The 238,573-nt window shown below is 36.8% G+C and overlaps 36 protein-coding genes across 65 annotated transcripts; 23 read left to right on the top strand and 13 right to left on the bottom strand.

Moving 5' to 3' along the window:
• Window positions 1–1,864: 1,864 nt before the first annotated feature.
• LOC120011941 (cyclin-dependent kinase inhibitor 5-like) lies at window positions 1,865–4,902 on the top strand. The gene is made up of 3 exons (XM_038863120.1): window positions 1,865–2,465; window positions 4,000–4,203; window positions 4,311–4,902. Exons 1-3 carry the CDS (start codon window positions 2,044–2,046, stop codon window positions 4,378–4,380), a joined length of 696 nt encoding a protein of 231 aa, XP_038719048.1. The 5' UTR covers window positions 1,865–2,043; the 3' UTR covers window positions 4,381–4,902.
• A 1,324-nt stretch (window positions 4,903–6,226) lies between these two features.
• LOC120011940 (26S proteasome non-ATPase regulatory subunit 1 homolog A) lies at window positions 6,227–12,256 on the top strand. Its single transcript, XM_038863119.1, has 13 exons — window positions 6,227–6,372; window positions 7,072–7,141; window positions 7,378–7,483; window positions 7,782–7,890; window positions 7,967–8,135; window positions 8,438–8,913; window positions 9,030–9,165; window positions 9,296–9,544; window positions 9,630–9,850; window positions 9,943–10,201; window positions 10,388–10,620; window positions 10,714–11,233; window positions 11,462–12,256. The coding sequence occupies exons 1-13, from the start codon at window positions 6,227–6,229 to the stop codon at window positions 11,783–11,785; spliced, it is 3,018 nt and encodes a 1,005-aa protein (XP_038719047.1). The 3' UTR covers window positions 11,786–12,256.
• A 1,491-nt stretch (window positions 12,257–13,747) lies between these two features.
• Window positions 13,748–18,264, top strand: LOC120013217 (cycloartenol synthase 2-like). Of its 2 annotated transcripts, none has more exons than XM_038864954.1 (16): window positions 13,748–13,945; window positions 14,054–14,341; window positions 14,635–14,829; window positions 14,979–15,063; window positions 15,211–15,377; window positions 15,683–15,871; window positions 16,103–16,216; window positions 16,293–16,415; window positions 16,508–16,630; window positions 16,728–16,826; window positions 16,927–16,983; window positions 17,085–17,275; window positions 17,419–17,596; window positions 17,694–17,774; window positions 17,928–18,011; window positions 18,099–18,264. In XM_038864954.1, the coding sequence occupies exons 1-16, from the start codon at window positions 13,748–13,750 to the stop codon at window positions 18,231–18,233; spliced, it is 2,307 nt and encodes a 768-aa protein (XP_038720882.1). In that variant the 3' UTR covers window positions 18,234–18,264. The 2 variants fall into 2 exon arrangements, with proteins under 2 accessions (XP_038720882.1, XP_038720883.1); XM_038864955.1 differs by having other exon boundaries at window positions 13,748–13,969; window positions 14,081–14,341.
• Window positions 18,246–28,559, bottom strand: LOC120013219. The gene is made up of 14 exons (XM_038864959.1): window positions 28,418–28,559; window positions 28,270–28,346; window positions 28,062–28,173; window positions 27,265–27,347; window positions 26,085–26,150; window positions 25,238–25,338; window positions 24,244–24,362; window positions 23,264–23,304; window positions 22,333–22,421; window positions 21,559–21,736; window positions 21,364–21,480; window positions 21,002–21,046; window positions 19,637–19,762; window positions 18,246–18,932 (listed from the first exon to the last, which is right to left on the bottom strand). The coding sequence occupies exons 1-14, from the start codon at window positions 28,473–28,475 to the stop codon at window positions 18,798–18,800; spliced, it is 1,347 nt and encodes a 448-aa protein (XP_038720887.1). The 5' UTR covers window positions 28,476–28,559; the 3' UTR covers window positions 18,246–18,797.
• Window positions 28,560–28,783: 224 nt separating this feature from the next.
• On the top strand, window positions 28,784–32,540 carry LOC120013218 (DNA cross-link repair protein SNM1). Of its 4 annotated transcripts, none has more exons than XR_005471378.1 (9): window positions 28,784–29,193; window positions 29,282–29,462; window positions 29,561–29,800; window positions 29,908–30,052; window positions 30,983–31,117; window positions 31,202–31,268; window positions 31,396–31,473; window positions 31,825–31,951; window positions 32,083–32,165. XR_005471378.1 is itself a non-coding variant. In XM_038864957.1 (9 exons), the coding sequence occupies exons 1-9, from the start codon at window positions 28,809–28,811 to the stop codon at window positions 32,179–32,181; spliced, it is 1,383 nt and encodes a 460-aa protein (XP_038720885.1). In that variant the 5' UTR covers window positions 28,784–28,808; the 3' UTR covers window positions 32,182–32,540. The 4 variants fall into 4 exon arrangements, 3 of the variants coding, with proteins under 3 accessions (XP_038720885.1, XP_038720884.1, XP_038720886.1); XM_038864957.1 differs by having other exon boundaries at window positions 31,899–31,951; window positions 32,083–32,540; XM_038864956.1 differs by having other exon boundaries at window positions 31,887–31,951; window positions 32,083–32,540.
• A 595-nt stretch (window positions 32,541–33,135) lies between these two features.
• Window positions 33,136–36,148, top strand: LOC120012061 (protein PHR1-LIKE 3). 2 transcript variants are annotated; one of them, XM_038863303.1, is made up of 7 exons: window positions 33,285–33,420; window positions 33,912–34,065; window positions 34,310–34,386; window positions 34,490–34,544; window positions 34,779–34,857; window positions 34,938–35,007; window positions 35,509–36,148. In XM_038863303.1, exons 2-7 carry the CDS (start codon window positions 33,975–33,977, stop codon window positions 35,959–35,961), a joined length of 825 nt encoding a protein of 274 aa, XP_038719231.1. In that variant the 5' UTR covers window positions 33,285–33,420; window positions 33,912–33,974; the 3' UTR covers window positions 35,962–36,148. The 2 variants fall into 2 exon arrangements, with proteins under 2 accessions (XP_038719230.1, XP_038719231.1); XM_038863302.1 differs by lacking the exon at window positions 33,912–34,065 and having other exon boundaries at window positions 33,136–33,420.
• A 662-nt stretch (window positions 36,149–36,810) lies between these two features.
• Window positions 36,811–38,377, top strand: LOC120013518 (PLASMODESMATA CALLOSE-BINDING PROTEIN 3-like). The gene is made up of 3 exons (XM_038865352.1): window positions 36,811–37,231; window positions 37,317–37,350; window positions 37,997–38,377. Exons 1-3 carry the CDS (start codon window positions 36,901–36,903, stop codon window positions 38,223–38,225), a joined length of 594 nt encoding a protein of 197 aa, XP_038721280.1. The 5' UTR covers window positions 36,811–36,900; the 3' UTR covers window positions 38,226–38,377.
• Window positions 38,378–39,233: 856 nt separating this feature from the next.
• On the top strand, window positions 39,234–43,325 carry LOC120011995 (ER lumen protein-retaining receptor). Its single transcript, XM_038863212.1, has 6 exons — window positions 39,234–39,494; window positions 40,483–40,748; window positions 40,930–41,045; window positions 42,628–42,701; window positions 42,832–42,895; window positions 42,982–43,325. Exons 1-6 carry the CDS (start codon window positions 39,404–39,406, stop codon window positions 43,016–43,018), a joined length of 648 nt encoding a protein of 215 aa, XP_038719140.1. The 5' UTR covers window positions 39,234–39,403; the 3' UTR covers window positions 43,019–43,325.
• A 1,434-nt stretch (window positions 43,326–44,759) lies between these two features.
• LOC120013320 (E3 ubiquitin-protein ligase SINA-like 10) lies at window positions 44,760–48,098 on the top strand. Of its 4 annotated transcripts, XM_038865088.1 has the most exons (4): window positions 44,765–44,890; window positions 45,633–46,007; window positions 47,250–47,544; window positions 47,683–48,098. In XM_038865088.1, exons 2-4 carry the CDS (start codon window positions 45,714–45,716, stop codon window positions 47,922–47,924), a joined length of 831 nt encoding a protein of 276 aa, XP_038721016.1. In that variant the 5' UTR covers window positions 44,765–44,890; window positions 45,633–45,713; the 3' UTR covers window positions 47,925–48,098. The 4 variants fall into 4 exon arrangements, with proteins under 4 accessions (XP_038721014.1, XP_038721016.1, XP_038721015.1 ...); XM_038865086.1 differs by having other exon boundaries at window positions 44,760–44,890; window positions 45,678–46,007; window positions 47,250–48,052; XM_038865087.1 differs by having other exon boundaries at window positions 45,697–46,007; window positions 47,250–48,052.
• A 248-nt stretch (window positions 48,099–48,346) lies between these two features.
• On the bottom strand, window positions 48,347–50,062 carry LOC120012644 (paired amphipathic helix protein Sin3-like 2). The gene has a single exon (XM_038864080.1). It carries the CDS (start codon window positions 50,060–50,062, stop codon window positions 48,347–48,349), a length of 1,716 nt encoding a protein of 571 aa, XP_038720008.1.
• A 1,091-nt stretch (window positions 50,063–51,153) lies between these two features.
• Window positions 51,154–58,431, top strand: LOC120013930 (vicilin-like seed storage protein At2g18540). Its single transcript, XM_038865914.1, has 12 exons — window positions 51,154–51,401; window positions 51,986–52,133; window positions 52,679–52,774; window positions 53,274–53,350; window positions 54,003–54,082; window positions 54,463–54,523; window positions 55,045–55,112; window positions 55,254–55,335; window positions 56,279–56,362; window positions 56,475–56,552; window positions 57,299–57,418; window positions 58,077–58,431. Exons 1-12 carry the CDS (start codon window positions 51,234–51,236, stop codon window positions 58,251–58,253), a joined length of 1,239 nt encoding a protein of 412 aa, XP_038721842.1. The 5' UTR covers window positions 51,154–51,233; the 3' UTR covers window positions 58,254–58,431.
• A 1,667-nt stretch (window positions 58,432–60,098) lies between these two features.
• LOC120013399 (actin-related protein 2/3 complex subunit 4) lies at window positions 60,099–65,455 on the top strand. The gene is made up of 8 exons (XM_038865191.1): window positions 60,099–60,287; window positions 60,375–60,440; window positions 60,729–60,781; window positions 61,898–61,925; window positions 62,683–62,757; window positions 63,244–63,348; window positions 64,306–64,395; window positions 65,053–65,455. The coding sequence occupies exons 1-8, from the start codon at window positions 60,285–60,287 to the stop codon at window positions 65,140–65,142; spliced, it is 510 nt and encodes a 169-aa protein (XP_038721119.1). The 5' UTR covers window positions 60,099–60,284; the 3' UTR covers window positions 65,143–65,455.
• Window positions 65,456–65,656: 201 nt separating this feature from the next.
• Window positions 65,657–68,529, bottom strand: LOC120013398 (GPN-loop GTPase 3). The gene is made up of 9 exons (XM_038865190.1): window positions 68,332–68,529; window positions 68,104–68,212; window positions 67,890–67,971; window positions 67,609–67,694; window positions 67,014–67,117; window positions 66,770–66,900; window positions 66,568–66,661; window positions 66,243–66,298; window positions 65,657–65,971 (listed from the first exon to the last, which is right to left on the bottom strand). The coding sequence occupies exons 1-9, from the start codon at window positions 68,374–68,376 to the stop codon at window positions 65,875–65,877; spliced, it is 804 nt and encodes a 267-aa protein (XP_038721118.1). The 5' UTR covers window positions 68,377–68,529; the 3' UTR covers window positions 65,657–65,874.
• Window positions 68,530–69,285: 756 nt separating this feature from the next.
• LOC120012406 (conserved oligomeric Golgi complex subunit 1-like) lies at window positions 69,286–77,946 on the top strand. The gene is made up of 6 exons (XM_038863821.1): window positions 69,286–71,499; window positions 72,916–73,110; window positions 73,476–73,744; window positions 75,462–75,641; window positions 75,749–75,923; window positions 77,284–77,946. The coding sequence occupies exons 1-6, from the start codon at window positions 69,286–69,288 to the stop codon at window positions 77,455–77,457; spliced, it is 3,207 nt and encodes a 1,068-aa protein (XP_038719749.1). The 3' UTR covers window positions 77,458–77,946.
• Window positions 77,947–79,099: 1,153 nt separating this feature from the next.
• Window positions 79,100–80,464, bottom strand: LOC120012643 (stemmadenine O-acetyltransferase-like). Its single transcript, XM_038864079.1, has one exon. The coding sequence runs from the start codon at window positions 80,462–80,464 to the stop codon at window positions 79,100–79,102; it is 1,365 nt and encodes a 454-aa protein (XP_038720007.1).
• A 5,011-nt stretch (window positions 80,465–85,475) lies between these two features.
• On the bottom strand, window positions 85,476–86,828 carry LOC120012642 (stemmadenine O-acetyltransferase-like). The gene has a single exon (XM_038864078.1). The coding sequence runs from the start codon at window positions 86,826–86,828 to the stop codon at window positions 85,476–85,478; it is 1,353 nt and encodes a 450-aa protein (XP_038720006.1).
• A 1,192-nt stretch (window positions 86,829–88,020) lies between these two features.
• Window positions 88,021–94,732, bottom strand: LOC120011885 (probable sucrose-phosphate synthase 3). Its single transcript, XM_038863047.1, has 12 exons — window positions 94,042–94,732; window positions 93,054–93,286; window positions 92,426–92,489; window positions 91,647–92,342; window positions 91,168–91,302; window positions 90,948–91,079; window positions 90,689–90,865; window positions 90,555–90,608; window positions 90,397–90,459; window positions 89,149–90,108; window positions 88,933–89,060; window positions 88,021–88,500 (listed from the first exon to the last, which is right to left on the bottom strand). Exons 1-12 carry the CDS (start codon window positions 94,318–94,320, stop codon window positions 88,221–88,223), a joined length of 3,201 nt encoding a protein of 1,066 aa, XP_038718975.1. The 5' UTR covers window positions 94,321–94,732; the 3' UTR covers window positions 88,021–88,220.
• A 3,346-nt stretch (window positions 94,733–98,078) lies between these two features.
• LOC120013159 (eEF1A lysine and N-terminal methyltransferase) lies at window positions 98,079–109,531 on the top strand. 2 transcript variants are annotated; one of them, XM_038864878.1, is made up of 16 exons: window positions 98,079–98,447; window positions 98,530–98,631; window positions 98,767–98,833; window positions 99,501–99,682; window positions 99,950–100,210; window positions 102,325–102,408; window positions 102,511–102,558; window positions 102,663–102,727; window positions 104,512–104,560; window positions 105,368–105,626; window positions 106,570–106,691; window positions 107,141–107,221; window positions 107,319–107,393; window positions 108,186–108,379; window positions 108,468–108,618; window positions 108,885–109,531. In XM_038864878.1, the coding sequence occupies exons 1-16, from the start codon at window positions 98,079–98,081 to the stop codon at window positions 109,080–109,082; spliced, it is 2,307 nt and encodes a 768-aa protein (XP_038720806.1). In that variant the 3' UTR covers window positions 109,083–109,531. The 2 variants fall into 2 exon arrangements, with proteins under 2 accessions (XP_038720806.1, XP_038720807.1); XM_038864879.1 differs by having other exon boundaries at window positions 98,310–98,447; window positions 98,537–98,631; window positions 108,885–109,082.
• A 299-nt stretch (window positions 109,532–109,830) lies between these two features.
• LOC120012641 lies at window positions 109,831–112,444 on the bottom strand. Its single transcript, XM_038864077.1, has 2 exons — window positions 112,032–112,444; window positions 109,831–111,711 (listed from the first exon to the last, which is right to left on the bottom strand). Exon 2 carries the CDS (start codon window positions 111,700–111,702, stop codon window positions 109,831–109,833), a length of 1,872 nt encoding a protein of 623 aa, XP_038720005.1. The 5' UTR covers window positions 111,703–111,711; window positions 112,032–112,444.
• Window positions 112,445–112,602: 158 nt separating this feature from the next.
• Window positions 112,603–118,578, top strand: LOC120013712 (GTP-binding protein ERG). The gene is made up of 8 exons (XM_038865607.1): window positions 112,603–113,264; window positions 114,486–114,575; window positions 115,154–115,299; window positions 116,006–116,164; window positions 116,253–116,319; window positions 117,105–117,212; window positions 117,373–117,512; window positions 118,189–118,578. The coding sequence occupies exons 1-8, from the start codon at window positions 112,779–112,781 to the stop codon at window positions 118,271–118,273; spliced, it is 1,281 nt and encodes a 426-aa protein (XP_038721535.1). The 5' UTR covers window positions 112,603–112,778; the 3' UTR covers window positions 118,274–118,578.
• LOC120013713 (probable magnesium transporter NIPA2) lies at window positions 118,513–122,175 on the bottom strand. 6 transcript variants are annotated; one of them, XM_038865609.1, is made up of 9 exons: window positions 121,960–122,175; window positions 121,606–121,806; window positions 121,223–121,279; window positions 120,494–120,584; window positions 120,036–120,196; window positions 119,832–119,959; window positions 119,603–119,740; window positions 119,263–119,355; window positions 118,513–119,136 (listed from the first exon to the last, which is right to left on the bottom strand). In XM_038865609.1, exons 2-9 carry the CDS (start codon window positions 121,730–121,732, stop codon window positions 118,951–118,953), a joined length of 981 nt encoding a protein of 326 aa, XP_038721537.1. In that variant the 5' UTR covers window positions 121,733–121,806; window positions 121,960–122,175; the 3' UTR covers window positions 118,513–118,950. The 6 variants fall into 6 exon arrangements, with proteins under 6 accessions (XP_038721537.1, XP_038721536.1, XP_038721538.1 ...); XM_038865608.1 differs by having other exon boundaries at window positions 121,606–121,801; XM_038865610.1 differs by having other exon boundaries at window positions 119,832–119,935; window positions 121,606–121,801.
• Window positions 122,176–123,334: 1,159 nt separating this feature from the next.
• On the top strand, window positions 123,335–146,203 carry LOC120013094 (DNA repair protein RAD50). Its single transcript, XM_038864747.1, has 27 exons — window positions 123,335–123,637; window positions 123,723–123,809; window positions 123,935–124,102; window positions 124,569–124,744; window positions 125,854–125,968; window positions 126,220–126,448; window positions 127,685–127,863; window positions 127,951–128,121; window positions 128,296–128,400; window positions 128,478–128,585; window positions 128,689–128,900; window positions 129,027–129,119; window positions 129,309–129,436; window positions 130,245–130,359; window positions 130,462–130,591; window positions 130,732–130,941; window positions 131,999–132,207; window positions 132,406–132,607; window positions 135,623–135,792; window positions 135,874–136,198; window positions 137,273–137,398; window positions 137,482–137,534; window positions 144,745–144,895; window positions 144,981–145,043; window positions 145,313–145,446; window positions 145,527–145,655; window positions 145,772–146,203. Exons 1-27 carry the CDS (start codon window positions 123,515–123,517, stop codon window positions 145,809–145,811), a joined length of 3,951 nt encoding a protein of 1,316 aa, XP_038720675.1. The 5' UTR covers window positions 123,335–123,514; the 3' UTR covers window positions 145,812–146,203.
• Window positions 146,204–146,529: 326 nt separating this feature from the next.
• On the top strand, window positions 146,530–150,731 carry LOC120013096 (peroxidase 57-like). Of its 2 annotated transcripts, XM_038864752.1 has the most exons (5): window positions 146,530–147,333; window positions 148,762–148,959; window positions 149,897–150,062; window positions 150,162–150,392; window positions 150,475–150,631. In XM_038864752.1, the coding sequence occupies exons 1-5, from the start codon at window positions 147,001–147,003 to the stop codon at window positions 150,489–150,491; spliced, it is 945 nt and encodes a 314-aa protein (XP_038720680.1). In that variant the 5' UTR covers window positions 146,530–147,000; the 3' UTR covers window positions 150,492–150,631. The 2 variants fall into 2 exon arrangements, with proteins under 2 accessions (XP_038720680.1, XP_038720679.1); XM_038864751.1 differs by having other exon boundaries at window positions 146,537–147,333; window positions 150,162–150,731.
• Window positions 150,732–151,659: 928 nt separating this feature from the next.
• LOC120013095 (heat stress transcription factor A-5) lies at window positions 151,660–156,764 on the bottom strand. Of its 3 annotated transcripts, none has more exons than XM_038864750.1 (3): window positions 156,331–156,764; window positions 152,469–153,765; window positions 151,660–152,053 (listed from the first exon to the last, which is right to left on the bottom strand). In XM_038864750.1, the coding sequence occupies exons 1-2, from the start codon at window positions 156,568–156,570 to the stop codon at window positions 152,506–152,508; spliced, it is 1,500 nt and encodes a 499-aa protein (XP_038720678.1). In that variant the 5' UTR covers window positions 156,571–156,764; the 3' UTR covers window positions 151,660–152,053; window positions 152,469–152,505. The 3 variants fall into 3 exon arrangements, with proteins under 3 accessions (XP_038720678.1, XP_038720677.1, XP_038720676.1); XM_038864749.1 differs by having other exon boundaries at window positions 151,660–152,033; XM_038864748.1 differs by lacking the exon at window positions 151,660–152,053 and having other exon boundaries at window positions 152,286–153,765.
• A 1,408-nt stretch (window positions 156,765–158,172) lies between these two features.
• On the bottom strand, window positions 158,173–159,848 carry LOC120012129 (probable xyloglucan galactosyltransferase GT14). Its single transcript, XM_038863411.1, has one exon. The coding sequence runs from the start codon at window positions 159,700–159,702 to the stop codon at window positions 158,239–158,241; it is 1,464 nt and encodes a 487-aa protein (XP_038719339.1). The 5' UTR covers window positions 159,703–159,848; the 3' UTR covers window positions 158,173–158,238.
• A 710-nt stretch (window positions 159,849–160,558) lies between these two features.
• On the bottom strand, window positions 160,559–165,498 carry LOC120013524 (selenium-binding protein 2-like). Its single transcript, XM_038865358.1, has 7 exons — window positions 165,210–165,498; window positions 163,428–163,623; window positions 162,743–162,970; window positions 162,169–162,400; window positions 161,681–161,788; window positions 161,281–161,553; window positions 160,559–161,112 (listed from the first exon to the last, which is right to left on the bottom strand). Exons 1-7 carry the CDS (start codon window positions 165,355–165,357, stop codon window positions 160,831–160,833), a joined length of 1,467 nt encoding a protein of 488 aa, XP_038721286.1. The 5' UTR covers window positions 165,358–165,498; the 3' UTR covers window positions 160,559–160,830.
• Window positions 165,499–165,779: 281 nt separating this feature from the next.
• On the top strand, window positions 165,780–175,674 carry LOC120012780 (origin of replication complex subunit 3). Its single transcript, XM_038864273.1, has 17 exons — window positions 165,780–165,940; window positions 166,147–166,350; window positions 166,436–166,610; window positions 167,221–167,390; window positions 167,633–167,763; window positions 168,186–168,459; window positions 168,576–168,653; window positions 169,212–169,288; window positions 169,380–169,470; window positions 170,477–170,691; window positions 170,865–170,934; window positions 171,110–171,195; window positions 172,349–172,438; window positions 173,266–173,341; window positions 173,795–173,922; window positions 174,699–174,860; window positions 175,362–175,674. Exons 1-17 carry the CDS (start codon window positions 165,881–165,883, stop codon window positions 175,465–175,467), a joined length of 2,193 nt encoding a protein of 730 aa, XP_038720201.1. The 5' UTR covers window positions 165,780–165,880; the 3' UTR covers window positions 175,468–175,674.
• Window positions 175,675–179,150: 3,476 nt separating this feature from the next.
• Window positions 179,151–183,218, top strand: LOC120012905 (receptor-like kinase TMK4). Its single transcript, XM_038864464.1, has 2 exons — window positions 179,151–181,480; window positions 182,463–183,218. Exons 1-2 carry the CDS (start codon window positions 179,227–179,229, stop codon window positions 182,963–182,965), a joined length of 2,757 nt encoding a protein of 918 aa, XP_038720392.1. The 5' UTR covers window positions 179,151–179,226; the 3' UTR covers window positions 182,966–183,218.
• A 1,410-nt stretch (window positions 183,219–184,628) lies between these two features.
• Window positions 184,629–188,720, top strand: LOC120012054. The gene is made up of 7 exons (XM_038863294.1): window positions 184,629–185,389; window positions 185,530–185,632; window positions 185,767–186,572; window positions 186,667–186,748; window positions 186,865–187,637; window positions 188,170–188,268; window positions 188,397–188,720. The coding sequence occupies exons 1-7, from the start codon at window positions 184,739–184,741 to the stop codon at window positions 188,472–188,474; spliced, it is 2,592 nt and encodes an 863-aa protein (XP_038719222.1). The 5' UTR covers window positions 184,629–184,738; the 3' UTR covers window positions 188,475–188,720.
• Window positions 188,721–189,368: 648 nt separating this feature from the next.
• LOC120013091 lies at window positions 189,369–194,918 on the top strand. 2 transcript variants are annotated; one of them, XM_038864740.1, is made up of 5 exons: window positions 189,369–189,581; window positions 189,862–190,053; window positions 190,276–190,455; window positions 191,893–193,764; window positions 194,055–194,918. In XM_038864740.1, exons 1-5 carry the CDS (start codon window positions 189,545–189,547, stop codon window positions 194,642–194,644), a joined length of 2,871 nt encoding a protein of 956 aa, XP_038720668.1. In that variant the 5' UTR covers window positions 189,369–189,544; the 3' UTR covers window positions 194,645–194,918. The 2 variants fall into 2 exon arrangements, with proteins under 2 accessions (XP_038720668.1, XP_038720667.1); XM_038864739.1 differs by having other exon boundaries at window positions 189,371–189,581; window positions 194,037–194,918.
• A 231-nt stretch (window positions 194,919–195,149) lies between these two features.
• Window positions 195,150–198,572, top strand: LOC120013112 (protein TIC 22-like, chloroplastic). The gene is made up of 7 exons (XM_038864785.1): window positions 195,150–195,710; window positions 195,798–195,872; window positions 196,740–196,796; window positions 197,872–197,931; window positions 198,014–198,094; window positions 198,181–198,222; window positions 198,310–198,572. Exons 1-7 carry the CDS (start codon window positions 195,201–195,203, stop codon window positions 198,388–198,390), a joined length of 906 nt encoding a protein of 301 aa, XP_038720713.1. The 5' UTR covers window positions 195,150–195,200; the 3' UTR covers window positions 198,391–198,572.
• Window positions 198,573–199,024: 452 nt separating this feature from the next.
• Window positions 199,025–203,625, top strand: LOC120013111 (eukaryotic translation initiation factor 3 subunit H-like). Its single transcript, XM_038864784.1, has 12 exons — window positions 199,025–199,184; window positions 199,307–199,386; window positions 199,738–199,854; window positions 199,967–200,070; window positions 200,437–200,503; window positions 200,996–201,129; window positions 201,216–201,264; window positions 201,643–201,714; window positions 201,797–201,898; window positions 201,983–202,050; window positions 202,876–203,028; window positions 203,242–203,625. The coding sequence occupies exons 1-12, from the start codon at window positions 199,169–199,171 to the stop codon at window positions 203,309–203,311; spliced, it is 1,032 nt and encodes a 343-aa protein (XP_038720712.1). The 5' UTR covers window positions 199,025–199,168; the 3' UTR covers window positions 203,312–203,625.
• A 1,119-nt stretch (window positions 203,626–204,744) lies between these two features.
• LOC120013109 (rop guanine nucleotide exchange factor 5-like) lies at window positions 204,745–208,113 on the bottom strand. 2 transcript variants are annotated; one of them, XM_038864782.1, is made up of 7 exons: window positions 207,470–208,113; window positions 207,244–207,360; window positions 206,979–207,133; window positions 206,460–206,534; window positions 206,081–206,371; window positions 205,481–205,837; window positions 204,745–205,397 (listed from the first exon to the last, which is right to left on the bottom strand). In XM_038864782.1, exons 1-7 carry the CDS (start codon window positions 207,750–207,752, stop codon window positions 204,918–204,920), a joined length of 1,758 nt encoding a protein of 585 aa, XP_038720710.1. In that variant the 5' UTR covers window positions 207,753–208,113; the 3' UTR covers window positions 204,745–204,917. The 2 variants fall into 2 exon arrangements, with proteins under 2 accessions (XP_038720710.1, XP_038720711.1); XM_038864783.1 differs by having other exon boundaries at window positions 207,524–208,113.
• A 1,657-nt stretch (window positions 208,114–209,770) lies between these two features.
• LOC120013415 (guanylyl cyclase 1) lies at window positions 209,771–216,565 on the top strand. 11 transcript variants are annotated; one of them, XR_005471410.1, is made up of 12 exons: window positions 209,773–209,918; window positions 210,830–210,951; window positions 211,111–211,235; window positions 211,908–212,019; window positions 212,945–213,019; window positions 213,558–213,646; window positions 213,952–214,013; window positions 214,360–214,432; window positions 215,165–215,240; window positions 215,536–215,641; window positions 215,734–215,820; window positions 215,913–216,565. XR_005471410.1 is itself a non-coding variant. In XM_038865212.1 (11 exons), exons 1-10 carry the CDS (start codon window positions 209,795–209,797, stop codon window positions 215,608–215,610), a joined length of 933 nt encoding a protein of 310 aa, XP_038721140.1. In that variant the 5' UTR covers window positions 209,773–209,794; the 3' UTR covers window positions 215,611–215,641; window positions 215,913–216,565. The 11 variants fall into 11 exon arrangements, 6 of the variants coding, with proteins under 6 accessions (XP_038721142.1, XP_038721140.1, XP_038721139.1 ...); XR_005471411.1 differs by lacking the exon at window positions 214,360–214,432 and having other exon boundaries at window positions 209,771–209,918; XR_005471409.1 differs by having other exon boundaries at window positions 215,536–215,820.
• Window positions 216,566–219,397: 2,832 nt separating this feature from the next.
• On the top strand, window positions 219,398–221,881 carry LOC120012193. The gene is made up of 6 exons (XM_038863502.1): window positions 219,398–219,445; window positions 219,800–220,210; window positions 220,305–220,655; window positions 220,763–221,150; window positions 221,215–221,304; window positions 221,399–221,881. Exons 2-6 carry the CDS (start codon window positions 219,899–219,901, stop codon window positions 221,497–221,499), a joined length of 1,242 nt encoding a protein of 413 aa, XP_038719430.1. The 5' UTR covers window positions 219,398–219,445; window positions 219,800–219,898; the 3' UTR covers window positions 221,500–221,881.
• A 1,152-nt stretch (window positions 221,882–223,033) lies between these two features.
• Window positions 223,034–225,436, bottom strand: LOC120012323. Its single transcript, XM_038863686.1, has 3 exons — window positions 224,905–225,436; window positions 224,441–224,808; window positions 223,034–223,878 (listed from the first exon to the last, which is right to left on the bottom strand). Exons 1-3 carry the CDS (start codon window positions 225,400–225,402, stop codon window positions 223,305–223,307), a joined length of 1,440 nt encoding a protein of 479 aa, XP_038719614.1. The 5' UTR covers window positions 225,403–225,436; the 3' UTR covers window positions 223,034–223,304.
• Between the last annotated feature and the right edge of the window lie 13,137 nt (window positions 225,437–238,573).

Genomic DNA, 238,573 nt, shown 5'->3' with positions numbered 1-238,573 from the left:
ATTATATATATATATATATATATATATATATATTACCTTTGGGTGTGCACCGGGTATATCATCGAGCCTACGTAATAACTAATAAACAACCAAACAAACACATGGAAAATCCATGAGGGGTTGATGCCTCTGGTCAGCTGGTGGAACTTGAACTCTAGTGAAAAGAAGTAAAAGACTGCTTACATAAAGAAGTTGGAAGAGTAGTACTAGCTTCAATTCAGAACACAATGATTTTGTACCAATTGGGTCCATATGACCTCATATCAGGCCTACACAAAATGCATACAATGACACCAACTAGCCCCTTCATAACCCAAACTCTGATGGCGCAATGCGATTGCACCCCACTTTTCACAAATAGTGTAATGAAAGGAAAATTACACCATTTTTTAGTACTAGTGCTCTAATACAAACTCACCTACTTTGACCCATTTTTAGGGTACTAATCCTTTCTTTTGAGGTACACTTCCCCCCAAAATCTTAATGACTTTCCCATTTTGATCCACTGCCACCAGGTGTTATTGAAGTCACAAACTATCCATCCCACACACACACACACACACACACACACACACACACACACACACACACACACACACACACACACACACACACACACACACACACACACACACACACACACACACACACACACACACACACACACACACACACACACACACACACACACACACACACACACATGTATGAATATTCAAAGCAGGGGACAGAAGACCCTTTTAGAATTGGTCAGACGACTTTCATGCCTGAATTTTTTGTTTGTTATTACCATTGCATTGCATGTGTGGCATGCAATCCTCTATATACATGTGTGTGTATATATATATTGTAAAAAAAATGGTGCTCTTCCCGAGTTACTTTCAACAGAAACCAATCGCAACGTGTGATGGTGCGTGGCTTCTAGTCTCCTGTGGGGCGAGTGAGGTGATATGAGTCTTATCCCCAACAGTAGTAGGGGTGGGAACGGGATAGGAATATAAAAAAATATTCGAAAATGCTATTTTCCACCTGACCACTTAGAAAGGGTATCCAATGACTGACTGGGTCCCACGAACCTCCGTTTCTTTATTTATCGCGAAATATTTAGTTAAAACATTTAGAAAATTATATTCCATTATGTAAAAAAATGAAAAAAAAAATGAATTTTATTTATCATATGAGTAATGAGTAATTACTCATTAGTAGTATTTTCATTTTTACTCTTTATCTTATCTTTTGTGATAGGATATAAATTTGATTTTCTTTATCCAAATCAATAATGAATCTTATCAATAAAAAAAAGAATCTAGTTTATCTTTAAGAAAAAATAATCCCAAGAATCTAGTATATCTTTAAGCAAAAATAATCCCAAGAATCTAGTATATCTTTAAGAAATAATAAAAAGTAGATAATAAGTGTGCGCTGTCAAAAAAAATTCATAATTTTTTTTAATGAAATTTTGGAATAATTGAGCTCTCTCTTTTTATTATTCTCAAAGAAATGAAACTGTAAGATGGAAATTGATTTGTAAAATATATAGTTTTATTACGTCTCTATTAATTAGGGAATTTTTTTTGACACGGAGATGAGAGATTTGAACTGTGGTCATCATAGTGAAATTAGGGATTTTGACACTGAGAGGGGAGATTAAAATCGTGTTCACCATGATGAAATTTGGGATTTTAACACTGAGATGGGAGATTCGAATCGTGGTCACCATGATGAAATTAGGGATTACGTCTCTATTAATTAGAGATTTTGAAATTTAAAGAAAAATAGGAATTTTAAACTCCACTTTCTTTTAATGGGAAAAAATAAATAAACCAATGACATTCCATTTCCAACTTCACTCCTTTTACCTTTCTCCCTCTCTCTCTCTCTCTCTCTCTATAAACAAGCCATCGCTCTTCATCTCCGTTTCTTTCTTTCGTTCCCGTTCTCTCTCTCTCTCTCTCTCTCTTCGTCTTCAACTGAGAAGGCCATTTCCCTCTCTTTGGTTCTCTCGATGACAGATTAGAGATTACGCTTAAGAAGCAGACATCGATGGGAAAGTACATAAGGAAGGTCAAAACGGCAGGCGAGATTGCTGTAATGGAGGTCTCTCAGACATTGGGAGTCAGCACCAGAGCCAGGACTCTCGCCCTTCAGCGTCTACAGAAATCATCTCCGCCTCCTTCCGATGGGGGATCCTACTTGCAGCTGCGCAGCCGCCGCCTTCAGAAGCCGACGATTCTGGTTGACTCGAAGAGGGAAAAGCCTAACCCTAGGCGTAATGCAAACCTGAAATCGAATTCTAAGGCTAAGTCCGGGTCGCGTGGATTGGTTCAAAAGAAAGGGTCGAGTAGGAAAAATGTTGGCGAGGTGGTTCAAAAAGGGAAGGTTGAAGGTCATACCGGTGACGGCAAGGATTTGGGTGCCGAGACTTCGTTTGGAGAGAATCGTTTGGAGATTGAAGGTAGAGAAAGGTGGGGTTTTTTTTTTTCGGTTCTCAATTTATTTGCTTTATGGGAAAATTGAAAGAAAAGTGAACTAATTTTGTGTCCAAAATTCATATAAAAAATATTTGTGCTTTCCGCTCGCTATTTTGGGTTTCTGGATTTTTTCCTTCCCTTTTCGGGTTTTCAGAATTTATTTTTCTTTAAAGTGGGAGTTTGTGTAACCTAAAGTTCTCATCTTGATTACTTATTTTCTCTCTCAATTTTTTACCATTGGAAAATGGGTTTAGATTTTTTTGGGGGCAAATCAGTGCTGAAGACGAATTTCGAAATTAGTTTTTAAATTGTATTATCGTCTTTTTTGTTATGAAATCTGTCGTTGTTATTCTGCTTCAGCTCCCTTATTTATTTAATAATTTTTTTTATGCTTTCTTCATTTTGTCTTTCTGGTTTTGGGAGTCTTTGTTTAAAGCCTCTTCTTTTGGTCAGTCAGAACTCTGTTTTCTTTTTTCTTGCAATTTCCTTTGCCTTGTCATTTCATTGCTGAAAAATGCTATGTAAAAGATCTATTGAAATTACAGTACTGCAGTTTTACTCGTTTAGAACTAAAATCTGTCCCTATGCAGCTTGTTCTCTTTTAAAAATATTTTTGTATCCACGTTGTTGTTGGGAGTATCAAGGAACAAAAATGATTGAAGAGGAAAAACATGTTTAATTTACTCTTACTGCATTTTTCCATATATATTTTGAATACTTTTTGTTAATTTATTTTAAATTTGGGGGATTTGTGTGTATAATAATAATTGTAGATCCCTCTGTTCTGTTTCTCTGGTTTTTCATTGTTGGAAAATTCAGGCAATTTATGCGGTTGTTTGGTGGTCTTGTGTGTTAGAATTTCGTCTTCTGATTTGCTTGTACAACTCTTCTGAGAGGAAATGAGAGTATCATGCCTCCATGACGTGTTTGTTTGATAGTGTCAGTCATTTTATCAACTGTTCTATACTTTGCCTTTGCCAACGGGGATGTAGTACAGTTGGGTTATCGTAGTCACATTCTTGGCCTGTCTTTGGACCTTTTTCTGAATTCTTATTGATGGGGAAAGTGAGAAGGGAAGAAAAGAGAGGGTATGCGATTATGTATGTTAATTGTTCTCTCTGGTAGAGTATTATTTGAACATCAATGAAGGTTTTGATTTTTTTGATATAGGTGACCCATTTTGGATTTTTCATCATGTTCATTGTGGGACTTTGTTTCATATGTCTTTGTAATTTATTTTGTATCTGCCTTACTGGATTTGCTGCTGAAGCATTGTGAAACAGAAGTCTGTTTTAGAAAATTGTAATGAGGAAAGAAATACAATGAGAAGCGAGTAAACGTCAGATTTAATCTCTACCAAAGTTGAAGTTACTTATTTCTGCTACTCTGGTTTTTTTTATTGAAAGAAGAAATATTTGATAGGTAATGGTGGTGATGCTTCCTGCTGTACAAATCTAATTTATTAGGTTGGTCTATCATCATAGTCCCGTATCACATTTAAGAGTTATTGTTCCTTTTTCTGTGACAGGAACACTAGGGAATCCACTCCATGCAGTTTGATTAGGGACCCAGATGCTATACGAACCCCTGGTTCTAGTACTAGGCCCACCAGCTCCACAGAAGCCAATAGGAGAAGGCAGAACTCAATAAGTAGACACATCCCAACAGCACATGATATGGACGACTTCTTTTCTGGGGCAGAAGAAGAACAGCAAAGACAATTTGTTGAGAAGTATGAACACTTCTCTAAAATCTCTTCATTTTTTTGCATGTGATTTTCAACTATGACCACTTCCTCGCATCCCCATTTAGCATAAAGAAGTGTGGGTTCATTTGCAGGTACAACTTTGATCCAGTGAATGACAAACCACTCCCAGGACAATACGAATGGGAGAAATTGGATCCATAGAAGAAGTTGGTAGGCTTTATCTGGACTTCCTGCTAATTCTGGGTATTAGGTTGGGGATCTAATTGTAGTAGTAACTGTGATGGAGGTTTTATTTCCATATTCCATCACAAATCTCAATTTACTTGTAAAGAAAGGGGTAGGGAAGGAAGGTGTAGACTAAATGACTAATGGTCTGTAACATAACAGAGGTGTTATGAGTTACTGAACAAAATACAAATCAAAAGTCCTTTGTCTAACAGATCATCATCATCTTAGTAGAAAGGTGGGAAGGGAAAGAGACTGGTAGGAGATAGTGCTAGGGTTTCTTCTGTCCACTTAGGTCAGTGTAGCTGGTACAGTAATTTTACTTGAGATCTTCATCTTCTGTAATGTATTTTCCCTCAACTTTTTTTTTTTGTCTATTTTTGTACTGAAGCAGATGCTTAGGAATAATGACATGATCTCTCTTTCCCCCCACCACGTTTGTCTCTTCTCTTATCATGTACTTTGCTACTTTTGTCATTTGCCATGCATGGTTCAGTTCATCTCCTTGAGTCGTTGTAAGCAAAATTTGTTCTACTCCCACCGTCTGCTTTATTTGACCTCACATGGCAGTGGTTAGCTTCATTGTCTCTTGTGATTAATTGCAAGAATCTTTCCTGTCCACCTTCTGCCTTTCTCTTGTCTGCAACTTTATTGACCATGGAAGGAGAAGTAGAATGACAAAGAAGACGTACATAAAGACAACGACGGTGTTGAAAATTGAACCATTTGTCATTTGTGTATTCTGGTGTCAGGAATAAGTGGTGATAGTAATTGATGAGGTTGAAAAAGAGTCTGGTGGTTATAGTGGCTGTTGTTGCTTAAATGGTCATTTTGGGTGTCGAACTGAGGAATCGTTTCAATTTCCAATGATACTATTTTGATGATGGAAGAGTCTTTTTCTCATGGGGCATTTACAATGATGATTTTAATGTTTTGGTATTTAGGAGACATAATTTATTCTACAATATTCATAATCATATTATTTTAACAAGTTTTCTTAATTTTGGAATTCATATGAGGAAGTTACAAAGAAAATCATTGCGCTCAAGACAAAAATTCTAAGGAGCTTTGCGCTCGAGCTAGAATAAATGATAAATTCTGGAGAACTTGGCGATCGAACAACAATTCTTGCGCTAGAGCGAAACCAGCTCTAATCACTTAGATTCTAAAACCCTACACTACAAGATCAAGATGTAATGGATCTACGTTCTCCTTAGCGAGAAGGGTAAGGGCGTATGGGGCGTACTGCAACAAACACGGTGACAATACTATAATTCAGTTAAAAACAAGAAAAATGACTAAAATCAGAATCCCCTTTTATAAACCCTAAAACCTAATTGTTTTCATCTGTGCCTTCGCCGTACTCGTCTTCATCTGGTGGGAAGACGTATGTCATGTTCCTATTTTCAATAATGTGATGCAAAACCCAAGTGAACAAGTCATTGGTCATCTCTTTGGATCCGATTTCATCACCAATCCATCTCTGACGGTCTATGGTAAAGGCCCAATGTCACCAAGATCTATCCCCTGTTGATTGCAAGGTGCGAAAATTCCATCATTTTACGGGCTTTTGGTTTCGCACTATTGGGCCGTAGGCTTATTAATTTCATGGAAGTAGTCTCGAGCTTTCAAATATTTTCATACCAGCCCCGTAACCTTTTAGTAATTTCATTTAAAGCCCTCGCAGCCCACAGAAAGTCTCGCACTCTATATATAAAACTGAACGGGATTCAGAATTCTCGCAAAAACCTCCTCTACAAGCAATCTTAGTCTACTAAATCGAAGGCCAAGAGACGCTCCGTAGATCCTTCGCAGGTCCGACATGGCGACGGCAATGGTGACCTCTGCCGGTGGGCTATTGGCGATGCTCAACGAAACTCATCCGTTGCTGAAGCAGCACGCTCTCTCTAACCTAAACAATTTTGTCGACCAGTTCTGGCCTGAGATCTCTACCAGCGTACCCATCATGTAATTTCTCTTGCTATTCGAAATTGCCTACTTTCTTGTTTGTTAGGGTTAGGGTTTGCGTGTTTTCGATCTGAGAGGCTGTGAAAATTTTGGAATTTTCTTATTGTTATTATCGCTTTTGATTTGAATGAAGCTGGGTTTACTACCGATTCTAATTCGTGGAGTTTACTTGCCGCGCTGACTTTGCACGAGTGCAGTCTTTGGGCAAAAGTGCGTTTGGAGTGTGAAATTTTGTTAATTTTTCCAAGTTCGCTATTTGTATTATAAAATTTTGATTGTATAGGAACGTGCAGTGCTAATTTATTGGGCTTAATGAGTTTGCCAACTGTTCAAAGCTCAAATTAGTACTTGACAGTCATGATTTTCAGTCAATTCATGAGATTCTTGAACATCAAAGGTCGTTTTAATTTGGTCAGCCCTCTCAGCAGATTATCTAATTGATTTCTTGGTTTGAATGTTTCTCTCTCTGATAGATCTTTTTTTGTTTTCAAAATGTTGGCGGTGGATTTTGGATTGTTTAGTTGTGCCAGGGTAACGTGATATATTTCAGTGCGCCTCATTGAGACTTAATTACTAATGTTAATTGATTGGCTTGTAAGAACGAAGTATAATTTCTGATTGTGGATGTTCTTGTTATAATGGGGCTTTTTCATCGGATGGGATCTTAACAGTATGTTCCCCCTCTATTTTTAAATACAGAGAAAGCTTATATGAAGATGAAGAGTTTGATCAACATCAAAGACAACTTGCTGCATTGCTTGTTTCTAAGGTCATTACAAAAATTTCCGCTTTCTTCAATTTTGTCATTTTTTATTATGTTAGGATAGTGTAAATGGCTCTCTGTACATATTGATTCTTAGGTGTGAACTTTATCATCCTGTTACCTGCAGATTCATCTTTTTCTTGTTGGTGCTTAAGAAATAATTTTAATCCTGCTACATCATTTCCTTCCCCCTTCCCCTCTTAACTTTTTTTTTCTTCAAATTTACTGTCCTTTTTCCTCAGGTCTTCTATTACTTGGGCGAACTGAATGATTCATTATCATATGCGCTTGGAGCTGGTTCCCTGTTTGATGTTTCTGAGGATTCTGATTATGTTCACACTCTTCTTGGTAAGTACAATTATTAGCTCTTCTATTTATTATTGGTTCCTCAGTAGTGTGTTCACTTGATTATTATTATAACTTTGGGTCTGGTTGTACTAAGTTTAAATGTTCAGTGGAGTTTAAGAAAGCCCAATCAAAGGAAACTATCTAGCTGATTTGTTGTTATAAGTTTTCATTATAATTACATTTTATAGTTCAGTATAATTTAATTTTTGAGTGTGTTTATTGCTTTATAGAAGTATGAAGTTGCATTGGACACCGCTATATACTGGCCTGAAATTTTTGGTTCTGTTTCCATCCTCAGCAAAGGCTATAGATGAATATGCCAGTCTGAAGACCAAGGCTGCAGAGTCAAATGATGTTGTAAACATAGACCCCAGGTTGGAGGCGATTGTGGAGAGAATGCTGGACAAGTATGTAGACCTGTTCTTTTGTCTTTTGGTTTTATTGGTCTTCCAAAGTTCCACCTCTCTTACCATACTTCTTTAGGTGTATTCTTGATGGAAAGTACCAACAAGCCATGGGGATTGCAATTGAATGTCGAAGATTGGACAAGCTTGAGGAAGCAATCACAAGAAGTGATAATGTTCATGGAACACTATTGTACTGTATTAATGTCTCGCACACCTTTGTGAATCGTAGGGAATACCGTAATGAGGTAAGAATATCCCTTTCACATTGACCTACTTAGATGATATGTTTAGCAGCTGTTTTGATTGATGAATTTTACTTTCACATGTTCTTCGCAAGAGCGTTTTGCTTTTTAATATGCCCTGTAATATCTTATTGATGTTTCTGGAGAGAGAGGTGTGTAATGTCTCTCTCTCTCTCCAGTTTTTCTTTTCGGTTCTTCTCTTCATATGACCTGTATACGTTAGTTATGCATTTTTTTGTTTTGTTTTTAATGAATTTTTTCGATAAACCAAATAGGTTCAATTCGTCTTTTTGTTTTCCCTACAGGTTCTTCATCTTCTTGTTAAAGTGCATCAGAAAATGCCTTCTCTTGATTATCTGAGCATTTGCCAATGTCTGATGTTCTTGGGTGAACCCGAAGGCGTTGCAAACATATTGGAAAAGCTTCTGCGCTCCGAAATTAAGGACGATGCTCTCCTAGCATTTCAAATTGCCTTTGATCTTTTGGAGAATGAGCATCAGGCTTTTCTTCTAAATGTGAGAGACCGCCTTTCGGCACCAAAGTCTCAACCGTCGGAAGCAGTGCAGCCAGGGTCGACCAATCCAGATGCTGCTCAAACTGAAAATGCAACCACTCCAGAGGATGTTCGAATGACAGATGGGACTCCTGCTTCCACAGAGAGTGCACATGAAACAGATCCAAAAGAAGTGATGTATGCTGAGAGGCTGACCAAAATTAAGGGAATCTTGTCTGGAGAGACAGCAATACAGTTGACGCTACAATTTTTATACAGTCATAACAAGTATGGGGATTGATTTCTTTTTGGTTGCTAGAGCTATTTAAGTAAGATAAGTTGTTTCCCCCCGCTTGAATAAACAGCCAATAATTTTCAATACTTGATCTTATGATTTGTTATAGGTCGGATCTTCTTATCCTCAAGACAATTAAGCAGTCTGTTGAGATGAGAAATAGTGTCTGTCATAGCGCAACAATTTATGCTAATGCAATTATGCATGCTGGAACAACTGTGGATACATTTCTCAGGGAGAATCTGGTGAGACATATTTCATTATTTTATTCTCTTATTTGTTTATTGATGTACAGTACATAAAACACATCTTGTGTTTATGTTATAATAGTAGACAGACTAATGTGTTACCTGTACCGCCTGAATTTACTTTCAGGACTGGTTGAGCAGAGCCACAAACTGGGCAAAATTTAGTGCAACAGCTGGGCTTGGTGTTATTCACAGAGGCCATCTGCAGCAGGGGAGGTCATTGATGGCACCGTACTTGCCCCAAGGTGGGGCTGGTGGTGGTGGTAGTCCCTATTCAGAAGGTGGTGCCCTCTATGCACTGGGTCTCATTCATGCAAACCATGGCGAGGGAATCAAACAATTTCTTCGAGATAGCCTCCGTAACACTAATGTGGAGGTGCTTATGTTCCCCAAGACCCAAGTTCAAATGATCTTTGGTTGAGGTTTAGGAAATAGAGAACTTAGTGATTTCTTTTGTGCAGGTTATTCAACATGGTGCATGTTTAGGTCTTGGTTTGGCAGCTTTAGGAACTGCTGATGAAGATATCTATGATGACATCAAAAGTGTGCTCTATACTGACAGTGCTGTTGCTGGAGAAGCTGCTGGCATCAGTATGGGCCTACTTATGGTTGGAACTGCCAGTGAGAAGGCCAGTGAGATGCTTGCTTATGCTCATGAGACACAGCACGAGAAGATTATTAGGTAAAGTTGCTTTTTGTGGTCTGTATGTTTCTTGGAGACTTACCTTTATCATCGTTTTTCCTTTCTTTACACACTGTTTTTACATGTTGTAGAGGTTTAGCATTGGGGATAGCCCTTACTGTCTATGGTAGAGAAGAAGAAGCAGACACATTAATTGAGCAGATGACTCGGGATCAAGATCCTATTCTGCGATATGGTGGTATGTATGCCCTGGCACTGGCGTACAGGGGAACAGCAAATAACAAGGCCATTCGGCAACTGCTGCACTTTGCCGTATCTGATGTTAGTGACGATGTCAGGAGGACCGCTGTACTAGCACTTGGGTTTGTCCTCTACTCTGAACCTGAGCAGGTTGGTGCTTGTGTCTTTTTTCACTTGCGTATCTAATCCCGTCCCCCTATTCTCCATTCCTGATCCAATATAATATGTCTTGCTTGTTGTGCTTTTCATTTTATCTGCTATTTTGATATGTGGATCTTATTGGTGGGAGAATATGAACTGCTTTAGATCTCACAACGTAAACTGTTAAAACTGCAGACCCCTCGAATTGTTTCGCTACTGTCTGAGTCTTACAACCCACACGTTCGATATGGCGCTGCTCTTGCTGTAGGTATCTCTTGTGCGGGCACTGGCCTGAGTGAGGCTATATCATTGCTGGAGCCTCTAACTTCGGATGTTGTAGATTTTGTTCGTCAAGGTGCCCTCATTGCAATGGCAATGGTCATGGTCCAGATAAATGAAGCTAGTGATTCTCGTGTTGGATCGTTTAGGTATTTCATTTTTACAGGCATTTCCCTACTTTTTGAAAATTTTGCTTGAACTTTCTATTGGTGTTATTGTTTTTTTGGGGTCTTTTCTTATAGGCGGCAATTGGAAAAAATTATTCTCGATAAGCATGAAGACACTATGAGCAAGATGGGAGCAATCCTAGCCTCAGGAATCCTCGATGCTGGTGGAAGGAATGTGACAATTAGGTTGCTTTCCAAGGCAAAACATGATAAAATTACGGCTGTTGTTGGCCTTGCTGTTTTCAGCCAGTTTTGGTACTGGTATCCTCTTATCTATTTCATAAGCCTTTCTTTCTCACCTACGGCTTTTATTGGACTGAATTCTGATCTGAAAGTTCCGAAGTTTGAGTTCTTGTCACATGCCAAACCTTCACTGTTTGAGTATCCAAAACCGACGACTGTGCCTACCACGACCTCGGCTGTAAAACTTCCCACTGCAGTTTTGTCAACATCAGCAAAGGCCAAAGCTAGGGCCAAGAAAGAAGCAGACCTGAAGGCTAATGCTGAAAAGGCAGCAGCAGCGGAGTCTTCATCCACTGGTCCAAATACTGGAAAAGGAAAATCATCTAGCGAGAAAGATGGAGACTCCATGCAGGTATGATATATTTCTTACTTGCTTCTCTTTGTTCGTGTGTGCGCACACATGTGCCTCTTTGTGGTAGTTCTGAGTGACAAGTTTGGGCCTTGTTTTGCCAATAAAATTCTGAAGTTTCAATGATATAATCTAGAAAGTAGATTGAACTTCTTGTGCCTCTTACTCGTGACGTGAATTGGCAAAAAAAATCCACAACACAGTTTAATGTTGTCCAATTTATTTGAACAGGTTGATAGCCAGCCAGAGAAGAAGGCAGAGCCTGAGCCTTCTTTTGAAATTTTGATCAACCCAGCCAGGGTGGTTCCGGCGCAGGAGAAAGTTGTTAAATTTCTAGAAGACAGCAGATATGTGCCGGTGAAGTTGGCACCTTCAGGGTTTGTCCTCCTAAGAGACTTGCGACCTACTGAGCCCGAGGTGCTTTCTCTTACAGATTCACCTTCGTCTACCACAACCCCTGGTGGTGGATCAGCTACAGGACAACAGGGTTCTGCGTCGGCCATGGCTGTCGACGAGGAACCTCAGCCTCCTCAGCCCTTTGAGTACACATCATGATTCTGGTGGTGATTACTGTCTACTAGAAACAATGATGCACATTTGTGGAGTGAGTCAGAATCTAGCAGAGGTATGTCCAATCACTTCTACGAACTCTTTCATTTTCATATCTCAGCTGTGTTTGAATGGGAAAGAGGAAGCTGCAGTTTTTCTGGTGACTTGGAGATATTGTTAGTAATGCCTTTTCCTGTAAGGGTGTTTGTTTTGTTCTCAGATATGGTTTCAAATATATTTCCCTTCCTTCCCTAGAAGCTTAGCAGTGATTTTCCATTTGGTTTCTCTGCCCTCTTGAGCGGATAAGGACACTTGCTCGGTTTTAATTAGTTTGTAACCTAAGAACATTCTTTCCGAAATTGTATTTGATTTAGGCGCAGCATCTCATATGTGTACTGTTCCTGCCCAAGATATCATGTTTTAAGGTTGTTAATTTAAACACATTGCTCTGGTAAACGAGTGTTTGGCTTGATTTGAGACACTTGCAAACATGTGTGTGGTATCTTATAGAGGTCTCGAGCTCGAGCCTACCTCATTCCCTTCTTCCGTATTCAAAGCCCAACTCTAACAAGCAAAAACCCCTGGCCCATTATATATACAGACATTTTTTCCATGGAACAATTTTCAGTTCGTCTACATAAACGTCAGAGGTGGTATGCCATCCTTGCTACTCAAAATACCTATAAACCGCAAAATATATGTATGATAATCTAACCGAAAAAAAAAATCGTATTTTTTTGGATCGTTTTTTGGCGTTGCGACTTGCACATTGGTCATTGATGGTGGAAGCATCCCGACATAAACACAAACAATGAAAATAGTTACTATAACATAGAAGAGCAAAAAATAAACGTATGTTACATCTGAAACTACATTCTCATTTTGGTTGATTGTGGCATTGAAAATACTAAAATAGCCACTAAAATTACTTCACTCCGTAATAGTCTCCAATCCACTGTATCTGGGCCTAAACCTAACCCATTGGAAAATTGGGGTGTCCACCTTAGGTATTTGGGCCTAAAAGTTAAGTTTTTGGGGTTTAAATTATTTGAATAACTAAAACTATAAACATAAAATCTTATTTGGTTTTTTGGGTTAAATCTGAAAAAATAGCCAATTTTTTTTTAAATAAATAGAATTCGAAACAGCTAACTAAAAAACCGAATAATCACAGTTCGGAATGTTTCCTCGGTTGTAGATCGGATTTAGACACCATTAGTATCAAGGAAAAATGTCTAAAACTAGAATAACATGAAAATTGAGGATGCTAGTTTTTGTATGGAAATTGGAAAATACCAGTTTTTGTATTCTTATTAATGAAGCGTAAAACACATCTAAACTAGAAGCTTGATACGTGTACAACTCAATTAAGCCCAGCCCACTCGATGAATAGTTCATTAATTAACGTTAAATCCAATCTTCTATCATGCTTGAGACAGAAGATAATCAACAGAAATAAGAATATTGATATACCCAAAGGTTTTTTTTCTAGTAGATGATGCCTTTTTGGATTTGTGAAGGTCTCTCTATTTGACTAATTGACTACTAGATAATGTGCATGCATATTAATTAATTATAAAAGGTCTTCCAATTACAAAGTAAAAATTATTCTCTTCAATGGCTTATTTGTATGGAGGGACATGGTTAACTACTCGCCATATGCTATTAATTAGCCATGATCGATGTGTACAAAATAACTTACCCTTTTGTACTAGCTTTACACATTATATCTATATATGTGTATGTATCTATATATATTTCCCATTTGTTTCTCTTCTTACTTATTCTCGACTCTCCATAACGTCTCAAAAGTTCAAAAGAAAGGTTGGTATAAGTTTCTACTCATGAAAAAAAAAAAATTTGTATGGAATTCGAGTTTAAGATTTAAGATTTAGGGTTTATATGTATGTTAAAGTATGTACTTAGGCATTGATTTCTAATGTTGTGGGTTTTGTTTTTTTGAAGAGAATGTGGAATCTCAAACTTTCAGAAGGTAATGATCCATGGTTGAAGAGTGCAAACAACCATATCGGACGACAATATTGGGAATTTTTTCCGGATCTTGGAGCGCCCGAAGAACGAGCTGAAATCGAGAAATTTCGAGACGAGTTTAGCAAGAACCGGTTTGTGGATAAACAAAGTTCTGATCTTCTGATGAGGTTTCAGGTGAGGAGGAAAAGAAAAGAAAAAGTCATGAACATATATATATATATATATATATAATATTGTTGATCATATAATTAATTAGTTGATCAATGTGATCATATATTGAAGTTTACAAAGGAGAGTCCAAGTGATGAGAAAATGAAGTTGCCCGCTGCCATGGTGAGAGTGAAGAAGGGTGACCAAATAAGTGAAGAAATGGTGGCAAATACATTGAGAAAGGCTTTGAGGTTCTACTCAACTTTGCAGGCTCAGGATGGGTTTTGGCCTAGTGACTATGGTGGCCCTCTATTTCTTTTACCAGGCTTGGTGATTGGCCTATCCGTAACAGGAGCATTAAACTCAGTTTTAGGTACTCACCATCGGCAAGAGCTCTGTCGATATCTTTATAATCATCAGGTACTTAATTAATTCTTTTCTATTATAATATATATACACACACGAGTAAGTATATGTATCAGAAATGATTTAAAGTACGGACCACTTTTTGAGGATGTGGAGGAATGAAATGACAAGTGAAACCTATTTTTTTGGGTTTCACATGTTCGAAATCAACAATGAAAACATAGTTCCGCATACAAAAATTCCCATGTACATATATGTGTAATTATGTAGATTTATATTTTACATTTATAAACAAATTATAAGAGATTAAGAATATTAATTCTGATTGATTTATTGATTAATTGCAGAATAGAGATGGAGGATGGGGATTGCATATAGAAGGGAGGAGCACAATGTTCTGTACAGCTCTCTCCTACGTGGCACTCAGATTGCTTGGACAAGATAAGGATGGTGGTGATGGTGCCATGTGGAATGCCAGAAAATGGGTTCTTGATCATGGTGGGGCCACCTTCATCCCATCCTGGGGAAAGATGTGGCTTTCTGTAAGACACTATTAATTACTATTAAATACATCTTTAATTTTTTTTCTTCCTTAAATTAAATAATTAACGTGTCAGTAGAAATGAATCAACTAATTTTTAAATATTTTTCCTGAAATATTTAAAATTATTGTTTTTATTTCGTTTTGTAGGTAATGGGTGTGTATGAGTGGAGTGGAATGAATCCTCTACCACCAGAGACATGGCTACTTCCTACATTCCTTCCGGTTCACCCAGGTTTTTTTATTTAATTATATGAATAATTAAATAATTTATTATTAATAGAGAAATAAAATAATGGAATCATTTCATAGCTTCTTTTTCTTTCTTTCTTTCTTTTTTTTTTCTTTCTTTTTTTTTTTAATAAATTTATGGTTTTGGTAGGAAGGATGTGGTGTCATGCTAGAATGGTGTATCTGCCAATGTCATATTTATATGGAAGGAGATTTGTGGGTCCAATCCATGATCTTATATTGTCCCTTAGACAAGAAATTTATACAATTCCTTATCATCACATTGATTGGGACCAAGCCAGAAACCTTTGTTTCAAGGTATCTCTCTGCTTCTTGATTCCTCAGTTTTGGTCTCTCAACATACTATATATATATCATTATTCCAAAATGTTAAGGATCCCAGTGTTTTTTTGTTCAGTTATCCCAAATATAGAGATGGACGCACATGATCCATGTGAAATCGTGAGTCCCTCATGATTCATATGAAATTATGTGCATGCGTCTATCTCAACATTTGAGATAGCTGAGACAAAAAATACTGGGATCCGTAAGACTTCTTATAATTATTATTCACTTGTGAATTGTGATTTTTTTTTTTGATAATTAAATTGTTGAATTTTTAGGAGGATTTGTACTCTCCACATCCATTGATACAAGACATAATATGGGGTGTCCTACACAAGATTGGGGAACCCCTTCTCAAGAGATGGCCCTTTACAAAATTAAGAGAAAGAGCTCTTGATACTGTAATGCAACACATACATTATGAGGATGAAAATACTCAGTATGTCTGTCTTGGGCCAGTCAATAAGGTAAGTAACTATGTTATTACAGTTATGATAGGGATACCCACAGTAGTTGGTATCCCAGATATTATCTTAGTTACTGAGTTGGACGCACGGATATAATGAATTCATAGGCTCCACACATCCCTCATGATGCACATAAAATCTTGTGCGTATAACTCAATAGTTAGGATAATTGGGATACTAAACTGCTGAGATCTTCATCATTTCCGCTGTTATTAACTCATTATGCCACAGGTGCTAAACATGATCTGTTGTTGGGTGGAGGACCCTAATTCAGAGGCATATCAATGTCATCTCTCAAGAATCAAAGACTATCTATGGGTGGCAGAGGATGGCATGAAAGTTCAGGCATGCATATATATACACACTCAGTATGCATTCTCTTGTATTTTCTCAAAAATGACATTCAACATTTCAATGACAGGGATATAATGGAGCTCAACTGTGGGATGTTGCCTTTGCCGTTCAAGCAATCTTGGCGACAAACCTTCCCGACGAATACGGTTCAATGCTCAAGAAAGCAAACTATTTCATCAAGAACACACAAGTAATAATCCATACATGAATTCAGAAACAAACCCAATCCATCAACTGTCTGTCTCACAGCTTACCTTGATTAATGCATATTTTGTTTTACAGATCAGGAAAAACAGCTATGGTGATCTCGATTACTGGTATCGACACGTTATGAAGGGTGGATGGTGTTTCTCAACACTAGATAATGGTTGGCCTGTATCAGATTGTACTGCAGAAGGCTTGAAGGTAACCAACCATTAGTGAGAAAAAAAAAGAAGAAAAACAAGCTTTTTAGAATTTTTTTATTGAACATTTCAAACAATTAAATTACTCTTTATTGCAGTCCGCACTTATGCTAGCACAAATGCCATCACACATCGCCGGCGAAGCAATAGCAGCAGAACAACTATATGATGCTGTTGATTTTATTTTGTCATTGCAGGTTAATTTTCTGTAACATTTTTCCTCTGCTGTTTCAAATTCTCCATCCATAAAGAATAGATGAAGAGATTAATCGATTTTTCGCCTTTTTGAGCTTGCAGAATAGTAATGGAGGGTTTGCGTCGTACGAGCTCACAAGATCCTACGCTTGGTTGGAGGTAAATGATCATTATATTGTTCATATCTGCATAATGAAGGAAGCTAGGATTCCCAGTAGCGAATTAACAGGCGCGAGCTTCGGGTTTTTTTCCTGTCACAGATGATCAACTCTGCAGAATCATTTGCGGATATCATGATAGATTATCAGTATGTGGAGTGTACTTCTGCTGTAATTCAGGGACTGAAAACATTCATGAAATATTATCCAGGATATCGGGGGAAAGAAATCGAAGCATGCATCGAAAAAGCACTGAACTTCATCCAAAGCATTCAAAAACCAGACGGATCATGGTATTATATACTTGAATCCCTTCTTACTCTCAACTAATATTCCCATATATATATATATATATATATATATAAGAAAGAATGAAAGATTAAGGTTATGATTATTTCAGACAATCTAACGTGAAATTAATCGATATGTGAACAAGGTATGGATCTTGGGGAATCTGCTTCACCTACGGGACATGGTTCGGTATAAATGGCCTAGTTGCAGGAGGCAAGACTTACCATAATAGTTACAGCATTAGAAAAGCTTGTGACTTCTTGCTATCCAAGCAACTTGACTGTGGTGGTTGGGGAGAGAGTTTTCTTTCAAGCCAAAACATGGTATTACAACAATAACTCAAAAAAAATTACACTGAATAAATTTCAATATATATATATATCTTATGGAAGCACCTATATCTATATGTTATTTGAACAGGTATACACTAATTTGGAAGGGAATAAATCACATATAGTGAACACAGGATGGGCAATGCTTGCTCTTATAGAAGCTGGACAGGTACTTATAATACAATCGAAATTATGCAGATTGCGACCTTTTTTTTTTTTGGGTAACGTGGAACTTATTCAAATGTCCAACGGACAAATGTAGAATCGAGACTCTTAGATCAATATATGTGACTGAAATTCATGCAATTTGTTTGTGAATTAGGCCGAACGTGATCCAACTCCATTGCATCGCGCCGCAGAAGTTTTGATTAATTCTCAAATGGAGAATGGAGATTTCCCACAAAAGGTACGCTTCATTTTTTTTTTCCTAGTGTGAGAAATCTATACAAATAAGGTTCAATATTTGACATAATTGCTTCATTATCTTTTGTAGGAAATAATTGGTGTATTCAACAAGAATTGTATGATAAGTTGTTCTGCATACAGAACCATCTTCCCTATATGGGCTTTGGGAGTTTATCGCAATCGTGTGTTGTTACCTACTAAGCTACAGAAAATGTACAAATGAAAATTTAAGTGCTGATTAATGTGTAATGGGATGATATATATATTGGGTACTGTATATCTATGATATGCAATAATAATAATGTAAAATTTCCCTATGCTTTTGATCAACTATACAAAATGAAGAAAGAAGATGAATGGAAGGTTTAACCCAATCTGATATATTGTCCGCTCTAGACTCAAGACCCGTATGACTTTGTCCTTTAAATAGTGCTTGATGTGTTATGATATTGAGTCAGGCTTATAAACCACATAGCTTGGCTTTCACCACGCAATCGTGAGAATTTTCCCGTTTCGAAGGATATCAATAGTGAGATTCATTATTCTAAATATATAATTAATTCAACTACTAAGACTCTAGTAGTGGGCGATGTCGGAGACATGCAGGACATACACCTACCCCACATAACAATTGCACCGTCAAAATTGACTTAAAATATGTGTAGGAGTGCACGACGAAGAGGGACAGCATCACAGATCGCATTTTTAGTTAGAAGATGAGACATGTACCAATCGAGCACGATGATCTGATATCCTCCTTGATGCTGCTTTCTTCAAGTGCAGGAAACTATTTGATGTTGTGTGTGGGAACACTAAGATAGAATTTAGTGTTCTTAAAGTCGTCCAGAAGTGGGTTGTATCCATCCTTCGTTCTTGTCTTCGTGGGTAACCCGAACTCTTCCATGAACAATGATGAGTCGAGCTACAAGAAAGATAAAAAAAAAACAAGTTCAAGTTTAAAAAGCCAGAGAGTGATCATGCAGAAACTGAACTTACTACCAGTGTATAGAAACCGTAACGCCTAAACCGCCAAAAAGCAGCGGGACATGGCATTAATATGAGTACTCAAATAGTGCATCTATTCTATTTTACAGCACAATTATGCTGATAATGCCCTCAATTTCTCCACATTGGCTACAAACCAACAACACTGCTCGCCTCCTCCTCCTCTCTGCACCCCAACTGGTGGTGAAAGTGGCAGTCGGTCCCAAATTCTAATCGATGCCAAGATGGTATACTGACAAGGTATTTTCACATTAGAAGTAGAATTATACTACTCTTTTTTGCAGTTATACATTGTCATGCCAAGATTTCAGAGATGGAACCTACATTGTTTTGTACAACAGAGTACATAAGGAAATAAAATTGGCATGATTGCCGAAAGCTCCAGTATACTCCGGGTTATACATGTCTAGGAGTATGATCAGCAGCAGTGCCTAATGTACCTATTGCGGAACCGAGGCAATCTAATCTAACAACAGCCATTAATTGATAGACTTCATAACCATTTAGAAAAGATGACACCTAACTATAATAATAAAATTTTGGTCAGTTCCCAAGATATTTTTTGTCCTTGCGGATAATTTGAATGTGGTTGCAAAGAAAAGTTTAAAGACTTGAACTTACAGTAATTGTCCGCCTCTTCTTTCCCTGCTTGGATGAATCACCATGCAGCTTCAGCCACCCAGAACAGTAATGATCCATACGCTCCAAAAGCAAAAAGTCGGTGGGGAAAAAAATATCGGCATCACCCTGCAACAACAAAGCCAAAACTACATTTGTAATCACTTTGAGGTTCTAAATACAGTTTATGATCTACGTCGGAACATAGCAAAATTCACAAAGCCAAGTCCACCAAAAAAAAGCAGTACGTTCTAAAGATTTTATCCCTTGAACAACCAATATGTAAATGCCCTGAGTGTTAACAGCATATTGAGAAGTTCAATTCACAAAATTGAGTGAGCACTCCAATAACTGCCTTTATCTGTGAAAGACTCCCCAATAAGAAAATTCCCCAAATAACAACTGAAGTTATAGTCAAAGTGATCGTCTTAGTAGCATTTTCAGCAGTCTTAAACTTAATCATTGACATGCTGAAGGATTCCGAATTGACAGTCTGATCACCAGTGTACATAAAATGGGGTTGATATCTAAGATTCTGCATGGTAGAGCGATCAAGGAACTTATAAAAAACTTCTAAAAAACATTTTGGATGCACATACATACTTTTTCCTAAAACAGCAAACTATCCATCTGTCCACACTAGGGTTTCAGAAAACCAATACACTGCTTTATTTTTCATTTTTAATCAACCATCTTTATAACACAATTTCTCCTGTTGCAACTCCTTTACAACTAATAAATAATTTCATGAAATACCATGCGCAAAAAACAAGTTTCAACTACCAAGGGGAAAAAAAAACCTGTACAAAGAGCTTGAGAATCAAGAGAAGACGGAAAAGAAAAGCTATAGAGTAGAAATCAAAATTAGCTTCGAGGATGAGTTACATGCACTGCTGGAGTTATGATGTTAAACTACAATGCTTAGAGATTCAAGTTTAGAGCAAGTAATTTTGATGAATCATTAAGATTCGGCCAAATCATCATTATATGAAAAAGAAGATAATGCATATATATGCTTATGATCTGGAGTTATCTTGAGCTTATTGCATGATGCATCTGCAGAAGATAGAAAGGCAAGTATATCTTGTTTGTAGTTTAACAAAGTTTTCTTCGCGGTCTGATGATAATATAACTGAACAGAGTAGTAATCCAGATCATGAACTACTAAACACATTTAATTGTAATTGCAGGTTCACATTGTGTACATGGGGTCTCTTCCTAGCGAAGAATACTTTCCATCAGCTCATATATATGGTTTACACTGAGCCAAAGGCACTCGGTTCCTCGATAAATAAATGAATAGAAGTACACACACACACACACACATATATATAGAGAGAGAGGGGTGGAACAAGAACATAATAGCACCTTCGCATCCAAGTAACTATCATAATCTGAGCTGTGGCCATCTTTCTGCAGGTTAAAAAGGTAAATAAGATTAATTATAAAAAATGTAGATTCTCGTAGAACAAAACAATTGTGATGACAATAAGAACATAATCATATCTTATACTCGCTATGTTTATAAGAACACAATGTTGATTCATTATTTTGCATAAGAAAAAAAGATAGCATCTACAAACATTATGACAATAAGAACACAATAAAGATAGCATCTACAAACATTATGTGAAAAATTCTTATGCAAAATAATGGATCAACATTGCATCCACAAACATTATGAAATAAAGATAGCGAGAGAGGTGGGGGCGGGGATGGGAAAGAAATACCTTTGTTGAAACCAATGGTGCCCGTTCACCAGGTATTTTCACATCAGGTAGGTAACTAAAGTCTGAAGCAATTAAAGACATCTTTGGTAAAGCCCCATGTAATGCCTCCAGTAGTTTCTGAATATTAAAAGAGGTATTGCTGCCATAAATATATTTCAACAAAATAAATCAAAAGTCATCAACAACATTTCATACCAAACAGCCAGTTGGTAACCAGCTTCTTCGTGGCTTAGGGAAGACTTTAGACCAAATGCCCTTCGCCTTGGAGGAAGAACTGCTTGGGGCTGTAAGATTATCATTCAGTTCCATGATCTCAATGCAACGCTTAATAAGTGGATCTTGCAGTGGCCGGTAGAGCTCAGAAAGACTTTCCCTACACATGGAAGAAACCTGGGTATAAGGATTCAATTCAACTTGTTCTAAAGGGCAACAACAAGCTGCTATCAGCACAATAGATTGCTTTTACCTAAAGGCAGATCAATTCTTATTTATACTAACAATAAATAATGAAAAAAATTAAGAAATGAAAAAGAAAAGAAAAGAATGAAACTGTAATATTAATAGATTATAAGTTATGGGAAAATAACATATCATAAGAGTAAGCAATATGGTAAAAAAAATGTCAACAGAAGAATAAATCAGCACAAAGTCCCTTAAGCTTCATTTTTAATCCGTAATGATATAATCCATCATCAATTGATCCACGAATGAGGCCTCAAATCAAAATTCTACTGAAAGGACTAGGAAAAAATATGCAATAACAAGTGAGAGATAGATATTTATTTGAGGAAGAAAGGTTAAGGATGTAAGATCACTTCCAAGGAGCGGTAAAGAGTTAAACTTCACTTGATTTCTGGGAAACATTACAGGAAGAAAAGTTGATGAAACAACTTCATATGCTGTCCTAATTTGAAAATCAACGAAGGGTAGAAAGCCATCTAGCAACACCCTCTCCACATAACTGCCTACCTATCATTTTGCTTCTCAACCCATACTTCCATCCAAGGTGAAACTTGATTTTCTGAATATACAAGATCGTGTGGAAGATTGTCAAGAACCTGTAAGGAATAAACACTTGTTGGCTTGTTGGATAATATATCATCAACCATAAGACTACACAAAATGATAAGACACAAAACTTGAATGTATAAGTTTTTACACAAGGATAATTTTGGTATCTATGTGCAACCGGGGCAAGACAGATAAGATTCAAGGAAGAGTGATCAGTATCATAAGTCATGTTTAAAACAATTCAAGATGATACAAAATTACATTGTATATAAATCAAGATTCATGCCATATTCTCCATCAATATCAAAACAGGCACATCTGTCAGATCGTGCAACAAATTTTTCAACAGGAAAAAAAGGTATAAAATCTAGACTTCTAGAGTACATCAGAAAAGAAAATCCAGAAGAAGCCGCGGAAAGTGTTAGATTAGAAAGCCTGAATACGGAACCTGACTTAGTTTAATTTTTTTTTTTGTTTGGTCACAACTAACCCACATGGGGAGTACATTTGCAAGAATGAAACTCAAAGGATTTGACAGCAGCCCGCACAAGCCAAAAGAAGAACCTTACTAGGGTTGACGTGCCTATAATCCTCTTGAAAGAAAGGGGCAACTTTGGAACTTGGCTTCAGTGGGAACAAATCAAACCACCAACCCCAGATGTCAATCACAAAAAGCACTTCCTAAACCCTAAACACTTCCACCACTCATCATAGATTTTATGCCCATAATTATAGAATGTTTTGTATTCAACAACCAACAAAGTTTAGTACAAACAATGGTCAATTGGAAATATCAAACAATTTTATATATCTGTAATAATCCATCCCTTTGCTCTAACACATTGTTCATCATCAGACGAAATCGAAGAAACACAAAGAAACAACATACCTCGAGCATTATGACCCAAGAGGGCTGTTCCTCAGCATCACCTATCAAAGTGCAAGCTGGCGTTACTTTATCTACAGCATATTTGAAAATAAATATATATCCAGTGCCATTCATAAAGAAAAGAGATTACTTATTTTTCTCTTTTCGATGTTAAGAAAACAGAAGAACATTAGAAATCAACATTCATATAAAAAATTCAAATCTCGAATCAGTTTCCACTTGGAGTCTGCAAATTGAAATTCTAAACACTAATTAAAACAGTTGAATCAATCCCCAGTTAAAGTGGCATACTTTAAACATTATGTATCTGTATATCTCTAGAATCTTCTTCTAAGGGTAGGGAAAGCATAATCAACAACTGAACTAGCTAATAATTTGGTAGCAGTTAATTGTCAAAAGTCATGGTGCTTTGCTCCTGAACTTCCATTTAATGAGCGGATATTCAGATAGAACGAAGAATAATGCAGTTTTTGTTGCTCCATGAAAACCATCACAATCAATATCAATCCTTTTTTATATCTCTAGGCACCAATTTGTCTCTTTGGGCATATACAATAAAAATGGACTGATACAAAGTACATCTCCAAGCACAAATTCAAAATATTGACAGTAGCCATAAAATAAATAAATAAATAAGTAACATTGACAGTTTTCGGATGATAAATATGAATGGAGTAACTACGAATGCTTATTAATTATATTAATAGTGAGGAAAGCGATATGACTTGGCATCAACAATAACATGGTCTTATATCAAATTATTGCTTAAAAAGTTCAAATATTATTTTGATGAATCTAAGTGACATATTGATTAGTTTAGCCATGTTATGTGCATGGGCATAGCCCTTCTCAACAAGATATTGTTGAATCTAAGTTAGCTTTATCAATCAACATAAGATATTGTATTACATATAGAACTATCTAGACCAGTAACAAGGAAACAAATGGGAAAAACAATTCAAAAGTCAAGGGATTTTCACCCCATCCACTCCGGTCAGCAGCATCACGACATTCTACTTTAAATTTTGATAAACGACTATGAATGTCTCCAACAGTTTCCCTTTGTGTCTCTGCCAGTGAAGGGCTGATTTCCACTGAGCTACAGAAAATATAAAATCCAATTTTACTTGCATGATTGCACTCTACATAATTCTCAGGAAAAAAAAAAGAAACAAATTAAAAAAAGAAATATAACAACATAATTTATGAAGTAAGTTGACGTATAATCAAGTACTTTATAAGTATTTTTTTTAAAAAAGCATTTTATAAGGATAATTCTCAACAAGTACCAAATAGCATGCCCAATAACATTACAGAAAAAGAAGGTGAAGAATTAAGGCTCCACCATTCACTTATCATGTTGTCCAGAAAAGCGAACAGTTTAAATAGGCTAAAGGTAGTTTATTATTTGTTCAACTGTATTTGTCTCGTAGGAAACATTTCATTGTAAATATGGAAAAAAAAAAGGCCAAAACAATTCAACACCAAATGGGCTTGAACTTTTTCTATGGGGCTTCGCATGTGCATAATTCTCTAACTAAAGATCCAATTCCTTTTTAAGATGAGGACCCAATAGCTTGGTTAACATCTCCAACTTGCTAGAAAATTCTCACTCCAACCACCCTAAAGGATTCACTAGGAAAGAACTTGAATTAGAGCGAAAACTAATTCCCTTGATTTTGTGGAAGATTCGATTATCTTCCCGCTAGTCGTTTTACGATTCTCTTTTCTTTTCTTTTCTTTTCTTCTCCTATGAATGGGATTTTATCTTCAAAATTTGGTCTATAACTTATGGAATAATCTAAAACAATATCACATAAGAGTCTAGTGTATCAACTGTTCCAAACACTTAAGATGATCATTAGACGGCATGTAGTAACAGTAACAGCACAAGCATGTAAACTGAGTAGCTAGTGGCTTCTAATATGAAGAACTTAATTGTTATGAGGTGCATAAAAACTATAATGAACTTACGTGTATGTCATATTATTGTAAACTCTTGAAGGTGCATTTAACATCATGTAGTCCATGATGCCCTTCGCACAAGTTCCTGATCCACCACCAATTTCATATATCTGAATCCAAATTGTAAAATAGAGAGACCAATTACTGAACTTGACATGTTAAACAAGAGGATTCAAAAGCATAGACAAATATCTGGACGAACTGTTGCTCATAGGATGATCTCTGATTAATAATCATAAACTAACTCTATAAGTGGAAAATTCAGTATGATGGCCCCAAAATTCATGCAAGAACACAAGTTCAAATAACTTTATCATTTTATCTTTTGAAATTCAGCATGAACACTCCAAAGCAATTCAACCATTCTACTCCAAGTTATGTATTGAAATTTACTTCAGCGGTTCATCCTACTCCAAATGAATATTTAGTGTTCCCATTTCCAGGCACCAGATACCATAGAGGAAATTCTATAAAGTACTCGATTATGAATCTATTAAGAACTAGCAAAAACAACACTATCCAAAGGCTACATCTCAACCATCTGAACTATATGTAGCCATATATTGCTACAGAAAAAATACAAAATGTACAGATTAAACAGAAAACATATTTTCTTCAAGGCTTCATCTCAAGACCTATCATTAATCACTTCCCATGTGTTTTTAGTTACATCAAAGTAGGAAATGCCTCCAATTTTAGATATGAATATGAAATTGATGAGAAGGGAATAACTTTTAATATTTTTTCCAAAAAAATGTCAAACCAACTTACAATATTGAAGCATAGAGATTCGCATAAACATGTATGAAATACTAGATAATCAAGTAAGTAATTTATCAAGTAAAAAGTATCTTACTTTTAATGGAACTGAAAGGTCAGCCGTACGCAGTATGGCTTCAGCAATACCATGGGCATACCAAGGCTACAAGCAAAAGAAAGCTAATACCAATAAGTAAATCGAGAGTAACGTGTGAAAGAATGTGCATGTATTTACATATGAATATATGATTATAATATTACATGTACATGTTTTTTCATCGTTTCCTTTCTAATAGTATAATTCCACTTCCTTGAATGTGGGTTGTTACACAAATCCAAGCATTTTTTATTTTTGTTTTTCTATCATAAATAACTCAATTAAGCAGCTATGGCACAAAGAAATTAACAAGCAAAGCTGGTTACGGTAATGAATAAAATACCCAATGAAAGCCATCAAATATACATGTCACATTTTACCCCAGACAACTACACATCAATAAGTAAATGTCGAGAAATAAATAAATTGGATTCATACAAATCATTCATCTCCATCTTCTGCATAAAGCCATAGCATCTTATAAAGAAAGTAGCACAACACACCACCAAATTACCATATTATTGTGGGTAAGCTTAATGAAATAAAGCACCATATTGTCCAATAACTGGGTTAGCTTCGGAACACATATTCATTGAATGGGTAACACCTGAAATATTATCCTTGAAAGCCTACCTGTTGCCCTCGAATTTCCAGAAGCACTGTTCATTAAACCTACTGTGTCTTTTCAATTATTCTTTATTTTCCACCGAGAAGTATTGATTCATCCATATACTTTGTTTGTCTTGTCTTTCCACTGAAAGCTAGTGCTGAGGTTGTAATCTCAGCACCAGTCCACAATAGAGTGGCCATTAGTGAACATTGTTCACTAGAATCCAATAATATGTGAAAAGTACATTGTCTCACAAAATTTGAGTAACATCAAGGTTTTTGCCCTATTGTGATACAGCTCCCACATGCCAGGCCAATGCACTCGAAATTAAAGAAACTTACCACCAAATTAGAACAGTCAAAAGTGTTTGCACTTATCGCAAATAACAGAGTATAAGATTCGTGAACTCTAACAAGTTATTTAGACAATATGAATGAGAAAATGTTTCACCCTTCTTAACTGTATATAATTGAATCTGAATCGCTTTAAGCTTCGAATTGTAGGTTGGTCAGGGGGTAGTTGTGTGCGTGCACATCTCTGTGTATACGTGAGAGAGAGAGAGAGAGGTACCTTGTAAAGCTCCACTGGAGTAAACCATGCCATATCACTTTGCTTGTAGATTTTGTCCAAGTATTTCATATAAGCTTGTCTGCCTAAAAAATGAAAAGAAAGTACTAAATAGAAGACATAACAAGAAGTAAATAAACAAACAGTTTAGATATGAGTTATGGTTCAGCATTCAGTTAACTTTTAAAAAAAAAATGTTTACTACAAAATAGGGGCAAGTCGGCAACCTTCAATCCCAGAGCTACACTCAAAACACATCACCATTTACCACAACAAACCTACATAACAACTTGGTTTGACCACAAAATTAGTTCTACCTTTTCATTTTTCAACCAAAAAACGAAAGGTACTTCCAATAATCATGATAGTCTTTTCCTCACCATAAAAACAGGATAAAGCCTAAACTTAACAGAAACCGTATAAGAACTCATTGTCCTCTTATAGTCTTATCCAAATCCAATCACTCCTTCCCAATCATATTTTCAGCAACAATCATCCCATTTGATCTCATATATTAGCTTGATAGGCATAGGACAATCACACAACACATAGAAAGCAGACATTCTTAAAAACTCTGGAAGCCAAATATAATTCCCAGTTTTCTGCTTTTCCACTTTTACATATAACTGCACGTATGCAAAAAAAAAATCCAAGTTCTAAGAAAGATGTCAGAAAAATAGCTACTTAAGATTCTCAAAGTTTCAGTTGTGCAGTGTCTCCTAAATACTGTCAGCCACAAATCACACATTAAACCATAATCACCAGCTATTATATAGAGAAGGGAAGGAAAAAAAAAAAACCTTCAAGCTGGTCAAATTTGATGCTTCTTTCGAGCACACCAACTGAACGCGATCTTTGCGAGAAATATCCATGCTTTGGGTCATATAAGGCAGAATGAATGAAATCTCGAACCTGCTCAATTACGTTATTTGTGGGGATAAATAAATATGCCGTACACAAGTTTGCAGAAGCACGAACGGAATAACGGATAGAGATTGAATAGCTTACAAGAATGGGCTTATCGCCAACAATGTACGAATGGAAGAAAGCTTGAAATGTAGGTGTTACGAGTCCACATGAAATTGCTGCAGTAATAATCAATAATTAAATGGGAACAAAGACAGATAATGAGCAATAGAGAGATAAAAGTGAACACCTTTAGGTTTCTGAAAGAGAGAGTGCAACTTTTTGGCAGCGAGAGGAGCACAGACCATTTTTTTGCTTGTGAAATGACCGAGGGTCTATGAATCCAGGCCTTAAACCCTTACGAGATTTTTCCCTGAACAAATGCTACTTCAATCTCCCAACCAAAAATGTATATGGGTAGTTTAACAAACACACACAAATCAATGGAGACAGCCGAAAAGAGAGAGACGATTTCGGCTCGACTTACAATTGCGTTAGGCAAGGTATTTTTGCGCATATAGGGTTTGCAATTAAGAGTTCGGAATGTCCCCGTTTTAAAAGAAGAAATAATGAATAAAGGTTGAAATAGTAAAGTTCCTCTTTTTTGTGATCCGCTCGTCGAGTCGTCGGTTAATTTTCAAATGCAATTTTCCCCAATCATGGGTGGCAGCATTACAGGAGAATACGATGGATTTGCATATGAACATGAATCCCCCGATAACTATGAGTATGTCGTTGATGATGATGAGGAAGGGTTTCCTTCGTTTCGACTCCTCCAAGACGAAGACGAACTAGTAGAAGGAGATGAAGAAGAAAAGGTATTTCCTTCGACTTCGGAGAAGAAACCGAAGCAGCTGAAACAGGGGAATCTATTGGACATGTGGGGGATAAAGACGCCCCAACATTCATCTCCATCTCCATCTCTGCCGCCTCCACGCAAAAAGACGAGGACTGGTAACAATTCTGAACAAGAGATTGGCAAATCGAAGCCTTCCAAGACTTGTCCTTTCTACAAGAAGATTCCAGGTATGTTTCAATGTTTCTTATTTGAGACTATAAAGGAACCATTTGATTGATTTTTCTTTCTCATGAACGAAAATGTATATGATTTTAGGGACACCATTCTCTGTGGATGCATTTCGGTATGGTTCTATTCAAGGCTGTTCCGCTTACTTTCTTACTCATTTTCATTCTGATCACTACGGTGGCCTCACTAAGGGATGGTCCCATGGCCGTATCTATTGCTCTCCGCTCACTGCTCGTCTTCTCACGTTGTGTCTTTCTGTGGATCCAAGGTAACTCCTTCCCAATTAATATTTCATTTTCAAGGACTCACTAGCTACTCCCGTTCTATTCTTACTGGTTTCACAGTTTGTCGATACCCTCTGTGCAGATTTATCCGTCCTTTGGAATTCAATGTTGAATATGTCATCCATGGAGTATGTGTGACATTTCTGGATGCTAATCACTGCCCAGGTGCTGTTCTCATCCACTTTCGTCTCATAGATGGACAAACCCATCTTCACACTGGAGACTTCAGAGCTTGTAAAGCAATGCAAACTCACCCGCTTCTAGCCAATCAAAGAGTTCATGTCCTTTACCTGGACACAACTTATTGCAATCCAAAATACAAGTGAGAATTGCAATTTCTTTTTCTGCTGTTCTTTGCTATGAACACTTTCTGTTATGCTTCCTTTCTCTCCTTTTAGTTGTATTAAAGAAAACTGTTCGCTGTTTCAGGTTTCCTTCCAAAGAAGATGTATTGAGTTATGTTGTCAGAATTACTGAGAACTATCTTAAGAAGCATCCCAATACCCTTGTGGTTGTTGGGGCATATAGCATTGGCAAAGAATGTGTTTACCTTGCTATTTCTGAGGCCTTGGGGGTACGTTTGCTTACTTCTCATCACTGATTCCTTTCTTCTTCTTTTTCCATTTCTGTTACTTGTGCCTCTAACCTGCTTGATGTTACCTGCATTTGATGGAAATTTTCTATTAGCATCCAATGTATTCCAACTATACCAGAATCATTAAAGGTATAAATACAACTCTTATGATTGGCTTTGCCTTTCTTACTGGAGTTCATTTAAGGGAGAGAACATTTTTTCTCGAATATGTCAGTAGACAATACAGGCGAACATGTGGTCCAGTAATAGAGTTCCAGTCGTCTCAAGTTCAATTATTGGAAACAGTCTCTCCATATATTATGAGGAGCTAAGGGTTGTGTACATCTTGCAAAATGCATATCCTCAACCGCACCCACTGTGGGAGCGTTGTGCATGGGAGTTGTTTAAAAAAAAATGACAGTAGGCAATACCTTGTACATGGTTGCATTAATGCATCAAGTTGGTTATCACCTGTTTAGCCCACATGTCTCAATGCTTCTTCGGTTTATACTTGATAAATCTAATTTTGAACTTTAAGCATCATTTAAGTTCCTGGCAGTAGTTTGAGGTCACTTAAAATGAGACATTTTGGATTTACATCTTTGGTTGTTGTTTAGTCTTCCTGATTTTTAAAATGGTTACTTTGCAAAACTTTAGTTAGTCTTGTTCGGCAAACTAAGAATAAAAGGATTAAAAAAATTTCAGCCCTTATATAGATAAAGGGGAGGGGGAGCATTTGGTGGTTGAACAATGAAAATAGACGACGTGACGAATGTGTGATTGAACAGATTGGGTCATTAAGGAGCAAGGTTCAAGTCTACCAGTATGTTGGAGGCCTCAGCTAGTCAGCTGCATACATCAATGCACTTACACTTGACACCTATTGTAATGATAAACTGTTAATTACAAGCTGTTTTGTACAAACTTTAGGTTAAAATATATGCTAATGCGCGGAGAAGAAGGATTCTACATTCTTTTGGTTGGCCTGAGCTTTCTGGGTGTCTCTGTGCTCACGGGACGGACACATTTCTTCATGTGCTACCTATGTCGTCCCTGCGGTTTGAGGTCTGATTCTAAGATTGCCTCAAATTAGTATGAATAATAATATCTCCTTTCCCATGCTGAATGGGTATCTCAAACATTTCTTAGAGCCTGAAGGATTACTTGAAAGGCTATGCAAATCAATATAAAGCAGTTTTGGCATTTCGGCCTACAGGTGAATTTCCTTTGCTTTTTCAACCCTTGATTTCTGCTTGTCCATGCTTTGTTTTGTAGATATATTTGCCAGAAGTTCGTAAGCTTTCCAAGTATTTATTCTTTGTTTATGCTCTTCCCTTCTCTAGGTTGGACATACTCTGAGCAGTTAGGTAACCAGCTTGATCTAATTAGACCCAGTTCCAAAGGCAACATTACAATTTATGGTGAGATACGTTGAATTTGGGAAAACTGATCACTTGCAAATTTCTCACGTACTCCTTATAAGTTGAAATTGCCTTGTGCACAAGTGTTGTTTATACAATAAAAAATATGGCTTAGTGGTAGAGTTGTGAGGGTACAACCTAGTGGATATAGTTTCAATTCCTAGAAACAACATGTTCGCATATTGTGTGGAGGTAAGGTTTGCGTACATCTTACTTGTCTCCGACCCCGCCTATTGCGAGAGCCTTGTGCACGGGAGTTGGTAATTTGTGTTTTTTCCCTTATATTAATACAGCAAAGTAGGCTTGACTCACCTATTATCAGATGCTGGCTGACGTTTTGGTTGTTGCTAGGTTTATTCTGAATCAATCTCTTAGTTATGCAAAATATTTATTGCATGTATGATTATCAAAAGCGTCTGCTGTAGGGGTTCCATATAGTGAGCACTCCAGCTTCACAGAACTGCAAGAGTTTGTTAAGGTTTGTCTGTGAACATAATTCAGTGATTATACATCTGTTTACATACATGTGTAGATAAGTATGCCTCGCTCACATATGAAGCAAGCTAATTTTTTCTGTCCTAAGCTCACTCCCTCCTGTAATATTCACAGTTCTTGAAGCCTGACAAGATAATTCCCACTGTCAATGCTGGGAAGCCCGCTAACCGAGACAGGATGCAATCCTATTTCCGAGAAATGCGAAAGAGCTGATGTCTTTGCATGAATTCACAATTCAAGTTCTTCAGTTGCAGATGTTAGCCAGATGCTCAAGCTCATTGTTGGACCTAGAAATGAGAGTCTTAATGCATCTTCTTTATCATGTTGTTTCAACTCATTTGATACCTCACCAGTGTGTTAGACTGACTAGCAGCCAGCCACTGAAAGTGTATTGCGGGTTTCACCAATGGATGCATAAAGTTTTATGGATTACTGGTCAGCCCTTACTATACTTCTCTCCATAAACTCTTCACCTCCATAGTTGAGAAAATTTTCTGCTCATTTTGATGGATTTATTATAATACTCTCGCATCTTCATTTGTTTTGAAATGATGTATCATCTTCTTGATTTGTCTTTTCTGGATATGAGCTTTCGCGATTTGTTTAAAATTGTAAAATCTACAATTTTAATCCAATAATTTGGGAGCCGGAAGGTGTGTGATGTCACATGATAGTTATATTTATGTTTTTCAAAATTTAAATTTTGTTTGAATTATAGGCTATAGAAAATTTTGGAGCCCTCAAATCAGTCTTTTCTTGTCTTTTTCAATTGAATTGAAATCGAATTAAGCGTACAACATGAAGGCCACCATAGCAGATGAAAACTATCCAAATCTCAACCCTTTGGTGAGAATAAAACCCTGAACCTCGAGGTCCTAGACAGACAATCAGACCCACCACACTACCTCGTATTCTCCTCATTATCATCAATTGACCATGAGACGCAATCATAATAAACAAATCTCAAAGTACACCAGATCAACATGTGCCAAGTGCCAACCACTTCTCCTTAGAATACACTTGCGCCACAGTATATAACCTCCTCTCAGAGAGAGGGGGAAATATAATAATAAAATAAAATAAAAAATTGGAGGAGAGAGAAAGTGACGCAACGACAGCGACGCAACTCGCAACCACTGCATGCCCTTATTTCCCCCTGGGACACTCATCTTTTTCGTACCCAACTTGGGAGCTCCGAGCCCCGGAACCGCATTTTACCCATCGGATCTTTCCGTGACATAGGGCCGATGTACTCGACGATACACTCTTTGCCGCTCGACGGGAGCAGCGTCGGGGGTCACGGTGTGGATTTTGCAGGCTCGCTGGAAGGGACGAATCTGCCTGGGGATGCGTGCCTCGTTCTCACTTCGGATCCAAGGCCCCGACTCCGGTGGACAGCGGAGCTCCACGGGAGATTCGTGGACGCCGTCACGCAGCTCGGTGGCCCTGACAGTAAGTTTATGCTTGCATGTATTAATTCACTCCTTTTTTCTGGTTGAGCTTTCGCTTTGATTTTGAAATTCGTTGGGTTTTCGGTCGGTGGCTTGTGGTTTGCAGAACATGGAAATTGCAATGTGGATTTGTTTTTTCAGTTTAAGGTATTTTGGGTAGTTTCAATTTGGATTCTTGATTCTTTGAAGTGTGCTTAACTTTGATTTGAAATTTAAGCCAAAGCTCTCCCCAACCCCCTCTCAACCTAACTCTCCCCAACCGCTCTGAACCCCATCAAACCCATCTCCCAAGCGAGGCCTTAAAAGTCTGGAGGAGGCTGTACATCTTCTCTGTGTAGCTTACAATAAATGTTGCTGTTGGGAAACAAATACTATGTAAATCAACTTATGGTAAATGTTACCTCTGGTTCATCAATTATGCTTGACTTTGATTTGAAATTTAAACCAAAGGTCTTAGCTGCAACGTCATTTGTAGATACTAATTTGTTTCAGGTATTTCTACATTGCATTGCTGCCCAGGTCGATTTTAATGAAGAATGATGTTTATTATCTGGAATGCTTGGCTCTACCATAAGTTGGAAGCTTGGGGCATATGCCTCTGGTCCTACATTGGTTCTCGCTCAACCAGAAATTCTGATATTATTGGGTATAAGATGAAAATTGATAATAATCTCAAAATTGAAGCATACTCGTATGATATGACATATAATTTCTTTTTTATTTTCCATTTTAAGTCATTCGGATTTGTATATGCACCATGCTTAACACTTTAAATTTCACTTGCGAAAACTTCAAGAGTTTTCCCATGATTGTTATTTTTGATTGTTCGTGAATTTTCATGTTATGGATTGTTAATTATGGCGTCTGATACTGTGATAAATGCACTGCAGAGGCAACTCCTAAGACTATTATGAGAACAATGGGGGTAAAAGGACTGACTCTGTATCACTTGAAGTCTCATCTTCAGGTGTTGTTTCCATTCCCTCCGCCTCCCCCATACCCAATCTCTCTCTCTCTCTTTCAACAGTTTATTCACTAATTTTTGTTGCCTGATTTCTTTTCACTTGCAGAAATACAGGTTGGGAAAGCAATCATGCAAGGAATCAACTGACAACACTAAGGATGGTATGACATCTGATACCATACGTGCATTTCTGAATTATGATTTTTTGAATTCTATTGCAGCTATGCTATAGATTTGGCATGTCTGTTAAATTGTTTTCCTTTTGAATGAATTAGGCAGATAGGCAAATCTATCTGTCTAGTCACTTACCAACCAGCACGAATAATAAAAAATTTCCGACGAGAGTACCCCATAAAATTTTCACTCATCAGGTGTAATGTATTTTTGGTTTGCAGCATCTTGTGTCGCAGAAAGCCAGGATACAGGATCATCTACATCAACTTCATCAAGAATTATTGGACAAGAGCTGAACGAGTATGTTAGCTTTCCCCTTCTATTTTCACAAGTTGTTACTCCATCTCCCTGCATGTTACAATGCCTGTTGGCTTTAACAGTGGTTACCAGGTTACTGAGGCATTGCGAGTACAGATGGAAGTCCAGCGACGGCTGCATGAGCAGCTGGAGGTTAGTTTTGATTGTTGTTGCTTCTGGTTTGCTTTCTATAAAGTGGCATGTGGGCTAGGAATTCACCTTTTCTGTACTTGTAAAAATGGTCATCCTCAGATATTACACGTCAAAAGTATGTCAATTGACACAATCCACTTGTGCGAGAGACAATGAAAATTGCCTCTGGGGATGCCCCCGGTGGTTTGTGATGTGTGCCTCTTTGACGTAGTTTGTCCTTGGTGGTCCAATTCTAGAAATTTATTTAAGTAATGTTATGTTGTGTGGGATGGTAAGTTCATCTATAACCACTGATAAATAAGTGTTTAAAAGCACTGGGTACCTTTTCAAATGTTTTGACTTGACCCATGTATGCAATGAAGACTTTATTTTGTTCTTTTATGTTAATAAGTGGCCTTTAATAAGCTAAAGCAATGGCAATGTGATGGGGTTACTGATTTTAATGTTGGCAACTTGATTTTAATTCTTAATACTAGTCTTCGAACGTTTCCCTGTAAGCAGGTGCAGCGTCACCTCCAACTTCGGATTGAAGCTCAAGGAAAGTACCTGCAATCCATACTAGAGAAAGCTTGTAAAGCTCTGAGTGATCAAGCTGCTGCATCTGCCGGGCTTGAAGCTGCTAGGGAGGAGCTTTCAGAGCTAGCTATCAATGTTTCAAATGACTGTCAAGGAGTGGTCCCAGTTGATGCCACAAAAATACCTTCCTTGTCTGAACTAGCTGCTGCTTTAGAGAGCAAAAATGCTTCTAACATGCCAGCTCGCTTTGGTGATTGTTCTGTTGAGAGCTGCTTGACTTCTGCTGGAAGTGCAGTTTCTTCCTTGGGTGTGGGTTCACAGGCTGCTTCTTTGAAGAAGAGAACAAGGCCTGTATTTGGTAACGCTGACTCATTGCCCTTGGAGGGCAACATACAGCAAGAAGTGGGATGGATGATGACTAATACCGGATCCAGATGAGTATAATGCCAACCCATATCTGTGATCAGATTTCCCCTTTGCCATTTTAGGGTTTTATTCTGTTCCTTGTCGTCGAATTGTCCATCGTTTTCGACTATCTCTGTAGTCTGTTGTATATTCTTAAAGAAGACCATTTAACTTAATGTTGCCTCCCTTTATTCATGAAAGTGGCACATTGGAAGTCACATGTTTTGCTTCTCTAGGGGATATATTATATATACGATATTGAGAAATGTCCATAGCAGGGAAAGTGAAGGTGGATTAGTAAATGCAGAACTAGTTGAGGCTATGTGGGAGTGAAATCTTTTGTTTAAGTGAGTCTTAACAACAACGCTTCTTGAAATCTACTCAGGAAATTGATACACTCCTTTCAACCTTGACCTAGCAATGGAGTCGGTGGAAGAAGCTAGAAGGAGTTACAGGGAAACACGAACCTTGGCATGTATTTTGGGACTCAACTCACCGCAATGTAATTCATCTAAACGTAAAATAACTATTTCACCACAATTTTTTTAAAGTGAAATGGCAAGCATTTATAAAAAAAGAAAAGAAAAGAAAAGAAAAAGTTTTGCATCTCGCCTAATCTCTTTCAGTTGATCAAAATATACCGCGGACCCAAAGTAAAATCACTCCCTCTTATTGGGCCACAAGGTCCAGAACATTCATTTTAATGGGCCCAGAACATGCATTTTAAGCTTCAGAGTCATAATGCATGGAAATCGAAACATTGTAAATATTTATTTATTTTTTGTCTGGAAAAAAAAACAGTGAAAATTGTAAATATTTATTTAGTCATACATTCTATTTACATTTCCATTCCATTCAAAAAGAAAAAAGGAAAAAGTGAAAAAGATAAGAGCCCACTGTCTCATTCTGGCTTTGGAGACTCTCTCTCTTGCTTTTTTGCTCTATAACAATTCACTGAGTGGGGTATCTTCCATGGCAGAGCAGCAGCAGCAGCAGCAGCTAATGATAGTAGTCTCCTCCTTGTTCATAGCCATCATTGGCGGTGCATTAGTCTCATCGGTGGAGGGTAACTGGTGCGTAGCCAGAAGTGATGCCAGCAACCAGGCCCTGCAGGGGGCCTTGGACTATGCTTGTGAGTCTGGGGCAGACTGCACTCCGATTCAGCCGAATGGGCTCTGCTCTCTCCCCAACACCATCCAGGCCCACGCCTCTTATGCCTACAACAGCTTCTTCCAGAGAAAGGCCATGGCTCCTGGCTCCTGTGACTTCTCTGGCACTGCCACTGTTGCCAAAACTGACCCCAGTGAGTCCTCTTTCTCTTTCTCTCTCTCTCTCTAGATTTCATTCATGTATTTGGTTTGTTGATTTTGGGTTCTCTTTGAGTGTAGGTTATGGATCTTGTGTATACCCATCTTCAGCAAGGTAGGCCTCCATTCTTCACCAATCACCTCTCTCTTTTCACTTCTGTTCTATCAATAACAAAAGAAAAAACAAAAGATAAATCTGTTTTTTTTTTTTAATGATAAAAATGGTTTCTTCATCTACAAAGTAAATGGGTTTAATCATTTAGTGTCTCTCTTTAATCCTGTTTAACTTTGACGCTATTTGAAATAGTGTGATTACATGCACTTTTACAATTAGTGACATTGTTTTAAATAGTGTCATTAGTACGTCCGAATCATTAGTTGGAGTGATAAAAACGATGTGTCACCCTGTGATTAGAGTTTGATTTTGAATCCCCCTCATCCCTTTCAAAAATAGTGTCATTAACTATGTTAGAATATGTATAAATGAAATAAAATACCTCAACCCAATAAATTAATTTATTGGATTGAATAACAAAGTAATTAATTTTACCATGGTATCTGAAGGGGAGGTTTTGGATTCAAACTTTAGTCTTCGTAATTTAATCTCATATTTATTGTTACCCCAAGCATGAGCCTTTATATATGTTTGTTATTAAGATGATTTGTAATTTAAAAGTTCTACCAGCTAGCTTGTGTTATCAGGATAGTTTGGATGAATTTTATCCTAACCTGCTGGATTTATGAACAAATATTATTACCAGCGCCGCTGGAGGGATCGCTACGCCATCAACAAACAACCCAAACGTGCTTACACCACCAGGAACTACAACTCCAACGTTGGGCGGCAATGGTGCTACCGGCGGTTTGAATCCCGGAATGACCCCTCCGTTACCACCTGACAATTCCGAAGCTCGTACAGCAGCATTCATGGTCACACCATTCTTGATGCCTATTCTCATTTTCACTAGTTCTCTCATTTTTCTTGAATAGAGCTGCATTGGGCTGAGCAAGGTGAAAGCTTAATTACACAGTTTTGTTAGAAGTAATTGGAACCCTTTTTCAATTTCTTTGAATTGATCGATCATCAACGTTTGTGAAGCATAGCAGTGAAAGTAGATAAAGATTGAAAGGTTAAAGGCCAATATTTGTAAATGGATCTGGACAGTTATCAGGTTCATTAGCATACCCAACTGTTACACTCTCCCAACTGCAACCACCATTGACAACGATTTGAACTGAGCAGCAGTCACCGAGGGTGTAGTTGTATACTCGATTTGACCTCTCAAAGGCAAATCACTATATATCTCTGATACTAAAGTCACGGAAACGGCATACTGAAATCAATGGAATAACTAAATTTATTATTTTGTATCAATTGAATAATCAAATGTCTGAAAAAAAAATGTAATAACATACTAAAATCAATGTAATAATCTGAGGATTGGAACCTATAGAGCTTGTTCAGGGCAAGTTCGACGATTGTGGTGGATTGCGGAGGAGTGGCCTAATGGTGGATGGATCGGGCTCCAAAAGTTTTGATTGACTATGGCTTTTAAGGCGAGATTCTAGCGAAGTAGGTGGTTGTTGACGACAAACGAAGACTAGGGATGGGTCATGGCGCTACGGCACTTCAGTTTGGTGACCCTGATTGGTTGCCGGACGGTCAATATTGGGTTTCGAGAGTGAGGAGAATATAGGAATAGGAGAGAGAAAGAGAGAGTGTGAGGGAGAGGGGAGGGTAAATACACTTGGATCATTTACCAGTGATTTATCATATGTGACATGGATTTTACAACTCATTTTTTTTAAAAAAAATAATCATATTTTCTTGCCATAAGGACCAACATGACTCAAAATGCAAAATAGAGAGTTATGTTTAGTCCTAAAAAAAATATGGGGACCTGATTGAATTTTTTGGAAAAGTAGATGGATTTTTTTGGATAATACTAAAATAGATGGGCTTTTTTCGATACTTCAAAAGAAAAAAAGAGAGGACCTACAATTATCCCCAGAAAGTTCTTTGTTGGGTTGGATCAAGATCAATCGAAGACGCGCAAATTAGAGTCGATCTCCTCGTAGGGTACTTGATCCAGACACTATAATCTGTAGCGTCCACATTATATTACACAAACAAGAGTGTGCGAGGAGGTAGAATAGAGAGATTTATCATGAATATATTCAGGTTAGCTGGGGACATGACCCATTTGGCCAGTGTCCTGGTTCTGCTCCTTAAGATCCACACAATCAAGTCTTGTGCTGGTATGTGATTTGCCCAATATTCATCTCGCTTTCTTTTGGGTTTGTTTTAATTTCTGGTTTGATTATGGGATTTGGGATCTTTGTGCCGAATGTGGATTTGGGTTTTGCATATGTTTGAATCCGGTTTAATTGACAGAGGAGTGATTTATTTCGTAACAACGTGAGAATGATGGATTCTCCTTCTCCTTCTCCTTCTCCTTCTCCTTCTCCTTCTCCTTCTCCTTATTTGTATGTCATTTTTTTCAGAAGAAATGAGGCTCTACTTATAAATGTAGTTATCAACAGGTTGAGATTGTTTGATGTTTTGTGTGGTGATGTATGTTTTTCATTTCCAAGTTCTAAAAATGAATTGGGTTCTGGTATTTCGGGTTTGGAATTAGTTAGTCTATTGATTGCATTTCAGGTAGTATTTGGCTTAAAGATTTGAGTACTCGGCTTCTGAATGTAGAATATATGGGTGTCATTTCTATGTGTTCGTGACCTGAACATAGTATTTATTGTGATTCAGGCTCAAATCATTTTTTATGAATGCACAATTTTGGTCTCAGTCAATGCCACATCCTCATTCTTACCAATTGCCCTTTTGGAGTCCACATTCTTTCCATGGATAACATGACAAAATTTCCTAGTAGGCATTCCTTGGTGAGCTAGAGCATGAGGCATTCTGAGTTCTGACTGATGTGTTTTTAATGCACACTTTGTATAAAGTCTTAACTCGTTTTGTTGAGGTTGAACTAGAAGGGTCATTTATATTTTGAATTTTGATAGATTGTGGTTAGCATCTTGTGGCTTTCTTTGTTTGTTGTATGATTTCTTTGTTAAAAGGGCATGCTTTATTCAGTTGCGTCTTATTGTATTAAATGATTAGTTTATGTTTCTCTACATTGTGCATTTGTTGTCACATTATCCATGGCCATCACAAGTATTTTTTCATCAGTCCTAACTAAATTTTGGAAGTTCTAACTTCTTATCTCATATTTTCTTGCAGGCGTTTCTTTGAAGACTCAAGAACTCTATGCTCTTGTCTTTGCCACCCGCTACTTGGATATATTCACCAATTTTATTTCATTTTATAATATTATGATGAAATTGATATTCTTGGGCAGCTCTTTCTCTATTGTCTGGTACATACGACGCCACAAGATTGTTCGTAGATCCTATGATAGGGATCAAGACACCTTTCGGCATTTTTTCCTTATCCTGCCTTGCCTGTTCTTGGCCTTACTTATAAATGAGAGGTTTACTTTCAAAGAGGTACCAATATCCTTTTTGTTCATTTGGTTGTGGATAATTCAATACATACTTTTTTTAAAAAAAAAATTATAGCTTATGCTTTTCTTTCCAATGAAACCATAAACTATTTGATTCTACTAGTATACATGTCATTTTTGGCGATGATTTCACTTCTTTTTTGATTCTTTAAACTGTTGAGCAGGTAATGTGGACATTTTCATTGTATCTGGAAGCTGTTGCCATACTTCCTCAGCTTGTATTGTTGCAAAGGACAAGAAACATTGACAACTTGACTGGACAATATGTTTTTCTTCTTGGGTATTCTGTTAACTCAAATTCTTTTGTTTTAGTAGCATTCTTAGAGACCTGACTTATTACATTGTGGAAGAACTTTGGCTTCCTCATGGCTTCATAATCAATTTGCCATTATAAAGTATTGTCACTCTTTCCTGACCTCCTTTATTCCCAAAGTTCGTTTCATTTCTTTGCTCGTTTCGTTTCTTTGCCATTGAGTTGATAATATTGTGGAATTAGTGATGTTACCATACTCAAAAGAAAAAGGGTGTGCTCACTGCTCAGTAGTGTCTGTTTGTTGTTGGGGGTGGGGGTGGAGAGCAGCGTTACTCTTTTTTACAGTTGGAGCATCAGGATCAAAGTTTTGAGTTTGATTTATTCATCAAATTTTATTTGTTTATGCGTATTCTTACCATGATCTCAATATTGTAGCAATTTAATGAGAGATTTATTCTTTTGGTGCTTATATACTAGGTAACTTTTCCCTCAAATAAGATTTTGATGATAAATCAAAATTTTCTAGACTTAAACTATTCAGATTACCTTGAACTCTTGGGAGAACTTGCAGTTCTTTATCCTAAAAGAGATGAAAGGAATGAGACAGAAATATTGCCGACAACCATAGGTTCTAGACAAATGGTATTGGAACCCAAGGGATTTGAGAAAGTACGAACTAGTCCATCGGTTAAATAACCTCCCTTCACATATCAAGGAAGCCAAACATAACCTGCATAAGGAGCTCAGCGGCTGGCCCAAGGTTTGCTCCCAAAGGTCAAATGGTATGACCTAGGCTTAGTCAATGCTTGTGATGAGGATTCTCAACTGCTCACATTCCGGGTTTTACCTAGTAACCCCATATTAAATTACTTATTAGGTCTTTGTGGTTTCCTCATATTAGAGAGAGGGGGGGGGGGGGGGGGGGGTAACACTTTCCTGCAAAGGCAATTTGAAGCTGCTTCCTTATGCCTGAGTTTTGGTGGTTTCCTATGAAATTAACTACATTGGAGCTTAAGATGTTGCTGATTGAGGTCATTAGTGGTAATTGTAGAAAATGAACAAAATTGATGCTGCAGTTTGTTTTTTCCCTTCTTTTTTTCTTCTTCCTCCACTATTGCACTGTACCAATTTGGCCACCAAGCTTGTGTCATAGGACCAGGATATGTCCATCCTTCTTCTACCACTGCCACACCGTCCCAATTTGGCTACCAAGCTTGTGTCACAGGACCAGGATAATATCTATCCTTAGATGTATTAGGTTTCCTGTCAGATGTAATCCACAAACCTGGGGCACCTACTTAGGAACACTTCCTGAGTAGAAGATCCATGTGTTTATAGGATGTATAATTTTGTGAACATGAAGGATCGGTAAAACTTGCTTGATACCACCTAATGTTTGGGTGGAACTTCTTGCAACAACATTTTTCTTTGCAGTTTGTTTTCTTGGTGCATTGGAAATCTCTTTAGTACCATATTCTTAAGGCATGATTCTGGATACTGGAAATGCAGAACTTTCTTTGGATGACTTTGTCATTCTTATCGAAGTCTTGTAAAATTATTTTAATCTCTAGATGCAAACCAGGCACTTATTTTACTTATTTTCATGCAGTGCATACCGAGCATTGTACATATTGAACTGGATATATCGATACTTTACTGAGGAGCATTATGTCCATTGGATAAGTATAAAATCTCTGCCTCTCTCTATTTATATATGTGTGTGTACGTCTTGGCTTGCGTTTGTGTTTCATTTTTATGTTTTATCTTGAGCATTTGCCAATACTCCCTACATACATTACTTTTTTCGTTACAGCTTGGATAGCAGGGCTTGTGCAGACATTACTATATGCTGATTTCTTCTATTATTACTTCCAGAGGCAAGTGCTTCTGACTTTTCTGGAAAACCTTTTGAAGATACATTGTTATGCCCAAATTGACTTCATTTATCCTTATGCTCATGCAGCTGGAAAAACAACGTGAAGCTTCAGTTGCCGGCTTGAGTGTTTCCAGGCGTAGGGTAGGATTGCAAGTCATATACATGGCTATGTATCTCCATTAGATATGATCTTCATTTTCGCTTTAAGATTATCATCCTCTTTTTTTTCCTTGGAAGGAAGGGGGAGAGCCCTAATACCTCCAAATCATCTGTCACCAGAAATTTAGTACTTTGAATGAAATTGTCAGTGTACTGATTTCTACAGGATTTTCTTTTTCTTTTTCTTACTGGTCATGCCAGAAGTTTTATTATTTGGTGATGTAGAAAAACTATTCTGCAATTTCTGATGCATAGAGACTGGAATTACAGTGCAGAGCAACCAACATATATCCTATTTGCCACTTTCAAAACTTTTGAAATCTTAAGGTATTGGTGCATACAAATTGCCATACATCGAGGTAGATGTAAAGAGGAGGTGGAAACAGCTAAATCTAATCAATTCAAGAATGCAAGCTAGAAACTCATAAGCAAGAGAATAGTTAGTTCCTGGCATGAAACACATGAGTCCTAGGTTCGACATTTCCTGTCAAATATTTTGTGGTCATACTTCTTGGTTCAAAGGGTCTGTTTCGGAGAGATTTCACGATAAAAAAGAAAAGAAATGAAAAAAGAAAAGAAAAAAAAGCAAGGAAAAGAAAAGAAATGAAATGAAGAGGTTCCACTATTAAAAAAATTCCATAATAAAAATTAAAAAGAAAAGAAGAGGAGTATTATAGGTCGTTCCGAGTCTCACCCCACTAATGGGCTTGAGATCTGAGACTAAAAAGAATTAAGCCCAATGAAATAAGAGACAAATCCTAATTAAATAACATGAGTTTTGATCGTGTTTACGAGTTTAACGATATTTTTTTGTCTAAAATAAAAATTAAATTCATCACAAAATAAACATAGGATGTTTCGGATCTATATTCAATGATTCGTAATTTTTATATCATTCTTATGTTTAATTTAATTTTTATTTGAGATAAAAATATATCATTAAACTTATAATCCCGATCAAAACATATCCGTAACTTTTTAAAAAAAGAAAAAAAAATTATAATGATTTTAGAGTCATTACAGTGGGACCTCTGCTGTAAATTGTTTAGAATCAAACTAATGGTGTGTTTGGTAGAGGGGTAACGAGGTGTAATGGTTACAGGGGTAATTAAATTTTAAGTTTATTTGCCTTTGTTATGTTAGTATAATTTTTACTCCTGTAATAAATTTTAATAATTGAGCTTATTTTTTATACATAAAGTTTATTGGTGGGGACCTGGGTAATAAAAAGTAATAGGCAGTTTTACTCTAACCTATTACTCCCTTAATTAAATCCCCAAAAAATTCTTCACACATGATAATTGAAAATAAGCTCCAACGAGAAGAATTTCACACTAGAAACTTATATATATATATATATATATAATGTGTCCGCCTGTGTATATATATATATATATGCATATGTATCTATATTTTTTAAATTTTGATACGTGATAGTCGTAACAATAAAAAAAAAATGATAGTACTTTTTCTAGTTTGGTTCATTACAATGATAACAAACAGGGGTAATGGTATTACACCAATAACTTATAGCCGTAACAAACAAGAGTAATGAATGCTTACGTATAGCCGTAACAAACAAGAGTAATGAATGCTTAGGTAAATTTTACCATTCTTTACCAAATAATGGTAATAATTATTCTCCATAATTATTATTATCATTGTAACATTTATATGAATAACAAAGTATACCCCAAATTCTTACTCCCATATCAAACGCGCACCCTAAGAATTATCTGAGAAAATAGAGACCTGCGAACCAGCGAAGACCACGAAGGATGGAGAAGAACTCAACACACCCTCTTCATTTTATTGCTTCACGTCTGCACCTTTAGAGGTATTTGCGATTTTCCCTTCTTATTTATGATCAGAATCTGCAACATCTTGTAGAAAAGTTTTGTATTTTGATTTCCCAGATTCGCATACGGGTTTTTGTGAGATTTTATCCTTTTGAATTGTGCAGTTTCTGATTTTGTCTATGTGGGTTGGTTTGAGGACTAAGTATTGTTATAGAAATTAAAGATAACTCATTATTCCCTTTTTTGGATCGAGCTTTGAACGCTATTGAATCCCCACGAGTCATTTTATTCGCCATGTCTTCTTTATGCCATGTTCGTCAAATTGGGATAAAGATTCCCCTTCATCGTTTCCAGTAGCGAAATCAGTATTGAAAATCCTTTACGTGCGAGGCCTTCATCAGCTCTTGAGTTTTGGCCTCCATCCCTTGCTTATTCTTTGGTTCGATTACTTCTTTTAGTACCCTTTTGGCTAACACCTAGTTCTGTCTGCTGGTGCTGTGACATGTTGGTGCCAATTCTATTCTTTTTTCTTCTTCGTTTTCAATTGTAAGTGGGTGATGCTTGGTACTGGCATTTGAGATTATGTGGATATGATTGCAGCTATGGATGGAATGAATTTGTTGATTTGATTAGTGGAAATTACTCATTCCGGTTCTTGCTTTGCATTACTCAACAATTAGGCCTCAAATTTTATTATCTCAATTCTTTGACATTTAGGGCCTTTTGTTATTCCCTCAGACACTTGCATTTTGTTTTTGGTATAATTCCATGCTTTTACAGAACATGAGAAGAGCACATGTCTGGTTCTAACAAAATTGTAAAAAGCTTTTTGGTGAATGAATAGCGCTACCAAAAGAAGAGATGGCAAAATTCTCAGTGGGTGCTGAAGAAGATGGAGAAGGACCAAGCAACAGCTGCAGACTCAAGAGGAGAAGGTCCGTCTCTCCTCCTTCACCTGAAAATCAAAGTCAAGAAGAAGATCAGACAGGGGCAACTTCTTTTATGTTACCCCCTGAATCTTCAAACTGTGCAGACGGAGTTGGCTCTGGTCATATCAAAACTAGCAAAGATGTTTCTGTTATCGTCTCCTTAACTGAACCTGAAGTGCTTGATTGTGCCATTTGCTATGAGCCCTTGACGATTCCTGTGTTTCAGGTTCGATTTACTCTTCACTAATCACTCCCTTTTGACTTTATTTTATATAGCTGCTGGTTGTTGATTTTTCTTATGGGAATGAGTTGATGCAGTTAGATTGATTTTATGTTAAAAAGCATTTGAAATCTTATTTGTTTGTTTAGATTTGCAGTTGGGTATTTGCTGTGAGATTGAGTTTTTGTGTATACCTCTCTCTGAAATTGGGGATTCTTACTCAAACTCAAATGAGCTCTGATTATTTGAAGAACTTGAATTTATTGTGTGGATTGGTCTAGATTGTAAGGCCTTTCTATTTTCTAATTATAATGACTTGGGATGAAGTTTAAATGTTTAGGACGAGGAAAGTGTGTGTTGTCCACTATTTATCATATTTTTTACTTTCTATGCCACGTGCTCTCCATAGTGGCATTGTGTGTTGTCCACTAATCATTTTTTTAATGTATAATTTTGGTGATATGTGTTTTTTTTTTGGAAAGTTAGCAAATATAGAGTCCATCAATCTCCAAAAAATATATATTCTTCCTTAGAAAAAACACTTTGTAATGTATTATTCTTATTTTTATATAGTATGTAAAATCTTTCGATTTTACGATTCCGATTTTACACTCCTTCTCCGATTTCGATCCAATTATACGATTTCACTACCATGCTCTTACAAGAACATTCTTTTTATTGAGAAGACAACATGTAGTAAATTTGCAATTAATTTGGTAGATTTTGAAGAGTCTGTCTTCTATGTCTAACAGGCACTGGTACTTGTTGGTGTTTATTGTTCAGTGTATTCTTTTTTATTCAAAAAATTATATTTGTTATTATAATTGGAATTTGAGGAAGCAGCAAGTTTGTGAGATTGGCTCGTCTTGAAATACATTTAAGATAAAAAAAAGTTAATGGTAGAACTTTGGAAATCAGTCCAATTTCACATTGATTTGTCTTTTGAAATCTGATGGATGGACTCTAGATTTTCAGAACACGTAAGGTAAATGTAATAAACAAAGATGCAAAATGTTTGTTTCCCGGTGGAGATTTGTGAAGAAATGGTCCGTAATGTATTCTGGTTTCAGTTCATACTTTATATGTGCTTCTATTTTGCTTCAGTTAAAATTATTAAGAATGGGGAGGGGAAAGAAATATAGATGTTAAAATCCTGCTGTATTTCAGTTTTACATTTTAATCCCATCAAAGTTTATAATTTATTGGTAGCGTTTTTGATAACTTGTCTTTGTTTTCTGGGTGATGCAGTGTGAGAATGGGCATACAGCTTGCTCGCAGTGCTGCACCCAGCTTAGGAACAAATGTCCCTCCTGCTCTTTGCCTATTGGCTATAACCGCTGTCGGGCAATTGAAAAGGTTCTGGAATCAGTCAGACTATCATGTCAATACAATCCCAATGGGTGCAAGGAAACAATGTCCTACAGTAAGAAGCGTCATCACGAGAAGATTTGCATCTATTCTCCATATCCATGCCCCTTTCCAAATTGCAGCTACTGTGGTTCATATAAGCAATTCTCAGTACACTTCAAGAGAAAACATACAGGTAGTGTGAAACACTTTCAGTACAACTGCACCTTCCGCATTCAACTACACCAAACTAGTGACGTCCGCCTCGTCCTTCAAGAAGATAAAGGTGACCTATTTGTCATCAGAAATGATTTTGAAATTCTTGGAAATGCAGTCACTCTGAGATGCTTTGCACCCTGCTCAACAATGGAACGACATGCCTATGACCTTGAGGTGAAAACAGCTGAAGGAACAACTCTTAAAATTCACTCTCTTGCAGAAAACATACAAAGTTGGGAGGGCATGCCTGTTGCTTCAGGGACCTTCCTTCTCATACCAACAGATTTCTTTAGAGCTGATGAGTATGCTACGTTATCTGTGCACATATACCACAAAGGTGTCGGTTCTGGGTTGTAAGGTACACAGTTTAAATTTATGTACATATGATTTCGATCAATGAATGAATCAACTATTTCTCAACCTATTATCAACATATATGCGAGACTACTTTGACACAATAGGTACATGGTGTCATATTGTACTTATGATTTGAATCAGCCTTTATGCATTGTAGGTACACTTGAATACCTATTTTTCTCTGTTGTTAGGAACTCATATTCTTCCTACATATGTAGGCACACCGATACTGGACATAATTATGGATCCTAAAATTACAATTTGTGTGCTTTTTCAGACTATGAAGAGGGAAATGAAATAAAAACTGCAGAACTGATAATTGAAGAATTTAAGTAATAATTGAAGAAGAATGTACATGGTGATCAACAACCCTAGCTCTTGCTTTTTCTATTAACAGAGAACTTTGAAGATTAAGTTCTCATCTATGATGGAACTTTGAGATCTTTAAGAGAAGATTTTAGAGTTTCCTTTCTATTTTTCAACTGATTCAAAACCATCTCTTTAGGTTCACCCAATTTGGCAACTATGGTCGTCGCGTCTTTTCCGTAAAGCTGCTTGCACTTTCTGTTGAGAGCAGTAACTTGATCATGAATATTCTCGCCCTTCTTTATATTTTTAGTAGCTAATGTCACAGCCTCCTTTTCCAAGTCCAACTTAAGCCTTTCATCTTCCCACATAAACAGTCTCCTCTCATGGTTGCTTGGGTTTGGGATCTTGAAATTAAAATGGCTGGCCTTGCAGACAAACTGATCATTCAATTGCGATCTCGGATCTGTTTCATCAAACACTTCTCTGTGCTCAGATGGAGGCTGGAGCCAATAGCTCTCTCCACCTTTGCTCTCACAATGTTCCAGAATTCGATTCAACTCAAGCTTAAGTTCCGAGTAACCCTTAACCATATCAAGTAACTGGTTCCTGCCAATGTCTCCTCTGCTGTAATGGTAAATGCACCTTAAGAAATATAGGTATCTGTCAGAGCACCTCATCCTCGACCGGACTTTTCGACACCATGTAGCTACCCTCTCACCCCATTCGCTATGATCCTTCCGTTGTCGTTCGTGTTTTTGTTGATGTTGTTGATGTAAACCAGAAATATCCCTATGCTTCCCCTTACTGTCATTACCATATATTAGTTCTTTGAACGCATTGAGCAAATCTTGATGATCACGAAACAAAGCTGCAATCTCTGGAAATATGTCTGCAAGAGTTTTGAGATCTGTTTTGGACCGACTTACGACATCGATGAAGTTGGCATAGACATGTTCCTGGTTTTGAAGCCGGTGTTTTACCTTCTTTACAAAATCAAGGAATTCATGGTAGCCGCTCACCTTCACTTGTTGCTGGATCTCACTCTCTTTATCATCAGATACCAATTCTTCGTCCCCAATAATCCGATCACTCACTTCTTGCTGGATCTCACTCTCATGATCATCAGATTCCAATTCTTCGTCCCCAATAATCCGATCACTCACTTGTTGCTGGATCTCACTCTCATGATCATCAGATTCCAATTCTTCGTCCCCAATAATCCGATCACTCACTTGTTGCTGGATCTCACTCTCATTATCATCAGATACCAATTCTTCGTCCCCAATAATCCGATCACTCTCACGATCATCGCCATCACCTACTAATTCTCTGAACCCGTCCAACAAATCTTGATGATCACGAAACAGAGCGGCAACCTCTGCAAACATATCATCTCCAGAACACAGGCCCTCTGTTTTGCTCTGCTTCACGACATGAAGAAACTTGGCATACACGTCTTCCTGGTCCCGAAACCGAATCCGTACCTTGTTCACAAAATCAATGGATTCCTGCAGGCGAGCGTCGATGCAGTGTCTTCTCCCGTCCACCAAGAAAAAATTGAAGGAAGCAATCATGTCATCGCAGCCATGGAACAAATCCCTAATCCTGAGCACGACTGTCTGGACGTCAATCTTCCTGTATTTGAAATCTTTCATGATCTGTTTATACAATCTCAGCTTCTCGGGCTGCTGCGTCTTCTTGAATCGTCGATGAACTTGTCTGATGAAAGTGGTAGAGTAGTTGTAGTATTGATGGTGGTGATGCTGTGCTCGACTCCATCGTTTCATGGCGGCTGTTTTCATTGCTTGCTCTTCCACAACTTGTTTCATCGCCAGAGAAAAAACAGAGTTTAGGGTATTTTGGATGGATTGAAGTGGGGGGAAAATAAATAGGATTTGAGGTCCAACTCCCTTTGTTCTAAGAGAAGTCGGAATCCTACTTCTTAAAAAACTCTTCTTGATTTTAGGATATATTTATCTTTAAAAGATAAATAATGCTACAAATCAAAGGGTATGAAATATATTTATTGCTCGGCCCATTTTCGCATAAATAAACATCACGTTTTTACCAAATATTTGGATTTTCTGACCCTAATCCGGATTGAATTTCAGACACACTTAATTAACCAAACCAAGATTAGTTTAAATTCATACAATTAAACCGGACAATAACCTAATCCGGATTAGAGTCTGGACAACTAAATTAGACAAGATTGTCGTGATTTTGTGTTTAGACTCGAATTTCAGACATATAACCTAATTTTTACATTAAAAAAATAAAGCTATTAATTAATTAATTATTCTTAATATTTGGTAAGGGAAGGATGAGATTGTGGGGATTTTAACATAATTTTTTTTACCCTCAATACCTGTCTTCCTTCACGGGCCGTAGTTTGAGACAACCAATGGTCGGATTTCGTGGGCAGAGGAGTTGAAGTTGAAGATTTGGATCAAATAAAAATTTTGTTGTCAAACTTTCTTGCTTGTGAATCCTTAATTCTCATGATTATATTGAAATTTTATTGAATCATTAGTCTTCAAAAAAGTTAAGAAACGGAGAATTACGAATAGTTCAGATGACACTTATATGTGTGATATCTCATAGAGATATCGAAACTTTCCGTTCTTTTATATTCATTAAAAAAAGAGTTAAGAAACGAAAAAATTTTAGACTTGAATGATATAAGGATACAAACTGATTTTTTTTTATTGAAGTTTGTCACATAATTTTTTTTAATATGTCACATAAGTGTCATATATTATTTTTTCCGATAATTTTCCCGACAAAACATGAAAACAAGTACTTCTCTCTAGTTGAGGGATAAAATTGAAAAAAAAGAAAGATTTAAGGACGAAAATGAAAGACTTGTATAGTTGAGAGGGACAAGAAGTATATTTAGCCCTCTGCTGTTTGACAAACAGCGAGAGAGGAACCGATCGAGGCAATCAATAGCATAATTGCACATAGGGGAGGAGAGAAAACTGTAATAGCATCATAACTATGGCGGGGGTGTCACTGCAGTGCGGGGATTGTGGGGCCCTCTTGAAGTCCGTACAGGAAGCGCAGGAGCACGCCGAGCTCACTACCCACTCCAACTTCTCGGAATCGACGGAGGCCGTTCTCTCTCTCGTTTGCACCACTTGCGGCAAGCCTTGCCGATCCAAAACAGTACGTTTACTATCATAAAGCAATTCTTTTTTTTGTCTGTATACATATATTCACACAATTTTTCGGGGTTTTGTGGGATTTATCAGTAGTGTATTAGTTTCCGCGATTTGATCTGCTGTATAATTTTGGGTTCTACAAAATTTTGAGGCTTTAGGTTTGGTTGTGGTTGGTTTGGGTTGAATAAAGGTCAAATTAATTATCTGCTGGTTTGCACTTCCATAGGATTGCCTAATGAATTGATGCCTTCTGCTTCTGCTCTGATTCCCTTCTAGTTTTAAGCAACTACCAATGCTGCAGTGCCACAAAGAAACCAAATAAATTTGAAGCTTTGATTTTTTTAATCTTTTAAGGGAATCCGGGAGGCCTTATGATGACATGATATACTGAAAATTCCTAATTTGTGTTCACTGTTCAGTTAGGTATCTGGGAAGATTTTGGGAAACAAACAGAACCTGGGTCGATTGTACTCTTTGCTCCTCGTGCTTAAATCATCATCCACCATATTGAGCTCTTATCTTCCACCTGGAGCTATTCATTCAAAGACTTCATTGACTTTTGGTTTTTTGTCTTATTTGATTTTGAAGGAAAGTGATTTGCATACAAAGAGAACTGGGCATACGGAGTTTGTAGATAAGACTTCAGAGGCAACAAAACCAATAAGTTTGGAGGTTCAAAAGGAGGCCATGGATACAGAAGAGGCTCTTAATGCTCTCAGTACTAACCAGCCTGAAGGTATTCTGTAAAGTGTTTCGCACTTGGATGGATGCTCAAGTTGTATTATAATCTCTGACATGCATTTCACAGTTCTACTGTTCTAGCTCTTTGATTGATCAGTAATGGATTATTTGCATGTCTGACATCAAGATGGACTAAATTGTTCTGGTTCAGCTTGATATATAATTCAATATGTCTTGCAATCCATTGTAACTTTTTCCCAACGGCTTAGCAGTGGCATCTCTTTCTTTGGCACTGAGAATATATACATACATCTTCTTTTTTTAGCCCTTTTCTTTGCACTTCATGCTATTTTGAATGGGGCACCTATATTGGCCAAATGGTGTCATTACTCATTGTATTTGTTAACAAATCACTCGATAATGATATTTTCAGTCATTGTGCTCATAGCTTTTGTGATGAAAATGAAAATAAATCAATGTCCGCTTGTTCTTATTCCAAACAAAAAGAAAAAAAGTTTGCGCGTTCAAAATGGATACTGGATGGTTGGTATCAGTTAAGTTTTATATGGCCTTATATTTCATCAACTCTTTGTTCTCTAGAAATGGTTGTTCCAGAGGTTGATAAAAAGTTGCTTGAGGAACTTGAAGCAATGGGGTTCACAACTGCACGAGCTACTCGGGCTCTCCATTACTCTGGTGAGGTTATTGAGTAGTACTTACAGGTTTCACCAGTTATCTATCGCAGAATGATGTTGAGATTGCCAGGATATATTCGTAATTTCATATCAGTGTTTGTCTTTTACGTTTGGATTTATATGGAGTATTTGGATTAGCATAAGGTTAAAATTTTCAGAATTGTTAGCTATGGCCTGTACTACTGTTTCACTTAACAAGTGATTAGCTGTTTATCATGAAGCTGGACGTCACTGAGACGTTTCAGAGCTGAAGGTTTATTTTACACTACAAATGACCAAAGACATCCCATTGCTTAATTTTGTCTTCTGTTTTTTTCCTCCACCTAATTGATCATAAAATACTGCTTTAGTTGAATTGTTGGAATTATGCGCATACAATGCATATGTTAGCTTTTGATATTTGCCTTTCAATGTTGTAAAGAAACATGGTTTGAAGTCTTGAATCTTGATTGAGTCATATTATGGCATCTTTGTAGTTGATTAAAGTTAAATTTCTTCAGGTAACAACAGTCTTGATGCTGCTGTAAATTGGATAGTTGAACATGAGAGTGACCCAGACATAGACCAAATGCCCTTGGTATGATATTCTTGCTCATTTTTATTAGTTTTTATCTTCCTTTTTCATTTTGCTTCTCTTCTTTAACATGCCTTTCTATGTTTATCTATGAGGATCTTGAGTGTGAAAGGTGGTTTTCCCAATTTATTTATTGTCCAAAACTTGCTATTATAATACAGTTGAATTTCAGATAGATCTGTAATAAATCTCATAAACCTTAATCAGCAATATCAAGACTAACCTCCAAAATACCACTATCAAGAGAACCTGTCACATCTGATACACCATGTGGTCTACCACAGAGACGTTCTAAATTCGTTAAAAAACATCCTTGAGTAAACATGAATATTAAGATTAAATTAACTATTAGTTAAAGCTTCAATTTCTGATAGCATTTCAAATTGGGGCTTCGGCATTAGAGCTAGCTATGAAACGCCTTCTAAGGCCTTATGAGTCCGTTGCAACATAATTGATCTTCCCTTGTCGCCTAGCAAATATGCTTCCTTAAGGAGTTAAAAGTAAAGAGATCTCTTGTAAAGGTCATGGCCAAGTTGTCGAAACTCCATTGTGATTCATGCATATTGCATAAGGCTGATTTCTGTAGTTTTGTGATTGTTTAAATTAACTGAACATTGATTTTAACTTTATACTGTGACGCTTATTATCTGTCCAGGTACCTGTCAACAGCAAAACAGAGGATCCAAAACCTTCTCTCACACCAGAAGAAATAAAGCTCAAAGCACAAGAATTAAGGTATACTTTATTACATTTCAATACTTACTGTATTTGTTGGATTAGGAAATTGCTTCAGTCGCTACGTCTATAGGAAACTAGGTCTTTGCCTCTTATGGCTTACGTGACCCTTGGCTTTGAATTTCACTTAGTCTTGTTAGATATGAATAAAAGGAATCTAGAACTTCTGAAGTCTTTTCATTTTGTTGGAAATTAATTTTATCTTTCCCTTCGAGGCTTTTGTAATGTTTTCCTGCAGGCTTGCTTATATTTATGTGTTATAGTTTTTCATTGAAACATTTTTACTGAAAGGCTAATGCTCGTCTCTTGTGTTATTTTGGCTAACATGTTTGTCCACTAATTCTATCATTCCTTATAATACTGTTCCTCTTAAATTTAAGAGACCGAGCTCGTAAGAAGAAAGAGGAGGAAGAAAAGAAACTGGAAAGGGAAAAGGAAAAGGTTCGTGGTCTTCTTTTTAACTTCCTTATTAGCTTGCATTCTGTGATAATTATATCCTACTTCTGTGTACAAAATAGTGGGATTATCATTTTGAGCACAGACATGTTTTATGTTCCTTTTTTAAAAAATTATCCTCAAAGCATCTATTAATTTTCAAACTGGAAAACTGGTATGAACTCTAACAATTCCTGTTTCACTCTACGAATCACAAATATTGGATGGCTTGGTACATTGTCTGCTTTTATTTCTGGAAATTAGATTTCCAGAATACGTGGATGATACCTTTAATGCATATTGCTTGAAAACTTGTAGACATTTTTCCAATGTAGAGATCTTGGTTTTTGCATGCGCAAGCAAGTAGACATTTTTCCTCTCCCTCTCCTTCTCCCTCTCTCATCCTGCTTTTAAGGTCTGTATTTACTGGTTAATACTGTAGTGATGCTATATACTAATATACAAGATACATATTATCTTTCGTCTTTGATTCTACATCTTTTAACATAGTTTTTATATTATTTTAGGAGAGAATTCGAATTGGCAAGGAACTCTTAGAAGCTAAACGAATCGAGGAAGAAAACGAAAGAAAACGGTTTGGTTTATCTATTATTTCTTTCATCTTGTAAACAATAAACATACAATGTTCCGGCCTTTTGAATATATCCTTTTCCTAGAATATGTAATTTTTTTTTTCCATTTGAATTTTGGATGAAATAATTCTTTGCTGTTCCAGTATACTAGCCTTACGTAAAGCAGAGAAAGAGGAAGAGAGAAGAGCTAGAGAGAAGATTCGTCAGAAACTTGAAGAAGACAAGGTTGGCCATTCTTGGAAAAATATTTGTAAAAGATTCAATTTTGTCATTTCGATTACATGATAAGCAATATTCTCATAAAATACCTAGATTTTTGTTGTTAAGTAAAGAACCTTTTACATCTTAATATACTGAGAAAAATCACCTTTTTATGGAGATATTACAGTAAAAGTACGTAGGGGCTTGTTTGCTTATGTAGGAGCATCATTGAATTTCAATTTTGAATTTCTTTCTTTCTTTTTTTTTTGGACAATGAATCATGGGTCTTTGGCCTATGTAAACCCCGGGTACTTGGATATTGCCCCACCCTCACCAAGTACCTTGGATCCTTGCCTTTTTTCGTTTGTTTGCTTGATTGAATTCTAGGAAATGAAGTCTATTTCTTCCTTTTCGATAATTTGAATTCTCATCTCCGTCAAGTAACTCTGACTTCCAGTCTCCTTAAAAAAAATTCCAGACTCTAAAACTTATTCCATATACACATTTTTGTCTTACAATAATTTTCCAAATGCTTGGTTAGATTTGATCAAAAGTTTTCTAGTCATCAAAAAGGGAAACTATTGTCTTGGTCATTAATTATTGTGGTTAACTTGTATTGGGGTTTTTTTTTTTTTTTTTTTACTGATGTTGATATTAGAATAATTAAAAAAATAAGATGGTATTTTGTGTGGATCATTTTATTAAATTAGTTTATTATAACATGAGATTATTTGACTTAAGGATATTTGAGCAACAAGTTTATTTGGAATTTAAACTTGTAGGTATTGCCACTACTTTAATTCGTAATACTAATTCATATGAGATAATATTCTGAATAAACGAATTACATAATATAGATACGTACTTCCGAGATGTTTTTTCTTTTCAATGAGCTGTAACTTGTAAATTGTTCTCTTTCAGTAATGACCTAGTAGTTGTTGGTGAATTTTTTGGTTTGGCTTTGCAGGTTGAAAGAAGAAGGAAGCTTGGATTGCCTCCAGAGGATCCTGCGACTGTAAAACCTGCTGCACCTGTTGTGGAGGAGAAAAAGGTAAAAGATTATCTAAATAGTTTTGGACTTGATGTGTTCATCAAAAATTTGTTAAAGTGATTAATAACTATTATTATTAATAATAGTTATCTTCTTGTTATGAAAATTGCAGAGCTCATTGCCTGTTAGGCCTGCTACAAAGGCTGAACAAATGAGGGAGTGCTTGCGATCCCTTAAGCAAAACCATAAGGTAAAGAAAATTATTCTTCTCCAACTTGTGCATTATAGCTTGGCTTTGTGCATACTTTTTGTTTGTTGGCTGTTGATTTATGGTTTCTTAATGATGGTCAATGTGTGTTCTAGTACTCAATTTACTATTTGGAGCTAATGAATTACCTTGCTCTGGGAGTAGTTCGATTCTTTGTATATGCATGTGATTTGTGAAAAGAAGGCTTGTGGAAACTGGTTTTATGAAATCACTTATGTTTTTTTAACTACATACATTGTTCATCAGATTTATAATAATGTAGAGTGAGATAGAGTTGAGTCCAGAATCTTGCCCTTGCAGAGGGTTTTGCAGAGGTGATTAACCTTTGCAGAATTCAGCACTTTAAGCATATAGTTTACTTGGTTGTAACTATTTAATAAAATTGGTTTATTGACTCTTGTATAATTTGTGGAATATAAATTTTGCTATTTCATTACAGTTTTGATGTTCTCATCTCATATTAAGCTGCCTTTTTTTGTTTTTTATTCGAAAATCATGTCTTATTATACTTGAATAAGTGTTCTACATTCATCATTCAAGAAGTATTATATATGTATTCAAAATTCATGTCTTATTTTCGGACTCTTCTTAAGAGGAAATATTCCTTTTCTCATTTAGTTGTTTTGCAAAATTCAACTGCTGCTACTGATAGCTGTTAAGTTGTTTTGTACAGGAGGGTTGATCTATTTATGCTTTTATCTCACTACAGTTTGTTCTTTTGGGACTAGGATGACGATGCCAAAGTGAAGAGAGCTTTTCAGACTCTCTTGACATATATAGGGAATGTTGTCAAAAATCCTGATGAAGAGAAGTTCAGAAAGATCAGACTTAGTAACCAATCCTTTCAGGTAATGGAGCTCTTACAAGCAATAGTGATAAAGTATAGTGCGCTATATCTCTAGACTTTATTGTTGCTACCAGTCTCACATATGTTTAAAAAATTAGGTGACTTGGCTACAGATGTCGAAAATATATACCACTATGATTTTCTTACACAATAGGTCCTGAATGGATGAAACCCATCAAGGAAGAGGCAATACTACTTTATTGATAATGAAATTCCTCATGGCTAAAATGTCTGTCTGTTAGCTATAAGCATTTAGGAGACTAAACATGGCTTTTTCTGGTCCTTTCTAGCATATTCAGCTACACTGCTAGCATCGCAGTGCCTCTATTGTCTTCCTTCCACCACCATTACCAAGTGCCTCGAGTACCTCCTACCAACTGTTTCCGGAAACCTGTAATCATTGTCTCTTGCCTCCTTCATTCTTAGTTTCTTACATGCCATGAGCTTTTACATCCTTTGCTGCCATATTATCTAACCACTTCTTGAATGGACATCTGTACCTCAGTGTCACAACCGATGTAGGCTACGACTGTGAGGCCTTGCATCAACCTGCTGCAACCTCTACAGAACCTTTTTGTCGGAGCTGATTTATTATTTAGTTTCCTTTTCTTTTTCTTTTTCTTTTTTCATTTGGTGTGAAACTGCGCTGCTCTTAACAGGATAGGGTTGGCGCATTGAGGGGAGGCATTGAGTTCCTTGAGCTTTGTGGGTTTGAGAAGATGGAAGACAATGAGTTTTTGTTTCTTCCTAGGAACAATGTTGACATAGCAGTGCTGAACTCAGCTGGCTCTGAGCTAAATTCAGCAATTAACAATCCTTTTTTCGGGGCTCTGTGAGCGACAATGGATTTGGGAACGTGACAATTTTATTTTATTTTTGGCAAAAATGCTATTTTCGTATCTGGGATTGTTAAGCATACACTCTGAATTAAAATGCATGGTTGAACATTTACTTATTTTGTGACTTTGTTGCTCTATGTTGGTTGTTACATCTATTTGGTTTCATTGTTACAGCGTGTAACTGGTCCTTTCATTGATGTTTTTTTTTTTTTTTCCTCCTAAGCTATGCTTTAGCGAAGGTTGAAAATAAGAGGATAAGGAGGCCTCTAGTAGAAATACAACTTATAAAAATTCATGTTTTTCTTTTTTCTTTTTTCTAGTCCTGCCAAGTATATTTACCCTTAGAATAATAATGAAACATGCATGTGGCTTGGGATCGTGTTATACCCAAGGTTTTGAAAACTGGATCGGTCCTTGAATCGGAAAACCCTCTGGTTCATGGTTCAAAGGATAAACCGGGGTCAAAACCTGGTTCGACCGGCTGGTTTTGTCAAATTCATCGGCCGGTTAAGTACTCGGTCATCGGGTGAACCGGCAGATCCGGTCTGATTTTCAAAACCCTGGTTATACCATGCAAGTGAGTACACATGAGGTTCATGTGGCTCTAGGAGAATGGTGGGAGAGTCAACACTGGGAAAGTGTGGCTTAGATTTTTAGGGTATCAATGAGGTTGAGCAGGAATACACGGAGATAGGTGGCTCGAAGGATGACGTACACGTGGGACTCATGGCCTTGTATCGTGGGCACTAAAAGAGTGTAAAGCATGGCTCTCTTGCATTAGTAACAAAGTGAGGGAGAGTGTGCTCAAAGAAGAAGGAATTTGCTTGTGAAGGGGAAATCGAGAATGTACAAGTGTATCGAGAATGTACAAGTGTTTGGAGTCCCACATCATATAAGTATAAGAAAATTAAGTGGTTAATATATCTGGATGGGCACAAAACCTAATAGCTTAAACTTTTTGGTTCATATGGGCAAAACATGTATGTTAACCTGTACACACATGGGTGTGTAATGACACTCCTCAACAAACTCGATATTGTCCTCACATATTTAACAGCTAGTAGATTAGATATAATGTTTAGTTTGTGTTTATCATTTATTAAACACAATTCGGATAATCTAAAATCGATCCGAATCGTGATAGGTTTGAAAATAAAAAATCATTTTCAAGTCTTGTAGAATCGGTTTTTGTGTTTTAAACGGATCGGGTACCCTATATTTATTCCCATATCAGATTTTTTTTTCCTGTCCCTAATTATAGTGGATATTTTGGACTCTTACATTATTTTTAAAATTTTGAATATGTGGCCCGTTGACCCGACCCTAGGGTATTTCGCCAGCCAGGCCAGCCCGCTACATTAGACGGACAGGCCGCGCTGGGGTCTGCTCACAGTTTGGCAGTGCTTTAGCACTGCGTTCAGTTGCACCGCACCTCACAGCACCACAGTTTTTTGTCATACATCAAACATCTTTTGCATTCCAACTCATCTGACAGCACTCTCAAACGCTTATAATATATGTTGAATTGTCCTACGAAATCAAATTAGGTCAATTATTTTATTTTAGATTAATGTATAATGCAAACATTAAGTGATTTTATATTAATATTATTAGTCATCTAATATAACCATAATTTAGATACGTCAAACGTACCTCACAGCACCGCACCAAAGTTTTAAAAGTGATGCGTCAAACAACTTTTTGCTTTCTAAGTCACCTCACAATAGCACAGTTTTATAACTCACAACAGTTGACAACACTCCCAAACAGGCCTCATATGGACAAAAAATGGAGCTAATCCTCTTTATCAATTAATTTCTTCCGGATCTAAAGTTCTAAACCCCTTTATCAATTAATTTCTTCCTCCGTGTTTTCCGGTTTTCCCAGAAAGCAACTTCCAAACAGCACTCAGTACCTCAATCTTGAAGTTCACTTCACGATAATTCCCACCGTCGAAAGAAGCATACGAAAACTCTGTTCGTGCAGCAGAATAAGCAGCCAATTTTGAACTCTACTCCTCTGCATTTTATGGTGAGCCTTTTCTATTTCTTCTGTTTGGTTCTCGAGAAAATCTCAGGAAAATCTTGATGTGCTTTTCTTGTTTTGAATTGTTTAAAGGCGAGTACGTTGCGGTTGTATTTGGCGTGCATACGCAACACTCTCGAGGCCGCCATGTGCCTTCAGGTATGTGTTTCATTTTTGCAATGGTTGCTGTTTCGGTGATTAGGTATTGAAGCTTTTACAATTTGTGTTTTGAAGATTTTTTAATCAAAATTAATGCAAATGCTTGCCTCTTTTCATTCTGTGGCTTCTACATCTTCTATTTTCATCCTGTGGTGAGAAATTTGCTGATCAGATCGAGCTGTTTCATGCCTGAGACAAAATTTTCCTTTTTTCTTTTTGACTTTATAAATTTGAAGGCGATGTAATGTCTGGTTCGATTTGTAACTCATGTCCTTGTGCTGGTTGCAGAACTTTCCATGTCAAGAAGTCGAAAGGCATAACAAGCCAGAGGTTGAATTAAAGTATGTGTATTGGTTGCAATATCATCTTATTTATTGTATATGTTTACTTGCGCTGATAACAGAGATTTTGTGACGTTGATCACATATATGTTACTGAAAAAAAAGGTAGCAGCTACTGAATTACGATGTATATGCTGTAGAATGCTGGTGGGCTTTAAGAACTAATAGAATTTTTCTCTTCACTGGGGATTTTACTTGCTAAAATTTTCAATCATAATTGCAATTTAGAATGGATTTGACAGGGTTGTTTCTGTGCTTTCTTCAGACTCCAAAGTTACATATGAGATCATATTCATTTTAGCTATTTCATTCATCATGAGGTGAGGAGTCTCTAGATAATTGGCTTATCAGCGATTTTGATCGCAACGAGAACTGTTGGTTACATTTTAACATAAACTGTATTGACATGTGATGCAGTTATGAATTCAAGCACTATAATTTATTTTTTTTGATAAGTAGATCATTATAATTGTATTGAAATCCAGAGTACTCCTAAAATCTTAAATATATGGATAAATATTAAATGCTATAGCTGGTCAATGACCCTTTCTTTTACTATCCATTTATTGTAATTGTAGCTTATTGATTCAACATGTTCTTTTTGTTCAGCACATTCACTGCATGATGCCAATATAAGCATATTAAGTTTACTTAAGCACCACAGAGAATTTAGTGTAATGGCTATGGAATGGAACTCTGGGACTAACCAGCTGTAAACTTGGAGGTCTTGGCTTTGAACTCACTTAAAGTATCTTGAATTTAAAACAAGACTACTGTTTTGCTTGTGATTGCTAGTATTTGGGATTAACTCGACCATTAATGAACTATGACAAAGAAGCAAGCTGATGAGATTTATGAAACAAATTGATTGGCTAGAACGGTTGCAAACTTGTTTGGCTTTTCAGTTTTATATTTTTCTGCTTCCACAATTTATATCCTTCTGGAAATTAGGTAAGCTCTGGTATGCGTATCAAATCTGCTCTGCTATTTAGTCCATATACCTGCTTTTCTTTTCCATGTTGTGTACATTGATAATATTGTAATATACAGCATATTTTCATTTTGACTTGCATTTTGCATTGAGAAGGTTGAAATTCTTTTCTCTGCCATTTGCAGGACCAGCCCAGAACTTCTGCTAAATCCTGTAAGAACAGTCACTGATGCTGAATATAAGCATTCAATGTATTTTTCTCTTTTATTCGTAGGGGTTTAGGGTTTAGGAACAGTGACCCAAAGAAAGTTCCAAAAGGGAATTTTCTTTAAGCTGCCTGAATCTAAGCTAAGCAAACCTTGTCAGCCATGTTGATAGCAAAGATTCCATCGCAGAAGTATTTTTGTGATTTGTTTTGTAAACTGTTTCTGCTTCATTATTTTATTCTTTCCCATTTGAGGGCTACTGTTTGCATTCGTATGATTTTCGAAATATTAATGTAATGTCCAGGTTTTAGTTTAAGAGTTCTTGTTTCATGGAAGAATGCTTAAGGGTAATAATGATTCCACGATGTCCCTCCCGGGCATGTAGAAGCATAATTAAGTAACTACACTTCTTATCCACATTGTACTAAATATTACTATGGGTATATTGTCTGACTCCACATTACTCCCTGGAAATTTAAAACTTCGTGGAACATCTACCCAGTGATTAGTTGACATTCAAAAGCCGGCCCAAAAGCGAGAAGGAAAAGGATTGTGAGGAAGGAGATAGTCTAAGAAGTTTTTTTTTCAAGTGAATCAGTGGTAAAATAGTCAGAAGAGTTGACTTGTGTATCAATTTTCTTGAGCTTAAGTAATTATTTCGTTGCAAGTGGCTGTCACAAACTATACATCTTCTTTCTACTTTCTGTTGTATTTTATATGTTCATTGCTCCTTGTGTTTTAAATATGTCCAATTGCTATTGCAGGTTCTGATATGTCGAAACGAGGCTGAAAAATGCTTAATAGAAACTTCTATTAATTCCCTGCGCATAAGTCTCAAGGTGAATATGTGAATCATCTTTTTTTCCTTTGTAATATTAGAGTACTAGAAAATGGATTTGCTTACTAGTTACTAATATTGCTTTTGGTTTACATAGTGAATAGGCACATTTAAGATGTTATAGAAGTGATATTACTATCATCTTAAAAAGTGTATGGGGCGTGCTAATTTATTGCTGAAATTGAAAGAAACGTTTATTCATCTATTTACTGAATCAAGTTTTTCCTCACTTTATTTGAAATAGCTCGTAATTGGGTTTAACGCCTCATAATTGAGCATCCCGTGGAACGTATTCTTCTTTGTGTAAAATTAGTATATCTTCTTGAAGGAATTTCTCCTAGTCAAGGCTATTACCCTCTTTCTTCTGCACTTACAATTCGTACACCAAGTCACTAGCAATTATGAACTAGGATTTGTTGGTTAGAAGATCCTAAGAATTGTTTCTTTCTCCAATTTTCATGCAACATTTGTGTTCCCTGTTTTGTAGGTAAAGCAGTCAGATGAACTTGAAAACATACTAACTAAAAAGTTCTTAAGATTCTTGTCAATGAGGGCAGAAGCATTTCAGGTTTTGAGGAGAAAGCCAGTACAGGTACTTTTAGACTTTCAGTATCATACTATCATCTAAGTGAGTTGAGATTGTCAAATGATTCTAAATGTAAATTGGTTTGCTGGTTCCTAAATTGACTTTTGCATTCTCATATTTTTTGTGTCTGACCTTGTCCTTGCCTTGGTTAATGCCTCCCTTTTCTATCAATGATAACATAATTCTGCTGTTCCTTGAAGCAAGAGGTAGGTGGGTTGTCATAGGTGCTGGTATGTCCAGAGTTTTGTTGGGTTCCCACTTGGTGATGTCTCCAAGGGTTAGAGACAATAACCTTTTGCAGTCTCTTGCCCATCAAATGATGTTAAATATGGAGACTTCCATCATATCCAGGAGGAAAGCCCGCCATATATGCCTTGCACGTCAGTTCAGGCCTGAAGAAATCCTTTTAAGTTGATTCTATCCCTACAATGCGTTGGTTGAAGTGTTGTCGTTAAATTATGGGATCTTATAATACTCTTGGGTTGAAGATGGATATATGGCAGTGATATCTTCCAGGTTCTGTCATGCACTAGTGTCTCAATGGGTAATAAGTTGGGTTTTAGCCTTAGAATTGGTGCCCACAAATTCTTAGATGCAGCTTATGTGGAAAGGTCTGCCAAAACTAAGCATATACAAACTACTTCCTTTTATGGAAATGCTCTGTATATTTGCATAACTCCTGAATAGTCTGCATCTGAGCAAAGATTGTTCTTCTTGCTTTGTGAGGACTTGCCATTGGTTTGCATTCTACCGGATGATATTCTTTAGGTTTTAATGTCCACTTCCTGGTTGATTTTATGATGAAAGCATAATAAATTATGTACCTGGTACCTCGTAAAATAGGTTCACTGGCTGCTAATCTCATTTCTCAAATTGAATTGCAGTTTTTTATATGATTGAATTTATTTGGACTTTGGCGGATATCATGCTAATATGTCTTTTATACCCTGTTTTGTGGCCTAGGGTTATGACATCAGCTTTCTTGTTACAAACTACCATTGTGAGGAGATGCAGAAGCACAAACTCATAGATTTTATTGTGCAATTCATGGAGGCAAGAATCATGTTTTACTTTCGCTTTTTCTTTGCTTTCTGCGTGATTGCTTATTAGATAGGTCATAGATTGCCTAGAAGTTAAAATTCTTGTTACTTTATCACGAAAATAGTTATTAACTGTCCAAACTTTGAGAAATTCTAGAATATACTAAAAGCTTTTTTCATTTAGAGCCCTATCCTGTTTTCTTATAATTCATAAAATACTGTCTCTAGAATCTTTGAGTAGTCAAATTCCATGACCTACTGCAGTTGAGCCTTAAACTCACCTCCTGAGGACATTGGTTAGAGAACCTGGCAGGTTCTTTGCGATGCACTAACATAGATAGTACTAATAATTGAATTGGTTCTCAGATGACTGTGTACATGTGCATCTCCTGGTGCTAGAACGTTTAAATAATGACCATTTAAATTGGTCAGATTTGAGTAACATCTTGAAGCTATTTGATGGGTGCCATATTTTGATGGGTCCTGGCTCTATGGAACAAATAGGGTGCTGAGTCCCATAACGTGTAACTTTTCGTGTTCATGCCCTGGTTTTTTTTTTCTTTCCTTTTTGTTTTTCGTGCTCTTGTTATATGTCACAAGTTGACAACTTAGTAGTTAGTAATACGATTTTAGTCAGTTTTTTGAATATTGTATTGTTCTTAAATTGCAGGATATTGATAAAGAGATAAGCGAATTAAAAATATCAGTAAATACGCGGGGGAGGCTTGTGGCTACAGAGTTTCTGAAGCAGTTTATATAACGAGTTTAGTACCAGACAACCTGCTTTTTGTGCAGATCATTGTGATTTTTGAAGTATGTGTACTATAATTTTTGAGGTTTATGTTGAACAAGTTTGATATTTTATTTGTGAAAAGAATGTTGGAAGAATTTTTGTAAGATCTTAAAAGATTGTTATGTGTTGAACATGGTAAACGACATGGAGTTTTTGTACTTGAATCAGTGAATTGCATAGGTAATTCTTCATGAAATGTAATTCTCTTGCATGTTCACTTGTGAAATATTGTGAGTTGTATCAATAGATGAATAAAGTGTTGAAATTTTGTTATTTGGGTAAATACTCATCTTTCTTTTTTTTTAAATTATAGGAAAAGAGGCTCGAACTCAAATATCTACAAGATATCACTCATATGAATGTCATAAGCTACTCAAGATTCTCTATTTGGGTAATTTAATCACTTGAAAAACAAATTCATCTGACTTATTTATACACTCGTCTACTTTTGATTTTTTAATTTTATGTCTCCACTCATGGGTTTTTCTTGCAATAAGTTATTTTATTTTATTTTTGTGTCATGTTAATTACAACTACTTTCGTCTTCAAACTCAGTATGGCATTAAACAACCAGGGGGGGTCAAACATTTCATCTATAACTCTTGCCAAAAGGATAAAAATCAACAAAAATAAAAAGCTGTGATGATTCATCAATTCCCCAATGTCGATGTAAACAAGTCCTGGTGAATAATAATGAAGCTAATCATCGTCCTCTGGATCAAAATCTTTGACTTTCACATCAGCATCTTCCCCATACTGAATGCAGTTGTCAATTTGAGCCAATACATATTGAATGCTGCGCAAAGAAAATTAGACAATGTTGTTAATCTTCGCTTCCTTTCAGAATAGTACCGACTTCCAAGATTTACACTAATAGAGTATAATAACTTCTTTATCTTTACTATTCACCAACATCACAAACATCACCATTCACAAATGTCACAATGATATTAAAACGACATTGAGTTCCAGCTTTCAAGCATTCCAAAAAGAGAGCAGAATAGGCAAAAATAAAAAGGCATATATATATATATATATATAAAGAGAGAGAGAGAGAGAGAGAGAACCTGTTCTCCTTCCTCAAGTCAAGTGGGATAAAGCTCACCATGCTATACCCGTCAACCTGACAACCAAAGTATATAGCAAATAAGCAATCCTAGGAAATACCCGCTATGGGAAGGACAATCTCAGAAAAACAGTCTACAGTCTACACATAATGAAAGGATGAAATAGCAAAGGTTAGTATACAATAAAAAAAATCATATTGAAAATACCAAACTAAATACAAGAATAAGACCAACAACAGGAAAAAAAAATCAACTGATTAGTATCAACTTCAGGAAAACCTTGTCATGAAGAATTAGATATGTTTATTGCCTCTAAGTTACTTACCAATTCGATTAAGGTTTTATTTAGTTTTGCAAATTGAGGGGCCATGCGTTTGTTCAACTCTGACAGCAAAACTCGAGGCTCTGGATTCAAGTAGCTAGATTGAAGTAATAAAGCCATTATTATTAGAAGGAAAATTAAATTACGTAGAGGAAAAAAAGTGTGTACAAATTGGAGAGTACAGAGAAGGGATGAAGCAACCCACTCTTCAAGATCCCTTTTGTTGGTTACAAGATCCATTTTCGAGAGGATATTGACATGAGGTAATTCAAGCTGCACCATAGCAGAAAGAGATGCCATGCATCCACTTATGAACTTGGTCACATCTGTGATGAACTGACAAAAAATAAGATAAGACTCTTGAGTGACAGAGCAATGGCAAGTAATCACGGACGAAAGCTGGGGGACGAAAGGAAACAAGGTACCAAAGGAAATAAATATTGACAAACCTGTGAATCAAGCAAGTATACGGCACAAACATTGAAGTTTTTACGCTTCAAATGCTCCACAAAGTTCCGGAGCACTGGCACATGTGAAAAAAGTTCTATCTGGCCTGATAAAGTTTGAGAGCCGGAAGAATCAATGAAACATTTAGCAGTCGATAAACATGCATATAAGAAAGAAATAGTGGACCTTTCACACTCCAGTATTTTTATTGACCCTGTAAGGATCATTACTTTCTCAAGAAGAAATTAAGGTATTGAGCCAACCTATTAACATGTTCTACCCAAAAAATTGAGTAGGGTGATCTAACATAATTGATTTTTAAGCACTTTCCCGAGAGTGTACAAAGATAATGTGCTCCAGAAACTTAGTCCAAAATAATAAAAGAAAAATCTAGATCTTTGTTCCAAACAAATGATATTGCCTGAAGTAACTCTAACTTCAACTATATTACCCTCCATCAGGATCAAATGAATTATCATATTCAATAATAACATCTGATACTTAATCAAGCTTGTGCTCTTGCAAAAGTAAATGAAACAAGGAAACCACATTAGATACAATAAAAAAATGAAACTAGACGCAGACAGCTACTGATACCTGGACAGTCAAAAACTAGATAGTCATCATCCAAGTAATTGTCCAATTCCTCCGTCAACCAGTCATCAAGGTTGTCTTCAAGATGTCTAATTATGGAGATTAAGAGGATCCAAATCTTGCACCGTATAGGTGTATATAACTAGGGATAGTCGGATAGATTGAAAGGCTTTTCTTAATTTTTAGAATAACAAAAAGCCAACCCCCTTATGGCATGTAAGATATTGCAGTGGCCTTGAAGGACCAAAAAAGAAAAGAAAAAAACTCCAACAAACAAAGGATACTCCATGCAATACAACAGACCACCATTAGGACCCAATCCAAGCTCCTCCATTACATCATCTAATGATATGAGTTCTCTAATATCTGCACAGTGCACACAAACAAAAACAAACTCTTCATTTACCAATCGCTCCAGAACAAAAGATATAAAATTCAGTGTTTCGACTTCACTAAAGAAGAACAAAAAAAGAAGTGGGAATTCCTACTGCTACTCACCCATGGCCACAGGGTAGTCAAAATTCTCAGCAGCAGGATCAAGGTTCACAATATGTACAGTCCTTCCAACAGTTTCACAGTGCTGGTACAAATTAGTGCAGTACGTTGACTGATTCAAAAAAAAAACCCATAGAAAAACAGTCACAATCCATTGCCAATGAAAGAGAAAGATTGAAGCTTTGGCACCTGAACAACACCCAACAAAGATTATGTGAAGAAAGAGATTACCTTTCCACTGCCCGCAGGGCCAATAACTAGCTGAGCATAGCCCATGATATCCTCCTCAAATTGCTTTTGCTAGGTCAAAAATAACAAGAAACAACCGCAGGTGACAAGATATCTCACCACCGCTGCACCTCTTTGATCTCTATTCAGCATATGGAAGTGGAAGCTTCCCCCATGAGGCGGTGCCCTAAGCCTCTTCGTGTCTTTTGACTTGTCCTTGGACACTGGTTTAATGGTCTTGGGCTGCTTGAATTATGGGCCTTGATTCTTATTCAATAAGCCCAGTTCTATGTGTGTTTGGGCTTTGATCAGTTAGCTACTTGGGCCTGCTTTTCGGTCCTTTAAATCTTTACAAGCTTATTTTGAAAATTTCCCCACAATTACAAACAATAGGGAAGAATGTTGACCTATTATATATTATATTTCACATCATTCACAGGACGATGTAACAAAAGACTTAATTGTGTAAACTTAATCAATCATATCTATCTTTATTCGGTTCATTGATACTTTTGTTTGGTTTGGCTTCTGCATCTGAACCAAGTCCTCAATATGAAGCATTCAATCAAATTTAGACAAGCAAACATGTGACTCTATGATAAAATAGAAGGGGATTTGCATTTGCGAAGATCTGACTCGGTGATAGAGTGATAGGGGTGTGAATTATTCTCTCGAGAAAAACTATTAATATTTTAAGATTTTAATTTTCCTCGTAAAAAATAATAAATAAATCTTCTCTATAATCGACACCAACCGGACTCGATCCGACCCGCCAAAATGTTGTCAGCTGGTGTAGAAACTGTGAGTAGGTAATTTGGTAAATAAACGTTTCCTCCTTCTCAAGTCTCATCTCATCTTCTCCCTTTACATCTGCAAAACCAGGTGGATTGGAGTATTCATATCTAACGATCGAGTGACTGAGATACAATTTGAATTCCAAACGGTACTACAGTGATAATGAGAGTATCGTTGGCGTCAGCGGAGGACCGTGCGAGCAGCACCGCCGTCGTAGGGGGAGCAGGTTACCGAGATGCCGAGTCTCTCTTCCGCACGAAGCCAATTTCTGAAATCCGAAATGTGGAGGCGACAACCAACGACCAGATCCACGCCAAGAAGGAAGAACTACGTTTGCTCGTTGGCAACCGCTACCGCGATCTCATCGACTCTGCCGACTCCATTGTCTCAATGAAATCCTCATGCGAGTCCATCACTGCCAACTTATCCTCAATTCACCGCAACATATTCTCATTGTCTGTCTCCCCCGTCTCCGACACCCCCAAATTTGCGTTCCCGAACCCTGCTCGCGTAAAGATCTACGGGATCGCCTGCCGCGTCAAGTACTTGGTTGACACTCCCGAGAATATATGGGGCTGCCTGGACGAGTCCATGTTCTTGGAGGCTGCTGCTAGATACATTCGCGCCAAGCACGTCCAACAAAGTCTTATGAATGCGGGTGACGCTGGTCCTCTGGACAGCAAGATCTTGTCCTATTTTCCTCTCTTACAGCACCAGTGGCAAATCGTCGAGAGCTTCAAGGCGCAGATTTCGCAGAGGAGCCGCGAGAGGCTTCTGGATCGTGGTCTCGGGGTCCGTGCATATGCTGATGCATTGGCTGCGGTGTCAGTTATTGATGATCTTGAACCTAAACAGGTACTGATCTTGTTTTTGGATACTAGGAAATCGTGGGTAATGCAGAAATTGGGTACTTTTGTTCATGATGCTAGTGGGTCTGTTGTGGTATCAGTGTTTTATGAAGTTTTGAGGATTATTCAGGTCAGTGTGGGACAGGTAGGAGAGTTGTTTTTGCAAGTGTTGAACGATATGCCTCTGTTTTATAAAGTTATACTGGGTTCACCTCCTGCTTCTCAGTTGTTTGGCGGAATTCCTAACCCTGATGAGGAGGTGAGGTTGTGGAAGTTATTCAGGGATAAGTTGGAGTCAGTAATGGTAATGCTCGATAAAGAGTGCATTGCCAAGACTTGTTTGACGTGGCTGAGGGATTGTCGGGTAGAATTAATGAATGAGATTAATGGAAGGTATTTGATTGATGCCATTGCTAGTGGCCAAGAGTTAGCCTATGCGGAGAAGTTGATACGTGATACCATGGATAGCAAGGACGTGTTGGAGGGGAGTTTAGAGTGGCTCAAGAGTGTTTTTGGGTCTGAGATTGAGTTGCCTTGGCGTAGGATTATAGAACTCATTTTGGAAGATGACTCAGATCTCTGGGATGAGATATTCGAGGATGCTTTCACTCAGAGGATGAAAAAGATTATCGACTTGCGATATGAGGATTTGGCTAGAGTGGTGAATGTGACAGAATCAGTTCGTTCAGTTGTGGAGATGTCTGGAGATCAAACTGACTTCCAGGCTTATCTGAGTAGACCTTCTACAGGTGGTGGGGTTTGGTTTATAGATCCTAATGCTAAGAATTCTTATGGGGTTTCAACTCTTCAATCACAGATCGACGAGAATGATTTCAGGAATTGTCTCAATGCCTATTTTGGTCCTGAAGTTACTCGAATCAGAGATGCAGTAGACAGCTGTTGTCAAACTGTTCTTGATGATCTGCTGAGTTTCTTAGACTCTCCGAAAGCAGCTCAGAGGTTGAAGGACTTGGCACCATATCTACAAGATAAGTGTTACCAAAGCTTGTCGGCCATGTTGACAGAAATCAAGAAGGTGCTTGATAGTTATTGTGCTGCTATGGAAAGGCGCAGTAAGGAAGGTCAGAACTTGTCCCCAGCTATAGTTATAGAAAGATCCCTTTTCATTGGGAGACTCTTGTTTTCATTCCAAAACCACTCAAAACATATTCCGGTATTACTTGGTTCTCCAAGGTTTTGGGCGAAAGAAATTAAACCTGCCGCTTTCGATACGTTACCACCCCTATCGAGGTCGACTAGAGCTACTGATTCTCCCACAGTTGATAGTCCTGGAAGGCAAACACCCACTATCTCTAGAAGACAAACATCATATGCTACTGCTGCTCTGCTTGGAGCCAATGAAAGTGCAAGCCCTACTCTTGAAGAACTGAGTAGAATCATGCGAGATCTTTGCATCAGGGCTCATAACTTGTGGATATCATGGTTATCTGATGAGCTCTCGGTTATTCTTTCCCATGCTCTTGGGCAGGATAATGGACTGTCAGCAACAGCTCCCACTCCCTTGAGCGTAAGTGGCAATTGGTGGATTAATTTGTTATTATTTTCATTGAATAGGTTTTCACGTCATGTATTTTTTCATCAAGCCTTGAAAATCGACATTGTTTGATGAAAGAATTTGTTTTTGTGGACGTACATTTCCCTTCAGCACTTTTTGGTCCTTTCATATTCTTCTTTCATTTGGGGTTGAAGTGAAAATATTTTCAACTGTTCAAAGAGAAGAAGAGTGGAAATAGTTTCAGAAAACTGATGAGTGTTGACGAAAAAAAGAGAACATAACAAACAGTTTCTAGATATTTACAAGAATTCTTCTCATAATGAACTATGAAATTAAACCTAAAAGAGGTTTTCTTCTCAGCTTCTGTGAAAACCTTAATATGTAAATTTAGTAGGACAGGAGAGAAATGGGGGAATAAATTAAAATAGAGGGGAAAGAAATACTATAAAGTTGGAATTTTAAATATCATGGATCTATAATTCGATATGAAGAAAGGATCAAGGAGGATATGGGAAACATGATGGAAGTTGGTTATATGAAGTGCATCTACGGTCTTCTGCGACCGACAAATTCTGCTGAAGCTGAAAGTAATATTCACCCAGTTTTTGGTTATTACGAGACAGCATGCATGGATAATGATTCATGGAAAAGAGAATTTTGCATTGAATGTGCAGTAACATAAGAAAAGATAGGATGAGAAACAACACTATTCAATATAGGTTAGTGGCAGCACGGATTGAGAATAAGAAATATGACTTAGATGTATTGAGCGTGTACAACGAAAATAAGGAGTGGTGTTGCGTAGAGTCAAAAATATTCAGGTAGGAGACATATTCAAAAGAGAAGAGGAAGGAAAGAGACGGATGAAAATGATAAGAATTAAGAAAGGATATGGATTCTATAGGATTAGTTGAGAGTATAGCTTTTGATAGGATCATAGGATGATAGGAACTAATGGCGAAGGAGTTCTAAATTTTTCATGGTAATCAATTTATGTAGGGTGAATGCTTTGATATTGTTGATTTGTGGAGACCATTAGTGTAGCACTTTGCATCCGCTTGGTGCCTAAATATTTGTGTCCTTCATCCAAAAATCAATTTTCTTCTTCTTTTCTCCCTTATACATCCAGTAGAAGGTACAGCTACTGATTTGGCTTGACAATATGAGTCTTTTATCTGTCAAAATGTCAAGCCTGCGGCCTCAGAAGTTTGTTGAAGGGAAAACCATAACATGGGACTTAGATTTTCCTTCCCTCAAGAAATAAAGGGATCCTCGCTACTTTAATCCTTTAATCTTATCTGTTGAAATGAGTTTACGGTTTATTACTTTTGTGGTTCTTTTAACATTTCAGAAAAATAATTTCCTGGTTTTATGGTGTGCAATTATGTAACCTATATTTATTTAAGTCACATTCTGGATACTGGGCAGGGCTGGGAAGAGACGGTAGTGAAGCAAGAAGATTCTGATGTAAGCCAATCAGAGATGAAAATATCACTTCCATATGTACCTTCTCTCTATATTATTTCGTTTCTGTTTCGAGCATGTGAAGAAATCCATAGAATTGGAGGCCATGTGCTTGACAAATCAATTTTACAGAAATTTGCTGCAAGACTATTGGAAAAGGTACAACATTTTACCCGGTACCTGATTTCAGTTTTTTCTTTAATGAATTCTCCAACATTCCATTGATATGTTAGCATACGGGCCTTCTTCACTGTTGACATATTGTCACAGTACTTCAAATGCTTATCCAGGATGTGTTTGTTTCCTGTTTCAATCTTTGAGGCATAAATTGGAAAGTTGATTTCTCAATGAAGTTTCCACTTTAATTCATGGGCATCTGGCTGCTTTATGTCTTAATTTGATAATTGCTATCGATTTTCCTTTGCCTTTGAAATTTCCTCATTGCATTTCACAGGCTTGGATAGGTTGCAAGTTATGGTTCCACTGGACTTTATGTGTATGTTCACCGTACGATATTGGTGCAGGTTACTGGTATCTATCAGGACTTTCTTTCTACAAGATCTCAAGTGTCAGAGAAAGGAGTTCTTCAAGTTCTGTTGGACCTGAGGTTTACAGCAGATATTCTTTCTGGTGGTGATGGTAACTTCTACGATGACTTGTCTAGAACTCCTAAGTCAAAATTCCATTTCAGACGGAAGCGGGATGAAAATCGGGTAAAGTCAGTCATGAGAGAGCAACTTGACGGATTAATTAGTCAGCTTTCGCAAAAATTGGATCCAATAGATTGGCTTACGTAAGTCCATCATCATAATCAATGTCATTTATTCCTTTCTACGTTATAAATTTGTTATTACTTTACTTCTTATTACGGATTAAATATTTGTTCTTTCTGACAAAGGTTCATAAATGCTGTGATACAAACTCTTTTAAATGAAAACTGTAACTAAAACATTGTTGACTGGTCTAAAACATTGGCGGTTATGTAACAAAGCAAAATAATGGCTTGGACATGAATAGAGGTCCTCTATGTGTTCGATAATACAAAAAAAAATTATACTATTTTGTTTGAGGGCATATAAATGGGATATTGGTATGGCGTGAGAAAGGATAAAGGAAATTCAAGTTGAAGATAGTAATTAAGAGAAGAGGGAGACCAAAAAAGACATGAATGGAAGCAATATGAAAGGATATGGGATTATGGGTTATGTAGGATTAGGGGGGGGGGGAGTATAGCTACATGTAGTGAACTCAAACTGATTTCTATGCATTCATGTTGCCTACCACTAACTGTTTGGGAGGAAGGCTTTGATGATGAGAGGGATCATCTATACTTTTGATGATATGCAGTTGGATTAACAATTAACATCCCTTTGTTTTGATGGTGTTGCCAATGAAATGCAGCTGTACCATTCTTTGGACCCAGTGAAATTCCTAAACTATTCCCACTGGATAACTTTAATGAACAGGATGTCAGATTGTCAGAAGATATAGCTGAAATATTTTTAAATTATTGTTAGAAAAATGCCAATTAGAAAAACTTTTTGAGTAAAAGAGAATTTTGCCAAAGGGCACCAAGGGATGCATCGTTTTGCCGCAAAAACATAGTTTCGATGCAAAACACATAAAGTTTTAATGCAGCTAAACAGTCCAAATATCAAAGTTATAGATACCCCAATTTAGTTTCCTGTCTGTGATTAGCTCTACAATTCCTTCCCAATCAATTCTTCAAGAGATAACTAAAGGAATCATAGTAATTGTGTTTCTCCTCTCCTTGGTGACATGTTGGTATTTGCCATTTGGTAACACCGTGCTTTTAGCTTTTTGTCAAAAGGATCTACCATCATCCAAGATCATGTAATCTGCTTAAGGGCGCATCCACTATTTTGATCAACTACATTGGAAAAGCGAGTGGCTAACTGTTTCTTACTTGTTTTATGAAGGCAGTATCTAATTTCCATCATTCAACCTAAACTTCCCATATTCAGCAGTCAACCATTTCCCGAGAAACTTCCAGATTTGAAGAACGTGTATCTAGAAGGGTTTAGAATCCCAAACAACTTAAGGATAAAATTTGAGGTGTTTCCACCTTTGTTTTGGATGCAAAGATCCATGTCTTAGAAAAAAGGGAGCTATCAAATTTAAAATGCTTAATATTCTTTCAGTTGAACTTTTTTTTCCCTCTTTTGCTTTTCCTTCTGGGGGGAGGAGGTTAAGGGGGAAGAAATAATATATTCTTACATTTTAAAATTGCAGAACCATTATTAGCATCCTAGAAGAAAAAATGTAAGAAATTCCCGAATAACAGAAGGATAAAAATTTGTGATGTTACTAATCTGTTGTGTGAATATATTCCCTGATGAAACTGGTCGAATGCATCTGCTAGAGGTTTTACAAGTTTTTTTTATTTTTGAATTACTGAATTTAATATACGAGTATCTCGATCTTCCACTACAATAGGACTCTGGCACCTCCTCTGACCTGACATCCTTTCTGGCTTATCTAACTTTTAGGTATGAGCCATATCTCTGGGAGAATGAGAGGCAGTCATATGTACGACACGCTGTCCTCTTTGGGTTCTTTGTGCAACTCAACCGGATGTACATGGATACGATTCAGAAATTGCCTACTAATTCTGAATCGAACATTATGAGATGCTCCACAGTTCCTCGCTTTAAATACCTTCCAATAAGGTACACATATTTTCTCTTATTTAATTAATTGGCCACTGTAAATTGCTTTTACTTTAAATGGATATTCAGTATTCACTTGATTTCATATTTTCATCTTGGTTATTCAGCGCTCCAGCGTTGTCCTCAAGGACAACAAAGACATCCATTCCAGCCGCTGCTGATAATATTTCTTCTAGAAGTTCCTGGAAAGCTTATTCAAATGGAGATCTTTCTCCAAAGATTGAATTAGATGACAACTCAAATTTTGGGGTTGCAGCACCATTCTTGAAGTCTTTCATGCAGGTACTTCACATTTCTCATTCTTCTGTTTGAGTGGGTGTTTCTTGTCTTACTTTGGTAGCAATATTTGATAATTTATGCCCCAAACGACCTATCAAAGCTGCAAATTTGTGGATAATAGGTACAAAGCAAATCATTTTCTTGGTTTTCAGAGCAACCAATCTGTGACCTCTCTTTTATTTTTATTTTTTTTGTCTTTTTTCTTCATTGACGAAAAAAGAATCACATTGAAGGGCGCAACACAATCGATTACATGAAGTAATCACATCAAGGATATATTTTTGGTCCAAGTTACAGAACCTGCCCTAAATACGAAAAAAAATGGAAACTATCTATCATTTAGAAAATCAAAGTGAGGCTAATACTCCTAAATCCCTCAAGTCTTTTGCCTTTTCCAAATAAACCAAACTATGAATAGCAGAATTGCTTGAACACATTTCCTCCACTGTTATTCCATCACAGAAAGAGGTAGGCAGTTCAGTTTGATAGACCCAGGTTCTGGCCCCTCTATTAGTTTTGGAACTAATTTTTTTTGGTTTCTCCTGACTGGTAAAAGGCTTCTAAAAAGTTACAGACATTGAATTCAGTCAAAAAAATCTGAGTGCTAAACCAACTATCTAAAGCATTTCCTATGACAATCTCAATGCCTTTAAATACTCTTTTATTTCTTTCACCCAGATTCTCCAGCAGGTGACAAAAGGAGTCATAGAAAATAAGCCTTCTTCTGGCCTTGTCCCTGAGCTGGCCATGCCTTCAATTCTTCTTTAACTGACTCTGTGACAGCCCATAAGACTCCAATAAACCTAAGGCCATTTTACGTTTGCAATCCAATAGGAGATGATTAACAAACTCCAAGTTTTCTTTGCACATGAAACATCTGTTTGTTAAAGACCACCCTCTTTCACAGAAATTATTTAGAGGGAGAACTCTTTCCCAAGTCGCTTCCCAACCGAAGAAAGTAACTTCCTGAGGGAGTTTCAGTTTTCAAACGCATTTCCAGAGAAATTCTTTGTTTCACACATTCAGAGTAATGCTTTGTAGAAGGATTTGACTTCAAACATATAGCCTGTGGATTGCCAAGAACATGGAGCAACCATATTCTCAATTAAGAAATGGAATACTGTTTAGTTCTCTATGAAAAAAAACACACTTTTGCTATGAGGTGGAAATGGAAGAACCTAAGCAGGGTTTCAATATGAGACTGAAAACGTATGCATAATAGCTGATACAAAGTTTAGATATGTCATTGTATTGATGATTTTTTTAAAGTGCTTTGCTATTATTTTGTTGGCCCCGTCTCAGTTTGTGTAGGCAAGCTTGTGATACCAGTTCTATTAATGGAAAAGGCTTTTGCAATGGTCAGGTTGGCAGCAGATTTGGAGAGAGCACCTTGAAACTGGGATCCATACTAACTGATGGACAGGTGGGTATATTTAAAGACAGATCAGCAGCTGCCATGTCAACATTCGGCGACATTCTACCTGTCCAAGCTGCAGGTCTTCTTTCATCCTTTACGGCTAACAGATCAGATTCCTGATACTTGACTGTATCCTTGGATCTTGTTTTTTATCCAAGTTAGATGCATCATTTTCTTTTCTGAGGAACAACTGGATACTCGATGATGTTAAACAGTTGAAGCTATGATATGGAAATATGAATCGCCTCTGATTCAAGTGAAATGGGTGGAAATGAAATGCGAGTAAAGATATTCTGGACATTTGAAACATTGTCATTTTGGGAGGCAGGGAAAATTCACTTGGAGAAAGTGGGACGCAAAAGACGGCGCTGTCCTTTACAATCTGTAGAGGAAGAGTTAAAAATACTGTAGTGAATGAGATTTAACTGATATATGTATATTGCTTAGGATACTGTGAATATGGAGAAGAATCATTTCAAAGCTATTTGAGGAAGAACGATGTGATAGCACAAAGGGAAGAAGTTTTGGGAAAAGGTTCAGTGAAGCAGAGCCATTAATTGGGTGTTTGCGTAGTGGTTATTGAATCTTGGTATCAATTTGGTTCCAGGACCCCCGACGCTAATCTAGATCTTGATGTCTCACGAATCTCACCGGAGGTCGCCTGCCACTTATTCACTTGACGAGGTGAAAATACTGTATGGACTATAGAGTTTGAAAAGAATGAAAATCCTACATTGAAAGAACAAACGTTCACGTGATAAATTTTTCTATAAAATGTGTGCGCGTGTAAGGGGTGGCGGGTGGACCTGGTCATCACGTGTGATGGATGAGGTTTAGAGAATTTGGGGAGTGCAAAAGTAGGCGTACCACTTATTCACTTGATATAGTGTGATGGATGAGGTTTAGAGAATTTGGGGAGTGCAAAAGTAGGCCTACCACTTATTCACTTGATATAGACTATAGAGTTTGAAAAGAATGAAAATCTCACATCACATCGAAAAGAACAAAACGTTCACGTGATAAGTGTTAGGCCCATTTATTCACTTGCAAGCTCAAAAGCCACACACATCTCCATCATTTAGTGTGAAAACCAATTTCCATCATCCACACAGCCAACCCCAACTGGAAACCACCACAAATGATTTCACTCAGAATTTCGTTTGATCAGGGAAAGCAACCCCTCACCTAAAGCTGTCCCGGCCATGCGTAGGAGGGTCATGTACTCATCTATAGTGGGGGCCCACCTCTCATAAAAGTTAAATAATAATAATGATTTGAGTTTAAGTAAATATACATAATTATTAAATTAAATAAATATTTATATGGTCCTTAAATTAGGTATATTTAAATTTAAAACATCAAATGTTCAAAATAATAATAATAAAAAAAAAAGTGCTAAACTTTTACATCGAGTGTAAATCATCTATTGTCTATCATAATTTATTATTGTGTATCAATCAATATCATAATTTATTTTCTTGTACGAGTGTGTATCAATCAATATTATACTTTATATTAATTGTAGTACTCTAACAAATTTAGTCTAATGAAAATTTTCAAAAACATAATTGCATGCAGCGACCAGCAAACAACTTTTTAGAAAATACATTGCTAAACCATTTCGAACTGGAATAGAGAATTAAATAAAAAGAAGAAAGCACAATAAAATTTACATAGAACTTGTTTGAAATGCAACTGAGAAAAAGACAAGAAAAGAACGCACAAGAAGAAAAGTTACATCATATATACAAAGGATAATATATCAAAGTCTTGATTTCAATGAATCAATTTGTAGAGGAATATTTTGATCAACGGAGGCCAATGAAAGGAGTTCCTCATCATGCTCCACCATAGACATGATTTCTTCTTCCAGTGTCACACATGCTTCTATTCCATTACCCATTCTATCATCCATGAGCTGAATCACTGATCCACTAATAGGTAGACCAAAACATGGAAACCATATCGGTTTCCCCCAACCAAAATCAAGGTTATACATGCCTGAGTTACACCAGCTATTAAACACTAAGAATTCTGCTCCATTGAACAACGCCTTAGAACATGCTTCATGAGTCTCTTTTACAAACTCCAAAAATCGCTGCAATCCTTGAGCACCTTGCAGACTCTTCAAAAATTCACCATCGATTGTGGATACGCTTTCCCTCAATCTGTCTATGAAACTACACAAACTTGTTTCCTCACCAATTACAATGGGTATCGTCAAAACTAAACTTCCCACACTTGTTGCTGGAAGTGGTGGCACAGCCCTAGATCGTAAGTTCACTGAAGTAGACATTAAAACTGACTTCTGGGCACCATGTTTCGCCTTTAATGCAGACATGACACATCGAAAGAGGAGTGCAAGCACAACCTCTACTCGTGTTGGGTTATGCACTCCAGAGCTTGTTGCTTTGGATTTAAGGTTTCTTACAATTGATCCTTCAAAAAAGAACCTCCTGAAAACAAAGTTACCTTCTCTACCAAATGCACTTGAAAAAGTCGAGGCCATCGGATTTTGTGGAAATGCAGTGTTTTGAGGAAACAAATATGAGCAGCTGAAATCGGGAGGTATCGCTACTCCTCCTTGAGCCATTGCAGTCCAAGTCTTGAGGAATGCCATTAAACAAGATGCATCAAATACGTTGTGAGAAAAAAGTAAGCTTATAGCAAAACCACCACAAGCAAACACATTTTCATGAATCATAACAACATTACCACCTGTTGTTATTTGATCACCAAAAGTGATTCCCCTTGGCAGTAATTTAGGGACTTTTGGCAGTATTTTGCAAATATCAGTTTGGTTGAAAAAATCTTGTAAATCGCAATTAACTCTAACCACCGTATAACAAAGTCCCTCATCGTTACAATCAATGGAAAGATTGTCAATGAACCTTCCGGCAAGCGGATAATAAAGAGTTAGTGTCTTTGATAGAGATTGTTTGAGCAGTTGTGATCTCTTGGAGATGGAGATTGAGGTAGCTTGGCTAATTGGTGGATATAAAAGGAGAACGGAACCTAACAATGGAGCGCTAAATTGATCAATAAGAGAGATCTTGTGGGTTCTAAGGTGTTGAGGTGTTGGAGAAGAGGGTTTGATGCACTCTCTTGATATTATCTCAATCTCCATTCTCTTCTTTTGATCGATATATCACTTGCACTTCAATATCTTTGCATTCATGTGTGTGTGTACACACACATATATACACATGATAATTTGTCACCATTCATGTGTGGTCAAAATTTCATCGATCATGGGGGGTCCCCCTCTCCTCTTAAGTCAAAAAAAAAAGAAATTTTAAAAAAAAAAAAAAAACTCACTATCAAGATGTGATAGTGGTGCACAATCAAATACATGTTTATCACGTATCTTTGATCTTCTAGAAATACACCGACGTATAGTGGATTATTAGATGTCTAAAATAAATTACTAGATTGCTTAAAATAATTTCTCCGATAATTTTATTTATTTATGTGGCTTGTACCTACTCGCTAAGGCCCACTTATTTATTTGGTGAAACTTATATTCTGATCAACTCCCAAAATTCAGCTCAAACCCTTTTTCTTTAAAACAAAATAAACTTACTTGGGTTTAAAAACATGCCCAAAATAAAATTCCTTGATTTGAGTTTGAAGATTTTTTTAGGATTATTTATTAAAAAGTGAACAAAATAAGTAAATATACATAGTTATTAAATTAAATAAATATTTATATAGTCATTAAATTAAGTATATTTAAAATTAAAACATAAAATGTTCAAAATAATAATAATGAAAAAAAACAAGTGCTAAACTTTTACATAGAAGAATTATTATATATATATATATGTATGTGTATGTATGTATGTATATAGATGTATATATGTATGTATGTATATATGTAGGCATGTATATATGTATGTATGTATGTATATAGATGTATATATATATAGATACATATATATGTGTATATTTTTATGATGATCACGCCAACACAATGAAAATATCCATTAGTCACTCCATTGTCAATGGAGTGACCAATGTTAATTAGATCACGTCATCTCTGATGGCGTGATCGTTTAAAATTTTCAAATAACACGTCATTATAGTGCTATTTTGAAATATATTTTCACTCAGGTGTTATATTGGGACATATTTTGAGTGAGAGTGTTATTTTGGTAAAAAAACTCTGAGAGGTGGGTACATTTAAAGACAGATCAGCAGCTGCCCTGTCAACATTCGGCGACATTCTACCTGTCAAAGCTGCAGGTCTTCTATCATCCTTTACGGCTAACAGATCAGATTCCTGATGCTTGACTGTATCCTTGGATCTTGTTTTTATCCAAGTTAGATGCATCATTTTCTTTTGTGAGGAACAACTGGATACTCGTTGATGTTAAACAGTTGAAGCTATGATATGGAAATATGAATCACCTCTGATTCAAGTGAAATGGGTGGAAATGAAATGCGAGTACAAGATATTCTGGATATTTGAAAATTTGTCATTTTGGGAGGCAGGGAAAATTCACTTGCAGAAAGTGGGACGCAAAAGACAGCGCTGTCCTTTACAATCTGTAGAGAAGAGTTTAAAAAATACTGTAGTTAATGAGATTTAACTGATATATGTATCTTGCTTAGGATACTGTGAATATAGAGAAGAATCATTTCAAAGCTATTTGAGGAAGAACGATGTGGCGGCACAAAGGGAAGTTGTTTTGGAAAAAGGTTCAGTGAAGCAGAGTTCATTAATTGGGTGTTTGCGCAGTGGTTATTGAATTTTGGTATCAATTTGGTTCCAGGACGCCCGACACTAATCTAGATCTCGATGTCTCACGAATCTCACTGGAGGTCACCTACCACTTATTCACTTGAAGAGGTGAAAATACTGTATAGACTATAGAGTTTGAAAAGAATGAAAATCCTATATCGAAAGAACAAACGTTCACGTGATAAATTATTTTATAAAGTGTGTGCGCGCATAAGGGGTGGCGGGTGGACCTGGTCATCAAACACATGTGATGGATGGGGTTTAGAGAATTTGGAGAGTGAAAAAGAAGTAGGCCTACCACTTATTCACTTGATATAGACTATAGAGTTTGAAAAGAATGAAAATCTCACATCACATCGAAAAGAACAAACGTTCACGTGATAAGTGATAGGCCTCCTTGTAGAGCTCAAAAGCCACACACATCTCCATCATTTAGTGTGAAAACCAATTTCCATCATCCACACAGCCAACCCCAACTGGAAACCACCACAAATGATTTCACTCAGAATTTCGTTTGATTAGGGAAAGGGTGCTGCTAAGCAGGGGTTCCCGGGGTCTGCTGTAAATAATTTACAGCAGACCACACTGTAAATTCAAAAGAATGGTCAGAATTGATTTGCTTTGATCCAATGGCTATAATTTTAAAAGGCCATAAACATTAAATAAAACATTCTCTCCTCTCTCCTCTCTCCTCTCTGTATCTTACTCTGATTTTTTCTCTCTTAAAATTGATAAGGCACCAATTCCTCCATATTTGTAAAACCCAGAAACCAAATCAAACCCTGAAATCAAACCCAGAAGTGATAGCAAGTTCATTGAAGAAGATGATGTAGAAGGAGACGAAAAGATGCCACCGCTTCATGAGATTCTCGAACAAGCATGGGGGAGGGAGCTGCAGATCATGTTTTCGGTTCTGGAAGGGATAAGGAGGATTGCAGATCTCCTTTTTTGGGTGGTCAAGGAACTGGATTTTAGGACCAAAAATCAGATTTTGATATCTACTGGAGTTTTCATTTCCTCTAAGAATATTCCAGATCATGGATTGCAAGCTTGGAAAGCCTGTTTATCCACTTTTTTTTACATGGCCCAAGAGTCAACTTTGTGTATCAAAACATTCCAGATCATGGATGCTGCAAATGATTGGAAAGCCAGAAGAAATTTTTCAATAAAAATTCAATTGCAGATTTCTTGTCTTAGGTCTTGCCTTCGTGAGTTGCAGTCGAAGTTCATGAAGGAAATAAGAACTTAAGAGAGAGAAAAAACAAATCTGAGAGTAAAGGATAAGAAAGAATATATTTTAGATAATGTTTATGGGCTTTTAAAATTACAGCCATTTGATGAAATCTAATCAAATCTCACCGTCCATTTAAAGCTCATTTGGTTCATGCAGCTGCACAAATGTCAAACTTCCTCAAGATGGCAGTTGTCATGGAAAACCAAATCCATATGCAACAAATAGAGACAAATTATGAACAAATGGATAATGCTTTAGAATGGAGGATATATATTCCACGTGAGTAGGAGAGAGAAGTCAATGAAGAATATGTACAAATATATTATATACAATTACTACCAAGCCAGGTTAACGGGAGTTTTAAAGGTATTTGTTAATGATCGAGTACATATCCCAATACGTCATAATATGTGATGAAAACTCTCTCGCCTATATTTTTAATTTTAAAATACATGATTTTTTTAAAAGAAAATTATAATACCCTTTTTTAATTCTTATCTAGTGCCTCCATTTGTTAGTCACATTTGAGAGACTGGACTTCCCACTCGTCATCTTAGTTTGCTCATCACATAGAAACCATTAGAGTCCACACTAATTATACCATATGCACAAAAATCACAAATGAGAGGATCCAACTAACCTGGAAGCCTGGAAGAGATGGGCATAGAGAACCACATAATCGTTATTAAGATCACATAAAAACGAATCGAAGAAAGAAATTCACCGGTGAATCGAAAGTCAAAACTCTAACGGGACATTTGGTTGGTGTTTTGATCTTGTTTGGTTAAGTTTTGGAGTTTGGAATCTCAAACTCATTCCACCCTCTATTCTCCCTTTGTAGAGAATGAGTTTTGATATGTAAAAGACTATTTTATTCTTGTTATAAAATATTGTTTTTATTTTTTAAAAAGAAAAAAAAGATAATATGAAAATTGTACTATTAATATTTTCACACTCATGCTCACTCTTTATTTTATACCAAACATGATCATGCTCATATCCTCCTCATTCGCACTCACATCGCACTCATCTCCTATCTCATCTCCTCCTCATCTCATGCTCATCTCACACAATTATGAATCAAATGCCCCGTGATGATATGATTTGAGATGAGGGAGAGAGATAGAGAGCGAGAGTGCGACCGCGTGCGAGACTACGAGAGAGACCAAAGCCATACATGATTTTCAATTTAGGAAATCAGAAAATAAGTTAAAATGTAAATAAGTAAATAACAACAAAATTCAAAAATAAAAAATAAAAAATGTTATTTAAGTGCACTGCGGTTGTAAAAGGGTCACGGGTTTCACGAATACCCGCAGTTTTTGACAAGTTGTGACAGACCATTTATGTGTTCGATTTGACATGAGAATCGAGCCGACATTGCTGGAAAAGGTCGGTTCAATCGTTCCGACCCAACTCCACAAACCACAATCCAATCCATCCAAACTCATATTTAGAAATCATTTCAGGAACTCGTGAAGGAGGTAAGAAAGATGAATAAAGACGAGATGACCATCCGGGTAAGAAATGGAGCAAGCATTGCACCATTAACCCTTGAAATTCGAGTCTTGAAACTAGTTAATGGACACTCTTATTCTAAATAATTTTCTTTACATTCCTACCATTTTAAGAAACATTATTTCAATTAATATGTTTGATAAGAAAGGATATTTGTAGCCTTTAAGAAAGGCAAGTGTCTCTTGAAATTAAATAAAGAGTATTGTCTACCGAAATGTTTATAGACGGTCTTTATTTACTTGATGAGAATGTGTATAGTAACAAGATTGATGAACAAATAAACAACATACCAAAGTCTAAGATAAAGGGATAAATCAAAAAACAGTGATCACCTCTCATCTATGATGGTGTAAACACAACCACCGTACAAAGTTAGACAACAACAAAAAGACCATCACATCCACTCATACAACTCCCAAATCACAATCGACCAGACAACAACAACAAAATCATCACATCCACTCATACAACTCTCAAATCACAATCCACCAGACAATAACAACAAAGGAAGGCCCCCTAAAAATTAAAAAGAAATTCAAATCAAAACTCACATCGATCAAGATGATGATCTTGAATCAAAACAGGTGGTGGAATATATTGGAAGTGGGTTTGCACTGTGACTGATGAGTGCATAAACAAGATCTACAATGAATCAATTTCTAGAGGAATATTTGGATGAACTGAGGCCAATGAAAGGAGTTCCTCATCACTCTCCACTGCAGACATGATTTCTTCTTCCAGAGTCATCCATGCTTGTATTCCATTACCCATTCTATCATCCATGAGCTGAATCACTGATCCACTAAGCGGTAGAGCAAGACATGGAAACCATATCGGTTTCCCCCAACCAAAATCAAAACTATACATCCCTAAGTTACACCAGCTATTAAACACTAAGAATTCAGCCCCGTTGGACAAAGCCTTAGAATATGATTCACCAGTCTCTTTCATAAACTCCAAAAATCGCTGCAATGCTTGAGCACCTTGTAGGCTCTTCAAAAACTCACCATTGATTGTGGTGGATATGCTTTCCCTCACCCTCCCTATGAAACTACACAAATCTGTTTCCTCACCAAATATAGCGGGGACCGTCAAAACTAAATTTCCCACACTTGTTTCTGGTAATGGTGGCACAGCCCTCGATCGCAAGTTCACTGAAGTAGACATCAAAACTGAATTTTGGATGCCATATTTCGCCTTCAATGCAGACATGACACATCTAAAAAGGAGTGCAAGCACAACTTGTACTCGGCTCGGGTTATGAACTCCATTGCTTGTTGCTTTGGATTTAAGATTGCTTACAGTTGATCCTTCAAATGAAAACCTCCTGAAAACAAAGTTACCTTCTCTACCAAATGCACTTGCATAAGTCGAGTCCATCGGATTTTGTGGAAATTTTGTATCTTGAGGAAACAAATACGAGCAGCTGAAATCAGGAGGTTTCGCTACTCCTCCTCGAGCCATTGTAGCCCAAGTTTTGAGAAACACCATTAAAGAAGTTGCATCAAACACCTGGTGTGGAAAAGCTATGCCGATAGCAAAACCACCACAAGCAAACACAGTTTCTTGAATCATAACAACGTTACCTCCTGTTGTTGTTTGATTACCAAAAATGATTTCCCTTGGGACGAGTTTAGGGACTTTTGACAGTATTTTGGTCATATCAGGTTGGTTGAGAAAATCCTGCAAATCATAATTAACTCTAGCCACCGTATAACAAAGCCCCTCATCGTTACAATCAATGGAGATATTGTCGATGAATCTTCCGGCAAGTGGATAGTAAAGAGTGAGTGTGGTTGATAGAGATTGTTTGAGCAGTTGTGATATCTTGGACATGGAGATGGAGGTAGTTTGGCTTTGTGGATAGAAAAAGAGAACGGAACCTAACGCTGGAGCGCCAGATTGATCAATCAGAGAGATCTTGTGGGTTCTAAGGTGATGAGGTGTTGGGGAAGAGGGTTTGATGGACTCTATTGATATTATCTCGCTTTCCATTTGCTTCTTTTGATCTGAAACGCTTGAGATAGCTCAAGGAGGTAGAAGAGAACAGAGCTTGGCAAAGTCAATCATTCAAGTTACCAATGAAGAAAAGAAACAAGCAAATAAAATAATACAAAAGAAAGCTTTACACGTAAAGGATAACAAGCTATGGCCCGCCTATAGAAAAAAATTTCCTCCTAAACGACAACTACACAGAACCTATACATCAGCTACTCTTAACATGATCGATCACTTGCAGATCTAGATCTTTGCAATGATATGTACATTTCCACCATTCATGTGTGGTCTAAATTGCATCAGATTATTAGATGGGTACTGATAAAAGGGTTTCATCCTTATCTTGTGCTAAGGATATTCGTTTTTATTTTCCTTATTAAATTTCATCCACATACATATATATATATATATATCACATGTTCAGCATAATTTATAATTTCTCAATAGGGTTACAAATCCTAATGTTTTTTCTTTCAACTATTTTAATTGTTGAGATGGACACACACGATTTCATATGGATATCATATACGGTATGTAGAGTCACAATTTTACATAGATCATGTGTGTACATCTTAACATGAGATAGGGTTACATGTGCACACTATGTATTATATATGCCAGTTGTGCGACATGCATGCACAAAGGTCTAATTTCTCCAGATGGGCAGATGGCAGTTGTACTGCATCGAAAACGAAATGCATATGCAAATTCATCGAATGGAGAAAAATTATGGACAAATGGAGGATAATGCACGTGAGGTGGTTCTATAGCTAATATATATATATATACGCTAAAGCCGAAAGAAACAGCCTTTGATGAGTGTATAATGTGTCACAACCCACTTGATCGAAAGAGCTTTCCCACGCATGCTTTACTTTGTTCAGTCTTTTCCACCATCTGTCTAATCATAGAGATTTGGTATCATATATGTAGCCTAGAGGATATTGCAAGCCAGGTGGTAGAGAGAAGTGAAGAAGATATATGAACAGATAGACTAATATATATGAACCTAATTTCTCTACATTATCTTATCACCTAACATTCCCACATTTATAACAAAGATGACATATTTAATCACACTTATTAATATTTGGAATCTATATTTGCTCAAGTTCCCTGACACAGGCCAGGAAAAAACAAAGTCGTACGGATCTAATGTATCTATGGGAATCGATAAATCAAAAGCGGATAATATAATTGACTTTATAGTGATTTGGATTTCTGACAATTTGTCAACCAATTTTTGTACTACTCCAAGAACAATATAGCATGTTATAACAATCAAATTCAGCATGTATAGAAGATCAATAATAGCTCCCCACCTCAAGCGAAGAGATTCTACAATGATCTTTCAATATATATGTGTACCAACGATCTCTCACATCAAGATCACATTCCTGTAGAAGCTTTTGTGAGTTGCTTCAGAGCATCAAAAATCTCTTCAGCAGTTGCATCCCCATTTATCCTACACATTAAAGGGCTTTCTGTGGGAACAATAGCATCTCTTAGGTCTGTTCTCATGAATTCATCAGAGCCTTTTGCCACCACTCCTTTCATGATTAAGGTCTTGTGAGTCCCAGATATCATTTCCTCGTAATCGGTGTCTCCGTTCTCACCAAGAAAAACATACATGTTCGCAACATTCAATCTCCAACGGACAAAAAGATACCTAATGAATGATCAAAACGATATGGGAAGAAGTTAGAATCAATTTCAAAGAGGAATTAAATCCATGCCACATCCCAAGTGTTTTAGTACTAAATCCTTCCTGCTGTACGATTAGCCCAATATCATTTTTTTCATACAATGATTTCATTGATAGAGAATTCATATGCTGTTGAAGGATCATTTGGAAACTTTTTAATGAAGTCCGAGAATGTGTTTAATATATAATTTCATGTTCTTAAGTTGTTCCATTCCGTAACCATGCAATCGTATATGGACTTCATAAGGCTTAGACATCTGTACGATTAGCCAAATTCCAATGAGTGAATGAAACAATTCAAACACTCTAGAACATGCTATGCAAATATGAATATCACAATGGCAATCATGATGGAAAGTAGATGTGCTCCAAAAGTCTATGTGATTATATATTTACCTGAGTGCCTGTGCTCGGGATGCAAGAAGAGGAACGATTTGCATTTTTGTAGAACTCCTGCAATACATTGGATGACAACGGAGACCGCGCATCCTAAGCTTTTGCCTTAAATCGTCCACTTTCATTATCTGCAAAGTAAGACACCATGAGCACTTCCAATAAAACAGACCATTGCGCATTGGAAAATTCTCGCATTCAACATTTTCTTAATTTTACCTTACTGGGATCTTTTATCAAGTATGCAACGCAATGAGAATTGCTCGATTTCACATCTTCCTCAACAGGGCTGGAAGATTGACTGGAATCTTTTCCACCTTCAGTTGTATTCATTAGCTTCCAAATGGTTTTCTTAAGACCTTCATAACCCCAACGGTAATCAATATGTGAAGCGTAATCTGGATCTGGAAAAGGCTTGCCATCTTCTTCAGTGTAAGTACCCGGGTAATAGACCTCACTCCCACTACTACAAACAAGTGCATCGAATTCATTTAATTGAATCTTTGCCGATGCTAAGAAATTTATGGTTTCTGATATCGGCATTGCTGTTGATAAAGCAAACCCTGAGTTCCTTGCAGTTTGCGAGTCTAAACGAACAGCCTTAAAAATATCATGCATTATTCGAATCATCTTGCTTTCAGGAGCCCCATCATTGTTGTACCAATCAAGTGCTATGACAATCAATCTACGTCGCCGCCTCAACATAGGATACTTGCTTGGGGCATTTTCAGGTGGTTTTTTCGTACCTTCAACATCTTCTCGGTCCGATTCCGGGCTCTTTATCTTGCTTAAAACACGCTTCACTTGGTCTTGCAGCTCAGGGTCACCAGCAGCTGCAGCTGTAGAGTCGAGGAATCCATTCAATGAAGATTTTTCCCCATCAACGGAGAGTCTGAGGGACATATCCTGTACGTCTTTGAGAGAATCATTGAGTGACGACTCTTCTGCTGCAACCTCATCCCCTGGAGTGTTGGTTTGCCATTGTGGGTGCCTCATCCGACAAGCTGCTATCGTGGTCAAATATGTGAGACAGTGTTCAGGCCATGAGAAAAGGTGTATGTTCTTCCAACCATTTTTTCTACAATCATGCCACAAGTTCTTCTCTGATACCAATTTAAGCAGGGCATCAGCAATTGCTTCCTGGTCGTGAGGGTCCACAAGCAAACCATTGTTCAATGCCTAAAAGCCAAAAAATAAGAAATCATGGAAGGCTCAGTTCATGGAGGAAGAAATCCCTTAATCTCATCTATGCATCTTTTAGACTACAGAGAAAAGAGAGCAACTGAGGGCAGGGGAAGACAACTTAGAATCTCATGACATTTCGAACAACATATGATTTATTTCAATTTCTAAATTTCATGTCACACTCCTCCAGCTTCCATGTTACCAGATGCAATAGACAGAGTGCTAAGAATGATCGAAAAAAAGTTTCAAGGAGCTCATACTATTCAAATGATTGAGATTTACCCGATGGATGTCAACTGGTCCACCATTCTTGGTAGCCACCATCGGAAGCCCATGCGCTGCTGCCTATGGTATCCAAAATATAGATCAAAAGATGATTTCACAAGGTTCAAATAAGAATAAGAAGACGCGATAAATGTTTCTAATTGATTGAAACCAACCTCAATCAGTGTAAGCCCGAAAGGTTCAACCAAAGCTGGATTTATGAAAACTCCCTGCCACATTCCAAATTTTTAACTTATTACCTGTATAGATCCATATAAATATAGTGTAGGAGTTAAGAACTTCATCAAACCTTTGTTTTTGCAGCAAGTCGGTATATATCTGGAACATCAGATTGTTTGTGATGCTTTGGGTGGGCCACTGATCCATATAGATCGTATTTATCAATCATTTTCAAAACTGCTATTAGAACACTAGCATTTCCTCCAGACATCTCGTCTATATCATCTCTGTTTCCCATAATCAATGTCTGTGACGGTGGATTAGTTCTCAAGAGAATGTTATTAATACCATTCAATTGGTACAGTGGCTGAATTAAGAAAACTACTTACAAGATTGGCAAGATCTCTCAAAGGACGACACTCTCCAAAGGCTTTCAAAAGTGTTGTGATGTTCTTCTTTGGATCAGGCCTTGACAAGGCCAAGATCATTGGCTTGTGAGGATTGGTAAGGAACCGCATCACCTGTAAAAAAGAATAATATTTGAGGAGACTATAGTTTTTCTTAGTATTGACATCTACAGTAATGGTACGTCCTAAAGGGAATACTCACTTCAGACCATATAGCAGGAAATGCTTTTGGAGAAGACCCCTCGGTACCACCAACAAGAGCTGCAAGTTCCCCATCAACATCAGGGGATTCTTCTTGAACCACAACACTGCTGAAGTCCATGCCTGGAGGGATGACCTGGAAAACAATATACTTGAGAATTCTTTTAAAGGTGCAAAATCTAAGCTTATATAATTTACCTTGTTCTTTCTTTTTCTTTTCGATAAAACGAATGATTGAGGTATAACCGTATAAAACCATTTGTTTTTCACTTGATATGATATTCTAGGTTGCCTTTTACATTATGAAGTTTGTGCAAAAGAAACTAATGCAACTAGAGACGGCATTGCAGGACATTTACCAAGGTGCAAGAACATGTTCTGACTTAGGTTTTCATAGAATATCATATTTCTTTCCACCATTACCTTGGCTCTTATACTGATAAAAAATAGCACAGATGAATGAGAAAAAGTGATTCTTACCACCATCCTTGGCATGTAACGACCATGGCAATTGACCCCACGTCTAGCACGAGCACGAAGGACTTTCTCAAGCTTGACATCAAAACCATCATAAAGTCCCCATTGTTCTTCAATCTCCTGCTTAGTGCTTGTGATTACAAGTTCTGCTGCATCAAGTGATAACTCTTCAGCTTCTATCCTCCTCATTATCTTATATGTTGTATTGATATCCTCTTTCGATTGTCGTCCCTGCTTAAGAAGTTGTTCAAGTTTGTTCCTCCCAAGTGAGTGTCCAGTTAAAACCATTGGGACATTTAAAGCACCTGATAGGAGAGCAGCACTATCTCCTGCATCTGCATAATGGCCGTGAATAACGTATGGCCATACTGGCTGCCCACTACCAATTTGATCGCCCAGAACTTTTGACATATTAAGAATATGAGCCAGAGCTCCATCTACAAATTCTTGAATATGAGGCCAGATTAATTCTTTTCGGAGATACTTATCACGTGGACCAAAGGGAATCCTTATTATATATGCACCACTGCTCTCCCCCACACCATCGTCATCATCTTCAGGGCCTGCAGTTAGCATTTCTGTTGGTTCACCATAGCTCCAATCAACTTCAGGCGATGAAATTTGGCGAGTAAAGAGGTCTACCCTGTACACCCCAGCCATATGTGCCAGTGCCCTAGCAAGCTCTACCACGTACTTGATCTGAAAAGTGTAAAGGACATATAAACTAGACAACTAAGAACATAGATGATGTTGTTCATCTTTGCATTTGATGGATTATTTACCTGTCCTCCAGTGTCGGAATCTCGACCAAGCTCCATGTTTTCTCCTCGAACCAAACCGTGTAAACTGAGAATGAGGAAGAATTGCAATTATCTATGATGTTCATAATTATATTGTCCTCCAAAACTGAAATGTTAAGCTTAAAATATATAGTGCATAAGCTGTAACAAAAATCACCTCTATAAATATATAGTCAATGATAAACTTTGAGCTTTTGTCTTCTTGATGAAGTAGATAAATTTAGTAACATCACATAAGGAGAAAGCACAACAATGAAGCTTCCAATAGAACAGTATGTCAATGAGTATTGCCTTGATATTACAAGCTTGGCAATATTCAATTATGAGAAATGTCAAAAGAAGACAGAAAATAATTTTATCGCTAATCTAAATAGCAGTGATTAATGTATCGAAACAAACTATAGGAATACTTATAGAATGTGAGAATGTTGTATGAAACATATTTGAAACTGATGTTAATGATTTTCTGACGTAGTCGAAGAGATTTAGTTGCCACAAAGTTTAAACCAATAAACAACAAAAACTAATCTGATTAAGAAATTTTTGTTGGCTTAGATCCACATATGCATAAGGTGATTACATGATTAACATACACTACAAAGAAGTATACCTGATAAGTACAATATAAAGTTTCTTTTCCTTCTTATCATCAGACCATACTTCAGGGTTCGATAAGTTACTCTGGAACTTTTTCCTTGGCGTCTCACTGGTCATCATCTCCCCTAAGATGTCTCCCTTCTCTCCTTCTGATAAGTCTTCGGACATGTCTTCAGTCGCATCTCTACGTCCTTGTTCCTGTTCCCATCTTCGGTTCGTTGATCTTTGCAATTCCTCCCATTCCAACTATTTACATCATCAGAATTACATTTAATCCCACAAAAGATTAGAGAGTTGTATGAATTTTTATGTATCTAAAATTACAAACAAACAACCTTATAAGTTAAAGAATCACTCCTTTAAAAGGTCAATTTACAAATAAAGAAACTAACACAAGAAAATTGTAACGAATTAGATTGCAATCCTAAAAGACTAACGCACACACGTGCCCTTTTCACTCTCCCTAAGAGAAGAAATATTAACAACAACAAAGACAAACATATAAGAAATGAACCAACTACAGGCAACCTAACCTTACTTGAAAAGAGATAGAACTGTCAATTTTCCGAAACAGGGTTATTAAACACTCAAATGCTATTACGGAAACAGGACAATTTTATATGCGGTTTACAAGAACTTAAGCCAAATACCATTTCTGAAGCAAAACAACTCATTTTACTGGCGCTAAGACAATAATCAGAAACCCAAGTCTTAAGCGATGGAAATTAATTCTCATTTTAAAGTCTCAAACGCATCTGAAAATCAAGAAAACCATTGAATTTCACCCCTGTATGCAGAATCAATAGATGTAAAGAAGACATGCATATGCATAATGCATTACGTTCAATGCCCACAAATCTATAGAATTGGCAGTAATGAGAGTGACTGTCAACAAAAAATACAATTATTCATACATTGATTTAAGACTAACCCAATTAAACAAACGCCACATATATACATATATATTCATGTATGTGTATGTATATATAGAGAGAGAACACCTGCTTCTTCTTGCGGGTGAGGTGCCAAATGCGCCAGCACATGTTCTCAAGCCTGGTGCTGCGTTCGCGAGTGTTGCGGGTAGCGACCACCTTGATCCATGTCCTGTGAAGGTCAGTCTCATCGACTGCGGTTACCACCTCTTCCACAAAATAGTTGGTCGGATTGAAATGCCCTCTTTCGCTGAGATTCACAGGCGTCGGTTTTTGTTCATCAATGGCCGCTGCCCCACTATCCAAAATCGCCTCCAAGTAGCCATTAATCCACTCGTTCCCAGCCATTTCCCTCCACACTTAATTTCTCCGCTACAAATGTTATAAAATTTTCACAATAACCATAAAATTTATCACCCAATCAACAACACATTCGAAGGAATGTATATATTTATTGGGATTTGAGAAGTGTTTGGAACGAAGGAAAACAAATACCCACTCCTTTCTATCACCTAGAAAATGAAAGAAAAAGTTGAAGAACGTTGTGATCCGTGTGTGTAATAACGACACTCGCACTCACTGTCTCACATGTCATTCATGCAAATTGCAGAGTAGATGGAGTTGATTTCTTGGGTTTTGTGCCTTTTCTGTGTATTTTCCGGGAAAATAAAATGAGAATCTCCCTTATTTGGGTATTTTTGGTATTGTGAGAGAGAATTCAGGTCGGACTGGGAATTTTGGGAGAGGCGTATTTGAGAGCGAGAGCAAGCATGGAGAGGAGGAGATATATGGAGGGAGAGAACCAGATGGCAATATATGGTGGGTCACTGACACGTGTACATAGTTCTTAAATTCACAGGATTCGTATATTTTTCAAAATTTCCAAGATTTGTCCACTTATCAATGCGAATTTGCAGCTTTGGCCCTCAAAATCCTCGCCCGTTCATTTACTATTTTGACCGAGTTAATGGAAGTAATAAATAAATGTACGCATTTGGTGGATTACATGTTAACAAACAAACTGAATTACCAACGAGATGTGATTCGATTGGTAATTAATTGTATTTGGCATATGTGTATTCAAAATTCGATTTCAACTGCAAGTATATTTCTCTGTGATATTTTTTAAAAAAAAAAAACTAGATTTATTAAATTATTAAACTAACAAGAGAAGAGAATAAAAATAATTAATAATTACTTAATGGTGGATTGAGTTGTTAACTCCCAAATGAAGGACCTAAGTTAAATTATATAAGAGCAAGCCAAATAACATATTACTATGTAACTTTTGAAAGTATGGGTCCGACGACTTGAGTTTAGGCCTATTTGAATGTTCAAAGGTTAAGTTTATAAGGTGTTAATATCGGTTATAAAAAAATTTGTGGATAATGCATTACCAATGTCATATGGATATTCTTTAAGAAAAATTATAAACCATATTATACTGGTATTGCATAAATTCTGTCAAAAAAGTACATAAAAAATGTGAAAATATGTACATGGCAACACCACATAATTCATTAAACAATGCCATTAGGGCATTTGTTAGAAGCACACAAAAATGAATTGGGTCTCTAACTTAGTAATGACAACCTTTCTTGTATGAACATATTGATTTTACTATGCATTAATTTTAATGCGTGGGAGGATTCGAACCTTCAAACTATTCGATATCTTAAGAAGTGGTTACCACCAGGCCAAATCGATATTTATCAAATAGCATGCATGTGGTTTGCTAGATATAATCCATCTCTTATGATGCAAAAGTATGTGGCAACAGAACCTCATCCCTCTATATTGTAGCCACCATCAACCAAACTCTATCCCTTGACATCTAGCTTTTGGCTCAAATGGATGAAGCTAGCATTTTCACACAAGTACCTTTCCAAACTTATAATTAATTTGTTTGCTGTTATATTACATATACATATACATATACGTACATGTATATGTATATATTGTTTTGTTTGTTTCATGAATGCATATGGTTCCCTCAGCATCCAAACAAAACAATGGAAGTACACTATATATACACAAATATATATAAACAACAAATTTACTCTTGAGTCTTTTTTTTTTGGCATTGAATTGTCTATAAATTGGTAAAAGTAATTATAAACTTTTACAATTCATGAATTTTATATTCAAATTAAATTTCCAAGCTCTAGGCTTTTCTCCCTCCACATGCATGGCTATTTACTTATGAATATTTTAGCAATGTCAATTAAAATTAAGATTTTCAATCTTGAAGGGTAAATTCTAGAAAAATTGAAGTGGCTCTAAGAAAGAACATATATAATTATATATAATATAGACAATAAATATGACAATGCAAGTGGAGGCAAGGTCATGTTGTATTTGAAACAAAATTTAGTCAAAAATGGAAAAAAGAAAAACAATATATTTTTGTGAAACTTCATAATTTGTCTAGTGTTAAAATTAGATGATCCAATATGTGTGTCACTTTATAGGAGAGCTTTGCTTGGCCTACAAAATACATGCATGCCACGCAAGCCTTCCTAATTGAGGAAATAAAGCATTTCTAGTTTCGACTTGGGTTCCATCTCAATTTATATAGTAGTGGATGACATTATATAAAGTTGGAGGATCTTTTAATTTGTAAGTCCACGCAATGAGTTATGTTTGCATGAAAAATCTTCCATCAACATAAAAAAGTTTTATATTCCCACATGCATTTTGTAATGTGTAGATGTTATTAAATAAACGACAAAAGATAAAAGATTGATTCCAGAAATTGGTCTCAGTTGGGATAACTGGAATCGCAGTTGTTGGGATCTTCGTAACACTTTTGTTAAGCAAATCGTCACATATGCCAAGTTTTTGAAATATCTTTCTACTCAAAAGAGAAAATTTAGAAACCAGGTCTCCAACACCCATCTTAATTAAGTTTTAAGGATCCAAGAGCTCTCACCATTTCTTCATGCGTTGTGGGAGATTGTTCAATTGTTGGACCACTCCTAAACTTATGGCCAATGTTTTTAATCTTCTTCCTTTGTCCTTTCACCTTTGTGATTCAATTCCTTCAATCCGTGTACTTTCCGAAGCCCAACGCACAGTAATAGCTCATTGTCGCGCACATGGTAAAGCCCAGTTGTAAATGGGCCGACAAAGGTTTTGTTTGGTAGAGCATTCTAAATAGCATTCATGTTTTTTTTCAACCAAACAAATATTTTTAAAATAGTGTTTGAAGGAATATTTTAAAACGCTACTTAGTAGGTACGTAGGTTGTTTATTTAACTTTTAAATATGTAAATATTTATATTTCTTTATATATGTAAATATTTTGTAGTATATTAACATGTCCCTTAACTAAAACGCATAATACTCACATAAATAATTTGTCATAATAGTTTGAACAACATAAATACTACTCACAATAATTAAATTAACGAGTCACATTATTTTAGACATCACAATTTTAAAACGACATATATGTTACTTTTCAAATACTCTATCAAATGGAGGTAAATAATCTTTATAAATACTATTCACAATAATTAAATTAACGAGTCACATTATTTTAGACATCACAATTGTAAAACTGCATATATGTTATTTTTCAAATACTCTATCAAACGGAGGCAAATAATCTTTGACAAAAGGAAACCCTCTCCTTTGAGAGAAGTTAGCTTCCCTATCAATAGAAGAAGTCCGCCTCCATAGTCTTAATTTCTTCATAACACTTGTACTAACTTAGACATTGAATGGTCTCTCAAGAATCAATTTGGCGACTCTCTAGGTCACTCTTCTTCTATGCAAGTCATCGAAGAAAACCAAATAATCTCGCTTTGACAGCTAGACTGATCATCCTGATACGTCAACAGAACTGAGCACCTTTTGGACATCATCAATTGGGTTCAACATAAAAATCCATTAAGAAGTAATAGTCGTTATTGTGCTAAAAAAAAAATAGGGTCCAACTTGAAATATATACATGACCAAACCAGTCCGGGTTTGACTCGGTTGATACGCCGACTTAGAGCACTCACAAACAAACAAACAGGCAGCTTATTTGGTTTTCTCCTGAAAATCCACCTAACGAAAACCCTAGCGAGTAGAAACTCGTACAGGTATTGAGGTAAACAATGGGGAAGAGAGACAAGCAATTGGTATCAGAGGATGATCTTCTGAGTACCCTTACAGACTTCACTAGCAAGGAAAATTGGGACAAATTCTTCACCATCCGCCGCGCCGACGACTCCTTCGAGTGGTATGCCGAGTGGCCTCAGCTCCGCCACACTCTCCTCTCTCTCCTCACCAACTCTTCCTCTTCTCTTCAGATTCTTGTTCCCGGCTGCGGCAACTCCCGCCTCTCTGAGCATCTTTATGATGCCGGATTTCGTGACATTACCAACATTGACTTCTCTAAGGTCGTTATTTCCGACATGCTCCGCCGCAATGTAAGGGAACGGCCTGACATGCGCTGGCGAATCATGGACATGACTTCGATGCAGGTGCGTACTTTGTCTGCAATATTTTAGTCTGTATATGAATTGCAGTTGATTGTTTCTTCTCTGAGTGTGTCTACTTTGGCAGTTTACAGATGACACCTTTGGTGCTGTTCTTGATAAAGGTGGGTTGGATGCTTTGATGGAGCCTGAGCACGGCTCCGAGCTGGGGAATCGGTATTTATCAGAGGTGACCTGGAGTTTAGTTTAATATCTATTTTTCTTGATAATTTTCGTAGTTTTATGTGATCACATCTTCTAGTTTTCGATAATAGTAGAGTTGTCTTTGTTAGTTGGATTCTTATAAATTGGAATTTATTACCAGGTCAAGAGAGTTCTAAAATCTGGGGGGAAGTTTGTATGTCTCACATTAGCAGAATCTCATGTTCTAGGTATGTTTTATACCTGCTTTATTTGGACTACGTGTTGCTTGTGTCACTTCTTTATTAGACAACGGAATCAACTATGTGCTTGCTCTATTCAATAACTACTCCTTTAGTGGCTTGTGTGAGGGGGACGACTGGGTGCATCACTGAATTGTATTTAGTTTTTAATTTGATACTGGCCTCCTCTATCTACTTTCTTATGTTGTGCTAGCAACAAACAACATGTTTAAAAAATTACAATGGAAAATGTTTAAAAGGTGAACTTAGCGAACCGTGGTAGCAGTAAGGAAGATATGGAGAAGAATGTAGATAAAATGGGAGAAGTCTCAGGTTATTTGAATCTAACGTATGTTGAGGGGGTCTTATGCCTTATGGCTGAAATATAAAGGTTTTAAGTAATAGACTTTTAAGAATGAAATACAGAGGGCCATAAAGGCCAGTGTGGAAGTAATGAGGAAGCATAGTGATGTATAATGATGAGTGGATGTTTTGCTTTAAATAGGAGATGAAATTGATTGGTAGTAGAGAATCCTCATCGTTGACTGTAGGTGGGTTCTTACCCTAGATCCATGTATCTGACCCTTTATATTTCGGCTGAACAGGTTGTTTTCCTCTTGAATTAACTTTATTTTCCTTTTGCTAAGATGGATTCTACTTTATTTTCTCCTTTCAGATTTGTTTTTCCCCAAATTCCGATTCGGGTGGAAAGTGGCCATTCATGCGATACCTCAAAAACCATCTAATAGGCCAGGCCTTCAAACTTTTATGGTTGTTGCTGAGAAAGAGAATTCGACTGTGTTGCACCAGATAACGTTGTCATTCAATCAATCTTCTATTAATTGCAGTGGAGATCAGGTAAACTTATTGACTTATACTTCATCGTTGAATGATAAGTATCTCATTACAGTATTGATCCGCTGTACAAAACTTATTACAAAATAGAGTGTCTCAGGTAACCTACTATGCATGTTTATTCCATTTTAAGCCCTTTGAACCAATTAGTTATTAATGGTCGTGATTCGTGAAAACCTTGTTACAATTTGTCTTTTGTGCCAGCTCTGTATTGCAGAAATTTGAATAATATTCTGAAAGCTTGATGGCAGCTTCTATATGTATTTCTAGGCTATTTGTCTTTATGAAGCCATTGACAAAGAGAATCAAATACGTAAGGAATATGCCGGTGGTTCTGATGTATTATATTCTCTTGAAGACCTGCAACTAGGTGCTGAAGGGGATCTGACGACACTTAACCCAGGTCGTCGGTGTCAACTTACTTTGGGTGTACAAGGGGGATCCCGGTTCTGTTACAAAGCCTTACTTCTTGATGCAAAGCAGCAGATGGGCCCTTTCTCATATAACTTTGGCGTTTTCATTGTGCCTAAGGTATGATTGTCTTTGTATAAAATTCTGCTTGATGGGGTAGGTGGAGCAGGGGATGATGTTTTTGAAAGAATCTAGGTAACACAAGAGGGGGGGGTGAATTGTTTTACCCTTAAAAATATGTCAAATTTGAGTTTAAACCTACTGATTTCAGATTACTTTAAATCTTATAGAAACTTGATATTAGTGAATATAAGCTTGAGGTCTAGGTTAGTTCAAGTAGGAATCAAGTACTAGAACTAAATACAACAAGCACACACACAAATAAACAAGTAAAGAGTAGGGTAAGAGAGTGCAAACAGATTTATAGTGGTTCGGCTACGTATAGTCCTACATCCACTCCTCAAGGCTCCTCCTTGAGAGTTTGAATCCACTATGATTTGCTTGTTGAAGAGCCAAGCCTCTCTCTTTACACCAGCTGTTGTTTAAAGTGCCAACTTCACTTTACAATGGCTGTTTTGGCTTACCAAGTGCCAGCCTCACTTTCTTGTGATTTTGTAAGCTAACCACCAGCACTTAGACTCTTAATTGTGTGTACAAAGTGATCCTATAATGATCAAGGAGTGTACAATGAAACTTGAGTATTTTCTGAGTAAGAATGGAGGCTTGAATGCTTGTAAAACTCTCAGAGAATTGGAATCAAGTTCTATGTATTTCTATGAAGTATGTATGAGCATTTATATGCACTAGAATTCCTAAATATGTCCGTTGCATTGAGCTATACCTTTTTGACCTTTAAAGCTTTGTGATATGAAAGATTTCAGCTCCCCTTTATTTCTTTTGCAGCTGTCTTTTACTTCTTGTCTTCTCCATTTATTTCTTCTTCTTATCTCTTCAATAATTCAAACAACTTATGTCATCTCTTTTATTTCTTTTACAGCCACCTTTGACTTCTTATCTCTTTCACCTACTTCATTGCTTTTCTTTTCAACAATTGCAGCTATCTTTAACTCTTTGATCATGTGATGTCTGTAGGCGCACGGAAAGTCTTCATAATTTAATTTTCAGCATGCTTTGCTAGCTGTCATTTCAAATCAGCTGCTAATCTTTATTTTCTGCACTCATTCATTGAATTTCAGCAAGCTTTGACTTTATAGGATGACAACTTGTGATATGCTAACTTGTGTAAGAGTAGCAAAGGCCAAAACAACAAGACAATTCATAGTGAAATCTGGAACCTGAAACTTAGTGACTTGTAAGCTTGATTAAAAGCTTCATGTCTTGATCTTTGTTAGCCTTGCAAATTAAAGCATTAAAGGATAGAAACAAGTTCAGAATATAATTAAGAATGCATAGCAAACATAGAACACATATTTTGATCAACATATAGAATGCACACTTCATCATCAAAACTCATATCATAACAGTTTTCTGTAACAGTTATTACATAATAACCCTGAGTATTTTATTATGGCTTGAAGTTCCATCAATGTTGTTTTTGTTCAGTTAAGAAAGATGTTTTTGAAGAGCTAGTAAAAGTATATAAACTGGTCAGGAAGTAACACTTCTCTTGACTTTTTTGCTGATAGGTGTTTTAGTTTGATGAGTTTTTGGCTTCGAGTATCTTGTAGCGACTTCTTTAAGGCTCTCCTTTTAGCCTCCTTGCAGTTCCATGCTTGCTCCATCTTGGCGCTTCAATAAAATTATTACCTTTCGAAGGAAGAAACAATTGCGCTTCCCTCTCTTCTATTGTCTCTCACATAAAACTAAAAAAGTGATCTTGTTATGAGTTTTAGCCTTTAGGAATGTGTAGAAGTGTGATATGGTGATATTTTTTGGTGGTTTTCCCAATTTGAGACTTCGGTAACAAGTAGTGTCTTTGTGTATTGAACATTAAATATTTACGCTGGTAGGCTGAGCACGCATATGGGATGTAATTATTACATGGTAGATTGAAAGATGCCTAACTTATTATCCATGGAGTCTTCTCTGCTCCCATGCCCCATTTTTTGTTTTTAGTTCTTAGTCATGTGCATGCGAACACAAGGTAGATACAAGTGGCCCAGCATTTTATGTTTATGCCTTTTGATGTCTATGTAGCAATCCTACTTAGTGTATCAATTTGGGTAATTAGTGCGCTTCTATTTTAAATACAATAACCAAGTATTAGATTTCAGACTCGGGCTCATGAATGGCTCTTCTCTTCAGAAGAAGGACAATGGATGGTAGTTGAAAGCTCAAAGGCAGCTCGTTTAATAATGGTAGTTTTCTGGGGAGCCAATTCCCTTGTCTTTTGTATTTCAGTTTTGATGAATTTCCTTTTACTTACTGCATCTATCCATGATATCATGATGCAAATGAAGGTCGTATTAGACACGAGTCACACTAATGCTAGCATGGATGACATTCAGGTGATATAATCTTGTCCTCTAATGAGATGCTTGTATCTATTGTGCCAACAGTTAGTTACTACTATTGACTGGTATTGACATTTCATATTCGGCTTCACTTTCAGAAGGACTTGTCTCCTCTGGTTAAATCATTGGCGCCTGGAAAAGAAGAAAATGGAGCCCAAATTCCGTATGTTACTTACTGAGTATACTTTTCTTTTATACTTTTCCATGATGGCATCTTCACTTTGTTTATGCTATCAAAGTCACTTGATCCCCAAGCTTTTGCTACACCAGAACCTGTGATCGGGTGGATTCGTTGGTATGTCGATCGGTCTAAATCAACTTTCCTCTGGTTGTGCCAGTTAGGTCATTAAATTATTCAAGATATATTGAGTTATGTTTAGCATAAACTGGATGCTGGTACTGCTGGGATACTGTTCACGAATACACTAGCAGTAAGATATGCTGATATGGCCTGTTTTTTCCATTCAAAAAGAGAAAGAAACCAGATATGGCCTGTTGTAGCTGGGTCACCTTTCCTGTATGTGTTTTTAGCTGTTTAAGTTTGCAATACCTCTCTCATATTTTTTGTGCATTCTTGCTCTGACAACATTTTAAGAGATGTCTCTCAGTTTACTAATAAAATTAGATGTTTTTAAAGTTCTTTCAAGAACTCCGGGTTCGTCTGATGTGTAGATTCCAAAAGAAGTCTTTATCTTTCCATTTTGTTTCCTCTAAGAAGCCTTTGCTTTTTCCTGCGTCACTTGTAATTTAAACTTCTTACCAGACTGCTCATACTTCATACAAATGCATGCTTAACCATATAGAGTGGGTGAGTAGACTAGAGTTTGGATATGACAGAAGAATTCTGTTTCATTTCATCTATCTAACTGCATGTGCAACTTGATGGAGATTCTCAATTTTTTTAGTTATATTAGTTCTGAAATTTTATTTTGTGCATGCCTTTGGTTAGCATTCACGGCATTGTGCACTCATTTTAAGTATCCAATCCGTCTTTAATAGTCTTCACTTGCTGTACCTGGATATGGTTGTTCATTTTTAGAAATATGATCATTTACATGGAAATTTCATTATTAATTTATTCCTTACGGAGTTTAATTTTTCGTTCCTTTTTGGTTAATCAACTTTCTTTGAGGTTTAAATAGATTGAATAGTGCAATCCACAGTTTTAATAGATGGAGTACTTATAATTTCACAATTTACTTTTTTGGTTCAATGGGATGGTTCAGGGAGATTAGAAATGAGAGGGACAATCTTGAATCTTATGTAACCTTTTATGCTTGTTGTTGATCAATAAAAAAGGTCAACACCACCTGTGCACAAAGCTCTTGCAGTGGGCGGGGTTCGGATTGGGTACACACGAGATGTACGCAGACACCCACATAATATGTGGAGAGGTTGTTTCAAGGAATTGAACATGTGACCTGTAGGTTGGACCCTTATAACTCTACCACTTAGTCACATGTTCGCCTGTATGATGTAAACAGCACCTGTGCACAATGCTCCCGCAAAGGCGGGGTCGGGAACAAACAAGATGTACACATATCTTACCCCCACATAATATGTTGAGAGACTATTTTCAGGCATTGAACTTGTGACCTCTAAGTTGCACCCTTGCAACTTTACCACTAGGCCACATGTTTGAATGTGCTGTCATTCATTTAATTTTCCATACAAAAAATCCTCAGGCTAGGAACTAGTTTTCTTACTAGTAATGCGGCTAAAAAACCTTGAGGAGTACATATACATAATGTGCATGATAATACGTCTTTGCATACAGTATGATGGCATAGGATTTACCAAAATTAGTGTAAATAGTATTCCTCTCTGTCCATATATTAATATCATGATAATAAAAGTTTAAAGCAATAGCATTTTGCTCTGATTTAGTCTTTGTTGATTTTTCATCAAGATTTTAAGTCATTTTTTGGTTAATGGGAATGCCTGCAGAATAATGATGGCCAGTGACGGAATCAAGCAACGGAAAACTGTGCATCAGGTTTAAAATTCTCTTACTATTTTATTGTCTACATTATTGTGTTCATGATAACATGGGCATTTTAAGGGGTTAAATTGGATTGGATAGTCAGCAAGTTCCCTTTCTCATGTTCTCAATTTCTTCCTCGCTGAGCCTACTTAATTGCATGACATTCATACTCCGAGCATTTGTAAGGAACTAAGGATGAATTCTGCCCACTTATTATAACATTTCATTCTTTGAAGTAATGCTTAGATAGGATTATGAGTGTCTAGTTGCTAGGATTATGAGTGTATAAACTGAATTCCATTTAATTATGCTGGAACGTGTAGTGGTTTTTGTGCCATTGTTCAAGTTCGATTAGTGCTTAGAAGGTTGTCTTTATCTTCAATCCCTTTCTCTTATCACCTAAAACTTTTGTTGCTAATGTTCTTTGAAAAAAAGAACTTTAGTTACTTACGATTTGATGGCTTTATGTTCGATGATTGTTTTCTTTACTGCTTAAGCCTACTGTTGTTAGTTGAATGCGTTATATTCCTGCCACTTGAAAATTTAGCAATTAGCACGATGTTGACATTCATAGAACTTATTATCGAAATTGGCAAAGTGATAATGATGATGGGGTTTACTTGACACGGAAGCTGCTCTTTTCAGCCAGTCTACACACTTTTGCAAATATGCATTCTGGATATGGACTTTTGTGAATATGGCATTCTTTTTGGGCTTGATGATACTGGATAACTGGAACTGGCTCTTCTTCTCCTTTGCTCTATATCTTGTGCACCTTTTATTGCTATATGATCTTCAAACTTTGTATGCATTTTGTAGGTCACTTCTTCTTTGACTGGACCAATAGTTATTGAAGATGTGGTTTATGAAAATGTTGATGTTGATGTGAGTGGCCTTTTGCCATCCAAAGATGTGATATTCCGTCGCCTTATTTTCCAAAGGAGTGAAAGTTTGGTGCAATCTGAAGCCCTGTTAGTCAAGAGTGAATCTTCTCAGAAAAGTACTGGTGGAGCAGATAGAAAGAGAAGTAGTTCGTCTGCCAAAGCCAAAAGAAAGGGAAGTCGAAAACGAAATGAGGGTAATGTTTCATCTCATTATTTTAATGGAATTTTTATGCATGTCAAGCATGTTGGTCAATAATTCTTTCATGTTATTGTGACTTTTGTGCTAGTTGGTTTCACATGCGACTACTTCTGTGGACAAAATCGACTTGAATTTCAATAGGATAATAATAAATGATGATTATGCAACTTTTGATCAACTTCTAGCATTGTCAATCTTTTATGCTGCAACTTTTTATTAATCGACTCACTTCTGCTAACATCCTATTGGGATCCTTCTGGGTTGTGGTAGCTGACCATAGTCGGTCTCTTACTCTCTTTTAGATGTCTGGAGTTGTACTTGTATTCATCGTTCATTATATATTTCGTTATTACAATATTAGATTACCTGATTATATAGGAATTCCAAGATTTCCTATATTGTTAGTTTCACTAAATTTAAATTATGATTTTATTTGAATTTTTTAATTTGAATTTTTTTAGTTTTTGCTGGAATTAGTTTATTGTTTCATACTTTTGAGCCATTTCCAATCATTAAGTGTTTATTTTAGTATTTAAAGTCAACGTTTCTTGGTTTGGTTAGTTTTATATTCCATACTAGAATCTTAGTTCTATTAAAGTAAGGATCCTATGGTTTTAGGATTTGAGAGTGGTTAGTGAGAAATTACAATGAGTCCAAGATTTGAGCATCCAAGATTGGTGCCTTTAATGATTGCAGGTTGTGATAGTGGCGTTTCTTCTTCCCTCCCTCTTTCTTCAACTCTTAGCTTAATTCTTCTCTCATAGGTCATTTGCTTGCTTCTTCTTCCCTATGGGATTATTTTTCTCTTAAAGTCCACTCTCTGTTAATCTATCAATTGTGTTCTACATCATTACCTTTTGACATCCCATCTTGTTTCTTTATATTTGCTTCAAAAGCTTGTTGTTTTTCTTTCTAATATCCGTTCCTAAACATTACAGAACTAAGCGATGGGCTGAAGGTCTATCACGATTATTTGGCTAGTTCTTATCATACGGGGATTGTTTCTGGGTTTATGTTGGTTTCTTCTTATTTGGAAACTGTGGCATCAGCTGGGAAATCAGTAAGTATTGCTATTCCTGGTTTGACCTTAACTTAAATGCTATCAAGACTTGCATTTCTTTTTTTTTCATGGTTAGAAATTGTTGGAATAGTGTGTAAACTTTGTTTCAAATTTAGTGCAGAATTTTTTTTTCCAACTTTTTTCATTTGTAAAGCAAAATTGTCGTTGGATAATTGCTCAAACAAATATGCTTTTGCACGATTGTTAAAATATATGAAAGTGGACTTGCTTTCCATGTTAATAGGCCATGTGCCTTGTGTGAGACATGGACCCATTTCAGTTTGCAGTGCATTTTCAAGTTCTGAAATCAACCTTATCGTACTTTTAGTTTGCACGAATGAGTACGATTTTTCTCCTTTACATGCTTCACATCTTCATCTTAAAATAAATGACTACAGTTGCCTACTTGCCTTGTGTGCTACTGGAGTCTGACAATTATGTTTAATTAGGTTAAAGCAGTTGTGATTGGTCTTGGAGCAGGTTTACTTCCCATGTTTCTCCATGGATGTATGCCGTTTTTGCGCACTGAGGTAATCTAATATCTTAAACACTCTACACCAAACTCAAAAGATATATGGGGATAGAACAACTAATCAACTATCATTCTTGTTCAATGGCTGTACCCAGGTGGTGGAGTTGGATGCTGTAATACTTGATCTTGCAAAGGACTACTTCAGTTTTACTGAAGATGCATCATTGAAGGTAAACAAACTGTTGCTCTTATTTGTTTACTTTCATTTATGTTTTTTTTTTCCTTTCTAATTCAACAGAAAAAATATTACTTCTATCAGGTGATAGCATTACATCCTTGGAGTAGTATAGAGCTGGATATATGTAGTTAAGACAACCATGACATGACTCAAAAAATTTGGTTGCATTGTAACTTTGATCATATTTTGGAATATGCGAGAAAATGGTGTGGTTGGTAAATATTTTTTTGTTCTTCTTTTATTAATTGATGCTGCCATAGCAACTTTGGAGGAATTGTAGGGCCTTAACCTGTGAGGAGTTGTTGAGAAGTCGGTGATGCCGTCTCTTTTGAACAGCACTGAATAATTCTGAAGCTCGATTATAGGAATATATGTTGGTGGTAGTGTTTCTTTTATACATATTTCATTCTTATTGTTCATGTTAAAGCATTGCAAGATTCATTACAGCCTCTTGAATCTTGATGCAGATTTTTTTATCTTATTCCGAAAAATTTTCTTTTATGTGAAAAAGAATGCCACACTTGGATAGATTTTTTTATTTGTCCATGGTACTAAGTTAATGTAAACATAGTCCTGTGAAGTAGTTTAGCGATCCTGTTCAGAACCTAACTTGTATAAATTGAGTGCCATATGTTGTTTCTCACGTATTAGTTAAGTTACCTTTAGCACTGAATTGGTTTGAATCAACTAGTGCTTAGAATTCCAAGAAGGCCTCCACTTATCCCTATCCTTAATTTGGTATCTGCACGGTGCTCATCAATTGGATTCTTCTATGAGTGTTCAGGTACATATTGCAGATGGGATCCAGTTTGTCAGACATGCAGATGAAGGGTTGTCTATTGTCCCGAGAAAGGAGAATGATTCTGGTGATATAAAATCGTTTTCTTCTGATGAAAACTGTGCCCCATTTCTTGCAAGTGGTGGAGGAAGTACCAAGGTTGACATACTTGTTATAGATGTGGACTCTGCAGATTCAAGGTGATTGTTCATATTCTATTTCTTTTGAATTCATGCCAAGGTCTTTCATCCTCAATTCCAGTACTAATTTAACTTTGTTCTTGTACAGTTCTGGAATAACATGCCCTGCTGCAGATTTTATAGAAGAATCATTTCTTCTGACTGTGAAAGATGTCCTTTCTGAGGAAGGTCTTTTTGTTATTAATTTGGTCTCAAGGTCTTCAGCAGCTAAAGACATGGTTATTTCTCGAATGAAAGCGGTCAGTGACTAACTAGTGCATATCATTATACATCAAATGCCTACTTACTGTTTCTTCGATTTGCCACATCTTGATAGATCACTTTAGTGCAATACAGAGACCGACAGATTAACTAGTACATATCGTTATAATCTGCAATTAGTGAGATGATGTAAATTTCCCTACCCAGCAGTTTAGTACTCTGCATTAGATTATTGCTTACAAGGAAATTCAATGCGGTGTGAAATCTGATTCTCATTATGTTATGTTATCCTCTCCTCCTTCAGGTCTTTAGCCACCTCTTTTGCCTTCAACTTGAGGAAGATGTCAACTTAGTTCTTTTCGGTGTTTGTTCGGAGTTGTCTATCAAGGAGGGTTGGTTCCCCGAGGCTGCTGGTCGGCTTGAGAAACTGTTGAATTTCAAACACCCAGAAGTAAGAAAAAGCATCATGGACGCCTCGAAGAAAATAAGATGTTTAAAGTGAAAGGCAGTGAAGCAGGCATGGTTGAGTGAGAGCAGGCATTCATGGTTCTTGAGGTTAATATAAAAAATAGTTGGACCTCATGTGATCCTGTGAAATGCCATAAGGATGGATATTTTTGATGATGTGCAGCCGAATTGACGACGACGGAGTCGAGGAAGAAATTAGAAAGCATTAATATATAGACCTTACCAGTCATTTTTCTAGATATGTATAATCCTTAATAATAATACAACAAAGGAGAGGATACTCGTGGCTGCTACTTGAACGATTACCGGTGGCGGGCTCAGATGTTTGGGTTGCGATCACCCTGGGTTTGAGCCATGTTCCACACGTTTCAGTGTTAGAAAACATATGATTCTCTAAAACTTTGAACCAAATGTAAGGATATAAGTGAGGACAAGGGCGTATATTGTGAAATATGTTTAGCCATTGAAATCGAATTTTGAACATACATATGTCTAATTCAGTTTATTGTCAACGGAGTCATCTCTCATTGGTGCAAACTTAACGGACTTGTTAGTGAAGATAACTCTGTTTAAACCTTTAAACCTTAATGTTAACTAGTATTATTTTAGAGTCTAGATTAGTTCGAGTAGCAGAAATTATCATAGAAGAGAAAAATTTTAAGAAAAAAAACCTAAATAATTTTCGGAGTTTCTTACTTTGATTCATATTTATAGAAGTGAAAAACTTTTGACGATATATAATAGGGTTAATTATACATTACAGCACCGAAAGATAGGGGTTGTTACAATTTGGTCACCGGATTTGCATTTGTTACAAAATCATTATTCACAGTGAGGTTGACAACATATTGCTCAGGCCTTTTGGTCACTTGAAAAATGGAGTGGCCACTATCCCCAGCCCAATGTGCTGTCCAATAGCCACTGTTTGCCCTCTCCATTTCGACCTTGGCAGCAACCCTTGGAACAAGTCTTCCTTGGTACCTTCTCATTTTTCTTCTCAACTTGACATGCCTGTTCATTGCTTCTAGCCTCAACTCTTCCAATAGTGTGATTATTGGTTTGTCCCTAAATTCCAGTATCTTGGCATTGAAACTTTCTGACATATTGTTCAAAATGGCATCATTCTTGGAATGGGTCATGAAAAATGCCCTAGACCACACGTTTGGTGGAATATCATGTAACCAAAGCCATGCCTCTTCCTTCAGACCCCTCATTTTTGCAATCTCCAACTGAAATTCTTGATATGTTGTTGCCTTAGCACATTTAAACAGCTGCTTTTTGAACTGCAAACCCTTGAACCTCTTGGCGAAGTTGCTGTAAATGTGTCTGACACAAAACCTATGCTCAACTCCATTTCCTAATGCCATAAGAGCAGGAACCAAACCCTTCTGTCTATCAGACATGAATGACCACTTGTTCTCTTCTATAGGTCCAATGTCCTCCAACAATCTATCCAAAAACCACCTCCATGATTCACCATCTTCCTTACCTACAACTGCCCATGCAATGGGGTAAATTCCATTATTACCATCTTGAGAAACTGCTGTCAGAAGATGTCCACCATATACACCCTTTAGGAAACAACCATCTAGCCCAATCAATGGCCTACACCCAGCCCTAAAACCCCTCTTTAATGCATCAAGGCACACATAAATTCTCTTGAATACAGCTGGTGTTTCTGGAGTAGGCCTCTCAACAATGTTAAGAAAGCAAGAGCTCCCTGGATTGCTCCTAAGTACCTCAGCACCATAATCTCTAAGCCTCAGATATTGATCTTTGTGAGTACCATCAATCATCTCTTGTGCAAATCTCTTTGCCCTAAAAGCATGTGTTCTATTTACCTGGATAGAGAGGTTGTCTTTGATCCACACAACTAAGTCAATGGATTTTACCCTAGGCTCACCCCTAACCTTTGTTAAAATTTTTTTGGCTAACCATTTAGTAGAGGCTTGCTTCACAACAAAAGACCTACTACAGTTGTGCTTATTCACAAAAGTCTTTATCTGATATGTCTCCTCTCCACTTATTTTAGAGCACCAAATCCTAAAAGGGCACCCTTCCTTGCATTTAACTTGACATCTTTTTTTGTCATTTCTATCAACTCGAATTTGCCTTCCATTTGCCACAGCATAGTCTCTAACAGCTTGCTTAAATTCAGCCAAGTTTGTAAAATGCATCCCAAGCTCAAATGTCACTTCACTCATATCAGCATTTGTATTAAATTCTGGCATAATCCTTCTCCCTTGTCCAACAACTGTTTCATCATCAGAAGAGTGCAAACTCTGCAACTCATCACTTGCATACCCTAATTGGAAGTCAGGATCATCACTTAAACTCATATCACTGCCCCCTCCAGCTATTCTACCTTCCTCAACATCAACTTCATCACCATCAGCTACTTCATCAGATTCACCTTCCTCCATATTATCTCCTTCATAAGATTCATCACCATCAGAGGTATCACTCTCACTATCACTTCCTCCACTTTTATCACCTTCCTCCATATTAATCTCCTCTATTAGTACTTGTTGTTCTACACTAGCTAGGTAGGAATCAAGGACTTCATCATCAAGATCATCACCATCAGATAAATATCCTTCACCATCAACTCGAATCTCATCATCAGCTCTAACATCATCACCATCATTTGCCATGTTTCACACCTGGAAAGAATATGATTAAAAACCACTATTGCTCTAACGTATTCAACTAATTAAATAAATATTTGGGACCACAAACAATAAAGAAAAAAAGAAAGAAAGCAGACAAAGTTGTATGACATTTTTGGGACCACAAAGTTCCTAAATTTGTTACACACGGGACCACACAGCAACAAGTATGCAAAATTTCATTCTTTTCTTGTCACTATATGCCAAATCGTACAAGATTTGGGGTAATCTTAAACCCTAATGGTATAATGAAACATGGACGAAATTGCCAAGACTTTAACAGAGATGAAACCCAGAGAAAAACCAGCACTTACCTCCCCAAAAACCCAGCAACAAATCTGATCTTCGCGAAGCCTTGTTCTCCGTCTCTTTGTCTTCAAGTGTGGTTGCAGAGCAATATGTTTTAGATCTGTGGTTTAGCTCATCGAAGATGGAAGTGTTTGTGATTTAGGTGGGATATTTTACGATTTCGCGCCAATTATGTTGCCCTAGAAGCCACATCAGCTGCCACATAAGCATCTACCAACATGGAAGACAAATAAGCAACCACGTTTGCATATTTTGGCCAATAGACGTTGACTGGGTGCCACATCAGCACTCCATCTGACCGGATTTAAGTGAAATCTGCCCGGATGACTATTTTGTTTCATTTTTTCACTTTGAATAATGATTTTGTAACAAATGCAAATCCGGTGACCAAATTGTAACAACCCCTATCTTTCGGTGATGTAATGTATAATTAACCCATATATAATATAAAAAGGTTTTCTTCATACTTACTTTTTTTTAATTTCTAAAACGATAAATCAAGCTTTTCTTTTCTTTTTTAATTTGAACATGTATTTGTCAGTTGTCGCCAAAAAAAAAAATTAAAAAATGTCATTTGCAGCAGCTTCCACGTCTACCCAAAGCCCTAAAACTAAAACCCCTCCTCTGCGCCATTTCTGATTTCTCCCCCATAACCAGAACACCTACCTGTTTTTCCTCATATTCTCTCACTATATCTTTTCTCAACACATATATATGTTTATGCAACTCTGCTCACTACGCAGGCCCCGACTATGAAAGCTTGGAGGGCATTGAGACCCATCACTGCTCGCTCATCCAGACCCCTCAAGTCTCCCCATCTCAACCCAGCAGCAGCAAGTCTTCTCTCTCGTTTCTTCTCCGCCCAATCCCAACAAAACGACACCGAAGTTGACGACTGCTCTGTGTTTGATAGCTCCCAATACGCTATTCCCAACACGAGCTCGGATACTAACACTTCTAAGAAGGAATCCAATTGGGATGTCAAGTATAGAGAGAGAGCTGATACATTGGTCTTTGGGAAGGAAACCCAGAAAAAGAAATTCACGGTTGAGGGGGAAGACGAGGTGAGCAGCAGGGTACTTGCCAAATTGTTGCTTGAGGCGGCACTCGAGAGGGCGGATGAGGAAGAAGAGGAGGAGGTGGGGGGTGTATTGGTTAGGGAGGAGAACCAGAAGTCGCTTTCCGTAGGGATGATTGGTGCACCGAATGCTGGAAAGTCTGCACTCACGAATTACATGGTTTGTTAAGTGCCCGTGTTGATGTTGTAATATATCCAATAATTTTGTTTGATTGGGTTTAATTGAGTTATTTCTTTAACACTAATGGAGTTATAACTTGATGTTTTGTTTAGTTCATTAAATGGTAAGACTATCCCAACTCTGGCCTATTTTATAAACAGTTTCTTGTGCCACTGGATTTGTGCAATGAAAACTGCACTTTTTTCAAATACAATTAGGTTTATTTAGAAGCTTGAGGAATCAAATGTTCCTCTTTCGTTTCAAATTGGGCCTGACTTAGCGAAATCGTGCAAGTGGTTTGTAGTTTTGGATGTGGATGAGTATAATAGGGAGGTAGAAGTACTGCAATAAGGAAATGGTATTTTTTTTTTGTTTAATAAAAGATCAGGTTAAGCAGTTAATTTTGGGTTTATGTTCCATCTGAACATATGATTTTTCCTACTCTTCTGTAAGTTGCATTCTCTGCATGGAGGGTGAACCGCTGAACTGGCAAGGCCATCAGTTAGGCCTATTTTCTACACATACGTCTATGAAGTATGCACATTTTTGTGTTTGTGTGGGAAACCAGGACAATTGCTACTCTATTTTTGTTGCTTCAATTACATTTGTCAAACTTTCTCAAGGGCTGATTATTTGTGTTGTGTCTAGAGAACGTATTGACCACTTTGGGTATTAAGATTTAAATCTAAAGAGCTTAATGAAGTTGCACCATTGTAGAGCATCCCTGGTCATTAACTTAACTCTTGATATCTTCAGTTCTAATCCAAATTCTGTGATGCCGGGTAGTCGATTTTGTTTATTTTCCTGTTTGTTCTGTAGGTTCCTTTTCTATAGTCCAGGATTCCTTTTTTTAAAAAAATATGTAAGAACATACTAGGATCTTTATCGGATCCCATTCTTGACCTAAACAGGACAGGAGACCTTGTCTTTTGTTCTTGATCACTAAGAAATAGCATCTCACATCCTCTGTCTATACATTTTACAGCTGTTTAATCCATTATTGAATGCATTTGAAAGGGAGTATGTGAAGAGGCCCCCTTTAAATATGTTTGAAATATCTTTTTAAGCTGGGTTGTATTACCTTTTTCTTCACACATGTATATTTGGCTTTGCTTATGAGCTACAAAGCATTATTTACAATCTTAATTTCTGGATCCTATAATCATATTTTCTTCCAATGTTTGCAAGTGCTGAGTGATTTATTTACCAAATGTGCTATAGGCTGGGACAAAGGTGTCTGCAGTGTCGCGGAAGACAAATACGACTACCCATGAAGTTTTAGGAGTTATGACGAATGGGGACACACAAATTGTAAGTTTGCTGCTGCCAGTTCCTTATATATGTGCCATTTCATCAACATCAATTCATGTATGATGTGCATATTGTCTAGGTGGTAAAACTTTATGAATTGAAAGCTCTTTAAAACACATCCGCCCACCATCAAGGGCACCTACCCGTCGCCTTCACAAAGCACACACAATAGGTACAAACTAAATAAAATAACTTGCAAGGCTATCCTCGTGTCCCCTTGCCTTTAAGAGCACCATGACTACAACACATGAATAAATTGTTGAGAAAAGTGAGTAAACGTTTCAGAAATTTGAGTAAATTAAAGTTTCCATGCCTTAGAGGCATCATGGAAAAGCCTGCATTTATATGGTTTTTTCCTAGTTATTTTGTATGTTTGTAAACAATAATGTCCAAGAAATCGCTTTCACTATTAAAATGGTCTTTCATGCTGTCCAAGTATATCCCAACACATACCTACATTCAAATATGTATGTGAGTGTGTGTTTCTGTATCAATGCAGATGAATGGTTGAAATTGCAGTCCTTCTTTGATACTCCATTTTCGTGTATTAATACATATATGAATTATTGAAATTGCAGTGCTTCTTTGATACCCCTGGAATTATGCTAAAGACCAGCGGGTTTCCTTCGAAGGATTCCAAAGCTCGTGTGCAAAGTACTTGGAGCACAGTTGAATTATATGATGTGCTAATGGTTATTTTTGATGTCCATAGGCATCTTACGAGGTCAGTAATATATTGAGTATGGTTTTGAAAAGATGTATTTTTCTTCTTCTTTTTTATTCATTGCAAGTTTATCTTAGCATCCTTATTTGTGGATTTCTTTTTCTTCTTTGTTCATGATAAAAATTTCACATATGGCTCAGCAGTAGAGGTATATCTTGGGCAGGGCCAGGTATACTTTCGGATCATGCTTACCATGTTGGTCTGAGCAATGCTCTTAGATAAAAAATTTAAAGTCAAATCCTTTGGAAACCATTTAAAAATTTTGGGCACTTCGACTGGGAGAACAATCCCACACTTAGATTCTGAAAGAACACGCCCAGAACACTACTTGGTGCAGTCCAAAATTTCTAGCCTGGTTAAACTTAACAGGATAAGCACCATTGCTGAAGTTGGCCCACGGATTGCACCTTTCTAATGGGCTGCATGGAAACGACAATTCTGTTCAAATCATATAAAATTTAGTATACCCTTTATACATACATGTTGACATCTATATCTCTGCCCATCAAAAATGAAACGGCATCTCTGATCTTAACTTCATTGCATCTTTTACTGCAATATGAATAACTTCAGTCACTTTAAGAAGTGTGATAATTGCATTTTCATTTCTTAAATTTTAGTTTTCTTTTCGAGAACATGCTTAGTGTTAATGCTGTTTCCTCCCAACATAGCTGATCAATTATTCTCTTCTCTCCATTTTATTTAGACCTGATTCAAGGGTTGTAAGATTGATTCAACGTATGGGAGCAGAGGCACACCAAAAGCAAAAGCGGGTGTTATGCATGAATAAAGTTGACCTAGTCGAAAAGAAAAAAGAATTGCTGAAGGTTACTGAAGAATTTAAAGATCTTCCCGGGTATGACAGGTAGGGTTTTCTTTTTGCAAATTTTGGCAATTTACTAAGTATGCTTAATAGTTTCTGATTCCTAAATGTAAACATTTTGTATTTGAAGGCATTTCATGATCTCAGGACTAAAGGGGTCAGGAGTACAAGATCTTACTCAATATTTGATGAAGCAGGCATGTTCTTTTTCATTTAATGAAACACACTAGTAGTCTAGTAGAATCACAATATTTACAGGTTGGCATATTTTGATTGGTGAAAGAACTGATCTCCATTTTGTATTGATTTGATTGGACTGCATTTTATATGTTTGTCTGGAGAGGGAAAAAAAAAGGGGAAAGAAAAGACACTCTGTCGTGCTGTTGGACAAGTTATAGCAAGATTGAAAGAGATGATGGATTTTGCACATCATAATTCATGCAGGAAATACATTCTAGGACCCGAGATGTGTTTCTTTAAATATGTGATTAGTATATTTTAAATAACAAGTGGTAAGGTGTCTATCAGGAATATCTCTGTGTAAATTTCCTGCATGCAAGAGATTGAATACTTTGTTGAATAAAACTGCTCGGCATTAAAGTTTACAGGGAATACATCTTACTGCAGCTTCCAGGATATCAATCGGTTTGTCACTTGTGTATTTAACCATTACCTTCTTGCTTGCCATATTCATTCATTTCTCAGCCAAACTACTATGTCAAAGAAAAATGAGTTCAATTATTTTATTTTTTGTTTTGTGGAAATGCCTTCGTTGGTTTTGGCTCCCATTTTCTAATGCATCTCTGCAGTCAGTTTTGGTTGCAATATCCCCCCATAGTAGATTGAACAAAAATGCTTAACGATTAGCCTGTTTACCTCAGTGTCTTGTCATATATTTGTGGAACAAATGCCCTTGTACTGTTTTTGTTCTGTCCTGGTGATTTTCTCTGACACTGGTGCTTCTCTCATTTACTATTCTTAGGCTATTAAAAGACCCTGGGATGAAGATCCTTTCACGATGAGTGAAGAGGTTATGAAAAGCATTTCATTAGAAGTTGTCCGTGAAAAGTTATTGGACCATGTCCACCAGGTAATTCTGGGAATCTTATGCCTTTGAATTGTGAGGTTGTGGTGTATTCCATCAATACATAGTTTGAAAGAATAAAATGGGTAGCTGATGGTTTTTTTTATAGAGATATGGTTAGAGACTTAGAGTACTTTAACTGAAAATCAAAGCGGGCACATTTCAGGAAGTTCCATATGGTATTAAACATCGCTTGACAGACTGGAAGGAACTACGAGATGGTTCTCTTAGGATTGAGCAACACTTCATCACTCACAAGGAAAGCCAGCGTAAGATTCTTGTGGGCAAGAATGGCTCCAAAATAGGGTACACCTTTCTTGGTCCCATTTACTTTTTTATACTATTTGCTTCTTTGTTTGAATGACTTTGTTTCTGTTTATTATCTTCAGGAATGTTTAGCATAGATAGACGAGGACATGTTTGATTCCCCTCTCCAGTATAATATTGACTGGTGTTCTGGAATGATCCGAGTACACTATTAATTCAGCATTGGCTTGTGGCATTGAAAATTGCTCCAGTCCACATAGTTTCTAATCTTATATCAAGGAACCTCAAGCATCTAACTAGTTCTCCCAGATTCATCTTGTCCCTAACTTTCTGGTAAAAGCATAGTCAATTGGGGTTTTGTAGAGGTGCTGGGATCAATTTTCGGACAGGCCACTTGAGACCAGCCTGGCCTGACATTGGACTGGGGAGAAAAGACTAGTGATTTTTCAAACCTTGTAGAAACTTACACGAGGCACTTCTCCACATGGGCTTGAGGGGTTCCTTTAAAGTAAATTCATAGATGGTCACCTGTGGTAGTCTTATTTCATTTTTGAGTCAATCTACTAAAGTTCTTCCGCATGTTAGATCTTAATGTTACATTATGACTTATAGTAATGCACTTTAGTCTTCCTGCTGAATCTAAGCTTTTATTTAAACTCCGTTTCGGCAAAGCAAATGAAATTTTGTTTAGTAATGTATTTTTGTTCTAACGCAGGAGAATTGGCGTGGAAGCTAATGAAGAGCTACGGTCTATATTTAAGAGGGAAGTACATCTCATCCTCCTGGTTAGGGTCAAATGACACTACTCAATAAACTAAACAAGAGTCAGGAGTCAGGAGTTGCACCTTCTAAACGCATATATGCAAGCCTTTCAAGTTTGACGGGGATTATCTGCGTCGATTGGACTACAAGAATGAATGAAGATGCTGTAATTCTTGCAGAAATGCCCTGTTATTCATTTTTGTTTAGCTATTTTGATAAGATCACTCACTTTTCTAGCATTAGTATTCCTTAATATATCCTTGTATCCTTTTTTGTGGAAGCAGAGTTCATTCAATCAACAATTGTATTAATTATTGATTATTGACTGGAACATTTTACTGAAGCTTCAAAGTAAGTTGTGTATTAGCATTCAATAAATTTGTTTTTGGGTTGCAAAGTAAATCCTTCACATTTAATGACCATTTTTTTTCTCATGCAATTCCATGATAGTTCAAAATCTAATTACACCAAGAAAATAACCAGAAAATAAAATGAAGAGAGGAAACTGTCACTTTGTATTAAAAGTAATTTACGTGTATCATCATCTTGCATTCCCTATATCTTCAAGTTTGAACAAAATCCGCCTTGCAGTCACATGCTTACTTGTAATCAAGAATAGCCTTCAAGTGAAAAATCCGTTCAACTTTTCTGGTCGAGTGTGAAGAAGCTTCGTCGTGCTTTGAAGTCGATAATGTTTTTCCGGGGACAATTACAATTACGAAAGGTGAGATGAAGATGCTTCGAAGTTCGTCCTGGGATTTTGATTTGTAAACACAGGAGGCTCTATGGGTTCACTGCTTCCCATATCCTTTGTTTTGTGAAGGAGAAAGGTTCCAGACAAAATTGTAATGAAGCCGCACAACTCGGTTACAATTTGAGAAGCATTTTGTGAGTCCCAATCCTATAAGTAAACAGAGAAAGAAAAAAAACTAATTATGAATACTTTAAAGCACTAAAATCTTACTATATACATACATACACACACAGACACACACATATATATATATATTGGGGTAAAAAAGATAACCTTAAACATGATCATACTGGCAAGAATAGTGAGTGAGGTAAACATGACATAGTAGATGGGAGATATAACGGCTGTGTTGAAGGTGTCCAATGCCTGCAACATATATATATATATATATACAGATGCTACGTTTAGCCTTCAACTTAGAGTAAAACATTGAATAATTGGAAAGTAAATATGAACAAATTAAGAATAAGACGAACAAAGAGCATATGCCATCATTCCCCATCTGCATACTCTATTTATGTGTAGAGTTTCAATAGAAAATGATGAAAAAGAGAAGATTTATTCGCTGGAGCACCACATAATCTATGTCAAAGTGAGAGTCTCCGAACGATACCTTGTTTAAGTAGTCAATTTGTAGAAGGCAACAAACCACCACAACAAAAGTAAAAAGCCAGGTCTGAAAGTAGATAAACTGATTCATTCCAGAAAATGTAAGCTTTAACGCAATCGCAAGTGCTTTCACACTCATTACCTTCAGAATAACAAGAAGAGTTACAAGCCTTAAAAAAAGAGAGGAAATACTGCACATTTTTCATATACGAAACATCGAATAGGATACTGACCGTTAGAGAGCCCATGAGAGAGCAGATTCCAACATATACAATCAGATGGCTATGTCCATAGAGCGGCACATATCGAAGAATAAGGATGACGACTAGAACGACGACTATACAAGTGTAGACAAGGAAACCTGCTAATCAAAATATTCCTCAAAAATTCATATCTTCTTACTACGCATTCAAAATAGCATGTACAAGTTCTCATACCTGGCTCTGTCGCAAGGTTCCATACTTCCTTCACAGATTCCATATTTTTTTCTTGTGGAGCATGTAAAACAATACTCGTAGAACCCACCACACAGAGAACGCATCCAAGCACACCAAAAATGTGCAATTTCTCTTCTAAAATGAAATGTGCTAGCACTGCACTGCATAATTATGTTTCGTTCAGAAAATTACCTACATGACCCGACAAGGAGTTCTTGACCTAGTGTTAGCCTATTCTCATATTTTAAGGTAAGGTTCGAGTCTCCTTTCACGCTGATAATAATAAATACAAATTAAAAAAAAATACTTGATCCATACATAACTAGAATATATCTATAGGTACCTATTTACATTTTTTTTTTCCTTTTGAGAAGCAACCTACTTACATACATTGTACATGTAATAAACAAAAAAAAAAATTAAGCATATATACTGTGAAACATTGACATGAGCTGTACCTGAAAATAATACTTAAAGCTCCCAAGGGAGTTACAAGTATTGCAGGAGCATATGCATAGGCGGCAAAATTAGCTACCTCCCCAACAATCACTGAAAGAGAGAATAATGTCATATTAAAAAAAAATACAAGGAGTGATACAGAAAGAAGGAATTCCCTAAAATCATAAAAGCACTTATAAAAGTTTGGAAAAATAACATGTCAGCAAATAGTTACAATGGCGGAGTGATGATAACCTGCCATTTGATTTTCCAATTAGCATTAACACAAGAGAAACTAAACAAACTACTACATAACAAAAAAGTAACAATATCTTCTTTTCCACCTGTTGTTTCTTCTGGTTGCTCCGGTGGCTTTGGCCTTTGAAAAAAAAAAAGAAATTCAAATGTAATTGTAGACTATGAAACTGCTGGTCAACTGAATTTTATTTGCCACCATTTTGAAGAAGTTTTTATGGAAATTAAAGGCTTTTTCGACCTTTCATTTTCACTACAACAAACAAAAATCAGCAATTGAAGAACAATGTTGTATTTCAAGTGCGTAATGCTTATACTCCCATGACAGCATTTAAAGGTAAACCCATCTTCAATCTGTGCAAATTTTGTAAGAATATTCACTAACCATTATTAGCTTGGAAATAATACCTTGTTATATAATGTAGATATCATCCAATTCTACAAACAATCTACAAAAAGCAAAGGGAAAGAGAAGTAGCATCAGGAAAACTTACTAGTTATCATCCCAGCCCACCACCAGGGTTCATACAAGTACGAATGTCCTCCTGCGCCTGATCATACAAATGCAACCTATTCAATAATTAGAAGGTTATCTCTTATTTTTTGCATTCTTTTGCTTCTGCTACTTTTTAAGAAAAATGACTCAAAAAGGAAACCCAAAAAAGAAGAAGCAAAAACATGTGAATATAAGCAATGCCAAAACTGAACAAACAAAGAATTGTAATCTTTGGAACATTAATGGCCATAACTTCATGGTTCATATATTTTGATGCCTTTACAAAGCTCAAAAAAAAACATAAATTGACATTTTCCAAGCATATGTGTATTCTAAAACGAACAATTCATTAGAGAGAGAACCAAAATAACGAAAATCGACCTGCTCTGGTTCCATTAAGCCCAGACTTTTGGAGACCCTTCTTCTTGACAATGAAGCTCGACCCGATAAAAATGCTCGATGAGACGGCCAAAACAAGTCCATGAACATTGTCTGATGATATCCCCATCGAATAGGGAACAATTCCTAATCCAATGGTTCAAAATCTTGCAGGGCAAGAATCTCCCAATCCAAATTTCTACACTAATCCGACCCAAAAATCAAAAGCTCACAATCACAATTAGGATAAATAAAACAGACATGGACGTTGATGTTCATACACACATTGTTATACATATATGGTGCATCACATATATATATCTCTATAAAAATTGATTTATGAAAGAAAGACGGTACCTTTCTTGGCACGCTGCAGAGGGGATGGTGGGTTACAAATATAACTCCACCATGGCAAGCAAGAAAGCAACGATGAGAGTGGTAATGGTGGGAAATTTTTGATGGGTTGATTACCTGCAAATGAAATGAAAGAGAAAGAAAGAGAGGATGAGAGGTATACAGCAACAAAGGCAATGGCGCCGTACGTTGAATAAAAATGAATTGGCCTCCCGCAACCCACGGTTACACGACAACAAATGCTTTTATGCTTATATGGCTTAACTCTTAAGTCCATAATTTTCTGTTTCTCTCCTGTTCAATTTTTTTTTTTAAAGACCCATAAACTACACACGCTAAATCATGTTTGAAGTCATGAATACCACCACAACTAATAAAAACTACCCAAATCCCAACCCTGTTTAATATTCCTTAAACTGTTTCTAAAGTTGTTTTTGCCAAAAATTGGACCATAAACACAATAATAAGGAGATTACAAACCAACGGGGATGACTCCCAAGTCCCAATATCGATTGAATGTAAGAACCCGAACTAAAAGGAACTAAGAGCAACTAAACTTCACCAAAATTATCAAAGCTGCCTACCCATTACTCAGGGTCCGTTTGGCAGACAATTTTGTCAGTAGCGTATATAGTAGCAGATATAGTGATAGCATATATGCTGGACAATATTGGTAGTAAATATGCTGCTTAAATGGTCTGTGCTGTTTGGTTCAACTTTTACTGATAACATATATGCTGGGTAATATTCTGAGGCAAATGACATACAAGGGTATTAGGCATTTTAGTGATAACATATGCATATAATCGACAGAAAATATAACAATTAATTTATTAAACAAAGATAATTAGTTTAACTATTTATAAATAGTTAAATAGAAGACGAGAAATCGCATGAACTAAGAAGATGAGAAAGAGAAATTGCACAACTGAGTTCTATCAATAAAAGGCAGGGTTATTCTAGGTAAATCAATAAAATAATGGGGTATAAAATGGGTACGAAATATGCAATTGTCTCAAAATTGTATCAAAACCGACAATTTTAAAACCACAATAATATGGTATCAAAATTGCATTGGTGTTCGTGCCATGAAATGGCCGTTTGGTGACAAAAAACAATATATTGTCTTTGGTAGCATATATTGTCTTGGAAACAGTTTGTCAAACGGACCCTCAATATCCCGATTGCCCTCTTGTATTAAGGAGATTGTTAAGTTTAATGGGCCTGAGCCTTAAATACTAACAAAACCAAGTTGCAATCTCTTTTTCATTTTCAAATGGGCTTTATAAACATAAGCCCACTGTATCAATTCTCAGTTTCTCACCGTCCCAAAACAAACGTTAAATAAAAAAATAGGTATTTTAAAAATCATAAACTTCACCAGTTGGTCTTGTCTTCGACTCTTCGTCCCTAAATTGGGGAGAGTTCAAATAGGCTTTCAGTAGTACCCGCCCTTTCTAGTCCCATCCGACTATCCCAGTCCCTCCTCAGCTGCCCACTAATCAATTCCACCATTTCCATTTTCTATGCTTATCAGGGACATCCACCAAACAAAGCGATGAGTACCGTCGATAAGATGCTTATTAAGGGCATCCGGAGTTTCGACCCGGAAAACAAGCACGTCATCACCTTCTTCAAGCCCTTAACCCTAATCGTCGGCCCCAACGGTGCCGGAAAAACGGTAATTTCCCTTTCACATTGTCTCTGTGTGCGCGATTTTTTGACCTGTTCTATTTTGTGAAGAGCTTTTGGGTTTGCTTCTGCAGACGATTATCGAGTGCTTGAAGCTGTCTTGCACTGGAGAGTTGCCTCCAAATGCGCGGTCTGGGCATAGTTTTATTCATGATCCCAAGGTCTGTTTTGTTTTCTGGAAAACCCTAGATATGTGAAATAGATACTAGTACTTTGACTTACAATCTGTTTTTTTTTTTTTTTTAAATTAGTATTTCTTTTGGAAATTTATTTTTGGGAGTTTTAGGTTGCAGGGGAGACTGAGACAAAGGGGCAAATCAAGCTGCGATTCAAGACGGCTGTGGGTAAGGATGTGGTATGTATCAGATCTTTCCAGTTGACACAAAAGGCATCAAAGATGGAGTACAAGGCTATCGAGAGCGTGCTTCAAACGATAAATCCTCACTCCGGAGAGGTAAATTTCTTTGTTTACATTAGCTTTCTCTAGGTGGTGAACTTGTTATAATGACCTGTGATAGTTATTTTAGTTAGAAGAAAGTGGAATTCACCAGAAACGGTCAAACACCTCATGATACACGAACAAAATACAAATAATTTCTGCAAGGTTGTCTATTCTCTTTAATACAATGGAAGTGTCACTTTGACTGTTCTAGGAATTTTTTTTTAAGAAATACTTACTTACTTAGCTGGTTAAGGGAAATAAGAGCATTAATTTTTGTTTCAGTAAATTTTAAATCTACTAAACACTCAACCCTCTCATGGACTTTAATATGATGATTGATCTTTGAAATCAATACGTTAGGCTTTATTCATTTCTCCTTCTAAATAGGCTGTCCAATTTGTTGTTGATATAAATATATCTTTGCCTTATTTTAACAATCTTCAGGTTTTTTTTTTTTGTGTTAATCTCGGGACTGCAGAAAGTCTGCCTTAGTTATAGATGCGCTGATATGGACCGAGAAATCCCTGCTCTAATGGGTGTGTCAAAGGCTGTTCTGGAAAATGTTATATTTGTCCACCAAGATGAAGCTAACTGGCCATTGCAAGATCCTTCAACGTTGAAAAAAAAGTTTGACGATATTTTCTCTGCCACACGGTATGTTAGTGGCCTTTTTATGGCTTATATATGTTATTGCTGTGTACCTCATTAGCCAGTATTCACTTATCCCTCTTTATTTATATCAATTGAAGTAGATACCTTCTTCTATAGGGATGGTTTAATTTGGAATTTAGGATTATAATTTCTTTAGGGTTGTGGGATTTCTATTGGGTTTAGTATTGGGAAAAAGATGAGGAGTTGAAGTTATTGTGGCTGTTCTTAAGGTGTTTTGAACAGTACCGTAGTAATAACTTGCGCAAATTTTATGTATATTATGTAATTTGGTTTAGGGTTTTTGAATCATTTGGTGGTGAAGACTGGGAATTTGGCTAAGTTTGAAGTTTAATAATTGTATCTGGTTCTTTCAGCTTTTAGATCTAAAAACTGGATTTCAGAAACTGAATCTGCAAACCAAATCATTAGGCTAATCCATTTCTTGGAGGGGGAATTGTGAAAACTGTTTGGTTGCTCCACTTCTGTATTACCTGTTTTAGTCTGATGCATTATTGAATTTATGTAAGCAATTTTTTTTGGATAACAAAATTGCTTTAAAGGGCACCAAATCAGATGTCAAGTCTATTACATCAAATAAAGAGGATTTATCCTATGAACAATCATTACTAAGCCAAGTACATAGAGTATATGACCATCTATCCTTCTCCACATTGAGAGTTATTTCTTTTCTTTGAAGGTCTTTTTTTTCCCCAACGTTATTCCCTGATGGAATCGTGTTCATAAGTTTGGCGAGAATTTTACATTGGCTGCCAATTTACCACTACGGCGCTTCCCTCTTTTATCGAGGCTTGGGACCGACTGTGTGCACAAGCAGAGTTCTTTAGCTGCTTCAATAGGAAAAGAAAGAAGCATCATAATGTCATGTTATCTTGTAATCTATCTATGATTTAAGATGTTCTTCTTCCTAAATTATGGGTCTAAAATTTCTTTAGTTAGGAGTACACGTATATGGACTTGTTTGCATTACTGTTCATTGTCCCAAGTATTATTTTGCAGTGTATTCTAATGCTTACTTTTGTCTATATTTGGCATGCCTATATTTTCGTTTACCTTTGAGATTTATCTATATATGGCCATGTACTATGAAGCAGATACACGAAAGCCTTGGAGGTTATTAAAAAACTACACAAGGAACAAGCACAAGAGATAAAGACATACAAGCTGAAATTGGAGAATCTTCAAACCTTGAAGGATGCTGCATATAAGGTTTTTATGCTTTGTATTTCCTCTACAATTTTCTTCCCCATATAAATGGTGTTATTGTCTTTGCCATAGTCTGATGTTGCCTTTGATCTGCCCTAAGAAATGAAGGTCTACTTTTCCTCTACTTAAGCTGTTATGCTCGCAGTAGCTATAATTCAGAAGATCTGAAATTTTCACGAAGGATCTGGTGTTTAGTTTCTGATAACGACTTGTATAAGGGGTTTTTTTTTTCATACAAAATTTTGTTTGTACAGCTTCGGGAAAGCATTGCTCAGGATCAAGAAAAAGGAGAATCTTTGAAAATTCAAATGCAGGAGTTAGAAAATTGCATCCAAATTGCAGATGGTAATATTCATCATACTGAAGCAACTCTGAAAGATTTGCGAAAACTACAAGACCAGATATCAACTAAGACTGCTGAAAGGAGCACTTTGTTTAAGGAGCAGCAGAAACAATATGCTGCCCTTGCTGAGGAAAATGAAGGTTCTTTAATGCATATCTTGAGCAGAATAACATGTGTGGAAGTTTTCATTTTTCCCTTCTTTCATCTATTGTCATGCATGTATGTGTTCGCACAAGGTTGTGTTCTGTTTGTTTATACACTTTGCCATGTCTCTACTACCATTCTTATAAGAAATGTTTCTGCTTATGCTTTTGCTTGAAACAAATATGCTGAAGCGCAAGAAAAACTTTTGATTGGCAAACAATGAAGTTAAAGATTATTTCTTTAGGGATGTAATGGACTAGGAAATTACTGATGATTTCTTTTATCATCGACAAAATGGTTCCTAACTTTAACATCAAACGCTGTGGGAACCTTGAAATGTGAGGTAAGAGTCTCTGAATCCAAGCCCCATTACCAAGCCTTGCTTTAGAAGACTAAGAGGTTCTTATTATCATCATCATCAATCCCAAGCAATTTTGGTTGAATACATGGATCCTGCTTCACCATTTTGATGTAAATAAGAAGAGGAGAATATTTTATTTCAACAATTTAGAAATGCGATTATTCATTTGTCTCATTTCTTCTTCAATTCTACATGTTCCCTTCTCTAGGTTGCTATTCTTTGTTGCTGTGATTTTATTTGTCATGCATCAAAATTTTCAGGCATGAACTGCACTCTCCTCTAATCTTATAGTGCTCGTCCCCTTTTCTGACACTTGCATCCGTTTTTTTGGGCTCCCTCTTGTGATTTTGGTATCTCCATCAATCCTTCTCTCTATAAGAAGGTTCAGAAAACCATATAAAGGTTGCCTCTTCCATTGAAAAGATTTGTGAAAACAATGGCCTTCTCCTCCACTTCAATAGGTTGAGAAACTCATAGAATATGGCTCCAAACATCACGAGTGTTCTAGTTGTTTCTGGTTCTTTAAAGAATGAAATAAGTTCTTGGAGCCTCTCTCAAGGAAAATAGCAAAGAGAGGCCATTGCTTTAACTCCTCATTCAACCCTTCGGCTAGGTAAGAAGGAAAGGAATGCATGGACCTTTGAAGAAAGAAAATCTTTGTTTACTTCATTCAAGTGTAGATCACGAACTTTGCTATGGTTTTTGGCTTAAAGAAACAACTATTTTATATGATTATACTTTTTTAGATGTAGTGGATTCCTTGTCTTTTAATACTTGGTAGTTGAGTGCTACCCCTTGGTCCCTTTTTTCAACGAATGTTACCATTCAAAGAGAAAAGAGATGATGTATTATATTTTTGCGCATTTGGCAGATACTGATGAAGAGTTGAAGGAATGGAAAACCAAGTTTGAAGAAAGGATTGCAATTTTGGAAACTAGAATCAGCAAGCTGGAGAGGGAAGTGAATGACACTGAGACTAAAAGTTCTTTTTTGAAGCAGTCAATTAATGAATATATTTGGGAGATCGGCAAGCTTCAGACAGAAGCTGAAGTAATGTCAATGAAACTGACATTTCAATACTCGCATGTTGTCCTGTTCATGCAAACTTTGTTTCTAATTCACTGCTATAAATCTTAGGCTCACATGTCCTTGAAGAACGAAAGAGATTCCACCATTCAAAAACTTTTTGGAAGACATAATTTAGGGTCTTTACCTTCTATTCCCTTCAGTGATGAAGTTGCTATGAACCTCACTAATCGAATAAAATCAAGGCTGATGGATCTCGAGAAGGATTTACAAGATAAGAAGGTGACTCTTTCTGTTTTGTCTTTTTCCTAATATAACCCTGCATATTTGTCCATGCATATATTTCGTTTGTACTTCTGTGTGTAAAAATGCAGTTATTTTTTAGAACATATGAAGTGTCTATGAACGTGATTGCAACTTTTCTAAGGTGCATTCATTGTAAGGATCCCATTTCAGAAATCCGATGAAATTGAACTCAAGACAGCATGGGATCGCTACATGGATGCAAATGACCGTTGGAAAAATGTGGATGCTCAGAAACAGGCTAAACTAGATATAAAGGTTTGTGGTTTAGTAAATGTCATTTAACTTTTAATTCTTTCATGTTTCACAATGTCTATGTTGTTTCTTCCATACAGAGTGGCATTATCAAACGCATTGAAGTGAAGGAAAATGAACGGGATTCACTTGAACTTCAAATTTCTAATGTTAATCTTTCACAAATTGATGAAAAAGAAAAGAACCTGGTGAGCAGGACTCTGTTCTATCTTATTGATCAGGATGCACAGCCTTAACTTTTAAAAGGCAAGGCCCTGTTTATATGTAAATGCTTCTGATACAATTTTGTAGCGAATCGATGTTGAGAGAAAGACCTACCAGCTGGCCGAGAGAGAATTTGAGTCGACCATACGACAAAAGCAGAGTGAGCTATTCGGCATCGAGCAACAAATTAAGACTCTTAATCGGGAAAGAGACATTATGGCTGGTGATTCTGAGGACAGAGTGAAATTATCTTTGAAGAAGGCAGAGTTTGAAAACCACAAGAAGAGGCATAAAAAGATGTAAATTAGATTCTTTCCGGGTCCCGGTTATTTATTTTATGACCTTCTAGGCTTCTACCTTTTTTTGTCTGTTTAGTAGCTAATGTTATTCTTTCTCCCCCCTCTCTCGAAATATTGTTTTTACAGACTTGAGGAATACAAGGATAAGATTAGAGGCGTGCTAAAAGGGAGGCTTCCCCCTGACAAGGATTTGAAGAAGGAAATAACTCAAGCATTAAGGTACTTTTTTTTATTAGTTTAATGTTTTTTAGAGACGACACCTCAGTAAGAAGTCAACGTTGCCGCAGCCTTTTGAAATCATATAGGCTGGACAAATTCCAGTTTTTGACATTTTTTTGAATGCCAATTTACGTCTTTTAATTGGTATATGTTTTGCCAATGATGTTTATGTTGGTGCTTCTCATGTAGGGCTCTTGGATTGGAGTATGATGACCTGAACTCAAAATCTCGTGAAGCCGAGAAGGAGGTGAATGTGTTGCAGATGAAAATACAAGAAGTTAATAACAACCTGTCCAAACTCCGGAAGGACATGGACTGTAAGTATCATCACTTGGCTGATATGAATGAAAGTGTATTTTGATATGGAGCTAGTCATATATCTTAATTTACGTTTCTGTCTATGACTCACAGGATAATATATGCATTGGATAACTTTGGAAAAGAAATATTGTATTCATGAATGTGAAGATATGACTGGAATACTCTCCCTCCCTCCCTCCCTCCCTCCCTCCCTAGTTTGATGTTGACTGGTGGCTCTGGCCTAGATGATCTGATACAAAATTGTGCTTCTTGAAGAATTGTTAATCTAACTTGTAACTTGTAACGTTAATTATAGTCAAGAGAACGGTTCTGATACTGATACATTGTAGTTAGATACCTTACATTTTAATTATAGAGTATATAATCTCTGTTTCTTTTAACCTTGTAAAAATTGGTGAATGTTGGGATTGTGTGTAAGTGTCAGATAATCACATGACACAAACAAATCAGCGTCAGTTATTTCATACTTTTCTTAGCCTAGACGATTTGCTATAAATTCATTCTTCTCGAAGCCTTCAATCATGATTAGAGCCCTCACAATGGGCTGTCACTGATGCATGTAACCATTGGACTTTCTTTGGTATAAAAAACTTCAGTAGTCTTACTTTTTGTTTGTTTCAATATATTTTTGAACTGGGATATGCATCAGAAAATCACACATGAGAGGAACAATAAATTATTCTGGCATAGGATGCAGTAGGGAAACAATAAATTATTAATGACCAAACAATTTCATTTGTTACACAATGTTATTATCCTAGCTTTAAAAGGTTTTTCTTGTGCTTCGCCTTGTTTTTAATGCAGCGCGGAAGAGATTAGTTGAATCTAAACTCCAATCCTTAGATCAGCAATCTTTTGCCATTGATTCTTTTGTCCATGTTTTGGAGTTGGCGAAGGAGAAAAGAGATGTCCAGAAAAGGTTTCTGGTTTTTCGTTTATGCTAACATATATACATTGTCAAACTTGTGTTTGCATTTTAGCAATGTGGAATCACTAAATTTATCTGTTGTTTTTCTTGTAGCAAGTACAACATTGCTGACGGCATGCGGCAGATGTTTGATCCTTTTGAAAGAGTTGCTCGTGCTCACCATGTTTGCCCATGCTGTGAGCGTCCCTTCTCTGCTGAAGAGGAAGATGAATTTGTTAAAAAGGTTCACTTACTGCATTTGAGTCGTACTTCTTGTAGTGTTCCCCCAATGTTTGGTCTAACATTTGGATGTCCATTCATTTTCGTTGCTAGAACACCCTAAGACATCTCCACTCTTTCTAAATGTTCTCATATAAATTACAGCAACGAGTGAAGGCAGCTAGCTCTGCAGAGCACATGAAAGTTTTGGCTGTTGATTCCTCAAGTGCTGACTCTTATTTCCAGCAGTTGGATAAACTACGCATGCTTTATGAAGAATATCTAAAAATTGGCAGGGAAACAATCCCACCTGCAGAAAAAAATTTGCATGAGCTCACTGAGGAGCTTGATCAAAAATCTCAAGCCCTTGATGATGTAAGTATGGTTGTCCTGCATGTTACTTTTTGAAAATTTTATAAACTTTGAGTTGTGTTTGATATCAGATTTGAAGTTATTGGTACGAGTTAGTCGATATTTGCCTCACAGAATACATATATCCAAAGTATGAGAAATCTAGGTGTGGCTTTTGGTTTGGCTTCAGGGAAATACTTTTTTTGTAATTATTTTTCAATCTTTTGACATTTTTTATTCCTGGGAATGGGGATTCACATCTCTGCATGCTGGATGTTGAAGAGATAACCACCGAAGCAGTGGTGCTTCCTGTATATGCCTTCTGTGCATATGACATCTTCTGTCTATCTGATCTTAGGCCGATTATTGGTTGTTTCAGATTTTTTTGTTTACTATTTTAGCTTTTTTTTTTTTTTTTTTTGCACAAGAAGCATCTATTTCTATATGAAAGCTGCATCTTTGAAGGTTACTGGTTATTAGGGCAAGACCTTGAGCAACCAAGAAAGGTCTGGATGAGAGGTGGGCAAGACAACTGATGGACATAGAGTCAAGAGAGTGAATTTACATTATGAGTTGTCAGCTAAATCTATCTGTCGAAGACATGGGAAAGTTTGAAAATATTGCTCTATGGCTTGCTACTTCTAGCTGAGTTCAGTGATAGAGTAGGAATATAAAGTAATATTTATTCAGATTGGAGCTTTTGTCCACATCTGACAGGGCAAGGGTGGTCTGGATGAGAGGTGGGCAAGACAACTGATGGACATAGAGTAACGATTTCACGTCAGAAGATTTAAAGGTGATGAGAGTAATTTGATTCAAGTAGAGCACAGCATAGGGACAGATAAAGGGCTTCAAACCTGCATCTTTTCGTATTTGATTATGAAGATTTGAGGCATAGTAGTATAGTGGAGCTATATTTGTTATGCTTACTTGAGTATTAATGCAGGCCTGTTAGTAAATGGATGGATTTTGCCTTCTCAGTTTAATTGTTCTTTCCTCGTCTCATTATTTTTCTTTTCTTTGTTTTATTCCTATTTGTATGTCGTATTTGATTATTCCTTCTATTACGCTTTCACTGTAGGTGTTGGGTGTTTTAGCTCAAGTAAAGGCTGACAAGGACTCAGTTGAGGCCTTGGTGCAACCTGTTGAGACTGCTGACAGAATTTTCCAAGAAATTCAAACTTTGCAACAGCAAATTGACGATTTGGAGTATAAGCTTGATTTTCGAGGGCAAGGTGTGAGATCTATGGAGGAAATTCTGTCTGAGCTAAGTAGACTACAGAGCACAAAGTATGTAGCTTTAATCATATATTGCTTGAAATATGGTTTTCCGTCTGTCCTTTCTGATGATTAATTAACCAGCTGCAACCTTCAATTACCCATTTTTTAGTGTAAAGAGCAATTAATTTGAATGCCTACTGATATCTAATTATGTTTTAATATTTAATTAGTTACTTCACTTGAGAAATTCTTGCTCTTGAGATCCAGGGATGGGTTGCATAATGAACTGGAGAAGTTAAGGGATGAACAACGATACATGGAAAATGACTTATCAAATATCCAAATACGATGGCACAGTTCGAGGGAGGAGAAAGTAACAGCAACTAATACATTACGTGATTTTAAAAAGGCTGAAGAAGAGTTGGAGCGCTTGGTTGAGGAAAAAATTCAAGTTGATCTGGATGAGAAGGTTATCTATTTATCTTGTTTTGATTACAATGACACTTCTTAGTTGTCATGGCCCGAAATCCCATACGCTTAATTTTTTTCTTGTCAGTTTTAATTGCATGTTTGTCTCAATACTCATACTTGCTGAAGTTATCACATGGTGCAAGGAAGGATATTTTAGGAAAAATAAATATTCATAAATTCCTATAGGCATATATAAGCAAAATTTTGGGAGAATTTTCATGGACATATGATAAAAAGACGAAGAATTTTATAAAAATATGGAGCCAGAGCAATGGAACTTAAATATTTTTGTTGAAATAACTAAATTATTAATTTAGACATGCGACTAAAATAAATCAAGTACATTAATTTTGACTTGTAATCATGACATTTGAACAGTAGTTTGTTTGAAAGCATATGATCTCATACAACTAATGCTAGATCAATTCGATGGACCTCTAGATTAACTTTTTGGTGGGATTGTATTGGACTGGACTAATAAAAGAACCATGGTGTGCAGATTTTCTTATAACCTTAAACCATTCTTTGTGTAGTATAGACAACAAAAAGTTGTTAGTTCTTTAAGTTAGGTATTACTAATCAAATGGAAACGTTAAGTTTCTTCCAATCTAGTCCTTAAAGTACAATAGTAATGAACAAATTTCCTAGGATATTTTATGATTTATTTTTGACAGTTATTTCCAGTTGTAGCCTATGCAACTCAAATAGAAAGATGACATTCAATTTAAGGATAAAAGATTCGAATCTGCCCCATTGGGATTCAATTTTATTGTCTCTTTTTTATTGGAAAAGAAATTTGTTGAAACATGGGGGGGGGGGTGAAAAATGTTAGTGAACGGTCTTGGTGTATTCCTAATATTCACAGTAACAGACTTGTGAATTGCATATTGCAAACCGTTGTGGATGTTAGGGTAAAAATTAGGCCATAGGAACTTTTTTGAAGATTTTTTTCCATTCAGCTGTAGGCAGGATTTGATGTAAATGTAACGAGGTAACTCCGAATATGCAGGATGAATCCCTGGTTTATAGCTCTCATAGACATAGTATTCGAGTTCAAGTAAGAATTATACATCTTCCACATGCTTAGCAGTCAAAATTAGTTGATCCTATTTTGTGGTATGAACGGTTGATCTACAGTTAGCAATGACACAAGACAATACAAGACGGTCAGACTTGTGAGAAACGAACAAATTTTACAAGCTCAAAAACAGAAATAGGTTGGCTATTTCAAATTCATGATTAGAGGAAATGTTCTAGAAGGGACGTTCCTTATATAATCATAAACATGATGGTGCTGTTATTTAATTCAGGAAATGAAACTAGATATCTCCGTGGCTCCATCCATACATGTTACCTTTTATAATAATGTATTGGAATGACGGTGAACTCTGTTAAATTTGTCAATGAGATCTATTGTTTGGAAATAGGTGGTGCCTTTGGAACTCTAAGAGTGTGTTTGGATTGAGGGATTTGGAGGGGAGGGAATAGAAGGGAAAGAGAGTTTCCTTCCAATTCCCTTGTTTGAATGGTTTATAAAAAATTAAGGGGAGGGATTTGAGGGGATTTGGGAGGAAGATTTCATTAAATTTTTGTCAAAATTCTTTCCTCTCAAAATGGAGTCATTTGGAGGGAAGAGATTACTAATTAAGTTATTTATAAGTTAAAAACTTATTTTACCCTTGTACATAACACTTAAACATAAAAAATAATGATAAACTAGTAAATTAAACTACTTTTCTTTCCTTTTTTTTTTATCTATCCAAACATGAGAGAAGGAAATGTATTTTCTCTTCCATTCTCTTCTCTTCTCTTCCTTCCCTTTCCCTTGTCTTCCCTTCCCCCCAAATCTGATTTTGTCAATCCAAACACACTCTTAAGCACCTTTTAAAATACCTCCTAAAATTTTTCTTAAGTTGGGAAGTAGTTTGGGGTGAAATTTTTAACTCTAGACAACCTACAAAAGAAGCTTTTCTTTGGCAAACAGGTGCCGCCTTTGTAATTCTGTCGAGAATCAATAACACATTTGCTTCGTCTTTGTCCTTGGTGTAAGAAAATCTGGTGAGTTGCCTTGAATCTTCTAGGAATCAACTAGGTTTGCTGCTCCAATATCACAAATGAGCTTCTAGCTTGGAGCATCTTAAGCATGGACAAGACAGAGTATAATTTTTCAATTTATCGCCGTGTCTATTATGTGGATGATATGAAATGAGAGGAATGGTAAAATTTTCAATTCTAAGGATTCTAATTTTGATTCTCTTATTGATCAGTGATTTAGTTTCTTTAAGCTTTGGTTAACTTTTCTTTGTTACAACGTTCTAGAGGCTCTAAGCTTTGGCTCTTTGTAATTGTTGGTTTGCACGTTTCTTGGTGCTTTCAAGTAATTTTTTTATTTAAAATTAAAAAGCCATAAGTCCAAGAGAAGCTAAGTTGCTGACTTTCAAATGCAGTATAGTTCGAACTTTAAATGGAGGGATGTTACATGTCTTATATGAACTGCTCCAGGAATCATTGCTATAAGTCTATTATATTGTTTTACTGGTTGACTTTTGCTAACTATATTAGCATTTATTATTATGGAATATGGAGCTCAGATTGTTTAGGTTGGAACAACTGTCAGGAATAGTTTTCCCTTTGAAACGTCAAAGTGAAATCTTTCACCTCAAAAGTTGTCTTTTTTTGGTTGCCTAATTGGTTACCCTTGAAATGATACAGAACAATTGTGTAGGTTGGATTAGCAAAAATTTGCGAAGAGATAGGTCATGTATTTGAATTAGTTTACATTTCATTTTGCCGGGCAAGAACCTGAACCGGGTGATTCTATGCATCTTTAAGAAGGGACTTTTTCTTATTGCAGTGATTCTTTGCATCTTTGCTGTAATTTCTTTTTCATTGATAAGTTCTGTTTCTGCTGTTATCTTTGAAAATGGGTTTTAATTAGTCCTCTTTTACAAAGCACTATCATTCTCTAAATTTATGAATCATGCATAACACTGATCCTTACCATTATTGTCAGCATTTGGCAGATGCTCTTGGCCCCTCGAGCAAGGAGAAAGAAAAACTACTGAGTGACTACAATGTCTTGAAAGTTAAACTGAATAATGAGTATGAGGAGCAGGCAGAACAAAAAAGAAATTACCAACAGGAAATTGAGACGCTCCTCAGAATTGCTTCTAAAATAAAAGAGTATGTTTTGTGATCCTGATGATTTTTACATATCAGCTTCTTTAATGCCATTTATCTTGATGATTGGTTATTTGAAACCAGATATTATGATTTGAAGAAAGGAGAAAGATTGATGGAACTACAAGAAAAGAGATCTCTATCTGAATCCCAACTTCAAAGATGTGATACTAGAAAGGAGGAAATTTTAGCTGAACTAAACAAAAGTAAAGACTTGATGCGGAATCAAGACTTGCTGAGAAGAAATATCGAGGACAACTTGAATTATAGGAAAACAAAGGCTGATGTTGATGAACTTGCCCAGGAGATTGAATCACTGGAAGAACAAATACTGAAAATTGGTGGGGTCTCCACATGTGAAGCTGAACTTGTAAAATTGTCAAAAGAAAGAGAGAGACTTCTCTCTGAGGTATATCTTTTTACATTTTCCTTCTTGGTCAAGTAGGCATTCGAGACAATAATCTCCATACTTCATTTGAATCATTTCAGTCCTAGCATACTCCTTATAACCCCTATATCTTTCTTTTTGGGGATGCAATTTGCAGTGTAAGGACCAGGCTTTGTTTCTTTATTTATCCCCCCTTTCCTCCATATAATTGAATGCTTTATTATTTTGCATTGCCTATACCTGCCAGTTTCCCACATGAGTGTGTTCTAATAATGTTTTACAAATTAGAAACGTTTATTTGTTAGCTATATGTATTTAAGAAATTAAAATTGAAAATTAATGAGAAAACGATGTCTTAAAATGCTGCCCTTGAGCTATTAACAAAGGCAACTCATTACGTCCTGTAGGAGTCGTGTGTGTTTGAATATGTAACCTGCTGCTATTTGTAGATGGGAAGTGATAGTAGATAGAGTTTTTGCATGAGACAAGGCTCCCGAGGTGGGCGAGGTCTGGAACAAATAGGATATACGCAGACCTTACCCCCATATAATATTTAGAGAGGTTGTTTTCAGGAATTGAACCTGACCTCTTGGTTGCATCCCTGCACTTTTGACTTTTATAACTGAGGTTTAGTAGTGATTGTCATTGAGGATTCATAAAATGCGGAGAATAATCTTTTTGCCTTAGGGCATCACTTTTATGCGTCCCTTGTACTTGTCTAGCATATGTTTGGGTTCTTTTCAATTTAAATCACTAACCTATTGAGAGAATAGAGTATTAGATGATATTGAATAGCTGGGGAAAAAATCAAACATATTAATAGCTGGATGATTCAAAAGCTTTAAGAAATTGTTTATATGGGAATGTGTTTACAGTTGCATATGGGTTTGCATCTTTGTTTGACCTGTTCGGCCTCAGCCATTTACCTTATCAGTCAAATATCTGTAAATGATCATTTCAGTTTGGTTCAGCGTACCAACTTTAATCATGTGACACGAATTAATATGTGTTTCTGCATCATTTCAATTTGGTTCAGGATACCAGCTTTTATCGTGTGACACAAATTAATATATGTTTCTGCCAACTTCTCAACAGTTAAACAGGTTTCGCGGAACTATATCTGTTTATGAGAGCAACATTTCAAAAAATAAAATTGATCTCAAGCAGGCACAATACAAAGACATTTACAAGCGATACTTTGATCAGTTAATCCAGCTTAAGGTGGGATATGGTTGATATTCCTGAAGTACATTTTCATTGATCACTTACTACAGCCTATACTCAATTTGAATATTTTGTGACAGACAACTGAGATGGCAAACAAGGACCTGGACAGATACTACAATGCCCTTGACAAGTAAGCAATTTTAAGTAATTCCATATTGATGTTAGTTATTCTATCTTAAAACTTCAATTTATGCGATCTATCATTTAAATTTAAACTTGACGTTGATGTTTGAAGCAATGTTGCGAGATAATTGTCAAGATCTTTCTGAATCCATGAAATATACTGAAGATTTTACTTGTGGGATCTTCATAGAATTTTTATATGTTCAATGAATCAATATTTGGGGGCTTGCTTCATATTCTGAGATCATGTTGTGTTATGACACAATTTACATCATTTTTTTTCTCCGTATGGGCTTATTTTTTCATTCACTTCTGCTCTCCTTGCTATGTTTTGTACTTCACCTGTATTAATTTCATGTCGTCTTATAAAATAATTGGTGTACCTCTGGTTCTTCCTAATGCACCTTCTTGAAATAAATGCTGCTGATCATTTTTAGCTCTGTTCAGCATAGTTGAGGTTCTATTGTCCCTTTTGGTCTGACAAGGACAATGTTTTCTGGTGTTGAAGGTCAACATACTGTAGTAAACTACACTGTATCTGTTTGAAAGGCACCTACTTTTATCAACCTCGATTTTGGATTTTTACATGACCCTGTACTCGAACAATCGGCCTATGGGCTGGGGTTACTCACATATATTCACGGAGGGAAATCGCCCCCTGAAAAATTTGGGAGGAATAGGTCTGAGAAATTTTAATGGAAACTATAAACAAAGAGAGAAAGAAAGTATACGAAGAAGAATTCTTCTATATTACTATGTTATCACTATTACAGAGGCAGTATCCTATTATATACAACAAATCAGAGTAAGTTTCTCCTTAACTTACGCACATTGATTTTAATAAATTAATTCCCATGATCATGCCATAATTATATTCTATAATCATGCTACCAATTAAGTCCTCCAATCACTCCTTCAATCAAGATACCAACTAAGTCCTCCAATCACTCCTTCAATCAAGATCGTATTTCTTCACTCCCCCTCAAGTTGGATCATATATGTTGATCATATCCAACTTGCATATAAAATCACTGAAACTTTGTCTTGGAAGTCCTTTGGTGAAGATGTCTGCAATTTGATCTCTTGTGGGAACATAGGTCATGCAGATGTCACCCTTCTCAATTTTTTCTTTGATGAAATGTCTGTCCACTTCTACATGTTTAGTTCGATCATGTTGCACTGGATTGTGAGAAATACTTATTGCTGCCTTATTATCACAGTAAAGTTTGATAGGAAACTTAACTGTGACTAGTAATTCTTTCACGAGCTTCTTCAACCATAAAACCTCACATATCCCTTGTGCCAATGCTCTGAACTCTGCTTCAGCACTGCTCCTGGCCACCACATTCTGTTTCTTACTTCTCCAAGTTACCAAGTTGCCCCATACATAGGTGCAGTAACCTGTAGTAGATTTTCTATCTTCAACTGACCCTGCCCAGTCAGCATCTGTGAATGCCTCAATGTCCCTAGACTCACTCTTTCTAAAGAATAACCCTTTACCTGGTGAACCCTTCAGGTATCTAAGTATCTTGTATACTGCTTCCATGTCAGCTTCTTTGGGTGAATGCATGTGTTGACTTACAAAACTAACCGCAAATGCAATATCCGGTCTTGTGTGAGACAGATAGATTAGCTTGCCAACTAGCCGCTGATACCTGTCTTTGTCAACTAGTTTCCCTTCTTCTATATTCCTTCCAGCTTCAATTGGAGTGTCACTTGGCTTGCAACCAAGCATGCCAGTTTCTGTTAGGAGATCTATAACATACTTTCTTTGAGAAATGCTGATTCCACTTGCTGATCTAGCAACTTCCATTCCCAAAAAATATTTCATTTGTCCCAGGTCTTTCACTTCAAATTCTGTGGATAGGATCCTCTTTAATCTTTCCATTTCAGCCGTATTATCCCCTGTTAGGATTATATCATCGACATACACAATCAGAATTGTCTTCAACCCATTCTTAGCATGCTTAAAAAACATAGTGTGATCTGATTGTCCTTGTCGATATCCTTGGTTCTTTATTACTCTGGTAAATCTATCGAACCATGCTTTAGGAGATTGTTTGAGGCCATAAAGGGACTTCTTGAGTTTACATACTTTGTTGTCTTTACCTCCTCCACTAAAGCCTGGTGGGATTTCCATATAAACTTCCTCTTTCAGCTCACCATTCAGGAATGCATTCTTTATGTCAAATTGCTGTAGAGGCCAAACCAGATTTGCTGCTAAGGATAATAGAACTCGGACTGTGTTTAGCTTTGCCACCGGAGCAAATGTCTCTGTGTAGTCAATTCCATAGGTTTGTGTGAAACCTTTGGCTACTAGGCGAGACTTATATCGCTCTATTGTTCCATCAGCTTTGTATTTTACTGTGAACACCCATTTGCATCCTACAGGTTTCTTCCCTCTCGGTAAGTGCACTAGGTCCCAAGTTTCATTTTTCTTCAAGGCTTTCATCTCCTCCATTACTGAATTTCTCCATTCAGGAATTGCCATTGCCTCCTGTATATTTTTAGGAATTTCTATCCTATTGAGATTAGAGGTAAAGGCACGAAAAACAGTAGACAAATTATTGTAAGACACAAAATTGGAGATGGGATGAAGAGTACATGAACGAGGTTTTTTTCTGAGTGCAATGGGTAAATCAATTTCAGGAATACCTGGACTTGGGATTGACTCATCCACATTTGGAGCTATCACTGGGTCCAACTCTTTTGGTGCTTCAGGTGTGAGATCTTCATTGTTCCTTGACTTTGGTCTCCTTGAATAAACAAGCATCTCCCTATCATTTTGTTTTTCCATGTCTCCTCCTGATTTCAAGTTTTCTAAGTATGGCATATTAGAGCAAGAAGATGAAACAGATTCAGTGTTTGAGATAGGTAGATCAATGTTCAAGAAACGATCTTCTTTAGGCACACTCTCCCCCTGAAGAGAAGTTTCTAGAAAAAATGGAGTATTCTCAAAGAATGTAACATCCAGGCTAACAAACACCTTTTTTGTAGATGGATCATAGCATTTGTACCCCTTTTGTGTAGGAGAATATCCAATGAAGACACATTTGATGGCTTTAGGATCTAACTTGCTACGATTATGAGAATGAACATGCACAAATGTGGTGCATCCAAACACTTTTAGAGACAGAGTAGAGTACAAGTGGGATGTGGGAAAATTTTTCTGAAGTGTATGAAGGGGGGTTTCAAAAGAAAGAACTCTGCTAGGCATCCTGTTGATGAGATAAGCAGATGTTAGAATGGCATCTCCCCAAAACATGTTTGGCATTTTGGTAGTAAACATCAAGGCACGGGCTACTTCAAGTAGGTGTCTATTTTTTCGTTCGGCAACACCATTTTGTTGTGGGGTATTGACACAAGAACTTTGGTGGATGATTCCGTGTTTTGTCAGAAATTCCCCCAAAATGGAATTAAAATATTCCGTACCATTATCGGTGCGTAAAATTTGAATTTGAGTTTGGAATTGTGTTTGAACCATTGAATGAAAGGTTTTAAACACAGTACTTACATCAGATTTTTCTTTCAAAAGGTAAACCCAACAAGTTCTTGTGTGATCATCAATAAACGTAACAAACCATTTTGTGTAAGAACGATTGGATATACGAGAGGGACCCCACAAATCACTATGAATCATGGCAAATGGTTTGGACATGTGATATTTGGATTTTGAATATGAAGTGCGCTGATGTTTTGCAAGTTGACAAATTTCACACTGAAGATTAAAGCTTGATTTTTTTAAAGAAGGAAATACATGGCTCAAATATTGGAAACTGGGATGACCCATTCTAAAATGCCATAACATAATGTCACTTTCCTTAGAAACAGACACAGAATCACAAATAGCAGTTTGAAACTGTTTATTCAAATTGACCTTATCAAAGTGGTAGAGTCCCTCACACTCCTTAGCACTGCCAGTCGTCTTCCCCGATGATAGATCCTGGAAAACACAATGAGTTGGAAGAAAATTAATAGAACAATTGGAATCTTTTGTGAACTTGCTAACTGATAGTAAATTGCAAGACAGGTTTGGGACATGTAGAACAGACTTTAGGACTACAAAATCGGAGATACGGATACTCCCTTTTCCTACAACCGGTGAAAGTGAACCATCTGCAATTTTAACTTTGAGATTGCCGGCACACGGCGAATATGTAGAAAATATGTGATAATTACCAGTCATATGATCTGATGCGCCGGAGTCAATAATCCATGGAATTTTAGTTTCAGATGTGATACTCAAAGCTTTTAAAAAATTACCTTTGTGGGCTAACGAACCTGAGGGCACCTTATTAGATGACTGACTAGATGTTTGGATATCAGAAAACATCTTGTACAGCTGCTCCATTTGTTCTTGATTAAAGGCAGTGTTAGACTGGGTACTGCTGTGTGCTTCTATTCTCCTTTCAGTTGGGACATCCATGGAGACCTGATATCCACGGGTCTTATTTTGCCTTGGTTTCCAATCAGCTGGCTTTCCATGTAACTCCCAGCAAGTATCCTTGGTGTGTCTAGGCTTTTTGCAATGATCACACCACAGATTTTTTCTTTGTGGGTTTAGGCCCGGCCCACTTGGTGCACCTCTGATCAAGAGAGCTGATCCCTCTGGCCCAGCAATTCCAGGCCCAACCTGGTTCACGTTCAACATCACCTTACGACGATTTTCTTCTCGTCGCACTTCAGAGAATGCTTCACCAGTGGATGGGAGAGGTTTTCTGGCCAGAATCCTTCCTCTCACCTCGTCCAATTCACGGTTGAGGCCGGCCAGAAATTCGAACACCCTCTCATCCTCCATCCTGCGCTTGAATCGCACGCTGTCCTCAGTGCACTTCCAATCTTCATCATAGCTTAGATCAAGTTCCTGCCACAGATTCTTCATCTCAAGCCAATAATCAGTGACATCTCGGGTACCTTGCTTAGTCTGCCATAGGCGAGTCTTAAGTTCGAAGATCTGAGATGAATTCTCCAGATCAGAGTAAGTCTCGCGAACGGCATCCCAAACATCTTTAGCTGACGGAAGAAACAGATATGTCTTCCCAATTGACGGCTTCATGGAATTGACGAGCCAAGCAGTCACCATGGAGTTCTCTGATTTCCACTTCACCAGAGAGGCATCGGTTGAGGATGGCTTCTTCGTGTCACCGGTGAGGTAACCTAATTTCCCCTTGCCGTCGATTACTAATTTGATTGATTGAGCCCACTCAAGATAGTTTCTCCCGTGGAGCTTTTCAACCGTGAGTGGGAAGGACGAGTTGTCGAGTCCCATGTTTTCTGTCTTGGTGCTGGTTATCTCAGTCACCTTGTCGTCAGTGAGATCCGCCATAGATTTCCTAGGGTCGGCACAGCTTCGATACCATATAAACAAAGAGAGAAAGAAAGTATACGAAGAAGAATTCTTCTATATTACTATGTTATCACTATTACAGAGGCAGTATCCTATTATATACAACAAATCAGAGTAAGTTTCTCCTTAACTTACGCACATTGATTTTAATAAATTAATTCCCATGATCATGCCATAATTATATTCTATAATCATGCTACCAATTAAGTCCTCCAATCACTCCTTCAATCAAGATACCAACTAAGTCCTCCAATCACTCCTTCAATCAAGATCGTATTTCTTCAGAAACTTATGTACTCTATTCAATCTGTCCCCCACCATGTTAAAATATGGGGCAGAGAGAAGTTATCCTAAAAGATTAATAAACAGTTAATATAATTTTCAAAAGTACAAGTGAGGTCATAAGTGAAATAATATGAAAATTTTCATGGAGGCACAACTGTTGCTTGGAAAGGCTCCCACAGTGAGCGGGGTCAGGGACAGATAGGATATACATAGACCTTACCCCACATAAAATGTGGAGGTTGTTTGCTTGAACCTGTGACCTTTTGATTGCACCCCTGCAACTCTACCATTGGGCCACATGCTTGCCTGCATACAAAAAAAATAATTAGAAAAAAATGGTGCCTGAACCCATATATGTTCAATTTAGTTCTACGTCTATTTGGTAAAATACTATTGAACACAATTATCGTTACAAATTTGAATTCAATCTCTCTATTTGTTGGATTTTATGAATAATTAACATGCTAATGGAATTAAATTGTTATCATTATAGTTAACAGTCTACAATATTAAATAGGTTAACTAGACCTTGTAGTTCTATTCAATGATCGTATGCTTCTCTACAACATTTTCCTTTGTCGATATTATTATTCTTTGGTTAGATGCATGTAAAACATTTCTAGACAGAACTTTCAATGTAATATGGAAATATTATGCCGACCTTAGAGTGAAATTCACTATTATGTGTTTGTGCTTTTGAAAATTTTACACTGGTTCCAAACAAGTTTAGACCATGTCAAATGAGAGAGTAAGAATCAGCATCATGAAGTGGTTGATTGCCTCCAACTACTTAAAATTCACGGTTTCTTGCTGCTACAGAATAGATATTTTTCTTGTTGAATATTCGTCTCTAGTAGATTGTTTGATTGGTAACTTAAAATACTTTTCGTTGAATAGATTGATGATATTTCTATTATGTGAGTTGGGAAAGATATGCGAATGCATTTCTGGCATGTGGGTACGTGGGCTGGGGAAGTAGGGTAAGTGAACCTTTCTTGGAGTTTTCTTGATTGCAGAGAATGTGACTAATCCAATCCCCCTCCATTCCACTTACCCACCTGCAAAAATTGTTTCTCCAAACTGGTTGAGAATTCAGGGGAAGTAGTTTTATAAGATTTCACATTCCAATTTGGTCCCCTAACTGGTACTTTATAATATCACTAGCAAACATGTGGCCCAGTGGTAAAGTTGTACGGTGCAACCTAGAGGTCACATGTTATCCATATATTATGTGGGGGTAAGATCTGCGTACATATTGCCTGTCTCCTACCCCGCCTACTGCGGGAGCCTTGTGCATGGGTGGTGATGTTGTTTACCTCCATTATGATATATTTCCATTATAAAACCTCCCTTCCGAACTAGTTTTTTCCTCTTCAAGATCCATATTACTACTTTTGTGTGCTAGATTGCCAGCTTACCTTGTTGGGAATATATGTAGAAACCTCCCTCATTAAAAAGGTTATAATAGTTGTGTATGCAAGTGACTTACATGTTTATTGACCACATGTGAAATAATTCACATTTCTTCCACTTTGGCTACAGATGAAAATTGTATAAGTTGACTTTTTAACTTGTCTTCTTTTAGAGCATTGATGCGCTTCCACACTTTGAAGATGGAAGAAATAAATAAAATTATAAGGGAATTGTGGCAACAAACGTACCGAGGACAGGATATAGATTATATATGTATTCATTCGGATTCAGAAGGTGCTGGGAGCCGTTCCTACAGCTACAGGGTATGAGGAATGTGTAGTATATCTATCTTAATTTCTAGCAGTTGCTCCTTTCTTGTTTTACTATCTTCTATTGGATTCATTACAGGTTCTCATGCAGACTGGTGATGCAGAGCTAGAAATGAGAGGAAGGTGCAGCGCTGGTCAAAAGGTGGGCTATTACTGAACCCATTAATACATGCTTACCCTTTTTCCCATTCTCCTTTTTCCCTGTAATAAAAGATGCTACATGCAAAAGATGATGTTTCCACTGGGTATGAACCTCATAAACAGCCTCTCTTCACTGCATTGGTAAGGCCATGCATCTGCCTTTCCCTGGTCATGCCATCACTGCAAAGCTTTCGTTTCCCTTCAAAAGATGCCGTACATGTGTTGCTTACGTGAATGAGAAAACTATTTTCCGTTATGATCTGCTTGCAGGTCCTTGCTTCCCTAATTATTCGGTTGGCATTAGCCGAGACATTTTGCCTGAATTGTGGAATACTAGCTTTAGATGAACCAACCACTAACTTGGATGGCCCAAATGCTGAGAGTCTTGCGACGGCACTCCTTAGGTATGAGCTGCCAAATCTTGTGTTTAGAACTTGTTTGACAGAGTATAATTATGTGATATTTTGCCTTCTAACACCTCCAGAATCATGGAAGATAGAAAGGGACAGGAGAATTTTCAGCTTATAGTAATTACTCATGATGAACGTTTTGCTCAGCTAATTGGACAGCGGCAGCATGCGGAAAGATATTATAGAGTTTCAAAAGATGACCAGTAATCATTTTTCTCACCCTCTTGTTTTATTTTAAAGTTTTCCTTCTTTTCATTTTCTTGTCTCGGTGTATTATTTAGTTTTCTTCCAGTAAATTGTGTATTATTTATATTTTCAGTCAGCACAGTATTATTGAAGCTCAGGAGATATTTGATTGAGATGTTCTAAATGAGTCATATTCCGTGTCGCCGCTCATTCGGATGAAGGCAGCATATCAAAGATTTGATGGGCAGGACATGATTCCAGAGGTAAAGTCAGAGTACATGTAAATCGATATGCTATCTGGTTAGAGCTGTATCAATTTTTTTTTTTTAAATCAAAATTTCCTTGAGGAACTGTTTGTGCTTAACAATGGTGGATCTTCAAGAATGCTCTGTTTTGTTCAGCCCGACTCTGGCCATTTCTGGGTCTTGTGGGATCTCGTTCATTTTCAGAGATGCAAAACATGAATCTCTAAGGTTGAAAACGTAATCATCCGATGCAAAGTTGATGTTAATATTTCATCATGTATTGAATAGCTCGTCTTTAATCGTATCTGGCATTAAGCCGACGGATAGACTTCAAGCACTGAGTTTGCTCTTCATTTTTTTTTTCCCTTTTGGAAAAGAAACTGGACTCTGCATTAAACAGAAAGTTTATCCGCAGTTACATAGTGCTGAATAGGAGGACTATCTTCGATAAACAAGCCATCTGCAGAAAGAGAGTTTTCCAAGTTTGATAGACAGAAAACCAATGGAGAGTGCAAATTCAAGGCCACGGCCATGGTCATAGAGGATGCCCCAGCCTCGGCATGGAAGGTAACCTACACCCTAAAAAGCACTGAGTTTGCTATGATTTCAGAAAATAACATTTTAAGGCAATTAACGGTCAGATTACTTACCCATTTTAGGGTTCAAATCATAAATGCAAGGGAAAAAAAAATTGGCGTGTTAAGTAAAAGATCCGAGGCTTTCATAATTAGTATGAAAATCGTTACACCAATTTTTGCAAGATTGTTATTGGACTCATAAAAATCAAAAAATTGTTTTTGGACTCGTTAAAATACAAAAAAGGTTATGGAAAATAATTAATAACAAGATGAAAATAAAATTAATAAAATTGTAAATATATATATTGTTAGTGTAAGTCGTGTTATCAGTCACTATCCACCCGCAACAGATTTTTTTCTTGCTGTGACGAATTCCGTTAGAAGGGCATTCCAGTCATTTCAGCTACCCACTACACCACTCCAATTTCCCGCCTTTTGCACTCTTTCACCCTCTCTCTCTCCATCTACAATCTTCGCTAACACGCAACCATTTTTCTTCTCCATCTCTCTGAGAATTCACTCGAATTGGGAGATTGAAGATGGTGATGGTGATCACGAAGGTTATCAACAAGAAATGGATTTTGTTCGTTCTGTGTATCTCTATCATCATCTCTTTGAGGATTCCCATGAACCGACACAACTCCTCTTTCGACTTCCCCATTCCCTTCGACGAACCCCAAGATGATTACCTTCCCTCTTTGTATCTTGAAGATACTTCTGTGAGTGAAATCGGTCTTGAATACGATTTTTATCGTCAGTCTTGTCCACAAGCAGAGTCCATTGTCAGATCCTATATGGCTCGGATTTTTTCGGACCAAAATGACGTGTCCGCAGGGCTATTACGCCTCTTTTTCCATGATTGTTTCATAGAGGTACGGATCTTCGTAATCTTCTGACTAATTTCATGATATGGTTGCTGTTTGCGTTGTTACTACATGTGCTGTGGTTTCTTTGACTCCGATGATTTTTCATGCGTTCTAATCTTATTCTAGGTGTTATAACATCATATTTCGGTTTTGTTCTTCTTTATTTTGTGTTAAAATATGTTATGCTGTAATTGTTCTGCAATTTGTGACTTCTGAGGGTTCTAGCGTTTACGGATCTGTATGGTTGCCTGAAATCTAAGCGGCACACTTTAGTTCTTTAGGGAAATCCTAAAGGAGGTGGATGATGGAAACATGGATTCAAGTTCATATATGATATATCTTATAAACTTTGAAGTAACATAAAGACTTGAGATAGTCAACTGCATGATTCGATAACATAGCAAGATGTCTGGAACTGAAGACAGGAGCGGATAAAATGGTGTTCTCATGGTAAAATTGAGACTCATCTTCTCCCTGACCCCCATATAGACACATCCTGACAAGGGGCTGGATTGAATTTCCGGTGTATAAGGTTGAGCAGACTTACAGGAGATTTGGTAGTCCTAATTTCCATGTTCGAACGCCCCAACATCCTATTACCTCTATAAATCCTACTTTTATGTATGAAGCCACCACGATCCAATCACATCGATGTTGCACTAGATCAAAAGCACACAACACCATGAATTTCCTTTGAATTTGTTTACAACTCTAAGCTTGGTTCAGTTTTTGAAACTTACTTTTTGGTTTTGTCTTCTTGAAGAATTCGACGTAGTTTATATCCCATGTTCAAAGAAGAAAGGTAGAACTAAGTAGGAAAAGCTCAGTTTGTTGCTACATTCGTATGTAACATGATTGTGCACTTCTTGCATCAGGATGTGACAAATCATGTTCAAGTTCAAAAAAAATATTTTTCTTATAGTTTGACTTGGAATAAAAAAAGAAGAAGAATTGTTAGTATTTTTGGAACTGAAATCTAGATTCTCAGTGCTTCCTTGTTTAATACTTCAGCCTTGATTAGGTTATTTTCTGATATTGTTTTTTTACCTGAAAGGAGAGCTTATCAGCTTCGTGTGAACACAAGATTTATGAAAATTCCTTTGATTATCTCCTCCTTTTTGCTATTATTGATGGAAATTCTGCAAGATTTTAACTGGCAATTCAACTGGCGCTGACATTTCATTTCCAGTAATTAACTGTGTCATAAAGTTTTGTTTCTATGGTGGATCAGGGTAACTTGATTTTGATCTTAGTTCCATGTGTTTATTTTAAATGAGAAGGTGTTACTCTTGATGGTGATTGTTTTCTTTCGAAAATGTGGTCTTCAGCACTAGCTCCTCCACCCTGCCTAGCTGCCACTCCCTTTGTATCCTTGCTATGTACTTTAATTCTTACCTTTACTGATTTTTAATGATGGGGGATTTATGTGATCAGGGATGTGATGCTTCGGTGCTATTGGATGACAGCAATGGCAACCAAAACCATGCCATTGAGCGGCAGGCTATTCCAAACAGATCCTTGAGGGGCTTTGACAAAATTGACATGATAAAGGAAGAGCTTGAAAAGGCTTGTCCAGGGATTGTCTCGTGTTCAGATATACTTGCTCTGGCCACTAGGGATGGCATTGTGCTGGTTTGCTCCTCTCGCTGCATTTGCAAAAATTTTTTCTTTGTTTTGTTCTTTTGGATGTTTAATTTTCTCATAGGCTTCGATTACTCTTCCTTCTGCAGTTATTGGTAAACTTCATTTTTTAAATCTGGTATTATATTACATCGATTATCCAGATTTTCAATTGTGTGAGACTGCACTTTAGGAGTCCCGACATTTTTTTAAAATCATTAGCATCAGAAAATATCTCTAGTTTATCTTTGTCCTGAAAATTAACCTTTCTTCGGAAGTATGGGAAACAGTATTAGGTTCTGCGGTGGTATGATCATTAACCCTTATGTGGATGCTAACTTGCTGAGAGATCTTATGGAAGCAACAGAAGAAAGTGATTCATGCTGATTTTAATCACCCGAGAGGGAGTAATGCTACATGTTAGGATGACAATGTTCTTTATGCTAACTTATTGAAAAATTTGCTCTGTCAAAGGTGATCTTGATCTTCTAAATAGTTCTATCAGGCTCATCCAATTGCAGATTTTTCATTTTCTTCTATCTAAATTTAGATGTTCAACAGTTCTAATCTTTTTGCTACTTAAATATCAATATGGAACCGTAGAAAGTGCTTTCCTACTTTAACTTACTACTATGTTAATTAACTACTCTCTCTATTTCCTATATCTTCTGTTGATTACTAAGAAGCTGAACAAAATTTTGGAAATAGTCAGGCTTCTACATTTCCTTTAATCTAAAAAGACTACGCTGAAGCTTGGATCTAGTAAGCTAGCTATCAAAGTTCAATTTATTTTTTGGGAAATCAAAACTTTCAACTTTACATGTTTAGCAACTTAATGAACAACAATTGTTATGCTGAATTAATGACTAGCTATTTTGGTCCACTGCCTTCAACATAGCTGGCACTGGTATTGCTTTTCTAATGAGAATGTATATTCCATGATATACAGGCTGGTGGCCCATTCTATCCAGTGTTTACGGGCAGAAGAGACAGTTTGCAATCCTTCTTCCGCGAAGCAGCTGCACAAATTCCAAGACCCAGTGATAATATTTCCCAAATACTCAATTTGTTTTCTCTCAGAGGTTTTGACGAAAGAGATACTGTGAGTCTTCTAGGTATCCGATTTTGAAACAATTTCTTAATTTTTTGTTGGAAAATATGTGATTCACTTCACCAAGTCAGATGCTTTATTTATTTCTCTTTTATTTTGGCAGGGGGTCATAATATTGGCAAAATAGGCTGCCAGTTCATTCAGGATCGTATCCACAACTTTTCAGGGACAGGGCTGCCAGACCCTTCTTTAGCTTCTGATTTCCGTAATGAGATTATAAATACCTGCGAAAATGATAAGAATAGCAGCACTGATGGATCTCTTTTTTCCATGAGATCAAGGCGAGCAGATGCATTTTCTCAGGGTTTATCATCTTCTATGTCTCTGGGAGCAGGTCTGGATTCCCATTATTTCCAAGGCTTGCTTAAGGGCAGAGGACTTCTATTTTCTGATCAGCAATTGATGGCTGATGACAGGACTGCGAGTTTGGTGAGAGCTTACGCTTCAGATGATGGATCAACATTTAGATTTGATTTTTCCCGAGCAATGGTGAAAATGTCAAACCTTGGCGTCTTGACTGATTCTCAAGGTGAAGTCCGAACCTTTTGTTCATTGCCTGTCCATAATTCTTAATTGTCACAAAACAAAAATTCTCAACTCTGATATTAAGTAGGACAATCACAGTTTCATACAGGACAATATTTTTGTGAGTTCTTAGCCTAAAAGTTTGTAACTGGCATGATTCTGATTGTTGGTAACTACGTTTTACTGTGAATGAAAGGTTGAAGTGTGGGCCGCTCCATTGGTTAAAAATGCAAAGTAACCAGTTAAGGATTGTCCATGTGTGAAGTTGTGCTGCTACTGAATCCTTTGCAGTGAGAGACCGTTAGGTAGATTATTTTGTGATGAAGCATTGCTTACGGATAATGCCCACTGAATTCTTTAGGTTGCCTAGAAACTTTTAGTATCGAACTGTATAATTCTCCGGTGCGGGACCTTCTCATCTCAGCGGTTTATTCTGACTAACTGTTGAGACGAGAGAACTTTTCACTTCTCTCCTTTCCATCTCCCTCCTCTTCCCGTGTTTCCAGCATCTTCTCTAGTTGGCCAAGTGGTGTGTTAGGTCAAGCACACCCTGAAAAATACTTTGGTGATGGTGGTTACTGGCGGCAGCGGGGTCGGGTGGCTGGATCGGGATCGTTCTTCGTCCGAGTGGTATACACCTTTCAGGCTTGATACTAGTCGGAATTCGGAAAGTTAGTGGTCAAGGTTTATGGGGTTTTGATCATGGTGGTTTGAGTTTCAATTTGGTGGGTCAGTTGTCGGAAACAATGGTCGGCCCGAAAGACAGAGACAAGAAGGAGAGAATGGTCTCGTATGTACGGTCCATAAATTTTCTCCGATACGAGCGTCCGTATGGACAACGGCTCTTATAACCCAAACATAAAAACACCTTCAAACACGAACACATGGAGCCTGCTGTTTTCTCCTATGAAAGAAAAATCAGTGGTACCATGCCAGTACAAGTTCAACATGTATTAGAAACAATCATGAGCGTCAGTGGTCCCTTTTCAAAGTACACACTACAGAGAAGCTTTTCAGTAGTTTTATTAACAAACACTGTAAACAGCACATCAGAGAGCATCACGAAACTCTGTTCATGGCGATTATATGAAATACTATTGAATATGGAGAATAGCAAGAGCACAAATTCAGGAGTGAGAGATTCAGGACATAATCAGTCGCGAGAAAACCAAATTAAAGATGAAATAACTGATGACAGAGTATTAGGAAGAGGAATAAACATACACCTCTAATTCATTTTCACCACCCACCCATATGCATTTCTGATATAATTATAAACTTACAATGCTATGGGCTTACATTCTAATAATGTGAAAGCCCTATGTCATGGGCTCAATTCTCTTTTAATCTATTTTCCTTGTTTAGCTTCCTCTGTCAGTAAAGCCCTAAATTGAAAGTTGCTTGGATCAATGGCTGCTCAGTGCTCCCCGCCTCTCCCTCTTGTTCGGACCTATCAGTGTAATGCGCAGGCTAAAAGCTAGTAATGGTTGAGAACTTAAGACTTGACATTGAAATGCAAGTAACATACATCAGTCTACCAAGAACCAGAGAGAATTCCTTCTGATCGTCATATCTCAGCAATATATATATTGCCATCAAAATTATTCAAAACTTTTACATCCATCCACCAAATCTAATTTTCCAATAAACCCATTGACCGCCTTGCTGGTGTAACTTTTTCACTTAAATAAACTCCAAAGAATGATAAAGCAATCACCAAAGGAAAGTGTCGAATTTCAATACCATTTAATTTCAAACACGTAACATACAAGACTATCAAATTTTACGTCGAGTCAAACTTGGAGTCCGTAAAGCATAAAGGCACTATGAGAAACCCTCATAAATAGTCATGTACTAAATAAACATAAGGAAAATATGGGAATACCTGAAAAATAGTCTTTTTTGTGCAACCACTTTCATGGTCAAAGGGAAAGCTGGTCCTTGTTCTTACCACTTCTGGTCATTCCATGGCTTGACCTTCTATCATCCTGGTCATCATATGGGTTTGCCCTGTAGGTAGAACTTGCCTCTTCGTTGTCAGAAAAGCCTGGTCTTTCGGTGAGGAACTGTTCCCAGAATACGTCATTTACTCGAACGGGAGCAGGTGGTGGCCCTTGGGTGCTATTGGAAATATCTTTTGAGGAAGGTAAGGTTGCATCCTCGTCATCTGCATTTCTGTTCTTCGGAAAAACTCTACCCTCAGCTTCTTTAGCATTTTCACCAAAAGAAGACTCTAGGGACTTGCCAATCCCCTGACCTAGCTGGGGCCCCCTAGATGAATTAGGAATTTGGTTGACTTGCAATGGAGAAAATGCTAAAGTTAAATTCAAGTGGCAGGACATATGGCCATCAACTTCTTCATTAAAACCCAGATTCGACTGCAAAGAATGTAGTTTTGTGCCTTCCGTTGCTGGCACCTTCTGCGGGAATGATTCATCCATTTTGAATGCAAATGATGCCCCAGTATCCGAAAGCTCTAAAGTTTCGGGTGCAAATGAAAGAGTTTCTGTTCTTGCCTGTGCATATTTTGGGTCTCCATCAGACACATTTCTCAGGGGACTCCCCCCATCTTCATTTGAACTTTGTGTGCTACGCGAGACCAAGTTAATGTCTGAAACAGCTGGTAATAATTCCAGTCTAAGCTTATTTGAAAAATCTTGATTAATGACACTCCCAAACTCGGGCCTAGAACTACTATCGTTGTCCAACAAACTGCTTTCTGGAATTGTCTTCGAGCATTTATCTTCTGGAAGTCGCCTTTTCTTAGTATATGCCAAATCATCCAAAGATTCAATTTTTTTGGCAAGTTGTTCAAGAAAAGCAGGGTTGTGGACAGCTTTCTCCAATGTAGTAAGCAAATTTACCTGCCTCTTTTCCACACTATCTGTCCGGTGTGTTAGATCATCCAATTGCTGCTTTGCAGCTTTTCGCCGTTGTACAGATGCTGCAACACGTGCCTCAAGGTCAGCTTTCTCGCGTGAAAGCCTCTCTATTTCTTCTTCAAAAGCTGCTCTTTCTGGATCCATCGAGGAACCTTGAGGATGGTTGTGGCCGTGACTGTGGCTGTGGCTGTGGCTGTGAATAGGCTTCCTTCGGTGGATATTCTTAAGCAGATGTTTCTGATCCTTTACAAAATCTTCATTAGAAAATTCCCATCTCTCAGGATCAATTTTTCTGAAACCCTGCCATCAAATCACACTACAACCTCAGTCATCAAAACTAGTATTTATAGACGGTAAAATAATCACAGCTAACGTAAATATCAGTGTTTTCAAATGGGAAAACGTAAGGCGATGCGTTATCGGCTCTACAAGACGAGGCGTAAGTATTGATGCGTTGAGGCATAAGTTTTTTGGGAAAATATTTTTTATACTAAAAATATATAAATATACAATATTTATATTAAATATAATTCTATATATGAAATATATGCATATTCATGTAAAAATCTATGGTACTAAAATAGTCCATGGTACTAAAAATGACAAAAACAAAAATGAATTCAAAGTCAAACAACTATGTATGAACTGTATCGTTTTAAATTTTAATAGGAAGAGATGTGGACTAGTAATAAGAGAAGCCCAATTGATTATCATGCAAGAAAGCAAGCCTAAGGCAAGACACTATCCTTCAGATAACACAACAAGGCTCCAAGCAAATAATGCCCTAAGTCCACTGAAGGAGATCCCAGAGAGATCGCGAAATCAGATCGCAGCTTGCAGGCTCCAAGCAAATAATGTCCTTCAGCTTGCAGGTGGGGACGTGGCTCCAAGTGAATCAATCCAGCTACTGTCGGGGGTGACTTGCAATGGTCAGTCGCAGCTCAGAGGTTGGAGGTGGCAGATCGGAAGTCAGAGGCTATTTCGATTTTCAATTCACTGCAGTAGATGGGTTTCAACTTACTACCTAACCTAACTTCTGGATTTGTTTTTTCTATTCCCAAAACCAGGCAAAACGATGTAGCATATTCATAAACCTGTGAAGCGTACGTTGCGCCACGCTTCAACGAATTACCGAATTTTACGTATTTCTTCAAAAATACATATGCTTAATTGGTTTCGTTTAATCAATACGCTTTGGTGCTTGTTCATGCCATTTTGCACCAATTCGCGCATTGAAACGCGCATCACAAACGCTCTTGAAAACACTGATAAATATATAACTCTTCTCGTTTTTCTTTAAAATTTTTATAGATTGATTAACAAACTAATGAAAGTCCATTAATCAATAAAAGAATTAAGAATAAAATCATGTAGAAATAGATATTTATCCAAGAAGAAAAAAAACGGAAAAGTAAATATTGATATTCAACCTATGTTGGACTCTGTTGACATTTCTTCCTAATTATCTATTTCAGTGGTTAATAAATAATAAGTTAAGGTAAGTCCTAAGGATACTATATTTCTTTTGTGCTCACTGCTCATATTGTTCGCTTTCATTAGATGACATGTAAATAAGGATATTAATGAGGTAACGACTATGCCATGGGGCTAATGAATGAGAAAAGCACCAAAAAGAGGGAAACCCTGGTACCTTAGCATGTATGCAAGAAAAAGTACTAATGTAAAGGGAACAGGACTAATATAAAGAACTATATTTCAAGGCAACCATAAAAGTTTATAAAAAATACAGCAACAATAAAAGACAGCAGCAATAAAGAAGCCAAGAAAAAACTTTCATTTTGCTCCACAAGAAAAAGAGTTTTCCAAGAAATTTTTTTCGAAACCTATCAATGGAAAACTATGCACCATTTACTAGTCTTAAAAGCAGCTTGATATGATTATACCATATGAAGTTGGGAGGGTTGGAGACAGGGGATGATTTGCAGCAAACCAAACAATATGACAACTAGCACATTTTTGGCATCTATTTGCTCAAAACTTGCATGTTTGTTTAATTAATTTCCAGCAGCAACAAAAAGACCCAAGGCAAGATACAATTGTAAGATATAGCTTCTGCCAAACGGTAATTAGCATCTAACACTCTCTCCATAATATATAGAAGTGTCTTGCCTTATGTTCTTTGTGCCTAAAAAAATAGAATTGGAATTGCATCTCCTGTCATGTTTTACTTTAACGAGAGATAGAGAGAGAGAATCCTACTCATTGAACGAAATTGTAATAAGCTTCACCAGAAAATAATTGATTTAATGTTCTTTGATTTAGCCGAAGTGAAAGGTGGCGAGACAATCTTGTAAAACCCCGACTCAGATTTACCAATTGATTATCATATTTGCCAGAACAAGTAAACAAAACTATACTGTGTACAGCAATTGGAAAAACTAAACACAAATATAAAAGGAAAATCTAAAGGAGCTTAAACTATCTAAATGAGGTTCCAATAACACAGAAATTACAATGGAACCAGAAGTGCATATGTTAGAAATCAGTGATAAAACTATAAGAAGGAATCAGATCAGCTATAAGGGAACCAAAATAATCTGCCCAGTCAGTGATTGGGATGTCGTCTTCTTAGCTGAAAAGCTACAGGAAATTAAAGGAAAACCAGAAAAAGAAAAGAAACATTTCTTCAGCAATCCAAGAGATTGAGAAGGAAGCAGCAGCTCAAATAAGTATACAGTGTTTGACAAGATAATATCCTTTATCAGCAATAAAAGCTAAACAAAAGAACACCAACCGCAATCCAGAACACACAGAACACAGAAGCAAAACCAAAACCAATTTATTGTTCCCATATCATATAATAGCATAAAAGAGAAAGACGAAGTGGAGGTGGAAATAGCTTACGTAAGTGTTCAATTGCCTAATGAAGCTTGAGAAGTTGTTGTGCTTGAAATAGGTAGGAAGGAGGAGGCGCGCGAACTCCGGAGGGTTCCAAACAACAAAGCTGTTCTTAGCAGAGCTCCACGACACAATCGCGTCTGTCGCCGAGTCGTCCACCATATCGTACGTCTTCATCAGGAAAGGCGCCGGCCCTCCTCCACCAGCTCCTGCTCCGGCTCCGCCGGAACTTGTACCTCCTTCCATTGATCTCGAATCGGGGATCGGATCGGCGTCGGAAGTATAAACAGTGGATGATAACAGGCGAACAGTTGGGTGAAATTTCGAATGGATTAAAATTAGGAAAACATAGGCGTGATGTAATCTGATTCATGGATTGACTTGTCAAAGAGTCTAGCCAATTTTCTCTTCAAGGAAAGTTTTTGGTGGGTTGGGTCCGTTTTGGAAGAAAATTTTCTTTATCGACCCAATGTCCAATGATATTATTATATTATATTTATTAAGGCTCCGTTTGAATGGGATGATAAGACTTTGTATAGTATCGAATTATCCTTTAATGAAATTATCGAATGTGATTTTTATACGATGTCTATCGTATAAGATTAAAACACCTCCAACTCATTTTTATTTTATACGGAGTGTTTAGTATAAGAAATAACATATTAAATGATAAAAAAAAAACTCACTCTCACTTTAATTTAGAAAAATCCAGACATATTATCACAAATCTTATACTATACAAATCTAATATCATATTCTTTCTTAACATCGGATATGATTAAATTATATATTAGATAGAAATATTATATTGTCCTATACATAGTCTCAAACGGAGCCTAAATGGATTATTTAAAGATAGTTATTATATTTTTGTGATTTTAATTATTTTAAAAGAGATTTACTAGCAAGTCATTTATGGTAAATAACACACTATGATGAATCCGTACAATGGAAATGAGAAGGGTTTCACGTGCTCTTTGGAAGATGTTCATATCCTTGAAGGCATGGTAAAAGGGAATATCAATTGCACTCTCAATGTCGATTAAGATCCATTTCACTGTGTAGTTGGCAATAATGGCTTCAATCAGTAGTGCATCATCATGAAGAATTTTGATGCCGTCACGGATGAGGTAATTATCTCCTTCATTTTTTTTCTATTTTTTCCTATCATTGAGATTTGAGAAGTGCCTTTTTTACAATGATTGAATAAATCCTACTCCCGTTGAGTGTGATTCTTATTTTGAGAAACATCCTAGTTTGGCTATGAAATAACCTCTATTAATCTTCCATTTGGAGAAAGATTCTTCTTAGGGAGTTATATTACGTTTCAGATTATAAAGTTCGTCACGCTTTATCCAGATAGCTACATTGGATATCTCGAGATACGGTATCCAAGATATCTGATGTATTGCCAACGAAGTGCACTATACCTCGGGTTTGTACCTCGGGTTTGATCGAAGTTACCTTGTTTGAAGTATGCCGAAGTATGTATTAAGTGCCAACTGGGTTGCCACGTGTCCATGATTGATGGAAGGATATTTTGGTATTATCAAAAGTCCCTTTAATTACACCTCAATTATAGGCTACACATGGCAATGTCACTATTTTCATATGGCATGGATTGCGACGTGACTCTTGGAGGGTTATCACGTGAAATGTTCACATTTCATTCCCCAGAGGCCAAAAGTAGGGTGTCGGCAGCAAAGCTCCCTCATACTTCCTTGTGCTAAGAAATAAATACAGCACGCAGTTCTAAGCAATGTTTTAAATACCGATACCGGAATCATATCGTTCATGCAACTGAGCAGTGTTTTAAATATCGGTATCGGAATCATTATCGTTCATACGGCTGAAAAAAATATATAGATATGTATTCATTTGAAGTAAAATAAAAAAAAAAATGAAGAGATCTGACTAAGTTTCTCCAACATATCCAGAAAATGTGTACTTGTAATCATCACCATCTGCAAAACCAACACTAGGATCCTTCCCCTCCCTAATAGTTCTCCTAACACTCTCAATTCTATCAAGAATTCCCCCGACTGCTACATCAAATGCATCTTCAAACCTCTCTAATCTTGAAATGGGATCTGCATACACCACTCTTGGAATCAAATTTATAACTTGCTCTCTCATACCCAAAACTCTTTCTCTATCCTCCCAAATATGCAGCAAAGTCTCATTGATCCCAGCTTTCCAGTCTTTCACATCTCTAACTGGAATGTACACAGAGTAGTCACTGTAATTCTTTGGTAAGTTCCATTTGTATTGTGCATATGCAGTACCAGGATGGAAAAACACTGGAATACAACCTGCCAAAATTGAGTCAAAAATTGATCTTCTAGTGTATGAATCCCCAGTTGGTTGCAAGCAGAACACTGAGCTTTGAAACAACTTCATCAAGTTAACTGGGTTATCGCAATCAGTAACACCATAATTGCAGTCCAACAATTTGCACAGTTTCTTGGAGGCTTTGCATTCTTCAATAATCTTACCTCTAACAGAGTTGTCAAGGTCAGGCCTTGGAGCACCTGCAAATGTGAACAAATATGGCCTCTTCTGGGTTCTCATTTTCTCCTGCCAAGCTTCAATTTCACTGTCCGTTTTCGGGTGAAAACAAGTTGGGTATGGAATTGCATAATCGTTGTCCCAAGAACTTGATTCAATTGACAACATTGACATGTTTTTGGATTCTGGTAAGAACCTAAGCTTGCTGCCCCAATCAGATTCGTCATCCGTTTGTCGCCTAAAATCCCATGAAATCCTTCCTGCAACCAAGAAATGATCCCTCCCCCACATCCTTCTCCACTCAGGCTTATCAATTAACCACTTCACCAGCTCTTTTGCAGATGAGTCTCTCACTGAAATGCTAACATTCCAGAGGTAGTGACTGATGTCAAGACCAGCATAGAATGGGACATAAACGGCTGAGGCAAATGAGGAATCATTTGTCAAACACTCATATCTCTTCATCCTGTTATGGAAAATTACTTCTAACAAGAACTGATTTGTTGAATACCAACTATTGTTCAGCAGAAACCCTTGTGAGTCTCCAATTTTGGAACCAAACCCAGAATTCACAAGGTACGGACACATGTTAGAGTTAGTGCCTCTTGTAATTGACTCGCAATTATCGAGAAATTCCTGGTTGAATCTACTTGGAAGGTCGTGAACATATATGTATCGACCAAAACAAGATCTGGGTTTGGTTTGGGTACCAATTGCAGGGCCAAAGAGACTTGTGGTGACATCGGTTTCGGTAGAAGTTAAAGCAGAGTAATCAAAGCAAACCAAAACAAGGCATGAAACGAAGGAGATGAGGACCACTAACCATAGCTGTTGATTGTTGCAGAGCTTCACAGAGATGGGTTTCTCCATTTGTTTCTTGAATGTTCACTACTGGTTCTCGTGACGGTGGATTGAAGGACATTTAGGAGTTGTGAGCGGGACACCGACTGGAGAGTTCAGAGTACCATAACTTCCGTTGCTTTGTTAGGAAAATTAAAGACAAATGTTTAATGGAATGGGGACAACTTTTCTTGATTCATGTCTTTTTGACCTAAAGAAAATCAATCATAGATTTAATAATAAGTAAATCTGTAAATATGTAGAACTAAATTATCATTGATTTTTTAACTTACCAACAACAACGTAACTCCGTTGACAATTGATTAGGTTAGGAAAAATTTGATTTCAATAATGAAAAATATATTTCTTAACATATGGGCTATGGTTGGGGGAATTACCGCAAATCTTATTATTTTTCAAAGACAATTGTATGGGTCAAAATGTGTATTGGGCTTGAGCCCACCAGAGGGCATGAGCCCTTGAGCCCAAAGCCTACGTGGTCATAGACCCACATGCAACTTTTGGATCAATGCGCCCAAAAGGCCCATTCAAAGCTTTCAGCCCAAGTAGATGGGCCTACGAAGCATTTGTCGCGAGACCAATAACTTGTGTCAGCCCGACCCTGAAATCCAAACATCATCATGTAAAGCACATCATCCAATACGGTGAATGTCAGACGTCCAATTACGTCTATAAATATAAATTAAATTTTTTTACCCCCATTTGAACCCATTACAAAGTAACTGAAGAAGTTATTGAACAACCTTATTATTACCCCATTCATTCCTTTTCTTTTGGGTATTACTTCGATTATTAGATATTCAACATATGGAAAATAAGTGGAAAGCTTTTCTCGGGTCATGCACATTCCACAAGGACACCTGAGTACGGATCAAAATATAAACTCTATTTGCTCCATGCAATTAGGATTTCAATAGGCATCCAAACCCTAATCACTTGGGGCTTAGTCACCAAACCCTTAACTTTACTGGAAAAAAAAGAGGTGCAAAGAGCTTTGATCTCCTCGACCAAACTGAGCAAGTTCTGATAGGAATTATTCAACATGAAGGATTTATTTATAAAACATACGAGGGACCGTTAACCTCTTCCTACATGGTAAACTCCGAGTACGCGAACCCCGTCATGCATATGAGGTTATTAAATCCAAATGTCAGAAGTGCAGTCACCTCCAGGATATCTCATCTCATGAGCTAAGGAAGGACCATCAGGTTCAGTTCCAAAGTCGACGAAGAAGTTGGGGTTTATCTTAAGACCACCTTTCACATTATCGACATCGATCTGCAACATGTGTGATCCCTTTTCCAAGATTTCAGGATAAAACTGGCGATCCCATGCGCTGAAGAGGGAGTTGGTGACGTACAGTCGCTTCCCATCTAAACTCAGTTGGATCATCTGAGGTCCCCCTTTCAAATGATTTCCCTGAGCATCGAATACAACACGACGAGTTACAGTCCACCAAGGTTTAATTCCTTAGTTTACTTGAACCTTTTCAAGGTTTTTTAATAACTAGCTACAATGTTATGGCTAACAAAAAAATATGGCAACAAAATGGGAAATTTCTATTGTTACAGGGGAAGTCATTCGAACCTGAACCGGTGGAACTTCAGACTGCCAGGTTGTACCATCTTCTTGCTCAGCCACTATAGGACTTCCCTTCTGAATCAGTCCACCAACCCAAACTTGGCCAGTCAATATGGGCCTTGCAGGGTCTTCAATGTTATACTGTCTAACATCTCCATGAAGCCAGTTCACGAAATATAGAAAACGGTCGTCAAGAGAGATCAAAAAATCAGTTATAAGACCAGGCATTTCTGGAAGTATCCAGTTTTGAACCTTCAATGGCTTAACTGATATTGCCACCTGCAGGAGAATATTAGAAGATCATAATCCATGGTATACTGCGGTGTCTTACAGAATGACAAACCATTTTTAACTCAATGTTAAATGCTAGCAGATGCATAAATATTTAGTTATTTCCAATCTATACCTCATGGCTCCATGATCCATCTTCGTTTTTGAAAAAACGCACCATGTTACTCGTTAAGGCACACCCAACAAACCCTGTATCTTTAGACGGATTATGCAGGAACCTTATCTGCAAACAGGATGACAAAATGCCCATAAAACGACGACCTTGAATAAAAGTACGGGAAGGGTGGGTGTTGAAGATTATAAATGAAGAACCAATATTCACAATGTCTCAATCGAGAGTAACAAGCAAGGTAGTTACTGAAAACTCAAGAAGAAGCTTCGCTGAAAACCAAATAAAAACTCAATCAATAAGAGTATAAGAATCTCCAGTATATAATGAAGAATGTCTTAATAAATTCAGCCTAACAATGGTTTGATGAAAAAGAAGTATTCAAATAAATTATTAGCGGAGGCCGGAGGGAATATGGTGTCTTAAATGATACTTGAGTCAGAAAAGTCATCATCAGTTTTAACTAACAAGACAGTATATTACTTTGAACTTACCTCAAGGGGTATTAGCCCTGTAGAACCAAGATCCAGTGTTTGTTTCAGTTCACCATCAGGCCAGCTATAAACAAACAGATGCCTCCCATACAAACCATCTGATACATGTTGAAGGTTGAAACCAGTCCTGAAAGCTGCAGGGGCTCCCCATGATGTGCTTATCATGGTCTTATGTCGAGGTTGGTACCAGAAATCATAGCCAAACAGAGGACTGTGCCCTGGTTTCTCCCACCTGATGCAAATGACGGAGCTTAAATGTTACAGAACAGAATAGCGATGGATAAACATATACCGTGCAACTGCATCTAGTCAATTTTCATACACCACATTATCAAACCATAATGCCATTCCCTTGAATTGTTGAAATAGATTCCATAAACTACTCATGAGTAACCACTAAAAGTTTATATTATAGCACAAGTGTAAACTGAATAACCAAAGAAGTATTAAAAATAGGAAATATAAACTCAATGTACGCATTGATGGTTAAAAAATGAGACGAATATCCAAACATAATAATTTAGATTAATGTGAGAGAAACACTTAACTACAGATTTTACAGAGTTGAAACTACCTTCCTTTAACATTGAATTCTGAGTCAAGGAGAAGAAATCCATTTCCTTCAGCATTTCCATCTTTATCTCCTAAGCATGACACCATTATATCTCCAGAAGCAAGACAATGAGCTGTGTGTGGATATGCTAATCCTGTCTTCTGTACAATAACTTCAGGCTCCACAACTTTATGCAAAGAGGGAGCTTTTGGATCCTTCTGAGTGTCAACAGCATATATGCGTCCAGATCTACATGCAAGAATTGAGTAAGATAGAAAAAAGTTAGTGAAGTTGAAACCTTTCTCTCTAGTTGACAACACTCCGTTTATTTGAGATAGCAGTTATGGAGAAATGACCATCCCATAGAACGAATTCAATAAACACGAACAAACTATTACTGCTAGAAGACATGTGAAAGTAGAGCAGGCTCACTTGCAATTTTCAGGTGGTCAAAAACACACACTTCAAAGTTCAAACTTCTGAATTGCACATTGACAAAGCATAGCAGGCTCTTAGTTGAGTATTTTTAGCAGTATTATTAACTATCATGCTAAGAATCGGCTCCATGAATAATGAAAGTTTCCCTAAATATCCCTCGATATCACTTCTCTACAAGATATAATAACAAAAAAAATGCATATTCTTATTTAGGATCACAACAAAAGAAGATCCCGGAATATGAAAATACAAAAATGGCTATCCTTACATCAGAGAAGGCAGGACAAGAAAACGTCTGTTAGCTGAAGGATCTCCATGGCAAGAGCTGCAAGAATTCCATCCTGAATGATGCAGTTCATCTCCAACATTTGGCATAGGTAGCCTGTGGATAACTTTAGAATAAGTAGATGAGTTTGGATCTACATCCACTGTGGCTAGGTAATCAGGCTTCTCTATTCCTGTTCCTGCAAACAATATCAATCATATTCAAACTCTTCATCAGTAATTTAGACGCTAAAAATAATACAAACGACAGAAATAAACAAATTTATAGGAAAATTAAAAATAAGTCTCTCATTGGAAAGTTTTGTTCCAATAAGGACACCCTTAAAAGTCTTATTCCATAAAATCCATATAGTTTGAATTAATATTCCAAAGAAAGACAAAAAGTCAAAATATATGATTTTATTGTCTAAAATACCCTTATCTTCACCTTCAAACATGACACATGCCTCTGCACATGATTCATCACTGCCGGAAGCTTCGTCATCACTGCCGGAAGCTTGTCTCCTCCTCTTGTGCCTTATTTGAGAGTTATATGACATTTTTTAGTGATTTTTCATTCGGATTTTTGTTTTGTTCGAATTAGATCTACTCATACACACCACAAGATATGTAGATCTTGTTGTTTTCCTTCGATCTGTCATCACATCATTATTTTCGACAGTATCTGTGGTGATTTTTTGGTTCTGATGTGAGATCTGCAGACTGCAGGTGATATATTATTTGTTTCGATTAATTTGATATCTGTCATAATGTTATGTATCTTGCTAAATGTTATATGTTTCGTTAAAATGTTATCTGTCCTTAATGAAATGTTATCTGTTTAAAGTTTCAAAATGACCAAAATCGATAACATATCAGAACAGATATAATATATGCAGATTCAGATTCGATTTCAGAAGAATATTGACAGATACGAAACATATATAATATTGAAAGATACAAAACAAATATAATATCATATAAGAAATAGATATAATATTTGAAGATTCAAATTCAATTTCAGATGGAAAAAAAAAAGTTTGAAAAAACAATAAAACCTCAAAGGTGATGCGCCTTGGTCTATGGAGTTGGTTGGAGGTGTTGATGGTCGCCGATGTTAGCCGTATTGGCCAGATCTAGCTCTTTTTCAAACGGTGACCATGATTTCACGAAGTTTTTTCGGCTACTCAAGTGATTTTCTACTATTGGTGATGACTGATCTTTAATCGGGCTAACCTAAAGCTTCATTTCGATAGTTCGTTCGTCGAAAATGATGGCCGGACGGCCAACTTCTGATATGGTGGCGCGAGGAAGAAGAATAAGGGAGGACATTTTGGTAAGTTGTTAGACTTTGTCCTTTTTTCTAAAGTTTTTTTTAGATTATCCTTGTTGTAATATAACTTTTAAGTTTTGTCCTCATGGATAAAAACCCCAAATTTATTCCCAAAAAATCAGTACTAACTTGGTTTCACAGTACCTCATCTTCTGAAATCTGATTTAAAGTTCAAATAACTTGCAGTATTGGCCAGAAAAACTGAAAATAAATGGGGTCCCAACTGTTTTTTTTTTGAAAGTGACGGAGGGATCATTTCCACATCCCAGAAAATCCCCACAAATAGTTATCAAATAACTAGAAGTATTCAATGAACTATACCCATCACAATAAAACATTAGGATTCAACAACCTAAATCTGTTAAGATCAAAACCCGTCTTGAGATCAATAAAAAGCACAAATCTACATTGAACCAGATAACCCATTAATCTTTAATTGATAAGAACAGGTACCTGAATAGACACAAGTGACATAGATAAGAGACTCTCTGGGGCCAGTCATGGCCTCAAGTGGAGTGGCATAACCTGGTCCCTTGTTGCAGCATCCATGGCTGTTGCGTTGCACAGACCCATGCTCTAAAACCACCATGTCCGTACCCATCTCGAGCTCACGCTTCAGAGTAATCAAACGATCACAAATTTTTGGTAAAGTCTACACCTTTGCTTGTCTGTATTTAGAATTGTTAAGTGGAAGAGAGGATTGTGTATAGTGAATGGTTTATTGTCTGTGTTCAATGTGTCCAGGTGTGATGTACAGAGAAACCTTGGCTGATTAATCAACGGTAATCCCCGACACGTGTCGGATAAACTTTGTAGTTTCTGGTTGTCCCACGGAATCGTCATGTCGGATCGTTGGCCCACACAAGAACGATCCACTGATCATGTATGGGCTTAGTATATGGGCTTATATTGGATCGACAATCAGGTCCAATAAGAAAGAAGTTAGTTCGATCCACTGATCATGTATGGGCTTAGTATATGGGCTTATATTGGATCGACAATCAGGTCCAATAAGAAAGAAGTTAGTTCGATCCACAGAGCGAACGAAGAGGAAGAAGACTAACGCTCTGATCGTCCAGTTCGTCTCTTAAGCCAATGCTCAAACCCTAATCAGGATCCCTCCAATGGCATCTTCTGCAACAGTTGCCGATTCGCCGGCCCCGCCGAACCCAGATAATATTCAGGTGCTCCCTTCTCTACTTCTCACTCACCCCAGAAAATTTGTTCTCTCCCGTTTGGATACCAAAAAAAAGTGCTTTTATTTATTTTTCAAGTCTTTGATTTTACGTTCCCTAGCAGTCGTTCTTCACGTGAATTTGAATTGTATATGATTATTATTTTTTATGTAACGTTTTGACTAAATGGATGGCACGTTTGCTCTTCTTTGCAGCCATTCTTTGTTATTCACAAAGCATTCTCACGGAAATCTAAGAAGAAATCACCTCGTGCTGGGAAAGCCAAGAGGAAGATTGATTTGTCTCCATTAGTATCTAAGAATGCTAAGAAAGCAGACGAGGAGAGTGTTGAAGAGTGTGATAGCATGCGAATGGAATATTTTGGGATCGTATGGTCAAAAATTGAGACAACCATTAAGGTTTGTTATTTTTTTATCTTTTCCTACTCTTTAAATTGGGATCGTATGGTCATAATTGTTGAATTTTTTATGCGGTTAACTGCAGAATGTTTTGAGGGACATGAACATTAATGTATTTAGTGACATTCATCATTGGGTTCGTGAGTCCTTCAATACTATTAGATCATCTGGACCACCCAGCTTAACTGAAGCAACTTGTTCGTTTCCCTTTGTAAAAGATACTACTTTGAAGAAGCTGTTCACTGGGCTGGTTCTGACAAGTAAGTTCTCGTCCAATGCATGATTTTGATTTGAGGTTTGGGTTATTTTGTATGCATCTAAATGGAGACAAAAGTAAGGCAAATGCATATGATGTGATTGAGATATAATTTACATCTCTGTTCCTTCTCTGTTACCATTTTTTTCTTTATGAGCGTGAACGAAGAACTAATGGCCATTTTTTTTATCATAATAGAGGCCGGCTTTGTATTTAAACCTTTTTGTGATAATAGCACTTGTGACTTGTAATATCACTTAGAATGTTAAGGGGTAAGTTCACATTACTCAAATGTTGTTAGCTTTTCCAATACTCCTAGGGCTCTCCTGATTTTGGGGAACATGGTAAATCAATTAGATGCTTACTGACAGAGAGGAAGGTGAATTAGAGAATGTTCATAACCTGTTGAGATTGATTTTTCTTGTTATTTTGTGGTCACTACTGCTTGCAATGTTAATCCTTGTTTGTGCTCCCCCTTTTCTTTACGTTCCTTTGTTTGTTGAGTGCAGCATATGTTCCTTGATATAGATTGTTTTATATATTTTGACAGGAAAATTTAGTGCTTCCTGTACTCTTTTTCCCAAAGGGATTTTTGATTGAATGCTTGTTTCCAGAGAATATGGAGTTTGTTGACGATCTGTTGACATTTGAAGATCTTGGCTTACACTTAAAATCTCATGGATGTCACGTGGCCAATCTTTCCTCGTTAGACTTTTTGGCAAAAAATGGAATTGGAGGCTGTTTAAGAAGTTTGTTGAGACAGTTTTTAATGGTTTCATTGGATGTAAGTATTAACATATGCCTAAGGGAACGTGTGTAAGTATGCAGGTGTGTGTGTGCGCTCTTGATTTTGGTATTCACACCGTTTTATATTTATTTATGTATGTACAATTTGTAGTTGTAAATATGTTTGTGTCCATCTGCATGTGTGCATGCGTATGTGGATTCCGCAAATGCATTATTTAAGTGGGCTAGTAAGTAAAAGTTCTGTACCTGATGTTCTTTTCTACTGCTGCTTTTGTGCAGGCTGCAGATATATCAATCTTAGCATCTTGGTACAGAGAGCATGATAAGTATAATAATCCAGTTGTTATAATAATAGATGATATGGAGCGATGTTGTGGATCCATCTTATCAGATTTCATTCTTATGTTGAGGTAATATGCATCTCTGATATTCTAAATGCTAGTTTCTTTTTTTGCCATCTTTTTGTTCATTTTTCTTCCTAGCATCTAAGGACCAGTGGACAACTTATTTCTTGTTGGATCTGCGTGTGTTGAGAATAAATCTTTACATTACATAATGTAGTATCTCTTTCCACTTGTTCAAGAAGAAAGGATTAATTTTATCTTTGGATCTTTGGGCTCAAATATTTCCACATCACAGTGGCTATTCTTGAACCAATTAAAAGGTGGTATGTGTCTGAATAGAGAAGCGAGCCCACTGTTTCCCTAAATTCTAGGAGTTAGAATTGTTATACATCCACGATTCTCATGACAATATCATTCAGGAATCGGTTCGTATTTTTGGTATGGCTAGTTTCATCTTTGCTTTTAACTTGTTCTTTTATTTCTGTTAGTGAATGGGCTATAAAGATTCCGGTCATTTTAATAATGGGCATCTCAACAATGCTTGATGCCCCAAGTAATGCGCTGACTTCAAATGCGCTACAACATTTATTCCCTTGCAAGTTTATTTTGGGAACTCCAGCTGAGAGAATGGATGCAGTTGTTGCGGCTGTTCTCGTTGGTCAGCCTTCTACGTTCAGTATTAGCCACAAGGTGGCAGCTTTTATGAGAAACTACTTTGTTAGCCAAGATGGGACATTAACTTCTTTTGTTAGAGCCTTAAAGGTATGTAGTTCACTAATCTGTTGGCGTTGATAATGGATACAAGTATGATTTTCAAACTTTTTCAGTTTCTTCAATTTTAAATCTTGCTTATGCTATGTTTTAAACTCTTTTTGCAGATAGCTTGTGTCCAGCACTTTTACGTGGAGCCTTTGAGCTTTGTACTTAGAGGATTTCTTCTTCAAGAAGATTGTCAGGTCAGATTCTCTGATGATTTCCGACCTTAGCTTGTTATGAATTTTGAAGTGCAATACATAGGTTATGCTTTGGTTTCCTATTTGCAGTGGCAGACATGCAAAAAAGCACAAAAATGTTATCTTATATGGCTATATTGGAATTACAGCTTTTCAACAATATTATGTCATAAACAATAGCACAAAAAAAAAACTATGTCATAATTTCTTCATTTTTGGAGAAATATAGTTCTTTATGGGTTGCTAGACACATTTATTTTGGCAATCCTCAGAAAGCATTTTACTTTTCTTGGAAAATATTAGTCACCACAGCATGACCATGTTAAGAATGATACACGAAGCTATCTCACTCTTTCCCTTTTATTATGTGCTTTTACTATTTGAGAAGCTCATAACTGGCCACTAAGTCTCTGTTAGTTTTCCACTTTACATAAATTTTTGAACTTTTTTGGAGTATTTTTTGGGAGGAGTGGTTTCTGGACTGTTGGTTAATGATTTTAGTTTTGATTCTATTGTATTTCCTCACCTGGTTTTCTTTTGTTACTTGTCTGGCCGCTGAAGGAGTTCCAAGTTGAGACAAATGGTTTACTACCAGAAACAATGCTTAAGAAGGCTTTTGACCTTCCATCTTGTGAAAGGTATTCTGAGAAATGTAATCACCATTTCTGTAATTGTCAAAAAATCCTGGATGCCAAAGCTGTTTGCTTATATCGAAAATTTCGTCCCTAGGAATAAAAAGGTTTCACAGACGAGTGAAAATTTGATTGATGGTTTGTCTGAACTTAAGAGATTGCAAAAGCTATGGAGCATTGTGGTTCTGGTGAGTCTCCAATCTGCTTTTGGTCATGCCAATATCAGCTATTAGATTTTCAATTTTCTAAGGTATCAATAAAAAATAAATAAATAAATAAATAAAATTATAAGGCATGGTTTTCTATCTATCCCATCTCCCCATCTTTTAGGAATTTAGAAAAACCACTTTTTAATCTAAAGCCTGCTTCTCCTAAAATAAAACCACTACAGCTGATGTTGTGACTGTAAAGTAAAAATGTGTTTTTTTCTCGACTTAAAGATGTTTCTTTAGATCTTGTGAAATTCATCAGAGACCACTCCAATAAACCAAATGATAAAATCCTTTTTTTTGTGTGTGTGTGTATTGTTGTCTCATCTACTACTTAGCGGGCTATTTCATTTTGAAACATACTCAGAGAAAAGAAATTCATCTACTTCAGAAAGTTATGCAAAGGTCTTCCTATATCACTGAGCAGAGTTCCTAGTTTGTATATTTTAGGCATACATGACCAACCAATTTAGTGGAAACATGTGCTATTTAGCTATTTGGAGGGAAAGATTATAAAACCATTCAGTGTGGATCAATGGCTGCTAATTTTCCTTTGGAAAACCTAGCACAGGGCAGCTTGGGACAAGATAAGAACTAAGAGTACATTTGGTTGCATCTTTGACTTGGGAATGGAATGGGGTGCATTACTGAGTTAAAAAACTCTTCTAAGCACAGGAATGGGAGTACTCATTCTGCCCGGAGTGGTCAACCTCGTTTTTGCCTGTAAATATTGTTTTGTTCACCATTCCATTCCCATTCCTCTCTAAATGAAAATGGCATTTTAATTTTCGTTCCCGTTCCTGTTCTTATTCCCCTCTCCATTCCCTTGGACAACCAAACGTACTGTAAAGAATCTGGTCTCACTCTTTTTATCTCTTAACAGTCACGACAATATTTGTGGCCTGAAATTTTTGTCTGATGACTTTTAGTTTTATGTTTGTCATCCTGGGATTACCTTTCGGATTATTGACACTAACTGTTGCAGTGCCTGTATGATGCCGCCAAGTATGGTAATATTCGACTTTTGGACATACTTTGTGAGGCACTGAATCCTGAATTGTACAACTCAAGGGGTACTGATGCTCAAGCGGAATCAGAAAAAGATTCTGGAAGATCTCCTTCTAATGGCTGTTTCATGGATAGGCAATATCCTAGCTCGAGAAAAGATGGTTTTATCAACAAGGTCGTTCGCATAGTGAAGTAAGTAAAGCTATGTTGTAACTTTTGTGGTGAATGGTTTGTTCCATGTGAAATCCGGGCTTTGTAATCTAGTAATTGTACTGCTTACCTAAAAGTAAAACTCTTACGTGATTTCTTGGTAAATTGTGTTACCTTTGTATTTTAGTAGAATACTAAAGTTTGAATTCAATCAGGGATCTTCCAAGATCGCAGCTTTATAATTTGCTAAAGAGCTGGGAAGAACGTACTGCAGACATAATTGAGGTATGATCCTCATCTATAAGAATATTCCTTTGTTCTTTTCTTATTTCAAAGTGATGCATTTTTCTCCGTAGTTTAGTCTTTTGACTTTTGCAACCTCAAAAGGAGGAAAATACTTTGTAGAGTAATACAAACCTATGTTGAGGTGACATAAAGTTTATGTTTTTTTCTCTTGCAGATCCATGAAGATGTGAAGGAGTTGCTATTTACATTAAAAAGTGAGGAGCACAAGCGTCAGAAACAACGTTCAACTAGCGTATCCAAGTAACTTTGTATTTCATGTTTTATTTGTAATGTCAGGATTTATATTTTTATATATCTGTGTGTGTATTTGTAATGTCAGTTCTATAATCCATTTATTGAATGACTTCAAATGAAGATTTATGCCTTGATGAGTGAAAAGAAGAGAGAAGAAAAACTTCCCGAGCACAAGGCCTCTGCAGCAGTGGTAGGGTCCAGGAAACTCAGATCTATGCTGCCCTAGTTTGCATTATTGAGAGGCTATTTCTGTGGTTTGAGCCCATGTGATGGAGGAATGGTTTTAAGTTTCTAATATTGTGTTCAGGAAAAGTGGGGAGGAAACAATTTAAGGCCTAGTCGGCTGACCACAAAAAGATGTCCCTACTGGTGTGTGACTTTAATTAGCTTGAAGATTGATACATTCAGGAGAAAAAGAAAATAAAAAACAAATAGAAGCTTGAAGAATGGCAACATATAGTCATGTTACATGCAAATTGAGGTTATCAATCTGGGAGCATGTTGGACATTTTGGGAGTTTCTTGCTAAGGTGGAATTGGAAAGTTAGCTTATTAATCACAGATCTAAATTCTTTTCTGTTTCGTGCTATCAAATGTGTTTTTTCAAGGTTGAGCATTTGGCGCAATGTCGAAGTTGCTCCATTGTTATGTAGCATAGGTTCAAACTACAGAAATAGCCCCTCTGCATTGCAAGGTAAGGCTACATGCATCTACCCCTCCACATACTATGCTATGATGGCGGGAGATTTATGCACTGGGCCAGATTCTTTTTACTCCTAATGTATAGTTCCTGTGAAAGAATCTTAAGGAAACATATTCTGGATTGAAGGGAATGTGGATAGCGTGGACTGAGAATTGTGGTCAGAATTTCAATTGTGGTGTTACGATGTTTTTTCAGTTTTTTTTTTTTTAAAATCTTCGTCTTTTGCTTTTTAAAATTTCTCCTTTGAGTTCTCACAGGTTCCCTTTCTTCAAGAATTAGAATTTCTGATTTCTACAGGATCAGAAAATCGCACTTAACTTTCCAATCTATTACTGATGCCCAAAAACTGTTGACTGGCAGGCTGACACGACCTTCTAATATCTTATATCTATGTTTTATTGGATATGGTGGAATGCGTGCATCTTACTGGCTTCATCTCGACTAATTTAACTGACAGGAGGCATATATCTCGTGCCCAGTTGAATATGGAGAGGGACTCGCAGGTAACAAATGAGAAAGCTGCAACATTAATAGATCGCATGATTAGGTAAAACCTCACTGTCTTCTCTCCCGTTATAATGTTATCTTGAAGTTTGCTCTGTATTGATTTTGGCATAGAGACGATGGTTTTTTTATACTGAAATGTGTTCTTAGAATGTTGCCATAAATAACAACTTGCTACATTACAGCCAACCCTATAAGCTGCAATTTTTATTTTGTTAGTTACAGTGTGTAGCAGAAGTTTGATAATTTCATAAACATCAAACCCTAAAACACTCTCATGTTCCCGCTTCCTGTAAGCTTCTATGCTCATAAATGTTATTTTGTATTATGAATTTCAAATGTTAGTGTGATTATTTCTTTTCTTGAGATGTTTCTTTGGAATTATCTACTTCTTTAATTCACACATTTATCAGTCTCTCATATACTGAAATTTGTTGCGTTACTTTGCTTCCTGTGGTTGCAACCTAGAGGTCACAGGTTTTCGTCATGAAAACATAGTAACATACTCTTTACTTGTGGGGGTAAGGCTGCTTACATACTGCTCTTTGACAAGACTAGATCAACAAAAGAGAAAAAAGTCTCACTCTGCAGGTGGCTTTGAAAAAATGCTAACCCAGGATGCAAAATGCATTATACTTTTTCTTTTTTTTTTTCCCTGTTATGTTCATAGTTTGTACTTCTTGTAAAGACCTGAAGGAGGAGTATATATATCTTCAGTGTCTTAATTTTTCTTTTAAATGTAAATTAGTTTGAAACTTGATGACGGCCATGTTGGTCCTTGCATAATTACTTTTCTTTATTACAGGTATTTTTTTATCGACTTTTTCATATTATATTTACTCAAACTTCTGATGTATATTTACAAAACAGGGACTATATGCATCCTCTTGAATGTGTTCCGTTTCATGAAATTATTTGTTTCAAGAATGTTGACAAGCTTCAACTGGTATGCACGACACTTTTTCTTCTTATTATGTTCAGTAATTAAAATGGCACTCCAAAGATTATCATGATGTTCGAACTTGACCTTTGTTTCCACTTTCCAGTTTCTTCAAACAGAGACTCAACGTTTTGGCTGCATCTTGACAGGCTAGATATTCCTATGAATTAGATATCCAATTTTAATAACATGTTGCATTTATATGGAACATCTAATCCATAGGAATTACGCTTGCATTTTGCTTAGGAGAGAGTAGAGACTGTGCAGATGCACAGATCTCAATTATGCGGCAAATCGGCTATTGATTAGGGATTACTTTATTTCAATATATAAGGACTTTAGTATCAAACTTATTATAGCATTCATAGTTCTTCCAATTCTTTTAAAATTGAATAGACTGCCATTTTTGGTTCTTGACGTTTGAATCAATCCGGCCTCACAAATTTTTGGGCATGATAGGCTTTAGTTGGCGATCCAAGAAGAAGGATTCAGGTTGATCTTTTGGAATCGCACAAAATCCTCCAGTGTAATTGTTGCAACAGGAAGGGAAGTACCTTATTGCCATCCATGCATGATACATCGATCATGTAAGTAAAATCTGACCCTTTTTTTCTTTTGGAATTTTTGCTATAGCTATGGATGAACTCACGCGACATATCCAAGGTGAAATACCTTGGTGCATGTTGTCGTGGACGATATAGTTCCAGTGGACGAGATAATATTAAGAGTTAACTCAAAGTTAGAAATGTAGAAGCAAGGCTTAGAGTCTAAAGGATTTAAATTAAATAGGACTTCTATTCAAAAAAAAATTAAATAGGACTAAAACATAATGTATGAAATTTAAGTATAGTAAAAATAGACTAGTGAACAAACAAACGATTGAATTAGATAAGAGAGAAATAACAAAAAGTAACCTTTTTTTTTAAATACCTTGGTTCGATATTAAAAAATGGCAGAGACATTAGAGAATGTTGGGGGACAATGTTCAATACGACTCTGGTCTGGGTCTAAAGGACAGTAATGAGCTTATTATTCTTCTATACTTTTTTCTTCCCACGCCACCTCCTTTAACTTTAGTGTTAGTTTTTTATATCATGAAACTGATGTTCTATTAAGCACATATGTACGCGTGCTCTCCCTCAGTTTCCCAAGTAATATTTCCTTATGTGAGGTGATGGTTTTTTCCTACTTTATTTTTTTAATATACATTAAATGATCATCTACTATTGATTTTGCTTTCCATATCCTGGTTATGTTTTTTCCCCCAATATGGTTTGGGATAAAGGCTTTGATGAGTGATGCTGAAGAGTTTTTTGTGGCAGTTACTCGTTGTGATGATTCACCAGACTTCTGTTTTTTCTAGGTATAATCTGGCACAGGAGCACGGTGACCTGATCAATCTTCTAGACTGGTACCAATCTTTCAAATCAGTAGTTCTTTGTCCAGGTGTTAAGAGGAAACGCAAATCAAAGCAGAAATGCAAAGATATGAATGAACCTCAAAAACAGAGTGAAGTATCAATTCAGTATCCTGTTTGGTTGCATATTCTGCACCAAAAGTGCTATACATATGTGGCAATTGAAATGCAATGTAGGTGCATACATAGTTACTTCCACCACTTAGCATCAAATATAATTTATGAGGGCTGCCATTTTCTATTCCAGGCTCTAAGTTGAATTCTCTCCAACACTCAATTTCATGCAGAAATGTCATTGAAATCATATCTTTCCCAACTAGTTGTTCTTTGTCAATTAAACACACATGTTCCTGATTGTTCGTCATCCTAAACACGAAGCCTTCCTTGCCTTTCAGCCAATTTATGATATCTAAAATTTATTGGTTGCATTAAATCTTCTATGATGTGAACTCTTGTTCAAAATCTTGTTACGTTGCCTAAACGCGTTGAAGATGTGTCGAGTTTCAATATATTTGTAGTTCCTTTGCATTTTCTTTTCTGAAGATTTCTTCATTTCGACCTGTCTAATATATGTATCTTCATGAAGATCCTTAACCTTGTTTACAACAGAGCAAGATATTGCAGGGCAGTTACAGAACTCCAGATTACAGGGCTCCTTAGAATGCCAAGCAAAAGGCGGCCGGATTTTGCACAGAGAGTAGCCTTTGGATTATAATGCAAACTCCGGCTCTGGTTCACCTGACCTTCCCACCTTTAATGTTGCTGGTATTAGTGCAAGTTTCAATTGTATTTGTTTCTGTATCATGTGTATATAGGTCTATATTATATAAGTTGGATAAGAAAAACATATTGTAATTTTGAGATCTATATAGAAAATGTTACAGAAACCTTCAGTTAAGAAACAGACTGGCCAATTCTAATGTGTTTGTTGGCTAAATGGAAAAGGTCAATCAATTAAGCACACCGTTTTAAGCCGACCAGAATTAATAATTGGCGAATTAGCAAGACTAATAAATAGGTCACAGCTGTTGGAAGCAATTACTAACCTTTGTCTAATATAGGTCTTTGTCCTAGCGCGTTTATCTTCTCCCATTGGATTTCAACTCAGGTCTCAATTGATCCATGAAGATTGTAGGGTCTTTCATATGATCCGGGGTTTATCAATCAGTCGTTCAGTGTGTAATTAGGTGGGTTCCATGTTACCAAAAAACTAATAATTGGTTGTAATATCTTAATTAGCTGCTTTAATCATGCTTCCTAAAGAAATGAAAGAAATAGCATGTTATCATTAAATGGCAACAAATGTGAACATTCCAAGTGGGTTTGCACAAAACGGCTGGCACGTAGGGCTGACTTGAGATTAGCTTTTTAGTTAGTCATATCCTTCTATCATATTACATTTCTCTATGCATATTTTATAGTAGAGATTATAAGATATTTGTGTATGCATATTTTATGCCTTAATCACCCTCGACTTTGGTTCTAAGTTTTCTATAGAGAGTGATTTACGGAGTAAGACATAAATTTTTGGTACATTATGATATACGATTTTGTTTTTTGGTAATATACCACCTACCACCGATGTTAGTGCCACAATCAAATACTTTATTTTTCATGGTATAGTATTGCCACAATTAAATACTTGAATTTGTTACATGATCTTGGGATATTTTACAATTACGGTTTGGATCTTAAAAAATTAAATTGTAGCTGTTATTAATAAGGATTTAAAATTTAATTTTTGTTCAAAACTGACTTAAAAACATTTTAAAAAGAGGAATAGTGTTTTTTAAAAGTTTCCAACAATTTAAATTTTATTTTTTGAAACGGGAGGGGGATTCGAATCATACTCACCAGTGATATACACTGTTTTTATAACTCCAATTAATGACTCGGATAACAGGAAGCAGTTGAAAATAATCAATTTCCCACCAAATTGTTAATTCTAACAATAAATTAATAATTTTAGAAGAAATTAGTTCAACAATTATTGGACATGTGTTTGTTAAAACTGCCAACAAATATTCTAGTGAGGATGATAAATATCAAATTAGGGTTTTTCTTTTCTTCTTTTCAAGATCAAATAATAAAAACCTACAACTGGCACTCACCCTAGAAAAGGGTCCTGCTATTTAAACCCCCCTTTTTGCTATTTAGACCCCCATTGATTAGATAATTCTTGGTATTTGAGCCATGTTGATGGTTGATTGTCTCATTTATGTGTGTTACTTATTTAGAAATATAAAGTAAAGGTAATAATCATGGAGACTGACAGACAGTGATTAAGAGAGAGAAAGATCAAGAGAGAGTGAATTATCAATTGTTCAATATATACATATACATATACATACATACATACATACATATATATATATATATATATATATAACTGGAAATTATGTAAACAATTTAATTATTAAAAATAATATAATGATTTTTAAATTAATTAAAGATAATAATAAATTATAAATTACTTGATAAATTATCAATTTATTTGAATTTAATTTATTTATTATTTAATTTATCTTAGAAATTCAATCGTGGAACAACTAAGTATTGTCTAATGACAATATCCTACCAATAGGATACATACCGTATCCTATCATTATGCTACATATTGTATCATACCGGTAAGATACATAAGTATCCTATCACTAGGATACACACCCTATCCTACCGGTAGGATACATTAAGTATAGGATACAATATGTAGCATAGTGATAGGATACATACCGTCTCCTACCGGTGGGAAACATTAAGTATTCTATCACTATGCAGCATATTGTATCCTACCGGTAGGATACATTAAGTATCCTATCACTATGTAGTATCCTACCGGTAGGATACATAAATATCCTATCACTAGGATACATACCGTATACTACCGGTAGGATACATTAAGTATCCTATCACTATGCTACATATTGTATCTTACCGGTAGGATAGTCCTATAATCATCAAAAGGTGTCAATAAATGAGGGGTAATCTTGGAATAACATTAAATTATTGGGGACAATAATGAGAACAATTTCGAAATGCTCCAGAAAAGCTCCTTAAGAGTAGCATGTCAAAGTTGGATGAAAATGTTACATAAAAATCTCTCGAACTATGTGCTACTAATGGACGGTCTTACATAAAAAAATTTTACGTGCAAGTAATGGACGGTCTTATAATAAATTAATAATTGTTATAATAAATTAGTAATTATTATAATGAATTAATTATCCATTCTGAATAAATATTAAAGTAAATTAATAACTATTATAAATAATAAATTAACAATTCTTATAATAAATTAATATTTATTCATTTATAGTTGTAATAACTTATATATATGAAATAAATTATTTTTATTCATTAATAATAATTAATACAATCAAACAAAAATTTACACAGCTTAACCATTAACAACAGTAAAATTTTCACCAAACACCTCACAACTTATTAATTTAGTATAAGAATTATTTTGACAATACCTTATTATAAGAATGAGCCAAAGACCCATGGGAGACCTTCTGGAATAACTCGATTTTATGAGCTTCGGTCTCGTTCTCCCCATAAAGCCCGGTCTTATCTATCGCTAGCGTGGAGTGGGTTGAGTTGGCGGCTCGAGTTTAGTGCTAACCAACATGTATGATAGATATGTTGGGTTGAGGAATTCTTAGTTATCAAAAAATGTTATTAACTAATATATTCCATGAATAAGTGCTTCTTTAGTATGTATTAATGAGCATTTTAGGGTTACTATTTTTTTTTTGCATGGAAGAGTTTTCTTAGATTCATAATCTACAAATAAAAATAAGATTTCTGTGTTTAGGCCAAATCCGAACAAGTAAATATATAAACTTAGGTTTTGTTAGGTAACGATATGTGTTGGGTTCTATGTCATTAAAAATTATTCATTTAAGATATATATTGAAGTTCATAGTTTTCCAAAGAAAAAAAAACAAATGTTGTCGTCAAATATTTTTGTTTGCGTGTGTTTAACGTATCAAATTTATACCCATATCGAATATTCAAATAACAAATTTAAATGATGCCTTTTTCATTAAAAATGAAATATATATATATATATATATATATATATATATATTTCTTACGTTAATACATACATATATATATTTCTTACCTTAATATATATATATACACCCAAGTAGAGGTTACAAAACAGACAAGAGGAGAGAGAGGGATGGGGCAAATTCCAAGGCAGTAGGGGCGCAAGAGAGAGAGAGACTATGTCTGTGAGACTTTTCATTTACATCAAAATTCCAACATTTTTCTGACACAAAAGTAAAAGAACTGCTAGTTAGTATTAACAAAGAGTATGTCTTGTCACTTGTCAATGTCAAAGGGGTTTATCTAGCAAAAAGAGGGGTGTAAATAGTCTCGCCGCCTAGAAAATCCCTGTATAGCTATCAAAGATAGAGAAACCGAGTAAAATCCCAGTGGGTTTTTTTTCTCTCTCTGTACACCAATGGGTCACCGTAAAATTCTCGTCTTTTCTCTTCTCCTCCTCCTCCTCTCAATGTGGGACTCAGCCGCCGCCGCCGATGATAGCGACGCCATGGCCAAGCTCGCCTCCGCCCTCCAGCCTACCCCCACCGGCTGGTCCACCAAGGCTTCCTTAGCTTACTGCGGTTGGAAAAAAGAGGTCAAATGTGACTCCTCCAACAGGGTAACCGGCATTAATCTCGCTAATTACAAGCTCACCGGCACTCTGCCAGCGGAGCTGTCTACGATGTCCCAGCTCCAGTCACTCTCTCTCCAGGGAAACTCTCTCTCCGGAGAATTACCTTCCTTGGCGAATCTCACAAATCTGCAGACGGTTTATCTTGACGACAACAATTTCTCCTCCATTCCTACTGGTTGCTTCCAAGGTCTCTCTTCCTTGCAATCCCTCAGCCTTGGCGAGAATGGGAATCTTGCGCCGTGGCCGTTCCCTCAAGAGTTGACGGGGTCGTCGAGTCTCACCAATCTGGTTCTCAACAATGCTAGCTTGTATGGTACTATACCTGATATATTCGATTCCTTCTCCAATTTGCAGAATGTGAGGCTATCATACAACAATCTCACTGGGCCTCTGCCGCATTCGTTCGGAGGATCGGGGATTCAAAACCTATGGCTCAACAATCAGGCTACTGGCTTGTCTGGACCCATCGACGTGTTGTCGTCCATGTCGCAGTTGGTAACGGCGTGGCTGCATAAGAACCAGTTCACTGGTCCGATCCCGGACCTCACCAAATGCGAGAGCCTTTTCGATTTGCAGCTCCGTGACAATCTGCTCTCCGGGATCGTGCCTCAGTCGCTGATGAATCTTCCCAACTTGCAGAATGTGTCTCTATCCAACAACAAGTTGCAGGGTCCTTTTCCAGTGTTCCCTCCGAAAGTCACCACTGTGGAAATTACAGGAACCAATAACTTCTGTGCAGACAAAGGGGTTCCCTCCTGTGATCCGCAGGTTGAGACATTAATTGAGGTTGCTGGGGGTTTTGGGTACCCGATTACGCTGTCTGATTCTTGGGAAGGGAACAATGCATGTCAGGGCTGGGCTTTCGTTACCTGCGATTCCCAGGGGAGAGTCATCACAGTGAGTCTCGCAAATAAGCAACTCTCAGGGAGGATTTCTCCTGCAATTGGGAATCTCACGGCCCTCAAGAATCTGTATCTGCAGAATAATAACTTGACGGGTCCAATTCCAGATAGCTTGACTAAATTGGATCAGCTAGTCAATCTTGATGTCTCGAATAACAATCTCTTTGGGAAAATCCCAGTGTTTCCGACTGGTGTGAAGCTGATTAAAGAGGGTAATCCTCTGCTTGGGACTGATAGGAGCCCTGACGCTGGAGGAAGTCCAGATTCCAACAATGGCACCACACCAGCTGCAGGACCTAATGGTGCTAAAAACAGTTTATCAGGTGCTGTTATTGCTGGTGTTGTTATTGGTGTTGTGATTTTCATTGCTGTTATAATGTTTGTGCTGTATAACTACTGTGTCAAAAAGCGACCTGGTAAATTAGGGAGGGTGGAAAATAAGGAAGACGGCCAGGCAGCTGCTAAGAACGGCATGAATGGGACTGGTGGAGGTCGGACTGATTTGCAAAGCCAGAGCAGTGGTAATCACAGTGATCGTAATTTTTTTGATGGAGGAAATGTTGTAATTTCGATTGAAGTTTTACGACAGGTGACGAATAATTTCAGTGAGAATAACATTTTGGGTAGAGGAGGCTTTGGTGTGGTTTATAAAGGCGAATTGCATGATGGGACTCAAATCGCTGTGAAGAGAATGGAATCTACAGTTATGGGTACGAAAGGATTGAATGAGTTTCAGGCAGAGATTGCCGTGCTTTCTAAGGTTAGACATAGGCATTTGGTTGCGCTTTTGGGCTACTGTATAAATGGGAATGAGAGGCTTTTAGTATATGAGTACATGCCAAAAGGTACTTTAGGGCAACATTTGTTTGAATGGCGTGAGCTGGGATACTCTCCCCTGACTTGGAAGCAGAGGGTTACAATTGCACTGGATGTTGCACGCGGTGTGGAATACCTGCATGGGTTGGCACAACAAAGTTTCATCCACAGAGACTTAAAGCCTTCTAACATACTTCTTGGAGATGACTTGAGAGCTAAAGTTTCAGACTTTGGTTTGGTTAAAAATGCGCCTGATGGGAAGTATTCTGTTGAGACAAGATTGGCAGGAACATTCGGGTATCTTGCACCCGAGTATGCTGGTAAGTAAATAAGTTCATGTTTATTTATATGAGTCCTGTTAAAGAAAACTTCTTGTGCTTCATGTTACATGCAGATTCAATTGCTCCAATTTGTGCAGCCTTGATTTTTTAAATATACGGGAGAGTATTCGTTTAAGTAACTGTGGCAGTTGCATGGGATTAGTTTGCAATAAAAATGTTGGCTTAAGATTTCAGGGTAACATTTTAACTGTATAGATGTTCTCATCAGCTGGTCAAGACAGAATAACACTTTTCTAACATATCACCTTGATTGCTGAAAATTCAGTGTCTGCTGCCTTGCCATAGTGGGCTTCTGTGAGTGAGTTTCCCACACAAGTTTTAGCATTCTGAAGGAGAGGGGGCCAAAAGTGGCATAGAATTAGAACACCGCCTTCTTTGGTTTTATGGTTTCTCCTAGGCAGGCATTTATTGAAATAAAAAAGAACAATAGTCATCAGGACCATAAGGTTGATAGAATTTTTCTTATCTTTACCGTGGTTTTCCTTGATTAAATATGCAATCAATTCCCCTTGTATTTTTTTCCGGTCTCTTTTATTTTCTATGCTTTTCAGGGTTGATCAATAAAATTATTTTATTTTATTGCTTTGCTGCTGTCCATTTGTTGCATGTGATAACTACTTAGCTTGATTTTGCTCACCAGGACATCCATAATAAAAAAACTTGAATGTTAGATTATGAATCTTCTTTTTCTGATTAAATGAAGTGCATCCTTATTCCTTAGTTTTGCTGAATTAAATTAGGCTAATTGCTAAAAAATAAGTTAATTCCTTAAAGAAATAATTGGTATCTAGCTAAAATACTCCCCACCTCCCTCTATATATTCTAATTTTTATGCCTTTAGTTCCAAGTAAGCTTGATGCATTTGTCTGGTCCATCTTGATTCTGAATTGAATTTACTCGATCAACAAGTGGTTTGCACTTTGAATTTGCATATTAATTCAGTCTAGTTTATCTTTGACAGCTACTGGGAGGGTGACGACGAAAGTGGATGTGTATGCATTTGGAGTGGTTTTGATGGAGCTTATCACTGGTAGAAAAGCTTTGGATGACACCATGCCAGATGATCCTCACTTAGTCACGTGGTTCCGTAGGGCTCTAATTAACAAAGACAACTTTTCAAAGGCTATTGATGAATCTCTCAACTCTGATGAGGAGACAATGGCAAGCATCAGCAGAGTGTCTGAGCTTGCAGGTCATTGCACCGCTCGTGAGCCAAACCAGAGACCCGATATGGGGCATGCAGTCAACATTTTGGGTCCTCTGGTAGAGCAGTGGAAGCCTTCCAGCCAAGAAGATGATAGCTTTGTTGGCATTGACACTAACATGAGCCTTCCTCAAGCTGTTCAAATGTGGATGGCTGACGAAGGTACTTCCACAATGTATGATGCATCTTACACTCATACCCGGTCAAGCATTCCCTCAAAACCATCAGAGTTTAACACATTTTCTTCAACGGGCCGGTGATGAAGGCGAAAATCAACTTATTGCATGAGGTTCGACTCAGTGACTCAACCAAGTGTAGCATTGTTTTATTTCATATTTGAGTTCTTTGTCACAATCTTTGATTGTTAAAGCTGGAAAAAAGGAGAATTATCTGCTATTCTAAATTTTATAGCTAATCACTTGTTTTAGTCTTGATGAGGGCATTTTATGTTGTTTTCTGATCTGTTATTTATGAATATAAATATATATATTGCTCTCCTTTTGCATCATTGTTTATCTGGGTTTTTGTTTTTCTGCTCATTCATAGTCATATTTTTGAATGGTTTTTTTTTTTTCCTGTTTTCTTTTCAATTTTATGAAAAATAAGATGTTTAGCAGAGACATGAGCATGATGGTCTAAGAAGGACGGAAAGCTATTTCACACGGCTTTTTGTAAGGTAGGACCTTTTTCCTTTTTATTAAAAAAAACTGACTTTTTGCACTTCTGCACATGTTGATATATATATATATGTATATGTATATGTATAGATTGATGGTTTGGATACTTTTTAGCAAAAAAGAGAAATGATGTTAGATAGGTGCCCTGTCATAGCATAATGAAAATGAGCTGTTGCCAACACAACAAAATTAAGAAATATTCTTCTGCTGGTTGGAAATCTGTTTTTGTTAGCTGGTGATTGCCATTTTTATTTGGTTCTATCCATACGCAACGCGTTCTCTCACACTTTTTTAGTTTTTTTCTTTTAATCTTAAAACACTTTTGACTTCTTTACGGAAATACGGGGGGTGAAAGATTACAAGGAGAAGCACTAAATGAGTAAATTATTTAGAAATTAACTTCCTAATGGTAATAAGAAAATAGTTTGTTGTCTCATTACAGTTTTATTTGAGTCTCGTATATAAAATTTCTACGCTTGGTTTGTGCCTTATTGTGTAAAGTAGGCCCGTCTTTTCTACCAAATATGATGTCGACCGATCGATGGCTATTCTCAACAAATCAACATGGGATACGTGGTAAAAGTAGGGAGATTTTATGCTAATTTTTTATTCATGTTGTAGGGATTATGATAACATTTGTCTGAAATCTAGGATTATGATGTTGAAAATTAGGATATATTGTCCAAAAGAGTTAAAATCTTGGGATTTATCTTTGGAATCATTTTTTTTTCTAAAAAGATGAGGTTTGTTAGCAATAGTAAGAGATTTTAGCTGGATAAAATCAAAGCAGGTCAGAAGATTAAGGAATTTGATGCTGGATAAAATCAAAGCAGGCCAAAAAGATTAAGGAATGAATACCATATGTTTATTGGAAAGCGGGTCAAAAGATTAAGGAATGCCCATATGCTTACTGGAAAGCGGGTTAGAAGATCAACTGAGAACTCAATTTTATTTTTGACATACCACATAGAATTACGTTTGCGATTGGAATCGAACTTTGAACACATATGTTTAACTCAGTCGATTGTCAACCAAACCAACTCTCGTCGGTAATTGAGAACTCAAACTTAGCACTTCAGCCACTTAGACAAATGTAGTGGCCAAAAATGATCAGGCCCATTTTCCTTAGGTATGGCTCAAAGCCCATTAAACTCTTTAACTGATAATGTCCAAGGCCCAAATTTTATATCCATATCCACTAAGTACACATTTATTTTATTATTTCCCGCCAAGAACTCATCCCTCCAAGTTTTTTCGCGCCACAAAATACAGTGATCTCGATAGCTTTTCCCCAATCTCTCCCTCCAAATCCTCTCACTCTCTCCCTCTCCCTCTCCCCCTCTCAGACAGACAGACATGGAACAAGCGAATCAACGAAGCCATAGCTACTCAAAGAAACGGAAAGAACCGTCTGCCCCTGAAAACCCTTTCAGGGGAATCTTCACCCGCAGCCGATCACAGATCTACCTCCACTGCAATCGCTCCGGCAGGTTCCGGTCCGATTCTTCTTGCCATGGAACCCAATATTCAGATCTCTTCTGTTTGTTAGCTCTCAACAAAAAACGCAGAACAGCTCCCTGGAGCTCAGTCAAAGATCTCCGCCCCAGCAGGGTTTCTTCCACGGGTGAAGAAAATGAGGATGTAAAGGTTTTTGAGGGGAAGATTGAAGGATTTGGAGATGGGGTTTCTCGCAGTGCCGTGGATTTGCAACCTAAGACTTCCAATTCTGACTGCTTTGGCAAAGATGGTTCGATTGGAAAGGTTTTCGATGATTTGAAAGCGATTGGGGATATTGGGGAAGTTGAAATGGAGCAACAAGAAAATATTGAAGATAGATCTGTTGCTACAACGCCTCCTGATGCTGAGATCTTACGCAACAAAGTGGAATATGAATCACACAATACGGAACATGTGCATAGAAGCAACACTCAGAATGATGGGCACGGTGAAGAGGTTTTCGGTGGCGCTAATGACAAGCAAAATAGAGTTGATGGGCCGGTGAAATCAGTAAGAACCCTAAGATTGCTTAAATTTGCATTTGATTGTACTTGTTCATTGAAGATTGGTTTTAGTGTAATCGAATTTAATTCTATTTATTGAACTATGATTTCTGAACTAATGTATACTGGTATGGGTTTTCGACATAGATTCTTACTCGGGGTGTTCGGGGGAAACTGTTCAAAACTCCGGGCTCATTCAGCTATAGAAGACTACTACCTTACTTGATGGATATCTCAAAAGATAAACCCAGTAATTCCTCTGCTCCCGTCTTTTGTTCTTGTATGCAAACACACACACACAGTTATGTTGAAATCCAAATAATAATTGTACACAGTCAAGAATAAAACAGTGAAACTAAACTGGGTTGCTGTTGATCTCTATAGGTGTTCAGAAAATAGGACAGTCGGCTAGAATCGAGAGTGGTCTAGAACAAAAACTCTTTCAGCCTGTGTCTGCTTCCCAATCTCAAGTGATTAAAGAAAAACCAAACCCTGAGAATTCACCTGGAGAGAGTTGTGCTGATGATTTGCATGGTAATGAGTCACAATCAATATCTCTTTTAGGCATCACTGAATCTTCAATTCCAAACGGTTCAACCATTGATCTTTCTGACAATGCTGGGATCGAGAAAGTCAATGCAGGAGTTCCTAGTGAAATTCTTAACTCTGATAACTCAAGCATTGGTTCCCCTGTAGCATTGAAAAACACCAATTTAGACAGGTGTGATGAAAATAGTGTGAAATCTGATGATACCAAGCTTATGGAGACTCGAAAGTCTGAGTCACATGATAATAATTTTGCTTGCAAAACTCAAAATTTAGATCATATGGACAGTAGTCAGTCAAGCGAAGGTGGAGATGTCAGAGACTATTTTGATGATGCAAAGCAATCTGACGGGTCTAGAGTTATTAAGAAACATGATTGTGGAGCTCAGAATCAGTGTCATCCGGTGTCTAATGCACAAGGGGATGACAAGTTGAGGGGTGGCTGTGATGGCGATGGTAGCATATTAGATCAAATTGGGCGTTCAAATAAACAGATTTTCCAGACGACACCTCCAGGTGATGGTGTCTCTCTTCAATCAGAGTCAGAAAATCATGTTTTTGGGAATCCATTGACTAGAAATATTCACTGCAAAAATGTTTCGGTTCAGGATTCCAGAATCAGCTCCAGTCCTAAGTGCAAAATGGTAAGCTAATATCTTCCTCTGGATATAGAAAGTCTCTTAAACTGTTCTTAACCTTTTTTTTACTGTAAAAATGATTTAAAACCCTTGATGACAGATTAAGATGTTTGAGGTTCGAAGCTCATTCAACTACAGAAGATTGCTTCCGTTTCTGACAAACATTATTGAAGATGAATCTGGTGAGTACATGGTTTTCTCTTCATGACAACTATATGAAAATAAATGCACTGGGACCTTTCATGCAACTCAGCACATCAATGCATTGAAGTCAGCCTAACTCAAGAACTTTTGGCAGGTGCTTGCAGAGGTGGTACAAAAGTAGAGAAGATTTCAGAACAAAATCCACTCCCAAAATATTCAGCTTCTAATTCTGATGAAACGACCAATGAAGAATCTACTGGTGCTAGTGTTCTTCAAATGCCCAGGTTAAGTGACGGCATTTGTTCATCTATCAATCATCAGTCTGCGTTACCATTTCCTGAGCAGGTTATGAAATCCTCAAGTACTATCGAGTCACAAAGGGAACCAAATTTGCAAGTTAAGGAAACGACATCAAATGCAAATAAGAAGCTGGAGCCTGTGTCTGATAATGCAGATGTAACTCATGGATGTGGCATTCCATCCATTAGACGATACTCCTTTTCCAGTCAGGAATCCATGTCTAAAGAAGCAACTAGCATGGTACTAAATCAGTCATCACTTAGCTCTGAAATTGACTGCATGAAATGCATAACGAAATATACTAGTGGTGGAAAGCGAGTTAAATTTAGCAGCATTTCTCAGAAGTTTTCGCAAATTGAAGCCTCCGTTCCTTTAGGAGTTCCTTCTCTCCCCATCAGAAAGGGTATTCTTAAAAGAAATCCAAGAGGATGCAGAGGGATCTGCACTTGTTTAAACTGTGCTGCCTTCCGCCTCAATGCAAACAAAGCATTTGAGTTTTCAAGAAATCAGATGCAAGATGCAGAGGAAGTCACCCTAGAGTTGATCAGGGAGCTAAAGCACCTGCGAAATGTGCTGGAGAAATCTGCTTTCTACACAGATTATAATAGTGTTGCCAGTGCCAATCAGGTGAGTGTCGCAAATACTTTGTATCTATATCCTCATAACTCCATTCCTTGTAGTCAAATTACTGAAGTTTAGAATTGTTATTGCATTTTAAAACTTTGATTGATGTTTCCTTGAATTAATACCTCCTAGAGTTTTGTAGGATTCTTTTATTGTACATGCAGAGTTTAGAGTTTATCAAAACACTATAGCTTATCATACATACCCTGAGCCTATTATTAGCCATGCGGCTCAGCTGCACTCTGCCTTGTCCGCCCTTGGTAAATATTTTGACAGTAAAATGTTTTATTTTCTCAAGTATTACCAGAACTTGTAGCATAATTCTAAGCAATATAGCATTTCCAGATTTGTCATGTGTTGTTGGGGCTCGGGAGATGATATGGGAATTGGCTTTGTATTTGAAAAGTTTCAATTCTTGTCATTCATGATTTATTGTGCAGATTCTGTCATCCATCCATATATCATTTCCTATGATTTAAGTGGTAGTAAAGGAATTCATCCTAATTTTTTTTTTTTTTATTTTGTTGGAGTTAAGGTTAAAGAAGCTTGCAGAAATGCATCTAAAGTGGAAGAGGTGGCAATGAACCGCCTACGCCTAATGAATTATGAACTGAATGTACACTGCAGAATCCCAGTAAGCTTCTAGTCCTTACTATTATTCTGTATCATTTAATACAATGGTTTTCTTGTAAGAGTCTCTCTTCACTTTTCTTTTCCTCTGTGTTTCAAACATTCAATGAAGTTCACCTTATCTTCTTTCAGTGCGAAAAGCGACCAAAGGTGAGATTCGCCAACCAGGTTGAAGAATTTCTTCTCGCAAAGTCAGATTCCGAGCAATAACCTTGGCGCGGTAAAGAAAATGGTCAAAACACAGTGGAAGAGAAATGTAGAATTCTTGATGTGATCACAATCACTCAGTCTTTAGTCATGTTTGGCATCAAAAACAAATCTTTCTTTCCCACATTGCAGGAGAAAGGATTGCTCCTTGTGATTTACTGAACTTGTTTGTTTGTTTCAGGTGACAAAGAGGAACAAAAATAATCTTATATAACAATCTATTATGTTACATGGTCTCTACTCCCTAGTAGAATTGTTGTGTTTCATAGTCTCTACTAGGCAATATTTGTGGGATATTGATGAAATTATGTGTTTTTCAAAAGAAAATTATAAATATTAAATTAAAAATAAATGGGAATTCTCAATTCTTAAGGAAGATTTCTCTCTTTATAGGAGGAAATGAGAATTCTTAATTTAGGAGAAATTTGGTTTTTGTTGAAATTTTAAATCTAAAGAATTTTAACAACCACACGGAGGAGTTATTAGAAAAAAGAAAATTCTTGTTCATGGAAAATTGAATATAAACCATATCTAATAGCAATATAAACTATATCTAATAACAATCGGATTGATTTTAACAACCAAACATAGAAATTATTAGCAAAAAGGAAAATTCTTATTATGGAAAACCGGATTCCGAACCAAACCATGCCTAAAAGAAATCAAATCGGACCAGGATATAATGCATAGGCGCACTTTAGTGGCTGGACATCAAACGTGGGCATTCACAGCTGAACAAAAGTTCCGTTCCGTATGAAATTTTCACACTTGTTAAGACAATTTTACCCTTAATTCTGAGTCCCTGAAAATAAAAAAATGTAGAAAGTTTTGTATAAAATAGTAATTGTACCGGTATTTGTGTATTTGATAAGTCGCGCACATGGCGTACTGGTTTGTTGAAGCAGTAATCATCAGTGTCCCTCCTTTTTTTATTCCCCCCCAAGACCCTGCACTCAGTGAGCTTGACTTTTGCTTCTCCTCTAAATCCATGTTTTTCTTGCTTTTAGTTTTCCAAATTTTTGCTTGATAGTCTCTCTCTCTCACCGTTCTCCTTCTGCTTTACCCAAATCGAGATGGAATACCAAGATCAGAGAAAGAATCACCTTCCAGGTTAGTTTCATTTCTTGGGTTTCTAATGGTCATTTTCTTTTCTTTTGTTCCTTTTCGTTTCGTATGGGCCCTCTTGTTGGTGCCTTTTGTTCAATGTGAATGTTATTTTTCTGGGTTTTTCTTGTTGATTGAAATCCTGCAAGTTTACACTATTCTTTTTGTTTGTTTGTTTGTTTGTTTATTTATTTATTTGTTTTTCTTGTGGAATAGTATGTCTAGGTTATCTTTTATGGGCATTATTATTATAATTATGGTAATGGGGGTTGTATTGAATTTGTAGGGCATGAGAGCCATGGAGTTCATCTGTGTCACAAATGTGGATGGCCTTTTCCAAACCAACATCCTAGTGCAAGACACAGGCGTGCACACAAGAGGGTTTGTGGAACCCTTGAAGGTTATAAGTTGCTCGATGCGGAGGGGGCCATCCATTCTGATGATGAGCACCTCTCTGATGATGATCGCAAGACACCCAGTGAGAACTCTTTTGTTTTTTTCTACCCTTTTGTTTGGTTGATTAGGATTGCGTGTGTTAAATATTCTGAGAATCTTCTTCTTGTTGTGCCTTAAAATGTGTCTGTGCTGCCAATACTCTGTTGAATTGTTGGATTGTAGAACTCTGAAACACGAGCTACCGTAATTTTCTTGGTTTTTTGGTTATGGGAAATTTACATATTGATAAATTTGTCTTTATTAGGTCCCAAGTTCTTGGAGAGAGATGTCGTGGAGAAGGGCACTGTTGGAATTACAGAAGGATCAACTAGGCAAGGAGATGAAAAATCTTTGGAGACTGGTAGAGATCTGGCAGACAATGTGGAAAAGATCACTAAGAATGATCCCGAGATTGCACCATCGCTTAAGAATGGTACAGTTGCTGGTGAGTTTGTGATGAAACCAGATGATAGATTGTGTATGGTTGTATCTACATACTAATTTATGTATTGTTGATAATTATTTGGGTAGCTGAGAAAATCAACACTTATGATGAACTTTAGAACTGCTGCTCTTGCTCCTTTAGAATGATCAAATAGTTCATAAAATGATGGGTGCCTTTTGAAGTACGGTGTGAAGGCCCTGTATTGGTCAAGAGCCCTCGAATGATATTTGTAGTGTCCCATACTTATAGGTATATGGTAGAGCATGATTCATTTGGGCGATTGCATTATGTCTAGATTAGATTTAAGTTTCAGGTAGAAGAATCGATTCCTCAACACGAGGGTTTCATTAAATATAACAAAAAAATTGTAGCCAGTAACTGCGTTGCAAATGGAGCTTCAAATGGGATCTTATCTGGCAACTTGCATCTTTAAGTCGTCACAGCATGTTGTTTGGGTGGAAGTGATGATTACTTGCTGGTATGCATTTGCATTATATTATAGTCTCTTGTGTGTAATTTGTTGGATGTTCCTTCCTGGTTCTCTTTAAACATCAATATCACTGTAAGTTTACATAACTACATGTTCTTATCCATAACTTTGAGGGTATGTTCTTGTGGAGTTGTTTGGATGTTTCAAAGTTAGGGTTTGGAGGTGAATGGAAATGTAGGAGGAATTAAGAAATTTAAGAGGAATCCAGCTTAATAAGAAACTACATGTCTGCCTCTGATAAATCTCAAAATTGAGCTTCTGCACATATTCATGCTTCCCTCCCTGCATCAGTTGAAGGGAAATGCAATGGAAGGTTGTCAACCTTGTTCATGTAGAAGGAGGAGGTGAGCAAGATTTGTTTGTCATTGGAGATTTATAGGTATTTCCCTATCCTTCTAAAGTGCCAATTGGTGAACAACGTTTTTTATAAACTCTCCCTTCCCTGCCATCCAAACAGCTCCTCATGAACAAACTGCTACGCAAAAACAAACCCAGTAGCCAAAATCATATAAACTATGCCTGCATGTATTAATTTATATCGTGTTCAAGCAAGCTTGAATACCCTTTTTTGCAGTTCTTTCTTCTATCCTTTGTCTCCTGTCTTTATTGGATTTTTTTTCTTCTTTCTTTTGAGGAGCAATCTTTATCAGTTTGTAGAGTTTGGCACCCAATTAAAGTTTGAAGGAGGATTGCTTCTAATTAGTGCTCCACACAAACTACTAAGCTATTTTTTTCCCCCAATAAAGAGCAAAGTACAAATGTCACCTTAATTCAAGCATGATGGTTTTCAAGCTTTGATTGTCCATCAAAATTTTGATTGGCATATCTTTTATGACAGTTATTGCTGAATGGACTTAGGAATTGCAGTATCATATTTTCTTTATAATGAAAGTTTTTATACATGCGACTATAGATGTGTAACCGTGCTCGTGTCATTCAACCTACAGGCCATCTAGATGACAGCAGCAAAATGAAAAAACCTGAAATTCCAGAAAGCATGGCCATTCTGGCGGGTACTATTCCAAAAACAGAGGATCATATCTCAAGCTCTACCATCAATGCCGCAGTGTGTTCTTTGTCAGATAGTAGAAAAGAAGAATCTGCTAGTGAGGTTAGTGATGATAAAAGTTCTGCGTTTGGTGTAAAACCCATCATTTCCGAAACACCCAGAGATGTATCACAAGAATCTGATAATATAGGCGCTGATGCGGGTACTGCTAACTGCTCTGCGCTATATCTTGGAGAGGAGACCAATGCGAAGGAGAAGGAGCAGACTAATTTAGATAGGAACTACCCTGATGATTTGGTGTCTTTGACTGACAGTGCAGGTGAAACATCTGTCGCTGTGCCTGTGGTACAGAAGACAGAGGAAATAATTACAGATTTTGGGCCAGCTGATGAAATTCTTCAATTGAAAGAAGAACATACTGATGGCTTGGATACCAGTATGTCTATAAGTGAACTTTCCCATAAAGTTGATCATGTTGCACTTGGGAATTCTTCTATTGATGCATCTCAGATCAAGGATGCTGGTCAAGGAGTAGCCTTTGCCAGTTCTGGTCATTCAAGCAAGGATTCCAATGGAAAAGAAGATGACAATGAAAATGTATTTGTGCTTTCATTGCCTGATGATATAACCGTAGTAGACGAGGCTGAGAACATGATTAGGGGTTTAAGAGATATGAGTTCACATCAATCTCTAAACTTGGAGACATGTGAAATGATTACAGATCAGAAAGATGACGCTAAAGATTCTGTACCTAAGAGCGATTTTACTGATCTTCAATCATGCGATTTTAAAGAAAGTTCTGAATTCTCTGCTTCTGAAATGTCTATGTTTGAAAATGACCTTAAACAACAATGTGGGAGCAGTAAGCCTATTGAGGGAGAAGTGCCAGTTCAGAAAGATGACGCTAAAGATTCTGTACCTAAGAGTGATTTTACAGATCTTCAATCACGGGATTTTAATAAAAGTTCCGTATTCTCTGATTCTGAAAAGTCTGTGTTTGAAAATGACCTTAAACAACAATATGGGAGCAGTAAGCCTATTGAGGGAGAAGTGCATGTTCAGAAAGAAGATGATAGGCTTCAGATGAAGGTCACAACAAGTGAAACCCAGGTCTCAGGTGACTTAGAATCAGGTGTTTATGCACTGGTGACTGACAGACAAAAAGTCCAGGAAGTTTATCCTCCTGAAGATAAGAACCCTCATGATTACTGTAACCAGGAGAAAGCAATTGAAAAATCTGATGTAGATATTGATGACAATATTGGAAGAGTTGGAAAGGAAGATCATGCAGGAAGCACAATTATAACTGACTCTGCTACGAAATTTGTGTCAACACCTGAGGAAAATGTTTCACTAAAGGCTGAAGCAACACCGATTAGTCTTCATGAATATCAAATTGTCCCAGACGATGTATTGGATGTGTCCAGGATGAAGTTGAATGTAGATTGCTGTCATCTGAGTAAAGCCACGGATGTAGTACCGGCAGAATGTGTTGGTGGGACAACTGCAACTGAATCACATGAAGTCATGGATACTGAATTGTTACAGAGGGACACAAAAGGTCAAACTTTGAAAGGGCAACCAATTCCTCCTTCAGATGCCAAGTCATCTGTTCAAAATGCAGCCGCTGTTGCAGACAACTGCGACAGAGACTCTCGTGGGTGTGCCGGTGATATTAGATGTGAATCTTTACCTGGTGAATGTGTTGACAACTCTGTTAAACAGAAGTTTGGTACATCTACCCCTGATGTTTCCATTGACACAAGTAGCCAAACCGATAGTTTGGAAGGACACTGGGGGTCTGTTTCAGGTACATTCTTGTCTTTTCATGTGATGAAAAAGCAACTTCTTACATTACTGGAAACTACAAATCTTAGTTTAGTAGGTCTTCTGTATGACTGCCTTCTCTCGTTCATAAGGATTGTGAATTAGGAGCGTCCTTGCGCATTAATAACTGATTGGTATAGGATGTAACATCTTAGAAGATAACGTTTTACTTGATCTACGTGATAAAATCACTTGAACATTACCTATGTTTGTAAGTATCCTTATGTTTGTGAGTTGTTCTTCTGCATGTAACAGTGCTTTCCACCCAATCAGATATAACAGCCATCACTGAAACTGGACCTTTTACGTCAACTGATTTTCGAGCATCAGCTGAAGCAGTAACTGCTAGCTTGAAGAATTTACAAGTTACATCTGAGGGACAACGCTCTGATAAATCGGAAATTTTTGAGCCACCGTCTTTCATGACATTAGTTGAACCTAGAGGTTCCCATGTTCAGACGGTACAGAACTTGCCACATCCAGAAACTTCATCTCCACAATCGGGTTGGTTCCCGTCTCTCACTCATGTTGTGAATGAGTCACAAGGGAGGAAGAAGAATGAACAGATTATTGCCAAGGTAACGAACTGGAGCACCGGGAGGCAGCACGCACCTTTGAAGAGCCTTTTGAGTGAGGCCAAGGCTGAAACCAAACCAAAGTCACCAAATTTGAAGGAAAATCCAGGCATAGCTGCTACTCAGACAAAAGTGACCTCAGTTGTGGGTTCTAATCAACCAACCACCAAGCCTGCAGGCAAAGAAAGCAATTCTCCTCCAGATGTTAAGGGAGAGAAAAAGAAGGTCAAGGGGAGACCATACTGGGCACAATTTGTTTGCTGTTCATCTGTAGGCTCGAAGGCGTAATTTGGAAGATTGATTTGTTGAACTACTGAACTCTTGCAATACTGAATTATGATATGAGTATTTGCCTGTAATTTGTACTTAGATAGGGTGGTGGTGTTGGAAATATATTGTTCATATCTTCTGTTGCTTCACCACATCATTTTTATAGCTTTGTTGGTTTGCATTGTTTGGTTTTACACTTCTATGCTCTCGTTGAGGCAGGTTTCTTTATGTTAACGTCGAAGCTCAATAGAATTATGTAAAAGCTATTTTTTTTATCAACGAGATGGCTCGATTATGTGTGTCCAATATTGGATTTCAATGAGAGTCCTATGTGATTTCCTCTCCTCTAACGACCTCTTACACGTGGTTGATGACGTGGAAATTCAAAAAAAAAAATAACGATACAGTCGTGAAAGTATAGATTTTTTTTTTATTTTCAGCAATAATGCTTGCAGTTCGAGTCTCACTGATTTATTTATTTATTTTAAAAAGTTTTGAATTTTTTTTATTTCATATTTATGCCTTTCCCATTCTGCTAAAACCCTCCTTATCCCCCCATTCGTCGTCTGAAAGCATGGATTCCACAAACTATAATCCGCTCAAAAGTTTCTCGAAGTTCACGCAGACCTTGCAATTCAATCTTCATCAAACCCTCAACAACCTTCAGAACAACTGCGGTGCCATCCAAACCCAGTTTCACTCCGCCTTTTCGGACCTTCAAACCCACACAAAGCATGCATTTGACACCATAATCCCTCGTTTCAATCCCAATTCGCCCTTTCCAAGAAACGCAGCTTGGGCTAGGATTGGTGACGAAGCCAAAGGCTACGGCGAGCCTGTTACCCGATCCAGTGCAATCAGGTCAAATAGGTCCATTGAGGAGAGGCTGGCTGGCGTCCCTGTTTATGCGCTAAGCAATTCCGACCAGGAATTCGTGTTGGTTTCGGGGAGTTCTATAGGGACGTCTCTGGGTTTATTGTGTTTCAGGAAGGAAGATGCAGAGGCGCTTCTTGAGCAGATGAAGAGCATGGATCCTGAGATGCGGAGGGGAGGGTCTAAGGTTGTTGCTGTTTCATTGAGCAAGGTGGTTTTTTTGATTCATTGTTGAATTTTTCATTTTTTTTTGAGTTTCAGTATGTTTTAATTGGCTATGTTTGTGGTGCTTTGATAGGTTTGTCAGCTTAAGGTTGATGGAGTTGCATTTAGGCTAATACCAGACTCTGCAGAAATCAAGAACGCACTGATGGTGAGTAATTCACTCATTCTTAATGTCCCTTTCTTACCAACCTCGGAACACACACAGAGGAAGAAGAGTAAGATAGAGTGATTTGTTAACATATTAGACACATAAATATTTATTAATGGATCTTGTTTTTTTACTGCGATCTTATTCCTAATAGTGCAACCTCAAGTCCTTTTAATAGATATGATATATGCTTTTGTTTTTGACCATGATGATTGTGGAGCAGCTATTTACATCCCAAAGATACAGCTCAACATGGACGCAATAATTTGGTGGTTTTTAATTTATTCTCTTACTCTCTCTGGGTGTTTTAAAAAAAAATTCTTTTCTTTTTCTATTTGAAATATGGAATTCAATTCAATTACTTTTCATTTTGATGATCTGGCCACACAATTCTTCTTGCTTGAATCTATGTCAAAATTTATGGGACTTGTTTTATTTGACTTTTGCCTGTTATTTGGTAGGCTCTTTATTTAAAGATAATTTGGTCATTTTTGTACTCTTTGCATTGATGCTATGTATAACTGGGTGCTTGTTCTTCTTTGATGTCTTATCTTGCCACTTATTCTTGTAGATAGTGATCGCTAGTACTACATCACGGAAACCCTTCAATTGGCATTGGCCTACATTTTGGATTTGAGATTCCTTTCCAGTTACTAAGACACTCTTAAGTAGCTTTTACATTAGAAGAGTGCTTCTTTTTTCTTTTTAATGAAGTTTCTGAATTGTTTAATTGTCTGTATGATTGTTCTATTCATCTTATAATGTTCCTTTTCAATTTTCTTCAATGGAGGTTGCAAATATTCTATTTTATCGACTCATCATGGCTGATCTGTATATACTGAATTTATTTTTATGTCCGTTATGCAGGCGAGGCAAAAACTTGGTTTGTCTTCTGATGGTTTCTCTGGAATTCCAGTGTTCCAGGTTAAATCTTAAGCTTCTGCAAATTAATTACATTATCACAACTAAATTATATTGTTTGCTTGAGAGAAGAAGGAATGTGATAGAATCTATAGACAAATCAATTTCACGACTAAATGGATGATTTTGTGGGTAAGTAGATGAATGAAGCATTTACTATCTGATTCCATCGTATGTTAATAGCGGAAAGAAAAGAAGAAGAAAAAAAAAAGGCGATAGTGTGTTTGGCATTACCTCTATCTATGCTGTAATTTATAAGATCATTTTATGCGTTTTCCATAGGTTAGTAGAAAGCAATGGTACTACTTGGTTTACTTAGATCGATATCATATGTCAGCTCTAGTTGAATTTTTTTTCTTAATTAACTGGTAAAGATTATATTTAAAAAGAGAATTAAAATGACTCTGATGTCAGCTCAGTCTCCTACGATTATAGGATAAAACTTCACACATTCACACCCTCCTGATCTGGCAGTGGTTATGCAACAAAGGTATACAACATTTTGTTACCTTCCTCAACCCCACAAAATGCTTGACTATTGTTCAAAAATGTAAAGGAAAAGCAAAATGAAAATATGCCAATAGGTTCACTTGTTAGCAGAATTCTATGATTCAAAAGTTGGAAGGCTGTCTTTGTCATAAATGAATTAGATAATTAATTTACACTCACGCAAATGTTGTGTCTATATCCAATTACTTATCATGTCTAAAATCCAATTACTTATCATGAATTAGGACGTTTACTATTGCAATTAGAAATTAAATTTTGAGCTGAAACATGTGTTTTCGGCAAGTGTTACTCTAGAAGCGAGCTGTGTAGAGATCTTTTGTTTTCAATCTCATTGGATGGCATTTGTAAACAGGATAACTCTTTTACGTTCAGCAGATTTTTATATGATCCTGTCTGTTGCTCTAAGAGCCTATGAAAGAAGTACAATCAGCTTGATTCACTCTGCTGTCACTTACTCAGAGATAACGTGTTATGTGATTATAAATTTAACTTGATTTCTTTTCCATGGAGCTTCATCCTATTGTTTGCATGACTTCAATGCTTATGTTTTATATAATTGTCATTTCAGTCTAGGAGCCTGGTACTGAGAAGTCAAAACAAGAGCTATCGTCCAGTCTTCTTCAAGAAGGTGAGTTAAAGAAGTTGTACGACCCCATTTCTGTAATCTTGGCATAGAATATCATCTTCTTACTATATTGGTATTCTTCCAGGAGGATTTGGAAAGATCACTAGTAAGAGCTTCCCAGCAGCAGCGAAAGATAAATCCAGTCCTCAAACAAGGAGACATTGAGGTATTGTTCCATTGTCATTTGTAAGAAAAACCTTTGTTTTTGAGAAGGCAGAGTCATAACTTATCCTTCACTTTTAATTCCTGTAGGTAGCTGTTTTTGAGGAAATTATCAAGGGCATGCAGATGCAGGTAAGAACCATCCATATGAAAGTTTTATTTCTTCTTTTTCTCCCCTTTTTTCAAACTTGAAAATAACAATAAAAACTTTTATTGCAGGAGAGTTCTACCTTGAAATGGGATGATGTTGTCTTTATCCCTCCTGGTTTTGATGTCTCAATTGTTCCCAGTGAGCAATAATAGTACTTAAAAGGAGGTTCATTTTATGTTTCTGTTTTCAACCCTATTATTGCACCTTCTAATTGTCCGTACTTTTCACATAAAGGTTTAAGGTTATAAGTGGGATTGGAAATGTTGAAGCTAGAGATCTTGTAAATTGCTTAGCTATTGAACATGTTGATTTACAGCCGATTAGATGTTTTACAGTGTTATATTGGTATATATTTACGTACAAAATGCTCTTTAGGTTAGGAAAAAAAAAGACTAAACTAAAAAAAGAAAAAAAATCTTATTTTATTTATTGGGCAAAAGAGTACTTTTCATCCCTCAACTATTGGTCGGGTTTCATTTTCGTCCCTTAACTTTTTTTTTTCCCTTTTTCGTCCCCCAACTATGGGAAAGTACCTTGTTTATCCCTCGAATAAATCCGATCATTGAAAAATCTTACGTGGCATCATATTGTTCGTCAAATCAGATTTTTCCCAACTTCAATCTCACTTAAAAAGATGAAAATGATACTTTTCAATAGTTGAGGGACGCAAATGGGAGAAAAAAAAGTTTAGGGACAAAAATGAAACTCGTTTCATAGTTGAGGGATGAAAAATATCTTTTTGCCTTTATTTATTATTTTTATATGGCGGTGACCAAATAAAAATATTTGTTCTTTCGGGCTGTGGAGTTTGATTTTCTTGAGAATTTCTTTATTGAGAATTATCTAGGGTTTCTTCAACTTCTCTCGGAAGCGCCAAGGCAGGAAAACTTCCGTCAGCTTCTCTCTCCATTCTATTCGTCGACAGCCATGGCTGACCCTAACTGTATGTACATTATTATCTCTGTGTTTTGGCAATTTCTATCCGTATCTCTTTCTCTCGATATCTACGGGTGTTTATGGACTTACGAGCTTGATTTTTGATCTTGTGTTTTGTGTGATTTGCAGCAATGACTAGGTCCTTTCTTCAGGTGGCGGCGACAGAGGAGGTTGCTCCTCCGCTCAGAGTTGTTCAGATCGAGGGACTGGTACTGTCTCTCTCTCCCTCTCTTTATCTTTAGTTTTTTTGTAGGGTTAATGGATAAACTTTATAAAATCTATCTTGTTTTTTGTTTAGTTAGAGGGATGGGTAGGTTTCAAATACTTCATAATCGTATTTTTTTAGCATTCTAATTATGGATTGGCAATTCTTAATATTAACGATGCGTCTTCAGATTTTAATGGAACTTTGGTTTATCATTTTTGTGCGGAATTAGGGTTTAGCTACTAGTAATTGAAATGTTTTGGCTGCTCTTTGCATGATGAATATAGTAGTGCTTGGTTGAATATCTGCAGGTGCAACTTTGCTGATGTATTGTTTACTAATTATTGTTTAATAGGTCATATTAAAGATAATCAAACACTGCAAGGAGTTTTCACCCGCCTTAGTGACAGGGCAACTGCTTGGGCTAGATGTTGGCAGTGTTCTTGAAGTCACAAACTGTTTCCCCTTCCCGGTGTGGATAGGCATTTGCTTCATTTCTGATTGCTTTAGAAAAGCAACTTACTCTTGTCATTCTTCGCCCTTGCTAATAATGGACCTGTCCTTGCCATTGCAAAATGTTACAGGTCAGGGAAGAGGATGAGGAGATTGAGGCTGATGGTGCAAATTATCAGCTTGAAATGATGAGATGTTTGAGAGAGGTTAATGTTGACAACAACACTGTTGGGTGGTGAGTTTTTTTTTTTTTTTTATGCTTTTCTTTTTTTAATGGGAATTGTTGTGTCTTTGACCGTAGAAATGCAGAAAAAGGGATAATGGATGTAACCACCCCCTTCCCTCTTTTTCTGAACTCCTGTTCTGGAAAAAAAAATATTTGCTTGGCCTGTTATTATTCTGATACTGGAAAGATGTCTTCCCTTCTTTTTAGTCCCTGTGACGCATTATATGATTGGAAAATGGTATATGAGCTCTATTGAGGACTTGTCATTGATCTCACAATTCTATGTTTAATGGAGTATATGTTGTTCTATTGTCCTTCAACATGATTGTGTTATTTGACCTTTTGTGGATGAACTTTTGCTTAAATATATTCCAGGTACCAGTCAACGTTGCTTGGCTCTTTTCAGACGGTGGAATTGATTGAAACCTTCATGAATTACCAGGTACTAGTTTTTGGAATTACTGCTTCGGCTGCATTCTATGTCAGTATAAATATATAGGAAAATGACCAACTTCTTAAGAGTAACTTTTGCATTATTAAAATATTTTCAGTGTGCTATATATTATGGCTGGGAAATTGGATAGTGGAAAGTAGATTGTGGTTGAAATTTTCAATGTTAAGGAGTGGCAAGTTTTCACCAGTTATGGGAAATGGTTTGTTGATTTTGGTTTTTCTCTTTCATAGATTTTGCTGAGTTGCAGCTCCTTCTAGCATTATTTATTTTGGTTCCTGGTCCTCTGCATATTTGACAAACTTTAAATATGATGTTAACAGCAGTAGTAATTGCAAATGAGTGAAAACGAGTATTAATCTGCATCATAACTTGTATATTATTACTTTTTCTTGTTTGGGCATTTTTTTCTTCATCACTTGTTCTCTTTGATTAATGGTAGATCTTTTTAATGAAGATGCATTTTTTTATGGGTGGTTGCAGGAAAATATCAGACGTTGTGTGTGCATCATATATGATCCTTCAAGGTCCAATCAAGGGGTCCTAGCTCTCAAAGCTTTAAAGCTTTCTGATTCTTTCATGGAGCTTTACCGTAGTAACAATTTTACTGGAGAGAAGTAGGGCTTATTCCTGCTGTAAAGATTATTATTTCGATACCAGTTATCTGAAATATTCTCATTTTGGCTTCGTTTTGCTTCAACAGGTTGAGAGAGAAAAATTTATCATGGGTGGATATTTTTGAGGAAATTCCTGTAAAGTTCTTCATCTTTTGTTTCTTTATCTTAATCAAGATATTTCATTTGCTTTACATCTTTGAAGATATTTTTTCAGGACTCACTTTGGGTCTTGCTAATCAATTCATGAACTTTAAGCTGAAACTGGCAAGCAGTTAATAGTCTTGAAGCATTTGTTTGGACACCTGTTCCATAATCCTCTCCTTCTTTCTTTGATTGATCCCCATGAACATGGATTATACAGTTGAATAAAGTGGAAAGTCTTGTGATGCATAGTAGTTTGAGTTCATATTTTTTTTGCAGTTGTGGTGATTTAAGTTTGGGATTTGTTTTCTTTCTTTTTTGGTTTGTGTTTCCCCTCAAGTACTTAGCTGCCCCTTGTATTTACAATTACAGATCAAAATCTCCAATTCAGCACTTATCAGTGCCTTTTTGACCAACCTGGAAGCAGATACTCCTGTCACACAGGTAGTTTTCAACTCTCTCTGAGAGACTTCATGGATCCTGCTCTAATATCTGATTTAATTTTTTTCCTCAATTTCTATGCCAGTGTGACTATGATCGACTGCAATTATCAACAAATCCATTTATGGAGAGGAATATGGAGTTTTTGATTGAATGCATGGATGATTTGTCTGTGGAGCAGCAGAAGGTGTAGTGGTCATCTTTCCCTTTTCTCAAATTTCTATCTTTGACCTGGTTGTTATTTTGACACTAGAAGTGCCTTCTTTTCCAGTTACAATTTTACTATCGAAACTTGTCTCGACATCAAGCCCAGCAACAAGCATGGCTTCAGAAGAGGAGGTAACATGTTGGTTTAATTGTTGAATTGTGACTATTTTCCTGCATTACTTATCGATGTATGTTCTGTTAATTGAATCTTCTTGGTTCTTCTGGTTTTTGTCCTTTTGCCATGTTATATCAACTGTGCAATTTTTTTTATATGATGATGTTTCTACAACCCTGATTTTATTTGTCGAGTTGCTGGGGTAAACATATAAAATCATTAGTTGTAAAAAATCCTATTTACATGTAACCATGCGGCCACACACCTATAAATTGGCAGACAAACAAACAGATAGGTAGATAAATGTGATCATCAGGACGGTAAAGTTAGGATAAAAATTATGGGGGCAGTGATCCTCTGTCTTTTTCCCGTCCCTTTTTCTGTCCTGGCTAATGCTTTATATTTGATTGGACAATGGACATGTTAGACTTAGCTTGTGTTGTAATGATACAATTCATATGGATTGTACTATATGATGTAATGGCAGTTTTATGTTTGTCAAAAAAATGTTGATGGGATGGGGCAAGAGATACAGGATAGGACATGGGATGAGAAATGTATGTTTATGTCCTCTAAACCATGCAAATGCATTGGAGCTTTCCGAGAGATGCATAAGCTTTATAAAATTTCTAGTTGGGAAATCTTTCAACAATTATTGGTGGAGCTGAGTTTGTGTATTACTGTATCTCTATCTTTAGAGAAAAAGACTTTAAATTGCTGAGGAGCCCCATTTTTATCAGGGATTTATATTCTTATTGTATTTTGATAGTTTCTTGCCTTGTAGACTTTTTACTTTTTATACTATAAGTTTGTAATTATATGGATTCTGGAATGCATTGTAGGGCCGAGAACATTTCCCGTAAAGCTGCGGGTGAAGAACCATTACCAGAGGAGGATCCCTCAAACCCAATCTTCAAGCCAATTCCCGAGCCTTCACGGTTGGAGAGCTTTCTCATAACAAATCAAATTTCCAACTATTGCAACCAAATTAATGGGTATGGAAGCTCACCTATTGTACCTTTTTCTTTTGACAATAGTCCATGTGCCTTTATTTGGATGCTGAAATGATATTTGTAAGATTACCTTTACATTGGGCTGCTGCTTATTTAGATTGTGGAGTTGCGTGATTTGATTGGATAAGTAGTTTATTGAATTCGCTTGCTAGGCAAACTTAAGTTATATCATCGTATTGTTGACTGAATTTGCAGGGTTGCTGGGCAGAGCTTCAACAGACTTTACTTGATGAAGGCTTTGCATGAAAATGGAGAGGATGCTTGAAATCTTCAATCTTTATGGTATAATAATATCAATATCAATTGTCGGACAATTTGCTGGTTAAGAAAGAGGAACCCATCTTCACAGCTGGCTTTTGTCTTCTATATGTGAAAATTTTGGAATACTAAGCAGATCGACAAAATATTAATCGCAGCAGTAGTCGTAATTTCAGTTTGTAGATACAAATGATGTATGGAAATGATCTTGTGTTACTTTTATAAATTTTGAACTAGGGAATCATAGAAACAATTATGTTAGGTTGGGTTCAACAGGGTTGTGTTCCAGTTGAGTTGATGAGTTTTGGTGGTTTACTGCAATTTTTTTTCCCCTAGAGTATGAGGTGTCCATTCACCTTGAGTAGAAGTTTCATCAACTGAAGAACAAGGCAAAAAAATAAAATAAAATTTCCAATACGAATTTGGTTTATTTCAGTCTAATAGCTTGATTGGGTTTCAGAACATCTCAGTTCTTTGTGAAAACGCAGTCTTGATCACCTACTGTATTTGCAACACTTCTTCCATGGAAGGCATACTGGAAGGTATCTGAGTGGTGCACACTATGCCAGTTTCAGCACTGGCAATACCTTCTTGTCCGGGTTCTCAGCTAAAAATGCCTGCATCCACGTAGTATCAAAACCAATGACTTCTTCATATTCATCTGGCCTCGTACCAGTAACAATCTCAGGCATCACAATCCCAAAACTGTAAACATCGCTCCTCATTGTTCCTCGCATGATAACTCTCTGGTGCCATGTAATGTGCAACATGAAATCTGCTTGCCATGTCCTGCCCCAAGCCTTTTCAGTCCGAAATCTTCATCTCGTAAGATGTTGCTGGGTCTAATGTTGTACTGAATGATCGGTGGACGGAACGAATGGTGCAAGTGTGGAAATTGGCTCATTTTCACCGAGTCCTGCGACAGAAGGTTCATTTTTGGAGACAGGTTAGTAATTATATAGTGCAAACTTATCAATTGAGAGCTGGAGTAGCTCAGTAGTTGGTTAGAGCGTGTGGCTGTCGAAGGTTCAACCCCTCCCTCTAGCGAAATTTTGGCCCATGTTTAGGCCCAATTGATGAAGAACATGGCCCGTTCTCTTTTTGATCAGGCCAAGCATGGGCCGAGGCCAAAATACTATAGAGGCCCATGTCTAGTGCCAATTTATCAATAGCGAAATTTTGGCCCATGTTTAGGCCCAATTTATCAAGAACATGGCCCGTTCTTTTTTTGATCAGGCCAGCCCGTTCTCTTTTTGATCAGGCCAAGCATGGGCCAAGGCCAAATACTATAGAGGCCCATGTCTAGGCCCAATTGATGAAGAACATGGCCCGTTCTTTTTTTGATCAGGCCAAGCATGGGCCAAGGCCAGCCCGTTCGCTTTTTGATCAGGCCAAGGCCAAAATACTATAGAGGCCCATATTCATTGAAACAATACACACTAAGACAAATAAATCCTGATCCAACTTCAACAATCAATTATCAAGAACAGGATCAGCTTGAAACCAAACTATAACAAGAAGGCAAGCAAGCATTGTAACATGATTGGTTACTGAAGTGTAATAAACAATCCTAATTCTCTAAGCATGTTAATTGAGACTCTCCACTGGCCATTTCAAGAGACTGTATACCGGGGAGGATTTTGGCTTGATTTCGTCCCACTCCGCGGTGCCGATGACTCCTGATGTCCACGACCTTCTGCGCCATTCTCACTTGCGGTTGGATTGCCACAGATCTTGGCTTTTGTGTCTATACCAAGATAATTGTTCAGGACTCTTTTCACACCAAACCCGCGACGGTGGGCCTTGCTATTATTGGTTATGTTGATAAACGGAGTTCTCTCCCCCCTCAGAGGACTGACTGGTGGTGCAGGTGAATACCTTGGTGTGCTGTGCGGAGTGCTTGAGGTGGGCACTGTGTGTGGGATCGAAACCTTCTTATGTCCAATCACACTGAGTCCAGGAACGGATGATAATCTATCTGAATGTTTAGTCCAGTCATCCACATATAGCAAGTCGTCTATACGGGCTACAATATTGAATGCTAGGCTCTCCAGAACTCTTGAATAGCTTTCAAGAATTGATTTTCCAATGTCCTGGAAGATCGATTAAGTTTCTAAATATAAGAACAAAATGCATTTATAGGAACTAACATGTATCATAAGATCAAGGGTAAAACCTCGTTGCACTGGATTTTGCTTGTGTCCAGTGTAGTTTGGGTTAGACTAGGGAACCGCTGCTTCAAACAGATCAGTAGGCCTTCAGATCTTTCTGCAAGAAATTCCCTTTTATCACCATCAGCCATTAGGTCCTTAACCATCTCCCACGATGATTTAGTGGTGGACCGAGTTGGGTTAATTGGAGGTTTTGGATGAGCTCTTCGACGCCAAACATAAATCGAGGCTTCCACTCGGTTTGCAATCTCTAGAGCAATGTGCTCGGAGGACAGGTCCAGACAATCAAGCAGGCATTCTGCAGAGAATTGATCTGATGTAATATACCGGTAAATAACATCGCCTAAACAAGTTCTCCCATTCTGCAAAACAAATTGTCAACCTTTCAATAACACTTCACCTTTTAAAATTCAGGAGGAAAGCAAGAAAAAACTATAGACATCACATTAACCAAAGATGCAAATGCAGTCCCTTTGGAATTGTTATATCAAATCTTGGGAAAGGTAAAGCGTCATTAGGGTTCTTGTAGAAAATTTGGAGAGTGCTCTGGCAATGTTTCTTCTACTACATGATGTTAAATAACGTAGCCAGTTTAGATTTCAAACCTTTGGGAGAGCTTCCAAATATGAGTTAGGAACCTCCATTTCAGCTAAAGCAATGCTGTTGATAGCCATAGCAGCTTTTACAACTTGACTTGTGCATTCACGGATGTGGTTCAATTGCTTCCTTGATTTTTCACTAAGACCAGCCGCGGGTACTCGAGGAACAGGTAGCCACCACTTCTCCTCTTGCCGTTGAACCGTCTTGCGAAAAGAAGCTGACCCATCAGCATCTGGAGCTACGATCCCTTGATCGACATACCAAAACTCTGTGTCTATGAAACTGTCCAATATTTCCTGTCATAGTAGGAAAGGCACTCATAATTCTACACAACTGCTCGGGATGAGAAATGCACAATGAGGAATAAGATATGTCGAATCTTACAAGAAGCATGTTGTCTAATTTACGCAAAGCTGGGAGATTGATGAATAGATCCGATCTGGGCCTGCAAGTCATGATCTAAAAATATGCAGAAGAAATATTATCAGTACCAAAAAAAACAGTATATCAGTAGGCCAGTGAACAACGTAGTGTCCTTTTCGGGATTTAGACTTGCTAATCATACCAATAAGTTGACTCAAGCATCCTATTGAATATTTTACCAACTCTGGCTTTGTGTACAAGGCAAGAATTGAAATTGATATGAAAATGCCAATTTCGGAACAGAATTCTATTTCCAGCCTAAAGAGTAGTATGCTATTAATAATTTGAATTTCGTCAAAGTGCAGTAACTCAAACCCAAAAGCCAAATAGTTTAACAAGTTCAATTCAAGTGCCTCTTGGTCCCATTCTGACATAATAAAGAAGTTTCCTGGACTTTCTCATCAACCAGACAGAATCACCATGTTATGATGTTGAGCTTCTATAGTTGTGAATTAAGACTTGGACTTGAATTAGAAATACCTCAAGCTTACTGCCATCAGGAAATGTTTGCCAAGAAGGAATTAATTCCACAATGTGATCACTAACACAAAGAAGCAACTCGATCTCTCTTCGCCACATCGATTTCTTCTCAAAGGGCAAAGGCTCTAGTCTCCATAATTGCCCAAAAATGGTAGCTGGATATCATAAGAAAGACTTCTACAATCAGAGATAGCCGAATAAGCAATACATGCAAGTATAGAAATAGAGAGACGGAGACAAAGACAGAGGGAGAGAGAGAGAGTACCACAGAGATTGGTAATGGCATTTGAAATAGCCAAAGCAGTTGAAACCCCTTTGCCAGACCCTGACATATCTTCACCAAGCAGCAATTTTGCAAACCTCTCCTTCATCATATCAATCTCTGTTCAAAATCAGATAGCAAAATCATGAATGGGTATTTGCCAAAGCAAAAAGGGGACATTTCAAATTGTTTATTTTTCTGCACTTTCTCAGGAACCAAACAAACTTACCTGAAATCTTCGAATTGGTTTTGGTAAGATCGAAATCCTCCAAAAGAGATAAACCTGCGTCCACTTTGTTACTTGAAACGGAGCTCTTGCACACTTCACCGGCTTTCCTTATATGCCAACCAAGCAGAGGCGGCGAAGAGCACGCTGTGGCCTTCGCTTCCTCCTTGGAAGTCCCACTCGAGCTGCTCTCTCTTGACTCCGTTAACGAATCGGCACTACCCAACGGCTCAAACCCATCCTTTTTCTTTTCAAATCCACCGCCACACTTCACTAATCTTTCCATTTTAAAGAACCCAAAAAAAAAAACCAAAATTTTCAAAACCCAAAAGGCGCAAACAGAGAAAATGATGAGCTTTAGCTCTAGCTCTAACTTAGATTCACATTAGATTCCGAAGTAGAGAAGGCGGTTTGAGTTTCTTCTATTAAGGCAGGGGAGTGAAAGGCTGAGTGGGGTTTGACTTGGTTGTCTCTTGAATTCTTTGTTGATTTTGAAGAACGATTAGAGTAGAGAGAACAGCCAATGTTCACATGCCATGCCAACGTCTCTCTTTCACTTTCAAGCTCTGTTCTGTGTAAAGGAATAGGATACTATTTTACCCTCATACCTTTGCCATTCTTACACTTTCAAAAAAAAAACTATGCACCAGGACCTGTATTTCAAAAGAGTATTTTTTTTTTAAATTAAAAATTATTTAGAATGATTGAATTCACCTCACTCCAACTGAAAAAGCTGAGAAAGCAAAAAAGCCCAACAACGGCTAGCAATTCCCAAAGTTCATTCTCTAATACTATTATATCCCGCCTTCTCTATTCAATCAGACAGACACTTTCTTTCAGGTGTAGAGGCTCAGGCATGTTTACATTCAAACCAGACATGGAATTATTATCCTATCTGCATTTGATTTGATGTCATAATCTACGGCTCTCATGTCCCACATCATATCTACAAGCTCAAGTTTGTCAACCCAAACGATGTGGGATATTTCATACTCCCTCGCACTTGTGGGGTGGACATTCAACAGCTCAACATATGGAGAATAGTGCGCTCCATCTAGATAATGTGCCCGCTCCGATACCATGTCATAATCTATGGGTTTCATGTGTCTCCCATGCAAACCAGCTTTTAAGGAGAATGAAACTCACATGATTTATACAAACTTAAGCTTGTCAACCCAAATGATGTGGTGGGATATTTCATAATTCATATTTGAATTCCAATTATTGCCGTCTTCTTATGTACCATATGATATGTATAATTTGTTGACCGTTAGGCTTCAATCGATATCAAGTCAATTTGTTGACCGTTAGGCTGCAGATTCCAGTTGAGGCCCAATATATTTCACAAAATACGTTTTTGAATTTCAATACAAGGCTGTCTTTTTGTGTTGTCCGTGCATGCAATTGCAAGTCAATCTAACATCTTTTTTTTAGTCTTTTCATTAAATATAAATTATTTTTTTGTATACGCTGGAAGGGTGTTTATTAAGATTTTGTTCATATTTCGCATGCAATGGATTGAGAGAACTTTGCATCTCACAAACAAACACTCGTAGAGAATGTCTCATAGTTAGTTGATATCATGTTGGGGTTGTGGTGACGGTATCCCCGTTGAAAAATACTTATGACTTAAACCCGTACATTTTACAATGAATGAGTGCTGATCATATTGTCATGCCCAATGGGGTTGTCTATGTTCATCGCTCATGCTCATCTTTTGCTTTAAACAAGTTGTCTTAATGAGCCCACATTTCACCAATCATGCTTGTTTCTTGAGTTGAAACCATATCAGAATTGGAGTGAAAGGTGAATAGACGACGAGTCTATCATAAATTACACACTTATAATAAATTACCAAAAATAGATATAACATATTAAAAAATTTTAGTTATCTTAAGAATATCAAAAATATTTTAAAAAAAAAAACAAAATCCAGATATGTAAAAATGTATTTTTAAAATTAAATTATCAAGATTTAACAATACCAAAGGTGTGAGTGACAATGTGTGAAACTCTATCAAATATCAAATGTAAAGGGCACAAGTTCTACTTCCACCAAGAGTTCCTTTGGAGGTATATTCTCACAGGGATACCACAATAACGGTGGGTAAACCCAGTCAAACCCGTTGTCAGAGTGGATTGGTGACTCGAGGTTTGGAACTGGAGCTCGGTTTCCCTCAAAAATAAAAAAAATAAAATAATAACAGTACCTAATATTAATAACAAAGCCCATACAGCAAAATACGACATCAGAAGAAGGCATACTGGGCTTAAGCCCAATCAGTCAACAATCATTCATTCTTTAACAGCGAGACAAAACCGATTTGTATGCTCACGAGTCACGACAGCCTTCTCCAGCTCCAACACCCCCAATCCAACAAACGTTTGAATCTTCCATTCTTCGTCACGTACAACCGACCAATCAAATCATCATTCTCCTTTTCCTCCAAAGGTCCCCTTTCTCTCTCTCTCTCTCTCTATATATATATATATATATATGTATATGTATATATATATATATGCACAGTTTGATCATCGAATAGATTATTTGTTCTCTAAAGATGTTATAATTTGATCGCTGATTAGTGTATTTGCAGTTTCCTTCGCTAATTAGTGTATGCGTGTGTATGTATATTTCGGTGAATTCTGTGATTTCACCTTGTTCAGATTCATTGCTCAACATTGGGAACTCAATCCAATCGCAACAGTTGCAGATACACTTCGATTGATTTTTTCTCTCATTCGTTCCCTATTGTTTTTATTGCAGCTGAATATACTTGTAGTTCTGTTTTTTTTTCTTTGAATTATATCATTTAATTTTCAAGTTAGGGAATAATTACCATCTAACAATGAGAATCAGCCTCGAGAGGATGGAGTCCTAAGTTCCTAATTCATCAATATAGCACTAATTTGATTAAAATTCAGTTTTATTAGGTTTGCTTTGTCCTAATTGTTGATAACGCCAAGTCTGGATAGCGCCTTTCCAATTTAATTAATTGTTTTTGAGGAATTTGATCAATAGCAAAACCATTGATGTTTGGCTAAGGGCTATCTGGAGGAAAAATCAAAGTGTTGTAAGTTCCATCAAGCTTAATTGAGTTGTTAAACAGCTTGGCAATAAGTCTTTCAGTTGGTTTTAATTTCTTTTATGTTTTTATTCTCTTTGTTTCCCTTGTTTTTATCTGATTGTCTGTATTTGAAAATTGAACAGGAATTAATCTTCCCAAAGTTTAGGAAACTGCAAATTAAGGTCAACAGAGTGGATTACTGCGTCTGCATTGCATTTCTTTTGCGCGATTTGATTGTGAATTGGTTCAGCTATGTGGTCTTTTTGTTCTCTTCTTAACAAAGTTCTTAAGACAGATGAAGAAATAAATGAAGCAGTTGGAGATGAGTCAAGCCTGGCAGAATGCTACCCATCTGAGCTGCCATCAAACGATGCACAATGCAATGATGCAGTCTTGACATACTCGCACTATGTGGAAGTGAGTTTGTTATGGTTTGGACTTGCCTTTCTAAATTTTCTTACTAAAAGAATTAAGATTTACATAAGCACCAACCAAGTGAGATCTCCATATGAATTTGCAACATATATACTATATTTTAATTCATTTGAGTCCATGTAGTTGTTTCTGTTCATGTAGGTGCCTCACATAAACCAGCAATTCTCTTGGGATTGTGGTCTTGCTTGTGTTTTGATGGTTTTGAGTACCATTGGCATCAATGACTTCAGTATTCAATCCTTGGCAGAACTATGCAGAACAACAAGGTTTGGCATTTTTTCCAAAGTCAGAGACTCGGAATTTTATTCTCCTGTTTCATACAATCTCTTTATCAATATATTTGTTTTTACTAGTTTGCTGATATTGATATTTGGTGGTATGCTTAAGAATTTGGTGAAGTGTTTCCTTTTGCCCATAGCAGAAAGTATTGGTTCTGCAATTGATAGGCTGCTTGGTTGGTAAAGGTGGGACAGGACTCAATTCACCCAATGCTGTCAAAATTAGGTTACGACTCAATTTCGTGTCATCATGAAAGTATAGACATAAAGACATTAAGGCAAAATAGATAGTGGTCATCGTTAACTGTTCAGAAGTCACCATGTTTCAAGTAGTTTTGTGCTCTATGTTTTTGCATGCCGTGATCTCTATAAATTGCACGGTGACATTGTTTTTACACACAGAATAGGTCTATTGGCCCTTCAAATGCATAAAAAATTGGATGTTCTTGTGTTTGACTCTTGCACCGGTTGATGAGCTTGATTGTTGATCTTGATATGAATACTCAATTCGTTACTAAGTTAGTTACGTTACATGTGAAAGATACTTTACATTTCTATTGTAGACTAGTATCTAGGTATCGAAGACTTATTGATCATGTATTCCTAGAAACTGATCTGAGCAGTTTCTCACCAGTCTTCTAGTTGACATCTTGTTTGCAGCATTTGGACTGTTGATCTGGCATATTTGCTGCAGAAGTTTTCAGTTCGATTCTCCTACTTCACTGTAACATTTGGGGCTAACCCGGACTTCTCTGTCGAGACATTTTACAAGGTGATTTTATGTCATTTGCACATCTTTCAAGTTTGAGGCTTCCAATTGGCATTAGCAGCATATATTTAAGCTGAATGTGATGCCTTGCTACATGTTTGAACTTGGAGCACAAAGATATTTGGCACTTTCCCTTCCTTCTATTGCTTAGCTATTATATGCGTAGATTGAAAATTGTAAGCATAGATCAATAACAAATGATGCGCAGGGTACTGAACCATTAGAAGAAATTCATCATCTATATTCATGCACAGCACGCAACGAACCTCACTCCCTATTAATCTCCTATTTAAACAAAAGCATAATATGTATCTGATGCGACATTTAACTCCCTTGAATCTACAATAGCCCTCAGGTCGTCAAGGTAACTAAAATCAGCCTGTTTAGTTACATCAATGGTGTCTTAATCTGTAGGTAAACAAATCTTGTGCACAAGGCTACCGCAGTAGGCGGGATCTGGGACATGCAGAATGTATGCAGACCTTACCTCCACATAATATGTAGAGAGCATGTTTTCAAAAATTGAACCTGTGATCTTTAGATTGCGTCCTTGCAACTCTACCATTGGGCCACATGCTCACCTGTCAGTGTCAATATGCATCAAACAAAACAAATATCTTTCAAATTTGGGTGGAGTTATAAGGATACTTTACGATGCGTGGTTTTATGATATTCCGTGGTTAAGTGGTAAAGTTCTTCTATTTTCTGTTAGTATCACAAGTTTAAACCACAGAAATTAGCTCTATGCAAATTGAGAGGGAGGACTTGTATATTTGCTCTTCATGGACCCCTCAATGGCAAATTGGTAAAGGAGTTTGGAGCACCAGGCTTGACTTTAAATGCTTTCATGATCTACACTTTGGTGAACACGTGAAAAGATTTTTTGTCATCAAAATACTCATAGAGGTTTAATGCAAATCTTGCGTAGGAACAATTGCCTAACGATTTGGTTCGAGTAGATATGCTCTTTCAGAAAGCACGGGAAGCCGAAATTAATATTCAGGTACATCGATTCATCTGAACTTGCACATGTGATACATTGTCATATAACAATTTGTTCTGTTGGCAATTTTCTATGCACTAACTGTATACATTTAATGAATCTTAAGTGAACATTTGACATGCGTAATGGAACTGAATGAATGGATGAACTTCATATTTACGTTCCTTTTTCCCATTTCCCAGAAATTACCCAATATGTTAAGTTGGGAGACTATTGCTTACTGTTTCAGGTTAAATAAAATGGTGTGCTTTTCTGGTAATTAGATGCAGAAAATCTGAAAGAAGGATTTATTTTTTTCGTTTATTGAACTTTCAATCAATGTAGAGGTCACATGTTCAATTCCTGGAAACAACCTCTCCACATAGTATATGGGAGTGAGGCTTGCGTTTCTGCTTTTCCTTGATCTCGCCTAGTGCAGGAGCCTTGTGCACGGAAGTTAAACTAACTTTTTATTGAACTTTCCATCAAGACAGAACATGTCTAAAAGCAAATACTCTTTTGGTAAACCATGAGTCCATGACCCAAATACTGTTTTCAGTGCAGATCCATCAGTGGGGAAGAAATTTCCATCTTGATTCTTTCTGGGAAATATATTGCAATTGTACTAGTTGATCAGTTCAAATTGAGGTATAGATTTCTGAAGTATATTTCCTCTCTCCAAGTGATTAACTTTCTTTTTTAACTGCATACTGTGGTGGTGACAGATATGATATAATTTCTCTCTCTCTTTTGTGCTTCTCCAAAATTAGGAAGGACTGGAGCCTGGAGGTTATGTGTGTCTAAATAGCTAGGACCAAATTTATCTTACTTTTTCCTTTTCTTTACTTGTATGGTTAGGTGGTTCAAATTAGAGGCTTTTCCGATTTTTAGTGGAAAAAGTAATTTTGTAAGAAAGGCATGATATAAGACTTTTTTGCCATTTTGTGTTGCAGCCAATCTTGGCTGGAGAATGTTATTGTTTCGGGCTTTAACAGCACTGGTTCAGGGTACACTGGTAAGCACTGGAATTCTGCTTGCTCGTTTGTATACGAATTGACCATCTTTTTGGTATGATACGGAGAATCTAATTCTGTATGTTCTTCACAAATCACTCAATTATTTTCAAATTATTCATTGCTTTTCAAAGGAGATTTTTATGATGGGTTGTTTATTTTCCTAAGTTCTAATATTTTCAAATCAATTGGTGTCCCATTGATCCGGGATGTTCCCACAACCTGTGTATGATACTTCTAAACTGAGACTGTTTGAAAATGCACAGCCTCACGCAGTCATTTGATTTTTTGTGATTTAGTCGTGGGTATATGGCATTTGAGTTCGTCATACCAGATTTTCTTTGTCAGGACATTATGTTGTGATATGTGGATATGATGCTGCTGCAGATGAATTTGAGATCAGAGATCCTGCTAGTTCGTGGTATATGATGTTTATTTATTTATTTACTTATTAAGTAGCTTTCTGTGGCGTACATCATCTCTGAAGTAGGATAGTTTCCTTGGCCCTGGTTCATCAACACTGATTTTATATATTGTGTCAAGTGCTAAAGGATATGACGAGCAAATTGAGTTTACCCAACCTCACAGTATATTTACTTGCTACCTCTACCCAATATCAAAATAAGGACTAAAGGACACCATTCTTCTCTGGACCAATGTATATCTAGAATATAACTGATGTTACCGAGTTAGTCAAACCAGACAAGAATTCTCACATAACCAGATTTTATTTTCCATAGTTTACGGGAGAAACTGGAGGAGCATGCTACACCCTTTAATCTGTTTATTGTCCTCAGGAGGAAGCTTGAGTTTCCAAATAGTTGAATTGTCAATCCGTGATAACCATTTTTGGGGTTTCCTTGCATAGTTCAGTTCTTTGGTAAAACGTATAGACTGCTTATGAGCTTCAAAGTTCAAAGATTGCAGTCCTTTTGAGTATTCTAGTATTAAAGACAGTGCTTGAAGCATCTGAAATTCTGCATTTTAACTGGATATGGTGGGATGAATTCTCCATATTTTTCTCTTTGTTGCATTTAAGCATTTTCCCAAGCGTGATATACATTTTTTTTAATTAATAAGGGCAATTTACAGTATTGTGGTTGCATAGAGATCAAATAAAACTTATGGAGTATAACAAGTGGAAAACGTGCAGGAAGCATGAGAGGGTCTCAGCAAAGCGACTGGACGAAGCACGGAGATCCTTTGGCACAGATGAAGATCTTCTCCTGGTAAGTTGGCCTTGGAAAGGCCAAAACGGTTGCTTGCTGCGCTTTTATTTTGGGTTATCACTTTTTAAAAGTTAGCAACCCCTCCCACAACCGGAAAATGATAGTACATTTTGCTACTTCATCTTAGTGGGATAGGTTGGTTTTTAGGCTCTTTTAGTAGCAATGAGGCTTGTATTTCTTATTTCTTATTTTGCTGTAAATCCTCGTTCTTTCTCATGTCTTAATATCTTTTAGTAAATAATAATTGAGACCAGTGAACTGATTGCAATTTTGTCATTCATATACATATGTGCAGATTTGTATCGAGAGGAATGAGCCGCAAAGTAGCTCATCCTTAACAACTTCTCCAGACAGAAATATGGTTTCCTGATGTTTTACCATGCCTTTTATCCACCTGTGCGGTATATGCTTCTTTGCACATATTACAAATTGCTTGTGTACAGTTTGTACAAAGGAAATGATTTGGTCTCCAATTTTTTCTTAAAATGCACAGGTCCGCAAGTATAGAATTTATTTTGTTCAGTATGGTGTGAATTGTGAATAAAGCTCATATATAATTTAAGCCTAATTTTGGTCTAATGTAAGCCTACTTTGCCCAATTGAAGGAATGTGACTGTATTTTCTGATTAAACTGTTGTTTTCTGGTTTATGCAAAAAGTGATTGATTGACAGGAAAATTGGTTGGCTTGTTGGATCCCCTTCTCGTCCTCCTGGGCTTTGGCTGTAAAAAGATAGTATTGGTCGATTATGACGCACAGGTTAGTGTTGATTCTGCCCTTTTTACTGGGGTTTTGCAGCCTCAGTAGCTCCAATTCTTGTTAAATACATGCATGTGTGTCCTGACTTGTGTCTTCAAGATTGTGTTCGTTAGTTCATGACTTTCCCAGTTGGGCATTAAATCAATGTAGCCTCATAATTATCAAATAAATGCTGTGGACGTGAGAAGTCTGAAAAATACTAACTGGAGTGTATTGTTGGGCGCAATTGTGAGAGTTCACCTGTCCAGGTAAACAGCCAGTTGCATTAAAAAACTGAACACAATTGTTTGTGCTGCTAATACCGTGAAGGTGATTTATGACGCTTGGCATTATGTGATCATTTTCCTGTGTTTGGATAGCTTCTGTTTCCCAATACTTGAATAAATCCCAGAAAACTTTTTTAGTGTAAATGAACGAAAGATTCATGAGCCTCTGAGCGGTCAACTGATCCACCTGTGGTCTTTTGGATGGTATTTTTTATGGATTGAACTAGGAAACAAATGTCTTTTGTCACATTATCCAGTTGATTTCTTTGGGGTCAAAAACCCTTTTAATTGTTTATTGCAAGTGGAAAAAGACATGTCTGAAACAATTAAACCTTTTAATTGTTTTATTGCAAGTGGAAATTTTTCTCAAGTTTTTATCTATATAATGTCGCTGTGTATGGTATGGGCAGCTACACCTGCTTTTCCCACATAACAATGTGACATGTCTTCCCTAAACTTTGCATGAATGTGTGTGTGCTTATTTTATTATTAATAACATGCCTTCTATTCTTCCAATTACAAGAAAGTTGCATCTTTTTCTAGATTTATGGTCTTACGAATATGCTTTTAAAAATATCAGATTGAAAAATAGAAGGGGAGCATGTGCAAAAATGCTAATTGCCTTTGTCAAAAGGGTAAACAAATTGACAAATCATTGTCTTTGTATACTTTTGCATCTCATGAGTTCATCATGGTCCAAGTTCAGTGTATATAGCTCGATTTATATATATATATACCCAATTGTATAAAATTGTCAACGTCTTGTGTCCTTGTTTCCTCATGAATAGACCAAGCAATTCTTGTCAAGTCAAGTGATTACCTGAATAGACCAAGCAATGCTTGTGCTGTCAAAACTCTCAATTAATTAGCAATATATGCCTATCTAGTTCATAAATATGGATCTACTATAGTCTATAGAATAGTCACTTGACAACATTATGCTACGTACGATGAACCAGTATGTATTACAGATTGAAAAAATTAAATGCGTGCATTTATGTCGCTGGTCGCCCTGGTAAAAAAGAAATATAAGTTATTTTTGTATTTAAAATTTTCAAAAGTTTTAATAATAATAATAAAACAAAGGCTCACTAATCAAAGCCCATACTCCACTATCACAGTATCAGATCTGCTGCTAACCACATTGCTTTTTGCCCTTCAGGGTGCAGTGTGTGGTGGTGTGTTTATATGTTGCATGATGTGTGTGTATCTCTGAGAAAACGTCAAGTGGCTATGTGTAAGTGGTGTGTGGAGACTGTCTTACCACAGAAACTCCCGCATCAGAAGTGTGTGTATTGTGTAGTATATAGGCGCGGTGCGGTGTGTGTTGCTGTGTTTATATGTTGCATGATGTGTGTGTATTTCTGATATCAACTGCTGATCATGATGGTGATAGAAAGAATAGAACGTATAAAAGATACATCCGACGGTTCTGATCCCATTTCCTATGTGGGTCTCCTGTGTATCAAAAGAAACCCAAAACAGAAAACCTATTAGGCATCTCTAATTGGCACTCTTGTGCCCCCACTCCATACACCTCAATTTTTGTGTATCTATTAATTTATCAAGTGTAATACTTTAATATACCCACAATGGATATTCTTGTGTTTAGGGTAAATGCAATGGTAAAGTGTTATTGGGTCAACAAAGATGTTGTCTTTTACTGATGTAGCTGTATTGTAAAATGTGTTTTGCTTATATAGTTGTATTGTAAACATTCCAAATGTTTAATGGGTCCCGTAAGAGAGAGAAACAAAAGCAAAAGAGAGACAAGAGATGATGTGATAACAATTAATTGGTTGAGTGGATCCTATAAAAATTATTATTCATCAAATTAGGGACATTCTAAATATGGAGTATGAATAAAAATTTTACATGTTTTCAAGTGTGAAATGTTGTTCATTGTGAATAATTAGCACTTCATTCATAAAAAAAAGTAACATTTAGTGCACCCCAAATGGTTATCATGAGAGTTGCTTTTACCAGGACAGTAATAGAATGGACACGTGTCACTAAGACTTCGAAAGACGCTTCAATTGTTTTATCGCCCTCGATTTTGGGAACAATTAATTATTTATTCACTTATTTCAAAAACAGAACAGAAGAGTCTTTTTGAAATTTATTTGTTTATTTTATGAATTACAATTGTTATTGTTATTTCTAGCAAGATTACAAGAAACGAAGGAGACTCAGAAGAATTGGGCTCGTCTCGTAGTGGGGGAAACGAAACTCTGACCTTTGAATTTTAAATTTCGAACTAGAGAAGAAGAAGAAAAGAAGGAGAAGAAGAGACAACTTGTTGCAGAGTTGAGTTTCCACCACGAGAATAAAAAACAAAAAAGAGATTGCTGAAAAGTGCGGGAACACTGTTTTTAAAGTTGATTTATCTGCTTTTCAAAAAAAAAAAATGATTTATTTACTAGTACTAAAAATTAACAACTAGTATTTAATTCAGTTTTAATAGATTTAATAATAATTAGTGTCAAAATCATGACTAAATTCAATGCTACATATTCATAATGGATACATTTTCACACCCGAAAACATTTGAAAAATTTGCTCTTAATTCATATTTAGAGTACTCTTTATTTCATGAATAATGAAAAGAGAAACGATGAATAATAAAAAAGAAAGAAAAAAGAGTATGGAGTATTAATTCAAGTGTCTCCACTATGAATGTAATAGAATGTAACATTTATTAAATAAATAATTATATAATAATTGAAATGTTTGGAATGTAGACACAATGGCCGTTAACATATACACCTTCTCACCGAATTAACACATCATTGGCACACATATACACCTTCTCTCCCTCTCTCTATTGTTTCACATATTTTGAATTTTCTCTTTAAAAATTTGAGTGTCTCAAATTTCAATGTAAAGGTTGTATCTTTCTCACATAAGAAGTTTTATCCAATGATGAGGATATGAATTTATCACAAAACTTCATTTGTAAACTTGTGAGAAAGGTTTTTGTATAAGAGAGAGAAACAAATGCAGAGGCAAGGGCAAAAGTGTTATTTCCATATGATGATGTGGCAAAATTATAACCCTTAGATTAGAATTTAAGACTCTTAAATTTTTAAAGAATTTGAGAGCCCCAAATCTTAATAAAAGCAATATTGCCTTCAACAGAGTATACTCTGTTTTCTTAACTATTAACTGTTCTCTTAATTATTTAGGGCCTGCCCGTTTAGGGTGTTGGGGGGTGTTGGGGAGGGTTGGGTTCGTCCCGAACATCTCTCAACCCTTGTCTGTTTGAGGTGTTCGGGACCGTTGGGATAAAACCTCCCTATATTCCGGAATTTACTAAAATACCCCTTCTTATATTACCTGTTAGGTTCTTTAAATAGTATAATAAAGGGTATTTTTGGAATATAATACATAAAACTTTAATGAACACCTCCCAACACCCCTTCAAAACGAACAAAGGTTCTATTTAAAAATACCAACACCTCCCAACACCCCCCAACCCCTCCCAACCCAACACCTCTCAACCCAACCCCTTCCAACGCCCTAAACGGGCAGGCCCTTAATCTTCTCAAACCAGCAACTATCATTTCCATCACTTCTTCCATATCCAATTATCCATATACTTCACTCATACACAAACTTGTTACTGGTTTCTGGCATGGCTAAACCCGAGTTCTGGCTACCAACCGGGTTTATTGTAGATAAAGATTCGGCCATGGAAACAGAGATCTTGAAGAAAAACGCGTCCAAGGCTGACGTGGCCCCGAGTTTGAGCTTCCCGATGGAGTTTCCGTACGAGTTCGACTCGTTCGGTTCTTCCTGTTCCGCCTTGAGTTCCCCCGGTGAGTCAGTTGTGGGTTGTATTGAGACAGAGAGTTGCGGGGAGGAGGACTTCCTGATGACCGGGTTGACTCGCAGGCTGAATCAGTCCTCTATTTCCGAGACTCGGAAGATCGGTCCTAAACCCGAGGTCTGTTTTTGATTGAGTTTTAATGGGTTTTGCTAATTAGTCTTCCAGTTTTTACGAAGCCGAGTTGTGATTAGGGTTTTATCTTTATTTGCAGAGCATGTGGGTTATGGCCGGGTCGCCCGAGTCGACTCTGAGTGGGGCCAGACAGTTGTCTGTTTCGAGTAACGGGAGCTCAAGCGGTGTGTCCCCTCCAATGACACCGTTTGGGGAACGTTATAACACCTGGGATCTGATCTACGAGGCTGCAGGGCAGGTTGCGAGGTTGAAGATGACGAATGAAGCGCCCAAGTTCTACAGTTCGAATTTCCAAGCGAGACTCGGTCCTAGAGAATCGCATGGTCCCGCTAGGAGCCAAAATCAAGTCACTGGGGTGATAGATACTAGCCACTCTGACTTCTGTGAGGCTCATGGTTTTACTCATAACGTCTCGCAGCAAATGAATCTGGTGAGTAAATTGGGTACAATCATCTTTGTTTACGCTATTTGGTGGTTAGTTTTTCGTTTATAATCTACCTAAACGATGGGAGTCTCTTTCTTGTTTCTTGCTTCCAGCAATACCAGCGAGCGAGGCTGGAACAACTAGTAAAGCAACGGCAGCACAAACAGAGACAGTGCGCTTCAGTTTGGGCAAAGCAGGTGGATTTGAACCTGCAACTTCAGAACCAACAGATCCAGAGCGCAGCTCAGAGGGCTTCTGGGTTTCAAACTGGAAGGTGTGGAAACCCTGTCACAGTGGGTGTACCTCAGTCTGCTTGGCCTCGTCTCCTACAGAGCCCACTTCACCAATCGCAACAATTCGCTGCACAATCACAGCATTTGAATCCGGGCATGAAAGCCATTGTTCCCGGTGGATCTGGAGTCAAAAGGGTGTGCGCTGGTACTGGTGTCTTCTTGCCTCGGAGATATGGCAATAATAACCCACAACCTTGCAAGAAAACTGGTATAATTTTTACCCATTTTCTTATTTGCTAAGATGGGAGTCTATTTGATTTGGGTTTTCTCAGGTTATTCTGCTGCTACACTTCCAGTAAAGGTTGTTCATTCCCATCCACATACTCAGGCAGCTTTCAATACTGTTCTACCCTCCGAATACGGTAAACTCATCTATGCAAATAAATACACCCTCTCTGACATTCTTCTCTATTTTATTTCTTTAATCTGGTTAAATTTTGTGGGTTTGTTATGCAGAGGCCTTGGTGGCCAGACGAAATGCGGTTTTGACCCTGCAGAAGCGAATGTTGCAGCAAGAAAATCATGATCTTGGGTTGCCTCAAGAGTGGGCATATTGAATGGTGAAGTACAGGGGATAGGGGAATGAATATAAATTGGCAATTTGGCATATTGGTTTTTGTGAAGAAATTCATGGATGCAAGTTTAGTGTAGAATGTGGTTTAGGATAAATAAATAAGAAGGTCTTCTTGTTCTTTTTAGGAGAATATTTTGTGGGTAATTTAGTCCAAGTCACATGTTGTTGGGGTAGAAGTTTTTTTTTCTTTCTAATAAATAAAAAGTTCATGGGGAGGGTAGATTTTTGGTTTTTGGGGTTTATAGTTTATTTTTATAAATATTGAGTAGACTAGAGTTGGTTTGTGAAAGAGGAATCCATAACCCTCTTGTAATATCTCTATTCAAGAAAGAATTATAATAATACATTTCGGCTAAGTTGTTTTATAAGATGCCTTAATTTTATCCTTGTATTGCATTTAGGGTCTTTTTTGGGCTTCAAGCTTTGTGAAATGTCAAAATTCATATTTGGGCGGAAATGGGTTCAGTGTGAAGCATTAAATGGTGTGGTGTGATTGAGAACACACTTCTGTCCTATTCGAATGATGAAATTTATCTGATGTGAATTACGAATTAAATTAAGATTGAACATAAATTATACGTTTGAAATTTGGATTTAAACATAAAATTTTTGTTGGATTTAAAATCAAATTTAGATTTAAACACAAAAATGTTATTTGATCTATTTGTCTATATCTTAATAAACATTAGATTATTATTCGATTTATTTGATCAGATTTAAATTAATTCAGATTTCATCCATTAAATATGTATGGAATACAATTTGGGTTTGGGTAAAAAATAACCCTTTTATAAATATGTATTATTATCCGATTTAAAATTGACTTGAAATCGATTTTTTTGTCCACCCTTTAATTGAGATTCAAGAGAGTTAGATCTTTATGGTGGGGCCCGTTCATGTTTTTGATGTTGGGGTTTCTATTGAAGAGGGTCCCTATTTTCCCGCTTCTTTCTTTTGCTTTATAACGCATTTTTCGAGAAACTAAAAAAAGTGACTTGTGCCTGCGGTCAGACAACAGCCTTTTCGTTGTTGACTCGGTCAACCCTGACACTTCCTAATTACACTCACAATGTGACTGTTTTTTCTTTCAATAAAACAATATAAAAAAAGAGGCAAAATCTTATTGTATCTATGGATAATGCTGCCATGGGCCCTGGATTGGAGGGACTCCTCTCTCTGTTTTTGCAATCCAGCCTTTTTTGTTCGATTTTTTCCTTCGTCATTAGATATGAATGGTAAATTCTCAAGAATTACAGAATACTTATTTTTACCTTAATCATTGCTTAATCTTAATTAACTCAGGCAGACCTTTTCCTCTAACAACTCTCACTTATTATTATCCTTGTCTCATTTATAGCTGAGTACTTATTTTTTTCTAATGCTGTCTTCCAGCTTGATATACTGACTAATATTGCTGGCAAAACAGAGTTGGTAATCCAGGTCTTGATCAGATTGTTGGATTGTTTTCCACAATTTGTTGTTGGGATGAGTTATAGCTGAATACTTTCAGTATGACAAAGTTGGTAATCCAGGTCTCATTTATAGCTGACTACTTTCAATATGATATGTGACAATGTGTTCTTCTCTCCTCATGTAGTAGTGACGGAAAAGAAAAACTAATACTGTTTGCATAAATATGCATAGCAATTGATATCAATTGCTACAAAATTAGCATATGAATTGACGATATATATATATACAAGATTGATTCATCAGAACCAAAATCTACGAGTCATCATCATCTTCTTCAGTACTGTCCGATGATTCCGACGAATCGATTGCAGCTACTTAAGAAGCACTAATCCTATTAGAGGCAGGTCGAATCTTGAATGGCAAGCGAGCATTAACGCTAAGCACACCACCAACGCCACCACATTCGTCTTCCTCTTTCTTCAAGTCACTAGGAGGCAGAAAGCAATCCATTGACAACCCTTTTATGTAGAAGTCCACTTCTTCTATTGTCCAAACCTCTTCCATTCTTGTCCTGGAAAGGGTATGCAAGTCTTCATCCAACCTGAACAATGAGACTGAAGTCCTACCCTTGTGTGCAATGCTGACACCATCGACATTTCGGTAGTCTTCGATCAATGATTCCATTGTGGTCTCCCAAAACATGGTATCAGTTCCAAGGGTTTTGATCCTCAGGCGGTGAGAGTCCTGTAAGTGGACTAACAACCCTGTTCTCTGGCTGAAACATCCTCTAACCGTGTGTTGCATTATTTCTACTTTGTTGCTGCTTCTTGCCTGTAGAGTAGTGGATTCTGCTTCAAGTTTTAGTATAAAGCAGTCCTCATTGTTGATTGCCTTCTCCCCAATGTAGACGGAGTTGGAGAACAAATTGGCTGTGCACTTTGGATCAAGAGTCAAGACCCTGTTCAGTTTCAGTGATCAAGTGTGTGAGTAATATGTATAGAAAATAAAGGAACTAAACATAGCATTAACAAGTTTTGATTTGTTTAGGTTCTGGACCTGAGGGAAAGCCCATGTTATTGTAAAACTGGGCCTAGCATATGATATAAGGCCTGGCCTACTATGTTCTTGACTTAAGCCATGCATTCTCTCTTTTTCCCAACTTTTCTAATTAGTTGACTTCTGATTAAGAATTTTTTGGGGTCAGACTTAGTGGCTTAAATGTAGAGGAATACCAAATTTAATTGGAATTGGGTCATAGGGAGTGGACCTAATGAGTAGAATTAGAACATAGAATTCAGATTCAGACCCTAATGGGTCTTTCACAGTTCACATATTTTTGGATATGCAAAAAAGAAGTCTGAAAAGAAGAGTTGAATGTAGCTTTGATGGTAGATTCCAGCTAACACAGAAAGAAAATCCCACACAAAGTACTGAACCATGAAAATCAGTGAACAGAAAGAACAAACCAAATCCTTCTGTGAAGAACAAAATTTAATGCATCTTTAAGGAATACCTGCAAGAAACGACGAAGAGGCCTGGGAGGACCTCTGGAGGCATGAGAATGGTGCCATGGGGTCTGTCTCCAAGCCACTTTTCCATCACTACCAGCACTAATCTTGCACCCGGAAACTACCAGCTCCAAGCACCACAAATCAGGCTTCTTCTGCCACAGCACGAACCCACCCATCTCTCCTCCGCCATTTCTCAAACACTTCATCTTCACAGCCTTGTTGTTCAACGTTCCATCCCCTGCACAGAACTCTGACGCCGCCATTTTCACCTTCCCCATTGCATACATACTGTCCATCGAATTCAATACCTTTTCTCCCCCGACTGCCGCCACGTATTGCTGCAGAATGTATTTCGCCATCGAAGCCTCCTGCATCGCAGACAACAACAAAAATCAGATTTTCTCTCAATCAATATATTTCAATTTGATCGAATGCTTGAGATGGTAATATTGGGTTTTGCTTACGAGGGGATGGTCCTTTACGATGCGGTTGATTAGCCGATGATCGCAACGGATGGGCAGAGGAATCAATGGAGCACCGATGACGCCGAGCAAGAGCTGGATCTCTGTGTTGCGGCTTCCAAGAAGCGCTGCTGCTGGTGATCTCTCACTGCTCGGTTTCATCCATGCTTTCATGTTTTGCCATGATTTGCTATGGTTCTTGTTGGCAGAGGCAAACGTCTCTTCTGGGACTGGCACTTCCAGGACCGTATCAAGCCCATCTTCACGATCAAAGTTTGGACACAGTTTCCTCATCAGAGCCCAAAAAAAACAGAGAGAACAAAAAACACAGAGTGTTTTTGGGTTTTGCACAGAATGAGAGAAGGCTTGGAGGGTGTTTAGTGTTGGTGAGAAGACTAAGACAGGGGGAGAGAGAGAGAGACTTAGATTGGAAGGGATATTGTGCGTATGCGTGTGTGTGTGGGGCTCGGCTCGTAAACAACAACGATACATACGGACCATCAATAGTTAATAGTTGGCATTCTAATTATCCGAGCTGCTCAATTGAGTTTATTTTTATGTGTATCATATCGGATATGTGGAATTATGAATTCACTTGATTCATTTATGTGGATGTACAACTCATCAGATAAGATAACGGTGAGACCAACACTGTTGGAATCTTTATCATTTCCTGTGAACAACCGACCATTGGCCCCTGCTCAACGTGGGCCGCTTTGTGTAATGTCGTGTTTGCACGCTTGTCATTTGATCAAACACTTGATGTGCATTATTATATACATATATTGTTTTTCCATATTCGATGATGACACACATAAACAGCCTGTTTATGTATAGTTGAACTTTTGATAATTAAAATTGGTGGATATCAGTTGTCATTTGTCTTTTTTAACCAGTCTAGTTTGAAGATTGTGTCTCAAAAATGGCAAAATTCTTCACTTTTTGAATTCAATAATTATAGTATGCTTTCATTTACTGCCTAATTTATATGATTATATTTGATTGTTTGTGTTGATTTCCTTGCCCTTTGATATAGGATTTTTGCCAAAAATCAAATGAAGAGATTGCCATAATTATTTTCTTTCAAAATTCCAATCAATCAATAGATAAATCTTTGATATATTAATTAAAGGATATCTTGTTTCTTACGATCGAAATTTTTTATTTCCTTATTTTAAATTTTCATCCAAAATATAAGAAAATAGAGGAAAAAGTCAAACATAGAGGTGAATGAAACTTAAAATTAGGGAAACGGCATAAGAATAAAAGAAACTTATATTATACTTTGACTAACATTGAAAATGTCGGCCAACATGTCCGGTGGCCGGTGCAATGGAACAGAATCGAGTTATTCATAGTTAATGAGACTGAGACACAATCTAATAAGACCACTTATAATGCCGCATTAGGTGGCCCGATGTGTGGGATTTAAGCTTAATTGATTTTTTTTTTCTTTTTTGAATAAAGGGGAAAGGGATGGGGAGGTTGGATCTTGGGTCTAGACTCTACCAATTATTTTGTTCGACTTACACTTTCGTGGGTCTAGTAATGTTGGCCGGATTTTTTGACACATGGACATGCTAGACTTAGACTCTCATAAGCCTTGTTGAGTAGACTTGCATGTGTACGATTTTTGATCCATACAATATATTTGTCACTAAAACATCATGGGGATAAGAGACATAAATATACACACACAACACACACATATCATTCATAATCTAGTATGGTCTTTTTGGACCGACCGGATTAGAATATTAGATGTGGTATATATGGCTTTTTTGTTCTGTGTTTGTTCCCCCAATTTGTACATAGGAGGCATGTGCATACAATCATGGACTGTCATTTTTTTTTGTCGTTTTGAGGATCAACGAATGACATAATATTTTGTGCAAAACCATATCTGATTTTGATTGTTGTTCATGAAAGATGCCTTTTTTTAAAATAATAATAATAATAATTTATTTGGCCTTTTGTTCTGTAAAGTTGATGGTCGATAATGAACAAAAAAAATTATGGAAATTAAAATTTATACAGGAGGAATAATGTAATTAATGAAGTGTAACGGATTCATAAAAAAATTCGTTATGGTAGCTGCAGACTCTAGATTCTACAATCAAATATTCGTTGATCTTAAGGCTGGCGGTGGTACTGACCGAAAGGGTTATAGCAGCCAAGTTAAGAAAGGATCAAGGTCCTAGAGATATAGATTATAAGTGAGATGCATAACGATCAGGTTTTTTTCTTTTCTTTGCCTCTTCCCTTGGGGGAGATGGATTATTTATAGTCCAAGTCCGATACTGAAGATGACATGGGCCAACTTCTTTCCTATTGATGGGATTAGTTAGAAAAGATAACGTGCTTCCAACGAAGAAATCTCAATTGAGAATATGGTGATTAAATTAGTGTTAGACTCAAGGGGGATGGGCCGAAAACAGAATTTAAGAGATGGGCTTGAAGTGACGGTTGTGTCAATGAAAATACTTGTGAGGGTCTTGAGGTCACTGTTGAGATGCGTCTTGAGGGTGAATCTGGGAGTTATGTCGAGTATAGGTATGAATAGTCGGGTGGAATACTATCTAAAATGCTTGTCGAGCACCGAGAGGAATTGTGAATGTTCCTCGGTAAAGGGGGTCGAGTATACGATATTTGATGTGACTTGACTAGTTAGGCAACGGATTGAAGAAATACACACCAAAAGAGAAGAAGACAAAACACTCTCTTAATTAATTTCTCTTAATTTTCTTTTCCTATATTGCATTACTTGTAATTGATTTCTATGCTATTATAATAAGTAATTTACAACAATAATCTCAATATTAATATAAACTATAAAGGAATCTATTCTGCTTTCTGCATCATGGTTACAATGTGAACCCAGTAAATCTAGCTGCAGCCCACACTAAAACCCAATTATACTTGGGCCCAGTTAACTGTATTGGGCCTGAATCCAGTTATCAAAGCATGTAGTCCATTACATAGTCCTGATTTATTTTATTTTTTCTTATGACAAATATTTAAAGTTGAGTTGTGTCTGCATGGCTATCATTTTCAGTACTTGTGTCTTTCAAAGCAGACAAAGGATCTTATCTGATTTTAGCTTAAATTGGAGGAGTCTCTATCGATTATGGGGAATTAAGAAGAAAGTATAAATTAATCGTTGTTTGTTTGTCTCTAAACTTGTCCCGTCCCATCCCCATCTTAAAAGGAAAAACCCTAGCTAGCTCCATTGTTACTCCTTCACCAATTACAGCTCAACAGCTAATCCTCGTTTGAAAGACATGCTCTAGCTACTTTTATTTAATGGCCTTTGACTATTAATACCTTCAATAGTTTTCTTTTTCCATGTAATAACCGCTTACCCGGTTAGCCCAACATAACCGATGAACCACTCAATCCAACATTACGATATAGATAAGGTTGTATTGAAGTTTATATGAGTAGAGATCTGAAAGTGGGACAAATCTACAGAACCATGATTACACAAGAAAATATTCTAGTTGATTGGTTCGAAATCTTGATCTTGAGCATCGTATACCCTAAATCCGGAGATATAACCAACTAAATTATTGCGAAATGGTTTTCTATATGCATACCGTTAAACTAATAAATTTATCATATAACTAATCATCTCACTGGCATTCAAATTCCAAGGTGAATTATGAAGAACATTATTTGGAAATTAGAATATTAATTACGTATTGAAGCATTTAATATAATTAATATAGAAGACGCAAATTAAATTGCATTGTATATCCTCTCTTTGTCATGGTCATGGTCCCCTTCCTTAGTGTGCTTAATATGAGTGTACATTTACGTCTCCAAATAGAACTTATCCTCAAATAGTCAAATGTCTGCATTAACTATCCAAGTATGAAATGTGACGCTGGCCTCAATCCATAAATACATCGGAATCCACCAGAAAATTAGAGTAAAATTCTCTAGGGTTTCAATATATTTCTTAGAATGAGAGACGATAACCATAGGGTCGGTTATAACCCTTAAATGATGAAAATGTAAAAACATAAAATTATGATAATACCCTTAAAATAGAAAACGGTCCATTTAAGGCCTTAAATGATAAAATTTCCCAAAAACAATGTGGACCCCTAATTCTGTTCAGAACGTCATTTCGCTTCAACTAGTCCAATTCCGTCCAATTCTGATAGCATTACAAATTTCAATCCTACTTACCGATTATATTGTAATTAATGCATACTATCCAAATAGTCCTATATCAAAATGATATATAAAGCATATACATATACATATAACTAATACTAATATATCAATGGATGAGAGAGGTGAGAGAATCACATTCCAATTAAGCCTGAGATGTGCAAGCTTTTGAGCCAAACAAAAGTGGATGGACTAAGTTTCACAACGTAATTGCAATCGTACTCCAAAACACAAGGACCACACAGTGCATTGCAGACTGCAGAGCATTCAAAGTAGGCAGCAGAACCCAATTTATTAAACTTTTTCCTTGATAGAATTATAGGTTGTGTTTGTGGCTTGCAATCTCTTTGAAGTGACTCAGATTTGCACAATCCATTAATAAAAAAAGTATGAGTGATCAGCAAACACAGACAAGTTTCTCAGACCAGTAGATTTCATATCAAGAATGTCTGTGAGAACCTATATATATATATATGTATGTATGTATGTATGTATGTATGTATGTATGTATATGTGTGTGTACACTATACAAACAAAAACAAATATCTGAAGCAGCAAATGTCAGGGTTCATTCAAGCTACTACTACTCCTGCACCATCAGATAATTGGTTAACATTTAACAAGGACTCTCGCGGTGGACACAAAAGTAGCCCTGTCTTGCAAAGAAGAGACATCTTTGGCAGCCCCAGCTTGTGATGGACAGAGGCTAAGAGCTACCGGAAAATGCCACGTGGCTGCCGGAGTGTCACATTTGTAGACATTTTGGTATATAGCCAACTGATATGAGCTTGTTTTATTGAATTGGCCCCAGGGCCTTCAAAAAATTTACTGGGGGCCTTTGAACAAAATTATTAGAACCCACCTATATTAACACTATTGTATCATAATTTCACTGGGGGCCAGGCCTCCATTGACAATGAACTCCATCCCCCCTCTGGTGGCACCTTTTACCTAGTCAGCTGCTTTTTCTAAAAAAAATAAGTAAAAAAAGGATTGTTTATTTCGCAATAGCCACTGTTGGTCTGTTCATTTGCTATGTGAAGGAGTAAATTTATGTTGGCGGGGTCCATTGCACCACAATAAAAAAAAGCCATAGTGGGTTTGGGTCCATATATGCTTCACCAGTGTGGACAATATCTAGCACCACCCCAAAGTGGCAGCTCAACTAGCGAGCCTTCTCTTCTCTCCTCTTCTTTTCTTTTGATGTTTGCTTATGTATTCAATGGGTGATATATATATATATATATATATATATATATATATATATATATATATATATATATATATATATATATATATAGTTAATTGAGTTGGATATGTGTGTGTCATTCTGAATGGAAGTAGTTGGTTTCTCCAACTTTCTGGTTACAAACTAACTAACACGAAATGACATTCTATTTCAGAAAAAGAAAAGGGAAAGAAGTTGGAAGGAAAGTATATACGCTTGCATTGAATTACCACAATTATGAAGAATAAAAACACAAGGACCCACACTTTTGTTCATCAATTATTCTTTAGAAACTTTGGAATAATACGGTCGGTAACTCTTATAATTGAAATGTAGGATTGGTTTGGTAAATAATTTTGAAAATAACATATATGGTGATTTAAATGTTAGCATACATACTCTCTAAAATATTATAATTGTCTGATTCATTTTATGCTGGTAGTACTATATATGTTGTTCAAAATATTGTGTCAAATTACGTATAGGCATATTGTGCATTTCACCTTAAACAAAATTAATTAAATATCTAATCATTCCACAATTCAAATAATTTTTTGTATATATTAAAAGGAACATGTTTAATCCCGAATAATATTAAGCATGTGCATCATAATTTACCCATTAAATTTTTGTATTTGAAAGTAAAATCATTTTTAGATATACATAATAATTGTATTTGAAAATATTAATTAAATAAAAACAGAAAATACTTGAAAAATAGGTAAACCAAAATCCTTACGTTGGTTTTTTTTTTCTTTTTTTTGTTTTTAAAATTTTTTTTGGCTCGAGGAATGGCGTCACTAGCTATTAATTAATTGGTCCCTAGCTAGACTTTAATTTATTGGATCGATTCTTATCACATGCAATCCAACTTGTGCTTTTTTCACCTACCTTACTTGGAATCAAACCCTAATTGGCGCTGCCTACCCCATGGCCACCTTTTCTTGGGTCTCTAACCTTAATTACTTAATGGGAAATTATTAATTTTTCACATACGTGCGTGTCTATCTTTCTTTTTTTCTTTTCTTTTTTTTTTTTAATAAAAGAGACACAAAAGTCAAACTAAAAAGGAACAAAACTAAAATAATGGTTAGAAGCTCATGTTTAGTATCCAATCATAACCGCACCATTGGAAGAAAATAATTGGAAATATTGTCGGAAAAGTTTCTAGCCTTGGCCCATTTGGTGAGACCATCCGCCCAAACGTTCTGATGTCTGCTAACCTTTGAGAGACTCCACTTCGGGATCCCTTACAAACTGTCCTTGATATCTTCAACTAAATTTTCAATCACCCAATGTGAAAACCAATGGAGGATAAACAACCGCGTTGATCACAGGTAGGGCATCCCCCTTGAATTGAACCTCTCGAAACTGAAAATCTAAACATCTATTAATACCCAAGCGAAGAGCAATCGCCTCCCCCACCATAGGATCAACCATCGGACCACTGAAAACCGAGGCAAATAATACTTCACCTGGAGAGGAACGAGCTAAAGCTGCAGTTGAAGTAGTATTTTGTCCCATAGCTGTGTCAAATTGCACCTGCACACAACTTGAAGGAGGGGGAAACCAGTTCAAAGTATGCATTACAGGATTAAAATTAGATATCCTCCAAGCCTAACAATGACGAACATGCAAAATCTTAATCTGGCTCAACAACTCGTAATTAGATTTTGTTTGAATTCCATGCAATACTTCATTTCAACAACGCAATGTTTGATCCAAGGTTACAAGAGCCATCAGCTAAAACTCATGACTCTCCGCCTTTTGAATGCCCGCCACTTGAGAATTCAGGACCAAAGAGGCCCAACCCAAAACACACCATTTCTACCCAGGTCCCGAGAATCAAGATGCCATCTAGAAGAACCCCAAACTAACGTTGGAAACATACAAGATCGAAGACAGAAGATGTAAAAGAGATTCAGATTCCAAAGAACAAATTGGACACATTGTTTGATTATGAGCAAGCTACAAAATCCCTGATAATCTACCTCTTGTAGGCAACAAATTCCACACACACTTCCATAAGAGCAACTGGAACCTTGCATGCACATTCATCCTCCAAATCTTAGTCCAATAAGAGTTAGGCAAGGGAGAAAATGCTTGTTCAATAACAGCCCCTGCATTAAGAATATGGTAGGCTATCTTCATTGAATAGTCACCAGAATTACTGAGCTGCCAAACCCATTTATCTTCCCCTGATGAAGTTGGAAGTTGCATTCGAAGAATGTTATCCACTGTACCAGGCTCAAACATGGTGTGCAACAAAGAAGTCAGTATTCCACCGTGGACTCATCCACGTGCGTGTCTATCTATATTATGTATATGTGTATACATATATATATATATATATATATATATATATACACAGATATATATATATATATAAGTATGGCGTATTTCACCAATTTATTAAATAATTATAACTGAAAGTATCATAAATATATAGATATAACTAAAATTCTCGAACTTTATTCTCGGACATGTTAATTGCTTATTTTGTAGGCAACACAAACACAATCTGTGATGCATATCTTTGACCATGCTGACATGTATATAATTATTCTTAATCCGACATCGTGGATGGCATTGGATCCACCAATATCAATCTTTTTGGTCAATCATATGGTCATATAATTGCCCCTCATCACACACACATAGAATATATATATATATATATTCTATGTGTGTGTGATGAGGGGCAATTATATGACCATATGTGTGTGTGTATATATATATATATATATAATTTGTATATATGAGGCCGGGAATGTATTCCTTGTGAAATAAGCATTAAAAAGAAGAAAAGAAGGGTTTGTTGCGAGAGAGAACATGGAATGGACCACAAATCCTTCATTGATATAAGCAAACATAACAAAAATTAATATGAATGTATGAATATGTGTATATATATATATATAAAGTATAGTATTAAATATAGCCACCCAACTTGTTGAGTATTTGGTTTCTAACAAAAGCATTGTTGACCCACTACTGGTAAAAACCCTTTCCTTGTGTTTAGCTTCTTAGGGAATGGGGTCTACGATATCATAAAATTAAATCTCTCTCTCACTCTCTCTCTAAATTAATTTAAATTTCATTATTTGGAGACAATTAATTCAACAAAATAATTAATACCCAAAGTTGAGAATTCACTGCTCTTTTATATTGAAGCAAAGCCCTCCTCAAAAACCCAATTTCCTTCAAGAGAGCTAGAGAGAGAGGGGGGGGGGGGGGGGGGTTCTTGTTGGGTTTTTGTTTTCTTCAACTGCAACTAGAGGAAGCATCCAAAGGGATCGCATTGATCCTAATTAATTATGAATTTAACGAAATTCAGGAACTATATATGTGGATCATGCTATCCCTTTGGATTCATCCTTTTGTAGCTTCTTCCAATTAATTACTATATCATATATATGAATCCACCTCCACGACGACGACTGGCCGGAGAGCTTGCCGGAGAAAGCTAGCTCGCTCTACCATGTAATTATAAGTTTCTGGAGATCGAAGCTGATTCATATATGTATGCAACAACCTATATCAGGTCAGCCAATTCAAAGATGAAAATTATAAATTAATTATCAACAATATTTCTACTACAAAATTCATTAATTTACCAAGGAAGAGCTGATTCTTTTGATATAAATGTTTCTTCAAAGTTTTTCTTTTGATATATATATATATATATAATTATCTTATAAAATTGAGGTCCTCATACTAAATTAATGTCTCTTATGTTTTAAATTATTTCCCTAGATCTTCAAATTCTCTTGTAATTTTAATCTATAGAATTAGTCTTATATAATTAAACCCTGATTTGATCTGGTTTTTTCATTAATCTTCACAAAAGACAGTTTGATTGAACATTAATCAATTTGCTTCACAAAACTACTAATCCCAACAGATTTTCCATATGAATGGTCACTGTGTTCTCTGCAGTTGTCAATCAATACTTGTTTTACATCAAAACAGTGATATACACAACCATTTTTGATGAAAGATATTGAATTTATTAAGAAATGATCTTCCAGTTCCAGGGAGAATTCGTAAAACTCTGTCTTTCTAACAGACTTGCATGAGAACAGTGATATAACATTAAGACTGAAGCAGCAAAAAAAACTTGCATAATATTCCTTTATTTAGGAACATGAAAGTGAGATATGATATATATATATATATTTCATTTGTTCACACCCGCCTTGTATATTTTCAGTGAAAATTAATTTCAAGTGAAGCCATCACATGGGAAATACGTACAGTAAAAAAAAATATTTTTTATTAGTACATATTCTTTTACATTTTTAATATTTGACCTCTTACGAAAGAACATGGTCCTATACTCCTATTTAATAATCAATCAAGCTTAATCATATATATGTCAATCATAATTATTGTAATACATAGGTGGAAACTAGCTAGCGAGTAGCAACAATATATATACATATAGAAACACAAAATTAAATATAATTATTTCCACATGCTTTGACAAGTATTTACACCATTTTTTCCAAGAAACTTTTGAGTCATTAGTCATTACACACTCGCAAAGGTATTGAGTCAAAGAGTTCAAATGATCAAATGCTTAAAATAAACAAACTTTAAATATTAGAATCCAAGGTAGTGAAAGGCTAAGCTAGAGTCTAGATGTATAGTTATTTTAAGGACTTTCTCCCTTTTTTTCCACTTTGGGGTCTCACATTGAGTGTTTCAAAGGCAAAGGAATCACCCTTCATGTGATGACTAATTTTGAAATAAAGGGTCCTTTTTTTGTGTGAGCTACCACATGACCCCCAACATTAATTCTTATAATTATATCACTCCATTTTGATATCCCTTTTGTCACATGGCACCACCTGCCTTTCCACATATCCACCCACACACACCCACACCCACACTGATGTAGAACATCGTATGTGAAATACCACATCAGTGGTATGTGATTTCAAGTTGCAGTATATAAGTGGGCCAAACTTAACATTAATCAACCGGTTTTCTAGTGGCTAGTTAGGGCCTCTTGTTGCTGGGCTTGGGCCCGGATTTACATCAGAGCAGGTTTCGAAAACACATGCGGCCCAGAGCCCAAGGCCCCATAGCCTTCGGGGGGGCGGCGTGCCGTAGAGGGTGTGAATGATGTAGAACATCGTATGTGAAATATCACATCGGTGGTCTGTGGTTTCAAGTTACAGTATATAAGTGGGCCAAACCTAACATTAGTCAACTGATTTTCTAGTGGCTAGTTAGGACCTCTTGTTGCTGGGCTTGGGCCCGGATTTACATCAGACACCCACACCCATATACATACATACATATATAATAGGGATTCCAAGCAGTTGGTATTCTAGTTATCCCAACTGTTGAGTTGTACAATAACAGACGAGAATTCATGTACATCATGTGGGACATGGGCGCCCACAAATTTACTTGAATCATGTGCGTCCAACTTAACAATTAGGAAAATTGGGATACCAACTGCATGCATGCTGAGATGTTTATCATTTTCAATACTAAATGTGTTACATATGTGTGCATGTTACATATTATATAATGTGGGTTCTATATATAGTATGATATTTGTAATCTTAAGAAATCGGGATATAGTTTAACGTGTGAATCTAAACCTAATCATACAAAATCCTTCAAAGTCAACTATATATGTTAATTTTATTTATTGACCATTCAGGTAATAAGGAAAAAGAGATGGAATATATACATACATATATATTGATTACAGAGGATAATGTGGCCCATGATGTGATTTATTAATTTAATTTAATTATGAAATAATTCTTCAAAAGAGGTACTGAAATAGTAGGAAAAAAGAGGTATATGGGGCCCTTAAGACACTCGAGAAAGAATGAATTATGGAATCTAGGGTGTACAAATTGTCATAAAAATGTCAAAATATGTGTAGTCCAAATGTCTCCTTCTTGCACTACAAATGTGTTTGTGGAGGACACACAAAACTGGCGAAAGAAAACAAATTATGTATATATGTATATATACAGAAATTCTTCTATGTGCACCAAAAAGTGTGGACAAGTTTGTGGACCAAAATTCAATGGTTGTAATCAATCACAACATAAGTGGGGGCCACACATTTATTATGGGACCCACCACATCTATGGTTGAAAAACAAATCCACAAACTTGGTCCGCACTTTTGGTCCACATAGGAGAATTTCTGTATATATATATATTTATATATGTATGTATATGAAAATTCTAAAGTGAGGGATCCCTCACTTTATTTAAAATGAGGGATTCATCTAACACCATTCATTTGGTGTAAATGTGGTCCCCACATGTGATGGGGCCCGCGCATGAATGGTGTTAGATGGATCCCGCACGTTAAATAAAGTGCGGGATCCCTCACATGAGAAGCCCTCTGTATGTATATATTTATATAATTTTGCAAGTCCATGAAGTCTGGATGCTACCTGTCTGGGGCCCCAACTCCCCCCTTGACTTTGTTGTCATTCTCTCAATCCAAACCACATTTTTTCTCACCTTTTTAAAGCAACCACTTAATTATAAGACTATGACCAATTTGTTAATTTGTTATGGTTAGAACCATACAAATAACGAAATTAACATAAGATTTAATTATGTGGTTCGACAATGTGTTTACATTCCGCGACATAGATTTCACTATTTTTCGGGGAGAAACAAAAAATAATATGAATACTCTCTCTTCAACTTGACGGCCATTCACATGAGAGAGAAAATAATATGAGATTAGGTAGGTTATAAGAGACGTAAGACAACATATATTATATTCTTGAGTGATTTTATGAAATTGCCCTCCCAATTAAGGCAAACTTCAACTCAACACAATTTTGTAGTCATGAATTTAAGATCTAAAGATGTGATTGAGAGGCACTGTATATAAATATGGTTTACCTATTCTAGATATTTATGGAGAAGAATATAAATATAGTTTAGCTTAATTTTAGTAAGGATAGGATTGCAAATGATGTTGGGAGTTCCTGTAACAAAAATCCCCGAATTCATGGTAGTTTCACTCTAGTGCGATTTGACGTTATTTTCGTATTGAGTTTCGACCCAGAACTTAACCGACCCATATAATTGGAGTGGAGTCCGATGGATTGTGTTTTCGGTGATTCTCTCGTCACAAAAAAAAAATGTTAGTAATCAACAAAAGAGAAATAAAATCTCGATCAACATAAGAGTGATTTGTGACCCTACCCTCTGTGTGTGTATAGAGACACACAAGAGTCGAAGAACACCAGCTAAGTTCACAGATATTCTGCAACAAAAAAACAAAGGTTCACAGATGTTGTTTTGGACTATTAGTAGTTGGCACACCTGGGAAGACATGTTGAAATTGATTGGAAATATGGAGTTGGAATTATCAATAAAATCTTGCAGACATATCTGTGGCTTTCAGCAATCATAGATCAGACAGGTATCTACTAACTCTTTACTTATCTTTTTGGGCTTTTTTGAGATGTGACAAAGCCCATGGGCCCTGTATGGACTACTGCCTCAAAATCTCAAGGTCCAACTCCAACTTGGGCACCAGCATACATACATATAAGTCTATCTCAAATAAATGTCTAATGTAAAAGTGTAAAATAAGGGTTAATGATGAATGAATAAGATAATAAATGAGATCCATATTTTGGGTCTCACATGTTTCCTCTTATATATATATATTCTTTTATGACTTGTGTATTCCACTTTTTAATTATTTTCAAAAGTGAAATGATAAATGAGACTCATTATTTTAGGTTTCATATGTTTGAAGTCCGTATAAGAGAATTCTTGTGTATATATATATATATATATATTTTTTTTTTTATACCAAGTTAAATTATAAAAGATCTAAAAGCATCTGCATCAGTTTCTCTTAACAGATTCTCTAAAATACAGACAAAATGTCACTTTCCCCTATTTTACAGATTCCCTATCCAATCAACACTGCATCAGATTACCTATCATATTCTCTATTGCATTAAAATAATATTTATTTCTCTTTCCTTTATTTATTCTATTCATATAAATTACTTCTATTTAAAATAATAAATTAATTACATTTAAAACAATATATTAATTAAAATAATAAATTAATGTTATTAAAAATTAGAGAAAAAAATTGAGGAGAGAGAAAGAAGAGAGAGAAAAAGTGAGGAGAGACAGAGGAGAGAGAAAGAGATGAGTGATGAGAGAGAAAGAAGAGAGAGAAAGAAAGGAGTGAGGAGAGAGAGAGGAGAGAGTGAGGAGTGAGAAAGAAGAGAGAGAAAGA

Source organism: Tripterygium wilfordii, chromosome 13 (genome assembly GCF_013401445.1).
Source record: "Tripterygium wilfordii isolate XIE 37 chromosome 13, ASM1340144v1, whole genome shotgun sequence".
NCBI classification, from domain to species: domain Eukaryota; kingdom Viridiplantae; phylum Streptophyta; class Magnoliopsida; order Celastrales; family Celastraceae; genus Tripterygium; species Tripterygium wilfordii.
The sequence above is the reverse complement of the archived record's forward strand: the minus strand, read 5'-3'. Positions and strand labels throughout refer to the sequence as shown.

Coding starts and splice junctions, on each gene's coding strand:
- LOC120011941 (XM_038863120.1), top strand. CDS start 2,044: ATGGGAAAGTACATAAGGAAGGTCAAAACGGCAGGCGAGATTGCTGTA. Junction 2,466..3,999: donor GAGATTGAAGGTAGAGAAAG/GTGGGGTTTTTT, acceptor TTTCTGTGACAG/GAACACTAGGGAATCCACTC. Junction 4,204..4,310: donor CAAAGACAATTTGTTGAGAA/GTATGAACACTT, acceptor GTTCATTTGCAG/GTACAACTTTGATCCAGTGA.
- LOC120011940 (XM_038863119.1), top strand. CDS start 6,227: ATGGCGACGGCAATGGTGACCTCTGCCGGTGGGCTATTGGCGATGCTC. Junction 6,373..7,071: donor TCTACCAGCGTACCCATCAT/GTAATTTCTCTT, acceptor TTTTAAATACAG/AGAAAGCTTATATGAAGATG. Junction 8,136..8,437: donor GTAGGGAATACCGTAATGAG/GTAAGAATATCC, acceptor TTTTCCCTACAG/GTTCTTCATCTTCTTGTTAA.
- LOC120013217 (XM_038864954.1), top strand. CDS start 13,748: ATGTGGAATCTCAAACTTTCAGAAGGTAATGATCCATGGTTGAAGAGT. Junction 15,378..15,682: donor CCAGAAACCTTTGTTTCAAG/GTATCTCTCTGC, acceptor TTGAATTTTTAG/GAGGATTTGTACTCTCCACA. Junction 18,012..18,098: donor ATGGAGATTTCCCACAAAAG/GTACGCTTCATT, acceptor TATCTTTTGTAG/GAAATAATTGGTGTATTCAA.
- LOC120013219 (XM_038864959.1), bottom strand. CDS start 28,475: ATGGTCTGTGCTCCTCTCGCTGCCAAAAAGTTGCACTCTCTCTTTCAG. Junction 25,339..26,084: donor ACCTTTCAGTTCCATTAAAA/GTAAGATACTTT, acceptor ATTTGGATTCAG/ATATATGAAATTGGTGGTGG. Junction 18,933..19,636: donor AGAAGAGGCGGACAATTACT/GTAAGTTCAAGT, acceptor TCTTTCTTGTAG/CTCGACTCATCATTGTTCAT.
- LOC120013218 (XM_038864956.1), top strand. CDS start 28,809: ATGCAATTTTCCCCAATCATGGGTGGCAGCATTACAGGAGAATACGAT. Junction 31,118..31,201: donor TGTCGTCCCTGCGGTTTGAG/GTCTGATTCTAA, acceptor AACATTTCTTAG/AGCCTGAAGGATTACTTGAA. Junction 31,952..32,082: donor AACTGCAAGAGTTTGTTAAG/GTTTGTCTGTGA, acceptor TAATATTCACAG/TTCTTGAAGCCTGACAAGAT.
- LOC120012061 (XM_038863302.1), top strand. CDS start 33,216: ATGTACTCGACGATACACTCTTTGCCGCTCGACGGGAGCAGCGTCGGG. Junction 33,421..34,309: donor GCAGCTCGGTGGCCCTGACA/GTAAGTTTATGC, acceptor AATGCACTGCAG/AGGCAACTCCTAAGACTATT. Junction 34,545..34,778: donor AACTGACAACACTAAGGATG/GTATGACATCTG, acceptor TTTGGTTTGCAG/CATCTTGTGTCGCAGAAAGC.
- LOC120013518 (XM_038865352.1), top strand. CDS start 36,901: ATGGCAGAGCAGCAGCAGCAGCAGCAGCTAATGATAGTAGTCTCCTCC. Junction 37,232..37,316: donor TGTTGCCAAAACTGACCCCA/GTGAGTCCTCTT, acceptor CTTTGAGTGTAG/GTTATGGATCTTGTGTATAC. Junction 37,351..37,996: donor GTATACCCATCTTCAGCAAG/GTAGGCCTCCAT, acceptor TATTATTACCAG/CGCCGCTGGAGGGATCGCTA.
- LOC120011995 (XM_038863212.1), top strand. CDS start 39,404: ATGAATATATTCAGGTTAGCTGGGGACATGACCCATTTGGCCAGTGTC. Junction 40,749..40,929: donor AGAGGTTTACTTTCAAAGAG/GTACCAATATCC, acceptor ACTGTTGAGCAG/GTAATGTGGACATTTTCATT. Junction 42,702..42,831: donor GCATTATGTCCATTGGATAA/GTATAAAATCTC, acceptor TTTTCGTTACAG/CTTGGATAGCAGGGCTTGTG.
- LOC120013320 (XM_038865086.1), top strand. CDS start 45,714: ATGGCAAAATTCTCAGTGGGTGCTGAAGAAGATGGAGAAGGACCAAGC. Junction 46,008..47,249: donor TGACGATTCCTGTGTTTCAG/GTTCGATTTACT, acceptor TGGGTGATGCAG/TGTGAGAATGGGCATACAGC.
- LOC120012644 (XM_038864080.1), bottom strand. CDS start 50,062: ATGAAACAAGTTGTGGAAGAGCAAGCAATGAAAACAGCCGCCATGAAA.
- LOC120013930 (XM_038865914.1), top strand. CDS start 51,234: ATGGCGGGGGTGTCACTGCAGTGCGGGGATTGTGGGGCCCTCTTGAAG. Junction 53,351..54,002: donor ACATAGACCAAATGCCCTTG/GTATGATATTCT, acceptor TTATCTGTCCAG/GTACCTGTCAACAGCAAAAC. Junction 54,083..54,462: donor CTCAAAGCACAAGAATTAAG/GTATACTTTATT, acceptor CTTAAATTTAAG/AGACCGAGCTCGTAAGAAGA.
- LOC120013399 (XM_038865191.1), top strand. Junction 60,782..61,897: donor AAGCCAGAGGTTGAATTAAA/GTATGTGTATTG, acceptor TGCCATTTGCAG/GACCAGCCCAGAACTTCTGC. Junction 64,396..65,052: donor TTATTGTGCAATTCATGGAG/GCAAGAATCATG, acceptor CTTAAATTGCAG/GATATTGATAAAGAGATAAG.
- LOC120013398 (XM_038865190.1), bottom strand. CDS start 68,376: ATGGGCTATGCTCAGCTAGTTATTGGCCCTGCGGGCAGTGGAAAG. Junction 66,299..66,567: donor ATAAAACCTTAATCGAATTG/GTAAGTAACTTA, acceptor TTTGGTTGTCAG/GTTGACGGGTATAGCATGGT. Junction 65,972..66,242: donor GACTTGAGGAAGGAGAACAG/GTTCTCTCTCTC, acceptor TTCTTTGCGCAG/CATTCAATATGTATTGGCTC.
- LOC120012406 (XM_038863821.1), top strand. CDS start 69,286: ATGAGAGTATCGTTGGCGTCAGCGGAGGACCGTGCGAGCAGCACCGCC. Junction 71,500..72,915: donor CAGCTCCCACTCCCTTGAGC/GTAAGTGGCAAT, acceptor GATACTGGGCAG/GGCTGGGAAGAGACGGTAGT. Junction 73,111..73,475: donor CTGCAAGACTATTGGAAAAG/GTACAACATTTT, acceptor ATATTGGTGCAG/GTTACTGGTATCTATCAGGA.
- LOC120012643 (XM_038864079.1), bottom strand. CDS start 80,464: ATGGAGATTGAGATAATATCAAGAGAGTGCATCAAACCCTCTTCTCCA.
- LOC120012642 (XM_038864078.1), bottom strand. CDS start 86,828: ATGGAAAGCGAGATAATATCAATAGAGTCCATCAAACCCTCTTCCCCA.
- LOC120011885 (XM_038863047.1), bottom strand. CDS start 94,320: ATGGCTGGGAACGAGTGGATTAATGGCTACTTGGAGGCGATTTTGGAT. Junction 93,287..94,041: donor TCACCCGCAAGAAGAAGCAG/GTGTTCTCTCTC, acceptor TGATGTAAATAG/TTGGAATGGGAGGAATTGCA. Junction 90,109..90,396: donor GACCAGTTGACATCCATCGG/GTAAATCTCAAT, acceptor TTTGGCTTTTAG/GCATTGAACAATGGTTTGCT.
- LOC120013159 (XM_038864878.1), top strand. CDS start 98,079: ATGGGGAAGAGAGACAAGCAATTGGTATCAGAGGATGATCTTCTGAGT. Junction 102,559..102,662: donor CTAGCATGGATGACATTCAG/GTGATATAATCT, acceptor CTTCACTTTCAG/AAGGACTTGTCTCCTCTGGT. Junction 105,627..106,569: donor AAGTCGAAAACGAAATGAGG/GTAATGTTTCAT, acceptor TAAACATTACAG/AACTAAGCGATGGGCTGAAG.
- LOC120012641 (XM_038864077.1), bottom strand. CDS start 111,702: ATGGCAAATGATGGTGATGATGTTAGAGCTGATGATGAGATTCGAGTT.
- LOC120013712 (XM_038865607.1), top strand. CDS start 112,779: ATGAAAGCTTGGAGGGCATTGAGACCCATCACTGCTCGCTCATCCAGA. Junction 116,320..117,104: donor CTCAATATTTGATGAAGCAG/GCATGTTCTTTT, acceptor TACTATTCTTAG/GCTATTAAAAGACCCTGGGA. Junction 117,513..118,188: donor AAGAATGGCTCCAAAATAGG/GTACACCTTTCT, acceptor GTTCTAACGCAG/GAGAATTGGCGTGGAAGCTA.
- LOC120013713 (XM_038865609.1), bottom strand. CDS start 121,732: ATGGGGATATCATCAGACAATGTTCATGGACTTGTTTTGGCCGTCTCA. Junction 120,585..121,222: donor GTGGGCTGGGATGATAACTA/GTAAGTTTTCCT, acceptor TCTCTCTTTCAG/TGATTGTTGGGGAGGTAGCT. Junction 119,960..120,035: donor GAACCTTGCGACAGAGCCAG/GTATGAGAACTT, acceptor TTTGATTAGCAG/GTTTCCTTGTCTACACTTGT.
- LOC120013094 (XM_038864747.1), top strand. CDS start 123,515: ATGAGTACCGTCGATAAGATGCTTATTAAGGGCATCCGGAGTTTCGAC. Junction 130,592..130,731: donor AAGATGAATTTGTTAAAAAG/GTTCACTTACTG, acceptor TATAAATTACAG/CAACGAGTGAAGGCAGCTAG. Junction 135,793..135,873: donor ATTGCTTCTAAAATAAAAGA/GTATGTTTTGTG, acceptor ATTTGAAACCAG/ATATTATGATTTGAAGAAAG.
- LOC120013096 (XM_038864751.1), top strand. CDS start 147,001: ATGGTGATGGTGATCACGAAGGTTATCAACAAGAAATGGATTTTGTTC. Junction 148,960..149,896: donor CTAGGGATGGCATTGTGCTG/GTTTGCTCCTCT, acceptor CATGATATACAG/GCTGGTGGCCCATTCTATCC. Junction 150,063..150,161: donor AGATACTGTGAGTCTTCTAG/GTATCCGATTTT, acceptor TTATTTTGGCAG/GGGGTCATAATATTGGCAAA.
- LOC120013095 (XM_038864750.1), bottom strand. CDS start 156,570: ATGGAAGGAGGTACAAGTTCCGGCGGAGCCGGAGCAGGAGCTGGTGGA. Junction 153,766..156,330: donor TTAGGCAATTGAACACTTAC/GTAAGCTATTTC, acceptor ATTTGATGGCAG/GGTTTCAGAAAAATTGATCC.
- LOC120012129 (XM_038863411.1), bottom strand. CDS start 159,702: ATGGAGAAACCCATCTCTGTGAAGCTCTGCAACAATCAACAGCTATGG.
- LOC120013524 (XM_038865358.1), bottom strand. CDS start 165,357: ATGGGTACGGACATGGTGGTTTTAGAGCATGGGTCTGTGCAACGCAAC. Junction 161,789..162,168: donor CAGGGCTAATACCCCTTGAG/GTAAGTTCAAAG, acceptor TCCTGTTTGCAG/ATAAGGTTCCTGCATAATCC. Junction 161,113..161,280: donor CTGAAGTTCCACCGGTTCAG/GTTCGAATGACT, acceptor TTCGATGCTCAG/GGAAATCATTTGAAAGGGGG.
- LOC120012780 (XM_038864273.1), top strand. CDS start 165,881: ATGGCATCTTCTGCAACAGTTGCCGATTCGCCGGCCCCGCCGAACCCA. Junction 170,935..171,109: donor GTACTGCAGACATAATTGAG/GTATGATCCTCA, acceptor TTTCTCTTGCAG/ATCCATGAAGATGTGAAGGA. Junction 171,196..172,348: donor CGTTCAACTAGCGTATCCAA/GTAACTTTGTAT, acceptor TTTAACTGACAG/GAGGCATATATCTCGTGCCC.
- LOC120012905 (XM_038864464.1), top strand. CDS start 179,227: ATGGGTCACCGTAAAATTCTCGTCTTTTCTCTTCTCCTCCTCCTCCTC. Junction 181,481..182,462: donor TCTTGCACCCGAGTATGCTG/GTAAGTAAATAA, acceptor TATCTTTGACAG/CTACTGGGAGGGTGACGACG.
- LOC120012054 (XM_038863294.1), top strand. CDS start 184,739: ATGGAACAAGCGAATCAACGAAGCCATAGCTACTCAAAGAAACGGAAA. Junction 185,633..185,766: donor TATCTCAAAAGATAAACCCA/GTAATTCCTCTG, acceptor TGATCTCTATAG/GTGTTCAGAAAATAGGACAG. Junction 188,269..188,396: donor ATGTACACTGCAGAATCCCA/GTAAGCTTCTAG, acceptor ATCTTCTTTCAG/TGCGAAAAGCGACCAAAGGT.
- LOC120013091 (XM_038864739.1), top strand. CDS start 189,545: ATGGAATACCAAGATCAGAGAAAGAATCACCTTCCAG. Junction 189,582..189,861: donor GAGAAAGAATCACCTTCCAG/GTTAGTTTCATT, acceptor TTGAATTTGTAG/GGCATGAGAGCCATGGAGTT. Junction 190,456..191,892: donor TAAGAATGGTACAGTTGCTG/GTGAGTTTGTGA, acceptor TTCAACCTACAG/GCCATCTAGATGACAGCAGC.
- LOC120013112 (XM_038864785.1), top strand. CDS start 195,201: ATGGATTCCACAAACTATAATCCGCTCAAAAGTTTCTCGAAGTTCACG. Junction 195,873..196,739: donor AAATCAAGAACGCACTGATG/GTGAGTAATTCA, acceptor TCCGTTATGCAG/GCGAGGCAAAAACTTGGTTT. Junction 198,095..198,180: donor TCAAACAAGGAGACATTGAG/GTATTGTTCCAT, acceptor TAATTCCTGTAG/GTAGCTGTTTTTGAGGAAAT.
- LOC120013111 (XM_038864784.1), top strand. Junction 200,071..200,436: donor GACAACAACACTGTTGGGTG/GTGAGTTTTTTT, acceptor AATATATTCCAG/GTACCAGTCAACGTTGCTTG. Junction 200,504..200,995: donor AAACCTTCATGAATTACCAG/GTACTAGTTTTT, acceptor GGGTGGTTGCAG/GAAAATATCAGACGTTGTGT.
- LOC120013109 (XM_038864782.1), bottom strand. CDS start 207,752: ATGGAAAGATTAGTGAAGTGTGGCGGTGGATTTGAAAAGAAAAAGGAT. Junction 207,361..207,469: donor AACCAATTCGAAGATTTCAG/GTAAGTTTGTTT, acceptor GATTTTGAACAG/AGATTGATATGATGAAGGAG. Junction 206,535..206,978: donor CTGATGGCAGTAAGCTTGAG/GTATTTCTAATT, acceptor GCATATTTTTAG/ATCATGACTTGCAGGCCCAG.
- LOC120013415 (XM_038865212.1), top strand. CDS start 209,795: ATGCTCACGAGTCACGACAGCCTTCTCCAGCTCCAACACCCCCAATCC. Junction 210,952..211,110: donor CATACTCGCACTATGTGGAA/GTGAGTTTGTTA, acceptor CTGTTCATGTAG/GTGCCTCACATAAACCAGCA. Junction 213,020..213,557: donor AAGCCGAAATTAATATTCAG/GTACATCGATTC, acceptor TACTGTTTTCAG/TGCAGATCCATCAGTGGGGA.
- LOC120012193 (XM_038863502.1), top strand. CDS start 219,899: ATGGCTAAACCCGAGTTCTGGCTACCAACCGGGTTTATTGTAGATAAA. Junction 220,656..220,762: donor TCTCGCAGCAAATGAATCTG/GTGAGTAAATTG, acceptor TCTTGCTTCCAG/CAATACCAGCGAGCGAGGCT. Junction 221,305..221,398: donor TGTTCTACCCTCCGAATACG/GTAAACTCATCT, acceptor TTTGTTATGCAG/AGGCCTTGGTGGCCAGACGA.
- LOC120012323 (XM_038863686.1), bottom strand. CDS start 225,402: ATGGTCCGTATGTATCGTTGTTGTTTACGAGCCGAGCCCCACACACAC. Junction 224,809..224,904: donor TCGTAAAGGACCATCCCCTC/GTAAGCAAAACC, acceptor TCTGCGATGCAG/GAGGCTTCGATGGCGAAATA. Junction 223,879..224,440: donor CTTCGTCGTTTCTTGCAGGT/ATTCCTTAAAGA, acceptor CAGGGTCTTGAC/TCTTGATCCAAAGTGCACAG.